Source organism: Rhopalosiphum maidis, chromosome 4, assembly GCF_003676215.2.
Source record: "Rhopalosiphum maidis isolate BTI-1 chromosome 4, ASM367621v3, whole genome shotgun sequence".
NCBI classification, from domain to species: domain Eukaryota; kingdom Metazoa; phylum Arthropoda; class Insecta; order Hemiptera; family Aphididae; genus Rhopalosiphum; species Rhopalosiphum maidis.
In genome coordinates this window covers 43,116,290-43,387,768 of record NC_040880.1, presented here as the reverse complement: position 1 = coordinate 43,387,768, position 271,479 = coordinate 43,116,290, and the positions used below count along the sequence as shown (strand labels likewise).

General features: G+C 28.5%; 11 protein-coding genes and 1 non-coding gene across 21 annotated transcripts in view; 5 read left to right on the top strand and 7 right to left on the bottom strand.

The window, feature by feature from the left end:
* Positions 1-28,262: 28,262 nt before the first annotated feature.
* LOC113558169 (protein yellow-like) lies at positions 28,263-41,965 on the bottom strand. Its single transcript, XM_026963675.1, has 2 exons — positions 41,441-41,965; positions 28,263-29,429 (listed from the first exon to the last, which is right to left on the bottom strand). Exons 1-2 carry the CDS (start codon positions 41,963-41,965, stop codon positions 28,755-28,757), a joined length of 1,200 nt encoding a protein of 399 aa, XP_026819476.1. The 3' UTR covers positions 28,263-28,754.
* An 8,961-nt stretch (positions 41,966-50,926) lies between these two features.
* On the top strand, positions 50,927-62,856 carry LOC113559363 (protein yellow-like). The gene is made up of 5 exons (XM_026965091.1): positions 50,927-51,012; positions 51,291-51,591; positions 51,942-52,212; positions 57,893-58,264; positions 62,475-62,856. Exons 2-5 carry the CDS (start codon positions 51,311-51,313, stop codon positions 62,715-62,717), a joined length of 1,167 nt encoding a protein of 388 aa, XP_026820892.1. The 5' UTR covers positions 50,927-51,012; positions 51,291-51,310; the 3' UTR covers positions 62,718-62,856.
* A 4,465-nt stretch (positions 62,857-67,321) lies between these two features.
* On the bottom strand, positions 67,322-116,551 carry LOC113558517. Of its 2 annotated transcripts, none has more exons than XM_026963998.1 (5): positions 116,324-116,551; positions 70,879-71,019; positions 69,815-70,180; positions 68,466-68,596; positions 67,322-68,151 (listed from the first exon to the last, which is right to left on the bottom strand). In XM_026963998.1, exons 1-5 carry the CDS (start codon positions 116,456-116,458, stop codon positions 67,959-67,961), a joined length of 966 nt encoding a protein of 321 aa, XP_026819799.1. In that variant the 5' UTR covers positions 116,459-116,551; the 3' UTR covers positions 67,322-67,958. The 2 variants fall into 2 exon arrangements, with proteins under 2 accessions (XP_026819799.1, XP_026819800.1); XM_026963999.1 differs by lacking the exon at positions 116,324-116,551 and adding an exon at positions 96,995-97,073.
* Positions 116,552-119,330: 2,779 nt separating this feature from the next.
* On the bottom strand, positions 119,331-134,259 carry LOC113559451 (plexin-A2). The gene is made up of 2 exons (XM_026965287.1): positions 133,532-134,259; positions 119,331-125,853 (listed from the first exon to the last, which is right to left on the bottom strand). Exon 2 carries the CDS (start codon positions 125,836-125,838, stop codon positions 120,013-120,015), a length of 5,826 nt encoding a protein of 1,941 aa, XP_026821088.1. The 5' UTR covers positions 125,839-125,853; positions 133,532-134,259; the 3' UTR covers positions 119,331-120,012.
* A 299-nt stretch (positions 134,260-134,558) lies between these two features.
* LOC113557305 (nucleoside diphosphate-linked moiety X motif 6) lies at positions 134,559-161,859 on the top strand. Its single transcript, XM_026962757.1, has 6 exons — positions 134,559-135,013; positions 135,195-135,307; positions 155,903-155,997; positions 157,747-157,951; positions 159,026-159,225; positions 161,141-161,859. Exons 1-6 carry the CDS (start codon positions 134,970-134,972, stop codon positions 161,330-161,332), a joined length of 849 nt encoding a protein of 282 aa, XP_026818558.1. The 5' UTR covers positions 134,559-134,969; the 3' UTR covers positions 161,333-161,859.
* A 44,608-nt stretch (positions 161,860-206,467) lies between these two features.
* LOC113557429 (ribosomal L1 domain-containing protein CG13096-like) lies at positions 206,468-209,660 on the bottom strand. Its single transcript, XM_026962940.1, has 11 exons — positions 209,141-209,660; positions 208,920-209,065; positions 208,690-208,837; positions 208,304-208,452; positions 208,110-208,221; positions 207,755-207,911; positions 207,571-207,698; positions 207,386-207,511; positions 206,792-206,935; positions 206,618-206,722; positions 206,468-206,524 (listed from the first exon to the last, which is right to left on the bottom strand). Exons 1-11 carry the CDS (start codon positions 209,567-209,569, stop codon positions 206,480-206,482), a joined length of 1,689 nt encoding a protein of 562 aa, XP_026818741.1. The 5' UTR covers positions 209,570-209,660; the 3' UTR covers positions 206,468-206,479.
* A 2,307-nt stretch (positions 209,661-211,967) lies between these two features.
* Positions 211,968-212,086, top strand: LOC113559518. Its single transcript, XR_003406017.1, has one exon. It is a non-coding gene; the product is annotated as a 5S ribosomal RNA (ribosomal RNA).
* Positions 212,087-216,026: 3,940 nt separating this feature from the next.
* On the bottom strand, positions 216,027-230,812 carry LOC113559149. Its single transcript, XM_026964764.1, has 4 exons — positions 230,309-230,812; positions 230,109-230,192; positions 219,699-219,943; positions 216,027-217,740 (listed from the first exon to the last, which is right to left on the bottom strand). Exons 2-4 carry the CDS (start codon positions 230,185-230,187, stop codon positions 217,492-217,494), a joined length of 573 nt encoding a protein of 190 aa, XP_026820565.1. The 5' UTR covers positions 230,188-230,192; positions 230,309-230,812; the 3' UTR covers positions 216,027-217,491.
* On the bottom strand, positions 223,127-225,338 carry LOC113559148. The gene is made up of 2 exons (XM_026964763.1): positions 224,138-225,338; positions 223,127-224,040 (listed from the first exon to the last, which is right to left on the bottom strand). Exon 2 carries the CDS (start codon positions 224,037-224,039, stop codon positions 223,287-223,289), a length of 753 nt encoding a protein of 250 aa, XP_026820564.1. The 5' UTR covers position 224,040; positions 224,138-225,338; the 3' UTR covers positions 223,127-223,286.
* A 163-nt stretch (positions 230,813-230,975) lies between the features above and the next one.
* On the top strand, positions 230,976-237,608 carry LOC113559147 (cytohesin-1). 2 transcript variants are annotated; one of them, XM_026964761.1, is made up of 11 exons: positions 230,976-231,463; positions 232,575-232,648; positions 233,839-233,903; positions 233,990-234,256; positions 234,918-235,030; positions 235,088-235,236; positions 235,308-235,419; positions 235,478-235,711; positions 236,183-236,252; positions 237,149-237,269; positions 237,360-237,608. In XM_026964761.1, the coding sequence occupies exons 1-10, from the start codon at positions 231,424-231,426 to the stop codon at positions 237,234-237,236; spliced, it is 1,212 nt and encodes a 403-aa protein (XP_026820562.1). In that variant the 5' UTR covers positions 230,976-231,423; the 3' UTR covers positions 237,237-237,269; positions 237,360-237,608. The 2 variants fall into 2 exon arrangements, with proteins under 2 accessions (XP_026820562.1, XP_026820563.1); XM_026964762.1 differs by lacking the exons at positions 230,976-231,463; positions 232,575-232,648 and adding an exon at positions 233,581-233,675.
* A 9,702-nt stretch (positions 237,609-247,310) lies between these two features.
* LOC113558951 (zinc finger protein OZF-like) lies at positions 247,311-258,997 on the top strand. 6 transcript variants are annotated; one of them, XM_026964540.1, is made up of 6 exons: positions 247,342-247,550; positions 250,820-251,051; positions 251,150-251,563; positions 254,215-254,466; positions 257,394-257,645; positions 257,730-258,997. In XM_026964540.1, the coding sequence occupies exons 2-6, from the start codon at positions 250,832-250,834 to the stop codon at positions 258,320-258,322; spliced, it is 1,731 nt and encodes a 576-aa protein (XP_026820341.1). In that variant the 5' UTR covers positions 247,342-247,550; positions 250,820-250,831; the 3' UTR covers positions 258,323-258,997. The 6 variants fall into 6 exon arrangements, with proteins under 6 accessions (XP_026820340.1, XP_026820343.1, XP_026820344.1 ...); XM_026964539.1 differs by having other exon boundaries at positions 247,311-247,550; positions 250,850-251,051; positions 257,394-258,997; XM_026964542.1 differs by having other exon boundaries at positions 247,311-247,550; positions 254,299-254,466; positions 257,394-258,997.
* A 7,391-nt stretch (positions 258,998-266,388) lies between these two features.
* The window catches only part of LOC113557283, an 11,912-nt gene continuing 6,821 nt past the window's right edge, over positions 266,389-271,479 (bottom strand). For all 3 annotated transcript variants that reach the window (XM_026962723.1, XM_026962724.1, XM_026962726.1), the window contains one exon: positions 266,389-267,064. In XM_026962723.1, coding sequence (XP_026818524.1) covers positions 266,870-267,064 — 195 coding nt within the window. In that variant the 3' untranslated portion in view covers positions 266,389-266,869. The remainder of the gene's footprint in view (positions 267,065-271,479) is intronic.

Genomic DNA, 271,479 nt, shown 5'->3' with positions numbered 1-271,479 from the left:
TTTGGTCGATACGACATTTTATAATGCATTTTAAAGGCATTTCTAGTGGAGTTACGGTGTTTTTCACGAGGAAAAAAAGTCCGTGATTATTCAATTATGCCGAATATGAAATAACCTCAAATTTTGAAATTTGGCATTTACTGCTTGTTCCACTAGGAGGGCAGTATACATGTATACCAGACATACCTACAATACTCCGATAATCCGTAGATGGTTTGTAATGGCTTTATTAAAATGCTTTATTTACTAAAAAAAAAAAAATAATAATAATAAATGTAAGATTACGTTGTTTTATAATAAAAATATATAAAGAATATTTACACTTTATTTTTATTTATTTTTATTTAATCGTTTTGAAAAAATAAAACTTATAAAAATTTAGTGGCACCGACATTTTCAATGTAGGTGAAGCAATTATTCAAGTATCAAAATCTAATCTTTGTCGGTAACAAAGAATTTCACTTTCTAACAATAGTTTTCTAATGGCATTATAATAAAGAAAATATTTACGTGAGGTTTAATTGAACGTAAAAAAGCCGGTTTTTAAAAACGTACCCATATACTGTTGTTTCACGCAGGAATACCAAACATGTGGTACAATATTTTTAAGTTTTAACAATCAAAACGACTCCAGATATATATTACCTATTGTGTACTTTGGTTTTAGAACAAAATGTATAATAATCTATATTATATCGATACTCGCTAATTTAATCACTGTAGTAATTGTATATTAATATGAAGCTATCTATACAAATGTATTTTGGTCTAAGTTTATACGTACACAACAACTGCGAATAAAATATAAACGTACTCACAGCACATTCTTTATACGATACGTATATATGTGTATTTATCGTCTTATCGATAACAAATGTGCGGTGACTCGCTGCGTGTACCAATATTATTCTAGTATGGTTTTCAAGATGATGATGTTTTCGTATGAATTTCAATCTTGTTCAATCTGATAAACATTATAACCAAAAGTAATATTTCATTTAAATCGTTGATCACGAATAAATGCCTGAAATTCGTTGTTGTCGAAAACCAATATGTTTACAATCTAAAAATCTAAAACTAACATAAATTATTTAAAAATAAAAATATGTGCAATACATACGTTTTACTTATACTGTTACAGGAAAATAATACTATATTATACATACAATGTATTAGGTAAGTATACCGAAATAACCGTTTTAAAATAATTCCTGTAAAAATAATAAAGAAATTACGTAAAAATTGTTTATTTCGTATTTGGTTCATACTATTTTTAAGTGTCCTCAAATATCGATCAGGATGTACTGTAAAAATAACAACTCTTAGAAATGTATTAATGTTTAGATGGTTTCATTGCGTATACCTATGGTGTAGTTTGAGACATGATTTTGCTATTGATCCAATAAACTGTTCTTATAACAATATTGTTACACATATTATTGTATGGGCTGTGGGCTGGTCAATAAATATTATATAACCATTATTATTGTAATAATTCAATCAGTCAATTCACTACAAATGCTTTTAAAATATAAACTCTCATAGTATCACCGCCCAAATAACTTAAAATTGTACATTAACATTGATCATCGTAGGTACATTTCGTATATGTCTAATACAGTAATACTTATGGTCTACATTTAAGTTATTTAAAATGTAAATTTTAACAAGTCTAACTGAAATTATTTGTCCATAAACAGAAAAAAAACATAGCACTCGCCATTTATTAATACTAAAATAAATATATATAATTGCACTTATGGACCATACTTTTGAATGTATTGTGTTGACAGATTCCAGATATATTTTGTAAGTTATATAATTATATATTTTTTAATAGGTTTTATTCGTTTTAATTAAAAATATAATATAAAACATTTATTTAACCAATTACAACTAAAAACACGAAATGAAACAATTATTTCAAAGAAACGTTGATGTCTACGTATGAATCCGTAGTGGAACAAGCGACTCTCATAATGGCATTAAATAATCATTTTTAAAAAATAATTTAATACTAATTAAAAATAAACACTTAATCAAAACTTATAAACGCCAGACTGTCGCCATCTAAAATAATATCAAAAACCGGGAAAATAAATAAATTGAAATTCCGCAACGAATGACAATTAAAATCAAACCAACTATAAAAACACAATTTAATTGGTATAGGTATAACTACTGGGTGATGGAATTTGCAATATACGAAAAAATCAAATATAATATTATATTATATTAATACCAGTGAGTCTTAATTTCTTGGGAACGGTGTTCAAGTCCGTGTGAAAATCAAATATTTGAAATGAATAACAAAAAATAACAATCTAACTAACTATAATATGTAACATACAATATTATTGTATATTATACAACAATGTGTGTGTTTCGAAAATCTGTATTATAAACACTGTAATATAATAAATAATAATAATAACTATTTGTTGTCGTCGACAAAAATTGTATTATTATTATTTTATTAATAAAATAATAATAATATAATCATCATATAGCTCGGTGAAAGTGGTATAGTCGCCTATACTATATGCACATTATAGAATATTTGTGCGTGTGTGTGTCTGTGTGGCAGCAGTGGCGATCATCAATGTACTAAATAGTATATTATATTATATTAGTATCTTACATATAGATGTATGTTATATAGACAAAGCAGCAATATATTGTTATTGACGACCAGTGATAGCCAAACTCTTTTTGATAAAAATATGTACAAAGAATATATTTGTTTCTTTTCGAGATCGACTCGTGTATCTAATAATATATTAATATGTCAGTGTGATTATTGATACATATTTATATTAATAATAAAAATACTGATTTATCTCGGTACCTACAATACATTAAACACAAACTTGTACTTATACGTTTTCTTATACAGTCTTAACAATAATATCGAAGTTTAACATTGCATACCATCATTGATAACAGATTTATAAGTATGTATAATTCTCGATATTTATACTTAAAATTATTATTATGGTTTTATAAAAAAAAAACTAATTTACACACATTTTAAGAAATTACCAGAGATTGACTTGTAAATTATTCACGATTGTTCACCCCATAGCCATAAACTTTTGGCAGACGCGCGTAATAATAATGTAAATGTCCGGTGACGCTTGAGTAAAACGAATATTAGTTGGTAGTTACTAGCGGCTGAATGATACCCCATGTATAGTATGAACGCGTAAACATAATACAAACTCCAGGACCGCATCTCCTCGTTTATGTAAATTATTTTGTATACACTTTCGCTTGTTGACCTTCACTACAATAATAATAATAATAATAATAATATAGTAAATAGTTATCGTTATAGAATTCGATAAAAAAAAAAAAAAATAATAATGTCAACCTAACGATCCATCACCCGACCGGCCGGGTGCGAGCTAATAAACGACTATCGGAGATTGCCAAAAATATAAGCTTTCTACAGAGTTATTAGTTACGCGACGCCGTCATTTTGCTGTAAAAATGATAATATATTAACGTCGGACGAAAAAGTTTACACTGGCATATATATGAATACCATAGATTGTCATGTATTTTTTTTTTATATATATATAAATAAAATCCTTTATAAAGAATAAAAACTGGATTCACAGTCATTGTACAATTTTTATTCAATTTTTAATTAATTTTTGTTCAATTTATATTTATCTGTCTTAAATGGATATATTTAAATTATGTGTATACAATACACAAAGTACGTTTATCAAATAAAAATGTAATATTAATAAATTGTACTGAATGTGTTTGTAGTATTTTTTCAGAACAAAATATCCATTGTTTTATTATTATTGCATCATTAATAAAATCAAAGTTATAATATGCAATAAAGTAATTTATTATTATTTTTACTTACAGGTTTTGATTTTGTTTATTCGTTGATCGACATAAATTGACAGATATAATATAAAATAAATTATATAAAAAATAGCTTTCTGTTAAATGGTATAACAAACGAGTAAAGTGTAACAATGTAACACGTATTACATAACAATACAAAAGTATTTCATACACATATATCTACCTAATATATTTTATTGTATTCAACTGAGATTTTAAGACATTTTCTTATACTAAAATGAATTTAATTTTGATTAGGTAAAAAAATATTTGTTTTTTAAGAGTATATAAGTGTATTAAGTTTAAGTACATAATAAGCTATAGAGTGATCTATAAATTAATACAAATCTTTAATATCACTTGTTATATGTCACTTTTAGGTCACTCCTATATTCAGTTTTATAGTTTTTAATTAATATTCAAATTTGGTAATTTATTTTTCTATTAAAATATTTTATTATTATAGGTATGTACTACGATAATGAGTTGGATTTTCTTGTTTTTGTGTTGATATAAACATAAACATTAAACTGCTACATGTTTTCTAATAATAATGAAAACTGTACCACAAATAATACTGGAAGAAGAATAAAAAAATAACAATTATGAAATAAACTGAACAACTCAACAACATTTTGTAAGTTCGTCGCAATAAAAAATTAATATCTTTTTTTTATTTTAGAAATTAAGATTTTTTATTTTTTATTATAATAAACGATGTATACATTTTTTTTGTACACTAAGAATAATTGTTTTGTTGTTGATTAATTTTTTACGTATAAATCTTGAGAAAGAAATTACTTATTGAGCACTTATACATTTGTAAAATATACCTTACTAATTAAGTTATGCGATATTATTTCGATACTTATTATTGTTTCATACATTTCCTAAATGTAATAATAAACAAATCTAAAAAAAGTTTTTAATTCATATTACATAGAATAACGTGAAAAAAAAAAATAATATGTTTTCTTCATATTATTCAATTCCCCGGGTACTGTTAATATAGTAGTTGGAAAAAGCTTTCATTCAACATGTAATATCCCTACAGGCCACAGCCATGGTTCTACTTGAAAGATATAATAAAAGTAACGAATATAATAAACACGTAAAATATTGTAATAAATGCAGCATTTTTCGCATTCTTTGACTTGCTTTTATACGGAACATAATAATGAGAAACTTCAACTGATTTTACATAAGATGTACTCTAAATGTTCGATCTTATCTTTGCGTTCGCGGGGAATAGCAATTTGAGTACATTATAATATAATACGTGGAGGAGTATATAGTTTAAAAGTGCGTAGTTTCTTGAAATTAATAAGAGAATGATACCGCACGTAATACATTAAATTATACATCGTTTTCTGGTACACAGGCTGTGCTCCACTAATAAGAAAATTAAATTGCTGCGAGTAATAATGTGTAATTATTGTTTTTATTTATCAAACAACCGTCGCTTTTCGTAGGCATAAAGTCGAATTTTGGTTAAAGTAAAATTTTCAAAGTAATTTTAATTGGACTATAGGAGTCTGTAATATTAAAAAATGAATATTTGAAATTGTGGAACTTTATATAATATTAGAACCGCCAGGTAAAAGTAGTATAATTTCTCTAAAATCAATAGACGATGGAGTATAAAATAATATATTATAAACGGTCGCGGCACGCATTATGTGATGATTATCATATAATATAATGTTATTCGTTATTACATGATTTAATGGTTTACATTAACAAAAAAAAACTCGTCGGAGACAGTACGCGGATATCTACGTCTATTTTTCAAAAATACATCGACAATATTCTAAGACCAGTTCAATGATAAATGGTCATCATGCCTACTGTATAAGTATCGTTTGTGTTTAATCGCCGATGGACGTTATAGATATTTTCATCATAAATTTAACGGAATATTGATTTTCCAACATGTATATACGCGGTTCAAATTTAGTACCAAATATAATATAGTCGCTAGTGGATTTACATTACGGATATTACCTACCTGTTACGTGACTATTAAAAGAGTTTTAGAATTCACTACAGGTAGACAGTTTTTGAACACAATATTATGGATCTTAAGGCGTTTGCATGTTTGTTAGGAATAAATATATTTAAAATCTCTTAAAGCGGTACAAATGTGTTATGTACGACAGTAAAAATAAACGTAAATGTTCTATTATTAAACATTTTGTGTGTGTGTGTATTTTTTTATAAGATATATTTTGTTACTTATTAGCACATTTTGTTATTTTTATTTGAATCACGAAAATACAATTTATATGTTCTTATTATTTTATAATACATATTACCGTTTGTGTATTTTAATGGACATTATGTGCATAAACATTTTACGAAGGCAACCGTGGTAAATAGTAATCGTTAGGTTACCACTTCGAAAGTAAACGTTAAATTTATTTTATAAATATCCACAATTATATAGTGAATGATATTATTGTATAATTTTTAAATATTAAAATAAACAACAAAAGTACTTCCAAAAATAAACAGTCAATAGTAAATGATTTGTCGGTTAAAATCTATTATTTTCAAATTTGAAAAATTCTCGTAAAAAAAATATAATATATTTGAGACATTTAGGTATCATTATAGGTCTTATTTAGGACATTATAGTGTAAATTAACTAAAATTTAAAAATTTTGTATTGGATAAAACTTGAACATATTATATATCGGTGTTTTTATTGCAATTTTAATATTTTTTAATTCACGACGTTCTGAACTCTGAATCAATAATATATATGTATTACAAATACGTTAAGCGATAATTAATTATAACCGATAATAGGTACATTCCATTGTCGATTTCCGCGACGAAAATATAGTATACATAAAATATAATTATTTATTATTTCTTGACTCGTATAGTGTATGCACAACTAGGGCAATCGGTATTCGAACATCATATAATACATACACTATAGCATACTAAACTTATATAATATTATATAATATATACGACACGATGTACCAGTATAGATTCTGCAGATGTGTATGTTACAGACGTACAGGTACCGTTTCTTCGGAGTTAAAAAATAATGTAATAATAAAATAGTATATTATTTAGTTTTCTGACGGAAAAAACGCAGAAAGTGTATTCGTTATCGTTTGTTTCACTAACAATAACATTTTTATTACACAGCATCGTCGGTTTTTTGTACAAATTAATATCAAATACCAATTTGATATCAATACAAATTACCGAGTTTTTCGTGTGGCACAGTCGCGATATGCTTTCGCGAATATTCAATTGCACGCCAATACAGCACCTCATTTACAATAAAATTGACGTATCATATGTCTATGAATACGTATATTATATAGAAGTGACACGACTTAGAGGACTATTGGTATGTCATAATATGTATAACGTTTAATTACTCTTATAAAACACTTATATTAGATGTATTATATTTATTTTTTTATATGGTTATTGTTATGTTACGAATGTTATGATATTGTCTTATACAAACGGGTTATCAGTGACCAAACGCAATGCCAATATTTTTACGACTGCGCTGCATAAAGTAAATACGAATCGCTAATCGAGAGACTAAATCATTAAATCATATAAATATATAAGTACCGAATTCAGTATTTATATTTTATAATGATTTTCCTCTGACGACGACAACGGTCAAATCGGATCACCGTGGCGACGCGTGTCGTACGGTATTACTATCGTTCTATTTCGTACTCGATGACAAACATAATTTAATGATACGTTATTATTATTATTGTTGTGATTATATATCGTAATGCATGGTATAATTGCACTTATAATATAGTAACGCACACTATTGTATTCGACGCACCTCCAGTGGCGTGGCCTAGTCAATGGTCTAGTAAATAATAACTAAAAAGAAAAACAGGTACTATATCTCTCACTATATGTTGCATCATATATATAAGCCCCTCAAAAATATTACAAGCCCTCTCAAATAAATGTGATTAAAAAATATTCAAATTAAAAGTCATGATTGTTTCCTTAGAGATTTATATTTCAATAAACGTTTCTACAAATACATAATATTGTATATCATTTTTTTATATAATTTACGCACATATACGTTGTACAACTTTACAATTCATTTTATGTTTTGATTGATTTTCCCCGTGGCAAAACCAAAAAGGATCAAAGGGTTGCCAGTACTTGCCCCCCCCCCCCGTACTCAGGCGTTATAATAAGTGGGCCGAAGTAGTTTTTCTTTTAAATTATCGGGTTTTAAATTTATTTTAATGATTCAAAACACAGTAAAATTTAATTTTAATTTTATTAACACGTAGCAATAACTGTGAATAATACAATACTAATTCCATAGTCACGTGTTCGGGATACTTATGGTTACTTATTGATTACTTATCAAAATGTTTAACAAAATTGAAATGTTTATGCGTGTTTTAAAATAGCAAAACTGGATATATATTTTTATATCAAGAGTTTTATGACAGTTTACCTTGAAGTAATATATGTAAAATATTTAATAATATTAAAAAAAATGTATAAAATAATTTCAGATAGTAGGCGAATACCCCTTAGATATTTACCAAGATGAGGTCCAATGTCTTTGAAATTTCCGCTCTTGAGCATACATTTTTAAGTTAGCCATTAGATTGGCCATAAGACTATTATATGAATAAAATAAAATATCAATTATTGCGTTTTATAATTTCAAGCACTACTACAGACAATTGATAAAATTTGGTTTGGTTTGGTTTGTAGTTTGTTCATCCAAATCAAATATTATATTAAAGAATTTATCGAATAACATTGTACACAAATAATAATTATTTATAATGTATAGATATATATTAATATAATGTAGTTTAAAAACCTAAGCAAAGATTAATAATTATCTTAAATACACATATTCAATATTTGTTGTTTTATATTATAACAAATAACAATAAAATTAATACTAAAAATATTATAGGAATGATAGTAATTTTGGTTTTAAATATTTATCATACAAGACATTACTGTATGTTATTATTATCTATACGAATTTGTTTTATGCGAATTTTCGGACTACAAATAATTATTACATCATGTGTTTATAAGTCATGAGTCGTTTAAGTTTTTTTTCTGTACAAACATAAGCGATAAGCATATCTTGGAATGCTAAACCGATTTATTATTTACTTATTTATTTATTTATTTATTATTACTATAAGATCAATCATTATTCGAACCTTATATTTTACTATACGAATTTATCGGATGACTAAATTCCACTAATAACTATAGTATCCGCTCGTAATGTCGAAAAACATTTAAACATTTGATCGATATAACGTCTATAACGATAAGCTCAAAAGTTATTGCAGCGATTGAAAAACCGTCATAAGTTTTGATGGAAAAGAAATAACAGACAGCATGCTTGTAAATATAAAATAAAATAATGGAAGAGGATGATGTACGGCAATAGTTATTTAAGTACATTTTCGATGATCCGATATCGAAACGTGCTCTGTTTTCAGATAAACAGTTTAATGTTATCGACGTCGATTTGACCGCAGAACAATATAATCTGTGATTTATAAAAAAAAAAAGATCGGAATACGATAATAAAAGTAAATTTCGATTATAATATTATTTTCATGTTGCGTCGTATAAATATATAGATAGAGACGTCTCCAACGAGCAAAGAAATAACGACGTGCTCAGATCGCGGTCAGAAACAAGCGAATAAAATAAAATAATATTTTATCTCGGTTTCTCGACAATCCTACTGCTATGATATATATATATATATATATATATACAATAAAAGCGCGTTATTTTCGTTTTATTCGCCATGTTCACATTAATAATAGGCCATACATTTCGCATTCGTAAATAGAAAACTACAGTGATTATTATGTACAGTGATGCGATCGCGGGGGAATACAATTAGTAATATTGTGGGATTGTATACATGGTTTTGACGAACGATTTAGAGGTATAAAGCCTCCTCAGTAAGTACACCTATACCTATATACTTCTGGCCCAATGAGCACCCGTACACCCGTGTCTAATGCATATACACATTCCGCCCGGATCTGTAGCTCTCGTTCTCTCTCTCGCCCTTTCCCTAAACAATTCGTTAATCCTGTTTGAGATGGGTTTGTGAATAGTGATTAGCCAAATACTTGTGCGTTGATCGAACTGTGCGGAACTACACAGAGAGTGCCTAACGTAGTAGTGCATATAATACCTGTACAGCTAAGTATTTTAATACGTCTATAATGGGTGCAGCGTGTAAAATCCCGACGACTGCGGTGGATAAGATCTCCGACGTTTTCAACGGCCGTATTATACATCGAGGCCGCACCGCCGATATATTAATGACGGCATACCGAATGAAATGAAGAAGCATTCGTTTGAACTCGCGGTAGTTAGATAAACTATTTGATTAAGTAAAATAGTTTGGGCAAAGTCCAATAAATTTCCTCTATAACGGAAACGGTTAAACACGAAACACAGTACTTAGGTACTACCTATATGTTTAATAAACATTGTTTGCAAAATAAATACATATAATACATTACTTTACAGTTACAGTGTAGTCTAAAATTTGTGTAAATGTAATTTAATAATATAATATACGATAATGTGCCCAATTTACATGTTATGATAAAGACTATAACCAGCTTTCTCGGTGATATCAATAAAAACTAATACAAATATAATTATATTATATTTATCAAATGCAATTTGAACATTGTTTGTTTTATTAATAGTTTTGGTCGTATTGATAAAATGGCGTTTTTAATAGCGAATATAATATGTAATGTAAGTAAGTAGTTGTTTGTACATACCCAGGCTCTGTCAACTAACAATTTGATAACTTCGCTGTCGAATATAATTAAAAATTAAACTATTGGGCAATGATAATAATTATATAATCGATTTTCTCGTACCATAAATAATTTTTAAAAAAATTGTATACATATTATAGTACTGAAAAAATTGGAAAATAAGAGTATACGTTAGATAATAATATAATATTCTAATTATTTATCACATCTCTCGGGATTATAATCATTACATATCATATGCTTATTTTAATATAATTTGTATGTATATTTAAAACAAATAATATAATTGGATATTTGATTAAACGGTAAAATACTAAGTTGTTTATAGAAGAAAATAATGAAAAAAGAATTTCTAATTATAATTATCATAGAACACTTTACTATAGCAATTGCTAAATAGAAGTTTTATTATTTATAATTCAAAGAACTTTTTTATGGGCGAATTAGTTATCGGGCTACTTATTAATTACAATATTATACTATGTAGTAGAAAATTATATTAAAAACAATAAAAAGATATAGCTTTTGTTTTTAAATTAAGATTTCCCATATTAAAAACAACAATATTATATTAAAAATACAATAAAGATCATCATAAGAACACATATAAGTAAACAAATCATCGTTTTTAATGCTGTACCTTCAAAAGGATACTGCTGCAAACATCGTGAACAAATTTCTGATTGGTGGAAATTGCACTACTTATTATTTTTTATTTTTCAACCTTTGATTTGCGATTGAATTTTTATACTTTATTTGTGTCTCAAGAATCTACAAAATCATGAATTTTATTATTTTAAATTAAAAAATATTTATTTCAAAAGAAAAAAGATAGTTGCCTATAACTGTTGTTTTACATGCTTTTGACAAACTAAATGTTATCGTGTGTATTATTTGTATTATATCTGTAAGATAATAAAAGTTTTTTTTTTAATTACCTAACTTAAGTTTGTAAAAATTAGAAAAATTACAAAATTATACAGGATTTATTTTAATCCTTGGTCGTAACCAAGTATAAAATTTACAATTTCAAATTCTACAAACTTTAATAGTAAAATTAATATTTTACATTTTACTTCATTACAAATTATTAAAAAATAATGAAAATATTTTTTTTATTCACTTAAAAACTGAATAAATTTGCTGGTTTCAAAATAAACACAAACTATATTTTTATTCCAGACAAGAATATTAATTAATAATCTACATAAAATACAAAAAAAAAACTTACTTAATTGATATATTGAAATGTTTATTTTAACTTTTTCCAATACCCAATATTTAAAAATGTTTTTTCATATTTATTCAATAATTTATTTAAAAAAGTTCTATGATGGTAAATTTATAAAGCTTCGTTTTTTTTTGTTTTTAGAATAATTACATTTGGTTAACTTAATTTTTTTGTACTCGTATACCTTTTATCAATGTAAACACCAAGTTTTTTTTTATAAACAAATTAATAAAAAAAAAACCAAACAGTAAAATTGCATTGACAAAACGTATCGTATATGTTTTTATACGTATAAATAATATAAAAGCACAGTTGTTAATAAAATATAATGTATTTGCCCTTTTATTTTTCTTTACTTCATAGAAATAATTTAATTCTAATTCAATCAAAATTTGATAAAGTTTACTATTATTGTGTATCCAGTTAATTTAATTACGAATTTGAAGCCTTAAAAAATTATGACACTTTTTCTTACCTATATTTAATAATAAATTGTTTTTTTACAACCTAACAACGCATAAGAATTCGGGTTTTCTTTTTTAATAATATGATTTTAATATTTAGAATTTTAGACTGTCAATAATATTTGACGATGAGCAACAATTTTGTGTGAAGCTTTTGATTGTTAACTTTCAACAGATAGGCTTTCTACGATAGAATAAACTCAGTACTTAACGTACTGACTTAATATTCAACGTTTGTATTTATTAACTACTGTAAATAATAAATATTAATACATGGTAAAATTATTTAAGAAATATAAATACATGCGTACTATTAATTAATAAAAATTTAAAATAATTTAATTCATATTTACTAGGAACTACCGATATGTGTACTCGTTACAATTAAAGTAGGAAAATATTAAATAATTATTTATTTGAATACTTAATTTGCATATTTAAATTTTGATTGAAGCGATTAATATATTGATTAAAATTAAACAATTATGTGAGTTATTTTAAATATTTTTTTGCACCCTTCACTACTTTTTGGAGTAGTTACAATATGTTTTAACTTCAACTTAAAATATCTTTTCGTTTAGGAAACTTAATTTTGGACTTAAGTGAATCGAGATAAAAATGCCCAGTACTTTTCTTTCTTTATAATCGGAAAAAAATGAAAATACTTGAATTCTTACGTAAAACCAATTTTTGCTTTTTTTTTAAAAAAAAAAATAAAAAATATCTGAAATAATTTAAAAAAAAAATTCAACATATTTTGCAAATTATACTATAATATACCATGAAAATACTATTATATAAATTTTGTTAAAATTTCAAATACCTGTGGTTATCGGGTTTAAGTTTAAAATCTCAGTATTTTTACTGCTCCGTATAGTAGTAACAGACATGAGGCAATAGCATCAAAAACAAAAATTATTGATAAATCAATTAATTAATCTCTCCGCTCAAAATCAAAAAGTTGATCATAACTCTACAATAATTGTTTATTAAATTTGTAAATTATTATGTTATTAAAAATGTATAAAATATTAATTTACAGGCCAGACTTAAAATTTGATACAAAATTTATCATAAGTATTTCTTACTATAAAATCCAAAAATTAAAGCACAATTTTTATCATATAGACATTTGAAGTGAAACTGACAAAATTGTATATTTATAATAATTTTAGCTATTATATTGTTATTTAATAATATCCATAACGATTTATAATTTTTAATTAAATTATTATACGCAATAAAATATAAAATGTTCAAAATATTGAGATTAATTTTCAGCTATTACCATTTTATACCATAATGCTTACTGTACAATGTCAACCGTATAACTAATATTAAAATGAATTAATTTAATAGCAATAAAAATATATAATAAAACATACGTTGTAGTTAATAATATAGGCTGACAGGCCGTCTCCGCCGCCACCCACCGATTGTTTTTTGTATGTAATGATATTTTACCATTGAAATTAAATTTAATACATCCATTACATTGAACTACTCAATGATGAGACACCATTTTTTACTTAATAAATAAATAAAATAACTATTAATGTAACATTTTTACAAAATAACGAAATATGAATAACCAATTTATTAATTTAAATAAATACGATACTACGGTAAACTAACAATTATGTAATTTTTTACAACTACTATTCGACTCATTTCTAGAATTTTAAAATGCGCCTTTTTTTATTATTAAAGGAATGCATATTCAGCAGTCGTTTATTAGTGCATACAATCCCTGGAATAATAGAGGTATATTTAATACTGCATTACTGTAATTTAAAATACACATTCAAACATAAAAAAAAAAAAAAAAAAAAGGTTACTATTCGTATTCGAATGCGATGTATATTATGTGTGTGTATGTGTAAATATTGTATAAAGAATAGCACACCAACACGACACGGTGACATTTATAGTTTTGACGTTACGCAAAAATTCAAATGACCATCGCCGGACACTGACCGACTCCTACGAAATGTGTAAATGTATTAAATGATATTATACGTGATAAGTAGCATTTTTTCGATCTCATTATATTCAATATCACGTATCGGTAAACACAGCACATAAATCTCGTAGAAAATAATGTACTGGCGAAATTGTTTGCGCGTTGCAGAGTTATTGGGTTTTCGTCGTCGACGCTAAAAAAAAAAAATGAACACGAAAAACTGACAGAAAAACCTCGTCATTAAAATACAGTATCACGGTCGACGCGGAAACGACAATTTCGAAAAAAAAAAATTTTACAATGCTTCAGTCGACCTGCTACCTGCTGCTGCTATGTATAATATTGTTATATTATTATTATTATGCTGGCGTAGACGAAAAAATTCGATGTAAAAACTTTTTTTTCCTTAAAAAAAAAAAAAAAAAAACAGCGCATCGCGGTCGGAACGTCGTTATACGTTATATAATAATAGATAATAGGCAGTTATGATATTCATTGTAGACTGGTACGCAAACGTTATTTGAATATAATATTATAATTGAGACGTGGGCAGAGGATTTGCGGTGGTCTGCGACGACCATGCCCTTGGCGACCTTCTAGCGGGTCTTGGAGGTAATAATGTAATAATAATGGTATCGCCGACGTTAATATTATAAAAAAAACAATAATGTAATATAATTATATTCGACCACGTGGTTTTGAATTATGACTTGTGTCGACTTACGAGATGTGATTAAAATAGAATAATACATAATGACGAGATGACACGCGCCGTCGACGAGCGACCACAACCAATGACGATGACGATCGGTAAATTAGACTCGACGGAGACGAGCAAATAATTCGACTAGAATCGCACCGTCGTCGTCGTCGTCGTCGTCGTCGTCGTCGTCTGTGCAAGTATAATGCGTTGTGGGTACCACACTGTCACTGCGAACGACGTGTTATATTGTAACTATATGACTGCAGCAACAGACGCATAATAACAATAATAATAATAATATAACGCGGCAATAAAATATTAAAATGCGCACACATATCGCCGAAATGCGCCACGTCATTCGCCTCGCATAACGGCTGATAATATTATTATGATACAATCTCGTAATATGCGTACCGCGACATATTCGTCCCGGATGTGTGCTTACAATATAATATTATATTACAATATATGTATTACAACTAACTCGTTCAGAGGTCGGACCGGATCGACGATTAAACGACGTTTAGATTAGACCGAAAAACTCGTACATAATAACTAGAAGAGCGGTAAAAACGTGTAATTATTTAATTTCGTATAATTTCACGTGAACGCGTGCAACGAAATAGACGAAATAGTATTACCGTGTTGGTTATGTAAGTCTATATTATATAGTATAATATTGTATGTTGCTGTTTACAACCAATGGACACTGCAAGAGACACTGCCGATGAAGCACTATATTTCTCAACATCAGTAAAAACAAATGCAGTCTTGTCCGTAAATTTCTCCTGACAAAGACTAAAAATATGAATTGAAACCAAAAAAATATTGAGCGTGCGGGTCCGTAAGACAACGTGCTCTTAACGTCTCAACGCTAAACTCGTCTTAATCGATTAAATGTTAATTTTTGAATTGAAGGATTAAAATTTAAAAAGCTAAATCAACTTTTTATCGCAATAACTTTTTCATTACACTTTCGGGACTGCTCAATAGAATAAATTAACGACGTATCTTTAGCCAACAGGTATTAAAAAAAAAAAAAAAATCAGACGTTATCATTGCGTTCCATTTCTCGACCTTTTATAACTCTCCAGTGTTAGTCAGATAAATTTAAAATATGTTGTGTGTCTATAATTTGTATTAAGCCAGAATAAACATATTTGGCCTATGCAGCGTATAGATATATTTTAAAACGTCAAGTCAGAATTTTGTATATTTAAAACGCGGAGCAATAATCAACAATATTTTTTAAAGACAATGATTTATTGATAAACAAATATACGATTTGAAAAATAACCCAGTATATAATATATTTAAAAGTTATTTCACTTTAAAACTATTAATTTTAAAGTAAATATAAGCATCTCGACCAAATATAATAACTATCATTCAATAATGACTGTAAATATTTTTTTTATTATCATTATTATTATTATTTTGTTATCACATATTGATAAAAAAAAGTATCTTAATTGTTTGACTAATTATTGTACTTACTAACAATAAAATATGTAATGACAGTATATGTACAATTTTTGGCTCAATTAATTTCCTTAATCTCATATCATTATTATTTTATACGCCTTCTTAATATTTTAAATAGTGCAATTTAACGTTTACCTACTTAACAATAGAACGTAAAAAGCGAAAAATACGTTCACCTGACTTCGGGTCACAAACAATAATCTCCAAAAATATCTTGGACATATTCAGATAGAAAATTCATAACACAAAGTCACATAAAAACAAAAACAAAAGCATTAAACATGTATATTAGAGACAGCATCAACTAAATTTACTATTAGGAAGATGTTACACGAACATAGTATTGTGTTATATCCGTCTAACGTACAACATGATAAATTTGCTTTCAGTAGAACCGATCTTATTTTGTTAACTTTAACGTTAGAACGAATTTAGTTATTAACAAGCTTAAAGCTAAGAACATTATATATTATCTCTCATCGATTTGTTTAAAATATATTCATTTTTAAGCAAGTAATGGGCATATTTATTTATATATATATTATTATATTTTAGTATTATACATATATACTCATTATTCGTTTAAAAATTAAAATATCGTAAAAATCGACGACAGATAACAGGTGAAATATTCTTATTTTTAAATTTGATAATTGGTCAATCTGCTCTAATATTAAATTCAATAACGAAATGTATGTTATACATTCATATTTAATGGTATGATAAAATACGTCAAATACAATATTAATATATTATTATACTGCTGTATTAACATAATATAAATATAATATATATTATGCATACTATGAATAATATCAAATTATAACAAAATTTAAACTTACTAAATTAAAGATTAAAATATGGTGATGAAAAAAATAACATAATTTTGATATTATTGATACTATTTATCTGATTATTAATAGTGTTTCGAAAATTAAAATTATAACTTTACTATAATGTTACTGAAATATAAACATAATATACTCAATTAATTATTTCGTAAAACATTTAAGGCCAAATGTAAATACACTATTGAATAAATGTAGAACCTTTAAAAGTGATGAAACTATAAAAAACTACAATCCCAGTCCTTTTTTTTATGATTGAGAAAATCTAAAAAAAAAAACTGAGGGAAGACACCAGTTTTCGATAAAGTTAATTTTGTTATTGTTGTTATATAATAATTTAAATAAAAATAATCATGGACATAAATTAGAAAAATTTTAATCTATTTATAGGTATTTCAAATTCGATGTATTATGTTCAGTAAAATATTTAATTTTAAGAATTAGGACTTGAAATTTAATACAATATGGTTCTCATAAGTTGTTCTTACAGCTATTTAAAAATTTCAAAAATACGTAGTCACACATTTTAAATTTTATTGACATATAAAGCATTTGTTTTTTATGTTGTAAATTTTATGATTCGATATTATCTTACACTATGGAACGCATTAAATAAACTATTATACAATAAATAATGAAATAAATGTATCAGTTTAATTGTCTTTACACTTTCAAGGACAAAAAGACAATAAATAACCTTTTGAAAAGTAAAGTAAAGAAATAGAATTGTTAAATGTTATATTTGTTTAATCGTGGTATACACAGATATGTAGAGACTGATATATTGTTGTTAACTTTACACATTTTGTTCATTTTTCTTCAATCGAAACATTGACAATCGTAAACTCTGAACCTATACCTTCTGTAAACAAAGACGGTTTTTCACGCGAACGTGTATCATGGTGAAACCAAATTCTTATCAGTGCCTTGTAACTATATGTTATCGCTACAGTTTTTAAAACATATAATATTATTTTATCCCTCATATAGTTTGAAATGAATAAATTTAAAAAAAAATTGCCATAAAAGTACTTGGTTCTAGGTATTATAATGCACAAGGTGTAACAAAAAAAGCTTGTTTCTATCAACTATCTATAATTTTAAAACCTTGATTGGAAAAAACATTATTAAATAAATAATCCTAACTCTTATTGACAATGCGTAAATTCCATTTTCTACGTAAACTACGTATTACCTCGGTCTAATTCTTGATAAACGTTTCACTTGGGGTCCCCACCTAAAAAACAAGCGTAAAGCACTCAATTCGTGACTTTACCTTCTTAGACCATTACTCCGCTGTAAGCTCTCCTTAATGCCAAACGATGAATCTACATTGCTCTCCTAAGACCCATGTGGTACTATGGTATTCAAACTTTGGGGCTCAGCCAAACCGTCCAACGCCAAGACAATACAGACATTTCAATATATATGCCTACACTTATTATCAGGAGCTCCCTAGTACTAATGACTCACTACACAAAGATATTTGCATTCTAACTTTAAATCAACTTGCTACGCTCGCCTACAAAAAACACGTAAGACTTTCAGTACTCACACAAATCCTGTATTATCACTCATCTTTCATCCAAACAAATTCCAGGCAACCCACCCAGGCGCTTTAAAATCCTTAAAAGGAACTAGTGTAATGATTTAAGGACCTACTATCTCCGTAAAAACATTTACCACGAAATGCCACGTAGGCGAATTCTCCTTCTTGTCATTTACAGATCGTCTAATTTACTTATTTTATAACGCACAAATACGATGGTAAATAAAAAATAAAAAATAGATAATTGTTAAACCTTATATAGGTGATACTGCAAAATTAAATATAAGAATTGTATCGCTCTTAGAATAATATATCATATTGTTCATTTTTTCAAACCTTGAGGATTTGTATTATTATAGAATCCTGTTCTCTTTGTAATAATTAATAATTAGATTACACGGGAAATGTCAACTACACGGTAAATGTACGAGTTGTATTACTTTATTATATGCGCACTCGATTTGCCCGCAAGGGTACGTTTAATTAAGTATATTACTAGAATATATAAATATACACACTGCTACAGGTTAACGTACAAATGTATACATATGCGTGTATATGTGACGTATACGTCGGCAGAAAACAGCAGAATAATTTTCAAGTAGAATTAATTCATCCGAAAACCTCCGTGTGCCGAGTACGAAAATTACATACGACAAATTGCACGACGGTTTATTTTTATATAAAATGTAAATATATTTTTTTCCGACGACGGCAATAACATGCCAAGTCACTGTGACAATTATAAACGAACCTCTTCCGAATAATAAACATTGTTATTTTCTCGCGTGAAAGCGTATATATATCCGTTTCTGTATATACATGATTTGACCCTGCTCGACTATACGTATAGTACGACGTGTCATCAGGTTGTGGTGGCCAAGTTATTTTTTGAAGTAAACAAGTTTAAGTTGAAATAGTTTTAATGAAAAATTATCTTTCCTAAGTTTATAGTAACACGTTTATATATATATATTGGTACAAGAGCAACCTTATAAACTTAAAAGATTTTGAAGAAAACGTTATTATGGTTTTGTATTTTTCGCCTCGTAAATAATATAATTCCTTGAAATCTGTTAAAACGAAAATACATAATATTAAAAATTAAAATTAATTTTCATTTATTATGAAGAAAAATAATTACCGATAGGCATTGAAAATATTTTTATTGCAACTAAATGATAAATAAAATAGATGATTAATACATAGTTTATTTTAACTCTTATAAAATAGCTCATAATAATAGCTTGCAATATATATGATATTGTTTTATAAAAGTAACTTGTTGAATTAGACAATAATTGAATAATATATACACTGAATATTAAATGTAACTATATATAATATGCCTTCTACAACTAATGAAGTTAAAAGGCGTTGAAAAATCGTTGTAACAAGACTTTAATAGTTCGTAAGTAATTAATGAAAAGACTTGCCGTCGATACTACCGTTAAGTTCAATAAGTGAAAATTGAACTAAAAATAATTAGAATAAATGCGATTTTCATGGAATATACACCAAGAATTAACGATAGAAAATATAATAATATTTATGTATATTAAAACAATAATATTTAATATTATATTATTATACTGACACCTCCTAAATATTAATGCCAGAGTTCAATACTATTGTGGTAAATTTAAATTTTATATTATACGATCGTATTATAAATCTGTTGTTCTAGTTTATGATATTTAGTATTTACTCATCGGAACATCTTGATGGAAATTTGATATTATGTATAGTGTATTTTATCAAATGTATATCATAATGTTTATCGTCATTAACGTCGAGCAGTTATATTTTGATAAGATAATTGTGACGATCATAATCCTATTATATTATCATTTTATACTTGAGAGGAATAAAATTAAACTTATATATATATATATGTATGAGAAAACAATTTTATAATAATATAATATAGTTTAAAAATATTTCAACTGAAAAAAAATTGTATTACTTATTATATTTACGTGTATAATGATTACAATATGATATTTCTTTGGCGGTAGGATTGAGTAAAATACAATAGATGTATAATAATTGGTATTATTATTATTATAATTGTTATTACATAGTAAACGTTGTATTATTACTTGCTGATAGACTAGCGCGTTTCCACCGTATAAAGCTATTATCGGTAATATACATTACGACTCGTATAATATATAAAAACGGCAGATGAATAGACATCGCTTTCGCTTTAACTGGTTTTGTCATAATTGAAATTATTACTATATACCTTACCTACCTACAAACACATCTAAAATCGCCTTTCTACTCGAGTAAAAATCGAATTGTGACTTTATTATACATACGAATTTGTTTTCGAAATTACTGTGTTATAATAATATACGTCATCGTATAATGCGTATCAAAATTTCATGTTTCAGCTATTTTCTCATACTAATATGCAAAAAAAAAAAAATCAAAACTTAATAAAACATAAAATCTTGTTTATCTTATGATATTAATACAATATATTTGTCTTCATACTTCATATCATAACACGCAATTATTTATTAAAATAATAGATTTACGTAACTATTGCATAAAGAGTAGGCATTTTTATTTGATTTTAAAAAATGTATACTTCTTTCTCACCCCAAACCGATCATAAAAACGTGTAAAAACAATATAATATTAAAGTATTTAAATTTATTATCGTATATTTTATTATATACGTTTTGATTCTATAATTATTTCTCTATATTTTTACATGTGTAATTGTGTATGCTCGAAAATTGCTGGAACGTGAAATGTTGATCAATTTTTATATTCTTTTGATTGAACTATTATATTATTTAATATTTAAGCGTAGAAATTCCTCAACACATAGATCGTCAACTATGTTGAATATAAATCGAACAAATGAAGTCGTCGACTTGGTAATAACCAATAAATAATGATAATAACATGGACCGCTCGATTCACTTTATGTAAATCTCGTGCCTGATGAATCATGCATGATACGTATTGATTTATTAAAATATTTGATACGTTTGTTAATTTATAAAGTTCGCTAACACATATTATGTATTTATTAATCACATAAAATGAAAACTCACAGTATCTATTTCAAGTTTTATTTATAATAACGCGATGTTATTATATATAATGACTGAATTAATAAAAAAAGATTAGGTATTCTTCGCACGTCTGTGAGGCTGTGACCATTGTTTTGGGTGGTCCATAGATTCGTGTATGATGGCATTTTACATTTAAAAACAGATTGTAATCGTATTCGAATTAAAATTCTGATCAAAACTTAGTGTACTATAAATGTATACAATAAAAGGGAAATAATGGTAACGCGGTCAATGTCGTGTAACGGTTTAAAAATACAACAAATATATGTAAATCTATGTGACAGTACTGTAGGTATAGACCGTGTATAGACTTCAAAGATTTTTGAATCTCAAGAGCAATAAAATCGAACAAAGTAAAGGTTTTCAGATCCATTAGCTATTATTTACTATTATAGTCAAAACACGGTTTTAGTAGTTTATGTCTTATTATGATTAAGATGTTAATATTTCGTAAACTTTAATATATATATCCAAAAAAAATTATGCGCATGCGTAAAATTATAAATTAGATTCAAACAATTAATATAAATATAATATATTGTGATATTAATCGTCTATCTCTACGACGACAATGAATTATGGTAGTCTCGAAGCTATTTTTTTATCGGGATGAGATGGAATTGTTTTTAAATATAATGACTATTATTACGTTAACACCCTTATAAATGTAAGTGCAGTCAATCACAATAATAGTTCTATATCGCCTAAAGCCTAGAACACTAAAACAGTAGCCTATCCACTGTATAGTGTGCAATGAATCACCGTTTTTGTGCAAACAATGATATTCGAGTTCAAAATTTCGCGTTCGTATATTGTGTATAGCTTAAGGTTAACAATGATAATAACCATAATAATAACTCTGTTAAAAAATGTTTCCGGCCGTTTCATGCAGTTAAATTTAATAACGTATACCCTAAAGACATCACGTTTTCTTTTTCACGCGTTAAATTAGTTGATCGAAAGCATTATATTATACCACGAGGGTGTATTAACAGGTGACTAGTGTATTAGTTTTATCTTGCACGATGAATAATAGTTAATAATACAATGATAGTACGCTGGATGTACGCTGTTGTACACGTGTTATTTAAATTCACTTAACTATATAAACTGGCCTACGATAATTATTATTATCGTGCCTAATAGATGTAGACGTATATTAGTGACCAGTTCTGGGCTATGGGTTAATTATTATCATACGTGTTGACAATATTGTGGTATTGTAAGTATTGAAACCTGAAAGTAATACAATCACATAATAAATTTTCTTATTATTATAAATATTAACAGTATAAACACAAAAGCCACACATTTTGTGGAAATATCGAAAATATTTTACTGTTATCATTAATTGTACACCGTGTACACGTATGTATATTTGTCCATACACAATACAAATATTATTTTTATACGAGAAGTACACACCTAATTAAACCGAGATAGCCGTGGTATTTTTAGCTTTCGCTTTGATCAGGAAACTAGGAAGCACAATAATTTTTAAGATCTAGGCTTAACTTGACCTAAGTAAAAATATACTACATATCATAAATAAATATGTGGTATTGGTGTTTGGTATACAATTTATTTAGTATTAATTATTATTTATCAGGAATAATTGTATATTTATTTAATTATTTATAAATTAAATACTTAACATTTACCTAAGCGAAGTATTTTTATTTAAACCTAGTCTAACCTAACCATCATTTGGAAATATGCAAGACGTGGTATTTGGAAATGGCGATGGTTCGATGTTTTTTTCATTTTTGTAACTTCCTCAAGCGATACTTTACAAAACCATATAGATCACTTACAAAAAGTAAATACATTGTAGTAAAATTTAAACGACTATGGTAGATTCTAATTCGCAAATGATGGATATAACCGTTATCATGATGCATCGTAGTACAGAGTGAAGCGAAACGAATGCCCAACGATCTGCAGTGGTCTGATCCTGTTTAGATTTTTTTTTTCGAATAAATGTATAAAATCTAAACTAGATCCATTTGAGTGAAAATTGTAGTTGTTACGTTACGGAAATATATGCACTGATAATAACTGTGTTATTAATTTAATTATGTAACATACGTTTTGCTATATATTATTATGAATTATAAAACTACACAGTTAAGCTTTATTAAATAAACGCGACTATATAATACGGTCTGTATATGAGTCAATTTTAAGCCCTAGATAAACCATCTGGTCATAGATATATACCATCCGGCCAAAGATAAATCATTGCGAATAGTGACCTAGTAACAAGTTTAAGCTAGTGCGAGTATTATACAGGGCAGTGTAGCAGCTACTATTGTATTATTAAAATATACGTACATTTATTTTTTATTAATTTATTGATCTCTGTTGTTTATCGGCGATGATAGGCATTAAGACAATTTGACTTTCATTAAATTATTTCATGGTAGTCCGATGTCATTATGTGCACCTAAATTCTTTCAAATTAATATAATACAATATATACATGCACATCATATACGATTAAAAATTAATTACGTAATGTAACATAGTTTCCGAGGGAGATGAAAAACATATCAAATAAAATATTTACCATCGTATACTTTAATATAATAATCAATATTACGTACTACGGTACCTAATTGTATAATTAATTATTATATAAATACACTGAGAATTATATGTATTATGATAATACATTTATACCGTCTTAGATAACGAAAAAAATGCAAAACTGTTTAAATATGAATTATTAGAATAACAGTGGTAACAGTTTTACCCTTATACTTTTAGTTATTTTATTTAAAAGTAAATATTTATCGTTTAATAATTAGTAGTATAACTCATCATAATATGACATCATATTTAATTATACCATAAGTTATAACGGCAACGAGAAGAATTAAATTATCTCTCTCTCTCTCTCTCTCTCTATCTCTTTTTCAAAATTTCATAAAATTGATGTTTTTAGGTTAATAATAAATTATTAAAGTTGTGAAAACGGTTTATTTTATTTCTTACTAAATTTTAATATTATGTGATGATTTATAGAAAAACATTTTTTAATTAAACGTTTTCTTTAGAATAATACATTATTAATGAACCTGTACGAGTGTCTATAATTTGTTTTTATTATCATTCATATCAATTTATTTATAAAAATAGATGATAGTTTAACGTTAAACTTAATATCTTATTGTACTCTACTCTGACATCTCAAATACTCTGATATTCATTATTTTAATGTATTGCGTAATTACAAATTTGAAGATAATCATTAATAACAGTGCGAAAATATTTTAATACCCGATACCTCAGACACCTCGAACTCCTGTTTTTAAATGTTGACCACCCGCAGATGATTTATGTCACCTACTTGCCTTCCATTTTGTTTTCGAAATAATCGAATGCGGTTGGTGCCGTGTAGCGAAAAGTTATTAAATCCTGAAACTAAAAAAAAATAATGAAATAATGATAATATAACGACGATAACTATAGAATTATCGTTATTAGTATTACTGTATATACGTTTTACGCGAAACATTTTACGGACGACTGTATGTAATTGGAAAGAACCGATGGGCGATCGGTTGGCGGTATACGATGATAAATATTAATTAAAAAAAAATTAATGTGCTGCGAGCAAGCTACCGTAAAATAAAAATAAAATATTTACCTACATCGAATACATACGCATATACATTAAATAAACATATTTCAAGCTATTCACGTTTATCGAATTCGTTATTGATAACATAAAGTATAATTCGTATAAAAATTCAACCGTTTTCCCCGGGGACGAGTGTATCACATACATTAATAATTGTACTTGCAATTAAACATTATTACTGCAGTCGGCGCGCAGACATTCGCTGTGCCCGCGGTCGTCGCCGTCTCGCATTATTTTGAAATGCAATTTGTAAAAACCGTCATATCGCGGTATACGGCGAACCGAAACTCGAAGTGATAATAACATATACATTTTAATATATCTGTATTATGCGTGTTCGGCAGTTTCGAGTTGTAAAACACAACTAAACAAACATCGGGCCGGTCACGTCTGCAGACGTATAACAATAATAATTACACGTGTGCGTATTTAATATCACCTTTTATGTTTGGACGCAATTATAAGTAACTGACCCAAAAAAACGATAATTTCCATTGCGCGTTCGAACACAATAGTCGCGCGCACGCGCCTGCCGCCCGATGTCGCGGCGTATAAACCTCCGCAGCCGCCGGCGGGCCACAACAACTCGCATTATAATAACACGATGTGTATGTATGCGCGCGATTCAAACAAACAGCGCGTACCGTCGTAATTATAATAATTGTTGTGTAACAGAGTCCGTTTCCCGGGCAAAAAATTTTTTAAAAAAAATTAAATAAAATAATAAAGAACCGGCGCACGTTCACGGATATATGTATATGTATATATATATACACGGGTATGTGGGTACATGTGTACGCCGTACCGCGGGCAGTGGAAACGCATAAATCTAATTATCGAATATTATACTATCGCGTCCGTTAGGTACGTATATGGTAGGTGTACGTCAGGACGTATACATTATTTATAGGTCACGCGGGATTTCAGTGCGAGGTACACACATACGACGGGGTGTGGTTCAAGGCGATCTGCGGCGATTATGCCTCCGTTGTTGTTTTGCCGTTCGAATGTATAACAGTGTCTGTGTTGTCTCTTGTCGTAGTTTACGAATTCGTGCGCGCAACGTACGGACGCGGTGGACACCGCGGGTGTTACCTGTGCGCGCGTGGCGGGTCGTAGGTACCCATAATATACCCATACAATATATATATATATGTGTGTGTGTGCGTTCGTATAACGATATTATGTACGCGCGTGGCTGCGTGACACGACTTGCACCGTGACCGCAGTATTGGTAACCCGGGTTGACTGGGATATATTATACGTGCAACGGTTGCGCGTGGAGACCACGCGATATCTCGCCGGTCCGAGGGTACCTATACATATTTCCTTAGAAAACGACGTTTGTATATGGTTGTAGAGAAGCGATGTTGATGTTGTATTATTATTGTGTCGAAAGACGAAAAAATTAAAAAAACGAAATAGTTTTTTTTTTTTTTTCAATATAGGTATATATATATATATATATAGCATAAGGCGAGGAGATCAGGACGGGGTGCGACGATGTTTTGAAAAGTGAAGGTATATAATTGTTGTAATAATAATATGCTAGTTATTTGTTACGTACACCTTTGTACTCGTTATGGCAATGAATATAATATTTTATAGCCGTCGTGTGCAGTCCCGACTGCGGATCGCCTATTTCATTTACTAACCTTCTATAAGATTTCGCTGTAACGAGTGCGACGCAATGTGTTCGTGCGTGTGTACCGTACGAAACAAATCAATAATTAATCGGGTTTATTATTGTATACACTTACACTTACAGCGATCCGTATAATATATGCAGTTATAGTCTATAATACGTATAGTATCAGACCTCCACATTTTCAACACGCGCAGCCTCCGCCACCGTCCTCCGGTATTAGGCAACCGAGCTGTGGAATGATGATAAATCACAATGATAATATCGTTCTATTGTAGGTACAGCCGGTTGCCGTGGGATTGCGATTGTTGCAATAACAGCGATTTATAATATATTAATATGCAAATTATAATCTATTTAAAGTTCTTGAGATATTTCGGTTCACCTTACTATTATTATGTTTCCAATAATTATGCAATTAGTCCGTGCCGATAAAAACAACAAGTTACCTATACGCGCAATAATCGATAAACATATAATATTATATGCTTAAAATCTTGGGCGTTTGCGGGAAATGGGTAATTATGCGTCTTATAACGGTCGATTTTGATTACAACGATCGATGTCGGATAAACAATTATATTAGATAATTGGAAAACTATATTTTCCAAGGAGAACAATGCATATATAAAACGTTTACGGTTTTTAAATAAATTAACTACTTCGACGTTTTTTTTTATTAAGTAGTGCATACATTATATTTATTTTTCGTACAAGTCACAATACTACTTACTATAATATTATAATATTATTATAATGTACTTAATCTAGCCTTAAATCGAGTTCTTGTTTTTATCCTTTTGAATAAATAGTTAAAGACGTGAAATTTGATGTTTTTGTTGTACAAGTTATATAAATAAAATAAATACATATACTTAATAAATGTTATAATAATGATAATTAATGATTTAAAATATTAATGTTCGACACGTATATCTAAAAAAAAAAAAAATATACATTATAATATGTCATGTATGTAACGTGTAGCTTTTCCTAATATACATAACCCTACTTGTCCCCCATAAATATGTATTTAATACGTTTCTTTACCTATATATATATATATATATATACTTCTCGCTTAAATTTAACAACTTGCATTACTATATTTTAACACGTATAATGGGAATCTATAATTTAACCTTTAACATATTTAATATTTACATAAATCAAATCTACTGCAAGAGAGCTATGTGTGTAATATTCGAGTTTGGCAATATAATTTTTAATATTATAAACCACAGTAGTTATGCAAATAGATTTATTGGACACGATAAAAACTGCTTGAAATTTAAGAATATGTTATTTCCTACAAAAAAAAAAAAAAAAACGCATCTAAGCATTGGCTATGCAGTGAAATGTTTTACCGGAACATATTAAAAACGGGATGTTTGGTAGCAGCCGGAAGTCGTTCACTAACCGTTATAATATACATTATTCGCCACACTGGGCGACGAGGGGCTGCAAGCGGACATTGGCGCCCAGACAACCTACTGCACCGGAAACGTAGTCGGGGAAGTTGCTCTCGAGTATCCAGAGGACGCCGCCCTGGCTGTCCGGTGCCACGTGCGTGGCCAACCGGCCGCAATCGTCGGCTTTCCGGACCAACGCAAACCTATCGGGGCCGAACGACGCGCCGTCGCCGGGCCGGTCCGTATCCCAAGCGTACACGTCGCCCTGGCCCCGGTACCGGAAGTACACGGTAGTCCGGCCGTCCGTGCCCAAGAGGACCATCTTTTCGGGCTTCGGGCCCAGGTCGGCGACGGTGCCCTCCGAGCAACCCTGCCGGAGGTTGCACGTGTCGATCCTGTACATGCGGTTGCTGGTCAAGTACGTCAGGTACAGGGAGCCGCCGCCGCCGCCCGCAGCCGTTCCCCTCGCCAGTGCGATGTAAAGCACGTCCCGCCGGCCGGTGCAGTCGTGCGTGATCGCCTTGGGCAGCACCACCCGATAGCTCCGGTCCGCCGCCACCTCCCACACGATCACCGCCCGCGTGGCTGCGTCCGACACGTACACGAACGCCCTGCCATCATCTCCGTAGTCGGCCGTAATGTAGTTTAATCGGCTGGCCGAGCACACCAGCCCCGACAAGTCGAACTGCTTGACTACCTGTGCACATTCAATCCGAACGAAACAAAAATATATATATAATGTATTAAACCCACATGATGGCCGTATGGGAATATCGCGTGGGCGAGGTTTGAGGGGACTAAGCTTCCCCGAAAGTTTGAGGGGATGGCTTAGTCCCCTCAAAACACACCGCGGTTATTTATCCTTCTAATTTTAACTATACATATATACGTACGTATTTACAGGACCTTAAGTTGATTATAAAGTTAATAGTCGAGACATAAGTATACGATAAAACGGATTAGTGTTGAGCAAAACCAATTTTATGTTGTTATTTGTTACGTGTAGTGTATTAGACTGTATTAGTAGATGTATTAACAAACGTTAAGGTATAAGAAAATTATCCAGTTTCTAAGTTAGTATATATTTTTTATTTTTTATATTTTAGTTTGTAAATAAGTTATGTGTATGTAAAATATTTCGTTTAAAAAATAAATATATTGTAAAAAAATCAACGTTCCAACATACATAATATTCTTACCATTAAATTTCATAGTAAGTAAATTAATTTTAATATTAAAACTAAAAACCAAAACTGATTCCACTGAACATATATTTGTGCTATGTTATATGTTCGTATGATATCTACGCTTCCATATTCGATAAATGCATATATATATATATTTATATATTTATATTGCCGTGTTTAATATAAATAATATTTATTAATGTAATATTTTCACACTTAAAATTTGTAAATGGAATTGTATGAAAAATCCCAGAAATATGCCATCTAAATCACGGGACACTCACCCAATCATAAAAATTCAACAACTCTTTAGGACATTTACCTTAATGCCCTTATCCCAGCACTGATATTTAGAAGTCTAAACCGGAGCCATTGATTCCACGTCCGTTTGAATTTGGCTTTCATTTTTTCGTAACAACATTTAGCACACTTCAGATAAAAGAGCCTTTGGCGTTTTTCTTTCTTCTTTTGTTACTTACATTACTATTTATACAGTCATTCGCGCAGTTCCTAAAAAACTTTCACCCTAAATTCTTTATGCCGTTTTCGTCGACTTTATAAAATATGATTTATATTATATTCCCTCTTTATCCGACCGCGTATTGGCTGTCTCGGATCGCCTAGTTATGTTTTCGATCACCTGTAATTCCGCAACTCACGATTTAATATCATGACCTCGGGTGTTCGCTTTTCATACTTTCTTTATACAAAGAGCACATACCGGCTACTACTACAAATATAAAATCATTAATATTTTAAAATCAAGAATAAATACGATGATGACAAATCCAACGGCCCTATAATAGTTTTTTTAATGATATTATGTATACTATACGAGTCAATTTTTTGTCATATCACGATTCAACGACACAAGACACGATTACATTTAATGTAAATGTAAAAACTGGTTCATTTTCCCAGATTTCAAGTAATACGGTTAACTGGGTTCAAATGTTATCGGATTTTTGTTTAATTAGTAAAGTGGTTTTTACATTATTAGGATTTTTGGATTAACTTAAGATTTTAAACTCGGTTTGAAACCTGATTCAACTCTCTAAATATATATATAAAATACATCATTATAAATGTGCTTTTCGATTCTCACAAAAATAAAAATGTAACCGTTGTTACGTACTTGTATTAAGTATTACATTATATAGTATTGAATAGCGTTTCGACAACCAAACCCATACGATGTATAACTGTAGTAGGACACGATTATATATTTTTAAGTTTCAATTAATAATATATTTTATACATTTTATATTATGGAAAACCGATTGTAAAGTAAACACAAATAGTACAGCTACCATACAATTTAATTCAACAGCGACCGTATATTACAATTACCGCCCACAGCGGATTCCAGTTGCATATTATTTCATGAACCACAAACACCGCATATTATCATATTATTATATGCGTGATATAGTAATGCTGTATACGTATTACAATATTGTATTCTATCAGAACTGTGACGCGTACTATTGTACTGTATACTCGATATTAACAAAATAACAAAACAGTTCGGAATAACTTTCACTCGAATATAACTCAAATAATTATTAATCAATATTGTAAAGTTATTTCATCGATTAGTATATCTGCGTCGGAGTGCCTTATGTATGCTCGACACTACACTCGCTCGTCTTTATTAAACGCGATTAATGAGTAGGAAACTGATAAGCAATATTATTAAGAACATTTTTGGACGAAAAGCGACTTCTGCAGAGAGCCGTTTGAAATTTGAAAAAAAGAGAAAACCGCGTCAAAATAGCTTTTTACGCGACTAAAGTATTGCAATTATAGAGAAATAGCGGCGTCCAAGAAAGAAAGCCTTTATTAAAAATCGAAATTTCGTTTATATCAAACACTCACACACCGGTGACGGGTACCTACATCACATGTGATGTGAATAAAAAATATATTATGTTTGATGATGTATACTTATTATAGTACCTATACCTACACGTAATAAACTAAAAAACATATTTTAAGAAACTGCTCCAATTTCTCAACACCGCAACACATAATATCGGTTTACTTCTCACACATTTTTTAAAATTAATTGGGTCTTTGTAGTTACACAAAAAACCTTAAACTTCTACGAAAAACATTACGACATCGGTCGGTTGCAGCCGTTTCTTTATAATGATATACATATTGTTAAAAGACGTTTACTAAAATTTATAAAGAACGTACATAATAATATCATAACTTATAGAACGTATAGTACTCGTACCTATTACTCAAAAATATAATTTAATCATAATATCAAACGTTTAGCGAAAATATCAGCCCTAATGCATTACATTCAACCATATTATACACGTTGACTTTAATTAGTCGCATATTCCGTACGAAAACATATTTATTCATAATTTTACTCGACATATTATTGCTATTATTAGGCAATAAAGAATTTTTCTGTCGTTATTACTATATCACTATTTATAACACGAGATGTATTATTTTATAACAATAATATCATTAAATATAGATCACTACGTTATATTGTATTATTATTACTACTTTTGGCTAATTACCGTGACAAAATAACGAAATACGAAAAGGCGCGTCGTGACGCGACCTCGAACACACGCGATCATAATATAATATTATTACCACTATACGTATATTATTATAAACGAGCCGTGATGGAAACGAGCACATCGATGTGCACAAAGTGTGAGCCACAAGAGTGACCGGTCTGAACGATACTTGATCCAACCGGCTCGGATTTATCTGTCAGATAAGCTTGTGGTAAATCTATAAGGGTTGAAAAGAGGATCCTTGCCCCGGCCATTTGTGTAATGACGCGCCATTTTAAACAATTTCAAAAGTCAGAGAATATACATTTGAAATAATACGCGTTGTCGAGCAAACTCTATCGAGAAAAAAAATATAGTATTATTTGTAATCGTCGTTTAGCCGTACTTTAGTTGCACGTTATGACTTTACGAGTCTAAAATGCAAATAGGTCTTTAAAAGCTAGTAGAACCTTTAGTTTTCCACTCAAAATATCAATTTTATTTTTCACTTATTCAAATGAAATCGCGTATACATGCGAATAGAACATTTATAAATAGTGTTCTGAGCGTGGGCCACTTTATTTACTCTTGATAACGCTATCTGCATCCCCTCACACAAAAAAATATCAATTGAATGTTCGCCGTGATGGGCGCCTCTGAACGCCTCTGATTAGTATTCACTCGATATATATGTACCAAACGATCTATGTTGGCGTATCCTATACACGGGGCTCGGATTGGTAATAGCACATCGAGGACTAGGGAATTCGGATGACGATTAATTATTCACTATACATATATATTTAGATCGTTAATCCCGGCACGCGGTATAGTCGTGCGGTTCAGACGGTGCCATTTGCTGCAGGTCACCGCGGTTCGCATGTACGTATAATATATCACATTTTATTATAATATGCTAATATTTTCATCGCATAAATAATAGTAATAATATTGCACTCATATCGTATCCTTACTCGTTAACGCGACGGCCGTTAATGCACGCGTGTATACACATTATATAACCAATATGTAAAAATGCATCTACATAATATCACCGTTAACAGTAATCGTTTTCAAATGGGTTACGGACGCTTTAAACCGCGTGTTAAGTCAGAAACAATATTATTATAATATAATGTGTTAAAAATATATTTTAAAAGCCAGCAGAGGTGTGGCGCTAAATCCCTGCTGCAGCACCGCAGCCGCGTCGAGCACATGTTTATTGTAAATCATGTGTCGACAATAATTATTATTTCATTGGTATACGCGAATTCGAAATACACGTGCTCTTATTGCTTGTCAAAATCAATTTCCATCGCAGCTGGTGCCGGTCGAGCGCTTACCCCGGCATCAGCTTCCGAATTTATGTTATATACATATATATATGTGTTACTGTGTATGTGTTTATACAATGATATGACATACATAGCATGATTAATAATGGATAAGTAAAAAAAAACTGGACTAGCCGATAAATAGTCCGATTGTAATGACATTTTGCATGGTCAAAAAAAGGGATCAAGGTGGTTGCTATCGTTGTGTGGGTCATCAAAAATAATAAAACAGACCACTTATTACACGTTCTTCGCGTTCTTGAGGAACGTATATGATCACGGTCAATTAAAAGTGCTCGTAATGTTATGTTGACGTGTGGAGGCACGTGCACTGCACCTAACCTCTGGGATTAATAAATAATAAAAGTAATATTATTGTATGGTTCGGTTTAAGTAATCCTGAAGTTGCAATACTTGTTAGACTTACAAAAGAATAGTTTTTTTGTTTTTTTTAATAATAAATTCAATTAAAAAAAAAAGTAGTTTACATAACATTTTAAAAACATTAAAATAACGAGTATTTTATAATTACTCCATTTCTGTGTAAATAATGTTCACGAAACGAAATTCTAGTTGCGTTCACAAGCACGATATTTATGAATTACATTTGCAATATTTGTAAGCCTAAACAATAAATAAATTGGAGCAATTAAGCGTGGTCGAGCCTCGTGTTACAGGTTGATATTTATAATATTCAATTATATCGCGTATTTGCGAACAATGCGTACATCATGATGCCCAATACTCATTCTCAATACAGTTCATATATGTTATATTAATTAATAATTCGTAATTTTCATGTCGATTTGTTTACCGATGTCATACTCATGTTTGGCAGACATTTTATATGATTCTAATAAACCCAAATTACGATTTAATAACTTTGGAAATCAATTTTTATTGGCATTTGATTTCGTCTGTCCCAATTTTCATATTTATATTGAAAACTTTTACACGGCCATTACATATTTTCGTCTAAAGAACGTATAAATTTAAACTAATTATGAACGCTTTCAAAATTATTTGATAACTTGGAGAATATGTTTGCTAAGTATTTGCTAACTTTCGGCATAAAGCAGTGTAAAGTCGAACCGGGTGAACAAAACGTAAGTACAGCGCAAGCGAACAGGGTTATACCGACAATGAATGTTGGATTTAAGTAATGTATTGTGTGCAAGTATTTATATATTTATATAGTTTAAGTTATTTCCATCCTATATCTGTCACCTCGAGCTTTTTGTTGTGACCACATATTATGGGTCATGGCTAGACAGATCTAATAAACCGAGGACATGTGATCTATATATCTGTAACTATATACTCATGACTTAACGAATTAACCAAAATGATTTATAATAGCAACTGCTAAACAGAAATCTTTCACAATGTGTGTTTGTTATTTTACGACTATAACATATTATCGCTTTAAATAGCGTTTCTGGTTTTATTAATTCTTCCGTTTATTTATTTCAGCACTCAATAAAATATCGTTTGGTGTAGGTACCATATAATATAGTTACCGATGATCAGGGCCAAATTCGAAGGAAGCTCACGCCTATGGTTTATATATATATATTGTTGGCTATTTGTTGCTACTGACTGAAATTCCTATATCAACAATTATTATATTATGCCAGTCATGTCCATTAAAGTTGTTATAAATTATTTCTTTTTTTTAAATTTATAATTAGATTAAGACTTATATGTAATACTAACACAGTATATACGTATTATTTATTTATTACTATACCTAATAGTAATAAATAATAATAATAATAGTTATAACTAGCATTATATTTCCTTATACGTATATCCTTTCTAAATTATGCAAAGGTAATTTAGAAACAATTTTAAATATAAATATTTATCTTTCTTATGAAGATATAATTAAAGAAGTAATTGTAATCCTCTTTCAAATAGTAATACAAAATCTCAATTTCACAAATAAATTTACTTCACGTTAAACGAAAAAAGTTAATATGAAATTGAAATTTTATAATACATAAGAAGTGTTTTTAAATGTACTCGAATAACAATTTTGATAAATTATTAAACCTTTGTTTTTTAAATGTGTAAGAGTTACATAACTTATAATTTCTCTTAGATAGTGTTATAATGAAATAAATAAAAATACAGATAGCATTACATAATCTTCGTAAAGCAAAAAATAATTTTTCGTAAAGTCGTTTCTTAATTTTTAATTAAACGTAATTGTATTCTAGGCTATTTTATGCCAATAGAAACCAGTCAGATACAAATTAATTTTTTATTAACCTGCATAATATGAAAATCTTAAGAAAGTTTTAAAAACAAACCAAGTATAAAATATTATCACCACTATTTTTTTAAATTATTAATGTTATTTGAGATGTGAAAGAGAAAATGTGGTTTTATATTTTACTATTATTGCAAGCAGTGGTGAAACTAAACAGTAGCTACAAAACAAAATCTAATATCGATTAAAAAATTGTACAGGTAGTTTGAAACTATTTAAACCTGAAGAGCATATTTTATATTTACGACGATAGGCATCTACGATTCGAATCTGACTGACCGACGTTGTTATAACAAAAACAGTTTTAAGGCCAGTTTAGCACCTATTATTGTTGTTGAAAAAAAAATACAATCTAAATCGGAAAAAATAAATTTTTGTTTATAGAATATTATTATTCTGGACGAGTGTTGTTTACTCAAATCTGTTATCTTTAAAACTATAAAGGTTTTAATGGTATATGAATAAATCGAATAGATTATAAATGCTAAAGCTTTTATCTCACGGAGTTATCAGTTATTATACACGGTATTGCGAAAATTAATTTTTAAATATTTACACACACAAATATTAAACAATATTCGTAAACGTATAAAATATGAATTCATTTAAACATATTCCAGCTATCTATTTGGGTTTATGGAGGTCAGTATACCCGACGAAATAATATGAGTATACGAGTATGCAATTGAATTTATTATACTTGGTATATTTGTCAACGAAATATTATTGTCACAATAATATTCAAGATACAAATAAAGTTTAAATCGATATTTTTTTCTTTAAAAATGTCCTAAATGGATTTTTTCGTGGTAAAAATCTAATAACACAAATAAATGAATTTTCGAATTTCCCCATATCATTTTTGACGTTTAATTTGTTTTTTTTTATTTTATCTATTTATACGTACTGTTTATTACGTGAAACTATTTTTAATGGCTCTACGATTCGTATACTAAATCTAATGTTAAATATAAAAAAAAAAAAAATACAAATCGTAAATAGCTAAAAAAAACTTCCTCGGAATTTAATTAAAACAAACTAATATATATTTTTAAAATAAGGTACACTTAAACTTGATCGTAATGCTTAATTAAATTATTGCCTATCAATTCATCGATACAACATATTATGTACGTTGGTGTATAGATGGTTTTATGGAATCAATATAATTATTATATATTATTTGTACGTGAAAATACGTTCTGTAGAGTGAAAGTAATAGTATTGTATATTATATATTAAATAAATAAATAATATATGTTTATGTAATTATACAATACATTGAGTGCGGAATTTTAAAAGAATTTCAACAAGATTTTGGAATGAGCAGTCACTTTTTTCAATTTAAGTAGATTTTGATCTTTAAAACGTTTGGAAATATAGTGTATGACATGACATGGCATACAACAAATTATAAAACTAACAAGATACATACAGACTATACAGAGTGATAAATTACTTCCTTTACACCAGGCATCTTCAACACCTTATTTCCTGTAGTAATGAATTTATTCAAATTATTATTTTTAGAATTGTTTAGTAACCGACTTTAAGACCTTGTTATTTTCAAGTACTCGAGAGCTTTTTTTATATAGTGATTATAACTTATTTTTACTGTTAATTGATAAACATATGGTTTTTTTTTTTTTTTTTTTAATGTTTGTGTACATATTATAATATTCAAATAAGTAGTTTCTATATTATTTAACTCTATATCCTAAATAGTATAGTTCATTGAAATTGATGTTATCATGTTATGTGGTCCACGATGATAAGATAATATTACTGTAATTACTAATTAATAATAATTTATTAACATCTTATAATTAGTAGAAACTGTCTGAGAATAAAAACTAATACAATTTATTTCTAAACTAAATTAAATTACATATTTTAAATTGTATTTTAAACCACTATTAAGAATTAATAACCTCAATACATCAAATTTAATAATTTAGTAACTACTTATTATAATTTACCGAGTAAAAGATAATTGCGTCAACATTTTTGTTAAAAAATGATTTATCAAGCTATGTTTTATGAATGCATGTTACGAATGGTTTTTATTTAAAAAAAAGACGTTTGTATCGTCACAGAACACTACTTAAATGGTATAAAAACGTAAGTGTTTGAAAATAAGGCTTTTAAATAGGTACATATTATAAGTCCTATATCTAGTGCCTACTAAAAAAATCCAAAATTCACAATATTTGAATAGTTTGAGCAATTGAACATACTTGATTAATCACGCTGTATATATTCAATACGCATTGGCAGAGAATTTCAACCCAGTCTTTATAGATTATAGAAAAGTGGTACTTAAATATATTATATTAATGACCCAAACCATAGTCATAACTGTGTGTTTAATAAAACGTGATGCTTCCATATATACATACTCTCTACGGCTATCTTATGAACATTGAAAAATATAGGTAATAAAATTTCGCCACGCAAAATCGAAATCGTGACGTCTGTGTTGATATTTAAATTTAAACACATATCTCCAATTCTTAAGAAGAAAACATTTTCAAAATAGCGTCATAATATCCTTTATATAAAATATTTTCTAACGCCGAACTATGAAGTTTTGCAGCGTTTTACATTTTATTATACTAGTTATTCTGTTATTTAACACTTATTGCATTGACATTTCATCGTTAGAGAATATATTTTTATAAAAACGATAATATGTGACATTGTCTCGAAAATATTTTTCTGATCACATTTTTGGGTAACAGGTGCTTAAACTTTTACGTATATTAACCTAAAATGTTGTTGCCGTATTGCCTGTTAGACATATGTTGAAGGTATTTATGGGCGTCAAGTTTCACGAGTTAAACTCTGTCACTTAAAATTATACATAATATTAATTATTATCGTACCTCACATGCGTGTAACGTTATAAACGATATAGTCTATAATATATTAGTATATATTATTATTATTATTTTACCGTTTTGGAAGTTGACATGCAATGACGCATCGGGTGGACCCCTTTAGTATATTATATTACACACACACACATATATATATATATATATATATAGAGAGAGAGAGAGAGACAGAAATGATTTAAATTACAACGACATAAGTTTTGCCGCCCTTGAGCAATAACGCAATTTTCACCGGTGTTTTGGGCACAAGAGTATTTGCGACAGAGAGGGGAAACCGGCGAACCGACGGATATCGTGATTGTCGCACGCGGTTAGTCTGGACTCGACGGGGGGTCAATTGAAAGTGTTAGAGGGTGCGTGTAATGGACAAAGAGAAGGGTTCGGGAAATCCTTTTTGGCATTGAACAGATTATAAACTATCACGCAGCAATAATATACTCTGCGTCTATATATAGCAGCTACACGGGGGTGGTATACGAGAGACACTTTCGACCGGCTATAATATAATAACTATATTGTATATTCTCTGCAAACATAACTAAATGCGATACCGATCTCGTTGATTTAGAGTCAGTGGCGTATTTAGGATTTCTACGAATCGGGGACGGCCGGTGAACGTTTAAAAACCTCCAGAAACCGTGGGGTGGTATACGCTCCGCCGCCTGTCAAAGCCTATAGAGATTAAAAAAAGTTTTGAAAACAAACAAAGCATAAAATACATAATTGTGTCGCTGTTAAAGACGATGTTTTTTTGAAAATAATATAATATCAATACGCTGTTATAGTGTGTCACGAGTGGGTTATATTATTTGCATATTTTAAAAAAAAATAATATATTGTGCTCACTCATAACGTATGTATATTATATTTTTATATTTATACTGTCGTTCGATTTTTCACTTGTACGGTTTAAATACGTCTATATTATTATGCTTCATCGCTACCGAGTATTCGATTCTATTCCATCACAATATATTTCCCGCGTATTGACACGACGCCGTAACAGCAGTCGTACACTAATATGATACGAAATTTATGAAAACGGCTCTTCTCGAGTCGATTCGTTACATAAAACATAACTACGCGCGTAGATAGTTTCGGAGAGGTATAGGGATAAACTCTGAAATTCGGATATACGAGAAAACGATTTAAAAACACTTAGCGAACAACCACAGACCATAAAATATTCGCGTCGTTGGGATTTTATTTTTTATTTTTGTATACTTAGGGAAATTAGATACTTATTGGATTTCGTCATGAACTTTCGATACGACGTTACGCGGTTGCATAATGTTTAAATCATTTTGCCGAGCCGAACACATTCGATGTACAAACGAATACGTATACACTTCCCCCCCCCCATACCAATGGATTCGATGGTTTTGTTGCAGGTGAAACGCCGATGATAAATTCGGTTGGGTGAATGTGACACCGGGGGGGGGGTGGGTAGGTGCAGGTATCCCGTTTCAGGGAGTCGGGCCATAATATTATAATAGCCATTTGTCTCCCTATTTTCTTGTATAATATAATATGTCATTGGCCCGCTTCGCATATAATACGGTAATTTACATAATATTATCAATCATAAAGTTTATGTATTGGCAATCATTATTTGAAATATGAATATACAATGGCCTGCACAAACATAATACATAACTAAGCCCGGATGGATGGTCCAATAAATATGGCACATCGCATATCGCGTATAAATTATATTTTGTTGAAATGCTGTTTTTATTAATTGTGGATTGGGCGTAATTGATCTGCGAAATAAATTGCGCTCGCCCTCGCAGTTTATGATACTAAACGAAAAGATTTATCGTGCAAGAATAAAACATTTTCCCAGACGGTAGAAAACATCGCAGATTCGCTCATAAAACAATCGTACCGGTTGAATTTACCGCTAAATTCACCGGTAAACTGTTATTATTTTTGATTTTAATCGGAAATGTCAATGGTTATAAGATTTCACGCTCGAAGAATTCCCGTAGACAAAGAAAAAACGTATGTATGAAAATCAAGTCGCAATCGACGTCGTGGAAAATATTCAAATATAAATATCATTTAATAAAGTCGATTTTATAATACACACGGCAATATCAATTCAGAACTTACATTCGTCTGTATGCACATCACTGCAATCATCACACACTGACGTCATAGCCACGGTGGCGTATACAGCTCAAGATAATCGGGTGGGCCAGTTTTGTTGCGTAGTGTGTACGTGTGTTTAGATTAATTGCCCTATCACATGGGATGTGGGTATGATAATAATAACGATATTACTAATACTATTAGTGGGTGACATTTTTAACGATTTCGATGAAATGTAAAAACCAAACAGTGGAATAAAAGTTGGGTAGGCCTACCCCGTAAACACGGCACTGCATGGCCGACCTACAGCTAATCAAAAGCAGGACAAAAACGCATTCGCGTCGGTAATATTACGTGTTATGGTATTATTGATTTTGTGCACACGCTGACCTTGTCGGTTTTGACGTCTATGGCAAGTATCCTGGGCTGGGTCCGGCGGACCGGCTGTTCCACGGTGTTGACTAACCCGCTGTCGAGCACCCACAGCAAGCCGGTCGGGTCCAGGTACATGTCGACGGCGTTCTGTACGGCGTCCGGGTCGCCCTCGTCGTGCAGCGCCCAGCACGGGTACGGCGACAGCGCGGGCCAGCACCTTCGCTCGCATTCCAGCCGGACGGTGGACACGGTGAACGGGACGCCGGACCGGAACCTGGGCGTGAGCACGAACGCCCGGTCGCCCCACACTTGGGCCCTGGTGGCGATCACGTTCTTGGCCACGTACCGGCCGGTGTCCGCGTAAACGCTCTTGGTGGACGTGCACGGCCACTCGATGTTCTGGCCGCTCAGCGTGTACGCGGCCAGGGCAGCGGGCGCGTCCGAACCGGCCGCCGCCGCCGCCGTGCAACGGTCGCCGGCGCCGAACACCGCGGCCGCGGCGGCCATCAACAACGCCACCGCGTTGAAACCGGTGGACATCGCGTGTCGACCCGCGGTAACTGCTAATCGACCGCGGTTTCGCGTACAATATATATGTACCGCGGTAACCGCTGCTGCAGCGGCCGGACGAGCTCGCGGCTGCGCTATGTATGTTATGGTAATATTCTAATATGTTCAACCGGACGGTCGCGAATCCGCGGCAGCAGACGACTTGCAGATATGATAGCTATCGGACCTGTTACCGTAAATTATATTTCATATTATAATGTATATGATATATATATATATATATATGGTATACACGATGTGTGCGCGCACGGCTATCGTGACATACGTGTCAGTATTTCGTACATGTAACGATATATATATATATATGTGTCGGCGTTTTGTTGTTTTTATTTCGTCGTCGCCGTATCGCGCGTTTACGCACGTTATTATTATACATATATCGTGATATACGTTTTTGTTTTCGGTTTTTTCGTCATTTTCGTAAACATTTCTCCGCGCCGGTGGCATTGACGCGGACGTGTTCGGGCCCGCTGTCTTCCCGGCGGCGGCGGCTCGGCCGAAGGCCAAGGTCTCGGCTCGACGAGCTATATTGTGTTGTATCGGTCGTCGTGACGGTATTATGGATTGCATTAATTGTTATCGTCATCGTCGCCTAACGATACGGTTCGACCCTCTAACGGCCTCTACGCGTGTTCTCGTCGTCGGCTTGTGCGGATAGGCTTTCGAAACCGGTGCATATACTACGCTGTTACTTACGTCCAAAAACCGTGATCGACTGTCGGTGTACAACAGTAATCCGGAAAAAAAATTCGTTCGTAACAGGTCATATTATGGTACCTTCTTCCCAATCTAACAGGCGATAACCCCCCCCCCCCCCGGCAGGATTTTACATATCGATTTATTATTTATTTTATAAAATAAAATAATGGATATTAATTATTAGTATTTAATTAAATATTTTAATTCATGATGAATAATAATAAAAACTATCGTTTAGGACGAACTTAATTTTTTTTTTTTTGTAGTCATTTAAAATATACTCACAGTTAAACGAATTTTAATCGTAATTATTTTGTTATCAAAAACCAAAATGATGTTAAATTAAGTATATATTAATTTTTGATTTGCATTTACAGATTAAATTATAACTATAAAGTATATTTTCTGTTGATTTATCTTAATTTTTCATTTTCAAACACTATAACCGCAACTAAAACCTATAGACCTTAGACCTTTATATAAACCTATGCTAATACCGAATAATTTGAAAACCTGTTCGCCAAACCGAGAACTTGTAAACCGAAAAACTAAAGTTTAAATCAGTTTATAACAAACTATACAATAATAATCGACGTCTACAGTTGTATACATAGTATAGCCAACGATAAGCGTGCGCCTGTTGAATTGAATATCTGTCGAATTTACCTTTTTCCGAGAACAACGCGAGTATAGGATACGCAGCCTTTGAAACCGTCGAATTCGACGCATTTAATAAAACCTTAGACCGTAAAAACTTAAAACATAATAATCACATCACATTACTTGTATTGTGTGTAAGCATGTAAGCCGCGACGATAAAAAAAAAAAAAAAATAATAATAAAATCAGCGGGCCCCGTCGTCGTCGCTTTCGTATGATAACGGCGGTTGCACGCGTGCGGCTAAATATCATCTGCAGCTGCGCACACACGACAGACCGTCGATATGTTGCTGTGTCGTATCGTTTTGTTTGCGTGGTATACAGTCATCGTATTATTGTAATATTAGGCGTACAGTGTAATATACGGTGGCCGGATGACAGTTCATGTCTAGGACCTCGTGTACAGACATCAGCGAAACTCGTACATTATGTAGGTGATACCTACTACTACTATACTTTCGAAAAAATTGTTTACTTTGTGTTTAATTCCGACAAACTTATTTCGAATGCGACCAACTGTGAAAACACGACGACATTTTTAGTGCGTGATGAACGTGATTTAAAACTTTATAAAGTATAAGCTCGACGTCATTTTTTTCGCGCAAGTTGTCAATTTTTCGGTATTTGTACGCAATATATATATATATATATATATTAGGTATAAAATACGACATCTGTGCGTAGTTGTATTGTGTAATTATAATTACAATTATTATTGAACGACGCCAGTCAGGGAGTCTCGACAGTCCGATACTGAAAATATTCGTCTGCATTCCACTTATTACGTCATTATCATACGTATAGAATGTAGTAATGTATATTTAATGGGTCTATTAAAATAAAAAGGATTTTTTTCATTTTGTTGACGTAAAACAACCATGTACATATTTAGTTACAGGCGTTTAAAATGTTTAAATCGGTTATTGAAATCTAAAATTTTAACCACACATGGTTAAACCTCATCTGTCATCTGTCATTACTCTCTAAAAACGAAAAAAATCTGATATACATTCGGCCATTATAGTTATTATCACTTTTTGGGATAATAGATGTACATGACGTAAATGCATATTTCTGTATATTTAAATTGAAAAAAATCTATTCGTTTTATATTTACGTGTTTGATACTCGAATAGTCACAGTGTGAATCCGATTTTTTAAAATATGTTTTTGCATACCTCTTGCATATTTGATTCAAAATACATGTTTTTTTTAAATTAATAACAAACAAAATTGCATGCAATTGGATCGTCTAAAAAATATTTAAAAGTGTTAGGAAAATGTAACAAAAACTTACAAAATACAAAAAATATGTTCCGTTTAGTACTGATTTTAAAGCTAAAATAATAAATATGTAAATATATTATTATATTATTTATATATTATATTTATTATAATATTTATTTTATATTTTATACCTATTATATATTTGAATGCAAAAACTATCTACTAAACCGATAGATTCTTCATATTTTCTTCAAAATCAATAAAATAAATAATAAAAATGTAAGTATTAATTTATTAATAATGTATAATAGGAATATACACTATTATTATTATACATGTTTATTAATGGTGACCATATTTATGAAAGGTTACAAAAATTAGTATTGATTTATAATTATTCATTCATTAAATTAGTATATGTTTTACATGTAGAATATTTTTATAAAAATACAGCAAATATGTGAATAATTTAATTACGTATATATTTTGCAATTTTATTTAGCGCATAAAGCTTGATGTATCCTATTTACAATGAATTAATGCATAATATTATTATGCATTAATGTTTGTCAATTCCTATGAAGGGCGCATACGTATTATACAATTATAAAGTATACAAAATACAGAATTATATGTTGTAGGCAATTCGTTCCTAAGCCCACTAAACAATACAATTTATTTATAATAAAATGAACTCATTTTAAAGTTATTTTAATTTTATGCGTATAGTTGTAAAAGTGGCGTGTACACAAGCACAACATTGTACCTATAGTCTACACATGCATATCCGGTATCACTTTTTACATTCAGAGCACACTCGTGACCGGTTTATGTAATAACAGTAGTTGTTGTAACTTCGCGCTTATCTCAGCTGATCTACTATATTATACGATAGGCCTATCATGGACGTTGTTCTCTTCTCTCCCGCAACAACGACGTCGTATAAACAACGGTAAAGGGTTTACGCACGGGGCATTACGTAAACTTCCTACTCTTATAATATCCACGAAAAATGTAATAAAATAAAAACGAAAAATCCCCAGAAACACCGCTGAAATCCGTAACATAATAACTAACTTGTAACGCAACTCGCATATCTGATCTCCACGATATTACATTTTAAGTTCGAGAGAACAATGATTCGCGAACATGTTAAAAATGTTTCCATGTAAACCGTGGACAGAGATGTAGTGCTTAAAAGTCATTACAAAACCTAAGCTATGCATGTACACACAGTGTTGCTTAATTTTGCACGGTTAAGATGTGCTTAAAATGTTTAATATCATTCATTTTCTTTTTTTAATATACAATGATAAATAATTATTTAAAGAATAATACATCAGTGCAACAATTGTATTGTACAATAACAAAACGTATTTTCATTGAGAGATAAATATTATTATAATACATTATGACGATCACTGATCGATATATCAAGGCACATTAAATGACACAGATTATTTGAATTGATATATGATATTAAAGGAGTTTAAAATTATTAGTTTATGTGATACCTACTGGTATAAATGTAGTGTAATTAATTATTAGAGTAACCACATGGCACGTGTACCATCATTCATCACACACGTGTCAAAATCATGACGGCTCGTGGATAATTTAAACATAATCACATAAATTCAAGTTTAGGTAAATTTAATACATACACCTACCTATAGTAAACATCATTTTAATAAATAATAATTACGAAAAACTACTTGTACAGTTTTATATGGTATAAATTAAAAACTATATACAAGCTATGACTAAAAAACTATACACATAACGAGTAAAAATCATAAAACAATGATAACAAATTATTATGCAAAAATGTGCAATAACCATTAAATATGCAGATATATGCAAAATAATATTCAAACCATTCCTAAAGATTACTGAAGAAAATCCAAAAATACGAAAAGGAAAATAATATGCAATTGCGTAGAAATTTGTGCTCTAATAATATTCATCGCGTTCGTTGGCGTTAGATTATGGTCTCTATGGCATATAAATCAAATATTTTGAGCAAAGACTAGATTTTACTGCACTGTTTTTTCATTTTATTTTAAAGTTAATGACAATTTTTAATTATACTCGAGTAAACTATGCCAACAAAGTACTTCAAAATACATACTATATTCAATTCCCCACCAATAGATAGAGCTGCATGGAAGCCTTTAGGACTTTTTTATTACTTCCCAGAAAAATAATTCCAAAATCAATAAGTGCATATATATATATATATATTATTTACTCTTCTCATTCTCACATTCTAAAAATAAACGAAATAAAAAATTACTTTATAAGTAGAAAATAAATATTGCATAATAAACACTGACGTGTGGGCGTGTGGCCGCATATATATATTGTACAATACTACATATTATAAAACGGCTCTGATTTACGTTTTTAAGACCAGATATGTATACATAAATACATAAATATAATAATACTAACTGACTAAAAAAATAAAAACCTCGATCCGTGATGTTCTAATATTTTACACCGTACAGTAACGCCGTGCACAATATAATAATTGTTGCGAAAAACGTCTCACAAAGTGTAGACGGAAATTTTTCGTGGTAGATTTATTTCTATTTATAGACGAGATATCTCCGTACACAAGTTTTCCACGGCTCACGAATTGCGTTAATATGAAACAGAACACGGTACCGACTGGCAATCAGGTACTTATCTTAAAATAAAATGATTGGAATTCATGACATGTTATCTCGTGAGGCTTTTCAATGCGATGGCTAGGTCACCTCGGTACTCGCCTAAATAGTTAAATACAGCCCTGAATTTTAAACAAAGTACCCAGTACCCCTACTATTGATTTAATAAAAAACTAAATACGACTTTAGTTAGAAAATTATTGCGCTGTTAGTAACGTTAGCTTTCATTCGATTACAAAATGTTATCCTATAATAAGTCAAACAATTTACCAACATTTCCAAATGTGTTCAACCATACGCATTAATTTGTCTATCAACGGCTAAAGAAGTTGCTGGACAATTTTTGTGAGGAGTGGAATAGTTTTTCATCCTTTAGTGGCTGAATAATTTCTATAATAAAATTCTGTCCTGACGGCCTACAACAACACAATACTCAATATAATAATATAGGTTATATTATTATGATGAATCGTAATAAATATCATCCGATTCATCCATAAGCAATCGTCACAACTAAAATATTAAATATTAAGTATGAAATTCAAGCGTTACAAATTAAAGTAAACGCATCAGAAACATTTCATATTAAAGTTAATTTATTGTTTGTGATATTTCAACGGGACATTCCGTCCCCACGCGTATGCTATTGCATACCTATCGTACATTTTATTTCACATGGCTTCTAAAATACAATATAATACATGTGTGATTTATCAGAATGTCTCGCAAAGGTCCACGCCGGTCCACATTCGCGTTTTTCGGCTTGTACGGAGTTTTTGTAGCACAACAACACTAGAATATGTAACTGTAGTCTGTAACTCCGTTTACGAGTCCTTCGCACACTTCTTTGTCGTATCATCGCGTTCAATTTGCTGAAAACAGACCGGTAAGATTACAATATTTTGTCTATAACCGACTTCGCGGAATCATTGAGAGAGTTAAATTTAGTAATATTGATACCGTGTATAATATATAGGTATACATAATGGTCCTAAGTGTGCCAACTGCCGACGGGTTAAAAGAAAATAAATTAGTAAAAGTAAATATTGTCCGTGGCAATGGCGTCAGTATAATATATAACATAGTAAGGTAGGTAATAAAATATTCAAATATATACAGACTCGACTCCAATTGTGTTACGATTAGACTAATCGAGAAGGCTGCACAAAATAATATAGGAACGTATTCTTTGTGTATATTTCATTAGGTTACATTTAAAACTCATTGCGTACCCGTGTCTATCAAAAAACGAGTTAGTTGTATTACTTAATCGAATGTTTCAAATTGCAATGTATATTTTATGAATTATAATAACAAAAATATTTTTAGTCTATTATATTTATATAGGTACTGCTATTATTCTAAGAACTAGAAAACTTACTGGGATTCGTTTATTGTTTTTTTAATAATCACATAAAATATGTATAGACTTAGGCGTGCGCAGATTTCGTCGATATTGTTGGAGGGAGGGGGAATCAGCGTTAATGGTAACACAATCTGTGGCCAATTATTATTGTATTTTTAAAGATAATTTCAAGATATAAAATTGCCTAACATTTACAATACTGGAAAAAAAGCCTGCAAGAGTGGAAGTTTCCACTCTGTCACTCTAGTGCACACTCCTATTGTTTATAGAAATTAGTTTCATAATACTAAGAGTTTATAAAAATGTTTTTTGGATGTTTAAATATTTAGTACTATTTTACACGTTTGTGCATATTTCTTTATATTTTGTATGCAAGACGTGTACACTTAGCTTACAATTTGTATTTAATTTTTCTTTAAATGTATTAAAAACAAAAGTAATTGAAAAATATTGTACATTACATTATATAACAATTATATAACAGACGGGAGTTATTAACCGCTGCTGGCGCTATTATAATATGTATACTTACACGGAATTTACATATAATATAGTAAAATTAATTGATTATACTTAATATTTATGTTTAAAAATAATAACTATGCATACACTTTATTTGTATCGTGATTTACTGCGCTGTTATGAAAATGCGGTTTTTGAAAGTTTATAAAATTTTAAAACTAATATTTTAACTTAAGAGTAAATATCAAGTACCTATCTAATAAATATTTTTATAATACTATTATTTTCTTTCTAATTATTTCTCCGTAGAGGCGTAGACACTAGAATAAAAAAACACGTAATGTATCTCTTCTTGCTGTTCAGATACTGCTATATTATTGTTGTTTTGTTGTACAGAAGTTGGTGTGTGACGTAGGCTCGTCGCGTAAATTAACACCCCAATGAAAATATGCGCGCGGTTACCGTTTAATAACCGGTTTTGCATTTCCAGCTAAATGATTACCTAACACCCGGACATTCGTTCAAATGTAAATAAAGATCACTTTGGATTAGAAATGAGAACTTTCGCTTCCTTCCTGTGAAGTGTCACCTTCACTGACCTAAGTTGTATAGTATTACGGGTAAACGCATATTTCGCAACCGCTATAACCTTTATGTAGACACTATGATAATAATAATGTTATTATATTGAAAAACATAAATTAATTTGAAAAATTTGTGAATTAATAAACAAAATAAATTAATTAAAGTAATTATTTTTAATTTTATTATATCGATGGTGACCTTAAATAGGTATACGTAAATTCTATCGTATATTATAATCTAAGTTTAAACTATGAAAAACCAAATATTAATTATTACTAAACTATACATTTAAAACAAGGTATAATAACATATACCTATCGTACTTGACATGGACATTTCCATATTCGTGACCATGTATATATCTAATAAGTATCAATAGAAAATAATTTTTTCGACGTTCCGCCCAGCGGTAATTATACATATTATCGCTCGCATTGTATTATAATAATATAAAATATAATCAATTAAAATATTTTCAACGAGGTAAATGGAATTTAAAATTTATTATAACCCAACCGGTAATAGGTTATTACTCAATCGCGAGAAGGAAACATTATTACACATAATATATACAATATACTTACGATATTATGTTGTTGTGCTCTAGATATAGGTAGGTATTTTGAATAATCTAAAGATCGAGAGACCCACCCACATCATAAAATATGCACCGCCTATGTTTCCCCGAGAGCTTAACCTTCGGAGAATTACCCGCGAGCCGATTTCGCTCATTTGTGTTTACCGTTCGTGTTTTGACAATAAATTATACGTACAACTTTTTCCAGATGACAAAAAAACGCCGACGTCAACATTACATGGAGTATCTATATGTGTATAATGCACATGTATATGTGTATAGCTCATGTATAATAATAATATATGACCTATACAATATCAAATATTATTTATTATATTTTTGCGTAAAAACAAAAACAAATATAATTTATTTTAGAGTTCTACAGTCGCATGACCGAGAAACGAATAAAAAACTATTTTCGTACGAGTCGAAACCGATAAACGATTTAATGGACTCACGTGCTTGGACAAAAGCCGCGGCCGACAACAAGGTCGCTTGGAAAATCGCCGATTCGTCTACGAAAAACGTTCTTATTTTATAATTTTCAGTTCTGCCGCGACGAAGGCCGATTGAATGAATAAAAAGTGACCTATGTGCGCATCGATAATAATAAGAACACGGAAACGAAACGAACACGTATTTGGATAAATCGTTAGAATTATAAATACGAATATGAATCGTTCGCAGAAGCACACGCTTACAATATCGAAAACCAATAGAACATTGTTGAATTCTCATCAGAAAAAAACCCTCGCTACACACGTAATTCGGTTAGCATTTTCGCTTAACACTAGTTTAATATTAATACCATATCAATTGACTTTATGTCTCGCCGGATCCATTTTTTAACACTCGATACTTAACTTAACGTAATCTTTAACCCGAGCATGAAATATGTCTTCGCTTAACTTTTAATAATATGGTCGTCGGTTCGAATGGATGATTAGATTAAGGGAACATATCGAGTGTTCTGATATTTAAGCGAGCCATCGTCATATTATACGTACGTCGATTTTTTCCTTTCGTATACGTTATTTTATCTTTTCAGATAAGATTTCGGCCATCGCCATGATGTCTGCGGGCCCGTGGTCGCTCTTGGTTACTACTATGCTGGCACTGCATCACGTGGCGGCGTTCACGTGCAACGCTCAACGACAATGCTCCGGTCGATTGCGCAGGAACGCTACCGACGACGGCGGCAGAGGGCTAACGTGGACTGGCGCTCAGTACCGGTTCGAGTGCGACACGGTGGACGCTTTGCTCAGAGACGACGGCCGTTACGTGCCGAGAAACAACATCGCACTCAGGGCCCAGATATGTGGAAACGACTTGTACTTGGCGTACCCCAGGTCGGTACTCGCGACGCCTCTACGCGCGTCCCAGCGTCGGACCGAACGAATCCTAACCCTATACACGAAATAAAAAAAAATATCATTATTTATAATTTACCGATTTTGTGGATCGAATGATTTCGGTTCCCATTTTATTTTCAAAAAAAAAAGAACATAAAATATTAGTTCTATAAAATATTAAACACAAATGATAAGGGATTCGACGAAATAAGTTCGCACAAATGATACACGTTCTACACGCGTATAAAATAAATCATAATAATTTATGCTGCCCCGTCTCGATTTAAAAATGTCTTCAGCGTTCATGTCGATGATCATGATTGTATGCTATGACTTCGCCATTTCAGGTTGCGATCCGGCGTGCCAGCCACTGTGGCCACGACTTGCCTGTTTACTGATGACGCGTGTGATGAGGCAGTATTGACGCCTTTCCCCTGCTTGTCGGTCCAGGAACAAGGTAAGTCGGGTGATGTGCAAAACGCCGTCGACGTGTACTTGGATGCGCAAGAGGTGCTGTGGGTCCTGGACACGGGCATTGTGCAGACATTGGACAGCGACGCCGAACCGCTGAGAACGGGACCGCCAACCGTATGGGCGTTCGACTTGAACACGCGAAAGGTAATCGTTTTAACAGCTAACATGCCCAAAGACAACCTCCGCATAAGAACCCTGAGACTTAGAGCCAATCCATTCATTTCACTTTTGAACAAGTCACCCTTGAACTGTGACGGGCATTTGCATTAGCATTTTATTACCCGGTCGTTACATAATTACTACATAAAAGGACAGCTTTCGCGTGTAAATTCGCGCGATACCATCGCGAAAGAATGGACTGATAAAACACTATTATTTTTAAACAAAATGTAGTACGGGTAATATAATGCAGGCATTGAAAATGTCAATTGTCTATAATAGTAAATAGTAATTATACCTGCTGAAAACAGTGTTATTATATTATCCCATGCTAAGATTAGTGTAATACTTTACTCGACATAAATATTTAGTATATTCGAAAAATATCGATTTTTTTGGCAACACACCCCTTGTTTAGAACCTTTATCATCATTGTATATCAAAAGTTTCTGTGTATATACAGAGTGATTCAATTATTGAAACTTGAAAGCCAGACAATATTTTCGAAAATATCAAGAATTTTAAGTACTAATACTGATAACTTTTATATAATTGTTTGGATGACGACTAAAGAATCCCCTACTCAGCATTATATACATATAATAGGCACATAAATAGGTATACGCGGACTGCTGTCCACGTTTAGATAAATAGGTACGTTATCGTTTGCCAATATATTATATGATTATTCATCATAATATAGTATAAATAGTATAATATACAGTATTAGAGCGCCAGGTGAGTTATACCTGTATTTGTGTATACAACTAGAGCGTGCTAATAAGAGTTCTATACGATTCGTTTTGTAAGTCTAATTACTATACGCGACCCTCCATCGATTCAATGTATATCGATCGAACTTGAAAATATTTTATAGCGTTAATTACAATTTACAAACCGCGTCGGGGTGTGGGTGCGATGTGGAATAACGATATCACTGCGGTAATACGTACATTTCGGTATAATATAGGATGATCCACTTGCATAGCTACAATATCATGATTAATTACTTTTTATGTAGTTTTTAGTATTTATAACACTTTGTTTTCACGTAAAAAAACATTTGTTATTAAATTGACTATATTTATATTATGTTCACATACCTATATTATCTTTAGTTTCTTATAATCCGAAACTGAATTCTTTTTTTAATATCTGTATGAATAAGTAAGTAAACAAATATTAAATAAATTGTTTTAATTAATAACTAATACTTAAAATATATTAAACGAGCCAAGTAGTGTACCGTATTATAACTTTTGCAGGATAGTGTTGTAACAACACTACTTATATAAAGCGCAAACTATAAACACAAAAATATACCCAAAAAATTAGTTATACCTAAATGGATCACCCCGTATATAAAGTGGTGTGTACAGAGTAAATGATTAATGAACTAAAATGTAGAAATTCGATTTCGTTCGAGCGGCGACTATACGGGCATATCTGGTAGTAGAGTTTGGGTAACCGTATAACTGCTGCAGCTCGTTAAGTCATACGCATAGCTGATCTCGTCGACGGGCGTGAACGTCAACGGGCGTTGTGCAACGTTCCGTGTAGTTTAATAACTTTTATTTTTTTTCTCTCTCACTCTCGACCGCAAGAGACACATTGTAGGTAGGTAGGTAATAGGCAAACGCTCACATGCACAAATCTATACAGGAATCTACCCATAATAATACATTATAATAATGGGTTCGATCGATAATAATATCATATATTCATAGACGGACCGATCGGGACGATTGTTTTTGGGCGACTCTCATATCGTTATTATTATTATAACGCGTTTGATCTCAGATTATTGGATCGGCGTAGATACGTGTACGTATGTATGATATCGCTGGTGCATAATATTATATATCTGTTTGACGGTTGTATTTTAGGATTTCATAATAGGTATAATGGCGCTTTACGCTACCACGAAATCCAGGATTACTACTGCTACGCGATGTTCGGAATGGGCGTCCGATTTTGCGATGTCGATACGTCATTCGTATAATATAGTATTTGTTAATTATAATCCATAATTTGCGAACCATGTGGTCATTAACGCGGGTATATAGAGTTAGGAAATAGTTTAACCTTATGTCCTTACGGTTTAAGTACCTACGGCTTATCAAAATATATAACACGTCTCAAAAAAAAAAAAAAAAAAATAATAATATTACTATTTTTCTATAATATTTCAATCATCGGGTTCACATAGTAGTATATAGTACAATTATACCAATACATTTTTGTTTTAAAATACTCACGTAATGATCACATTTTCTATTTTTGACTAAAATATAATGTATAATTTAATCATGGTGTAGTCGAAGAAAATGTTAATGAGAAGAATACAATAATAATGCGCTTTGTAGTTGGAATTAAATTATTTTGAGATATTGAAGTTGTGCGAATGATCATTAGTATACTTTGTATTCAGATAAGTCAAAAATATATTATTAGTAAACTATTAACTTCAGAATTATAATTATTTTTAATATTTTAGAACAATTTTACATATTATATTTAAATTAATCATGACTCATAATATTATTGATTAACTAACTAATAACAGAAATAACTAAGCATACAAAAATTATTTTAAATGTGTAATCTTCTGCTTTACATATTGCATACGTAGCATTCTATACGAGTATGTGTATTATTTTAATTTGTATACCGTTTCGTATTGTAAATTGTTCATTTGTCTTAAATATAGCAAATACTCAAATCAAGAAAAACATGAAAAGTTTTGTTCACACACGTACATTTAATTTTTGTTTCATAATATTGAAACGATGTTAGGGTGACGTGTAGTTTTAAATAATTGTCCGTTTTAAGAAACTTTTTTAAAATTATAAAACTGCAACATAAAGTTATGATTACCTCAATAACTGAAGTATGTAAATAAGTACCTTACTATTTATCATAACTGACTAAGCAAACTGTTATTGCTCATCCTCCTTTGAATAGAGATGGCTATTATAAATATTTGATTGGTTTGAATCGTCAATTTTATTCTTCTGATTACTTAAGAAATTTTTGAAAACTTATGTATATATTTCTTAGTACCTTTACTTTATAAAAGCAACCTTCTTAACGATTTGTTAACTTTACTTATCTACGTGTAAAATATAAAGCTTAAGGGCTCTAGTGATTTTCAAGTTAATTTGTATTACCTCTGGTGCGCCTACGTCAACTTTTCTACTGAATATATTTCGTACACGCCTTTGAGCCAAAATAGTCATCCGTATTTTTATAATATATGGATAATAGTTACGTGTTAATACATTTGTGTTAAATGATTATTGAATTTAATAAAAAAAATACTCTCCTCGAGCAGTAGTGATATTCTTAAGACCGTCGTGCAGTCGTGCGATTGTCCAAAGACACGTCCATTTTCAATTTTGACTGACATCATCGATTTCTTCCTGTTTTTTTAAACACGAATCGTGTTCTGAACTTAGTCAAAATTTTCGTAATCGTATGGTTTCTATAATAAAAGTGAAATATACGACACTAACATGGCGTAGTTGAGCAAACGTGCAACGAGGTTAAACGTAAGACGTCATAGGCAGGTCAGCATCATAGGCCCTCGGCTAAACGCTTATTATTATTATTATTAGCTAATATTAATTTGTGTTGGCCCGAAATGCGTCTCATCTTTGGAATAACGTTTGACCAAAAATACGTCATCATACACGCCCATTATTCATCGTTCGTATACGCGATCTATACGACGATGGCGACGAGGCCATAATAAGCAGTGAAAGTAGGTCGATAAAGAATCGATGTACTGCAGGCGTCGGCGATGTCCAACAGACTGAAATCGATGTTTCTGACACGCATATGGCTGATAATGTATATGGTTGTATCAGCCGCGTACCCATAAAACGGAGTTACACGGCGGACGCAACGACCACGCTCCGTAATAAGGCAAAGTTTAAGTTGGCGCTATAATTGTATAGTAGCATAACCTTTGAAAGCATATTAATCTTTTTCTAAAAGAGCAACATAACGCGATATAAATGTTAAATAATAATTTTACACCTGCAATCACCTATTTTTAGACTAAAATTTATATTTTTTATTTTTTATACATGATAAGGATAACTATATAATATAAATAACGGTCACTTACATTTTTTAATCAATAACCATATCATAAATTCATAGTTGTCGCAAAAACACTTTTATTTCGATTCTTAGACCCAACCTCTGTTTTCCGTAACGAGCTTAAGACTTATGAAACATTGCCAAATTTTCATTTCCTTACAAGTATTTTATACGTTTATCTGATTACATATATTATTTATCCTAGAGACATACAAATGATAATTCATCAAGATTACTCAATCTAATTTTTATTTTTGGAAATTTTAAATATATTTTTAAACCATATAGCTATTTTAATATTCTGAGATTTTTTTCTACATAAGGAATGTACTATGGTGATACAAACTTCTGATTTTCAAATGAGAATTTCTGTTTTTTACTGTAAATTATTTATTAGATACATTTTTTAAAATGTTGGTGTATTTAATTAAAAATTTGAACCAGTAGTTTCTCAGTTATCAAAATGTTTGTACTTAAGATATTAATTTTCCTTGAAAATGAGTTTAAAAAAATATATATATAATAAAATCGATGTAATAATGGATCTAGTATTGATTAACCTTGGAACATTGTTATAAGTTATAAATATTGATAGGATTAATAACCAAGATTTTTCAAATCCCTTTATCTTATTCCAAACCGAGTATCGTATGCAATATGCACCTATATTATATTATCCATGGTACGTCAAGCTAAATGACTTAAACATTACTCGTCCAAATTTTAATTCAGATACATTAACGTTTTTAGAAAAGTTATCCATTAAATAATTTACTAAAGAAAAAGGGTTTTCATTCGAAAAAACAGAAGTTAATTTCTCTATAAGACAATTCTTAAATATTACAAACAATCTAAAGAATTTAAAAACTTGGCCTTTGAATATAAAATTTCAAAAATCAAATTTTGATTAAATATAATGCATTATTGGAGAAAAAAGGAGTGAACGCGCTTGGTGAATCACTCTATATAATTATTTTATTATGAAGCAAATAAATCATAAACGTATACATATTTTTTTTCAAATGATATAGTCATTAAATTAGGGACATTTAGGATACTTATTTAAACATTATACCGATCGTGCCTATTTCTATTTGGTAACAAACGAAATTAGTCTATTTTTATATGAAAGACGCGTTAACACCAGTAGCGTATTGTTGTGAAGTACCACCACGTCGGGATTTATAAGTATTTTTTATATATTTAGTTGAAATTTTATAAGAAAATAGAATACTAAAAATTAAATGACAACATTTTATTAGCACCATATAAATAAAGTCAATTATGCAAATTGAAATTTGCGATAGACATCAAATAGTTTCTTTGTACCGTGGTAATTTCAATCTTTTTGATAGATACGTACCAGCAATTCCACCCGGGCTTTGTATGTGATTAACAGTAATTTATAATCGCGGTAATCATTAATTTATTCTTTGCCATTTTATATAGGGGCTTGCACAATAACTATTCCTTATCATTACATCTCCACCCGTCGAAAAAAAAATTCCTAAATACTCCACCGCTTATAACAAGATAACCTAATAATCGGTGTTTACAGCTTTTCAACAAAATCGACTTGACGTGCTTGACGACGCCGATGAGTCGACTCCAGTGTCTGGTCGTGGACTACGACGATACGAACGGCAAGTGTTACGTGTACGTGTCGGACGCGGCCAACCGTGCGGTTATCACGTACGACGTAGTCGAATCAAAGGGATCGCGAGTGGTGTTGCCCAAGGCGATCGCGGCGGGATGCACGAAACGCGACGTGCTGTATGTGGCGCTTGTCCGGGCCGAGTGCGGCGGCGGCGCTGCGGCGTTGATCGTCACATACCTGTCGGGCATTAGGACGTTCACGATCCGGACCGAATACCTACGCCGGGGTACTGCTGGCAAAGTGACCGACTTGGGCGTCAAACCGGACAGAATGGTAAACTAACGGCGACCTTGTCGTACGCGATAATAATATTACTATTATTATTATCATCACAAAACTGTTATTGGAACACATTTGCAGTGCGGACGAGATGGCGTAACCCACGATTTTGTTTTTCCCCGATACAGAAGCGTATAATATAAGACTAGAAGAGTTTTAACACTTATTAAACGTTGCGAAAGTATTGTCAAAAGTATTGTGAAAAAACAAAAAAAAAAAATACGTGTTTTTTACAACGCTATTGACGATCGTTCTCGAAACCATAACACGCGCAAGGTCCCGGCAAACGCGTCATTTTTAAGGCGTTGTGCATAGACTATTCTTTCGCGCCTCGCGGGCAAGATTTATCATTGCGTGATACATGTAGTCCATATACATACGCTCATTATTTTAACCAGTAGATTAGAATATTCAAAACCGATTGAATATGAACGAATAACAGTGGATACAAGTGATACGACTTTTGAAATTCATAAATTTTCTAATGTTTTGATACCTAGCTTATACTTTTATAGTATGAAAATATTAATGTGTATACTTCTACGTATTGCATAATATACGTAAACGTCTTTAATTTTTTTTTAAACCAAACCACATGAATTGCATGAATTATTCTGTTTGTGTTAAGCGTGTTTATGTCGTTTTAATGGAATATTGATAGCGTGAGTATAAGGCAGTGGTTTTCAAACTTTTATTATACACGGCACACCATTCACTTCAAAAAATGTTCACGGCACACTGACCTTATACGATAAGGGGATATAACGTAATTTAGAAAAATCACTGATATAGTAAATTGCTCAAAAAATAAAATACCACAAAAAACAAAGTTTTCACATATTTCTATTACAAATACAAATTACATGAAAAACCCGTGGTAGCAGTTTCTACCGCTTATAGTAGTGCCACTGGGTTTGGGGACAACAGTTAGCGTTTACTTTAAGAGAACGCCACACCCGCATAATATGTTGTCTCAGTCTTACTAACGACAAATTATCATTTGATACAATTAATTTTGTGTGTTTAGCTTAAATATTACAGAGAAATGACTTATTATCAAACTTAAAGGTCAGAAAATCATCTGTGTTCTCTCAGTGATTTTGTACGGTATTTTAATTTTTAAGCGAGCTGTATGTATATAAAATATTTATACTTAAAAATATTAATAATTCACTTAAAAATTAAAATATTGTAAAAAACTGACGATAGAACATAGATAATTTACTCACCATTAAGTTTGATTTTGATAAAAGGTTATTTCACTCTAATATTTAAGCTAAACACACGCAATTTATCGTCAGTGTGCAGTATATTAAACATTTAACAGGCAATAATTAATAAGGGACTATATTTTGCAATATACACACATAGTAATACAAATTTAATATAGTGTTTTGAACAAAAATACGTATAGTCACTTTTTGAATTATTAACTTAACGAAATATTTAAAATTTTTATTTTCTAAAAATATGAGAACATTCTAAAATACATATATACTTATGTAGATGGAAAACTGATTACTACTTATATTTTCTAAACAAATTTAATGATTCGAGTAAAAATGTCAATAACTTTAATTTAAACTACTTACGTTAAATAAAAATTCCAAAATGGGCTAATAGCCGTTCTGCGAAAGATTTTTCTCTTTTCGACAAAAATAATAAGATAGTCCGAATTATAACCACATCAAAAATTAATTACGCAGATTAGTATTTTTTAATATTTACCCGTTTCCGTTCCCTTTTAAGGAACAAACATTATCGTATGTAAAATTGTCTATGTATCGAAACTTTCAATTTTTTAAGTGCGTGCGTGCATGTCGTATACTTGTATGGTTGTATACGTATTAAGTGATCATTAGTGTGTGGACTGTAGTGTAAAAAAGATGTGAGACACGCATATGACATCGACTGCAGAACAACATTTTTCACTAAAAACCGTGTACGTTTTGTCCACCAAACCCCGACTAACCTAGTTAGTAATGTGATAGGAAATGTGACATCATATTTAAATTATTTATGTAGTTTACTTTTGATTGATTATCCCATTTTTATATATTTTAATTTTATTCTACATTATTGTTTAAAAACTATTGAATTTCAACATTTTTGATAAAATTTAAGAGATAAGATTCGATATTTTAAAAAGTGGCATGAGTATGATCGATCTCAATAAGGCTTCAAAACAAATTCAAATATGTTTTTAATTTTATTAATGCAAACTAATTGTTCCGGTTTGGTGAAAAAAGATAGATATTTTCATCAAAATAGATCGTTATCAAATTTTTGAAAATGTATATTGATTCATTAACAAGTTTATTATGTTATAAGCAAATTTTAATTCTTGATTTTTTCAACTAAAATATCAATGACTTTAAAATTAGTATTTTTATAGGTATTTAATATTTTCCAAGTACCATATAAAATTGTTGTAATATAAAAACTGCCTCTATTATAAATGTATAACCAAATAATATATTATTGAAAAATTAAAACTTGTTATTAAAATAATAATCTGTCAAACCCAAAATCCCACAGTTTTTTTAGACATTTACATCTATAAATACCACTTTCTATTTAATGACTTCAGTCCCCTTTATGTCTTATACAGTTTACAATAAAATAATTTTACACAAATGTACACGTGTGACTATAATTTTATGTGTACAATTATTATAATAATATTTTCTGGCACTGCAGCTGTTGCATCTTGTTGAATACATAGCTATAAGTATGTGCCTATTTTACCCAAGCGTTTTCATCGTGTTTATAACTCAAAACGTTGGTGTTACATCGGTAAAAACATGTCGCACATAAATTATTATATTTACCCCTATTTTTCACCCACAGATAATTCTCAAAATATTTTTTTTTCAGGAATATTGATATTTTTATCGTCACGTTTATTTCGGTTCAGTGAATAATGAACTAGGTGAATCGCATCCAGATCAGGGGCATCATTTGGGGTATTGCAGGGTATGCTTATGCATACCTAAAAATTATCAAGATCCAATTTGGTCTGACTATATTTTTCTGCGCAGGGCAAAAATTATTCTTTTTTTATATATAATTGGTCTCAAGCATCCGACATCTTTGGCTATAAATTGTAGTAGGTGTTAATGAACACTTTTTTGACATATTTAATGTATTTGACCAGGCACCGGCAACCCGCGACCCTTGGAACTGCTTGCTGCGACCCGTGGCGCTCCAATTATATTTCATGGTGTTTAAAATTTCAATTTTATATCTTAAATTGATATAAATAAAATTTAATCCTGAATATTATATAACAATGTGCACATCTTATGAGATAAGTTATGGGCCAGAACGTAATCTAATCGTACATAATATATAATAAATTATATTTTTTAATATTTTAATTTTGTATGCGGCCCTCAATGAAAAACTGAAAAAAATTATGGCCACTGTAGGTAAAAATGTTGTCGACCCATGTATTTGACTATACAAATGTTGACTTTCTTCATATAGAATAATGTTTGTTTTTTTTTACTTACTGTCTAAAATTTAAATAATTAAATTTAAAATAAAATAATATAGATAGGTATTAACCTGGGATTATTAGGTATATATTAAACAATAATGATATTATATTAAATCATTATATTGATGAAGAATTAAATTTTTGAGCTTTGCGAGAAAAATTTTTTTTGTAATAAATATAGTATATTTAATATATTGGCCTGCTTTGTTGTTAGCATACCTTTCAAAAAGTTGAAATGTCCAAATTATAAAACATAATAAGGACTGATTTTGACAAATCGTACGACAATCAGCATATACATAATATAGGTGTATTTCAATCTAATTTAAAGAAGTTTAATTTCTTCTTAATAGATATTTAGTCTGAAATACAGTAAAAATAAATACATTTTCGAAAAACAAAATCACATAATACAAGAAATATATAATGGTTTAATTGTTTAATATTAAAACGGGCAATCGGTTTATAGTAAAAATTTAAATGTGATTGGAGATGACACCAAATACTTAAGGCTCGTATGCGTCTTGATAATATAAAACTTATTATTGTTTAATAACCGTCAAAAAATATATAATATTATGTTCAGATTTTCCACACCATATAATACGGCCTACCTACTCGTTTCGTCTTCCGGATAATATTAATTAGATAAAGCATCAATGTATGATTAAAAACATCATTAATAACGTTCCCCGGTTTCAGGTGTTTTTGGGCACGGACGGAGGCACAAAATTATTCTTCCGATACGACGCTTCACCCGACGTGCAAAGCTGGGACACGGCCCTACCGTTTACCACGGCAAACATCTCGCCGGTCTATCGGTCTGGCTCCTGTTTTCTAGCTACCCAGGTGATGGTCGACCGGGACCGAAACCGGCTCATGGTTCTCGAGTCGAACTTTCCGGACTTTATACAAAACACTGTCGGCTGCGGAATCGTGCACTAACGTCCGCGTGCTCGAAGGATGTTTTTAAGTCACGTCCGTGACCCTTTCAACTACACGACAGAGTCTATGGAGAGTCACTTGACGACATTTACCGCCTGCAAAGCGTATATTATTTCAATATAAATTGTGTATATCAGTTTTAAATCCATGGAATAAACAAATTCAATTTAAAAGAGATGTATGAATATCGTAAAATGACTAAATTTTAAATAACTCCTTATAATATACCTACTAAACGGAATCGTTTACATTCACCAGCGTGTGAACCGAGTGGTATACTCGAATTCTATCGGGAGTAAACTTAGCGTCCGATGTGGGGCGAAATTTACTTTGTCTTTTAAGACGTTCAATAAATAATATTAATTTTAAACCGTATCAAATTTATTCTTTACAACTATACATAATATTTTATATTGAATTTTTTTTAAACATCACTCGCTCATCCTTGAAAATTTCTAAGCACATTCCTATACAGAATTCTAAAAATAAATTTATTATTATATGCTGTAAGAAAAGTTCGGTTTATAACAAATTGAAAATCATCGTCTGAGAAAGAAAATAAAACTCTATAACTGACAATATATACCTAACACGTTTATTTAAATACTCAAGTATTATAGTTTATCAATACTGATTTTCTATATTAATGTATTAATTAGTTATATTTTAAATTATTGCATAATTATTATAATATCAGTCATACGCACTTTAGTTAGAAATAATTAATAAATAAAAGATATATTTTTATTAATATTAACATATAAAAGTTACTTCAAATAAAAATTGTTATACCAATAAAAGTATAAGTTTTATCGTGTATGTTTTAATTTTCTACAAATGCATAATAAAAATAGTTATTGTTTCACATAGGTAATGTATATTTTAAGGCGTACGATATACTATAACCGCGTATACGAGTATACTTAGTAGCTCAGATAACTAAAAACTAAGTACCACTAACTATTCAACGAAAAACAATAATATTTTTCTTTGTAGTAAAAAAGTACAAACCTTAATGTGGTTCTAAGATTATATTATCATCACATTAATGAAAACATACATAATTTTACTTAATTCCATATTATGTGCACATATTCAACAAATAACAATGTACTATAAGCAGTATAAACTCCAAGCAATTCCTAATTAATAAATAATATATTACTAGCATCGGTTTATCATACGCTAATGTAATAATATTTTGTTCATTAATCAATGTATTATGTCGTAAAACGATTAAATTGTGTAGGTACAAAAAGTAAATTTGTATAAACCAGCTAGACATAATACACGCATAAATTATTATATAAATCCTTATTTCTTTCATTTACTGTATGATACATATTTGGTTTTAGGGTTGAAAATCACTGTAGTAAATATTTTAATTTTAAATAATTAATTTAATACTTTATGATTTTACAAAAATAAGGTTGGTATACCTATCATTTTATAAACCATCAGATGTTACTATATTATATATATAACTGTTACAAAGTTTTATAATATTATTATTATTTATTTAGAAGAATATTTAAAATTCCTAATAATAGTAGAATAGTAAAATATTATTATTTATTTAAAACGGTATTTATCTAAATCAAATGGATATTTTGTTCTCAGTGTCTGCACTAATAAAAATGTTATTATTCTTATACTAGTGTGAATTCCATTTAAAATACTAGATAAGTGTAAATACTGTGATATTAGTTTATTATACAATTTAGATAATTTTTACGTAATGCGTGTTTATATAATTCTGTGCATGTCATATTGATCATATTAAAAATATAAACAGCTGGTAATTATACCAGTGCTGAATACTTTTTGATAACAATTTAATAAACGGTAATATTTTGTCATCATATTTAAATTAACGCAATAACCATTGCCAGGTCATTAAATATCTCATTTTTAATAATAATGAATATTTAATTTATGCATAGTAATAAAGAATTATGCATCTTATTCTGAATAAAATAATTTTTGTATATTAATTATGATCAAATATGATAATTAAAATGTAATTTTTTATATTTTACTTTTGTCATTTCGTGATAAAGTCGGTAAAAAACAAAAACTTTTTTAACGACTATCTTGTTGAATGTAATATTATAGGTCAACGAATTTATGATTTATTTTTATTTTTCAATGTACTTTGACAGATTTTTCAAATGGTATTTAAAATTCAAATAAACAATAATTAATTGTTCGGTTACAATATATTATCACGAAAACAAAAATAAATATTTGTAAAGTACATGTTTGACGTTTATATGATTACAGAAACCAATAATGTTATATAGATATGTTAATAATATGTATAGGTATATATATAAGAAAAAAAGCACTTAAAAGCTAGTTTTTATGTAATTTAAAATAAACATTCGTGTTACTATTATCTTTGATGGTAAACGAGAATGTTTCTTTTAATCTTTATTAAAAAATTAAAGTAAATTTCATTCAAACACATAGTTTATATTATAAAATACAAGCTTTTAAAATGTAAAGACAACAATTTGTATTACACTATTACTTAATGGAGAATTTTTCTCCCTAACTTATAAAATAACCTTATTCGTTGTTTAAATTTAAACAATTTATAAATTTTGTAAATAATATATTATATACTCACTATACCTCTTTGTATAATATTAAATGACGAATTCATTAAAAATAGTACTTGAATAACTCTGTTTATTTATTATTATTAAAATAATAAAAAGCATTATTGTTTGTAACCTAAGAATAATATTAAATATTTATTCTCATGACAGTTTTTACAACTTTTTTCCTACCTATGTTAAAAAAAGCAAGTATATAGTTATAAGTTATAACCATATTAAAATTGTGGAACATAAATAATTGTTTATAAAAACTTATTTTTGACCTCTTTAATGATATATTATACGATACCCATCATACTTTTAGGCAAGTATCATTATAAACGCTAAATTACGAAAACTTTATCGTTAAAATATGTTATTAACTTTATTATACACCTACGTGCTTTCAAATAAAATTTATTATAAAAGAAATTGTTTTCTATAAATTATAAAAATAAAAAAAAGACCTCAAAATTTAGGCCTAAAAAAATTGTATCGTACAATTTCATTATTACCACCTATAACAAACTACTCCACTCAATACGGATTTAGCTATTAATTAGCGACTATTAAAGAGTAGATTTTCATTTTGCTATACCTTAACATAATAAGCGTATCCGGAGGGTTATTGGATTCCAGAATTTCCATAAGCACAAGACATTCCTGAAGATTTTTTTTTCGTACCCGGAAGCAATGAACATTTTCGTATAATGAGCAGGGAAACTGAGCATTTTTTACGACTTCGTCGTCGTAAAGATAAGAGCTTATATCTACACATATACTGCTTAATTCAATAAAACACAAAAGTGAGACTTAATAATATATTTATGGAAAAATGCACTCAGCGCATAGATACAGATAATAATATCAATCTAAACGTTACCTAAAATACCCATGTAAGTTTATTTAGCATCAAGGGAATAAACGAGAGTACTGTATTATAATGGAAGTTATAATTACATCAAACAGTGTACCTCAAAGGTCCTGTATATCACTTTAATTATCTATCTCTGTGACAAATCAATATATCAAAATGCGGTTATTATTTTTTTTCAACCGTAATAATTTATAAGAACTGTACGCCATTAATTTGAATTTTATTATAGATGATAACTGATACTGAAAAAATCCCATTTTAAAATTATATATGTATATGACATAATATATTGGGGTAGTATCATAGAGATATTTTTGGTGATACGTGAATTGTGGGATAGACTATATTATTATTATGTATGTATGAAATAAATAGTAAGCGAGTACATATAATATTTTATAGACTTTTATGTATATACCAAACAGTTTATACCAACTGTTACGCGTAGTGTAATATTCATGGTATTATATATAGATATAATGTTGTATTGTTGTTGTATAATATATTATACAGGTATGTGTACTTACATATTTGTCATATAAACTTAACACATTAAATTCGTATTCATTTCGCATATAATTAAAACGAAAACATCCTTTGATTTAGTTAATTTACGTTAACTCCCCTAGTCCCCTAAACCCGCGATCGTACTCGATAATATATTACAGTAGATTTATATAAAATATATCTATTACATACGGGCATATGAAACCCGCCCACACTGTCTATGCATTTAGCATTATGTATGTACGAACATATATCATTCGGATTACGGAATGATCTATTTAATATATTTTAATGTGTTTATATATTATTTACCTGACTATACTCATTTTCACAGGTCAATTTCTATATTTTTGAATTTATAATGTTCTGTATAATTTAAAATATTTATAAAACTATATTTTTATATATATAAAAAAAATGATTGATTATTAATAAATATTCAAAATAGATCAGACTACTGATACAAAAACTATTTATTGAATACTATCGTGGATAATATATTGTATTTACATCGACAAAGTATATTGTTCTTTTGATTGTGAAATGAAAAACTATGCAAAACTTCTATACGATAATAAATAATGAAAATTATATGTTTTTCGTCTAAATGTATTATTAAGTAAATTCGTACTTTTTAAAACTATCTAAAAACAATTTATTCAAAAATCGACTCGATAATTAATAATTTTTGTAACCAGTTATAAATAGAATATTGATGACCCCGTTTCGCATAGTATCTAACTTAATAATGCACAAATTCCGTAAACAGTAATATGATTATATATATATATATATACTTAAATGGAACGACATATTATAGTGTACGAGAATATAGTATAAATAAATATTATGTTTAAAGTTTATAAACGTCGTCTATATCCATATATAGTTGGATATATTATAATACACGATGATATTCAACAAGCATGCTCACCAAACTCGTTACTTGTTAGTTTATATATTGTTGTATCAACACAGGAAAATCCTTAATAGCATAAAAAAATATAAATACTTAAAAAAAATTACGGTTTTTAACTGCATGTACTTCGGAATCCCAAAAATAAGAATTCTTATAAATTAATTACTAAAAGAAATACGGAGGAGACGGTGAGCATACTTGTTGAACCATCTTGTTTATACAGAGTAAATCTTAAAGGGACGGCAATAATGCTCATTTAAATCGTCAAATCTTCCGACAGGTACACCCTTATATAGTATATAATAATAATAATAATAATAAACGGACGACGACGTTTATAATGTGAGCGTGTTTATTTTGACCAGATGACGGTTTTTCGAGTTGGGCACAGCGTTTAGGGCCCACACCTGCAGATAATTCACATTGTCCGTGAATATCTTCGTGACCGCCGGTAACAAATCATACGACTGCAACAGCACCTTGTGGTTCTCCGCCGCGACCGGTGCGGCGCCAGCGATCAAACTCAATCTATAATAATAATACTAATTTATTTAGCAAAACAGTGCAATTTTACAATATAAATAAAAATACATAAGCTGTATATTTCTTGTGCAATATTTTTTGTATTAAATCGCATCTGCATTGAAGTGTTTTGAGCATTGAAACACCCCCCCTTCATCACCTCAAAATCACATTTATGCAAAACATGTACGTACTTTATTATTCGATTTCATATTTGATTTTATCATTGTGAAGATTGGTGAACGGAGAGTGTGTAAAGTCCCCCATATGATATCTTAATTCACGAATATATATATTATATAACATTGTTATATATTCACCTGACGGCCACGAAATCTCTGGTGTACACATAGTTGAGACCACCCTGTATGTCGGCGTACAGCCCGCTCGAAACGCCCAGCTTGACGCCTTCCCAGCGCACTCGCAATCCGACCGGAAGCACGTCACCGTTCTGCAACGAAGACAATAATTTTCTAAGCAAATCTCTTTTCGTTTCGACTGCGATAGCGGTGACTAAAATTACTGTGTTTCCGTACGAATTAAACACGGATACGCCGCGCGGATGGCCTGTGCACGGGAATTAAACGAAGACACCGCGCGGATATTGTAATAATATAGGTACTAATGTACTATTAAAAAGGGGAAAAATAGTTATTATTTTATATAATACAGTATAATTATTAATTATACGAATGCGTTGTAATTTTAATTAAACGCGCGCGCGTAAACACAGTGTAGCGTTTCGTTGCTGTAATAAGCGTACCCGTATATTTACGCGATGCATTGTAGGTAAGTAGGTTTAGAGTGTTTAGACGGTTTAAACGATCGAACAAAGGATATGAGAGGAGGTATTATGTTATTAAACGAATAATAACTGAAATAACATTTTAGGGGAAGGCTTACTTTTTAATATATAACGGTATAACACATCTTATAACTATTTATTATTTGATTTCTTTAAAAGACATATTTTATTAATAGGTAGTGCACAATATTACCGTAAGTCTTTTTAATTTATAATAAATAAATAACTTTAAAACAATAGAATTGTTTTTTTTAACATTATTATTAATGAAAACGAGACAACAATTTCATTGTTGTAAATTTCTTTTTAAATATGATCTACAACTAAATAAAACCTATTTGATGTTCTTAACCTCAATTTTTTTTTTTTTAACATACTCTTATGGCCCGAAGACTTTCTTTTACGCGTTGATCCTCACAAGTCGTCAATCAACGGTTGACGAACTTGTTTAATAAAATGCTATAGACATTATGTACACTAAATATATATATAATTTTTTAAATTGTATATAATCAATGGTATTTGTTTGTTGTGGTAACCTGTAATAATTTATAAACATTTAGATAAACAAATTACGACTTATTTTTTTCAAGTCTTCCAAAATAATATCAATGCAGGTATCCTGCTATGTGTATATTATAATTGTTCTTTGTTATTCTTGGATTCCAAAATATAATTTTTCCAAGACAGTCATTCCAGACTTCACTTAATAATTAGTTCAAACAGATAAACGACAAAAACTCGACAAAGGTGATCCGCCCTCGGCCCTACCACAAATCCCATTATTCCGCATTAGGCACATTTTTCGGTCATCGCGCATTTCGTATGGACGGGTTTAATATTTATACGATCTAGCGCATATACCTTTACGTTAGGCGTAACGTAAGAGGTGAGATTCCGAAGTTCCTTGAACGAAGCCGTGTACAAATCATGTGAGCGCTTTGACGTCAAGTACACAGACGACTGTAGCTTGGAGACAGCTATGCATTCTGCAGGAACATCCTGGTAGATTTCCGGTCTGCGGTAATCCTGTATAACTGCGCTACCGTAGTTCTGGACGTGTAGTAATGCGATCATGTACCAAATGTTTCGGTCCGGGTCTAATACCGCGATACGTCCGCCGTGCGCATCACCCACGTACACCCTCGTCTCACCTTTGAACGGTCTCGCATCTACCACCAGCGTGGCAAGTCTCGATCCGTTGAGCCCGCCAAGTTCTACTGATTGTATCTGTGTGACAACAATAACAACCTGATAATATTTCTATAGTATTATGAGTATTATGTATATTAGCTAACAGAAAGGTTTATGGTATTCTAAATGCCCAATTAACCAATTAACATAATTTGTTTTTCATCTCACGTTTTCATATTATAATTTATTAAAAAAAGCCGCTAAGAAACACGAAAAACGCTATAATATTTCCAACACACCCGTTTTTCATAATTGTATTGAATTTGGTACTTTTGTCACAATTTAAAATATGAAACTTGTGCTGATTATTTATAATATTATTATTAAGCAAATAAATGAACATTTTGTGCTTAGGATATTAGTAGTGTTCGTTTTGATTCATAAAATATTAAATTCACAACTTATTTTTGCTAACTGCTCAGAATCGTTTTTATACTTTGTATACTAATTACAAAAAAATAAAAAAGATTGTGACTGACTTTTGAATTATTTAATGTAACTTAAAGACTATCTAAATAATTTCATATCAGTTGTAATATGATTTATATTTAGTCATATAATGTTATTTTATTTTTACATTAAAAAAAAAATTATTCCAATCTAGTACAGACTTTTGAAAATATCCACCCAATTTTATTTTGCGTATGTCCCTGTAATATTAATCTGGCGAATAATGTAATCGACCCAATTAACCGCGATGTCAGCGTAATAATATTTACCACGTATATACGTACACATTTGTAAGACTTCAGGTCATAAACGATAATTTTCGGTTGACAGTTGTCGTATCCGCTGTCCAACACGTACAGGTGCCCTCTAAATTTGTCCAAGTCGACGGCAACAGCCGATTGAACACGGCGACAGTCGTAGAGTGTCTGTTTTAACGGGAAATACAAAACGGTGTGATCAGTCAATCCCAGGCAAGACGAAAATCCTCCCACACTATCCCACACCCACAATCATCTAATTCTATTATATCCCCAAAACATGTATAATATCGTACAGTAGGATGCTTTCAAACGCAATAGGATATTAAAACGAGATATTATATTATTACATTTTACGCCCACGCGCTCGCGTTTGATGTTTGAAGCTATGCATAATATTTCTGTAAATTAGCTGTAAATACGTTAAATTGAGACCGTGTGCGGGTGCGGTGGTAGATGAACTATCTAGTTCGAGCATCAGTAGAGTTTATTGAAATATTTTTCTTCAAGTTCATAAACCGAATTAAATTCAACACACAAAAGGTTCCTAATTAAATATTCGCCTAGAGCGTTATTCTATCTGTACGCGATAATGCACTACATGTATATACACAAATATATTATATATTTTAATGGGTTTTCATCGAGTGTACTAGTAAAGTTGATGTCGGTACATAGCTGTTGTGTATTTCGTATTTTCACACAACTGTATATAATATAGCTTTAGAGACGACGATGAATAATAATAATATTCATATTATAATATTACTTATTAGTTCAAACGGCAAATATTATATAAATTTAATTGAAAACACCTGGAGGCGCTTATAACGGATGTTATTATTTTTTTATTTGTGGGACATCAACCAGATATTATATAGTATCACATTATTAGATTAGGTATACTTTACTCGTGCCGCTTTTACATGATCTATCGCTGTTATCGGTCTTAATATTAAAATAAATTTATCACTAATATAATAATTACTTATAGCATAATATTTTTTAGCGTTCTATACTCAGCACATAAAAAAATAGAGTGGAGTTTTTTTTTTTTACAAAAATGAATTCAATGTTTTGAAGTTGATTAATGAGGTTTAGAGCAAATTAACATTTATTATAAATGAAAAATAAAATTAAAACAAGTATTACTATCGGTCTTTAATGAACATAGTGATAAATTAATTTTGAAAGTTCTTATCGGAATATTCAAAAGGATTACTATACACAGCCAATAATACAGTAATAAATATATAAATAAATGGAGATTACTGCTTCGGAACCAAGTCCTAAAGGATATATTCAATGCCTAATTCGTACTTAATCGTTCTTGGAAATTGTTTCGCACTTAAATAAATAAACTTATTTAATTTAAATACTTCATATTATATAATTATGATTTAACGAAGAATTTTGAGATTTCTAAAGAAATTAAAAAAAATAAAAATACGCTGCCGGTCAAATCGATTTGGTATGATCAATACACACAATTTATCACAAATTATCTTACGCAATATTGACGATTTTATCATTTGTTATTTTATGTATATATATATATATATATATATGAATGTATCCACAATCATCATTATAGAAATGTTATTGTGTTTATAGGGCCGGGTCATGGACACCAAGAGTAACATCTGTTTCGTGACAGACATCGAAGGTCGATATGTGTTTACAATGTGACCCCGGTGGATGTGAGTTTTATAGTCCTGAGAGTAGGTATACACATTATTTATAGGTAGGTATGTACACAGTGTACGTAGGTAGATCGTAGGGCGTAGGTATATATACATAGGGATACTATCGCCTAGATTCGGCTAGAAGAAAAACAGAAGAGTGCTGAGAAAGAAGAAAAAAATATCCTACAAAACAAGTTTTTTTCGCCGATACGATCAATGAGGTTATATATATACACACATACACAAATATAATATTTTTAAACGAATGGCGAACGCAATATACAAATATTCATACTTTTTTTGATTGATATACGATTATCGTGTTATTGTGGTCGCAAAAATACGGACGCCCCCAAAATTATTTCAACCGATTTGGCCTTTTATCATCTCTTCGTAATTACAAAAGACGTCGTCACGAGAGTCAGTTCTAAAAATATACACAACAAATCCATTTAAATAATATAATATATTATTCTACTATTCTATACAAATCAAACGCCGAGCGAAAGGTGCGCGCATCGTGAAAACGTCACACCACAAAATAATAACTATAATAATAATAATAATAATCGAACTATAATACTACTTTCTCACAGATAGCAATATGCCCTTCGAACTCAAATAGCGTGCTTTATATAATATATATATATATATATAGATGCACAATACACATCTCATCTATTATATATAGGTTATAACTTATAATAATAATAATTGGGTAGATCCCATCGAAAGATACGAAAAGTGTAGTGCGGTCGTCGGTGTGGCTCATTTGCAGACGAATAATATATAAATATATAAAAATCGCGAATTCGACGCTACAACATTACGTCAATACCTCTGTATCAGAATTTGGAAACGCGCTCATTTGTCGCTCTCGTTTATTCGACAACGACGGTTTTCGATCCGACTCCGGGACGCAGGTGATACCTATAATAATAGTAATAATGAAAGCTAGTAATTAAAATATATTAGAACAATGGCGTCATTTCAATTTTAATAAAGAGAGGAAAAATTACATCCAGCCCGTATAAAAAATCAATATTCGTCCTACTTGCAACCTTTTTGACTTTGATTTAACTAAGTATGATCTTCCTATTAGTTAAAAAAATACATAATTGTCATAATTAATACATGAACTTTAATATATTTAAGTCTATAGATAATAGGTATAATATTATGTATTTCACAATAATTGTACTGAATAACATTATATATTTTATAATATAACTATATGTCTAACTATAATCTAGGAAAAATAATTTAAAATGGTAAGAAAAAAAAACATGTTTGAGTAATAAATAATATAATAAGTATCTAAATCCCGATAGTAAATTGTGTCAAACTCACAAACAATCCACCAGTATGGTTGATTTCAAAGTTAAAAGGAAGCAAATGCCCCACTTTTTTACCATTCCACCAAATTGCATTAATAAAAATACGTTATAATACTTTTATCACCATCACGGATATAAATAAGTCAATGATAAGGTAGATATATTCGTCTATCAGGTGTTCTGCCATCTAATTTCTGCAAATGAAACAATACCTTTAAATCATTGGAAATAGTTTATAAAGTTTTTGTTCCTCAAAGTCTAGACAATAGCAAATATTAGACCAGTAAAATATAATACATTTAACCACCCACATCACAATATCTTAACTAATTCTCAAAATGACAATTCTTTAAAAACTGCATTATTTTTACGAAGTTTTTTGTTTATACTGTCGCGTACCTGCGTGTTATTAAATACGGCAGTCGAGGTCAGAAAGAAATATTTAAATATTTAAATATTATTTTAATGAGTATCTAAAAAGTGTTTAATACTATGCCTAAATATTAAATCGTAGTATGTCACGTATTTTGTAAGTTATAATTTGTACGTATACAAATGTGACTATGGTAAAGACGGTAAAGTACAAATAATTAGTTACGTTTTACGTTTAACGATATTTTACCGATATATTCATTTATCTCATAATTAATGATGAAGATCATCTGCGGAATTCTTAATAAATAAGTCGATTAGTCTACCATACGCTCATGCCTCCCCAATGACGATATAATAATATTATGATACAATAATAACGTAAAAATCATATAAAAAAAGCTATATGACCGTCGTTTGTTTGTTCGTGTTTGTGTATTTTAAACGAGACACTACAATACCACCGCCGACGTCAACTGTGTTATGTGTAAGTTTAAATTTGTGCCTACTGCCTACGTAAATGTGAAAGTATTTAAGACCATTTTCGGACACGACGCGTACTTATGTATATCGTACACAATATCGTCATAAGTATATAACGGAATAGAATTGAATTCGTTTCTTAACGTGTTTGTCGTATGGCCGGGACACAACGCCGTAATACGTAATAATAATAATAATAATAACAACAACAACAGCACACAGGTATATACGAACACAAACGAATACGAAACGCGAAGAATATAATATATAATAAAATATAATGGTGGAAGGAAAAAAAACAGCGAGAACCGTTTGCGTCTCGGGCATAGCAGAGGTTAAATCCAAAAAAGGAAACGAGCTGTGGCGGCGGCGGTTGTGCGCGTTATATAGCTCTCCCTCGCCCTTTGCTCACACACACAAACACACATTTATATATATAATGTGTATAATATACTATGCAGTTAAAACAACGTTTCGCGAGCATTTTAACTTCGTCGCCGTTTTTACAGCGCACAAACGCACACGTACACACACACACGCACGCATATAAACCACGCGCGGAGGGTAAGACTCGAGTTTGCGAAATTTTCCCGACCAATCGATTTCGGTGCGGTTAACGCTCGCACGCCGCGAATTCGCCTCCGCCCAGTCTGAGCGGGTGGCAGGTATATATATATATATATATATATATGGCAGGTAAATATATTTATACGTATATATATAATGTAATATACGCACGCAATATAGCGACTGCAGTGTTGCACGTGCGTCGTCACCGAGGCGGATGAATAATATAATAATGATTGGCGGGGTTGAGCGCGTATATTATTATTATTATAAGGGGCGAACTGTACTACAACGCTTGTTTGTCGAAAAAATTTTCTCGTTTTTCTCGAGTAATGACGACCGTATATACAGAATCTACCGAGTGCAGATCGCCGCGTTGATGTTTTTTTCATATAGATATGCATCAAATGTCGATATAAAAGCATCACGTGCGGGCCGATTCGATTCTTTAATATGTTACACATTTAGAATCGCCTCTCCAGTGTCGCTTTAAATATTTGACGACGTTTTTGATTCCACATAATATCCCTCTTATTGCATAATAATTAAATGATAACAATCCCACTTTTATGTGTATGGGCACACTTTTATTTATTATATAATAGCGATTGAACACGAACTTTAAAAGAATATTAATGAAATTAAATAAAATAATTTAAAAACTGATGTTTTAGAAATGAAATGGTTTTGAATTCTTGTTTTCTTAAAATGTTGTAAAACATAAAAAGTTTTTACTAAAAAACAAATTACAATTTTATCTTGTAAAATGTAAGGTAACACCCCTTCCCTTTACTCCCTACAAGACGTTGTATACTGACCCTATGTATATCGAGGGTCCGCTTAAATCCATTATTTCTACTCGATAAACCTTATCTGATAAGGTTTAACTAACACATTGTTTCACGCTCACATTGCCGGAAAATATTATAAAACGAGCACCAAAAATGCTACAAAAAGTATTATTATTACATAAATTCGTATTTGTTATGAAAATTATATCGACCGTGGAAAGACAATATTGTATGATAAATTACATAGTCCTCTCTCGCTTCTGTCTAATGTATAATGTATTGTTATAATTGAATAATATGATACAAGGAACATGAACATTACACATTATAATAATATATTATTGACTATTGTGGCCAAGCGTAGTATATAAAGTAGGTATATAACCCAAAAATATCGATTTTTTTTTCGTTTCCCTGTATAGTGGTATTAAATTTGTATTGGAGAGCCAACTGCTAAGTTATGTAAGCCACAACGCATGTATGTTTAACAAAAACATTTACATTTTACACGTCCCTTCTACACATTATACCTTAACCAAATCTAAGTATTCTTTACCACTAAAAAAAAAAAAAAAATTGAAACCCATTTTAAAATTGATAAGCAAACAAATGCGTAGTATCGTGCTTTTATAGAATTATAAAATAACGAATTTGTTTCTACTGTACTCTATATAACTTATTATTAAAACGTGTTTAATGTGGTGAAAAAATCGAATTATTGTTTATTAATATAGTAAGTACCTATAGGCTATTACTTATGAATTATGACATAAGTATATAACCACATATTTTAATTAAAAAACGAGTTCCTGTGACAATAATAGTTAATTGAATAATATTTATATTGTATATTATACTATATATATTAAAATATATTTCTTTTTTAGTACACGTATTATGGGGGCCGATTATTGACAACGAGGAAGTGGTCGGTGGCGGCTGGACGACCCGAGGCAATCGCACGGAGATAGAAAAGTCGTCCACCCGCGTGTTATAACGATTGCAATAACGACCGTTAAAAATGACTTAACTTTTAACCCGTTGACGACCTTGCGTGCGGCGCCGCGTTCGCATAATATGCGTTGTGGAGACGCTGTAAACGAACTAATAAGAGAGAAAGAGAGAGATCAGATGGAAAAAGTGATAGAAAAAAGTCCCGAGCGACTGATATATCATAGATATAATAATAATATAGTGTAATAATGAATATCAATATAGATGCTCGCGACGTTTGTTAGATAGGTACCTCTATTAAATGCATCATATATACAGGGTGTCCTCTTCGATTACTTCTTTCGACGTTTCTACGAATTAAAATAATAACTTTGACCATCGCGTTTATATTTTCAAAACCGTAACATCTACCAGTAAAATTGTAACAACACTCGAACGCGCCAAAGTGAATACTCAGATTTAATTGAATAATCAAATGTGAATTATGTATGTAGGGCCCAAACTTGTGTACGACATAATGTATGATCATGTTTAGGTTAGCCGCAACAGACTTAATGGCGCACTACTGTCACAACTCACGTAAATTATAGACGGTATTGTAAGTGTGTACCGCTACAACGACACAAGCCGGTACAAACACCCTGTACACGAATATTACATATTATGTGTATCACGACCGTCGTCCGCACGTAACGTACTAAATGTTGATACTTATTAATATAATAATATATAAAATAAAACTGCGCATTTCGCCCGGGAGACGTGTTATAATACTTTCGAATGGTTGCATATTATACGGTTTATATGTATATATATGTACAATATTATTATAACACAGGCGCGCGCACCGGGCACAAAGAAAACAAAATAGTAATAATAATAATAAATTATTACAAACTCGTTAACATCGCGAGCGCGGGTGAAAAGATCTGGGTATCTGGGTGAACGCAAACGACGGTCGTCATCATCGCCGTAGTCGTGTGTTGTGCTATTACTGGCCTATTAGCCTATTATACGCACTTATTAAATACAATAATATGTACATAATATTATTATATTACACATACGTCTACTATACTCTACTGTGATCCCCGCGTTTAACTTTCCGGTTGTTTTGTGCGACTGCAGCTGTAATAATATATTCGTGTCCTGCACGACACCCGCGCGACTTTGCGGGCTATAGACGGTATAGAATATATGAGACGTGGAGGGGATGATCGAAAAGAAAAAGTACATTATATTATAATGTAATGATATGGTTGGCATTATATATATATGTATATATGCAAGAAAGTCGGTAGGAAAGAACAAAAAAGTTCCCGGTGTACGCATAATAATATATTACTATATTATGTATTATACTCTATTATAAAAATCCTCTGATAAAAAATATATCATTGGTAACTAGGACTTAGGTAATATTATTGAAGCGCTGTCATGCCTATTTATTTAAAAAAAAAATTATAAAAAACGCAATAAATATTATGGTAAAATAAATTATTTTAACATACTTATATAGTATTTTATTTATAATTATTATGCACGAGAGTTGTTTATAACGTTTCTTCAATAGTCTATTATACAGGTGATCAATGAATCACGTTTATTGATTAGTTTTTCTTCGTGCTTGATGCTTGGATACAACATTAACGGTACCTAATAAATCTCGCACTAGATAAAAACAAATTTTCCTATATTAGTAATTTAATTACTAATAGTCTGAAGTATAAGTATCGTCTTTTATATTATTCCAATAATTTATCAAATTTTGATTTTTGTTTTGATTCACTAGCCAAATTAAAAAATAATTAATGATTATTATTATTAGATGATAATTTTTTTTTGTGTGTGTAGGTAAAATTTGTCTTAAGTTAAAACATATATATATATATTATTTTATAATTTTGTCTGTATTCATTACCCATTGGCCATTTGGGGTGCTAAATTTAATAAATAAATAATAAATATATACAATAACTATTACTACTCAAATAGAATCGATTATTTTATAAATACAATAAGAGAAAAATATTTTCCAATCATTTCGAACCTACTAGCAGTAATAGCTATTTATAGTATATACCTTTTGACTGTTTGAACACTATAGTTTTGTTATAATGAGATCAAGTTATAATTGAATTAAACTTTATGATTTAAAAGTCTAGTTCTATTTATATGGACTTTTAACCGATAGTATTATTTTTCACAGGGTCCTTTTTCTACCATAACAATAAATATAACCTATAGTGTACAGTGCCTGTATTATTGTTTCTGGCACAGTGAACCACCACAATGTCGACGGTTTGCCAAAAATTCGAAATTCCCTCCAAAATTATATTGTTATCAACTTATCGTTATTATTATTCGATTTTTAATTTATTATCTTTCTGTAACGCGTGAAAAAAACTTCTGCGTTTTCTGATTCTGTGATTAAATACCATGTAAACTAATTTTGATTTAGGTTCATTTGATTATACTATATAATATATTGTGTAATTTACGTTATCATGGCATTAATTATATACATACATAATATAGTATAAACTAAAATACTAAATTAACCGTTAACCTGTAATACCTAATAGCTAATACCTATCAATTTTTAAATGATTTATCGTTATATTAAATGTTATAATATTAAAATGCTCATAAAGTCATAACTCACTTTGAAATAAAAATACGAGTATCAATAAAAGCCTACGTAATGCCATAGATAATATTCTTACTTTAATTTTGATAACAGGTAAATTGATTTTAAATTAAAGATAACATAAAATGGGTTTCGTTGGACGCAAATTCGCTCTATTTTACGTTAATAAGACAGCTGATATAACACATGACGTATGACGTCCTCTTAATATAGAAAGTACGCATTGATAACAACAATCTTGGCACTACGAAAAATAATTTATTGTATTAGAAGTAGATGTGTAGAACTGATTAACTTCGGCAAAAATAAATGTGAAAAATCATACTACATGATTAACCGGCTGATGACTTCGTAGTACACACCAACGATTATGCAGATATAGAGGTATATATATGTATATTATGATTTTCGATTATATATACCTACAATAATAAGTACAATATACCGACAGGTACTAACGTATACTGTGTAATATAATACATTAATTTTATTAATACCTGAATACATCAGTCAACAGCCGCATTGGCCGCGGTTATAATAGGAAACGTTTAAAATGTTTGAGGTACATCAACACTTAGGTATATATATATATATTTATGTATACACCGGATATATAACGCGTACCTATATAGGTTCGTTTAACGTGTCCGCTCGAAACTAAATACATATATCATTATGTACAATACACTACCATAGATACCGTAATCGTAGTTACGATTGTTTTAGTAATTCTAAACTGCCCGTTATTATTTAGTTTTATATTATATTCTATGCGCGGAAAGACATGCCGCCGCCGCTGTATAATAATATTAATATAATATAACAAGAGCTATATCGTCCTGCCGGCCGTAGATAATTCGTGTTATAAACGGGTTGAGTATAAACGCACGTAGATGAATTTTTTCAAGTTTTCGATCCGGATTTAAAAATAAATATATGACGTGTAATATAGGTATATTATACCTAATACGAATTTCGGTAATTTCGGTACTGTTTCGATTTTTATTCGGATCGATTAAACACCGATCAGCTGCGAGAGAAAGAACGACTCGATAATTTTTAGCGCATTGCCAGCTGCTGGCGAGTATACATTATAATTTACCGTTATAGAGGTATAATCTACTGTTGTACACCTGCAGTGCGCGGGACGGCGGGCGATACCAATGCGCGCATAATTATTTAACACAATATTATATAAATGATATTAAACGAAGCGTGATGAGATTTTTACGAAATTATATATTCAGATCGGTTGCAACGTCGTCAACTGTGACTCGTATTACAGCGACCACCGTATAAAACACAGCGGCGCACACCGACGATTTCGACTGGAAATGTTTTTATTTTCCCAATAATTCTTCGGGATCGTATTTATAATAAATTATACGACCGCCGTAATGCCGGCCGTCTATATAACAATATCGCGTCTAATTTGGATCGTTCGAGAAAAATCGGTATTACCCGTAATCTCTGCGTATTATGTTGGCACACCTTGGGGGTTTGTCGACACCACGCCGGGCGCGCGAACACCCGAAAAATATAATACACGTCGCGCCGTATAGTAATAGTATGATTTACAGTAGGGCTGCTGCCGCTGCCTGCCTGCCTGCGATAAACCAACCCGGAAGCCAAAACCATCAGTCTACCTATATCTTATATATTATGCGTCTTGCAGTTACTTGAAGTGTATGTATGTGTAATAATTAAAAAAAAAAAAACGATTTCTATTATAAAGTCTTAATCGATAAGTGCATTTAAAAACAATGTATAAACATACGTGTATAATGGCGATGGCGATTGTTGCGCGGTGTTGTGAGTCAATCGTTTCGAAATGACATCACGACCGCGTTCGAATTATTATAATATGCGCATAATATTATTATAATACTACTTGTTGCTCGCCTTCTGAGTTATTATTACACTATTACATTATCGCTACGATTCGCATAACAATAATTAATACGATCGTTACATCTACCGCGACAACTTTAATATTTTACTGTTTTATATTAAATTTGGATATATATTATTAAAACGTAATAACGTCCAATAATCATTAGCTATGTATATAATATTATAAGTTTATAGCTTTGTATATAATATTATATTGTAATGTGTTATTTATCTGAATCGATAACAATAGATAACATCTCATTCTATGTATTTCTCATCGTCCGTAAAATCGCGCTACATATTTTATGCATTCAAACGTGTATAAAGTAACAAACTCAATAAATATATTAAATAAAATATATAGTCAACTCCTATCATGGACAGAAATTATTTCTTTTATCGCCAACAAAACGACTTGTAAAGTTCCAAACTTCGACTCTGAATAGAATATGACTTTCACAGTCCGTGAATTTATTTCTCTTACGAAAGAGTCTGCGCTGCGATAGTGCGATATCTATATATTAATATTATTATTGCGACAACAGTATAGTGTAGTCTGTAGTGGGATTACAACAACACCCTTCCCCGTGAAATGTTTTTCATATTTTTATCGATATATACACGAAACTATGGTCTACACATATTATTGTCCAATAAATATACGACCACTCCACGGATATTTGAATTGAATCGGCAACAATACCGCCTAACTATACAACGATTATAATATGCGCGTAAACTTGGTTCAAAGCTATAACTTATTATAAGGCTTGCAAGTTTCAACGGCAATATATATATAAAATGTACACGAAAAGTCAAAAGGTGAATATACTTTGAATGCCAGTATTTCATAAACAAAATAAAAATACTTACTGTCGGTTGTGTATAAAATATATTGATGAAAAAAATATGCAAGTTTGTCAGGATTTTATTGCGTGGTGAGCTGTGTTCAGAAAAAATCAAATTGAACAATAGGTTAGGGTGAATTGTAAGATTGAAATACTCGAAAATATATAAATAATTGTTATCGATAAAAATTAAAAACAAATGCGTCCGTTAAGGTTATAATATTTTTTTGTATTTATTTTCACAGCGATATTTTAGTATTAAATAAAAAAACAACATTTAAAGCTATAGTCGTTGCATAGACATGGATATCGATTCAGGGTATAATTTTTTATTATATCGTATTGAAATATGTTATGTTATGTCTCGTAATCAATTATAGCGTAAAAAGAACAAATAATTTGGAACAAATTTTACGTCCATCATTTTCAACAGTACATTATATTTAATACACATGTTTTATAATATAACACATACCTATACTATACATACACGAGTACCGACATGGCTACATGACGTATATACGCGTATAACACCCCCGAAAATATTTTCACAATCACGCTAGTGAGCGCCACTGGTTGTTGTTTTGCACGCGCATCTTGTTATGTTATTGTCATCGTACCTTTATATTATCTACCTTACACGTTACACGTGTTAATAACAATGATACCTCAGGTTACGACCCGTATAGTGATACAAATCGCCGCCTCCGCACAGTCAGAATTTCACCAAACATCGTCTGAATATTATACAGCAAGACGTAAAATGTAATAATCCACGGGCTAGGATTTTTAGGTAAATACATATTTTTATTGTGATCCAGTAAAATAAATTGAGCAAGTTATAAGTACATTTCAAACGATTTGTAATACGATGGAAGTATTACTTAATTTTATATATTTTATCATAAATATGTAAGTACTTGTGTATTTGTCGACATATTGTTAGAAAACAATTTATTAACTTAATTTGAACGTTGTTTAAAAAGGTAAAAACAGAACTTATAAAGTTTACTTTTATAATTGTCTTTAGCCAATTAACTCTTAAGTATTAATCATCTCAAAAACTCGATTATATAATATAAGAGCGGAAAAGCGGCAAAATACGTTTCTAAGTTTAAGGATAAATACAGGCAAGATAATGACAATCAAAATTATACAAACGTATATACTATATATTATATTAAATAACAACTTTAATCCAGATCAAATGAAAGCAATTAAAAATATCCATATTAGCGTCTTATATAGTTTTACAAACTATTTATTTTGGATGTAATACAATTTTTTTTCAAACATAGCAATATGAAATTTTCTCCAAAAACATTAATATAGGATATTAATGATCATTTAGGTAGTCAATATAATTAAATTTATGTGGTCGAAACATTGATCATTTTTAATTAATAATATTAAAATACACGTAGGTATAGATGTATTTAATCATTTAAATCAAGGTAATTAATTTAAAAGACACTATTTTGTATTGTAATAAAAAAATAATAACTTTTGTTTAACCTATTTATACTTGAAAAATTTTAATAACAATTTCCTAAATTATTTTACGTTTTTAGAACGTAGTTCAATTTTAAAGGATATTAAAATTTTAACCTTAAACCTTAATATATATAGCTATATATATATTCGTCTATACATACGTCCGTGCAGAATATTGTGACCACGTCTATAGAACAATATTTGTATTATTATAGCACAGTAATATAATAATCGAACGTCGATGCGGTACATGTATTCGAACGCATATCCTTGAGGCTCGTGGTCATCGAAACCGTTACGGAAGATCGAATCTGATTTTTCTTTTTCTTTATTCTTTCGTTTCAAACGGAGACCGAATAATTTCCTACGTGCCAAAAACACGCCCGACAGGATTGTAGGGGGGGAAGCAGAAGAATAAATACTACTCCAAGCGTTAATTTTTTTTTAAGGATGTAATGTGTATATGTATATGATAACCTAGAACGGCGTATTATAAAAGAAATAAAACGACGAGGACGAGGATGACGACAACAACGATGAGAATTTACCTATACATACCGCGCAATAAGGAAATAAATATCAATAGAAAAAAGGGAAAAATTATCATCCATATCCGATTGAATTTGTGTGCGGAAAAAAATTTAGTCTATGTCGAAACGTCTTATCATTGTTTTTGATTGAGAGCTTGTTAGAGCTCCATTAAAAATGTTTTCTGTAATATTTGTACGACAGTTTTATTCTTTGAAGACCTATGTAATAACAACGTTTCGATCTATGATATATATAATATATATAGTGTATACTTTGTAATCTTCCATTGGCTGTCTACTGCCGCCTGCTGGTTTGTGCTTCTAAACGACCAGTGTGCCGAACGGTTTCTCATATAATTTGATTTTTTTTCTCATTTTGAAATGTTGCCCGATACAGTGAAATACGATTCGATACCTTACAGTATACACACATAACACACAGATAAATAAATATATATGTACATGCATTTATACAGTTTTCAGCCATCAACATCCAAATCTAATCCACTGAATACCTACGGTCAATATAGTACTCGAAGACGACTATGTGTGTGTGTTTGTGTGTGTGTGTGTGTGTGTGTGTGTGTGTGTGTGTGTGTGTGTGTGTGTGTGTGTGTGTGTGTGTGTGTGCAATATCAGACAACAAACAATAAACACTAAAGGTAGTGCAAACAACAATGCGCACACATTGAGTATAATATATTGTTATATAATGAAAAAGTTACATAAAATAATCTAAATCGAAAAAAGCAATAATTTTATATTTTAAAATAGGCAAAGGGTGATCACAATAATAATAATAGTAATAATACGTATATAATTAATAACGATTTGGTGATGAAAATATTATACTAATAAAGTCTCTACAACATACAATTTTTAATTGTGTACATCTGCGCTGATATATGTTTGCGTAATACGAAAAATAAATAAAAAACTTCAACGTTATTAAATATTTTTAATTGAATCAGCTCGAATTTCTCTAATAAAATATACGCACACCACTATTCACGCACACACACACACACACACACACACACACACACACACACACACACACACACACACACACACACACACACACATACACACACACTAAAGCCTAACGCACAACACAAATGACACACATGAATAATGTTGAATACAATACAAGTATAGGTAACGAAGAGAAAAAAAAATCAAACTTTAAGACAGAGCAAGTACCTACCTACATATTTTACAAGTATATAGCGTGTTTCGAGTAGGTTTTTCACTTCTAGAACCATACACTGGCATCGTAATCATTTATCCGTGTAGTAAAATATTGCTCGCGAAATACCTTACCTATTATATACAATATAATATAATGTCTGTATACATAATATAACATTATAACATGTATAGGTTTACGCGTTTTTTAAAAGGAACGCTGCGCTGTGCAAACACTGCAGCACACTTGAATGATTAATTATTGTTTAATAACTTTTCATACATCGCGGAAAACTATGTGCTATAAGCACAAACAGTATGGTAAACATTTTTTTGCGTTTGCTGAGCGCAGGCGTGCGTTTAAAATCGAAGACCGCGATGCGCGATTTAGTAGTGTACAAATAATAAATAAAAACCGATGCTCTATTATATATTATAGACGATATCCACCAAGCTTTGCGAGTGAAAACGATAATGACAATAATGTATAGAAATAAGAATCTATTATCGAAAGTTTTTTGTTTATTATCTATTATTATGCCTACGATGGTTTGATAGTTTTTTGGTTATGGTTGTGTCGTGTAATAGCTTTAATGTAATTTCTCTCGCAATATGAAAACGAGAGCGAAAATTGTACTACTAAAAACAATACAATAATAATAATAATAATATATTATATTATGTACCGCAGTGGGCGACGACGTGACGGAATGGCGGCAAAACATACGATATCGGTCAATAATGTAAAACGTTTTAATCTATTATACAGTCAATACACAATTTTGTATAAAATTGTATAAAGCAACATACAAACGATAATTATTTTTAAACAAAAAAAAAATAATCAATTTTTATATGTAAATATATTGAAATAAAATGATTATTTTTAAATCGATAACCTGTTTATTTTTTCGTGGATGTTTATTATTATTTATTATTATTGAATAGATACCAGAGAGAAGAATATTTTGCGAGAACTACACTTGAAATTGTTTGTACTGTTCAGGGAAGTTGAGTTTAAGTGATGGTGAAAAAAAGTTGACAGGCAACCATATCCTGCCACTTCAATGCTTCACTCATCTACCTATATATTGTATATTATAACTTTATTTTTATTTTATATTATGAGTTTACAAACGAATAAAAACGTGTAACAAAAACTTGTTTTAGAAAAAAGATTTGTAAAACATGAAACTAATAACAGATAGAACGTGAATCAGTGAATCAGTACATAAAAAAAAATCATCCTTTAGTAATATAGTCTGTACAAATGTACAATAAATATTATGTAGGTATAGCCCGCAGATGTTTAACTATATTTATCGATGATATTAATAAAATAAAGCACCCATAGGACAATAAAATTCCAATAGACTAATTGACGATGGATTCATTTCAATAGTAACACATTACATACATAACTTATAAAACCATAAAATAAACATAATACATAATATACGAGTATTACATTATTAATCATAATTGTTAATATCGGAGAAAATAATACTCCTAAAAAAATTCTAGGGAAAGTATTTTTAGCTTCGCATAGAATTTACAAATTGAAATATTTAAATATTCTATATAGATCATTATTTCCTAATCTATGCCTGTGGGTCACGAAATTGTTTTGATGTGTCACAAGATAATTATTATTACATTAGTTAAATTATATAATTATATTAGAAATGTCTAGGACTTATTACAGTATAACAATTCAAGTAGAATATTTTTGTGGACCTATATCGTCATTCATCATATGTAAAAGGTTGATAATAACAGTTATCACATTACAGCTATTGTAACCAACTAATTACATTATAATAAAAGTATCAGTTTAAACATTTTAAATTCACGAGCAATGAATTTATGTGATGGATATTGTCTTGCCATACAGGGAATAAGAAATAATAAAAAATATTAAAAAATGTCTAGGTATATAATAATATACATATATTATGTTGATAAATAATATATTATAAAAATATAACCTTTTACTTCATCGTCTTTCACACTTGCTGAAGTACTATGTAGATAATTTTAGACATTTAATCATAGTAATAGTTGATTTTGTCTTTTTATTAACGGTTTTCCAAACTAAACGTATGTATTGGGTATATACATAGTGATTATTTACATTTATGTATCTACTCGTATTTCAGTTTTTTGTTTAATCGTCCCAAATTTTAAGGTTTATGACATTTTAATTATTTTATTCCCAATACGTTTTTCCTCAATACCCTATTTCCTGATACTTCTTTTTCAATTAATACAATTTCAATTGTAAAAACACGATAACGATGATCATCACAATTATATTATACTTAATATCAAACATAAATAAATACACACATCGTCGTTTACGTCGTTGGTCGTGCGGCACACGTTCAGAATGTAAATCGGATGACGACGAAATTGATGGTTTACAATTTATATACATTAAACGGATATAGGTATAATATATAGAAAGTTTAAATTGTCATGTACGAGTATCATACAAAATAATATTCATAAGTTATAACTATTATTGTTATCGACGTGAAATATTAAAATTACCCTTTCCGGTGAGGTTCCCTGACTTGAGAAGAATATAATATATAGGTACTACAATAGTAATATATGTATATAATAATTTAATTTTTTTTTTTTTTTTAGTAATGTACTCTTAATAAAGAGCTTTATTTTAATCCAAAATTAATATTATTTCCAATAGAATAAGATTCTGTGAAATGTAGATAGCTACAAAAAAAAAAAAAAGAAAGAATATTACAGTGTATATATACTGCATGTTTATGGAGTTACATATTTACTTGTGTGGTGTGATCCATCGAAAATAAAATTGGAATGATACCTAACCTATAATAATTTATCTGCGTATTAATTATCAACATTAGCAGTCATCTTTATGGTATAAAGTATAATATACGCGGCGTTTCCGTTTATATTTTTGGTGGATCAATTGCTTGGATGATATATGTATATTTTTACAATTTTTCTACGTTTTATACACGCTGCACGTATTCATCATTGGTGTGATATGCATACCATAGTATATGCTATAGCATAGGTATGTACCTACACATATAGATGTGCCATTAATGTGATATCCAACACGTACGTATATTGTACAGCTAATGTGTATAAATATACAAGAACACGTGAGTGTATACTGTGGTAGATTTGGTGTGCTGATCCCCGCTTTCTGTTTGGGTGGTTTTCTTTTGTATTTTCTATGCGACGTTAAACCTATTCTTGTGACTTTAGTGAGACGCTAATATATTATATTATAATGATATACCTATGAGTGCTATTGCATAAGCTATATTATTTTCCTCTGAAATTGGTGTACTCTACACGCACATTTATATTCTCATACTTGTTCTGGTGATTTTATAGTATCTTTCACCAGTCCAGAAAGCATTATTATAACATCCGGAGTCGATTTGAACAAATATCTTGTCGCAGAACTTGCGGTGTGTTTGTTCTTACATGTTTTTTTGATTTAACATTTAAGAGCAGAAAAAAGTTCAAAAAATTTCACACTGTGCACGGTTCAGAATAATAATTGAACGTAGAACATGTACTTATAAAACTACTACAAGAGTAAACGATAATTTTGTAAAATGTTCAATGATATATGTAGTTTTTGACACAATTGCAATGAGAACAAAATAAAATCGGTGAATAAATACATATTGGTGCCATATGACTGTACATACGAGTATAAATACATAATAATGTAATAATATAACTATATAATAAGCTAACCTGACAACTGTTTTTAAAAAATATTGGATGACCCCTTTTGGTTTTGTCAAATTCGCTAAAAATAATACAAAAATAAAAATAATTTTACATAAAATCGTCGTACCACCCTCGCTCAATATTAGATTATGAATTCCTCGAAAATGTTCGCCTCACATACCAATCCCTGAGATTAAACGAGTTCAATATTCGCTATACCCTATAATAGGTAGACAGGTAGAGATATAAATTGCAGTGAATGTTAGCCCGTTGATACGTATATTTTTCAAAATCTAAAACACGCGTACATATGTACGGTATCCGTTATAACGAAAAACGATCGTGTACACAATAAATTCGAATAAAAAATAATGATAGTACAATATAATAAACTCGAAAATATGTTATAATGGCGCGCGTCGTCCTTCGCGATACAAAAAATTAACGAGAAAAACACAAAAAAAATAATACTGCGAATACAGCAAAATCGATACACGTAATATTACACACACACACACATAATATGTATTTATATATATTTATAGTGGCTGGAGGAAGAGGGGGTGGAAGTGGCGTATCTCTCACAGTTTAGTTATTCGCTCACGGCGGCGGCAGTGGGTGGCGTAATAATAATAACATCATCATCTTTATTACACCGATGTAATAATAATCGTTTTTGGCGCGCACAACTCTCCCCGCACGTCCTAAATAATAATACGCGTGCAGTAGTCTTCTCTCAGTACAAAGACCGCTCGACCGACCGTTTTGTACCTTTATACATCTTTATATAGTCATATAACATGTATATAAATATTAAAATGTCGTGTACGTCACGGACGATTATAAAAAAATGTGGGTCCCAAAAACTACGTTCCTTTTTTTATTCTTTCGTCGTACACGACGGGGTGTAACCCCAATACCCCATAATATAATATTACGGGCAGCGACCACTTACTATATACGCTATATTAAATTATATCCAACTCGGGGTCCGCGTGACCATCGATATATAATGACATACACGTGTATGTATATATACATATTATATATATATATATATATATACATACATACAGCTAAGTAATGCCAACGGGCAACAACGCATGTATAAGTAATATAATAATATACTTACTGCAGAGTGAAGAGGTATATTTCATGGACTTAATTATCGACTTATCGCGTATAATGATTGGAGAGGGTTATGGCAATATCTATAGATGCAACTAAGCGAAACGTTTCGCTGGGGCGCATAATATATACATATATATTATATATATGAGGAGGGTTGCTGTATAACCATAATAACAAATCTGCGATCAAAGAGCCGCGATAGCTGTAGGTAGCTCCAATATTTGCAGTTCTTAACTTATTATATGACTACTTTATTGTATAATACCAATTATAATAATCCAAATAGCATATTTTATATTCGCGATTACAGTGAGAACAAAAAGTGACTTGACTTGATACTTCAACTATTGTTGATTATATTATATCTTAATTAAATCTATAGAATTAGAAAAATAAATTCTAAAACAGTTTGATTTAATTTATCCAACACACCAAAAGGGTGGTCCATATACCTTAAGGTTCCATTATTTTAGTGTTTAAAATATTAAACCGTGTATAATAATAATGTATATTAAAAATCAATAATTGTATATAAACACTATACCTAGACAAAATCATTTTCATTTAAATTTTTAAATTTGTTTACAATCATACAGACGTCAAAAATAACTCTAGATCATTTCAGTGATCGGCTCGTCGTTAAGTATGCTTGTACGTATACAGGAACGAATTTTAATTTAGTATAAAAGTGTAAATATTTAAATTGAATAAATGTATAAAATGTATCTAACACTTTTCCCGCTTTACACATATTATACAGATATGGTGGGGTGTCCGTTAAAAGTAAAAGAATATTATTGTGTATTATACAAATAGGCCACAAAACCGCCATTATATTTTTAAATAATTGACATAAAGTATTTTGGTTTCATTTTTCTAACTCTTCATAACATAACAAAAATGGTTTAAATGGTTCAGTGCTCAATTTTCCTATAATAATAGCGATATACTAACGGCCAGCGTCTGTGGTTTTATCTATTCCAACCCAGATAGGTCCATCTCCAATAATTTTTTGAATTTTTGAAATAGTTTCTTCATAAACCTCACAAACATAATTTTTTCGAGTGTACTCTCGTCAGGAATTTTATGACCAGTATTTCTGAATTTGTCCGAAATATGTTAAAAAAATTTAGAATTTCTCAATTTAAAAACAGGGCATTACACAAAATACCATTAAAAATATATAGTCTTACTGTTAATAGAAATAACATTTTGTTGAAATTTAAATCTTCTGTCTTTATTCTTTTTATGTCATTCATTCGTATTGATATGCTGGAGCTGAATAACTTGACGTTGATCAATAAATATTGATTTTGTTAAATACTGAAATTATTCATCATTAATAAAGGCGAAATTTTGATATTTTTGTGCGAGTGACTTTGGGTATATTTAAATTATTAAAATATTATTAAATAAATTATTATAATATTAAATATACTAACGGATATAAACTACATAAACGGACATAACACAAAAATAAAGTAATCGAAAAACGAACGCGTACATACAACTGGCTATTGAATAGGCACTGTAATTTGTACCTATATAGATAAGATATCAAATTATTGTCGTTTGATATCAAAAAGTGCACAAACCTGATCATGTCGTTCATCGTAAAATATTAAAATAAACAGATAATTCTACAATAATATATAACATGTGTATTTATTCTATTTGTAAAACATTGAAAAATATCTAATTATTCTACAATATTTAAAAATATTAAAAACGAAATTAGCATCAACTTATTCAAAATATAATGAAACGTACAAATCTTCCGATAACTTTTCCATATTAAAACTAGATAAAAATATTTATTCAAATTAAAATACGATTTTTACTTACATATATAATATTATACACGGGAGTTTGCATTTGGCAACGACAAGACATAAGAAATCGATTTAGACGACGGACATGCCGAAAATAATAATTGTTTATTTTAAACCCAATTTATTTGAGATTGGTCGCGTGTTTGTGTGTATGTGTATATGCGTACAATATACATAGGAAAGTTATATTATACTACTTTGGTCCACCGACGGAAAATTCGTAGGATCATTGGATCTAAGTAATACAATATACCTTATGGGCTACAGTCTATATGTATAGGTATATTATGTGAATAAAGACGGACGAGAGAGTACAACAGCAGCGGTATTATACTACCTTTTACTTTGAGTTTACAACTCTATATGACTATATACACATATATATATAATATATACCTGTATTATATCGGTTTAAAATTACATTGTTTTCTGCGAACAGTATAGGTACGCGTGCAGACTGAGAAATTACTTTGACGACTTTTGAATTTATATACATATATATAAGTGTATGGCCATAGATGTAAGTGCTACACATATCGTCGGAATACACTCACACACGAGTCACAACTGCACTGTATAATATGTATATGTAGTTAACGACATCGCGATTTTATTACTTTAATAGACTATACGCGCGCGTAATACGGTGCGACTTGATGCATGTCCGTCTGTATATATACGTGTATGCCAAGATATATGTGCTTTTACATATGTATATAGTATATTATATATTTTTTTTCAGCGCCCAAAGAGAGACTTTTGATACTTAAATGTATATACATAAAACGCGCGTGTCACATCTCCGACTTAGGCGGTACAGTACATACATGTACATAAGATCGCCGTTGGAGAATACAAATTCGTTTTATGTAAATTGTTATGCTTTTTTTCTTCAGTATATGCGCACCAATTTAGATAATGGTTGTGCATAAACAAATTTCAAAGCATTATAATATATATTTTATTATTAATATAAACCTGTATAATATATTCTTAAGTTTTTGGCTAGTTGCAATTTGTCTTATCGTTTCTATAATATAGTAAGTACTAGGTAATAGATTAGGTACCTACTTCATTGAATTAAATTTATATCAAATTCTAATATATGTAATAATTTTAATATAACATTTTCATTTTTCAGTATGTGTAGAAAACTATGAAATAGTTATACATGATCAGCACTGCCATCAGTATTGAGGTCTCAGTCTCTATCTACAGGTACACTATAAAATTAATAAGTACTATATTATATATACGAGTAAGTAATGAACCTGCAATATATCGAACTATAGAATCTAAAGATTTAAGGGTCGTTCTCGCGTACTGGACTTTCAACCTAATGAAGAAATTGTTTGTTATATATCCTCCTTTGTTTGATGTCCCGCTCTATCATTAAATGCAATGCAAACCAGAACCCCATCATGATCAAGAATGTCTCGCCGACCAGATCTTTCTGGAAATAGCATTTCATGAGCAATAATTGCATTTTTAAGTGACATATTGTATTTTCACATCAAATATTGAAATATCCTAAGCGTGATCAAATTTCAGTAGATCAGATGCATGTAAAATAATTTTAATTTTAAAGTTAACCGTTTATAATATTTTTTATTTAAATTTCAAAACAACTATAAGAGAGATTTCGTATAATTATTTCTACTCCAGGTATAATTTGTGTAATTATCTATAGTTTATTACAGTGGCGTAGCAAACACATTTTAAACCCTCAGCAAAGTATTTAAACAATGACCCATCCACTATACCCCTTACAACATAATAAATAATCTAAAAATGTATGGTAATTTAGAATTTTCATTACAGGACATAGGCCATCAACAATTTAATATTAAAAAATATTATGTTAATTAACTATATGTACATTCATCCACACAAATTTTAATTTTCAAGCTGAACATAAATTTCAAGGGCTAAGCAATTGCATTAGACAAACGTCGTTCCTCATTCACCTCGCCATACTGAGTTTATACCCAAACTAACCCACCGAGTGCAGTGGACATCGAGCATTCAAGCACAATAAAGTATAGTTTTATAATCAAATTTAAAATGCGTCAAAACCTGGAACGTAGAGACCACAAAAACTTCATGTGCTCAGGCCTTACCGCCTACTGGGTTACCTTGTCAACGGGCACTGTTCTTAACACCACGCTCTGTACATCCGACGCATTCACGAACATCGTGGTCAATGATGTACTCGTGGTCTACGGGCTTATTCCGGAAGCTGTATTTGTACATTTCTGGTTTTATGTGTATACGAGTATAAACGATATATATTATGTGGGTGGTGCTTTTAACGTCCATTTATCCCATGACTCGCACCTTCGAGTTAACTGGCAATCGATAAATAACAACAACTATAATTATAAACTAAGACCAAATTACAGCTATGATAACTAACATAATATTATGCGTATTTATTTATTTATAATTTACACGATTTAACAATTAACATGAATAAATTACAAGTGCAGCGCTTTCAAAGTAAAACAAATTAATATAACAAAAACTATCGGAATAATCCATTACCACGAATATTTTCGTTTATCTTTGTCCGTGTATACGCGCACTACACGAATATTTCACTATTCGTGGTGGTTATTTTTCACGAATTTATTACGGTCGTGCATCGTTCTTTATGTATGCCTGTCGCTGCTGCGCTGCATATAATATATAGGTAGGTATATTCGCCGCACGCTAAGCTCATATTATTATTATTATTATTATTATAACGGTAGAGTGCTTCTACTTCAAGCGCCAGACTAATCGTGCGATGTTTAAAAACAAACGACAGCTAGTATATAATGCCAATGAAAAAATAACAATATTATAAGCAATCGGGAAAATCGTTCGAACTAATTCAGAACTTTTTAATGAGTTTTTTCCCCTTTAGTCGCGGGAAGACGCTAATAGGCGAAAATATATTGTTGTTTTTTTCATTTTCGAGTTAAAGTTTAGCCGAGTTCCGTGAAATATTTTGGAGCGAAATGAAAAAAAACAAAAGACTAACTCACAGTATATAATTTAATATAATGCGATTCGTTTATGCTGTTCTATGCAGGTTTTGTGAGATAAAAAAATTAAAATATAACAAAGTGAGCAGTATAATGCACTATATATTTATATCTGTATAATAGTGATATTTTTTTTTATAGAAATCGAGTTTTATTTAAAAACAAATGATGGTGATAACGACCGCGACCGTACGTCGCAGTATTCAGCTGATGGACAATAATAATAATAATAATAATAATAACGACACGAAAAACGAGAGTCACGCTGAATACAACCGTATATTGTTGTTGTATACGCGATCGAACTATACGAGTATATTGGGTATTACTACGGTGGCATATCGTATGTCACTGTGTTTCATTGCATGTGTACACACTACACAATACGATTATACGCATATACCCACACTAGACTCTTTGTACATGGTATATTCAATATTATACCGATTAACCGCGGGGAGAGAGAAACGAGCTCGGAGAGAGAGAGAGAGAGAGATATAAAATAAGGTCAACTATTAACTGGACGGAATGAGAAAAGACTATCGGATCAAAGTTCACGACATGCAGCCGGAACGGGTAATATATATATATACATAGGTATGCCAATATTGAACGTTACATATTATATCTGACCTATAACAAGTACACGTGCGCCGACGGATTTATACACTATAAAGTACAGCTCATGTATAAAAATCGAATGAGACATGGGGAGAATGAAAAAATGGACATGCCCCGTTATTCTTTCTGTTATGTTATGTATCTACTTCATCGACATAATATAATATATATTTTTTATTATGTAGAGATAATTGAACGAGAAAAATTGGATATATGTATACTGAATGATCCGTATTAACTACGCACAAGTAGAATTTGGATTTTTTTTAAAAATGTATTCAAATTTTTAGTATAATTTTTATTATATTATAATATAGGTATATAATTTCACAATTGGAATCGAAATACTTCTAAAAAAGATTTATATTTATATTTGTCACATCAAATATTGATTAATAGATTTTTAATGTATATAAAATATTGTATGGCCATTAATTAGCCACGTAGGTACCCATTAAGTATTGAGATGAATGGAATAGAGAATCACAACTTTTGCGGAGTGCCCCACTACTAACCACTAACTATTTTAATCATACAACAACGATGATATTTAGTTTATTCGATATTTATGATGCATAAATATTTTTAAGATAAGATTCCGCTTCTGAAAGTGAAAAAAAAATGTATAATCCAATGGCGTGGCCAATTACTCGTATATATATATATATGCTGAAAATCACTTTTAGCGACATTATGACGCGTATTGAAAAAAAATGAAATGATTATATCAATCATCACTATTATAATTTTTTTTTCGTTCAAAATGCATTAACCAAAATTATATTATCCAAATATTAACATTACATTGCAGTTACATATAATATTCTATAAGATTACAGATGAAAATATGATCGCAGTGGCGTTGCACAAACTCCTCTCCGGAGACTTTGGTACGTCACTGATCAAATTCGAAACAGCATTAGGCTAATATTATGTATTGGGTTATCACAATGATAATGTCATTACGATTTTTGTAATATCACAGAGCAGCACTCACTTGTTGGTCAGCGTAAAACGGCCGACGAGGCGTCCACGACGACGACACTTGTCCGTCGGTGGTCTCGGGCCACGGCAGTTCTAGCAACGTGACTGGTTGCGAAGCGTCGGCCCTAGGCCAGCAAGCGTACGCGCGGTTCCGCCACACGACTACATCCGTCAGCCGGGCCCGCGTCGGCGTGCCGAACAGTCTGTCGGTGTCCCAAGCTACGGCCGTGGCGGGCCACCACCAGCCAAGGGCCGCAGTAAATTCGATGACCAAGACAACCGCAGCTCTCTGCATGACGAAAGCGCGAAAAGTAGTTATAATAATATTATTATACACTAAGTTCACGTAGTACTAATAATATGTAAACTGCACGTCCGAATGTGACGACTCGCTGTAAGGTTATAACGACATATTATTATAATTCCGTCCGCTGTCACATTATAACGTCGTCATCGTCGTCGTCATTAAATTATAATATTATTTTTGTTATTATTATGATTTTAGTGCGACTATACCGTGGTAAATATACAGCGGATCGCGAACGACGGGAGGGGATGAATAATGTACATATATACGCGCCGCAGTTCCCGACCGAGGAAATTAATAATTTGGTTATAAAGACTGACTAAATATATTCTAATATACGACGAATGCTACATACGACTATATACCATGTCTCGCCGTCACCACCGCCGCCAATTAATAACGACCCCCGGCGATTTAGATAACGACATTGCCGCCATCGCCCTTAACTTCGTCGAGAAAGGGATGACGTGAATGGCGAACGAATAGTTGCGGGGGGCGCGGTCGATATATATGTATATAAACGTACGCGTATAAAACTTATATAGCTCCTCCACATATATGCAGACATTTATAAACATATATATGCACCTGCTACCCACACCCATTCACAACTTTTCGAACGATAAACGGATATTCGTCTTGTGCAGCTCATCCCCACCCGTCATGTACCCATGTACACGGTGCTGGCCGCTAGTGTCTTATTAATACTATTATACTACATATATATATATATACCGTGGAACCTCGATAACTCGAATCGGTTGGGAGCGAAAATAAAATTCGAGTTATCGAAAATTCAACTTATAGACGTTCGAATTATCGAGGTTTCACTGTATATAGAATATAGATAGATAAATAGATAAGTTGCTAATGCGTGTATGTGCATATTTTGTTTATACACGCCACTGGGTGTCTCTCACCGAGAGTGTGTTTGTATTCCCGCAAATTTATTGCATTACTTTATTGTTTTTTATTTTTTATTTTATAATTATTACTTACATATAGTGTTAGCGACGATCACCATTTTTCTTGACTTCCCTTCCTCGAACTAATATTATATCGTTTCTTCGTTATTTAATTATTTTGAGAAACGGCCAATTTGTAAACCAGATTTTAATAAAAGAAAAAATTTAGTTGTATTATTAATTCCATTAATAATTCACCGATTCATGAATTTTCGAATTTTCGAATTTTTTAAGTCAATTTTCGTATATATACCTACGCTATAGTATACAGCATATATACACTTATATATGTATATATATGTACATGGCTCTAGTTATGCTGTACCTACATGCAGTCATAACTTTTCACCGGATTGTTTATAGCTATAGCACAGAAAATTCGTATCTCTACATGAATATTTAATGGCAATAAATAATTTGACTTTTACATTTTTACTTTACAGTAATATATATATAGTGAGAGAGAGAGAGAGTCAGAGAGAGATAAAAAAGTCTTGGAACCAGTCTATCCATAAGTTTCGGATCATGCGAAAAAAAAGTACACTACAATAGATTACATAAATTTGTCTATAAAGCTGTAGGCACACTCTGTATACACACGCACACGCGTATATGTATGATATGTTCGTGGCGGATAAATAAAAGCACTAGCGGGTGTGGACCACGATTGCTCCAAAGACGGGACGGCACACCATATAAGGTACCTATATGGCTATACATATATATAACCTTGTGCTGTTGTTTTTGGGAAATCCTTCGGGATATAATGGGCTACGATATATACATATACGATGGTACCGAACTGGTAACGTACAATATAATAGACGCGAGAAACGCTCGCGACCGGCGACCGCGGATGAACGTCGGCAAATTTATCGTCGGCCTGTGCCCGAGAGTTCCGCCGCCAAAGTCCTATATATATAATAATGTGAAACGGTGTATAATATAACAGTGGGTCGTCGTCGTTTTCGTAAGCCTTTCTCGCATATATATAAGGTATACATTTCAGCGGGACAAAACTTTTCGCTTCTTTTCGGCTTTTATATTTATACGAAAACGCACGCCTGGAAAATCACGTACGACTCCCAGACTACAATAATATAATAGATATTTAAACAACGTCCGCCAAACTTAAATCGAAAATAAATTATTACGTGCTGTTTGAAAAGCCCGAAAACTCGGGCCCTATTATTTTCCAATAACTATCTGTCTGTTCGCGACGAAAACAATTCTGTCACAAATCACAATTCTCAATCACAAGTTAATTTAAATTTTATTCACTTATTTTTATATTTTGAGCGAAGCAAAGAATGTATTGATTTTACTATGATGTTTGTTTTATTTGTTGTTGTCTGAAGAAACTTTTTCTAGTTGAAAAATGCTTAGACTTTCAACTTTGCATGGGGGTGATTTCTGGTAGCAAAAATAGATAAAGATATATTTGGCATTTTGAAAGGTCAGAAGTAGAACGAAAAAATTCCTAATATATTTCAAAATAATTGGGTACAACAAAAAAATAATGAAAAACAAGAATACGCTTAGTTATATCATACATTAACACAATAAATCCTAAATATATGAGGCATATAAAATTATCGCTATTCCTGAAAATAATGTAGACGATCAGTAATTCATATAGTTTGTGTGCCGTTTATTTATTTCGATTTCACAATTTATATTATTTCGCCCGTACACGTTGGTTTGAAACTTTAAAATATCATTTTTAAATTGAAAACAAATTGTAAACTTCATTATTAATTTAAAAAGTATGCTATTTTTAACTAACCTAAAATGAAAATATAATCATTAAAATGATTATCAATGGACAATAATATAATAATTGGGTATTTACATTGTATAGCTATATATATGTTACAAAACTCATAACTATATGGGATAAATCCTATTATTGCTGAAATTTGATTAAGTAGCTGAAGATTATGTTGTACAGTGTAGGTGTACAAACTACCCACACCTTATAAAAATCAAAATTATCTTTATGATGTAAATAACAAAATATTTTATAGTATGCTAAAATCATTAAATATGTGAAAATATGCAAAACATAATTTTATATATGTATAGTATGCACAATAAAGTTATCTCATTATATTTTGATTCATAAATCAATGCCCAAACCCTGGGCACCCATATTAATTTTATATAGTGTTAAAAGTGTATACAAATGTAACAAATTAAACTGGGTGTTCTCATAAGACAGATTTCAATTTAAATAAATTTCTTATAAGTAATTATTACTAAGTATAAGAAATTATAGAATCAATAATTAATTAATATATTCACTAATTTGCAATACTAGTAGAGATTTTGAACATTGTTTTTGGTTGTATAAACATATTACTTAAGATGGTATTTCTGGCATGATTACGCAATTCAGTAACGGTCAAATGATTTTGTTATGAGGGGAGAGATGTGGCTGATTTTTTAACATGCACTATTTATCTATCATTAAAAAAATAATTTATGGTTATGCCTAATATCAATATTTTAAATTATGATGAATACAAACTTTATTTATAAACGTATTAATAATTATATTTTTCTTTTTTGCTGATTCTTCCAATTTTTTGTTTGTGATTATATTTATAACGCCGTGATGGACAGTGTCATAATGGTCAAACCATTCAGATGACTCAAGAAGAATATGTTTATATATAAGCATTAAATTGACATTTAAAACATACTTTTAAAGTTTTAAGTTATAATTTAACTATAAGAAATTAACAAAACCTAAAATGTTATAGTTTCAAGTAAAGTATTTCGTGTTAGAAGTTTAATCAAACTTAAAACTGTTAATTTGATACTTTTCCAATTACACAAATATTTTTTCAGGCTTATCGGCTAATGCACAAAGTGAGTGAGAAGGGTTGTTATTATTAAACATACTCGATCATCAGCGGAATAATCCTCGCATATTTTGTATTGACAACTACATACTAATAAAAATAATATCCTTATTCCTAGATATGAGTAGATATAATAAATAATAATATAATATACACAGCGTATATTAGAATATAATTATATACACAATATATTCTATGAACATTTACTACAGTTAATTATTTATATTTTAAAGAAAAAAAATTAGAACAAAATTTATAAATATTGAAAAATAGGTCAGATTGAGATCTATCCCCCTTATCGCCACCCCCTTCCGATTAAACCACTTCCGCTACGTATTACCTATAGTAGATGTCTGACAATCAAAGATAATTAAAAATAATGGGAGACTTCGCAACTAAAAAGCTCACTCAGATTGATTATAAGTTATAACATTAGATAAAAGTTGCGTGCCTATAATACGATAATAATATAATATAAATAGTATAATATTAATTAGCTCTAAACAAGTCTAAGACTGATCCAAGTAGGTTGAATATTTTTTTTATAATTGGCTCAACCAAATCTTGTCAGTAATAATATATAAATACCAGATACGAGTGACGCGATCAACTGTGGAAAAGTGAAAGATCATTGAAAGTGTAATAACGTCGTTGCACTAGAAAAATTTGATTACTAATACGAGTATGGGCGTAATGTGTTATGTGATAAAGATAAACATGATAACATTATATCGATGACTGGCAAATATTGTTAATTCTGATGATACAAATTATCAACAAGTACTATTATTGTTCCCATGATGCCATAAACAATAATATTTTATATTATTATAATACGGATTAGTTCAAAATTGGCCGCTGTGGTGGTATCACAACGCACGCGGAACTTTTGTGCACACCACAACTTTCCCCGTGCGACTTTAGTATTTATTATGAAATAAAAGTGCCGGCAAAACGTTAGTTATTGTATACGGTTGATAACCGATTTGACTCTTTGGGGAAACACAAGGAATGTTTTTATGTGGTACATTTATATGTTATAATAATTTACCGTATACATAAATGTCAGGCACGCATTGAAAATTATTATACAACTACAACGACGAAAAAACAGGAATCAAAAAATTACTCTAATAGTGAGTGTGGCTTATATAATATATATTTATATATAGAGTGCAAGCAATATAGGCTATTCAAAAAGAATTGAACAAAATTTCATCGGTGAACCTTTATATGAATATATATTATATACTTATATTGGTATATGTATGTGAGTGTTTGCTCAAAACTATTTGTATATATAACATCTAAGAAAATCGGATTTCGAGAAAAAGCTGTTTATTTGATTTTTTCATTTTTGATATATTTTTTTTTCAAAGAATTCGGACGAAAACGAATTTTTTGCAGAAGTACATTATACATTTATACCTTAAACACGCAGAGAAAAAAACACTAGTTATAAAACATAAAATATATTAAATATATTTTCTCAAATACAAAATCTTAAAAACTCAGTTGAATTTGAAAATATATATATATTATAAGCTCTTTGACGTGTTCGCTTTTACTTTTATTTCTTTTATCAGAGATTTTTTTTTAAACATTATACACAAGGTGGTATAATTTATGTGTAAAAAAAACATATATAATATTTGTGCTTTTTAGTGTTTGCACCAATTCTCAACCCTCTAACTTAAACTTTAAACGTTCACAGTTAAATAACTATATAATCAATATTTAAGTATACGGCACATTACTTTAAACATTTATTTGAAAAAAATCGAATGAATATTTATTACCTATAAGTACCTAAACATAGTTATAAAGCTATAGTCTACATAATATATTATATTTACAAGCAGGCATTTCTAATAATTTTAATAAATTATATTGAATACTAAAAAAAAATTAAATAAAATAAGCATTAAAAATATTAACTATACACAAGTATACTTATAGATTATTATTAACACATTACAATCTTATTTTAGTGTAAGCGCCTAAACAAATCAACTTATCAAATACTATTATATTATATGACACTTCACTCAGAAATCAAATGTTATAAAAAAATAATAAAAATATTCCAAAAACACATTGAATAGTTTTGAAGATAATTTTATGTGATACTATGGAGAGGGGTGGGTAAAGTATGCAGCGCGCTCCGCTCGTGGATTCTTGCACCCAGTACCCACCCAACAAATTGAATTAGTAACGAAGAAAATTATTTTAGTTTTAAAAAAAAAAAACATTATTAGTTTATTGGTCAACAGTATAACTATATGATAATAATTATAAATAATATATTTGCCAAATACCAATTCGAATTTACATATTATTGAGTAAAAAAAGATGTTAACTTTATAATGGTTCAATTACCAATTCATTTTTAAATTACGTATTAAAATGAGAAAGTTTCATTGTATTTGATTAGTTTGACATAAATGTATGCGACAATAACACATTCGCGGAAATTATAAATTCAAACATAATTGAAAATTTAATAAAAGAACAAAAAAACTACCGTAATGATTTATCTATCACCGAGTTCATTTTTATTGTATAATGTAAATACAGGAAATAAATAAATAAATATATTTTTTAATTTAAATTAACGCAAACATTTAAAATAGCGATCGATAAAAATCTACGGAATATGACACACGAAAAAGAGAATTCTAATAACCAGGAGTATCGACAAAAAAAAACTATCAACAATTTAAAATATAATTAAAACCGATCTAATATCTACAGATTATCAACTATACTATAAATATAGTAATAAAACAGACAGCAATAATATATTAGTACATAATTATACCTATGCCTTATATAGTCATACAAAATCATAATGTGCGTGCAATTCTATAATGAGTTTGAAAATCCTAAGTGTGGGAGAATGGTAATCTAATCAATTATTACAACAATAAAATAATATAAACATCATAAACCCAACACCTAGTCAATTTAATCTATCTTAACTATTACGTTATTATATACGGTCGTAATAATTATATAAAAATAAACCACCTTGTATCCGTGTATCACGAGGACATATAATATATGTACTTACTTAGTACTTTCCTCGGTGAAGACGGCCAGGGACAACGAGTTTTTGAGTCCCACGAGCATAAACTATTGTATACTCTGACAAGATTTCACGAATAATTTGTTACGATTATTTCCGGATCAGGACCTATACTATAATAGTATATGATATACCAAACATGTTCTTCCTCATTATTTCCTTTTATAATTAATTAATAAAAATTCTGATTCTTGGGATTTTTAAGAATACTTAAATAGGTAGATACCATATTTCAAAATACTTAGATTTTTTATATAATTTAAAAAGTGTCCAGTGGTGATATAAACTTCTTTTTTTAAATTATAATTGGCCCTTTTCTGTAAATTTTTAAGTAGACGACTTTCATAAAAAGTTTATGTAATATCTAAATTAAAATAAAAATAAGTAGTTTTTGAATTATTAGACATAGTGTTAAAAGAAAAATTACTTATAAAATTTTTTTAATGTTTTAAGTTAAAACTTATAACTGTTATAAGGTATAATATTATATGAATGACCAATTTATTTCGAAAACTTCAAAAGTCATTGAATTTGCTCGATGTTTATAAATTGAGATTTTCTAAACTCAATAGGTACGAAAATGTACATTTTTGTAAAAAAAAACATAAATAATCAAATCCAATAGAATTCTTTTGTACGTTTACTTTTATTCAAGGTTCTGATAATTTTATAAAACTACAAGATAGAAAAAAACATTAATGATAAATAAATATAAAAAGTATATTAAATATAATATATATAGATACCTAAATAAAAGGTACGTTCTAAATCGAAATTCTTTGAATGTGCGTTTTCATGTTGTAGCCTGTAGATCTTTAGGATAAGACGTAGCCACGTAGGTACTATTATATTATATTGATTTTTTGGATGAAAAATTCCATTAACCATTCGTGTTTGACTTTATAAGCGTCCATCATGCGGATACTAGTTCAAACTCAGAATGAGTCCCTACGTTGATTTGTTGTGGACGATCTGAGAGCAAAGAAGAAGAATGAATAATATTTCAGGTAGGTGTGCCTGTGCATTGCAGCAGTGTCGAGTGTACCACCACACAACAACACAACACTAAAAGTGATAAAAAAAAAAAATAATAATAATAATAAATAAATATATAATAATGATAAAATGTTTGAAATGAAAAAAGACCATTTTGTGAGTACGATGAATGGAAATATCCCGAAAATTCCTTGAAGTGAAATTCTTTCCGGAACTGTAAAATAATAATAATAATAATGGTAAAAAAGAAGAAGAATATATATAAGCAAGCAACTAGGGCAAGGGGAAAACTGTTCGCTATATTTTTGTAGTATATATGGCGTATATAATGTACATATACATACAACAACAGCAGCTGGTAAATGCGGCCATTAGTTTGGGTGAGTAGAATTTTATTTATAATTAAAGTTTATAACACAACATATTTTATGCCGTTGATTTATATAATATATATATATATATATAAATACGTTTAACCATCGAGAAGATGGAATATTGTTTCAGCGTTGCTTTTTGCGCTAAATATAATAATATTATACACTATATTGTCATAACTCCTAACAGAATAAGTGTGGTAAAGAAAAAAATTGCACACGCTAATAAAACAGACAAAAATTGGATTGTATTATTATGTAACGTGTACATATTCCAGTCGGAAGTTACTACGATTTTATTACACTTCCATTATACGTAAACATCACTACACACACACACACACACACACACACACACACACACATATATATATATATAATACATATATAATCGAAATGATTATATAGCTTTATATTGTATAGGTACCGCTAGTAAATATTTTATATATAGGTAAATACTATATATACATAAAGAACGCCGTACATTATTATACATATTATACTCGTCAGTGACCACTTCGTCGTCGTCGTCGTCATATCGTTGTCATTGTCGACATAGATGCTGAAAACCGGCACAAGTTTTAGATTATTCCTTTTCTTTATCTTTTTTTTACAACGCCGCAAGTGCACTCAAAAACTAAAAAATAAAATTTAAAAAGGTCATTTATCTTTACTTCGACCGACTGCCGTAACCACGCAATACGTTCCTTTAACCGTTCTAACTCCGCGAACTACTTAATGTATTCAATGCTCATTTTTTTTTTATTATTTACTATTATTATTATTATTATTATTATTATTATTATTTTCCTCGAGAGGAAACCGGAAATCTGGTAAATGTCTGCGTAGCTAACTGTTTCACTACTGCATACTTAGATATTATATATGTATATATTGTACGTGTAGTAATTCTGTTGCTGTTGCTATTACAACTACACTCTTCCGCGAACCCAGACGGGTACGTATTCGAATCAAGAATAATAAAAACTAAAAAACTGAAAAGCTAAGAATAATAATAGTGCAGGTCGTATATCATTCATATGATATATAGGTGTGTAGTTTGAAAAATTTGACATGTACAAAAAAATAACTCATTAACACCGAAAATAAATCAATGAAATGATATAAAATGCCAGGAACGCAACAACCCAGACCGCATAATGTTCTACAGGAATTTAAATACCCAAAATTTTGCTGATACGGTCGTATCAACCACCTTTATACTAGGATTATAAAAAATTATAAACATTTATACAGATAAACTAAATAACACTTTTTGGTTTGGATTTTAAAGTGAATTTATTTCCCCCACTCTTAAAATAAAATATATCCAATCTTGCATACTACAAGATTTGAAGACAAAAACAAATGTATAAATCAAAATGTAATAAAACAAATACGAAAAATACACACAACATCGTAGAAAGAAATTATAAGGAAAGCATAATATAACAATATTATTTATCTTATAATTATTTTCATTATTACACGTACCTATATTTCACAACATTTTTAGAAAAATGATATTTACATTTTTAACCTGATATTTTTATTTAAACGACAACAATTGTGTAATATGAATGCGTTTTATCAAAAATGAAAAACGCACGTGTGTGTGTCGACTGTCGTTTACAATAATATGACCTCTGGAAAGTAAAATAATAGATTTTATCAAAACCATTTGTAACAAATCTATAATAATATTATGGTTAACAACATTGTGCGTGGAGTGTAGAAAATTAATTATGTATATTGTGCAAATATTATAGCTTTACAGTAGACATATTAACCACATATGATATGTTAAATATATTATATACGTAATATATTCTTTTTAAACACTTGCCTTTTTGTACTTCTTTTGTTTTTTATCCAAAGTTGCTTCATCTTACTATTCCAGCTACTCATTATAGCTTATTATTAACACATACGCAGTTCACGTGTTTAAATCATATATATGATGATCAAATATATTAATACACACCCGTATATAAATGTATATATATAAACATTAAAAATGTAAATATCATTTTTCTTAGATAGTATTTATTCGATCATATTACATTACTATAGTGTGTATTTACCACTTTATGTATGAGTATGATGACATATTTTTATTAATTTTTATCATAGTGTATGTGGTTCTAGCCTGATAATTTATAAATCCTATAGTTACGCCCATATGTTTACATAATATATTATGTGTATTGTGTATAGTGTATACTATGAATTAACAATACTATTCTTGGAACAGTTGGAACAGTACAAAACGTTTTTCGTCGTGAATATCAAGGGTCGAGTATATTATGTAGTGCGCGGAATGCGTGCTTATAAGTCGTCAGGACAATTATAATTGTGTTATAATATTAAAATATATATGTATGTTGTAGTATACATTTTGTATTATTCCGACCGTGTGAATTCAAACATCCGCTACCACCCTGCAGAAGAATACTGGCAACAGATGAGCTCCTCTCAGAGCACATTATTATTATTATATTATTGTATTATTATTTATTGAAGCGACATCGACCACTACTATAGTTATATACGGACTTGCGCCCTGTTGAACAGGTGTGTACTAAATAAATTTATATGTTGTACCTATATGTATTATACAAATCAATCTACCTTGTTTTTATATTGCAAAACTGCATGTCTGCATCATACACAACATTGTAATTGTAAACGTTGAAGAAAATAATTTCACCTCGTCACTGAAGAGAATATACAGAATTGTATTGTGGTATGATAAACTTTTTGTAGGCAGAATTCGGGGATCCAGTTGATACATAGCTCATATTATTATTATTTATATAATGCAATATTCATTACTATGACAGATAATTTCCATACATTTTGATCACTTAAATTTCAAATCTTAAATTTTTATCGAAAAAAAGCTGATACCTATCGACAAATTTAATTATAAAATGGTATCTCTTTTTTGAGTAGGTACCGACGAAAATACTAGGTACATTAATAATTTTGGTATGATGAGATTTGTCACATTTTTGTCGACATACTCATATGGCTCCCGAGCATCACTATAATCACATTAAATACAGAATCTGATATAATTTAGCATATAAAAAGTTTTTTTTTTAATAGTAAATTCTTTGTGTTGTTTTATTACGTACTTAATAAAATACCAGTTAACACCACATATGACTGCATATGAATAACTGCAATTGCAGTCTAGCGAAATAAAACAATTACATTAACAAATTCCTGAATTTGCGACAAAATACATCATTTTACTTTTCATTTTTTTACAAATTTACGACAGTCAATAGCAATAAATAATTATGCAATGTGGCCGATAGGTATAGGTACTGGATAAATAACACAAATTATTAAATGTAATAAATTTTCTACCTCTGAGTGGGAATGATGCTTATTTGTTGTATACCTGTAATGTATACAATTCAAAGATTTTTAAACCTCAACTCGGCAATTATCTTAATGATTTTATAGCATTATCAAAATTAGTGTTTGTCTATTACTTAAAATTTCAAATTATTACGTTTTTATTATTTTAATTTAGCGTCACCATGCCATAAAAACTGGTTCGCTTGCGACTGGGTATCATTGGCGAATGCGTAGAAAAACTGATTTTGGTCGGTCTGCGGCGCGTTCTCTCGCTGGACAGAATATAGGTATGTACCTAAAAACAGTTCAAACTTACTACTGCTTATCGCAATTTATATTTTTAGGATGCAACTCACGTGTAGCCTACATACCACATTATAATACTCGTAAAAAATAGTTGTAAATCATAATACCTTAGAGTCTGCATATCATAAATAATTTAATTTCAACAAAATGAACTATTTAATTAAAATATTCTATTGAATAATAACGAATAAAAGTTTAAAAAAATGATACATAAATACACCAAATTTTATGTCATTATAATAAGAAAAAATCGTGTTCTTTTCTTTCTATCTATCTTCTATTATCTATATAAATAAAAGATAATGTTTGTGTACGTGTAAGCAGTCACAGCAAGTCATGATTATGAAATTTGGTATATAGTAGATAACGTCATCTCAAAGCCAATTTTTTAAATTTTGCATTTCAAAATTCGTAGATACACACATGAATTTGTAAGCTTACAAGAAACGAACATTATTTAGTTTTGTTTAAAATTATCGTTGATTACAAAAAATAAAATAGTTATTATAATTGATTATAATTTTAGATCTTTTTTGTCAAAACAACCTAAATAACTGTGTTAAAAATCTGTGCAGTTTACATTTAACGGAGTATAAAAAGGTGTAAATCCACGGGTATTTAATTTGTCACACACAACATCGCGCATTTATAGTCCTAGTGGATCATCTCGTACTTATTTAATAACTACGAAAGTTATTTGATTAACAAGTTTACTTTTAGTTTTCTTTTCTCGTTTAAAATAGGAATAAATAATATCCGTTATTGTTCTACAATAATTTTTCCATTGTAAATTATTCATACATTTTCATGATTATACTATACGGTTAACGTTTTATTTTATTATTTATACTTAATTTTTATATTTATGTAAGTAGGTACCTATAATTGATGTACCTACTGTCTACTGATGATAATTTGTTTTTTATTATATTTATTATTAATACATTTTCGATAATTTAAAGAAAACTAACAGTGTGTGACATCCTCTTAATACACTGCAGCCTATATGTATAAGTATAACACACAACATTATGTAGATTACATAACGATAATGATAATGATATTCTATTATAATATAGTATTATATTATTGTTCAGGTTTATTAAATTTGCGTATAGGCTCGAAAATTATTACGCTATCACATAGTCATAATACTGAATACAACCACGATTATTGGAAATATATACATAATACATTCGTATCCGTATACATTGCGACTTAATGTGCATAATAGGTAGGTTAAATGCGTCCAGAGTTACAGACTCCGCGATTCTCACCCGTGAGATCACACTAATCTGTTCGAGTGTCTCAAGTGTCTGACATTCTGACAGACATTCATCGAAATAACGATAGCCGGTATTAAAATAATATGATTATATACTATATACAGGATGATTCTTTTATCAAACAACACTCATTATTTCAAAAAGTATTAATGTTTTTGAAAATATTTTTTTACATAGTTTCAAGTTGTTAAAAAACAACGTTTTTATTAAAAATTTATATTTCTTATCCTTATAATTTTTTAAGTTTTTTACTTTTTTGAATGACAACATAGATTTTTGATTTCATATTCTAAAGCAGAATAATTTTCTAAGTATTTTGATACATAAAATTCGAATTTAGAGTGAGTAGTTTATGAGTTAAACTTATTTAAAGTTTAGACAAGCAGAGTAGTGGACAGACATTTTGCGGAGTAACCCCGTACCACTCCACTCCGAGTAACTAAACTTTAAATACGCATAACTCATAAACTACTTGCCCTAAATTTGATTTTTATGTATCAAAATACTCAAAAAATTATTCTGCTTTGGAATACGAAATCAAAAATCTATGTTGTCATTCAAAAAAGTAAAAAACTTGAAAAATTATAAGGATAAGAAATATAAATTTTTAATAAAAACGTTGTTTTTTAACAACTTGAAACTATGTAAAAAAATATTTTCAAAAACATTAATACTTTTTGAAATAATGAGTGTTGTTTGATAAAAGAATCACCCTGTATATATATATTCTGTTCACCGTTGTAGTCGTTGTACTAACTATAATAATATGGGACAATCGTCGGACCAAAATGATTGGACTCGCGGCAAAAATGAGTCCAATTTGTATTATTGTCAATTATTATGCAGAATTTTTTCTTTTCAAGTATTTATTGAAACACGTGTTGGTCGCACCGCCATTAGTTGTTACAATATATTATTACTACTGTTGACGGGCGTTAAATAATTAAGTCGATTTCACGTAAATATAATACTTTATGGAGCCGCCGGGACGTATCGATCGAATGGGATTTTAATTATTTATTAAAAAAAAACCTACTGTGGCGAGGTTAATATGTTTTATTTATAGGTATATAATAAAATATATATACACATTATTACGATGGCGTTTAATAATTTATACCAGTATGTGTGTGTGTGTGTGTGAGCGAGTTCAATGATGGAAAGTCGATTTCGAATAATCTACTCGTACCTATACCTATATACATATTATAATACATATATTATAAATGTATATTATTGCATACCAACCCGGCTATATATAGTACATAGTATAACGATTATAGAGTGTATACATTTAACCTATGTATACAGCGAGTCTCAAAACACCTGGGACGGTAACACTATACATGAAGGCCGAGGGGTATATGGTAGGTTAACCCCCCTCAAACTAATTAGATTTAATTGGCTTTAATGCTCAAAACATAAAATTTTTGTGATAATGGTTTTCAGTTTTAAAAATTTTCATTGAAAAATTCAGTATATCACGACGGTATATAAAAACTACAAACGTTTTCACTAAAAACTGAAAGATAATAGTTTTAAATTCTATCATTTTAAAAATCAGAACTAAAAATACCACGAAGTACCTTTTTAAGTAATTACTGGTTGAAACAATATTTATGGTGAGATCACAGATGATACTCGTTTCCACCAAAAGTTAAAAAAATTTTATTTCTGTCTTTATCAAATAAAGTTTGCAACAAAAATAGTTTAAAAATCCTACTATCCTCTAGATTAGGCTTATAAATTGTTTTAGGTAATGTATTATGTTATAGTTAAGCCTCTACGTACAATATTACTACATATACAATTATAGTGAATCATTGGCATATTATTTGTTTGTGATTTTTAAAAACAATAATTTATGGGGTTGAATTGTATGTATATACTATGTAACTATAAACAAGGTAGGTACCGAATAATTACTACAATAATAAATATTAAATAATAGTATAATAATTTATAATTAAACAATAATATTTGTACTCAATGTAAAAATATTTAAATGGTAAATAATTGCCTAAAAAAATAATATAACTGATAAACCTATAATTGATAAGTTATTTCTTAAAAACAACAATTTAGATGAGAAATTATTTTAATATTTGTATAATTTTTGAGTATCATTGTATCAAGTAAGTAGCTATATACTAATACTAATGTAATACTAAATAATTAATATTTGCAGCCTTGTTTATACTTTATATGACGTATAGTTCACCAATAATTTTACTTTGGTGTTCTATAATGTTTTATTTTTTAATTTAATTAATATTTACTATAGAAAAAACCATTTTTATTATTTTTATATAAATATACGATTTACTACATTTGTAGATAAGTTATACACACATATTGGATATATATTGGATATATACAGTATCCAATCAATATTTAGTGGAATGCAATTTTCACAAAAATAGAATCGAACGGTTAGGTTCATATAATATAGCCAATAAAGGAAATTTGTTAAGCACATTATAACACGTTACACATAAACTTCATGGTTTATATTGTTTGCATATAGATATCTACTAAATTTAAGTTTATACGTATCAATCTGATGAAAGAAATGTGCCTAGCACGATTTTATTTTAAGGAGTATCAGCCATTTTTAAGTAAATATGTCAGGCTGCATATATCCTAATTGTTTTCCTCGTTATTTCAATAATTTCTTTTGTTTGTCAGAATTATTTTAAATTTATGCCACAATGCTTTGTTAAAATTATGATTAAAACTTAAAACTTATATCATAACATATATAAATATAATACATATTATTGTACATAATATTATTCTATATTATATTTTATCGTCGTTCTTGCTATATTTTATGAATTCGATTACGTCCCTCTATTTGAGTATGTTACGTATTCATTTGGAATAAGTAATACAATTATTCAAACAGCTATGAATGGTTTAAAAAAAATTAAATTAAAATTGTTCACAATAGTCACTTCTCACTAGTCACACTCGCAGTCCACACACCGTAACGAAACAATGACAACGATATTCGTTTTACATGTATCGAAAGAATAATATAATGCTAACCGATGTACCCGCCTCGACGACAAGAATGTCTACCTGGCATGTGTGCGTGTGTCGGTGGCGGTGCATCAATGTGCCTGTATGTGTGTGTTACCACGTGTACGGGTGTTTAAAAAGTTATACGATATTAAATTCGAAGACCTCCCGTAGTGTAACAATATATTGGAGCTAGTCAGAAAGTAATATAGAATAAATGAGTACCTTATTTGGTATATCTTTCTCATTTATTTCATTTAATATATTTTTTAGTATTTTATTATGTTCCATACATATATAAATATAATTATTATACATTGAATACCTTATCAGCGACCTGCCACCACGACGCCGCGCCATCGTGTACTTATATGTAGGTAATACACTAATTACGGCGCAGACGCTCGCACTCATTCATGTTGACACTAGAAACACGCATTATTTTGTATTTTTTCGTGTTAACAACTATACATATATTATACCTACAGACTACCTACTGTACTACGCGACATCACTGAAATAAAAATATTAAAAACCAAACATGTACCATACATCGATTCGATTATACATAAATATAACCTTTATTGGTTAGGGATAGCCGAACAGGAATATAAAATTATATGTTGTAAATTAAATGTTACAATTGTATCAAATAACTTCCCTATTATGCTGTTTCAGTGTGATTTTTGACACGCAAGAAGTTTATTTTTCCAAAACACATTCCCATATTATATAAATATATAATATTACCATCGCCATCATGGCATTGTGATGATCGGTATCGTCGTCGTCGCCAGTTGACATCGCACGCCGGATGATAAACGGGCAGAGAATAAATTACATTACAATACGCCTTATTGTAAGTAACACAATAAATGATAATAATAATATATTACACGTTTCCTGCGGCAAGTACCTATATACACATAATTATATACGTCGCAGAAACAGGAAACGTCTAATTAAATTTGTATAATAATATTATACGACTCGGACGCAATTTATAGAAACGGCAAACGTCCGTATTATTGTCGAAATTGATTTACCTATACTAACAGCAGCGTGCGAATTCACGTGCATATGACACACCGACCTATATTTTCAGACCCATTCACAACTTAATAAGGGGGGAGAGGTCAGAGGTCCTCCCCGAGAGCTTTATTTTATTCTCGTCTTATTCATAGGTAATATTTTGTCATCCCGCAATATTTACCCATGTACAATATTTATGCATAGTTTATTATACCGGATCGGCTTTTCGCCCCCTAGAAATCGTTCTATATATACCTAGTACATTTTATAGGGTTTCCACTGCAGCTGCAGGTGCCGTATCGTTGGTTTTTACGATTGCATGTATCACACGTGCGCGGCACCACAACCGCAATTGTCTCGCGTTCCATACTCCGCAACAATAATAATACATAAATGCGATTTCGCGTAAAACCCATTTAAAACCATCTCTAACCGGCAAACAATACGGGGGGCAATATTATTATAATAATATAATATGTATATTATGCCGATAACCGATGAATAGATAATATTTCCAACAGCAATATTTCGAACGGATCCGGCCGTCATCGCCGCATGTGCATACCACCCCTATCCATGTATATTTAAGTACGCCGGCAATGATTGTTATTATTCGTTTCGTCCGCTCGTGTGTATATGTTGTGTCTGTAGAAATCGAGGTGTGTGTGTGTGTGTGTGTGTGTGTGGTGCTCGCGCTAGCAGCAGTGCGCACGCCGGTAAAAGAAAAATAATCGAACCGTATACGCGTAGGCTGCGGTGAAGGCGGTGGAGGCGTCGGCCGCGGCGGCTGTCTGCCGCCCGCAGTAGCCAGTCGGTATTGTGGCACAGGTACTGCAGTGAGGGTAGGCGCGGGTAGGTACCTATCGAAAGGTACCTTTCGGCGGGTAGGTCACACACACATAATATTATTTGTTATAATATGTATCACGATATACTTGTATTATATTATACGTATTTTATGGCGGGAAAAAAAATGACCGGCAAAGAATAATAATATCCGAGGAAACAATACCCGCCGACGCTCTGCTGCAGCACATCTCGTCATCGGATCTCGCTCAAGGTCCGTCGCAAAACGTCCGTATACCTACGTCTATTTTATCCGTACACGCATGCGTACACATTTTAATAATATTATACACGCGCACAGAGTTATTGTGTTATTCGACACCGTGCGTCCTCGACCGTAAATCGTACATCCAGATATCGAATATATTCTAACCTTAAATTATACATATTATCACCTATAACGAGCGTAGGAAGGTAGCTGGCTGTTGGTGGGTACTTTATATACGGAGCGATCGATTTAAATAGTGATCTTGCAATTTTTAAAAATAAAGATTCACGAGTTTTAAGTTTTTACAACGCTAAAAAATCTAATTATTTAATATTATTATTATTATGTTTTTGTGTTTAACTTTTAAGTTATTTTTTCTATTTTTTCCCTAATTTCATAGTCTAAAGCAGCTGAATACTTTTCAAAAAAATGTATTGCACAAATATTAAACACCTTGTGACTATATTGAATAATATAAGCTTATTTCAATTATCGGTATCGGCTTAGATGAGCGGAGTGTAACCGCGTAAAGAAGTTAAAAGAACACTGTAATATTTTTTTTTCAAAAATAAGTAGGTACAAAAATATACTTTTAAAATTAATATGTATACTGTAAAATTCATCACTTATGTTATACATATGTATACAAATAATATATAACAGCATGTTACCTGCATTGCAGATGTGTTCTCATCCGTCATGCACAATTCGGAATTCGGAGAATCGCATACATTAACAGCAGTGGTGAGGCGCCGTCTCGGTTTTCGGCGGGGGTGAGTATAAAGTATTTTAAATATTGCCGACATTTATCACAAAAACCAATAGTTTACAAAAATGTTTAATGTAAGCCACAATTCTGGGAAAATATGGTCCTCAAACGATACTTTGTCCGAACCGCCAACGACACGCGGAAAACGCGGTAAGTACTGCCGATGCCGGCAGAAAACAGTAAAACACACGCATCTTGTTCTTGTTATCTCCTTGGACAAATATAATATTATACCACGGTATATTATACTATATTATAAATAAAAATTAGGAGGTACCTGTTTGGCTGTCTACTACAATTGCACTATTATTATAATAATAATTATACATTTTTCTGTCGATTGTCTCGAATACGGTGTAAGTATGATAAGACGACGATGACGACGAAAAACGTGAGTGCATTTTTCGTTAGCGTGCGTTTTTTACTCATGTAATAATTAAACTCGGGATAAACAAAACAAAACTGGTTATCGGCACCACACATACGCGCTCCATCCTTTTGGAAAAACTAATTTACTCGGACACAATGAGCGTGTGGTACCTACGAGACACGAGTTGGCGGCGACGGCCGGTTTCTTATCTATATATTATACGAGAAACGATTGTGTGTGATTTGTATACCTATACTATACGTACATACAACAGTACAACCGTGTAATTACATCGAAATAATAATATCATTATTTTACGACTAATCATTGACGTGGCGGCAGCGGCATCGACGTAGCTCTTTCAGTCACAGCACAGATCACAATTATTATTATAATATTTTATACATTTTTATTTTAAATACTTACCTGAAAAGAAACGCTATAAGTAATAAGTAGTTATTACTTATTCGTTAATTGTTAGGTATTTACGATGACTTTGTTTTTAAAACTTATAAAAAATATAATATTGTATTGATACAACACAAACATTAACATTTTTTATTAATAACTATACATAACTCTTAAATTGTATAATTAATAGATTGGTAAGTAAGTTAAGCCTATAAGTATGAAATTAAATTATGCATCAAGTGATTAAGATGATCGAAAATCAAAAATATGATAAACTTAAACATTTTTAAATTAATTTCGTGAGTAAAATATTGAATCATCTACCCTTAAATCTTCAACATACAGACTATATAATGAACAAGGAATCAAAAGACTGCTGCTGGACGGAGACGGACGGTTACTCTAATAATAATGAATTCAAAGCCGGATAACTTTTGTTTTAAAATTTTTTCATTTTTTTTGTCGTTTATTTTTTTTCTCAAAGTCTTACAACAAATTCACCATAAACAATAATTCAATTTTTTATCACTCACATTTTTTTAAATTTATAATATTCGATATCGCACGTACAAATGGTTATAATAATAATATATATAGTTTATTACTATTGATAGTTGATACACATTATTATGTTAAGTATATTATTATTTTATGTGTGTATAATATATATTATTATATCGTCGTAGCGGTTCCATTTCCGTTTCATCACATTCATTTTATAAATAAATAAAAAAAAAATCATTACGTGTGCAATTATAATAATTTATTTACACACAATCACAAACAGTACACAAAAACACGCAGTACAAATAATATCATATATACATAATATAAATTATTGTTTTAATTAATATACTTATACGTATATTTGTACATTATACATATATAATATACGTTTACATACAAAATAATATATATACATACATAATATTGTATTATATGATTATTATAATATATAATAATTATTTATATTTACATAATATTATTATTATACTTGGACAGGACAAAAGGGTAATTATTTAACAATATATTATACTCTTACGCTATAGGAACCTAAATTAAATTTAAAGGGCACAATAAATCAAATGCCGTAAATATAATATGTATAGATATATGATGGGGTAGTTGCATAGTCATTATAATAACTTTATTATCACGGTTCGACGATAAATATTGGTGGCCTATTTTTTATATATATATATATATAATTAGTAATTAGTAATTACAATCGTTTAAAGCTGTTCGTTCGTTAATCGAGTGGCAAATGTCACCCAGAAATCTTTAACGGAGACACATAATTGTTTTAAAGTAATTTGTAGCTTTAGATTACCAATAGAGGGAGTAACGAACTATTATTATTATTATTATTATTATTATTTTGATACGCTTATGAAGTAAATCAACCGACTAAAATAATAAGTAAACATAAATATAATGAGAATACAACCACCTCATTTTGATTATTTAAATTTAATACACAAAAAGACCATTATTTTACAGAAAAAACCTAAAATTTACTTTTTAATGTTCATAACATTGTATAAATTTAAAATAAATTACAGTCATTTTCTCGAAAGGCGCCCAAAAACAAATTAATATTAACATGTTCTAACCACTGCAGTTTAAATTAGATAATCTATTCTTTAGTGAATTTTTTGAAATCAATGTAAAATAAAAAAAATGAAATACAAAATATATGTTGAATCTATTGATAACTGACACGCGAATACAATTTTATTCTATATGTTAATGAAAAGTACGCATGTATATTTTTTCAGATAAAAGCTATAAAATGAATAAATAAAAATTTGAAAAAAAAACAAAGCATAAAATCAAAATGAAGACTAGGTAATATAATACAAAATTACAATAAAAAATGAATAACAAAATCAACAAAAATATACACAACACATACCACAAATACACATTATAATTGGGAAAAGAGGTACATTAATTTTTAATTTAATGTGCAAATAAAAATTTGTAACCATAATAATAAAATTAATAATTATTGAGAAAATATACAGAAGTACAAAATATTTATTCATTAGGTACTTACAATTATAATCTAAAATAATATTATTTTTTTTATTTTATTTTTATTTTTTATCAAATATGAGGTAATACTGAATACAAAATTGGAATTATAACATTTGTTATATTTTTGGAATGGTATAAATATATATTTATATATATGTATATAAAAAAACACACTATTTTGGAGCAATATATTATTTTATTCTGTTATTCGGTAATTTATTTATTTATGTGCATTAACTAGAGCGGTGCCAAAAGCAGTGATCAAATGAAAAACAATAAATCATGAATACAAAAAAAAAAAACTAAATTAAAATTAACTCAGTCTTATAGAATAGGTTGAAATATATTTGAATTAAAAGTACATATCGAGGGCAAAGAATGGTAGAAAATTTGGACGGATATATGAAAAAAAAATTGCTTATATTTAAGATTGTTGAAAAGCAACCAAAAATGTAGGTTTTAATGTTTTATTTTTGGAGTAAGTAGTATTGGTAACATCTCATTGGCAAGAACTAGGCAATAGATATGTTAATTTATTACTATATTTTTATGCGTATTTATATTATGGTTATCCTATCTATATAAATCGTCTTATTTCTACCATTTATATATTATTATTAATTAAATTGTTTTTTTGTATATTAAAAAAAAACATCTTACATTCTACATACCACAATGTATAAAATCGCTGAAATTAGCGAACCCCATTGAACCACTCATACTCGGTATTGAGCAATTATCTTAACCGTCTTTTGATTAATGGCCCCTAATTATTTTTCTACCATCATGAAATTGTGCACTTGTTCCAATTTATATGCCAGTCGCTGTTTTTGGGAAAATTCGTCTTCTTCGAGTGTTACCATTAGCTGTTCGTTGTACTTGGCAGCGTACATGTAGAGTTCATACAAAGCACAATTGGTATTAAATTCTGTCATGTGAATCCTTGATTCTTCGGCAAGCATAGCATTCATGTCCTGGTCCGATATTGCTGGCATGATTTTTATGTCTGAATAGTAACGATCTACCCAGTCTTTGTACACCGGAATATCCTTGGCGTAAAGTAATTTTGAGCTTGGTGAATCTTTACCGAGTCGATGATCTGAAGTCGAACACGAGTCCATGAATGTTTGAGCAACAACTGATAGACATGAGTCAACTATGTTGGACTTGTGTATATCAAAAACAAAGTTGGGATTTTTGATAAGATTCACCCAAAAACGCAAAGGAAGACTGTTACTTTTCCACGTATGTACAACTTCGTGATCAGAGATACCATGCTGAAGTGCTTGATCATCGAGAAAATCAAACATATATTTAATAGCTAAAGGCAGAGCACTTCCTCTGTGCGCGGTACTGAAAATTGTTTCAAATAAATCGTCTACGAACTTTTGTAGAGTACCTTTGGTAGCTAGTAAACGCGTAAGATATATTTCTGATACCATTTTATTACCACGTTCACCTTCTTTTTGTGCATCGTTATCATGATGTTTAACTAAATGCCAACATTTGAGACCTCCATCCTGATCATTGTTCAGTGGCGATGTAGCTCTGCTATATGGCGGGCTATCGTAGTTAAATTTCGTTAAATTTAAAGTTTCATATTTGTGTTTGTCCATGCGGTCTGAAAGTATTGATAAGTTGTAGGTTGACATTTGTTTGACGGAAACCAAGTTTAGATATGCACCATCTGGAACCATATAATGATGTAAAGTGTTCCGTTTTTTCCATTCTCCTTCCACTTTTGTTGTTGAGTCTTCGTCGTATAGAATTAAACGACCAGAAGTGCCGGTTCTCCATTCAACATCGAGTTCACACGTGCGGGGTCGTTGACTACAAGGCATCGCTCTATAGATAGTATCCAATGCTTTTTCTTTTACTTGTGAAATTGTATCACAGTCTAATACTTTAACCGGTATATTTTCAGTGTTTGGGTCGAGTCCAGTGACGAAAGCAGTTTGCTGGGAAATCGAAACATATACGGTCATTGGAATAAAATCTATTGATTGTCTTATCAGTTTCTCTTCGCTCAACGAATACCTTGCTTCAGAAGTAATTGCATCAACTGGTCCTTTATCGACTTGTTGTTTCATTGCTCTAAACAATAAATATAGAGGTTCTCCGGCACATTCCCTTAAAAATTTATATAATAGAAAAGTAAACCATGATGATAACATTTTTTCTGCAACACTTTCTGTACGTCTCAAAAGTAACTTTGGATGGCTGTTACCTTCCATACATTTTTCAATTAGTTCTGCAAGTAAAGTCTTTAATATATCTGTACAGTATTCCATTTTGCTTTGCAATGACACCATAATCAAAGAAGCTACATTTACTCTGTCTCTCATTGAAAAATAACGATTACTCTCCAAAGTTCTTATAAACAATAATAAAAATGTCTTGTTTAATATTAATTGACCGAACAAACGGATGCCTTTTTCTTTTCGGATTAATTCTGGTTTTTCTCGTTGGAGCACTCCGTGGTCTTCCATATTCGGGAACAAAATTTTCATTGAATATGTACGATAATCCAAAAATGGAATACCACCCGAAGTAAGATCACCAGCTATATCTGTTATTTCTGTTTGAAGTTCAGCAAACGCCTCTTTGCATTCTGCCGCAACACGTAGTTCTAATATGTCCATCTGTTCTTGCATATTTTTTAAGACACGACTACTTTCAGTCGATTTGCGGCGATATGCGATCAAAAAGGCAATGAAAATAATAACAATTATAGCCATACCAATGATACCCCCAAATAGAGCAGGATTTGTCAAAGGGCTATTAACTTCAGATTGAGCATAGCTAAGTTTTCCTATGTTAAACTTCAGACTTGACCCAACTGTTACAATTACATCTGGAAGTTCTTGAGAGCTAGACAACCGAAAATCGTCAGATACTGCTAATGGTTGAATAGGCGGTGGTTTACAGGTGAGTTGATTTCGAGACAAAGAAGTCACGTTACAGTAACTTGTCCCAATTTGCACTGTAACGTCAGTTTCTTGGCAAGCTCGATCCAAGTAATGGCCATTTATAGTTAAATAGTCACTTTTGTAATATTTTATGTTTTCCCCTTGAACATCTTCAAATTTTGTGTAATTTGGATCTGGGTAAAGTAAGAATTTTGAAAATCCTGTTTTTGATGATATATTTTGAACACTTGTTACATTGTCCATTTCAAATCCATAGTCCAACTCTATTGGTGGGTTAGAAGAATTAGCTTGAATTCGTTGAAGTGGTGTAACTTTAGGTGACTCGCATATTAAATTAGAATTGCTTAGTACAAAACAATCCCCAAAATATGTATTATTCATATAATAAACATACAAACGAGGAGTTTGAACAAATGCGAAATTTTTACCATTAACTGAAACTTTTATACCACCAGATACAATGCCTTTAGGAACTTTTACTTGGCTGGGAGAACCTGATTCAACAGATTCAACACTAGGATCATCAGTGTATTCATATGTTTGTCGATCAAAATTTCTTTCAGACTTATCGAATAACATTTTTATTTTTCCAACTCTTTGAGCATCAGAAGCACTTGTAATACAAGTAGTTTCAGAGAATGTACTATTGACAACAATACATGGTAAACTGTTTTCGAAGAATACTTGAATATTACTTCCAGCATTCATAAACTTTCCTACTATTTTAAGAGTTGTTCCACCAGATTTTGGACCATAACCAGGATAAAAACTATTTATGATGGGATCAACAAAATGATAATTTGTTTTAGATTCACCTCTGAATCCTTCAACTTGAACCACAATTGGACCTTCTCTTATATCTTCACTGCCGGGTCCATCAACTCTACATACTATTTTTCTGGTAGTTTCATACAAATGGGCATATGGAGCACATCTTAATCCAGCCACAGTAACACCACTATATATGTCATTAAAACTTTTTCCTAAATTTTTTCCAATTATTGTAATATTTGTGTGACCTTCCCACGGTCCAGCAAGTGGCCAAAATGATGTGATTTGAAGATTCGGACAAGTCTTGTTTCGATTGAGCCACGTAACAACTGCTCTATCGCATTGATCTATAACTTCACAACTATTAGTGGCTTGACACCATCCACATTTATACTTTTCAGGCAATGCTAAACACATACCACAGTCATCAGCCATATCACTACATCTATAAATGACAACATGAATGTCATGTGGATTATCCAATGGTTTAGATCCTCCCCAAATCACAGCAAAAGTCGCCGTGATATTAGAAAAGTGTGAATTATAACTAAACTCCATCGTTTCACAATATATGGTGTCCGCTACTAATGCCGCATTTACACTCGAAACACGACCCTCTATATTAAATTGGCATACAAAACGTGTTTGAGCAATAAATTGGCCAATTATGTGTACTTTTACTCGGATAGGTTTTTTAATACCAGAAGGTACCAAAATTTCAGTACTTCCTGTATCAGATCCATTAATTGTTGGGCAAAATGATGGTCCACTTCGGTAACTAGGACCAACACGATTTACACCAGTAACTAAAATATCATTTCTACAATTTTCTGCCGTGTCATGCGTACATCTATGAGCTTCAGCACACCAATCACACGGAAATGAAGAATTAACACATTGTGTACACGATGTATAAGTACTGCAATCAAAGAATGTGAAATTGGTGGCAACAAAGTTTGGTCCCTTGGCTGTTTTTACAGACAATTTTGTAGTAAAATGATGTTGGTTGGCTGGTATAAATGGTAGTAAATCTGTTCGTGGTGTTGTACAATTTACGCCAAATGATTTTCTAATAGCACTTGTGATCAACACTTTATCAAACACTGAAAATGCACAATTAAATGGCCCTTCAAGCAATGGCAAATTATCAATAACTAATTCCAATGTTCGCGCTGTGGTCTTTTGAAGTTGACTAGGTGTAACAGAAGCTATTGTTGTGCACTTTCCACTTTTGTATGGTATCCAATATAATGGATCATTTGCTGCATCTTCACAATTTGAGCGTAAACTACATTTATTCTCTAATGAACACCATCCACAATAAGGATCTTTTGCAGCCAAACAATCTAAACACGATGAATACATATGACATTCTTGAACTTTAATCATAGAAACTCGGTTTCTAGTCATTGCATATAGATGCATTTGTTGAGGATCAACTATTAAATCTTGATTTATTGGAGAGTTTTCTTGAATAACTATATCTCCATATTCAATAGCTTTTACAGAACTTTCAACCACTATTTTTTTGACATGGCCATTGTTTGTCCCAACAAATACAACCGTAAAGTCACCAGTAGAAGTTGCAGTTACTGCAGTGAGACGAGTATTGAACGTTAAAACTGGAATAGCTGTCATAGGCGAATCGCCTCCTAAAGGAGTATTTACGTCCATACCACAAAAATCTTCGGTAATTGTCTGAAGTTTGGTTCCAACACATGCATGACTAGGTGATATAAAGTCCAAACCTCGATTCCCTTTTCCACTGAAGCATGCATTAATGTTTTGTAAAAATTTTCTTCGTATTGCCTTTAGTGAATAAACACATAGTGCACTTTGGTCATTAGGTTTGTTTTTCAATTCACTTTCACTTTGATTACTGCTTGAGAATACGGCGAATAAAACGTCATCTTGAGGAGTAATACCAAGATCTGTAGCCAAGTCTGAGCCAATTTTACCCACATACCCAGCTTGTACTAAATTATATGACTGTTCTTTACTAGTACATTCCAGCGGAATTTCTGTATATGAATAATAACTTTTATCCTCGTGGCATAATCTTACCATTTTAGATATGTATGGAGAAGGAGATGTTACACTGCGCATTTGTGTTGTTAAAAAGTAACTGAAAGTTTCAGAACTAAAACCATAAACATAATTAATGAGATATCGTTCACGGTTCAGAGTATTTACATATACCCGAGTACCAGAAATTACTCCAACGTGAGCAATGTTTAACATATTTTGACTATCTAAACTTCTAGAAGATATAGCTGGTACATCAGAACGATAAGGAGAGTTTCCGGTGAATGTAACTCCAATATACATAACTTGCGTCATAGGTGGATTTGGAGGTCCTGGTGCAATAAAAGCGATAGTAGATGCTTCCATATTGTTTGCGACCACTGCTTCTTTAACTAATTGTACTGTATCAGATATGTTATTTAAATTTCGAACTGTACACATACCTTGTGAAACTGATCCACAAGTGATTATCCTGGATGTAGTATAATCGATAACAAGTACTTTATTTACATTATCAGTTAAGTTTTTAATAGTGGAGTTAGGACACATATTGGCCCCACATTCAAAAGAATCCTCAATGGGGCCAGTAACTACTTGATTAGTTACATTGAGATCAGGTGTAAGTTGATATAGATGATTGATGGCACCCACAAATAAGCGCCCAGTGTTCTTGTCAATGACAAGATTGTTGAACATTGGCGTCGAATCATCGTCTTTGAATATTTTTATTATATTGGAATGACTATAACTTACACTTAGACATGCCAAATAGAAAAGTGTTATCCACAGACGATGGGTGGTCTGCATTGTACGACGTCTGGTTTTTCCAGTACATGGGAATATGGAAGACATATGTTGATAGATGACCATATAAACAGTCTATTCCTAAAACAAAAATAAGTAAATAAAATTAGAACTAACATTAACACTTTGAAAAAATGTCATTATAATTGATTTAAAAGTAAACACTCATTTCCTCGAAAAATATTAACATTTTTTGATAAAATATTTTTTTATCGATATTTTAGTAAACAGAATATTTTCTTACAATTTTCAACATATAAAAATCGAATTTGAAACGTGTAATTAATTATTTAGACACTTAAGATTTTAAACATATAGCTCATATAATTTCCACGGTGGCAGTCGTCCGCTACCTACACGTTTTCGTTTACTATCATCATTCATCATTATCAAGTTATAAGTTAAAATGTGTTCAATTGTTTATTAAATGTTAATAATATTATAAATAACATAAATATTTAACTATCATTGACAAATATTGTCTAGTACTGCATAACATAATATTCACTACGCGTTTTGCGCGTCCTAATCCGTGGGACCATCGATGGCGGCTTTAATAATCTTAATTTTGGATAACCAATACAGATAAATTCTTAAACGCATCTAACCCATTATTATTGTAAATACAGTTATAGCTGACATCAAATACAATAGTGAAGCAATATTTCGGGGGTACTCAAGCAGTTCCTGCTATTTTGCTTTTTAAACTTGAAATACTTAAACTAATTATCTACTCGTTTTAAATACCAAAATTCTCAGAACAATTTTCTACTTCGAATATTTGCTGTCATTCAAAAATGTTGTTTTATAATAACTTTTATATGTTTTATATAAAACATGTATTTATTTGATAATTCTTTTTGAGATCATCAAAAAAATCACTATTGTAAAATTAAATATAATAATATTCCTATTAAAATTTATTTTTCATTTATTTATTTTAAATAAGTACTAATAAACACTGGATCTATACTTAATAATAACAAATACAATAATTCTTGTAATATGTCAACAAATGTACATAATTATTGATTGCTATGAGTATGTAATACTACTAATCATTATAGATCAAAATTAATATATTTTTGGTCATTTCAATTATTTATATTATAAAATAATATGTGTTAAGTAAAGTACAAAGGTAAGTTCACTTTTAATCCAACAATAAAATAACTAATATAAGTAACGTAGGATATAATATAATTTGTTAGATGTTAAACAGATCTTTAATACAATAATTCCATTTGTATTAAACTTGTAATGTTTAAATGAGAATACCTAGTCTAAATGATGCATAAAATATAAAGTTGAAATAAAAAATGTGTCTTTGCAATTGGAATTTATACATTTAAATCTAAATTTTTCATTTCAGTCAACACATATGTTGTCCAGGATTATTTTTATTGGCAGAACATTTTAAAATTAGTTTACACCATTCCATTTGTTATTTAATTTAATAAAAACACAAATATAGATATACTTTTTTTATTATTCATACAGATTGTTGAAAGACTATCTTACCACTTGTACTTGTCTTCAACACGTATAACATAGGGTGATTAATTCTATGAAACGGATTCTTACTACAGTTTATATTTGACCAAGTTTACTACAATTCTTTGCTCAAGCACAGCTTATACTCTCTGAGAATTTAATAATTAATTTTTTCTAATAATTAACTATTAATAATCTGTAATAATTAGTAAGAATCCAGTACATAATTATACAATGTTATGCGTCTAATAAAAGTGAAAGAGTAACAAAACATGCGAATGTTTATAATGTTTAATGTTTATTTATCTTACTTGTTCACAATATAGTTCATAATTATAGTTTATAATTTAAAGATGTTTCTTTAATGTATAAAATAAAGTACTTACCAGTACCAACAAAAGTAAAAAACCCCCCAAAAAAATAATAATTATACTTTAATTAACCTATTATACCTAATTATTATATTAAATAGGTATAAGTATAATAGGTGAATCACAAAAATATTGTTTATCAGTTAAATAATAAACCATTAATAAATATTATTAGTATGCTGTTATTATATTTCATGCTAATCATCTGCAATTATGATTTACCCAAATCTGTCGATTTTTAGATATAATTGAAAATCATTTGCATACTTTAAAATATCCAATATATAGTTGGGGACACAAAAAATGAGCGCTAACCGGCATACGCTAAGCTGCAGTTTTTTGATAGTGGTTGTCAAAACCATAAAATAAATAGCCCAGTCAATTGGATTCGATGGTCAATTCATAAATAGGTTGCTAAGAACCAATTGTTACTATGGTGGGTATGGACAACGGGCCACGAGGTTCAGCACTCATTTTCTGTGTCCCCAACTATATACTACAAGTCCACAGACCTATTAATATGGTACCACAAAATAATTTTTTTGCTATTATTTAAGAATACTGTAAGAATAATGTTTGATACAATATTAAATAGATACTTACGAGGAAATATGTATGTATAAAGTTTAAATTAAAATACAACGGGAGTATGACAAATGTCACTTTTACTTCCTGCATCATGAGCTATTAAAATAGATTCTTTAGTACTTATTCTTTTATTACTTAGTTTTATATGTACTAGACAACAAAAACAACAACAACAACAACAACAACAAAACATTTGATAGCTATAACTTATAACAATAACTTTACTAAGTTATTGTTTAATCCTAAAAATATAGATTTTCAAATTTACCAATAAACAACAAAAGAAATAACTTAGTACATACTAAGTACATTCATTATCAGGGTCAGCATGTTCTTAGACATACAATACAAAATCTTAATGAATCTAATAAGATTTTTTTTTGGTAGGTATTGAATAAGTTATAAAATCAAATGAACTTAAAATTAGCCACCTCATCTAGTACCACTTATTTAACTTTATTTTTTGTTTTTTTTTTTTATATTGCTACATTTAATTGTTATTTTTGAATTAGAGTATACTGATTATACACAAATTAAAAATAATATCATAGCTATTAAGAATTAAAATATGTTAAATTTAAAAATGAACAACAGATGTTATTATTACTATTTTTTTTTTAAATAATGCTCAGATAACTATTTTACTCTGGTGACCCAACAGTAACAAAAATTTTTTATTCACATTTTTCACTATATTTTACATTTAGTAATTACCTACTATCTTTTATTTTTATTAAACATTACTAACAGCCATCAAACACTTATTGGTTATATTAACTAATATTGTAGTGATATCGTAATTTTTTAATCTTACTACTAATTCTCATACTTAAATTCTTGATTCACCGGTTTAGTACTTATATCAGTAATTGTAGATACTTAAATGATTAAGGTATTCAGAGATTTATTTAATAATAAATTCATAGTAAGCATTCAAAAAAATATATTATCACAACATTTAAATCAAAACCCCAATTATTTTTATGTTATAAATATATATATATATATAGATATATTCCCCTATATATTTAATTATAATTAACTGTATCTTTACTACATTACTAACAGTACAAGAGAAAAATATGTTAATTATAAATCTTAATTAAGTATATACATATAAAATTATACCATTACCTGATTGCTTATTAACAAATATGAGTATCAATATTTTTTAAAGTAATTAAATTTAAAAATAAATAAGTACCTCTAACATATCTTTGCAATACAATATCCCTATATGTAGGTGCCTAACCATTATTTTTTTAATACTGTCAAAAATACTTATTTAAATATGTTAAGATAATAACCTCATTATTAATAATAAGTTTAATTTTACCTATACAATTTTTTTGTTAATTATTATAGAATAAATGTATGCATATATATAATTAATTTAAAACAAGAAAAGTATATTATTGTCTATTGATACATTATAATGAATTAACACTGCCATGTTTTTCCTTCAAAAACATTGAAGGAGGCATTTTATTTCATAAATTTTCAACTCTTAAATAATTTATATCAAGGTATAGACTATAAGGAGTTATTGTGTTATTTACTAAATTTACATTTGTTTTTTATACTAGATAAATAACTATTTAAAATCTATATTTTACAATATAACAAGCATATTTGAACCGATGTAAGATGAATACTGTATTATTAGCAATTGAGTATTTATAATCATTGGTAATTGGTATAATGTACAACTTAATTATACCCATTAATACCTTACATAAAACTGTTGGTAAATATTTCATGAGATACTCAAATACCTATTTAATATATGCCTACAAAGTATTAAAAAAAAAAATAACTGTTTTTCATTTATTTTTACAGAAATATATATTAATTGGCTTTAATCATCTTAATAAATAATAACTAATCAAATTAATTAGTTAACATCATTATATTGATGAAGTACAGTAGAGTCTCGCTAATCCTGACAATTTATATTTCATACTTTCTTTAAATTTCTTTCATTTTCTATAAATTTGTATTAATATATGTGCATATGTAATATATATATCACAATAATAATAATAATGTGTAATGTAAAATTGTAAATCAATAAATTTTGAATTTTGTTTTTTGAAAAATATTTATTAGTAAGTTAAAAAAAACATCATTCCGTATAATCCTGATTTTCGATAATTCAGATAGAGGACTACTGGATCTACTTCATTAAGTTACCTTCTTATTACTACCCTAAGTCCTTGTAATATTTTACTTTTTCTAGCATAGATAAGCCTTTACCAAATACCTATGAAATATATATCAATAGGTATACCTATTAAAAATTGGATTTAATTTTAATATTTAAAAATGAAATAACTAGTGTCAACAATGTGGGAATGCACATTTTGAAATTATCTACTGTCAAATAAAATTAAGTCTATAAATAATAATTAATATCACAATAAATGGCATTCAAAAAGATATTACTTATGACATGCACAGCATGTCAGCGATAACAAGTTTACTTTAACGAGATTTGAGCAAGTAAGCATTATCGTATTATATTGGTATATACCAACTATTATCATCAACTTCTTAAAAAAGTTAAATATCTAATAGTAAAATTAGATTAATAAGGATTTAACATTTCTAATTAATAAATAGGTACCAGGTACAATTAATTTTAAAACATTTTATGAGGCACCTGAGTAAAATAGGTTTAATAGGAGGGCATAAGAAGGTATAATAGTCGGCAACATTTTTTTATTATTTAAGTTTACCTATTGTAAGAAGAAAATAATAACTACCTAATTACTTGAATTAAAATATTTACTAGTAACACTTTCTACTGAAACGTATTAAAGAATTTCAGAAAAAATCAAAATCTTTAGCAACACTATAAACAAATTAATTATATAATAGACAAATATAATGAACTACATTATATAACAACATAATAATATAACATTTTATTTTCAATTTCAAACTATTAACATTAATAAATACCAGGTAAAATACTTATAAATTTATTTGTATACAGTTCATAAAAGTTATAATAAATATGAAAATTTATATGAAATCAAAATACGTCAAGGTACACTTTTAAAAGCGTAGAATGCAAAGTATAGGATAAGAGAAATATTTCTTCCGAAGCAGTGTTGAACATCTCAAATCTTCATACAAGAATATTATCTAAAGACCCATTCGGCATTTATTTATAATTTAATTTTTAAGCAGGTATTGACCATTTTAAATTGTACAAAAAAAAAATTTACAATTGAGACAAATGCTCACAACATGTTTCAAAATTAAAATATCAAAAAAAAGTTCTTAAATAATATTCTAGCTTTAAAATGTTATAAGTCCAATTCACTCCCAGATAAAAAATAACAAAGTAAAATGAATTCTTTTAAATGTAAAATTTACTGTTACATGTTAATAAGAAAAAAATAGCAAACGACAGTAAGGTGTTACTCAGGAAACAAGATAAATGGTGAAATGAAACAAAAAAATCAAGAAAAAAAATGTAGAAATAAATTACCCGACCAACTCATATTCCAACACTACATACAGTTGAACTAAACAATACATAAGTACTTCCTTCTGATGTTGGTGGAACACACTCGTCAAAAAACAAAAAAATAAAAGATGACACATCAGTCAAAGGTTATTATACAGAGTACCTATCTAATATATAATGATTTAAAGCATTTGAGTAATGGTGGTTAGATATTTAAATACTTTATTTTATTAGTACCTATTTTCCTAATTTTTTTCATCAAACTTTAAATAACATGTTTAAGTATTGAATACGATTTTGATTCAATTTAAAATAATTTATTACTATTACCTATTTATTTTATCCAATTTTATTTTTTTGCTAAAAAAATACAGTTACTTACAACTAGATACCTATAAATTATTGACTATATTGATTAAAAATACATTTGTCAAATATTAATGTAATCATTGTAATCAATTTAAGATTAAGATTAGGTAATTATTCGATTATCTTGATATCCATAAAATAGACTACTGTGTTTTGGGTTACTATTGCTTATTGTATACTGTTTATTTTTTCACATTTAATAGTATTTAAGTAGACACCTCTACCTGATTATTTGCTCAAAAAATACAATTTGGGACTTAAGTAGTATCCATAGGCGCAAATAGGGGGGAAGGCTTTAGGGGCTCTGCTCCCTAAATATTTCAATAGCCCTCCAATAATTTTTTTCTACGTATTAAGTTTTTAATACTTCATGATGCAATCAGCAGAGTAAAACATTGGTTTGTAATAAAAACTTATTGCAAATAAATATTTTGGTACCATTGATACAAATTGAATGACGTAATCATAATAAGAGTCAAGAGGATTAATAAGTTAATTGTTAAAACGATATAACAGCAATAAAATAATATGCAAATGCAAGTCGAGTATTGAGCATTAGTTTTTGTATTTCCAAGATAGCGTAGGTAATTCATGATTAAATCAATTTTAATAGATCTTTTTCATCTATGAGACAATTAACACATATGTCCGAGTAACACATATGCTCAGGATTATTTTACTAATTTAGTAATATTAAATATTGAAAAATATATTGCAGTAGACAATGAAATAATATTAGAAATATTTGCTAAAAGTAACCAAAGAATACAGCTTTAAAATTGATCTTTATGTATAATGTTCTGCGTTATCTAAGTTAAAAGTAAAAACATTTTTTTTTTTTTTTGTTAATTATACTTAGCTCTAAAGCTAATATATATTTGTATAATTTATTATCAATATAATTTTGACATTACAATTAATAGTAAACAAAATTGTAGATAAGAAAAAAATGTAAGTTTTATTATAATTAGAGTATAGATATGTATTTTATTAGAAATAGAGTGCAGTGAGTAACTTTTTTTTAACTTTTTTGTTTTTACTTCCACAGTTGGTTCCTTAAGTAGCTAGGGAGATAGGGCTCCAACTCCCCAATCTTAAACCATATATGCGCTTATAGTAGCATCTTAACTATTTTTTATTTAATCAGTAGTGAGTACCTAATCTATAAGAATAGAAATATTTTTCTATCGGTTTTCAATAGTATTTTGTATAATACAGTTAATTTCACAGATCGGCACCGTAGCCGCCACAACGCGGGCAGCGCACCACTACGATGCGATTGTTTTCGCACGTCGTGAGCGGTTCTCAAGACCTTTCTCTCGGCGGGGATCGTGGACACTGCCAGCTAGGGCAAGAGCTACACTAAAAAACATTCTCAAACCTAACATCCGCCTTCCTAGCTGCTACTGCCTACGGCGACTTAACAATATTGATAACTGAACAACGGTAGTCCACGTACCTCGTGCCCGGAGAACGGCATGGCGCGTCCGTAGTATCAAGACATGGCGGTCGAGTAATAGAGGCCGCGGAAAACGGACGGACGGACTGAGGTGAACACGGCGGACTTCTCTTCTCTTAGACTTTGACGATCGTTGGCGAATGACAACAGCGTCGGTTAACGGTGATTATCGTCGTCGGTAATAACGCCACTGCGTCCGGCAGCATCGCGTTCACGCGCACAAAAACAAACCGATCTGATCGACGACGGCGGCGGCGACCCGTTCACGTTTGTTCAATGGACACCGGCGAGCTGCTGCGAGTCTGCGACTGTGATGTGTTCAAAACGACACAAAACGACGACGACAACGGCGTCGTCATCTCACAACTTTCCCCGAGCAGCGGACCATACTGTATCACGACACGATGACACGAAAACACAACGAAATCGGCGAAAAACAATGCACGACGCGCACGCGGACTATAAAACAAAAAATAAATAATATACACTATTATTATTATAAGCTATTATCTACTATATCAGCGCACAATATTATTATTAATTACTATTATTGAATTGCGAACCAAAACGATCTATCGGCGGAAAAATAATCGAAATAAAAATAATAATCATAAAAAACTGTTTTGCTGTACCGCCGATCTCGCGGCGTGTGTGCGACAACAACAATATTATTGAATAGACTGAAGGAGTCGAATTACCGGAGGCGGATAACGCACACACACTGACGCACGCACAGGCACAGCGCCGATTCACGAGCTAGCGCGAGCGCGCGCACACACACATACGCACGCGGACAAACGTTACGGCGGCGGCGGCGGCCGGATTCTACGAACGAAAAAACACGGTCGCACACACACGCACACGAACGCGCGGCGCACACGGTCGCGCACAAACACGTACACACACACACACACGTACACGTACACGTACACACACACACACACACACACAAACACAAACACACGGGATAGTATACCAGTCGACTGTGCTCCGGCGGGCCCGCACTGTCAGCGCCCACAAAATTTCTCAGCTTTATCGACCAGTCGGCGGCGCTGTTGCAACCGGCAACCGCCGCCGCCGCCGCTCGCCCCACCACATCGCCGCCGTCTCCGGCCCCCCACCCACGTTCGTTCGACGTACCCGGCACCACATTCTTTCCTTATTTTTTTTTACGCATCTACCACTGTATATTATACACGCGCTCCGTCTCCGTCGCACCACCCGTCTTTTTTCTCTCCCGGCGTCGCGCTCTCGCACGCCGTCTCTCTCATCGTCGTCTGTCCCTCTCGCTTGCCGCGCGTCTGTTCGTTCGGTCTTCCTGATCTCCGCCGCCACCGCCGCCGCCGCCGCCGCCGCAGCCGACGTCCCTTTTTGCACGCGGGCAACAGGTTAAAACGTGCACAGACTCGCGCACCGCGGCCGACGACGCGCTGCTTACATGGTTTCCAGACAACCACCGCTGTCGTTGTACGCGGCCGTCAGGTACCTACGCGAAATACTTATATATGGGCGGGCGGTGTACGGCCTTTAGGGGTAGCGGTGGGGGCGGGGGGAGAGGGAACCGACGATATTATTCATAATACGATATGATTATATTTTTCTGATTTATTGTCTCGTGTCACCGTTAGATTCTGTATGACTCGATTTTTTTTCGTTTTCGCAGAAAAATGTCCACGTTCGCCGGTCAGGTGGACAGACACAGAGGCGTCGTCGTCAAATCCACCGTAGCCGCCACGGAACAAGAGAAATCGACGGAATTCGGTCCCAAGCTTGCGAGTAATTTTTTGCATTTTTTATATTGTTTCAAGGACGCCGCGTCGTGTTCGGACCACCGCCATTGGTTCCCAAACGCGGTCGCAGGCCGCGGCCCTATACTATGTTATGTTTACACAGAATAGTGATTGTACGTCCGGTTCAAACCGTTTGACTACCAACGCGATGCCGATCGTTTCCCGAACCGGCACGCGCGTCACCAATATTTGCGGGCGACGGCCGTTATATTTTGTGCCGGGAAACCGACGTAGTCGAGCGTAACGTAACGTGACGTGTGTGTCAAAGTCAAAACGGTCGTGTACTCGTGTCGCGCATCGTCGTCGTCGAGCTCGGGACACGGTCGCCGTCTCGACGGCGACCGCGAACCGGTTCGGTTGGTGGCACCGCGTGCGTGTACTCGAGAAACGGCATTAGTGGCGGCGCCCGCGCGCTCGTCATCTCTCGCCAGTCTCTGCTAACACACACATACGCATGATATGGGAAATAATAATAATTCATAATATTGTACTATTGCGCATACGGGGTGTTCCACAGTGTTACTCCCTTCGGGTGTCAATGCATTTTCATAGTTTTATATTTTAGGAATCATTACTTATTACTTAATAAGTTATTAATGTTGTAGATTCACATTTATTACATTTTTTCATATAGTTATTTGTTTTAACACGAAGAAAAAACAATTTTTAAACATTTTGTTTTTGCGTTTCATAAAAATATGAGTTAGCCACTTTATAAAGTTGTAACTTATGTAGGTACATGCATTTTAAATGTCAAACTACCGAATTTCCATTAATCAAATGTTTAAGTTTTGAAGTTTGAGTTCGAAGACAAACGGTGAAACACCCGGTATATACTATGTGTATATCATTGTAACTGCGCTTCACAGCATGGTAGAGATGCTGCGCGCGCGTGTGTGTGTTTATTTCAACGAAGACCGTCTTTGACGCGTACTATTATATACCTATACCTCCCGCGCACCATATGGTTCAAAAGTCACTCGTAATTCGTGTACTTTTTCATTCCCGTTTCATTTTTTTTCCTCTTGGATTCGTAACGACGTCAAAACATTACGAATCGGTAACGTAAACGTCCGGAAATTATTAATCCTGATGACCCTTAATAATTTTTTACCAACACGTGTTCATTTAAAATGGCATTCCGCAATATTGTGGTAATACCTATGTATATATGTATACATATAGCAGATGGCAGCTGCCAGTGTAGTTATTATAAGCTATGCAAATGTTTAATATATTATTCTTGCGCGTTATACCTGAAATGGTTATTAAACCGTAATGATTTTTTTCCCTGGAGGAATTCGGCTTAATAATATCGAAATCGCTATGGACTAAAAACTAGTTTTCTCTTTTTACACACAGTGGTGAAAAAACGTAAAAAATGTTATTAGATTAGGTATTAACTATCAATACCGACTATTTGTAATAGGCTTGATGGATATTATTTAATTTATTTATCAAAATGTATCCTATTTGTTTTTATGTATACTTACAATTTTATTCTGTCAAGAAATAATGTATGATACTAATCGTGCGATATAGATAATAATATGTATGTTGAGTGTAGACCATAGTTCAAGTTGTTTCTTGTCATAATATAATGTTGAAGCTTAAATAAATTACCTTTTTATTATCACTTACGTTATCGTGTTACATAATATACTGTATATGTAGACTAAATACATATTACACATTTAATATACGTATAATATTATAAATTATCTATCAAAACTATGTAATGTATAATACAGATTATAGATACGTATTTGTATCAATACTAGAATATATAGGTAATATGTCTAAAATAATTAATATTCTCACTAAACATATACTTAATATTTTGTGACAGGGACAAATATAGAATTAATAAGTTGGTACTTTGGTAGCTATTCTATAATAACATATAATAACGAAGTTGTGAACATGACATATGGCACTATACCTAGGAATGGGTCCAGAAAAGAGATCAACTAGATCAAGGGCCAATGGGTCAAACTTTCTTCTCAATCATACAAACACATTTTCCTATTTTTTTCAAAGAAACTTAATAATTCAATAATTGACCAATACCGGCATACCGATGGGTTTTTATTAAAATTGTATTTAATTTCTATAGAATATGTTATTCAAAAATACATTGATATTTCATGATATGTGATACTTTTTATGATCAAAAATATACTGAAATATTTATGTGAAGTTTTAAATAAGTGGCCCCTCCAAAATCTCCACTCTGAATCATACAATTTATGAATATCTAATACTTTATACATATTTAATACTATATATAAATATAATAGCAGCCGATCACTGGTTATAAATATACTAATGCTGATTACATGTAGTTATATTGTAATTAAATATTTAATAACTAAGATAAATACGTAATTATGATTCTTATAAGTTTGTTAGGTACATGGATTATAATTCCTATATGTATGATATAGCCTCGAATAGTAAAATATTCGATTATTTCGCTGGCTGTACTATGTTTGCCCGTCATTGATAAATTTTAATAACCATGCTATTAGACATGATTAATGTTTAATTATTTATATAACATAACATATTTAAATCGTTTAATATAAAATAAATAACTTATTAACACGATGTGTCATTTCATGACTACGAGTACGGATTAATTATAACATTTAACTATGTAAATAAAATAAATATATTATACAAAAGAGTAAAATACACCTATGTGTAATTTTGTATGGTATAGAGATGTATTATCAATATTCATATTTTTCATTAGGTCAGTTTATCAAAATTATAAGTGGGCCAAGAGATTAATAAAAATAACATTTTAAAGAGTGTATAATGTATATATTATGTATACATCTGCATTTATATATTATTATTACTGTTATTTTTCTAATATTTGACTTTATTATTGAAGTGCTCAATCAGACATTCTAAAAAATATTATCAAATACAGATTTTTTTGGTCATATATCTATAATATGAAAAAGTACAATGGCGTTGCCAAGATTTTAAAATGAAGAGGCGGGAGGGGCTAAGCCAAAATATTAAAAAAAAATATGGGTACTTAACAATTGACAATAACAATTAATTTTTTAACTGAAAAATAAAATAACTATTAAACAAATGAATAAAAATTAAAAGTACTAATCTGTAGCAAATTTTTAAAATGTATAAAATAAACTACCTATATAAATAAGTAAATACGTTGATACGGCCAATGGCAGTGCCATGGCCCACTACCCCCTCCCTGTGGCTACACCACTAATAAAGTAAGTAGGTATAAGGTATGATATTTACATTTTTAATTCGTTCATTACAATTAAAATATTTGAAAAATATAATAGGTACAATTTTAAATGAGTTTTAAATTATACAATTATTTTTCTATATTGATATTATAGCATTATTATTATAATATTGAATACTATCATAAATATAAAAAATATTCTATTGTTGTTCATTTAAAATAATTGTTCGTACCTATATAAAACGTAAAATTTCTCAAATATATATTGCATTACTTTGTCTTTATAATTATAAAATATTTTTCTCTATAATATTGTATAATATAATATAATTAATAAACTATTTTTGATTTTTCCATGTACATCGCATAAATTTTATTTAATATTCAAGGTTCTGATAATCTACTGCTCGCATTAATTAAATATTTAAACAGTTTTTAAACATCAACATAAACATTATTATTACTGTTTATAGTATATCTACGATCATTTAGTAGATTTAACTTACATATGTTTTTAAGATTCTTAGAATAACCTTTTTTTTAGGAGTTAATATTTTTATAATATATTATACTTATACACATTTACTTTAAATCTCAAAAATATTTTCTTAACAGGTTGTTGCCTACCGAGTATAACCGTTATTTATTAAATGATGTACATTTCAGTTTTTTAAATTTTAATATTTTATAATATTTGATAGATATCTAGAAATTATAGTTATTGAAATAGCCGAGTATTAGTTATAATTAATTAATATTAATTAATTAGATACATGTATAAGAATATAATAGTTGTTACATAAATGCAATAATAATAATAAATTTGATCAATCAATCAATGGTCCCTTAAATATACTTACAAATAGGTAAAATAAGGATCAAGTAATAATTGGAAATGTATTTTAAATATGTTTTACAGTTATTTGAGTCTTCCAGTTTAATAATTTTACTGATTTTTTAACGCGTAGGTATATTTGTATTTTATGTATTACTTAAAGAAATATAAGATTAAAACTGCGAGACTGCGAGAATATAAATATCACCGGAAGTTTAAGCGTTTTATAGCTGATAAAAATATTATATATTTATAAATAAATACAAATATATAATCAATAATGATGGTTACTCATTTTGTTATTTGTTATTAATAAATAATAATAATGAAGCATTAGAAAAATGTTCATGTATTAAATAATTTAAATCAATAAACCTTCTTCTGATTCAAGGATTGAAAAAATTTATAAAAAAATACATATATATGTATTTATTTAATGTGTGTATTTATAGCTTGTTCGATGTTGTATTTCGTTAATATACAAAAATTATTTCAATGCGCTATTGCAATCAAGCTCAACTTTATTCTATCACCTTATTTTATTAAAAGATTTTTTGAAATTGTATTACAATTTTTTTGATCAGTCAATGTTTCCATTACACGAGAACATAAATAAATATTTTCTTGAAAACTTCGATGTTCAGTTGTTATTTCAATTTCACTCATATCCATCCAATATCATATCTAAATTTAATTTTACACAAAAGTAGAAAAAATTAAGTCAAAGTAATTTTAATTTTATTACGTTTAATCTTGATTTTCATGTTTTCGTATATATATATATATAATTTTAATATATATATTATATATGCTTATTATAATATAAATTAAAAACTGTTTTAATTTCATTAACAATCTGAAATTATAAATGAATATAAATTTAATTTGTATATTCAAAGTTAAGTGTTCTGCAGTTTTGACATTAAGCAATCAGAATATTTTTTTCAAATCAACTAAGATTTTTAAAACCGTCAACAAATTTATAAAACATTTTTAAGTGTTGTAAGTTAGAGTAATTAATATAACACTCAATACGTAGATTCTCAGTACTATAGTATTTACTTTATTAATCACTCGACTTGTTTTTTAATATATCGTTATACTTACAAAGGCAAAATACGTTCTGTTAAAACTGTAATTGAAATGTATCATTGAATTTATTTTGAAAAAGCTTTACTTATATTCTATAAGAAGGTTCTAAATCTTTTTAGAACCTTAACATTTTCTTCCGTTAGATTCTATCGAAGGTTTAGTCTTAAGTACTCTAACTATTTGGTAAACTTTCCAAAGCTTACAGGCAATATGTTTAAACGTCAATCTGAAGACCCGCCTATACTTCTTTAGATAAACCTACTGGAATGAAAAGCTTTCAGAGAACAGAAATTAGTTCTCTAACCACACAAATATTTTTGCTCCTAAACCCAATTGAATTAAATCTGATAGAAAAATATCTAATAAATAATTGAATACCTCGTATGTTTGGTTAGATTTGTCGATTGTTGTATTTTATATAACATAGATGTAGCATGTAGACATTTTAGATTCTAAGCTGAGCGATGAATGTATTGATTCTACAATGATGTTTGTGTTTTTTTTTTATCTGAAGATACTTTTTATAGTAAAAAAATGCTTCAATTTTTCAACTTCAATTTATTTTATGGTTGGAAAGTTAATTCAGTTGATACTCTACTCAAAAATAAAAAAATCCCAGTACTATTCATAATTATTGGGAAACATAAAAATAAATAGGTATACAAAATAGTTTTTGAAAAATCAATTTTCTTATGTTGTTGTAATTCAAAAAAAAAAAAATAAATAACTAATAAGTACTTAAAATTTTTACCAAAAATGTATATTAATGTTTATTTATATGGTATACACTTTAGAATATTTTTCGAGTTATTTATAAACATTTGAAATATTTGAATTTATTTTCTAACCCCAAGCTAAATGTCAAAGGCTTGGCTCTTAAATTCACACAACCCCAATTATGTTTTTTCAACCTCATATATTATATAATATATACTTATTGCACTTATTTTTAATTGCATAAATATTTTATAAAAATAAAAAAAATATTTTCTGTATAAATGTCAATAAAATTTTACTTGGTCAGAGTTTAAAAATTAATACAAAGTTGTTAATACTGGAATTAAAAAAATATTAGTGCTTAATCCCACAAATATAATTTATAACTATTTAAAGTTTAAATTTGTACATAATTGCTTCTTCCTATGTACAATTATTTGAAACTTTTTTGTTTATCATTATATTTTGTAGACACGATGGAAATTTTAAAATATTTAATTATAATTAAGTATATGCTATAGATTATTTATACTAAAAACCCATTCACACCATTTTACGGGAAATCGGTAATATTGTCTCAAAATTTAATATTAATATAATATGCTATAATAAATTAATATAAATATATACTATTAAAATAATTTACATTTTGATCGGTGATTATAGAATTATATATACTCGACATCTACTGTACAGCAAAGTGGTTACTGGTTACCTACTTTCCCCTTTTTAAAATTAAATTTAAAAACGTATATACCTATAATAACTACTACAACAACTATTACTACTTTTAAAATAATATAACTGCTAAGACGTATAATAGATAATAGATATTTACAGTTTTAAATATGACCATTTAAATTTTTTTCAATAATTAGTTTTTTATCTTACAAAAACTGTTTTGTAAAAAAATGTATTGTAAATTATAGGTATTGAGATAATTATATAATTGTATTAATAAATTAAAAAGTTGTATAATTAATTTTTAATATATTATAATATGATTTTATTATCATGATATTATGGATATTATGGCAGTAAATTAAATTTATAAATGTTAACTAAGTATTGTTTCGCTGGAGTTGAAATGAGATAACATTACATATAATTTATTATCGTAATTCGTAAGTAAATAATTAATAATAACTAATAAGTAATAATTTATTATATTCTTCTGAGGACTATAAATATTAATACCCAAGTTCGTTTTTATATAATATAATGCATTTTACATTAAAATTTTCTAAATTAAATTATAAACTAAAATTATTACTTGTAAGGTGTTATAAATATGTACATAATTTTCATATTTCGTAGTTGTTTTAAATTCAGAGCGAAGCAATAAATGCATTGATTTTGAAATGAATTGCTTTTTTTTCTTTCTGTTTTTGGCTTTTGGAGAAATAAAAATACTTCGATTTTCAACTTTAAAAGTAGTTTCTGATAGGCAATTGGATCTAGTTAATACTTTGAAGGGTCAAAAGTAAAATACTTATATATATATATTTATCTATATATTTTTAGGACGTGCTTAAATATATAAAATATACAATTAAAAAAGTTTTAATATTTTAATTGCATTTGCGCATCAATAATAACTATTATAATCATTAATCTATAGTACAATTTTAAAATGGCAGTTAAACATGTTTTAACCTTACCTAGTTAAAAATTTCAGAAGTGAAAAAAACGAAAATTTTTCTTTAATAGTTAGTATATCTTTAAATACTTATTTTTTTTTAATTTTTCAAATGATTAAAGTCAAAAATTAAAATATTAGTTTGGTTATCATATTTAAAAATTATGTGATTTCTAAAATAAATTATTTAAAATATGCAATAAAAACAACAATCATTATAATAGTAATGCATAGAAAAAAATCAAAATATCCTCCGTAAGACCATAAACATGTTGAATTTAGAATCCAAGCATCACGAAACAAAATTGTATTAAATTATATTTATCACATTTCCTATCTAAACATGTATAAAATGCTGAACCCGGGTTGTTATATTTAATATGTTTAATTTGAAAACAGTCGTTCAGTTCATAGACCTTTATTTTTATTTTTATTTTCTACTGTTTATAAGATTACAACCACTGTGGGTAGTAGCATGCCTATAACCAGTAACTAATGCATATATTTTTTAAAGTTAAAAACAAATAATGTTTAATGGTATTATAATTAACTTGAATAAATTTTATGGAAGTAATCCGTTTTTGCAAGAGATTGACCATTCCCATCCATTTCCCTTAAAACATTGCCATTTTCCATTTCCTTTGAACATTTATAAATCTCTGCTTGAATCTTTATGCAAATGTGCTATATGATATGTAAGTCTCGTGTATTTTAAATTCAACCAAAATACATTAAACGTAACTATTATTTTGTACATAAGCAATCCATCATATATGGAAATGGGATTTTTCATGGTCATGGGTGGAAAATATTTATGGAATTTTGATAGTGTATTTATTTAAAGTTTTTATTAATCTTGAAGAGTTCAGACTCAGACATCATACAAAATCGAAAAATGTATCGATTCAACAATGATCTTGGTTTTATTTTGTGAACAAAACACGTAACCACTATTTAAGGTCCATAATTTTTACCTATCATTAATTTTTGATAGTAAGTTGAGTTTATTTGATTACCTTAAACGAGTTATATTTTTAATTAATTTACCAAATGTTTGAAAAAATAATGAAAAATTTGTAATCCATTTTTCATAAAATTAATTTTGATAATTATGTTTTCATTTTTAAAAGAATAAAACTCTAAAAATTAAGCTTTAGGTTTTCATCAACTATTTATTAAATCATTTTTGAAAAATGTCAATAAATTATTTGTCATAAATATAGAATTTTACTATGATGTTATGATAGTTCAAAAAAATATTATTCTCATCATTATATTATAAAAATCATATTTAAAATATCAAACTCATAAAGCTATAAATATAATACAATAATAGTATAGGATATTTAATTTTCTAAACTGATCTTATTTTTATAGATACATTTTAAAATAAAATGTATAATGATTATTAAAATAGCAGGAACGAATTTATTTGAATTCTGTATTATTTGTATTTTAATTTTATGAAATTTAAAAGATTTATTTTTATCTGTGTAATGTCGTATTAGTTATTCATAACTATGATATAATTAAAATGAATAACTATAACGAAAGTACTTAACATCGTAATAATATAAATATACATATAGGGACATATACGTTACATGCATAACGCGCAGCACTTTAATGTACCTACTGTGTATATTGAAAATAATTAGACTTTCAGCACTTAACAAATATGAAATATGATGCACTTAAACGTGCACACCTATGTGTGTGCATACCTATACAATAAAACCGTTCAAATATGCATTTGGTAAGCTCTATAAATAATTCCTGAATTATTTTATTTTATTTTTTTATCCGTTTTGTATTGAACACTATATTAAACATTAACTGTTTTCATTTTAAATACTAAATATTATAGTACATTACCAATGAATAATATAAATTTCAAATATTTCATTTCAAATACATTATACAATTTCAATGTTTTAAATATAGTATACGGTTTATATTCAATTATTATTATTATTATTATACGATATTATATCATAGCAGAAAACAATAATGTTTTCTTTCCACCGGCGAAAGCATACCTAATTCTTCATTAAAATGTTAAGATTATTACCAATTAAATATTTTTCATAAATAGCATATGGACAAAAATTAAAATCTAATGTAATAAGCTATAAAAACTAAAGATTTATAGGTATTTTGACTTACAATTACTAATACATAAATTCATAAAAATTATTTTGTGTTTATATTGAATTTTACATTTTATTAATTAATAATAGGCGTAAGTACATATTTTAGTAGAGTACTCGAAGTTAATAGCTTTGAATACTATTTTTGTTTAATGCGTTGGTTTTGCTTTTAGGTTTTATACATTTTTATACAATTTTACAAATCATTCTTAATGAAACATTAAATAATTTATCACTTTTTAACCGTTGTTAAATTTACCCTCCTTAAAGTAAATAAAAAGTCCGTTTTTATTAAAAAACTACTATGTTAATTTAGATTTGAAATTTAAATATTTGTGCGGTATTCTTTGTTTACTGTGAATTACGAATTCACGATGAACTACGTATATTCTACGTGTCAATCTACAACAAATAATACACATTTTTATATGTAAAAACCAAAACTGTTTTGGTGCTCATTTTAATTATTACATTCCAATTATACTGCAGAGATAGTAGGCAGAAATAAAGTACACATGTAGTTTTAAAATTGTAGTAGGTATAATACTTGCGTTGAGTTATAGTACTTCATAAAAAAAAAAGTAATTATATGCTTTTGCTACTTCCCATTTATTTGAGGGACCCGACCCTCTTATTCTCACCATTGCATTCTGTTTTGTGTTTTGTAGGCACCCTCTTTACTATTATACACTGTAACCCTTGTTAACACATCTATCTATTTCGTCTTCGATCACTCCCCTAGGTTATATGTTCAACGGTGATGTAATCTCTATAATCAAAGTTCTCTGTCTCGGTTTTTCTACGCACACAACAGTTACACATTTTTTAGAAAACTAAACAACGAACTGTTAAAAGTGCATCTCCCAGACATTGTTAACTTTGAATACTATTTCTTATTGTAATAATGTGTGCCTAGAATTTGAAAAAATCTCCTTTTTTATATTTATCATAATATGTTAATATCTATGTAGTTGTGACGTCGTGTTCATGTGTCGTGTCGCGAAATAATGCCAACTGTGCTTTGTCAAATTTTATTGAGTATCTTTTAAAATTGTGTTTACTATTAAAAAGTTTAACGTGTACCTATATATATTTATTGCAATGGCAATACATTTAAGACAATAATTATTATATGATTTTCATTTAGAGATTGTACCTACATATAAAAATAAAATATACCCATCTTTAATAATCGTATTGTTTTATATATATATTGACAGCAGTTAGCAATCGACTAGAACTCTATAATATACTTACAATGTATAAATAAATGTATTCCAATTAGTTACATAACAATATATCTGATATAAAATAGGTAGTGAAAAACAAATACCGTTATTTAGAGTGATCGTGTGTATTTGTCAATCGCACACTCGTTCTGGTTACATAATCATGGTCGTCTGAAAATCGAAGTGTATGTAAATAATAAATATAAGATTTAAGAATTCGTTAGAGTGTTTATACTTTTATTGTATGTACATTGTACCCATATTTGCAGCCCGAAAAAGAAAATTGAGTAATATATACGTTCCTCGTGTTACCCTGGCCAGTGAAAAATTCCAGTGCAAACTTAAATATAAATCGATACTATTTGCAAGTTGAAATGAATGATACAATTAAAAATATGCCAACTACGAAGCTTTAATCTTATCAGCGTGGAAAGTAGATTTCAGACGTTTTCCCATTCGGTGAGTAGGTATACACTAATAAATTGTCGTCACAACTCGGACGTATGCGTTAAATCTTCTCGACAGTTGTTAATTTCGAATAATAAAGATACGGGACATTTCGCACAAAGTTATATTGCATTAACACAGCGAAGTCTGAAAACTAAATCGTACTGGTATACACGGGGATTCGGGATTGTATACGTATAATAATATTATAGGTATTGTAGGGTACTTAAAATGATTTAATTCATTTCGATATTCTATCTTACAAGACAATAACAAATTATACAACCGTCTTATACACAGCTGCAGTTATACATTCTATTTATATATTTTATTTTCCGTCTGTCTTTATTACGGGACGCATACGATGACGTAACGCAACCCGTGTCGAACGACAGCCCTCGATTGTTGAATGACTTTGAACAACGCGCGTAGGTACCCTGCATATACATAGGTAGGTACGTACTTGGAAGTTATAGTATACTATAGCTGCAGGTTCATCAAGGCATTAGACAACGATATTATTTACGCGCTAGTAGTCCCCGCCGAACGAATGTCATATACCTGTATCGGCTATATATATCATGACTCACGTATACGATATGATATATAAGTCTTGTATACAGAGTGATCAATTTAACAAGCAACACGAAAGCTAAATATTGTTACATGGTGTACAACAAGTTGTGATGTGTGGAGGAGTAGAGGACCATAATTTTGACGGGGTATCCTGCTCTTGCCATTTTACTCGCTGTTCGTCTAAATCTCTAATCTCTAAATATTATGTATATATATTCATAAAAATCTTTTTATTCGAAATTTATACATTCAATTAATTTATATTACACAGTATTCTGTATTATAGAAATTTAAAATATAGATTGTCATAAAGTAATTTTTTTTTATGTAAAAAACGTCTTGTCATTACTACATAGTCCTACTACATTGCTTCAGACATTTTATATTACAAAGAACATTTTTTTTTTTTGGAAACGCAAAGATCGACTTGAGAAATATAACAACTTATCCATTTAAATTAATCACCCGGTACATACTGTAAACATGCAGCAATATACGACAACCCCGTATAGGTAGCGTTTCCTTATTATTATAATAATAATTTCCAACTTTAGAAATTGGGGTGTTTAAATTGCATAACTTACGGTATATTGCAGAGTACACGACACTATCGCGCCGGCCAAGTTTAATGTCTTTCGCCCTTATACATTTCCGAAACTATGTTGAAAATAGTATAATAATAATAATAATAATAATAATAATATCGAGGAGGTGTAGGGTTATTTCGAAGACAGCGTGTGTGTGTGTGGTTTGTGCAGCGAGTGTAATGCCGTGCGTAAAATTCATTGTCGCCCTTCGTGAACACCACTCTACCACCACACCGTTATAATATACAAAATATTATATGAACTTACAGTAATAATTACTGTGCCCGAGAGTGGCTTAACGACAGAAAAATGAAAATAGTTGGTTGGCTGAAATTATAGTTTTTATGAAAATCTTTTAAAGTAATCTATTTATAACATGTTAATGAATATTATTTAGTTAATATTTTCGCGATTACTTCGAAATTAACAATTTATTATGCTATTATGACATTAAACATTACTGACCATCCCTTTATTAGAAAAATATAAATTTATTGTTTTATAATATTTATAATTGAATATTGTGTATTTGTGTTTCTATAGTAATAAGTGTATAATACATGAAGATAAACACAAGGTATAAAATCACTATAAATAATATAAAAAAATTTATATTTTTCCCATATATACAGGTGGTCAGTATCCAAGATACGCGTATCTTAGTTTCCTATAGGCTACAATTATATTTTATATCGTGATTATTTTTAATCTGTGTTCAAGTTAATCAAGTGCTTCAAAATATAATTTTATCGTGCCATGTTTGATTCAACAAACCTATATATATTTTGAACTAGACTTTCGTTTTTATTTTTAACAGTTTTTTTTTAAATGAAATGTACGGTATTTATCATAATTACAAATTATGCATAATTTATTAGATTGACCTCTTAAATATCACTGTCCAACTAGATGGAACTCATTTTGTGATTGTATATTGTTTAACTTTAAAAAAAAAAAAAAAAACAACATTTAATTGATTATTGACAAATACTAACCATTTATAATAGCTTTATAGCTCATAAGAACTTTAGTCTGTAATTTGTATACAATTTTTAGTAATATTTTTTTTTTTAGTTGGTATGGAAATTATATTTACTTAACATAAAAATTCCAACATTTTTTATTCCATATAATATACATAGATTTTAAAGAAATGGATGCATATATCGTGTATATATTATTGATTAGTAAATAATTGTTGTTTTTTTTTTTACTTTAATTTCTAAGTTTATACTTATAAGTTACTGATTTTTGCCGTAAATCAACATTAGCACTAAAATATTGTAGTGACCCAATTGTAATAATTATAGAACTATTCAAATCAGATAATGGACTGATTTTCATTGTATATTTTTGTATATCCTTATAGTTTATGGCATGAGTTTTCTGTGCTTTTTTTCTAATTTGGCATCCAATTGATAAACTATGTGATTTCACTATGAAAATACCATCCATTAAATAATCATATGCACATTTTGTGGTATATACCTACATACAGTACCAACGAATAAAGTTTTATTTTACTCGTGTTCGTCTGGGCAGTTTTCCAAAAATAATTTACAAATATTTTTACAATTTGAAATTGAAATATTTAAAAATACATAAAAACGATTTTTGGCCAACTAAAATATTTTCATTTTTCAACCACTGCGGTGACACCGGATGGTCAAAAAAAAAATGCCTGTATACAACACCCACGACAGCGATTTCACCGCAGAAAACTTAAAACAATTATACCATTTTTTTTTCACCGTCGTTGTCTTCACGCGTATTGTTTAATAGCCGAAAGATTACAATTCACGGACGGCTGTTGATTGGTTTGATGGGAAAAAGCAATTTGGACCGCGTGAAAGTGCTCCGGGCGCGCGTAATCGGGTTATTCCCAGACTTCATAAATATAATTCAGGAGTGTTTTTTTTTCTCTTACACTATAGGAAGGCTCCCCAGAGACGCCCTATCGATCTGACTTTGGACCGCGCGAGCATAATATTGTACAGCGGATGAGGAAGGTGCGAGACCCACGGTGCTGCTCGCTGCACCGTACCACTCGCACGCACGCTTTTCGGCAGCGTTGACGTGACGTTGGTCGTAACTACGAGTAACTGCAGCCGTAACACGATATTATATCAACTCGTTTTACGATATTATTCAATTATTATATATTTTATAATTATTATGCGTCGTCGATCGCGCTGAAAGTGTCGTTGAAAAATTAACGCGGTGCGCGTTTTACTCGTGTGTATTATTATTATTATTATTATTATTATAATATACAAATACAACCGTAATAATAATAATAACAATATGCTTTCACGAGCCGCTGCCGCAATAACGTTTATTTTAAAGCGTCCTGTGACCGACGCCAGCGAGCGGATGCTTAAATTATTAACTTGAACAAACATAGGTGGGTTAAAAGCTGCACCCCCTCCCCCACGGCAATCCCTGTATTCACACGTATACACACCAAGGCACGCCGACACGTATATGAATATTATAGTATACATACTGACGGCACACTCATACGATACGGTGTCATCTCTTTAAATCGCATCTCAACAATTTTCTCTAAATTTTTATGTTTTTTAATATATTTTTTTATACAACTCAAAGTACCTATATTTGTAACGCTACATTTTTTTACTAAACTATTTTTAAATTCACATTAAACTTAGGTTTTCTTTTCATAGCATCTTTTTAGGTTATACTAACCAATAGATATTTTTAATTTAACTATAATCTGCTGCAGAAACATGATGTTTTTCTAAAAACTGTTTATGCATAAATATCGAATATTAGATATTATAATATTATAGTATTATATTTTTATTGATAATCATTTTAAGTTAGTAATGGGTTAGCGACCACAACTTTTATCTAACCTTACGTAACGTTAGCGTACATCCGGCTTATTATTTTACTCGCTGCTCATCTAAACTTTAAATGCTTATCAATAAAATAAATGATTTTCAGTATTCGATATTTATATATCAAAATGCTTTAAAAACGAATTTTACTTTCGATTATAAAATTAAAAATATATATAGGACGGTCATGAGATAAAATTAAAAACCCTGCAGATTATGTTGAAAATATAGGGCTTTAACTTATTAATACTTCAAACCGCAAAAAAACAAAACAATTTACTTAGAAAATTAGTGTAGTCACGGTGACTTATACAGATCACTCTGTAGGTACATATACATTATATATATATATATATATATATTGGCTAGCGACAATAAACACTGTCGATCTATTAACCTGCGGCCAAGATTATGCGCGCCTCTGCTGACGCCCACGGCTAACACGTCCCCACCACACCCGTAGCCGAGCGAGCTTTACGATGGGACGTTTCACGAGTAAGTCGCCCGCGGCACCGCCGCGCTTGAACCGTATCCGATCCACAAAAACGCTGTCATCGACGCTGTCACGGTTTCCGCATAACTACAAATATTTAATACACAGCCGTCGAATAATACTGCAGTATACGACGACCCGGCGAGAAAAGCCTCTTCTGCTATAATAACGTGTACCTATATTATACGACTATTATTATTATTATGCCAATCTCGCTCGAAATATTACGTATATGTGGAATAAACGTATATCAAACGCGTGTTTAATATATTATGAATTTACAGTACAGACAGTACATCACCTAATGCGATTACGAACACAAGCTATACATTTGAAAGTCTGTATAGACTTCGTAATGGTTTTTCCCTTCTGCGGGTCATCGATATTATACGGACGACTTTTCACGACCGTTTTCTTGTCGCTCAAACTGGTACATAATATAATATATAAAAACATTATATACCTACCTATACTTTTTTGTTATAAAAAGTCATTCATTTTTAGGATTTTTTTCGTTTTCCATTATTGAAATCACATTTTTAAATCGTAATTTTATCCCCAAAATAAGAGCAAACTAAAAAAATTTTCTTGAACTATTTACTGTAGTTTGGTTTACAATATAAAACTACTTTTCCTGCGGTTATTTTTCAAGCTCAAAAGTCTTTTATTTATTTTTCAAATAAACTATTGCTTAACAATCGATTTTCAATACTTTACATTGGGCTGCCTTTCGTCGCAATTCAAAACTTAATACCATTATTATTATTAGTATATGACAATAGTCGATTGTTTAAGAAGTTTGATTATGATTATTTTGTTTGTTTGTTTCATTTCATAATTAGAATTCATATTATTGGTTGAATCGCTAAAATACAAAAGATTAAATTTTTTAATCAAAAAAATGCTATAAACATATTCTAACAAAAATGACGTGATTATTGTAACAAAAATTAACACGCGGTATATCGAATTTATGTCACGGGTATGCCGTATAATAATTATACAATATGTTGGTTATATACCGAACACATAATAATATCAAATTAAGTTCTGGAATATAAAACTATAGTGTATATGTATTCTATAATTTTTAGTGTTGTAAAAATGAGAAGATATCGTCATTCGCTGCAAATTTGATTAAACGCCGCAACCCTCTCAAATGCATTCCCGCCCTAAAGTGGTTACGTCCGGATGAGTAATCTCTTCGCGCTCAATACCGCTCACTCCAAATAGTATACATTATACTGAATAACCTGTCGGATATTTTGATAAAATTATGTAAATTTCCATCTCTCGTTTCATTAAAATATTTTATTTTTCGTGTAATCTGAATGCATAGAAATATTATGTACAATATGTGCACCGCGTCCATTCTGATATTGGCATAATACTTACGGACCCTGAAAATTAGTGTTTTAGTTGAATCTCGTGTTCCATATGTAGTAACCAGGACCAAAACATTTTTAATTCATATTCATGCACACGGGCTCGTTCACAATTTTCGCACGAGTTTATTATCATTTACCACCGAGACCCATAATAATAATAATAATAATAATAATCAGAGTAGAGTAATGAAAAATGCCAACGGCGCGGCTACTGTAATTGAAGGCTTTGACTTCTAATGAATTAATTGGGATTGGAAAATGATTCAAGAGCTTAGTCCACAAGTACAACAATTGTTTATGATTAAATTACTTCCATTATAAACTAAAACCTATGTATATATATATATATTATATTATGCATGTACGTTTTTAATTTATGTATCTAAAGTATTTTTAAACGTTTCAACCATAAATATTTTTAAGCCTATCGCATTTAAGATTACCTTATGATAGTAGTAAACAATAGTAGTATGTACTTTTATTTTTATCTTATTACTAAAATTATGGTGAATCATTCAAACCAAGTAAAACATATTATTAAACCAGTCATTTAATACTTATACCTATGTAATTTTTTTTTTTGAAAACGATAAAGTTAAATAATTTTTGACATAAATGTCTTAAGCCATATATTTCAAAACAACTAAACATTTTTAGAACACTGTTATTTTAGGTTATGGTTTTGACGTTTGAGAGAAATTCAGAAACAAAATGTTTTGATAGAAAAAATGCGTATATACATCCCGTATATATAATCGTATATATACCTATATGGTCACGTGATATAATAGTTTTACATTACGAAAATTCGACTAGAAAAAAATGTTGGGCAATATGTGTTAAATGCGATGAAAATCAAAAGTAATATTGAATGTCAAAAACACGTCAGCAGTCGGCCAGTAGGCGTTTATAAAAAAAATATACCTTACATTATTTTCTACTAAGTTCTTTGACCTATGCTTGGTTTCAAAAGCTATTCTAATATAAAACATTTACCCATTATACTTTTAACATTGTACATATAAAAGATATGTACAAGGCAGTCGCGTATTTGTATTTAAATACTGAGCATACCAAGAAAGCTATTGGCTTATCTTTGATATGTTTATTATTATTATTTTTTTGTGCTTTAGATAGTATAGACTAAATTTAAAACCCCGGTAAAACCTATATTCAACCGACCGGAAATTGAACAAAGATTATACTCTGCGTAAGTGTGTCGAAATTTAAATTTCTCATTACTTTGCGATAAAATAAAAACCTCACAATTCATGGCTGCAACCCATACAATACTAAAAGCTCCGTCTAGAATTGTTTTTAGAATTCGATGATTAATCGTTTTCGGATTTAAAAAGACAACACACCAACCAAGTGACCTATCCTAAATGCAATTTCCACGCGACTGAAGCGAGATAAGCAAGACAAGTGCCCAACAGTGAAATTAATGTTCCGAAATGCCACCCTCTTTTTTTAAGTTCAACTAGAAAGTGGAAACAAACAGTATTTTTAATTCAATAGCTGCGTTTAATTACGGTCAGTTATAAAAATGTCACTATTATTCCTTTTTTTATATATCAAACTTTTAAATGACCAGTCATTTTTTTTAAGCTTACTCGTTGTAAGTTTTATTATTTTAATACAGTCACTATTTACAATTATAATACGATATTTTTGAAAATAAAATATTAATATATACAGAATAATATATAACCAACGGTTGGAGAATTAATACTCGTATATATTAAATAAAACTAACTATTAAAACTAATGAAATCCTACACTAAATACCAAACAATACAATAAACTTGTAGAATAGCAGACGTTCGTAAATATTATTTTATTTAACTTGTTAAATATTGATTTAGGTCATTTAGGAATTACAGCTACTAGAGGTAGGCACTATTATAATATGATAATCCAATTATTTACAAAAGCTATGCATGATTAAATTCTTTTATTTATTTTTTTAATTTTAAAACATAAAATAAATAATATGAATTGTTTATTTTTGGCGAATTTCATTACATCACCACTGTTTGTTCATTATCATCAACCCACGAATATGAAATAACCATTGATCTTATTTCCCGATTTACTGTTTTTCATGCTTAATATTTCTGTCCACTAACATAATGACGTACTGACGTGACACAAATCAAATGTTATGGTATGGGTTAACCGGTAACTGTTACGTATAACTCGTTTGTGTATTATGTGTAATAGTTTGATATATACCTTGTACTGCTGTCAACAACAAAATATTTTAATTCTGTTATAGTAGGTACACCACAATTTAATATCAAACAATGTGTCAAAAACACATTGATCTGCAGTAACGGTTAACTAATTAAAACACAAATCGATAAAACAATTTTGAAATAATTAAACAGACATGTTGACTAAAAATAGCGACAACAAAAAACGATACATTATTCGTAAACATACAACCGGAAACATTTGTTATTATTTTTTTTAACGCTTTGTAGTTTTTGTATATCTCAATAAATGTACTATAAAATCGGCAATTTGTCTGCTTCTGTATGCCATGTGTTTATTTTTTATAAAGCCGTTTGATGATAAATCTGTTAATTACGTACAAATCCTCTACAAGTGAAACGACGATTAAAACTTGTCGTTTTTGACGAGTTGCCAGTATTTTGAGCTATTAGTCGAGTTTGAAAAATAAACATTACCGTTAAGGAAGGTTGTCATTATTCGAAAAACTGACAATGATACAGTTTATGATATTCATGCTAACATATTTTTAACAACCAACTAAAACTTCACTAACTTGTACATAGTCGGCATCGGGATTTCCCCTCTCCCCACGTACTGAAAAAACTTTTTGCTAAAAACAGATTTACAACAGAATTTAATGTACATTTATACACGCATATATGCAGTGCTTGTATAAAAAATTTTATTTATTTTTTTTTTAGCCATATTTCCCTTACACCACTACAATCCATCGACATAAATTTGAATGCGAACCTTCAAGTTAATCTGTGATTTATTCCCTGGGCCACGTGAGCGTGTGCTCATATATACCCTGGGGATTCTGTACTCTACATTAATCCTCCCTCCATTTCGCTCTCTCCAACTACCTCTCTCACTCACTTTTCCCCTTTCCTCTATCTACTTTCCACGCCACAACATGACGCAGCCCCTGAAATTGAACTTCACCCCCTTCAGTATTGTTGTTGTTATTTTTTTTTTACACTAAGCCACTCACCCTCCTCTCATAAGGGTCGTTGCTGCCATATGGGGCCCGATCACGTTCTTCGGAACTTGTGTTTAACACGTTTTCAAAAAACCATTATTTTCCGCAGGATCTCTAATTAAATGGTCGGCGGATGAACAGGTGCACTTGGTGTGGTTCCGGATAGCTCGCCAGCATGCGCATTGGATTTCAGAATTGGCCAAGGTAAGAAATCCTTAACAATACTATTCTAAAGTATGCATTGGGAGGCTGAACCCTATAAAGAGTTGGATTGAATATAAATTATAATAGTTAAATGAAACGACCAAGTTTAACCTTATTTTACTTTCTGCGAACGTAATAATCCTTTAAACTCTCACTCAGCCACTCAATAATCTTGAGCACTCCAAAATACGAATAAGATTATTTTAAAATATATATATATAGCTAAGTTACCTTTGTTTGAACTTTGAATAACCTATATAACCAATACTAAAAATGAAACCATTAATATTATCCATTATAATATAATATACTATTTTAGATTAATCAAATTATAATATAATATCTTAAATAATCAGCTATCCATATTATGTTAATAAATCTACTTACGCTTTATACAACCATAAAATATAAAATATCTATATATATATGTACATGTAAATGTCTTATCGCAACGGATGATGATAAAATTCGAATAATATTATTTATATCAAAAATTAAACGTGCATTTAATATTCAGATATATTGTGTTCAAATTAGATATAGGTACTAGCGGTACATATTGCTAAATATAATAAAGTCTTCAAAAACGATTTATTAGTAGTTTTTTTTTTTTTAATGTCAGCTCATAGTGAGATTATTAAGTTTTTAAATTCTTTTCGTCAAATATTTAAAAAATCGTTACTTTCCAAGTTCCATTTATAATTATTTTTAAAATTATATTCAGAATTTAATATGATAAATAAAACAGTAGTATGTTATCTACTAAGACCCTTTTAATCATTTATAATCGTTCAGCCATGAAAAACTTTAGTTAAAGACAATGCCTCACAACTTTTGAGAATCCTGAATCTGTATGGGTAGAATTAAAATTTACTTTCCTGGTAAACTTAAAGTTGAGGATAAAATTACTTTTATAACTTTTGGTTCCGTGAAACAAGTAAACTATTCTCTTCGTTGATTACTTATAAATAGTTATTAGATTTAGGTTTTTTTTTAAATAATTAAATAATATTTTTTACCTAGGTAAATTCAATTTATGAATATTATATTTTTGAATATCTCAATATTAATTGTATAGGTACTTTATATAATAATTAATAACTTAATTATACAATTTTATGAAATAAAACCTACCCACAATGTTTTTTTTTCATTTAATATAATATTTTAAATGCAAAATTGACTTACCTGCTGCTAAAAATAAAAATAATATCCTTCTAAAAAAATGTATAAGTATTAAATATTGTAAATTTGAATCAAATTATTACATTATTTAGTGTAGGTATATACTCGTATTATATCAAACATGATATTAAACTATAATTTAATTATTTACCACGATTTTTTATTTAAATTTAAAAATCAAATTAAACAAAAAAGTCTTGACTTCAAAACTGATCAAGTACGAATATCAAATTCCATAATACCAAACTCGAGAAATGTTACAAGATTAATTTATCATCAAAAACTTATTGTGAATGACAATATTCTATTATATATTTTTTGCGTCGTAAATATCTCGTCACTGTTTATTTCTCGAATGTTTATGAAAAAGAAATATAATAACAATATAACTGAAATTCTATACAAACATGTCATTTTATATTGAAAAGGTAATACTTCTGAAACTTGCTGGGCTTTGTGTTTTGACACATTTCTAAGTCCTACATAACATATTAACGTTTCGTTTGGCTTTTAGGATTTCCAACCACACGTGTACATAATAAAATATATTGTGTTTGGTTCTAGAACAATTTCCTGTTTCACAGAACATCACCGGACGGTAACGAACTGTGGATGTACAAACGTTTAAGGGGTGAAAGCACATCTACGGTTGACTCCCCTCATACGTACACGGGCGCAGGAGGTCTAGTGATACGCGACGATCATTTGTTAGTCGTCAAAGAGCATAGCATTCCATTTTGGAAATTGCCCGGAGGTTATGTAAATCCTGGTAAGCATTCTGTACTTTAATAAGGTTTTATTATCCCCACGGTTGGTTCGTATTCATATAATATATATGTATATATATACCTATGCGTTTACATATTTATGAGGTAATCCTTAGTGTAATTAAAAAAAAACACAAATGGTAATTATATGACTAAAAAAATTAAAAATTAGTCAGTGAAAGTATAAAAGTGAAATAAAACTGATTTTCCGGTAAAAAAAATATCCCGTAACTATTTAACAGGTTATTAAAATAATGGTCATTAATGTCGTGTTTGAAGCTATTTCAATACCTTAACATTTTTTTCGCTCATTACACACAATTAAAATGTAATCAACTGAGTACGCTTGTCGTCAAACCGCAGTTTTACTTCTTTTTGTTCTAATTTAGCAATGATATGTTTCTAAAAATGCATAAGTATGACAATTGTATGGGTATAATAAATTTGTTTTTACGACTGTCCGAGCAGTCCTTGGTCCTTTTGGTCCTTTATCCGTGCATCAAAAAGGCGGTTTAATAGCTCTGATATAATATTGAAACGAAAAAATATTTGGTATAACCACTATAATCCGTTATCATTTTTATTTTTAATATTCCAACAAAATTCTATGATATGGCCTCTAATGATCAGTGTGTAGTGTTCATGTTATTATTTTACAAAACCGGAAACCCGATATTTTAGTTTTTTTGTAAAATATACTGGTGACCCGTCATATTTACACGCATGTTATAATTTAGAGTACACTGCAATAATATTAATAATTCGCATTTCTATTTTCGTACACTATGCATAAGGATAAAGTAACACGCGAGCATACATGTTGAATGTTCGATAATATCACTGCGGATAATAATAATTATTATTGTCCGCCTATTTGTTACCATGTCGTGTATAAGTAAAAATAATAATTATGTATAGTAACATATACCTATTATTTATATTATATAATATAATATAATACAGGTAATTGTACGTAAGATGTATAAATAACTAACCGAACTCATGTGGATATATACATTTTATTTTGTTTCATATTAAAGGTACGTCGTATAAACTATTTTTTTTCATTTTTCTAGGAGAAAATATTGGCGAAGCTGCTGTTAGAGAAGTATTTGAAGAGACGGGCATCAGAACCGAATTCGTATCTTTAGTGGCGTTCAGGCACGTTTTAAGTGGGAGTTTCGATTGTGCTGATATGTATTTCGTCACAAACTTGCGACCGTTAACTTTCGACATTGTGATTGATAAAGAGATATCAGAGGCTAAATGGATGAAGGTAATTTAGAATTGTTTTACCTTCGAAGGGAATGCTTAAAAAAAAAATCAAATAAAAAAAATGACGTCATTAAGCCCGTGACTCCCTTGTGCAGCAGATTTATGACACTTTTTAATAACCCTCCTGGTCCCTTCCGACAATTGAATCACCTATAATCTCGCAGATGTTAATCTATCAAATTAACACTTCCCATTGGCTCGTTATCTCTAACTTTAGATTGCTTCGACGGGCATAATCCCTTTATGTTGAATACTAAAAAACAGTATTATTCCAAAAGTCGATATTTCAAGAGATGTACGAAGTTTTAAGGGTAGGTAGTAGATAGGTACTCAGACGAATATTCCGGTATACAATTTTAATGAACGTAAAAACTTTTACTGCAAAACTAAAAAAAAAAAAAAACAAATATTACTAAATTGTTTTTATACAAACGTAATTCTTTTAAATTAAAATAGCGGTATCTAATCTAAATTGTTTTTAATTGCCTATAAAGTACAAACGCCAGAATGACATTTCGATTTAGATATACATTTTAAGTTTTCATATTCGTTTAATATTATTTAAATGAAAAACAAATATTCGTTTATCTATCAATAATTCTATCTATATTTACAAATGATATAAATTATAATTATATGTATATAATTCTAATGAGGATCGCACAGCCATGTTATTATTGATCTACTCAGCAGTCAGCACTATAGCATATACGGCTGCATAAAACTGTATTTATTGAAATATAATATTAAAACATTCTTTATTCAAACAATTCAAATTAATTTTTTTATTTATCTAAATAACATCATAGTCTACGTCTATATGTCTTATTTACTCGGTTGAATTCTATTTTTTACAATATACGCTTAACTTACAGAAGTTTTATAATTATACTCCATTTTTTAAAAAAAAGATGGATGAATGTAATATGTACTTGATGTAAAATAATAGATTTGGTAGTATTGTTGTATCTAGTTCTTTTTACAACTTTTGCAGTGTTCGATTCTCTTCATATCCTCTTATGTTTTACAATCAATTAAAATATTATGCTTATCCATTTAGCATGATTTACATAATGTGGGTGGATCATTTTTAGCTATACGATAATATTGTATGTTGTGAATGTATACCCTTTTTCAAAGACAATTTATGATAGTTTCGTCCTTCCGTTTTAACCTTAAATTTTAAATTTAATCTGTTTAAAATAAATTATAGCTTATCAATTGCGTTAATTTTTGATAGTTTTATTAACACTTAACATAAATCTATGGGTCGAAGACAATATGATTTCAAATTCAAATAATAGTATATTTTAAACGATCTGTATATTTATATTTATATAATAAAGAAAAAAACTATATAGTGATTAAATAATTCTATATTAAAGAAATTATGTTTAAATTAATTAATCTCCGTGTGTACATTTCGATAATATTAACTACACAATGCGAAAGCTGTTTTTAAATAGGAATTTGATAAAAATAAAAGCCTAGGATTTTGTACAATGAAATGAAATATATTATTGACTAATACTTGGCTCTGATTTATATTAAAAAGACTATATTAAGTATTTGTAACGAATTAACTGTTCGCGATATAAAGTGAATATAAATGACGATCATTGTAATTTTGAATAATTTGTGTGCTTATATCAAAATGTTGTCAACCAATTAAATTCATTTCTCGACGATATCAAGGAGAAATCGTACAATAAAGACTCTGGATGATTGGATTGATACACCTATATATAGGTGTATGTACTACACGGACTAATAAATTCATCGTACAAGAGTCACACCTAAAAATCCAATAATATAAATTGCATATTCTTGTCGTGTTTCGTAAACAGTAGATATCTCCGTGACTCCGTGTTATTATTGTTTTCTTATTTTATTTATTTTTTGTCCCTTTTCTTTAGTGCGAAGACTTTATAACGAGTCCAGATGTTGGTGAACACAGCCGTTTTTTCGTCAATACATTTTTAGAAAATTCTAAAAATGGCATTACGATGAAAGCGAATAAAGCAATTCATCAATTTACCAATAAAGAATTTATCAGTTACGCCGCATCGTACAGCAGACCGACAAGTTCTGGTGCAGATGATGTTTGAGCGCACGTCATAGCGGAAACAATTGTTTTCAATACGTTATTAGGTGTACATTACACGCCTATGTTATTTGGTGTCGTTTGTGTAGGATTATATAATACATAATATCGTTATTATTGTTGATTATTTTTATTGTAGTTTCAAATTAGGTGTAATGCTGCGCGATACTATACGAGTATAGCAGACAAACGGCCAAAAATAATTACGACACACGTAAATACACAACATTATTATAATCATGTGTAGTACATATTATAATCTGTAAATGATACATATTATATGTATATATATATATAGTACGCTGTTGGGCTGTTTGTAATCTGCGTGTCGTTGCTGTATGCGTTTGTTTTCGTGTAAATAAAATATTTTTTGTGTCAAAAACGGTGCGCAGCGCGATTTTAATTTTTTAAAACAATATCATTATATACGTAATATACACATGTCATATTCATTTTATAATATAATTTAGTACTGTAAATTGGCTATATACGAGTGAAATATACTGAATAACTGCAGAAAAAGCTGAAAGAGTTCCGCGTAATTTTGTTTTTGTTTTAATATTATCGATTACATCTATACCACATACATATCGTTATAATAATATGATGCCGACCTAATTTATTGGCGCACACTCAATGATTGTGAACAAAATACAAATCACCTTTGTACGATTAGAGGTATCCACGTTACATCATTATCATTATACATAGGTACACGTGTACAAACGTAATAATATATATAAATAATATTATATCCGATTACCTACTGTGTATCGCTATTCGCTCTTATATGGTTTTCTCATCGCACGACACGCGGTTTGCTATAGATACGTTCGACGTTGCGAATTCCGAAACATCCGTTTTATAACAATAATGTGTGTGTGTGTGTGTGTGTGTGTGTGTGTGTGTGTTGTATGCAAATCTGTATACAGGTGCGTGTAATGACTAACGTGTATACTTCTTGTATTACATTATTGTACATTTCAATTATATTATATTATTATGCGATTATCGCTGCAGAAATTAACGATAGGCAGACTTTGGTTGCCGCTTGATAACTTTTTTCAGTCACATATAGTACTTGTTTTGTATCGAACGTTCTCGTAAATTACAATAGTGCGTATATTATATTATATTATATTGTGTTTTGGCTGTTGAACTAGCTATTTATTATTTCTTCGATTAAGCATTTTTTATCTATAACTCTACTATGATGAGTGTATAATGTGTATAATTAATAGGAAACGCAACCATGATAATTATATTTTTCTATTGATTTTCGATATTGTTAATGTAATAATATTGTTATAGTTCGTGAACTGTAGTACTTTACGACCATATTCGAAGTTCCAACACACTATTATAAAACTAAAACGAATAAATAACGACATGATGTTATTATATTATTTCATTTAGGTACTCTCGGATCCGTGCTATTATATTAATCAAGTACGATTCTAAGTAGTTTTAGATAAAATAATATTATTCGGAATACACAGTACACACATATTTTATGCATATTATAATATGTGCGTATAATACCATAATATGACATTATTATGTTCAAAGAAAACGATAAATATAATAATTAATAAAAGTAAAAAATACAAATTAAATGCATAATTAATAACGGCATTCAATTAAAGAGATTATAGTATGTATAATGTTGCACTAAGAATAATGTGAAACCACGGCGATAACATTTGACCACTTGGTATATAATTTATATTATGAACTAGTAACTACTTCTATAGTTATTATTGCAACAACAAAAATACTTTTCCTATGATGTTTTTTTTTTCATTTATGGCTATGCGTTGTACAAACCAGCCACAGAACAACAATTGTGCGAATTTAGATTTCATTGTTTCGACAAAAACGTTCTAAATTAAAATTGTTTTTTGAATACGATAAAACAAAAATTAATACAAAAAGTATTGGACTTGTATTATTATATTATAGACGAGGTAAGCAATAAGTATACATAAATAACAATATAATAATGTACAGAGTTATATACATCTATATAAAATACGTCCTGACGAGAAAACAAAATACGCGAACAATCTCATGTTGCACGTCACAATAAGAACACGTAATAATATTTCTTTGTACTTAAAATGGATAGTTTCGAATTTATTTTTTTCTAATGCAATTTTTATTGTTATATTTATTACTATTATTATTACTGTTATTATAGGTACGTTATAGAATTAGCACTTTCATTAATTGTTAATGCTTTTTTCGCCTGACAACAGCTTATTAAATCCAAAAGTATATTCGTGGTGGAAGGAAACGTGTGCAGCAATAAAGCAATATTTTTCCAACGGTCAGAGCCGTTAATTAGAACAAATAGCGCTTTGCACACACACCGACGTTGAATGAGCTTTGTCATAAAAAATGCGATAATCCAGAACATATTAGATGTTGTATAATATAATATTATTACATGTAAAATGCGAGTCTTTTTTCCTCTCGTCTGTCCATTTTCGCGTATCCGTGTCTATTAGTCAATGATAATCAATGATTAAAAAATAACATACCTAGTTTATTGTTATAAATATAATAATAATCTACACCTAATACACAGTATATAATATTACTCGTTTTAATGAATAAGTTGAAAAATTATTACTATAATCGATTTTTAATATCCAAATTTGCTAAACACTAAACCGCATTTTATCGATTTATTTTATATTTGATATTTTATAACTTCATATGATTTCTATAGTTATCGACGTTACATATATACTAATAATATACTAATCCTTATTATAGGTGTATAAGGTTTAATAACTCAGAAGCTAATCGTTTTAATTTTGATTTAAATAAGTAGGTAACAATAAGTATATCGACATTTTCAAAAAAAAAATATCTATTTAACAATAATTTACAGTAAAAAAAAAAAAAAAGGAAGTTCTTTTAAAAAAAATTGTATTATGCCTGAACAGAACATTCTCCGAGGCATAAATAATATGAAAAAAATATAAGTATTTGAAAATATGATCCTTGAAATGTATGGATATATTGTGCATGAAGCTGACAAATATCGGAATTAGAAAAAAATTAAACAGTTAAATGATAGAAAGAGGTGAGCAAAGAGTATATGCTTATAGTGAATCACTATCCGTATTATATGTCATGATATTTTCCGAGCAACGTTCAAATTCGATTATATTGTCCTGTATTGCAACCAAGTATTATACTATATGTATAAGCATATAATATAATAAGTATATTTCAGTATTTACATTGCACATAAACCCGATGTATTTATGTGCGCATAACGTGTAGGAGTATAGGTACCCATAGCCGTTATGTATTATTATATATTTTTTTTTAAACGAGAGGTCTTTCTGTTTATCATTTTGCACAGAAATGTAATTTCGACGATTTCACTAAAACGTTTCCGTTCGAAAACGCACTTTAATATTCCTAATGTACGAACGTTTCGTGTTATGACGTGTATACATACCTACATCGAGTATACGGCGGTTCAACCTCTGCAATTTGTATATATATATAATATTTATGTATATATACAGATACACCATACCTTACTTTATAGTAACTATATACAGCCATTGTATAGGTAGAGTTGGAGAACGATAAAAAATTGTATAATACGCGTAATATATTCATCTAATTATTAAGTCGAAAATTATACAGCGTGTTATTACTATTTATGACATATTAAATACACTTGCGTATTTCTTTTTTAAACGTTCAATAATTTTTTTTTCATAATTGTATGCGTTTAATACTTAATAATAATAGTATAATATTCAGCGTGTAGGTACGGTTTCTTCGAATAAAATATTAAAATATTATTTTTTTAAAGTATATACAACAGTTTTGTACATTAATACTTATATTTGAATGTAGTTTGTATGCCATATCGAATGGATGTATAATTCTTAACGATGATTTTTAGATATTAATAAAAAAAAAATTCTTATTCCTATATTAATTTTTATTGTTTTAAATTTTGACCACTATATTTTCAATTATACATATTTTTATGAAGAATATAATTTATTATTATGTTTGATAATAAAATGTTGATACCAATAAACTCTATGGGTTTTACCTAATAATGCTGGTAAATGTCTGAATGTTTGAATGTCGATTGGTTTTCTATATACAAGCTTGAATTATTCTTTAGTTTCAAAAAGTTACAGTACATTAATTTAAAATATAGTGAAGTTTAATTTTTTTTTTTTTTTTGTGAAAAAGTTACAAATAATATGTTTAATATAGGTACATCATTTAATTTATCATGTACCTACTATGAGGATAATAAATTTATAATACCTAATAGATTTTGAAGCTAATATACTGGGACTTTACTTATGATGACATGTAAATTATAGTGATTAAAATATTAATCTATCAACATTTTATTTTTTGTAAAAATAGTTCAAGTATAATAATTTAATAAGTACTAGATTAAACAATACATATATCTATATACTCGTGTTATTATAATTTATAGTTTTGTGGAACAGTGTTTAATGATCATAATCCTTTATTAGTATATTATGGTTATACATTTTAATAAGTCAGTAACCACTAGCTCTAAAATTTTGATTTATAGATACGTCAATACTTTCAAAAAAATCATCTATAGTATAGATTCTTTACAACGAATTACAATAAAAAAAAGTTGGCAGGTAGGTACTTATTTTATAAAAGAAGCTTAGAACATCACAGGACAGTGGACACACTTTGAATGGTGTAAAAAATCCAGTATTTAAAATTATGGTATTTAAGCATGCTTAAAAATTCCGCATGAACCAGAATTCGAATAAATGCATTATCAAAGGTAAAAATTGTGATGAACACGCTCGGTGAATTATCCTGTACAGAACCTGCAGATCCTGTTTCGATTGTTTCAAACGCAATACCTACTAAGCGCAGCCACCAACAGTTATAATATGTGATAACTATATAATGCGCGTGTGTAACGTGTAAGTATATTACATTATGTACAAATTAAGTTTGGATTTCGCCGCGGCAGACTTAAAAACAATGGTTCTAAAGCGTCACACTCACTTCGCTGCACGATGATAATAATTCGTTTGTTAATGCGTTGTCGAGGTATATACACACTTTTCTACGTAGATACGTTGTAAGCAATTATCGTATAGAAACGTTAACGGTAAATAAACGCTGTGCAGTGTACTTACATCATATTGTACCGACCCATACTTTCCCGTAGCGATCATATAGTATTATCGTCCATTATAAATAATATGCGGAAAACCGTCGCCGCTCAGCTCTTTTCCCGTTTGGCGTGTAATAATTCATCATTCATGTTTGAACGAGGGGAACTCGATTTACTATAATGTAATGTAAAAAGTGTCGAAAAAATGCATTTGTATGAAGTTTCCGATAACGCCCTGCAAAAATGTATTTATTACAATATACATATATCTACCTACGGTTACTCTGCATTTTCATCTACGAAAACATTTGTACACAATTCAAAGCTTATAATAATATATTTATATATATTGTGTTAACGAACAAAGATAGGTATACACGTCTTCCTATTAAGTATATATCTTGATTCGTGGTTAAAATCATATTATCACATCTGGATAATAGTACAATGTACATACATCTATATATTATTATTACCTACTGAAATACAAATGATTATAGAACAATACAGTTTTCACCTTTTTATTCAATTTTGTCGTTGTTATTCCGTGGTTATATATTATGTTCCGCATTCCCGTTCGAATCACGACAAGCCGATTGTCCGAAATTACGTGTGAAAAAAGCTATATGTTCTAAAAAGAAATGCAATATAAATACGACGAAGTCTGAATTGGACGTCATAGTATAACACTGTACGAAAGCCGGATACGCCCCGCAGGATGTGGAAAAACAAGTCTTATACAATCCTACCCCCTAATAATATTAATATATGTGTTACGATTTTCAAATAACACGGGTATGCGCACACATATAAGCTATTTTATGGATTTCGATAAACGTTTATTACCTTATATGTATACGTTATTCTGGTTAAACTTATATATACGAGTAGAGTATACCGTTTAAGCTACACACACACAATCTGCGGAAATTTTTATTTTTCAGAAATTGATAGGACTTAGTCTAAAAAAGTAAGATAATTAAATAATAAGTTTAGATGCTTAGCCTCATAATATATTATATAGGCATTATAATAGACATAAACTTAGTTATTTATCATTCTATATTTACACATTCTTAATTATCGTTGCATAAATATTTAACACAACATTTTAAGCAATATCGTTCTTTAAATATCCTTAAAATATGCAAAAAAAAATTTCGTATTCTAAACTGCACCTACTTTAAAACATTTTTGTATATACTTGCCAAATCTCTGACTATGACACATACAGACAAGGTGATTTTTTTTTATCGCTGTACATTTTACAGCCATTATCTTTGTAAATTTATGCTTTTTGAAAAGATTTTTCTCCGTTAATTTTAAGTCATTATCCAAAATTACTCATTGTAACACTAATTAACTATTACAGAAGATTCAGAATTCGATTTTTTCACATTTAAATTCTTTTTAAAATATTCTGCTAAAGAATTTGAAATAAAAATACATAATATTATATGTTCAACGTTATTATTTAAGAAGGGTAAAAATCTTAAAAATTATAACGATTAGAAATAGCAAAATTATTGTGTTCAATTCGTTTTTCAGAAATATGAAATAATCGCGAAAATGATTATTTAGTGATAAAAAAAAATCATAATATTATATAGGTACACGCAAACACGGCACAAAGGTGTTTTCTCGAAAACATAAATTTGATTTCGTCTACCTAGAATAATAAATACCTCATCTGTTCGAACATAGCTGCAGCCTGCAGACGCGTAGTATAAAATTACTGGCAGTTTTCTGCGTATATACAACATAATAATATTATAACGACTGAAGTTACACTGGCAATAACTCAATAATAATATACGAGTCCCGTTTCCCCCCGCATAAATCGCCAATCAGTAATATTTTCTTTTCGTTCTATCTATAACAGAAGGTAGCTGGTATGCTAATAAAATATATAGGTACCTACTACCTAGTACCTAATCACTGGCCAAGACGTCTTTCATTTGTGTGCTCGTGTTCGGCATGGGTACGTGATTTGAATTTATATTATTATCTATATTCTATTCTGTGTGGTACACCTCTCACCGCGTTCGGTAACGAACATTAAAACAATTATTATTATTATCATCGTCGTCGTACGTTGTTGCGTTGACCTTCCGAAAAGACAACGAAACTCTATTGAATAATATAATATAGATATGCAATATATTTTATAATGGATATTGCTTATAATATGTATGACTGTGCATGTAAACTACATTATTGTCATGTTATATGTATCTGTATATCACTAATATTACTGAGTTATCCTTGTAATTATTATATTACATTGTTATTCATATCAAATATTTCTGACTGATGGCTTCACTATTAAACATAATATTTTATATCAATACATTATTTAAACATAAGTATATAACATTAAACTTATATATAATCATATCACGCTTATGGGGGATTTATTTTAATTAATACGCTTTATACTGGTTAAATACAGTGTTCACTATAGATATTTGACAATCTAAATATCATCGTTTTGAATAAATTAAAATAAAATAGATAATTAACTAAAAATTAATTTGAAATTATAATCAAATAATTTAATAATTTAATTAAATGTTCAATCAATCAATTTCATTTTAGATACTGTGCGGAAAGAAGAATATATTGATTTTACAATAATGTATATATTTTTTATTTTGTTTCTGAAGAATTTTTCTAGTTGAAAAAATACTCTGATTATCAATTTGGAAAGAGATTTCTAAATTTAATTTTAGTTGGTTTATACTTTTAGAAGGTAAAAATTGAAAATTCTCAATACCTATAGGTACTTTTAAAATGATCGATGAAAAATACGAACATTTGTTAAAATTGTAATATAATCATAAAAATAATTGTTGGGAACGAAGGTTACTAAAAGCTAAACCGTTTTAAACCCGAGGTAGGTACTCGGTACTTACTATTCACCAGAGTTACCTACTTGATTGATTATTTTTTTTTTTTGTACAATGATATCATTCGTTCCGTATTTGTCGTCGTATCGCACTCGATAGCGTTGTCGTTATAGACACGGCGTGATATTTCAGACGTAATCATAATGCTATAAAGTTATATTTAAAACTAGATCATGTTTCATAATAAAATATCAAAACGAAATTTGTTGACATCTTTGTCAACCTTAGTCGAAAAAAAGTAAATTGTTTGTTTCTCCAAATAGTCCAAATAAATCAATTATTAAACATATTTTATACCAATGTAATATATATATAAGTTAATAAGTTATAACACATGTTTAATCATATCACACTCATGAGTTATGTGGGGGATTTATTCAAATTGATACGTTTTGTATCCGTCATAAAATCGCAAGTCTCAAATTAAATGCATGATGGTTTGCCACAAGCTACACAAACATTTCGTCTATTAAGAATAGTGATATTGTTAGTAAGTCACAGTTAATATGCATCAAAAATATTTCCAACTTTAATGTGCTAAAGAATGATTTTAATCCTATTTTAGGTTCAAACGGGCTTACATTTACCACATCAAAAGATTGTTCTAATAATTACAACTATTGACTACATCTATCGCCGAATATTTTAGGAATATCTCATAAAGTTCAATTTACCATAATATCAAACATTCTTACTCTGCTAACCTGCCCGTCCAATTATAGGGATAATTTTCACCAACTGCATCCTCGTTCTCATCAAAGACATTAAGATTGCCTTGACAGAATATGGTTTCTCTATACTAAATGTTGGAAATATTCTTAATCGAACCTACCAACTACCACTGTTTCAATTTTAGGTGAGTCTTCATCAGAATAATTTTAACTTAAACCTTTTATTTAAGCTAGCAGAATATATTAATTTGAAAATCTCAAGAAAACTCATCATCTGCCACAATGTTAGTAGTGTTAGTCATACGGACACACCCGTAGTTATTATAATTATTATTATTATTAACCATACTACCATAGTATGATAATTAATGTAACTAAGATCATCTTACTGAAGAGTGGTGTTTGTTATAATAGTCGTATACGTTACACTCCAAATACTCTCTATGTTATAGTGCTTATCCCGTTAACTTAAAATAGTGTCCGTCATCTTAAAAAAAAACAGAAAAGTTTATATTAAATTCATTTTCAATTTAAACTTAAAATTTAGTCCACTGATTTCCCTTTTTTCGTCTATCCTAAACGCATTTATCGTCACAGCCAATAGCTCTCTTTAATTTATTTTTATTTAATATTTCCAAGATATTATTATTTTCATTACCAGCTTTTAATGATTTTATTATTCCTTTGTATAATCCAATATTAATTCACTTGAACATTTTAATTGTTCACCGATTTATATTTATATCTATAATATCACTTATTGGCTATTTCATAAATATCTATATAATTTATGCTACGATTCATTATTATTATTAAGTTTATTTTACCTTTACGATGTAAGCTATAATAACAATTTGTTAAAAGCTAATAATGGAAAAAAGAGGACAACAGCAGTAAAAAAAGATATTTTAGTATGTAGTGTTTATTAAATATTAATTAATCTTTATAGCTTATAGAGGTATATATTTTTTTTTATTGTGCCATAGCGGTGAATATGTATAAAATAAATGTACGAGACTGAGCTATAATTCAAGGTCGATAGTTAAATAGATTTTTTTTCATGAGAAGACGCGTATAAAAACACAAAGACCTATATAGTGCATAATACATACTTTGGTTATATCTGATGAATTAATTTTACGCGAATGAATTGTTTACAGAATAAGAGTATAACTTACTATAGTGTAGTACCTACGCAACACAGTAAAATAGACTATCAAATTCTCTATTACATTCTTATTAATAATTTTGACAATGAATAAGTTAGGTGGTTTTCTTTAATTTCGGAATATTCTCGTATAGAAAATTACTAAATATAACTACTAAATGTATTTTATAGTTATTATAGCTGTTTGGAAGAAACTATTATTGTATATTAAATCGTAAAAAATGTCTACGCTGTTTTATGAAAAAAAATATTACCTGTTGAATTTCTATTTCAAGATTTGTTGAATCGTCATTTGTTTAATGTTATTAATATTATCACCAAACTTCAAAGTTTACAATAATAACTTCAAATTCCGATGAACTTATCTGAAAAACCACATTTAATAATAGTTTTTCTTTAGTGCTATATTAAACATTTTTATTTAAAATAGAGTATAAAATCGTAGATTTCATCAACTTTCGTAATTGGCTGATATTTTTATGAAAACAAACACATTTTTTGCAAAAACAAAAAAAACTAATAGTGTTAATTTTTTGTACACGTTCCTTGTAGTATTCAATTTTACACATTATTAAATATTATTTATCTAAGTGATTAAATTTGTATAACACTGAAAACACATTGTTGGACTATACGGACACCAGTCGTCAGCCATTTTAAAACAACTACTTATTTATTCTTCGTGACAAAATATATTTTAAAGATTTTTTTTTTGTAACGACCAGCGGGCGGTAACCATGAAACATAGTTTGCTAATTATTCTTTTTTTCATTTTCTTACCATATTTAAATGCCTTACCAATTTTGTTCGTTTGAACACGAATTTTTTTCTTCAAAATTACTAAGTGACACATCTCAACTTTAAAAGTTTTATCGTTATATTAATCTTGATAGCTTATAACTAATTACATAGCTCTCGTAGTTATTATCCACGGCGTTAGACACTTACGAGCCAGTATGTATTGGCATCTTGTGATATAGCACCAATTTTCATTTTTATCGTTACGATTTCACGTTTCAGCACTGTTTTTGCTTAGAATTAACAAAAGTTGAACTTTTTAAATGAATAAGTTCTATAAATTGCATCTGTTATAGCTACTAGTTCAACATCATCCTACAGATAAGTCATTAAATTCCTCTAAACAAATAAAGCTATCTTTTAAACTTACAAAGTCAAATAATACCTATAGAGTATTCTGAGTGGCTATAAGAATTATCCATTCTATAAGTCAAATAAATTAAACAAAAAAAAGAGCATTTAGCCCTTGACCATTACACCCGTACCTAAACATACTAAACAGTAAGCAATGATTTCCGCTTTTTTTTTATTTGATGCCCACAACAAATAATAAAGATATATTTAACATCGATATTCCATGTCACATTAAAATTAAAATTGAAAAGCTCCGTACCAATCTTATCAATCAGTCCAATGACTTTGTTACCAAGGCATCGGTCATACTGCCATCCACCAAGATATGTCCACTGTGGAAAAACATCATTATTGAAATGCTTGTCAAAAGCTCACCAGCCAAATGCGATTACTGTTTTGGTGACCATCCAAAAAACTGTAGGGGAAGATCATCCTATAAAATATTCTCAACTTTACTTGAATCTAAAAATATATATCCAGCTCGTGCATTTATTGTACTCAAATAAAAATGTACAACCTAAATTGATATAAACATTATTTCATGTTTGCACTCGCAGCCAACTTAGTCTAACGATTAAGTAACAAATTAATAGTTTCAACAAACACTCTAACCATCTTACCACTCCTACCTTCAGATTTAATTACACACCGACTGATTACAGACGTTATCTATTGGTTATTTTAAATCAATTAGGTATCAACAGACCCGACTCAAGGAGTATATAACATAGGTACACGCCTGAAGCGACATTTAAAATTTGATTATTATAAATAATTTTTATAAAGATTATACCACACAATGTTAACATACTGTGTGGTGAATTACAAAATAATAAATATTAATTTTTTATGTTATAAAAGACACTTTTAATTTAAAGTTAATTTTAATGTCCTAATTTAGTTGATTAACAATAAATATCTAGTAAATTTATAAAATTGTTGAAAATAAAGACAACGGACTTTAATTTTATTAAATCTCTGTACCTTATTTATTAACTTTTAGAAAACTTAAAATCACGGTTTCAACAGATATTATGTATGTGTTTAATTGTATTTATTGCCTGCAGTTGAATTAGTTTTTTAAATATATAGTATGTTAATTGTTTTTGTTCTTGTCATTATATTTTTATTATTATAACACAAATACTATTAATTGTCTATTATCTATTATTATCAGTAAGAATATTAAATTTTCATTTTGTATGTATTAAATTCGATTTAATAATTTAGTCAACTGACGTTATTCGTCTTTATTAACACACAAACTAGTAGAGTTTTAATTGTTATATATAAACAATTAATTTTTATATATAAATAAATATATGAGGAGCTTAGAAAAACTTAGGTTTTCCTATAGGCGTATTTAAACGCCTTAGACGGGCCTAGGTAACAATTTTTGTTATTTCCTTTCTACTCTCGTAGAAAAACTAATTGTTTCTAAAAATGGCAAATAGATAAAATAAAATTCATCAATCTATCTTGGTCCTATGGAACGCAACTCATAACCTTATAAAACTAATATAAACTATATAAACTATATAACTATAAATTCTTCGCCTTATTCTTGAACAATGCCGTTGACATACTTGTATTACCTACTTATAAGTGAAGCTCATTTAACTCCACATTGTTCCTGAAAAAGTGAAAAATACCAAGTTAACATTACTGTGACCATTCTGATAAACTTACTTACGCTGGTTCAGCAATTTTTTTTTTTTTTACAATAACATCAAACAGAAAATATATCCCTCTTAGGTACTTATAAACAATTTTAAAAAGCCACAAAAATAATATTGATATTAACATTCCAACTCTTAATTTCATAAAAAATTACTACAATTATCCAAGCAATGTTATTTCCAATATTTTACCTAACACATTACCAGACATAAAATAACTAAACACTATGCTGATATTCTTTAAGTAGTCGTAGTGTTACTGAATGTTTTCTAACACGCCATTATGTCTTATTATTTTTTTCCTTGAATACATTTGCTTTATTATGTATAAAACATAAATTGTACATTTTTTCTATTTTCAATAAAAAAAGAAGAAAATTTTGTTCTTATACGACATAGATAACACATGATTTTTTCGATTATTTTGGAATAATAAATATCGTATTACAGATTTTAATAGATTACTCAAAAATGTTCTCCTAATTAGATATCCGTAATTGTTGAACTAGGTATAAAAATAGTATTGAATTAGTATATATATATATAAATATATATATGTATATACTATTATTATATATTTATATGAAATGTATATTACTATATTATGATATATACTAATTTAAACTCTTTATAATATGCCATAATGTATCACTTAAATTTAAAAACGAATTTTTAATAACGTTAAAATTTCGAAGCATGTTCGTGTTTTGAAAAAAATTATCTATTTAATATTATTCCAAGTATGTAAATAATTTAACTCAAGCGCGCTTCGAGTATTCAGATGATGTTTTTTTATATTTTTATTTTATTATACAAACGACTTTTTTATTGCTTACATTATATTCAAAACGATGAAACATGATAAATATTAGCATATTGGGTTAATAAATGTAAAATGTAAAAGAGAAATACTTAGATTAACGTTGCCGTTATCACAAGTCACTAACCTAATATTTAAATAAAATTGTCTATTAAAAATCTGAACCACTATTTTAGTGAGTATTATTCATTAGTATTTAGTATATTATAGACAAAATAGTTCACACTGAACTGTAAAATTATAAATAAATTACAGTACTAGTTAATTGTGTACGAAACTCAATTCTTTTAAACAATATATTATGTAAGTCAGTCGTAATAATAATTAATAATCATTATCTGATAATATTTCAAACGAACAGCTTGCTTGTTATAACATAGCTATACATTATACATGCATAATATTACACTGTCTGTAAAGTATAAAGATGATCAACGCGCCTTGTTGTGTCATTTTTTTTTTTTTTTTTTTTTGGTGAATAATTATTCGTTAAAATAGAATAATTATAGTCATCTACGTGACAATTACTATAAATTATAGACAAATGGTCAACGAACGTGATTATACAGTATATTAATGCAATCGTAATATTATTGGTTGAATAATAATGTAGTGTACACAAAGAGTTGCGAAGTTCTAACCATAGAACGTGGTGACGTGGTGTTACCATGAAATTATAGCCAGACTAACATTATTGAATACCACATTAAATCTAATAAACAGTATTATAAAAAGATTAAAATATAAACTTACAATGAGAATGCGATTAAAAGATTTATTCTTTTTGATGCATGCTATTATTTTCATTGCTGAAATGTTATTATTAGATTTGAATGCATATCAAGTTAAATAAAATTAAAAATGACACCACTCATTGCTCATCGCGCTCTTGTGTTGATTGTACCGTGCATTTTTGATTCCAATAGTCATAAAATATTCATTTGTGATTCATTAGTATTCAACGACTATAATTTTTAATGAATATAAATACAATATAGTTCTAATAACTAAAAAAAAATTAATGTACAGTGGTCAGTTCTCAATAATTAATATAAATGATTTTTATGAATTTTTTCTCCGGTTATTTTTTAAACGTATATTGAAGTTTAACAAACAAATTTGACGTACGTGTACATCGATTAATGTAGACATGCTATAATACACATTGTGTGAGAAAATAGAAGCAAATAAAAATGATAAGAAATATTTATAATAAATCAATATAAAATTTAATTATTTATTCATAGGTAAAATTTTAAATTATAATTTAATTACTCTTTTCAATAAATGTACACTAATAAATAATAAATAATAACATAATTATTTATAATATATTACGTTATTTTTCATTAGACACATATATATTCTCTTAAAAGATGTAGGTACAACGTTTATGATTATAATCGGAATTAATTAATTAAACATCAATCTACTCTACAATAGACCATTTAGTTATTGATTCATTATTATTATGAATTTCTCTCGTATTACCGCGTGAATAAATCAAAGTTATATAATAGATCAATAGATGGCTTCATTTGATTGATCGGGGTCTCTGCAGTATGTATTTCTATTAGTTAATTAAATTAATTAAATCATAAAGGTACTCTTATTACTAAGTATTAACATTGCAAATTTTACGAATTTTACAATTTAATGTATTAACAGAAAATAATGTGTTTCTTCAGTATTACACTAAATATAAATTATATATTTAAATCAAAATTATTTTTAATTATGAATGCAGACATTTCTGCGAATATACTAAAAGTTAACGATTGGCATTAACACAACTGGCTTTTGAAAACTTTTGGCTAGAATATATTTGTCTTCAGTACTATATTATACACAGAACATCAGTGCACATAAATATATATTTATACGTAAGTAGGTCGTTAATTAATTTAAACTCGTCTAAATGTAGTGTAGAATTTATTACACAACTTTATGCTATGGGTTTATCGCATATTATACTAACGAGTAACGACATGAATTTATTCAAAATAAATTATCTTTTACAAATTCTCGGAAAAAAATTAAAATTAATAATATGAATATGCTCAATAATGACTTGAGAATGTTTGTGTCAAAATTATCGCGAAATATAAAACGTTAAATAAAAAACAACTTAATAATAAACCCATAAAATGTGAATACATTTAAATTTCAAATAGATTTTTTACTGTTTCATTTATTTATTACTTTAGGGATTTTATTTTTTGTTTTAAGCACATCAGTTGTAAAATGAATTGCCGTTGTTTTCACTTTTTCGTATATTATTATACACACTCCATCAATAGATTTATTAATATTCTGACTAATTTTTTAATTTTTTTTTATTTCAACTCGTAGGGGAAATGTTATAATGTAAATATATATGTACCTACTACACGAAAAAACTATACAACAGGCGAGGATTGTAATGTTTAGATAGCTATAATAAAGTAGGCCACAGATTTGTATCGGCGATGTATAAAAAAATCGTCAAACAAACCCGAACCAAAAAATATTCAATACACCGCGTAATTAATATAATATGAATTATAAACTGATACTCACACTTGCGGGCGCTACGGCTCGTATATCATTATTATTCCTATAATATTGTCAACCGTGAATTCTCGTTTTCTCATAATACTAACACAGGAAATGAGAAATATTCTATTTACAATATAATAAATATTGTATTGCAGACACAATATACAACATTTTATCTATTTACTATATTATTATTAATTTATTAATATTACTATACAAAGTATAACCATATACATTATACTGTATAAAGCTCTTATTAAATCCCAATGACCTGTGATGCATAAGTTACTATACGAAAAAAAGCACACCAAAAGTGTAGTATCATTTTAATATATTTATAGCTACTGAAAATATATTTTTCCTTATAGATAGACTATTCATTATGCGTCAACATAAAGTAGTGTGATATTAATATGTTTTTAGTAATGATTAGAAAATTTACTAAAACGTACTTAGGTATAATTACGTTACAATTTACAGAACGATTTAGAAATAACTAATAAAAGTGATAAGTAATGAATAACTAAATAGTTTTAAAATAAATGGAAACGATGTTAAGTTAAAGTTAATGTGTGATAAAGGTAACAAGGTAACATCTGCAAGTAGATAAAAATATGATGAATTTCGTTGCTCACTGTTAGTCAAAAAATGCTGTTCTAAATGTTTATCAATTATCTGTATGTAAGTGTAGTTCGGTTAGGTTAGTTGAGTTAAACTACTTAAACTTAATCACTGCTCAATCAGTTAAACATTAGATATTCCTGGGTCCGATTTAAATACATATACCTAATATTGTGGTAGGGGCGTATTGATGACCTCTTGGGGTATGTTGTATATAGGCAAACGTACGTTATATATTTTATAAGCAGACACCCGTCGCCCGTGACACGTCTCGTGTTGGCAATATACTATTGTGCAATCGTGATTTGTGATGTTCCGTTGTGTATACCAACTGTGAAAATGTATTATGTACGATTTATGCACGTGCTACGGTCACGGGTTGCGCTTGTCTTGTATTTCAATATCGAACAAATAACATTCGAGATGCGAAGACCTACTGGAACACTGCAGAAGTTGCAATCGCGGTGTAGCCTGTCGCCGGATAGGTGATTAACCTATAGATACAGCACTACAGGTCTACAGCAGCATAAGTACAATAATCTACCTACATAATAATATAATTTTAGGACTTTAATTAGAGACATTGAGATTAATGAGAGAGATAGACTGAGATTGACTATGGAAAATGTTGTGGAGACTGGCGGGGAGGAGAAGGAAAGCCATCGAGTCTGTACCCCCACCTAGCTACATATTATTTCGTGTACGCGGAGACGATGGTGTGTGCGGCGTATGACTATGAGTCAGAGTATTCTCGTTCAAGAGGCAAAACTATAGGATAAGTTTTTCACAACATTGAGTCATTCTTCAAAAAATAAATAATTGCTGTTTTATCCCCATGATCATAAGTGAATTGTTATCGATAACCTGCATGGTTTTTCGTAATAAATACAGACTCAAATACCCATATTATCATAATATGCATATACAATCACTATTCTTATTTTTATTTTATTGATATTTTCAAGTTAAATATAAACATACGATGCTTAAATTCTTTTGATATAAATGCGAACTATTTTAATTTATAAAAAAATAAAGTATTAATTATTGAACTATATAATTTAAAGAAATATTGTTGTTTTCCTTTCAATTATTGTTAATCTGAAACTTACTATTGCGGAATAAAACTGCTGTTGCAAAAATTATCATTTATATTATTATATAACCTGATATATATATATTGTTTAATAAATTATAACATGTATTTTTAAAAGTATTTAAATATTTATATTATGTTTTTATTGTGTATGTAATTATATTTTTTTCATTTATAAAAGTATCGTTATATTTAAAAGTTAATAGTACGGTTCTGCCCCTCAACTTCCTTTACATTTAGAAGTATATTTTCAGCGTGAAAATTGCATTCTACCATTGGAAGTACTGTAACATTTTTTGAAAATAACATTATTTTTACTACCTACTCTGTGGGCGTAAAGTATGAACGAAACTAGAAAATAACTTTTAAAACAAAAGTTACAATACAGCTATACATAATACAATGCAGTTGAACATTATATTACATATTTATTGTGTGTGTGCGTAAGTGTGCAATTGTGTAGTTGCAGTTTGGTTTGATACTTTTTGAAACTAGGGATGTATTGAGGTGTATTATTTGTATTACTATATTGAACGAATGTTATCTGGAAAATAACAATTGTCGATCGGGTGAGCTTTGGTGAAATAGTATTACACTATTACATCCATATTACTATTGTATATATATATATATACAATATAATATAGCTCACATATTTAAGTAGGTACATATTATATAGATACCTACCGTGAGAATACACTTTTACCTACTAGAATACACGCGTGTAATATATATATATATATATATATATATTATTTACAATATGCTGTACACACACACACACACACACACACACACACATATGTATATATAGGTAGTATATACATCTGAAGAGCTTGAGGAAGCCCAGGTGAGATTTGGTGGACGTGATACTGCATGAAGATAAATAAGTTTAAATGCGTTATAGATACGTCTTATACGTGTATGGTGTCGATAATAAGCTACTCGAAACGTATTATTCGATTTCTATATTTACTATGTATGTGTAGGTTAATACCTAAAGACTATTATATAATATATATATTTATAAAATATGATTCGCCTGATATATAAATATATTATCTGAAATACGCGTATGTATAATTAATGGTAAAATGTACGTTAAGTTGACCCCTGATTTTTTTCAATCTATTCAAAAAATGAGTCGATAGGTACTTCTCAAATAAATTGCAAATTGGTTTTTAAAATTTGTTATTACATTCAATTGATTTGAAAATTCTAAAAATTTTAAATTAAAAATGAACGTATCAACCATATAGGATGGATTAATAATTGTTGAAAAAAAAGGAATGTAATAATTTATTGGTACAATCAGTATAAGCATACAAGTGCATTATTAATATATTAATGTAAATAAAATAAACTGTCAATCCGATAAATCCGCTAAATCCAGCTTTGATTTGAAATCCTAAATTGGATATCTAGATAATTCATATACCTGCGTTACCCATATATTATATTATAAGTACTTTCAGAGATTCCATATTTCCAATCCTAATTCACACTACGTGTTTTTAATACGTAAACGTGCAGAAGTTAAGGGAGAAAATAACAAGGTTATTGATTTTTGGTTAGGTATGGGTATTGTAAACATTTACCAGCAGGTCTGATGCAGGTAAATAGGTTACTCAACGCCCCCGGACGCTAACTTAACATTACGACGCGTGTAACCGGTCCCTTAGAAATATAAGTTATATCGAGCCTTGACAAAACAAATCATAATCCGTGATGACAGAAATGAATTAAACATACTTGCAACCGAGTGTATGGTTAACAGTTTAGGTAAGTACATAATAAGTATATATAGGGCTGCACACGGAAAAGCTTCTACTGATCAACTGCACACGCAGTTTGAATATCTAGGATTTTTATGGAATGCCCATGATTGTACAGGTTCACAATATTACTGTGTTATGTAACATGATATGTCGCGATTGTTCATTACTAGAAAAATCGTTTCGTTATATTATTGACAGATCAAGAATTATAACTTTCGAGATTATAATCTAAATAATACGTATATTAGCTAAAGCCAGCCATATTTCATATTATTGTATTATAATAATATGTAAAACATACGTGCAGTGTATTAAAGTAGTACATTTTACGCATTATGTTTTTATATACAGCAATAGGATACAAGTAAACTTAACCATACTAAGAATACAATCTATACGTATAATCGCGTGTTGTATGATTTATGATGAATTTAAAGAAATTTAAATATGAAAAATAATGTTATATCATCGAATTTAAAATAATAATCATCGTATTATGATAATTTATAACGAATAAAAAAAATAACATTGAAAAGTACATAATATTATATTGTAGTGATTATATTACCTATACATTAGGTTAGGTGGCGTCTTACGTATATCGACAATTACAATCTCAAACATGATCAAAATTAGCCAATGTTTGTATTACTATTGACTGTATTGAATCTCCAGTGCGTTATTCAATAAATTGATCAAATAGTTACACACATATACTACAACAAGATGTACCTATATGTCGTCATAACACAACGTTGTAAACGATTTCGTTAAAACTATAATTATTATGTGTTTAATTATTTCTGTAGAAGTAATTTAATGAAATTGCCGTATAAGTATCGTTAATATATTCTCTTCGAGGGGGTCGTGTATTCAGAGAGTACGACGATGCTCAAGTTCGAAACATTGTATACCTATGTGTATTGTTGCGTCAAAATCGTATCTAAACACAATAAAAAAAAAATCGGTGTATAGACTCATAAATCGTCAGAGACGTAGGTAAATATTTGTATTATATTAGTGTAATTGTACTCGTCCATCATACCGTGTGCATCGAGCAAAATGTGTTTGGGACAGTTATAGGAGAGGGGAAAACATAACACAAAGTGCACTTAACCCTCGTCATTTTCTGTCATAATCCGTGTGCCGTCAGGAAACGTGCTTAATAAACAGATTTCAAACACGCCGAAAGAAGTCCATAGCCGTCTTCGTTATAAACAATTATAATCACGATCAACAATTCGAATACAATATAATATATAGAAAATGCATTAAAAGATATTTGTATTATCTATCTATTTTTGCGTGCTACGGGTATTGTTTTTAAATTATTTATTAAGATTTTAAATTGTTTCGAGGTCTTTACACTATTATTATTATTATTATTATTATTGTTACTGTTACTATTACATTATCGTTTAGTAATAATAATAAGCGGTATTCGTGTTTCCGATAAATATACGTACCTATGTTTGCTGCAGGCGACAGTTGGCAAACGACCACTATCATTTAAAAAAAAAACGTTAGATACACTGTTTGTATTGGGCATTCACATCAGTTATTACATAGGTAACTAATACAAAACGTTGACTATTTTTGATTAGTATATATAGCAATCTGACGATATCTGGTTTACGGTTGTTAAAGTTGGTATATGGATACAACTTTAAACAATATACGTTAAAATCACTGTGACATCGTTTGTCATGTACGACAACACAATTATTATTAAAGCATAACTGAGATAACGAAACATAATATTACAGCACAATACCGATTAGTGCTTAAAAATAATGTAGGTACTAGGTATATACAGTGTTTTAAAAGACATTTGTTTATTAACCGATACAACGTAGGTTTCTACCAAATCGCGTGAAAAAAATGCTTTTAACAAAAACTAATCATTAAGTTCAATTATTTTCACGGTTTTTTTCATTTTAATTGCAACTATGCAACTCGTAAAATAAATGCAATTAACAATGAATTAACAAAAAATTAATAACAATTAAAAAAATGCAACAAAAATAATAGTGAATAACAAACTATATACCTATAATAAATCTGTTGCTATATATACCTGATATTATTTTAATGACAATTAGTCTTACATACAATTTTAAAACATTCAAAGTTAATTATGTTGGCTTGATTTACCTACGTATTTTTAATACGTTTTGTATACAAAAAAAAAAAAAATTAGTAATTACATTTAATTATATATATATATATATATATTAAAGCATAGCTATGTCGATTGGCGTATTAAGACTTAACCTTTGCGAGGATTATCAAAAGCCGGTGAATTGAAAATGTATTATATCGCACACCAGATCGTAAATTTTGGACTCGATGCATGCTACCTCGTTAAATTCAGTCTAAATATTCATGACAATGCATAAAAAACACCGAAACTTACTCAGTGTTTGGAGAAAAAATAATGGTTCTTGTACCTACTCAAAAAGTCTCTCAAACACTGCATATATGTATATATATATATATATATTTATGTGTGTGTGTGTATAATAGTCACTCACCGAAAACTCCATAAATATTCTTAAAAAGTGTTTGATTCAGTTATTATTTTTTTCTATATTCAGACATCAACAACACCCGACTTGAATTTTGATTTTCTTTTAATTTAATACGCATAGTCTTTATTCCAGATTTTTTTCAAAGAAAAGTCAATACCTTTCCTTTTTGAAACCACTTTAAGATTCTTATTACTTTTTTCTCAATCAACTCCTTACATTATATAATCTTGATGAGTAATCCCTTCTCGGTATAGGGCACATTATGGCTCTACGTTTTAAACTTTTTTCGATTTTGTATTATTTTATAAATAAAATGTAAGGTTTCATAATATGTTCCCCACGTTAATAAAAAAACGTTATTCCGTTGATTTGATTATACAAATATCCATTTGAATCAAGCGGTATGGAGATTATACTCAACAACTATACTTAATAATTATAAATCAAATTGCTTTGAGATAAGATGTATTTGAAAAATTATAAATTCTTCAACAATTATAAGTTATAATGATTTAAGTTGGTCGTTAAAGGGTTCGTACAATTATTAAATTTTACAACGTTTTCGTGATAAACATTTATCGCGGTCCTCTATTAATAATTCTTATATATTTTCCTTTCCAATTGGATACAATATGTACGTTTATTCTATTATTTTATGTACAATAAATTTTCTCAAGATTACAGCAATTTATTTTATATAACTTATTTTTTCTAAATTAAAAGCTTTACGTATTTAATAACTACTTTAAAATTCTCGAGTAGGGACAAAGAACTTATTGCTTTTACAATAATGTATTTTTTTCTTGAAACCCCTTTTAAAAACAGTGAAGTACTCTGAAAGTTTCATAAAGCATGTCTATCGATTGAAAATTGGACGCAGATGGTACTTGGGTTAATTAAGATTAAAACGGTCAAGAAAATTTAAAAAATAATAAGACAAACAACGAAAAGACAAAATTGTATCACTGTTTTGTAAAAGAGTATAATAGGATGAAAAATAAATCCAAATTTACATAAAATGTTTATATAATTAATAATTTACAGTTTGTTTATATCATAATTGATTATTTAAATTTATAGATAGTTAATTTAATTATACATATTTTTAAAGTGTTTACTGTAGAAAAATTGAACTTTTATTTGAAATAGTGTATTTTATAACACTCTATGTCTGTACCTATTTACGCGGTGCATTGGCTGGGCTATTACAAATCATATTTAATCAACGGTTGAATTATATCCACAAAAGTACACGGCCTATACAGACTATATACATATAAATATATAATATATTATTATATCGAACACTTGTCACATTAAAATGCAGTAAAACATAAAACCCTCGTTCGATAAAAAATGTACTCGTTAATAATAATATTATTCAATCTTTGATCATAAAATAACGGCGGTACACTATAAATTATGTACTATACTATATAGGTATTATTATTATTATTGTGTTACATCGAATTTCTGAGCATTTATTATGTTCACCATGATATACCGTTTTTTAATTACGAGTTTTATGTTTTATTTTTTTTTCCAAAGATAATAATACTATGTATATACTTTTACTACTTAGGTATATAGTAGTATAAATCATACGCGATTAAACCCAAATAGTTTATTACCGAAACTGGCTACCATTACTTTCATAACTCATTTGGGAACAATGAAATTCCTATTTTTTTCCACCTAATTTCCACATTTGGCAAAGATTCAACGAAATTCACTCCTTTTTAATGGACAAACACACTTCCCATGTTATATATATTATTATTATTATTATTATTATTGTTAAATGTATTGTAAGGAAAAAAAATTAAGTATAAAAAAATTGTTATCATATATAAGTTATGTATTAGGTATGTATCTACCTACACTGACTCTTTTTTATTATATGTGATTGCAGTTCGCATACCGTTTATAGTCGTCATTTTAAGAAATTATAGGTACCTTCTGGGACAGAAAATATCATATTCTAAAATAAAAAATTTAATTAACGTGTATGGTTAATCGGAAACTGTAGACGAGATTTTAGAACGATCCGTCCGAGACCGGTTTTTTGTTCAAAGCTCTGCAGCTAAGCCACGTTTTATTATTATTATACTATTATATTATTTTTTGTCTGATAACCACAAACGTTGAGTAAATTGTTATTATCACATGTTAAGTATAGGTATGGCGTGTCGGTGATAACGAAGTGGTCGAATTGTATGTGTATAAAATGTCTGCGAAACGGTAAATTACAAATCGACAGTTATCAAACGGCTTACATCTCAGCATCATGTGAAAATGTAGGTATTTTTAATAAAACTACACCTGAAACACGACTGATTACCTACCTACTAACAACCTTCCGAAATAAAATCGAAAAATAAGTATACGATAGTTAAAAAACTATTTTGAAATTTCAGCGTAATCACATAATGATAAATATATTATAAATTGAATAGACAATAATATATAGATATTTTAACCAAAATTATTTAGAATATTTTGAATTGCTTTCGACCAAATTAATTAAATATCAAAAAAATGTTGATACGATTAAGACTTTATAAAATCAAATAATCATTATAATTTATAAACAATCATTCATTATAAGTAGTTTCATAATTTTTTATTATGCAGATTTTACATTTTACACCTACGCACCAACACCAACTCTTAAAAATAACATCTATATAAACGAAGAATTTATTTTAACCTTTCATATTTTTTATAACGGGCATAAAATAAAACACTTCGTTGAATGTATTTCCCAAACTAAAAACTAAAAAAAAGCATTTTTGAGAAATATTTATTTTTATAATACCCAATCCTTTCTGTTTAATCTCCTTTTAGAAAATACAATAAAGTAAATTTTCACATTCACTTAAGTTTTTTATAAAAACAGACAACTTTTTTCAAATTAATAATAAATTCTTATATATATATAAAAAAACAATATTGATATTGCTTATTTTTTACAGGTATACTATTACCGTGCCATATGGAACATATACATATTTCAGACACCTGCATATTATAAATATACAACGTGTCTACCTTAAAAATTAAATTAAAACTTTTTCGACGGTATTGACTTATTGTGTTTTTAGTTTAAGCACCATAATGTGCATACTTCCCGGCTACATAAGTTACATTTTTACATGTTGCGTATCATATTACTTAAACATTTTTTTTATGGTACTAATGATTAGTTTTAAAAGTGAAACTTGACCATTTGTACGATAAAAATAATTTTCTTACCTACCTACCTACCTATGCATATATATATAACGTATAATGATAATATTATAAGTATATATCGCATCTGTTCAAGCGTCAATACTGTATTGAATAGCTTAAATGTTTAACCAGGTGAAATTGCAGGTCTTCGGTGTGGGAATTCCTGTAGTTGTTACGAAATGAATGTCTTGGGTATTGGAAACCAACTAAATATGTAATGACTCCGCGTACTGGTGTTCAAGACGACCATTGAACGTACTTTTGATCCCCTAGGTAAAATTTGTATACGTCGTTATAATAAGTTGACCTAAAAGAACCACTGCAGGTTATTTATTTGATACCTATACGGTCCACCTTTATAGACTATAGTGTAGTACAATGTACATTTAGTTGAGGATGATCACAGATCACTTACCTTTGACGGTTTGGTATGTGTCCCCTCGCTCGTATTTGGTGCAGCCGAATTGCATGCCAAAAAGAAAAAGGAAAAAGAGTCGAATTTATATGCCATCTCTTAAAAGGGTCGTCCAAAATACGTGGCATGGGCCCATTGCCATCACAGTGAATTATAAATGTCAAATTTCTACTTATTATAATTGTATTTACTTTGTGTATACTATTAAACTCAAAACAAAATATTAAGCCACTAATTTTAGTCCCAATTCTGCAAATGGAGGAAGAGAAAAAATTTTTTTTTTATATACCTAACTATTTAAAATATAATCTTAACTTTTACATTCAATTTAGTAAATATTATAGTGTGTCTTATACTGTTATACGTATTATAGCGTTTAAGGGTATTTTTCTTTGTAAAAAAAATTCTTATAGTAATTGATTGTCAGACGCTTTGTCACTAGATATTCGAATATGCATTTTATATGTGACCGACTTTTTACCATCAGTAACTATCGCAGTGCATCAGACGCATTACTAATCTGTACTGCATTCAGACGTCCTGCGTTTACACACTCAAAATCTGTAAACAATTTGTCTTCACTTCAACTAAGGATGATATTCTAATCGAATGTATTCAACAAAATAGAGACATTTTTGAAAGTGCTCACTCTAAACAAAAATTTCCATTTCAGAGAAAAAATTATTATTATTTAAAATGAATTATTATTACATCATGATTTATTTGGAAAATAAATAAAAAACTTACGTGTGTTATAGATTACAATTACAAGTAGTATGATAAAGTATTAAATTTCAGTGAGTGCTATTTGATAAAAAAAAATAAAAAATAAAAATAACTACGTTAAGAGTTTAAGATATATGCAGAGAAAATGGACGTAGGTATACGTTGCGTATAGACGCCTAGGTTTAGTCACTGCGTCCGTACACTACAGGGAACAAGATACCTTTACAACAATTTTAGAACTTTGAATACATAAAGTAATTAAAATTCAGTTAATAAAAATATAATTTTTATGCTGCCTAAAATGCCTAATGTCTATGGTATTTAATTATGGGCTATGGTAATGGTATAGGGAATACTCGAACAGATTCTTTTAAGAGATAAAATGCAATTATGCAAATCGGATGGTTTTTCTATATTTATAAACAATTTGGACCTATCCCTTATATTTACCATTCGCAAATGATTGATGTTTATTTTTATTTATGACAATAACGTTACTATTTATTTGCGATAATTAATTTTTTTGTGTTCTGTAACAATATATAATTAATTTTAATCGGACCTGATCTTAATTCCAAATTCTGAAATTATATCCTAAAATATCAACATTCACGTTTTAAAAGTCAAGACATAAGATATGATTTTCATTTATTGTTAATATGATGTGGCAAGGTCTTAAAACTGTTTTACAGCTACTATATATATTTGATTTATTGGAGGTGCACGTGCATAGTCTATAACCATGTTTGCGCGTCTCCTGAATTTTGATTATTATTACTTTAATACGTTCATTATTTTGCTTTTTATAAAAACAAGAAATATCATTTTTAGAGCCTTTTTTGCAATACATAGAGAAAGTTTAAAGATTTCTTATTATTATTATTATTATTTATAGGCGGACGTGTACAACTGCATGTAGTTTGTCCCTTGACTTTTATGTTTCAACAATTTCAACGGTCAAAATAATGTAAAAAAATTATTTTTATTATTAAAATTATTTCCATTGTTATTATTGGTTGAAACAATATTTTTTTATCAAATTAATTTTTTTTTTTTCATTAACTATTTTTCGAAGTTATTATTCGATCTTTTTACTATCATTATTATTTCCAAGTTGATAATCATTTTTAAAAAATTTGTAAACCACATACTTAGGTTTAACTAAATTTAACTGTAAATTATTATTATCACTCCATTTTTTTTTTTACTGACGATGTACAATTATTGGCTATCTTAAATAAATCTTTATACTTCAAACTTTTAACCAGAATAACTGCGACCTCTACATATAACACAGTATATAAACATCAAGGTTCAAATTTAAAAGTCAGTTTATGTAAATCATAAGTAAAACATAACCAATTTTATTATTTTACTTTGAGATAATAAAACACAACTTGTATTTTCATCACTAAATTATCCATTAAGTCTTACCTGTTGAGGAAATAAAAGCTATCGGAAAACAGTATGATAAATGAATCAAGGTATTGCTTCTTATATACAACAACAATTTCACTTATTAATTAATCATAGTTATTTAATGAGTCAAATTCGTTTTTTTTTAATCAAGAAAAATACCTAGAACTTTAAATTTTGTATCTAAATTACTATGCTATTATGCGTGTAATAAGAAATTTTAGTTAGAGGATTTATAGTAAAAATATTAAAGCAAAATTCAAATCGAATAAACGAGAAAAATGTTTAATTGTTTAAAAATGAGATTTTTCTTGATTTAAATACATTTCAAACCAATTTTTGGATCGGTTAAAGTTAAAACAAGAAACCTGCAATTTCCACATAGTTTATGATATCAGATTTAAACAAAAGTATAAAAATAGTTTTTTTATTACTAGAAAGATATTTTTCAGAAATGTATGATCTATTAAAAGCAATATAGATAACATAATTGAGATAGAGTTAACTGTTTTTTAAAATAATATTTTATAAGCCACTATTGTAAAAAATATTTATTGTATTTTTTAAATTAAATTAGACATTTTAGAAGGATTTATCAAATTGGATATTTATATGGAAATTATTATTCAAATCATCCCAATTCAATTTTGTGGTTTATTCTATCGTATTACAAATAGGCACATAGTATTAGTCTTGAGAACAGCTAAAGACGTAGTGTGCCAGACATGTGCTTGATTGCATTTGTCAGGATTGAGACTTTTAGAAAACCACCCCACTTTGCACGACTGCTCAAAAAAGTTGGCTGTACTTGAACCTACCTAAACTACAATTGCAATATCTTTTAGTGACTTTGCTACGAGAGCCTGCGTGAATTCGTTTGTGTTTTACAAAAATAAATAGGTATTACACTAACTTTTATATTATTTTAAAATTCATATAATAATATTTCAAACCACATATTTCATTAATTATACTATTATTACTATTTAATAAACATATTATTATTATAATATACGTACATGTATCCTAGAAGCATGTGTCATCTTACATTCATTCGGTATTATTAACGGAGTCCCTCACCATATAAGTATAACTACTATTTTTGATTACTTAACAAAATGTATAATAATAATAATCTTACATATTCGCATGCTGAACGAGTCTCGTTTTATCGCTGACTCCATCTATTGCTACCAGCCACCAGATCATTGCGAAAGTAAAATACATCATATTAATATTTTATTTCAATATAGGTACGTACATTTTTAGTCGTTATAACTAAATGTATTTTCTAATATTATAAACATAAAAATCATCTTATATTACCCCATTTGTTATTAATTTATCACTGATAAACCTTACCAATAAATATAGACAAAATTATAGTTATTATCACATAAGACGTAACTATTTGTTTATTTAGCTGAAATGCAAAGATAAAATACACAAATGAGTCCGCTCTACTGTGTGCTAAATTTAAATTCAACGATGTAGAACTATATAATAAAACCAATTTTTAGTGAAAACTATCTATTACTCTACCAGAGTATTAGCCTAATCACTAAATATACTTCATATGTTATATTTTTGATATATTATAGCTATATTAAAGTAATTTATTTTAGTTTTAATTGCAGTAGGTTGATAAAATACAATATTGTACTTATTATATTATTAATATTTAATTATTATAATAACATATATTTTGTATACCATATTATATCAACTAGATTTAGTACAAATTAGTAATTTTTCTATCCAAAACCACGCTAAAAATTGAAAATCCAAGCATTTTATCGGTGCACACATAGGTATACAAAATTTTTTTAAAAAACTAGGTTCAAAACTATTCAATTATTGAACTATATTAATCGTGTATATTTTCATTTCTTATAGCAACGAATATTGTGTATTTTAACACAGCAAGTAATTTGTTTATTAATTAATTTTAATAATTCTTAAGCGAATTTATTGAACATATATCGATCAACATTGAAATGCATACTGAACATAGTTTTAAAAAATCCTACTTTTTCCATTTAAATAAATGCATACACTGTAACAAAAGAAGTATGCTCAAACCAGTCTTTAAGTGCACCGTCTGTTCCAAAGTAAGTCATCAAAGCTGTTTGGAAAGAAATCAGGACATCATTAACCATCTCAAGTTAAAAAAAAGTATAGTCAAAGACCAAAAATCACTAATGAAAATCAAATACAATGAGCTCGGGGAACTTCCAGAACCAAATTATCTGAATAATATGTTGGAAATAGAAAAACGGCACCCAATATCGTTGATGTCGGAAGAATACCTGGAATCAAGGCATACAGAGCACAAATCTTTGTTTTATTCCATTCGGGTACCTCTAATGATCTTTGTATAAATAAAATTATTGTATTACTTAATATAATATAGGTACTAATTATATAAGTTAAATAAAACCAATAAATCATATTTTTGAACCTAGTTTTTAAATCATATCAAAATGATTTTTATTATCATATCATATTTCAAACGTTCATTTAATGAAGGTATTTTTAAATTTTTCTCTCGTATTAAAAAAAAAGCAAAAATTACCATTACCGTACAATTGTAAACACAATTACAACAATATAGGTTTCGTCCTAATAAATCAACCATTACTAATTGTATTTTATTTACAACCTATCTATTTGAAGTTGTATTGAGCATGATAATTGGTGGCTATGTTAAAGTTATTTTATCATTTCTAAATCTTGTTTTATCATTAAAAATCATATTATTTATCAACTAACAATATTATTTAGTCACGTGCTATGGAACCATATACCACGCCAAGAAGATCCAGTCAAGAACCGAGTGTAGCAGTTACAGAACCAGAACAAGGTATATACATATTTCTGTCTACACGAGAAATTACTGCATTAGTCCCTATACCAGAAACTGATTTAGAGGACCAGGAGCATAGTTTAGAAGCACCAGAATCAGTTGCAGGATCACCAGAATTAAATGTAAGCGTACCAGAATTAGATTCAGGAGCACTAGAACTAGATTTAAGAATACCCGAATTAGGTGGGCCATCTGAACAAAGTATAGAGATACTAGAACCTAATGGAGAGGCAACAGAACCTGGAGTAGCCAAATCCGAATCAGGTGGGCCATCTGAACTAAGTACAGAGATACCAGAACCGAATGGAGAGGAAACAGAACCTGGATCAGCAAACCCGAATTCAATGAACTGAGTGTAAAAAATCTGAAATCGAGAGTAGATATTAGATATGAATATATTTACGTTTCACTAAATGCTGAGTCACCAGAAGTGTTTGTATAACTAAAGGGTGATTCTTTTATCATAAAACACTCATTATTTTAAAAAGTATTCATGTTGTGGAAACATTTTTTTACATATTTTCAAGTTGTTAAAAATCAACGTTTTTATTAAAAAATTATATTTTTAAATATTTTTTATCCTTAGGTATATTTTTTTAAACTTTTTACTTTTTTGAATGACAACAGTTTTTATTTCATATTCCAAAGCAGAATAATTTTCTAAGTATTTTGATACATAAAAATCGAATTTAGGGTTAGTAGTTTATGAGTTATAAGTATTTAAAGTTTAGATGCGTGGAGTGGTGTGGTACTGGGTTACCCCGCAAAATGTTTGTCCACTACTCTACTTGTCTAAACTTTAAATACGTATAACTACTTAGTTTCATAAACTAGTAACTACTCATCCTAAATCCGATTTTTATGTATCAAAATACTCAGAAAATAATTCTTCTTTACAACTCTATGTTGTCATTCAAAAAAGTAAAAAACTTAAAAAAATATACTTAAGGATAAAAAATATTTAAAAATATAATTTTTTAATTAAAACGTTGTTTTTTAACAACTTGAAACTATGTAAAAAAAAATGTTTTCCAAAACATGAATACTTTTTAAAATAATGAGTGTTCCATATAAATCTGTATACCTTACAAATTCAGATTTCTATAATCACTGAAAATTGTTGAAAATTAAACGTTTTTAGAATTATAAAAATATATAAACATTGAAACAACTTAAGTGTAAATTATTTTGGTGTGTAAAAAGCAGTAATACGTTCCTATTATGTGAGAAATCTTATAAAATCCCCGAATAAGATATTTAAAATATATTTATAATTGTCCTTTTAGAATTACACATATCTACACCGCAATATAATAGCTACTTGTCTTACTGTATAATCATACAATCATACACAAACAATATTATGATATATCTTAGAAATAATAACTATTTTGTATACACTTATTATTTACAAATTGGTTTCACTACAGTTCTCAATAAAAGAGTATTTTTTATACTGACACCTATTGTTAACCAAATATCATAACAAAAGCGATTATTTATTTTCGTTAAAACATCTAACTTTATGATTATATAATGATTTAAAATTACATAATTTACAAAACTAGAGTGATAAAAACTGATTTACAGTTAGAACACAGAACCTATTTTATTTTAGGTAGATTTATATAGTTTTGTTTTCATACAACAGAATAATAATATTTGTAGTGTAATGTGTACATAATATATAGTCCGCCAGCCCGGTATAAGTAGATGCATCGTATAAAATATTAAATAATGTTATTATATTGTGTTTAATATATATTTATTTTTTTATGCGTGTGTGAACTACAATTTTACACGTTATCCCGTTAAAACAAAAACAAAAATAATAATGAATAATCCATTACGACAATCTATTGCACGAGGGCGCCAGTGTTGTTTTTTATATAATAATTAAACGATCGGCGACGGTGATAAATGCGTTTCTATTATATTTTTGACCTTTTTGAAATTTAATTGCCTCGAATTATAATTATCGCGGAGGAGTAGCCTGGTAAGTTTACCTAATATTACCAGCAGCACAACCTATGTCCACCTATATAATACGCCTGCACCTGTATATAATATCGTAAAAAACTCAACGTTTTCCTTCCCGAACATTTCTCAATTTAACGATTAAATTATTTATACGACGTGCGTCTATTTATCATCTACGAATATCTCATATATACGTACAAGACCGTAATAAGAACAAATTTTCGGGGGGGGGGGAGTTATACAAGTCTTAGTAAGTGATGAATAAAAAATTAGCGTCCAAACATCACAGTATCACATTACACCCCTATATTGTAATTGTTTCATGTTTTAACTGTAATGCTAAATTATTAATATTATATAAATGAAAAATTACTTATAAATTTCTAAGTTTTCTTAGTGTGTGATAATTTCAGAGTTGTAGGGTTGAACCCCTAAACCCCTTCACTCAGGTACGGCGTTGTGTAATAATAAACTATATTATTACTATAACCTATACACAATTATTATAAATATCTGTATTTTATTATTAGGTGCAAGAAGGGTGATTGTAAAAATAGATTATGCATTTTTAAACCAAATAGAATATCTCAAATATTTATAAACTATGGTGAATGTATGACTTAAAGTCATACTTAAGTATAATATACCAATATACGTGTGAAAATATTTAAAAAAGGATAAGACGTTATTGAATAAGATGTTTTTATTTTCTATACGAAACTACAACATATAAAGCAGAATATTTTCGATAAACACAATATTATTTAAATATTTTTATTTATTTATAGGTATAATATAATGTATATACATTTTTTTTTATAATAATTCAATATTACAAACTATGTTTCATACTTTTTATTTTTTTATTATTATTTACCATTATTTCAATTAGATAATTTACCTAACTATAATGGCCAGTTAACGAACCATTTGATATATTATTTCTACAATCTTATATTATAAAACTATACAAAAATAAGTTAATCATGAATATATATCGAAATATATTTTTTATTTTCCCCGGATTATTTTAAAAATTAAATATTTTAATAATTATTTAACACATTACAAAATATAGCAGTATTAATGATTTTCAAGAAAACGTAATGAACTACCATTGGAGCGTGTTGGACGTTACATGTTGAATAAATTACTTGTATACGACAGATCACTACAATTAAACATGTAGTTCCTATATATTATTATAACCTACATGCCTACATAATATATTTATTATACAAGTCATAATATGAGTGATAGATAAAAGTGATCCTTTTACAGTAAAAGTGCGGACGAGCTATGTGAATACATAGCTATGTGTCATCAATATCTTTAATAGTACTAAAATAATTATGTCAGCCAATAAGAAGTGGAGAACTATGGTACGTAAATGAAAAAACTATGATGATACCTATCTATTTTGTTATAGTTTTGCCTATATGTATACATATTATATCATTATTTTATTATGCGTCCCAGCGTTTTTTATTTATAATATAGCCATATAGGTGAACATTTTACTAATTAATGACCATTGAATAATTGCGAGCTGGTTATTATGACATATAGGGAATGTATACATTATATTATTGTGTATATATTTTATATACAATATAAACTGCATCACATGGCACACATATGTGTTTTCATATAACGGGGGCTTATATATACCTGCCGGCTACGAGACCCATCTGTGACAGCGGTATAAAAGACACTCGGGTGGCGTTAGCGATTGTGGTATAATTTACACGTGTTATGCGTGGTTTGCAATCTACTTGACTCGCTTCTGAACAAGATCACACAGTGTTTCATTATTTTCCATACACATTTTAAGAACGATCTTATATGATGTAAGTAAAATCTGTAATATAAGGTATGCTAATGTGCTAAGGTCCGCAATTATTTTTTATGATCCTACTATCCATGTATCCCTTCCTAAGTCAAGCATTAAATAAATATGCGCTACCTACTTGCAGACTACCCATTTCATTCATCATATTGTCGTCGTGCTGTAATCATAGGTGTATAAAAGTTATTTTAAAGACGATTATTTAACTATTTAAGTGTTTTCATTCTGCTGTTATAAAATTCAAAAATAATGTAGGTACATATTTATAATCTGTTTGTTCTTTATTTGTTGTATGGCTTACCAAAACAATTTTATTTACTATGAGCATCATAAATGTGTGCATATATATTGTTTATTAGTAATCTGTAAGATGAAAAATAAAATTTAATTTAATATATTTTTAAGAATTATTTTACAGTTACAAAATTAATTTTGTTAAAATAGAGATTTCAAAACATTGTTTTATAGCTGACTTATTTTATTTATAAATTTATAACGAATTCACTTAGGTGGTATTTTGACATTACGTAATATGTCACCAGTTTAATTTATATAAGTATGTAAAAAAAATGGAATAATTAGTGAATTAATAAGATTATAAATTTATACATCATAATAAATATTATTCTACAAAAATAAAAAACGTGACACCAACAGAGAATTTAAAAATCCATAACCTATACTTAAAATGTACTACTACTACCCATCATAAATTCAATTTTGTTTTTATGTTTTACTGCGTAGGAAAACATATAAAGGCTATTTTTCTTATAATTTAAAATTAATAAGGGACAACTATCCATTTTACTCAAATGAACGATTTGACACTACAGTATGAATTACAATATGTTTTCAAATACAAAAAAATCCTTTTATACTACAATAAAATGCTTAAGTAGATAAAGGAGTGTATTAAATGACAGCTTTAAAACGTATTACATAATATAATACAAATATACTTCACTAGTGGTAGCAATATGTTGTGCGGATATGATGAATGGTTGCGGAGAATAAATAACAACCCTTTCTCACTATTTTCTAAAAATTCTCGTTGTGAAGACTTTTTTTTAGGAGAATTTCGATTCCTATATATTATATTCGTATTATGCCTTTAAAACAAAAATAAATAATACTACATACACGGAAAAATAAATGGTGATGATAACATTATACATATAAAGTAACATAGTATTCCATATAATTTAATTGTCATTGGCTCATTGCCTTATACAGGAAAAAAATAATGTCGACCCCCTATAGTGAAATATACACGCCGCCGCAGGCGATCGCACACGTATATTTTTGAAAGACGCTTTCTCGCCACCAACGGTGCAGCAGACGTGCTTTCTTGTCAATTGACAAACTCACTTAAGACTGAACGGTGATTATTAAGAATAGTAAGAGGGTCGGATGCCAAATCACCCGGTTGTGAATAAAAGTAACTTTTACTCAAGTTAGATTAGGAAAACTGCACGTTTTCGATTGACATGTAATACGTATATTATAAAATATAAATTATATGCTAAAGCATGACATATACAAAGGGTCACGGTAGTTTTTTATTCCCATTGAATTTTCTTGGACTTCAGCCATCAGCAACAATCTTCCGAACAAAAAAAAAAAATACTTACCACCCTCCTAATTCCTATATCATTGGTATAATAGCGCAACAGGAGAAAGACGCGTGATAATATAAAAAATATTAACAGAAATCAAATGACGCAAAAAGTTCATCGCAACTTTCCATCTGATGACTCAAGGTGGCATGAGAGAAGATCATAGACTTATATTTCAATGTCGTTTATAGGGTACTGGAAAAACTTATATGGAAGGAAAATCTTGAACGAAGTTATATAACTGAAACCTAATGCGTTGCAAATATAAATAGACTCTACCTATATATTGCTATATAGTACATGAATATGTATTTAATCCAGCTGTGTATACATAATATTATATATTATTAGAGAAAAATAGTGTATAAGACTATCTATGTGTATATATTAACATGTTTGTGCGTCAAATTCCATTTCTAGTTATGATGATACAGTTAAAATATAATACGCATCAACGACATTTTTAATATAAATTAATAACCAAAAATTAATACAAACGACATTCATTTGACAATATACGACGTGAGTTTCACTATAAAAATGATCTAAGCTCAACATTTTTTACTGTAAAATAAATATAAATTATAAATAATATAATTATAGGTACCTATATAATATAGTTAAAAATTAGATCAACTTACACAATAACGACTAAAGAACTAATATAAAATTTCAATTTATTTATATACAACAATTGGTGTTAGACTTAAGATATCACAGTATATTTAATATCATTACATTTTACTTCTTACAACCAGACCAAGAACTACACTCATCGTGCAAAATTCTTATGAAAATAGTACACGTATATTTGATATTATTAACTACTGGATTCGATTTTGAGATTATTATTGGTATATAGGTACGGAATAATGTATACCTAATATAATTCGAATCATGCAAAAACTTGACAGTGATTTATTAAACGATTGGCTGCTTTAACGATGATCAATAAGATGGATATTTGTAACTCCATAAATCATTATAATTAATAAAAATATAAAAATGTTAACATATAATTTTATGAGTTTATCAGCTTATTAGTTGCTTGTATTTGTATTCAAATTGTATACAATGAAGTATTACGAAAAAATAATATGTAATTGAATTATTATGTATCATCGTTTTCCACATGATAATAATAATATCATAGTCATAAATCACCTCGTTGTATAGTAGCGGTACAAACTAAAAAATAAAATGTCTATAAAATTAAGTCCAATAAATAAAAAAATACATATGCTTGTAGGTATTACATACTGTTATACAAATACATCAATTGAAATTAAATCCCAGATTAAAATATTTATTACTATGTATATTTTGCAGACCACAGAATAAATTATACATATTTTATATATGTATATGCAGTTCAACCATACTCATATTATATATAATATTATATGATACACAATTATATGTATTTCTCGTGGTTGATGACAACATTATCGTGAATGTACCCTATTTAAAAATACTACTATACCATTTTTATAAGAATAAATTATGTAATTTATTCTCTTAAATTCGTGAAATAAATTAAATACTCGTATATGGATTTGTTGTTATACACGATTCAAATTTTGTACTTAAAATGTTACATTTCACAATCAGCTAAAAATAATGCACTTTCTTACAAATTCACAGCCCTACTTATTAGTGAGTGTATTGTACAATATGATGTCCAATGACCAATACGCATCTACTACAAAATCACATGAAGGTTAAACAAAACCTCGTATTATAATATTGAATAGAATTATTAAATACTAGGTTGGCACTTAAAAGGTTTATGCTTCGAACAAATAAATCGTAATATACCTACATAGTATAAGAATTATTGTTATAAAGAAATATAATAAACCGGATTCAGCTGTTTGAATATCTGTATAGGTACCAATATTATTTATACACATCGCAAAAACAACAATACTAAAAGATTTACAAAAAAAAAAAAACGTCAATAGTATTGGAGAAATTTTTAACTAATTATCATTTATTAATAATATCATAAAAATTCAGTTAAATAATAATTAAAGTGTAAAACTAACTAAAGTAAATCAATTTTTAAAATCTTTGTCCTTCATAGTTTATATTATATTATATAATATGCGTATCTTTCTTTACCGACTAAAACTATTTATATTTGAAAAAAAATCGGTATAGAATAAAAATCTGCAGGCGCTAAAGAATCATCTTATCTAGATACAGAAAAATTATTACAATAAACTAATTTTGTATTTTACTCATAAATAAAAATTAATGATAAATCATAAGATTTGAAAAAGCTGAGCTAAGCTCGTTTTATTATATGGTATTTGTAAGATTGTATAGATGTTAGTCATAAAAAATAACTAATAATTAACAAATTGTAACATTTATTGAAAATAATAGGTAAAGAATAAATTACGACTACCATTTTATAAAATTATCCAATTTTAATACGTATAAGGCTTTTAAACTGAAGTAACCAACTCAATTTAAAAAGTGTTAAGAAAATTATCAGTACACAAATTTAAAAAAAATAACCATTATTCAAACTTTAAATCACCATACTAAATATATTTTAGCTATTGTAAATAGCAATAACATATAATTATAATGATTAACTTTATATTAAAAATGCAGATCGTAAAAAGAAAATCTATACATATTTAATAATAAATTATACAATACAAAGAAAAAATAAAATATTTCAAAAATTTATGATTTATGTTTCGTTTAGGCCGTTTAGGGACTATATTGAATCACCAAAATTATATTATTATACCTTGTGGATTTGGAATACCCACCATGCAGCCACAATCGACGCCTTGGATAATATACATGTCTATATCACGTTACACAGGATGGTAAGCGGGCGGATAGGCAGGACGGACTCCGTCGGAACATTTTGACCGCCGAAAGGTTTTGACGCGATTACATCGATAGAGGTAAAAGGCGAAAACTCGCACGCGCAGTATTATTATTGGGCCCAGACCGGCGGCAGCGGACCCTTGCCAAATTCGAAACAGCGCACACCTATACTCTCACGCTGTAAGTATATGTGCCCAGAACTCGCGCGACTACCAAGCCGCATTGGCGGTCGTTGCTAGAAAAACGAATTTACAAAAAAGAAAAATAATAACAATACAGAAACGCGTAGAAAACTTGCGCAAGACATTTCACAACCACCTGCAAGGCATATATAATAGATTATTGTATAAAACTATATAAGTATGAGATCACATCACGCTTTTGGCTTTTCCACGGCGTGACTTTTGCAGCAAAGTTCGACAACCCCAAAGATTTTTCCTTCTTTAGTCCGCCATAAATGATTATTATTATTTTTTTTCTTTGATAAGACATCATACGATTATAAAAATGTATATAGGTATATATTTTAATTATATTAATATTATAAGAATAATTCTCTCTCCTTATAATGTAGCCTTAAGGTATGGAACATTCGCCGTGCTAGTTATACAATGTAGGTATATGTATAACTTGTATAACTACCCAAGTTGTTCAAATTTATTGCCATCTATTTAAATTTAAATGTGAATTTATTATACCCTATACCTAAAATAAACACAGCACTGTGCTCTGCTATAAACTATTCAACTATAAAAAGTGTTATCAGATTTACTTTTAATCACACGTTTAACGTTTTTCTTTTTAATCGATAATTATATATGTATAGTTTATGATCTCGTTCATTTCGTAATAACGACATCAACGCCAACTATAACGATAATATAATTCACAGCGATAATGCACTAATGGTAAACACACAATATAATTAGATATTAAGCATTAAGGTAAGCACTAAAGCATTACCTACTGAGTTACTTAATGCACCTATATTTTACTCTTTTGTTTTATTATGTGGAGAGGGTTCTTTTGAACTTCGATGATATATATATATATTTGTATGCTATAGCGAAGATAAAAAATCTCATTCTATTATAGCGCAACGCGTTTTAAAAGTTAATTATAGTTTTTAAAAATAAGTTTAAATTGATATTTATGTAGGTATAACGATAACTATATATGTTTCGCCATTCATTATCTGTATATAAAGAAAACATCCAAAACAAAACGAATAAATAATTTTAAATCACCAGCGTTTCTTTTCTCCTCTCTTCTAATTACAATATATTATATCCGTGTAGGTAGCCAGGTAGGCGTGTACTTGCCTTCTATAATAATTAAGATGTTACACGAGTTATACTATAAAGTATAAATGGGGCGGTTAGACAATTCTTAGATATTTATCAGCTATGTACGCGGTAACGGGAATGGGAAGATAAAAAAAAATACCAATAAGTATAATATGCAAAAAAGAATTAACACATTATTACATTTCATTATCACCTATAGTCAAATCTGTTAGTCATACATAAGTAATTTTTTTAGTTTTTGAGCAACACATATTTTAAAAATAATCATACTTAAGTATTGCAGGCTGATAATTGATTAATACTTTGTAAATTACATAAATGCGATACTATTTATTGAATGATAACGAATCTTAAATCTCTCAAATCATTTTAGCTGAAACTAACTAAAAAAAAATTAACGATATAATATTAAAACAATAATTTTAATTGTTAATTCAATTTTAATTATTGTTTATGGAGAGAATGTGGCTGTATGAAGAGCTATATACCTTACATATTTTAGCTGATTATATTATAGGGGATTTTTAATCCCATAAATAAATTGAGCATAATCTGATAATACTATTAAAAAACGTTATTTACTATTTAATTTTTTTATCTTTTTACTTTTATTGAAACAATAATAATACTTCAATATCCAACTTAGAAATAGAAGTTTCTTAGTGAAAATTTAAATTCTTTAAAAAATTATATTTATTAGAATTATCCAGGTACTTCAATTTTCAAAATAATTTTGCTCTTTTTTTGTAATTTAAGACATTACAATTTTTCAAGTTTATTTAGCTTTTTTTGTACACATTTATCAAGTTGATATTTTGATAAAGTTAGATACTTTAAAGATTATAGTTATTTTATTGTAATTTAAAAAATATGTAAGGACTGTAAGGATTTTAAATATTTTATAATTTCATTAACGAAATAAACGTATATATTTATCTATATATTATTCTATACTATATGTAGTATGTATAGTGTACACAATGACATTTTCAAAATTTGTAAATATATTAATTTTAAGCTTTTTTTATCACGAACTTATTTACACCAATTTACGCCATTTTTACGGTATGAAGGTATTGTCTTATTAGTTAATAACACCTAATAATATTCATAATTTATATTAATAGCATATGCGATTATTTTAGAAAAAATAAGTTCAGTCTACAAAGCAAAAAAAAAAATATAGTAACAACGATATAAAATTGATTATTTTCAAAACTTTTAAACTCCAAACTAACCTTTGATTATATATTATTGATGTTTTCATTTGTAAACTTATTTAATCATTTTGGTTTGTTATTTAATAAAGACTACGGTACAGTTTCTGTTTCCACAACATACTTTGATAGTTGATTTAATTTTTTTGTTATTTAAAATACATTTACTTGTGATGCTTTCCATTCCTTTCTATTTTTTTTTTCATTTAGTATTAAAATTCTTTGATTTTATATGCATTTATAATTTTTTTACTAAGCAATCATTCATTAATGAAATCAATAGTTATTAATTTATTGGGTTTAAAATGTTTAAATATCAGAAGATTAAAACGCTTTTTCAATATGATTTTATAATTCTCATTTTGTTTCCCTCTTAAACTGAAATTTTCTGCGTAGAACCTCCCCCTGTTTTTTTTATCCTATAATTTTTTTTAATTTCTATACATTTTTACATGCCATTTTCCTTTAGTAAATTTAATATTGTAATCAAATTAATTTATTTTTTATACTTTTTTAAGAGAACCCTAGTTAAGTTACATCAAAATAATCATTTATTATTTTAACTCCATTGTTCTTAGTTTGTTGAGATTAAAAATTCGAATGGATTGCAGTCTCCGATTCCATTAAAACATACTTTAATCATTTAATATACATGCATGCATATTCGGAAAAAGGCGAATTTCTGAAAGGTATAGATATACCGCTTATTCGTGCACAATTGGCAGCCAAATAAACATATCGATAAAATGCGGCATATATGTATAGTGGAAAGTGGAACCACGCAATTTATTATCTATACACGCTATCTACATATATACAGAACAACAGAACTATTATAAAGTACAACACGTATATACACATATATAAATGTAGGTACCTGCAGGGGTTAGGGTATGCACGTATTTATGTCTACTCAAAAGCCACTCGGTACCTACACGCTTTATAGCGAACACGAACAATAGCACCGACGGATCTGGACGGATTCCAAGCCCGAGTGGGCATTTTCCCGCCACCGTGTACCTAATACAATTCTACCGTTGCACAGAATAGAAAGAAATCGAAGACACGACAATATAATATGGCCGCGAGATCTTAATGCGATCGACAGTGCCGTAACTAAGTCTCGTATGACTGAAGAACTAATTATATACTAACCAGAAAAAGAGGATTTCTAGTAAAGAAAAATACTTGTGATTTTATTCGATCAGTTTAATATATATAAGTATGATAGAACTTATTAGAACTCTATTTATACATTATAATATACAGTAGGTATATTTCATATTTCTACGATACACATCGATGACGTCCAATTTTATGTACCTACGCTTGTTCCATAATATTATATTTGTATTTGTTCTACTTTTGAACTTTCAACAGGACTTCTTAACTTTTATTACCTATGAGCTGTAGCCTATAGGTCGTATAAAAACATTTGATAAAATGCTCATTGCTCATTCAAACATAATAGTCTTGAACCAAACATTTTAATCAAATTATAAATTTAGTGAGAAAAAAAATTGAATAATAAAAAAATAAAATGTATATTGAGTACATGACATTATATGGGTTGATCAATGGAATTCATTCACATAATATTCAAAGACTTCACTCCGTCTCTCCCAAAAAAAGAGTATAACAAACCTAACATCAAGAAAGGGAAAAATCGTTGTTTATATTTTGTTTCTCTAAAGGTACTTACAGGTAATAGATATACGGGTATTTAAATATTTTTAACAAGTAAATTCAAAATTGCAACTAAAATGTTAGCTCAAGTTACACCAGGGGGGTGGGAGATTTAAAAAAATGTATGTCAGTCATCAGCCCTGATATACCTACCATTATACACCAATTACCTGCAAGCAGCACGTATCATTACCGTGGACATATTAATATGTCTATGATATAGTTAGCACCAAATATAATATTATAATAGCATAGCCATTAGCCAATAATCTCATTTTTATGGTAATTAATAATAATGCAATAAATAGTAGGTATCTACCTACTTACTACTTAGTTACTGCCCATTAATATAATTATTGTTCTCATAAATGTAAAAATTATTGTATTTTTATAAGATAACATTAGACAATAGGTATCTATTTAATAATAAAACTTAAAATGTCGAAACACACTTATGTATTATACGCACCTGAATAATATTAACAGCAAATATTACAAATGTTTTTCACGTTTACTTTTTTGAACCACATTAATTTTTTTTAACGGTTCAGTTTCAACTTCACATTTTTAAACAAAAAATTTGATTTCAATTATTTTGTTATTATTCAATAAATATTAAATAGGTATCGACGGTATAGTATTTAAAATTTTTCGCCATTGCCCATTACATTATACTATTATATTTTTTATTATAAACAACGAACATTTCAAAATATTTATTCTAAATTTAAGTTACCTTGGTATTAATATTTTATACCAGATATAGTAGTTACCTATACAGTACCTACACGTAACTATATTCGTAATCAAAAATTGGTATTTATCAGTGGTATCAGTATACAGTGGTATAAAATAAGATAGGTACATAAGTATATAGAATAAAGAGTTATAATAACAATATTTTATACCTATACGATTATACAGCTTTGCCTAATAACTAATAGAAAAATAAATTAACAAAAAACTAGATTCTAAATAATTGATCTTCTTAAAAATATCTCAAATATTACGCTTTTATGCTTCTGCTTCTGCAGCCAGTGAAGCCGCTTAACTAATCTTTCACTGAGTTGACGTATATTCCCAGTTGTATGACTATTAAGTACCTAGTACCTACTTACCATGAACTAAAAGTGTGGTACCTACTACCTACCTATATAATAGAAAGAACAAAAACTAATTTTACTATAGTTCACTCATTTAAGAACTCTAAAATATTTTATTAAACACACTAGGAGTTAGGACAACAAAAATAACATTAGACGTATTGTTAATATTCTATAGATATTGTTCTTTTATGTATTTATGGGGTTAAGTGATATAGATATTTATCTTGACCCACTACTATCTACCCACTGGCACTGGAGTCTGGAATGTACAATTATTATAATGAGAACGCTACAAAGCATGAACATTAGAAAACACCAACTGGCAACTACTAAGTATGATTTTGTACTTTTCACATTATCTAAAGTAGACAATGTTAATTAAATAAGTATAATAACTACACAAGAGCAAATACAGATGGATAGTTCCAAAAAGTCCAAAAACATTTTAAGCATAAGATTTTTCCATGTAACAACTAACTATAAGACATTTAAGATGATATAAAAATAAATTAAACCAAAAATAATATAGTTGTTTATTTTAAATTTAGATCAATAGTAATGAAAAATGTTGCTACAAAACTATGTTATTTCAACAGATATAATAATTGATAGCTTCCTAAATATTTTTTAGAAAAAAAATAAGGATCAATAATAAAAAAAAAAACATAAATTTGTAATCCAAAGATAAAAATGTTTTAATACAGTAAATAAAAATGTAATTTATCACAAAATGAATCTTTATATTATTTACTTATTTAATTTCTTTTTTTTAATTGCTTTAGGAATTTTATTCTGTAAAACATAAAGAAAAATTGTAATTATTAATAATTACACACATAATAAAATGCAAACAAATATTGAATATTTATACAAATTCATACTTACATTTTTATTTTTCAGAGATTTATTTTTATTTTTAACATCTGGAATAACCTTTTCTAGATTTGTTTCAGTAGTTTCTTCGTTTTGTTGTTTCTTTTTCTTTTTTGACTAATAAATTAAATACAATTAATATTCAAATAACACAAAACATATTATGTTTCATACACACTACAATACCTGTAATTTTTTTGTTTGTTCAAATTCCATTAAGTATTCTTCTTCAGCATCATCACCATCTTCACCTTCAGATTCATCAGATTCTAAACCATCATTGTTAATTACTTCCTTCTCATTTTCTTGATCTATTGAAGCATCAGATTGCTATGAAAAAATAATTTATAATTAACGTAGTTTAAAAATATGCAATAAATCTAGAAATATAACATACATTTATATTTTAATACTTTATACATTACATGTGTTTCATAATGTTAAGAATTAAAATAACAATTTTTATTGATAATTACATTTGTGTTTTAGGATAAATTTTATAACTTGTACTATTTATTTTGTCAATTTAAATATATTTTTCAAAAAATTCTTAAAGAAATAATTAATGAATATTAATATTTGATTCCATACTGATGCTACAAAATATATGGTTAATGAAATTTGAGAACTCTATTCAAAAATTCTTCAAAATTCTTTATTATGACTTAAGTACCATAAATGTTACTTAAATTTTAAGTGCATATTTTATATTTTTTAATGCATAAATAGGTAATTTTAGAACATACAAATCTATACTCTCATTATTAAACTATAACTAACTTCATCTTCTTCGTTATCTTCCTCAACAGCAGATTCTTCACTGTCATTTTGATTATTTTTTTTATTAGATTTTATTTTGTCATTGTCATCGTCATCATCATCAAAATCAGATTCTTCTTCAGATCCCTAAAAAAAAACTAAAGTTAACTCTGCATAAATATTTTAATTAAGGCTCATGAGCTCACCGACAAGATTGTGACATCTCCATTAGGTTTTACCAATACACGTTTTCCAAACAATTCACCTTCAACTTCTTTATCCTTAGAATACAATTTAGATTTAGTGTATGGTCCATTAACTTCGTTCCTAGATACTAAATTATAATTTGTTAATGAAAATGACTTTTTTTTCTTTTAAATAGATACTAACCCAGTGAATAATATACAGGCAATGATTCAGATGTCGGACTCTTAATTAACAAACACCTGATATTTTTTAGACCACCTGGATAACTATGTGCTAAATTATTAAAGGTAGCTACAATATTTTCAGCAACTTGCTTAGCCGTTTGTTGCATATGACCAACCTAAAATAATTACAACTTAACATTATTAGACATTCATAATAAGTATAATAAAAATCAAAGAAAAGATCTTAATATTAGTGAATAGCGACATTTGTTATATATTGTATAAAATAAAACATTTTTAATTATTTAACATAACATTTAGATTATAACTAAAAACAAAAGTTAAAAAAAGGTAAACATGATTAAATAACATACTTGAACTGTTTTAGTAGAGCCTTTGTAATCCAGGAAAAAAGATGTCTTATGTAACTTTGATTCTATTTCAGCTTTCAAGTGCTTTTTTGCTAATTTAACAGTAATTGGGAGCCTAAAAATGCATTAAATACTTCTTAGTCATAGATTTTTAAAAAATTTTTCAAGCAATGTCATATAATATATTTTTAGCTTACTTTCGTTTAATATAAAATTCTTTTCCTAATTTTTTCACCAAAAATCCACTTATTTTCTGATCAATTAAAAATATATCATGTGAATTACACAAATTTCTTCTAGCTTCATATTCATTAAATTCCACTCGAATTTGTCTAGCTGGCAAAATCTTTAAAAAAAGATAAAATTAATTAACCATTATTTGTAATCCAATATATTTTGTTTCATTTAAATTAAACACTAGAAGTTATTTAACTTATTCAAAAATCTAATAAATACCTTTATCATGCATTATTTTTTAATTTTAAGTTTTTATGTTCATATAAATTATATAAATGGTTATTATGTAGCGTAAACCATAACATTACATAAATTTATATTCAATTAGTTATTTAATTTAACTTACAGTTTTAATATTTTTAATCCCATTTTTCGCCAATAAATCTTTATAATGATGATATGTTTTCTCATGGTCTACATTCCGACCACGTACAAGATCTGGTACTATGAGGCATATATCTGTTGTATCAGTAATCAGTGAATTTGGTAATGCTCTACAGAATACAATATATACTATTCATTAGAAATACATTTTAAAATGATTAAAATAAAAATATAAATTATTTTTAAAATTACATTCGAACAACACGTTTTGGACCAACTCCTATTTTTACTCCCGTAACCACTAGATGTATTGGTGTAGCTTCATCCCATAATTCATTTTTTGGTAGATTTGAATCATTTTTAATTAATGTAAAAAGACCATTAACAGCTGCTTCAACCTGTAAATTAGATGTATAACAATTAAATATTATTAAAAATTATCATTATCTAAAAATAAAATAATATAAATTTACTTTTTTTATATCAAGTTTAGGTTCACTTTCATTAGAATTCACTTCCGTCATTTGTTTGGATTCAAGTAGTTTAGACTTCATTGACATCTTTGGTGCACCTTCAACTATATCTTTCTTAGGTTTCTTCTGTTTAGGTTCCACAACAATCTTTTTGTCTTTTTTTTTCTTAACATCAATCGTACTTTTTGGTACCTTACCATCGGGTTTTATTTTGTCCTTGGCTGCACTTTTTTTTACGGGTTTAGGCTCTTTTGAACAAGAAATCCCTGTTAGATCTTTGCCAGACTTCAGCTCTTCAAAAGCATCAGTGATTTTCACTATGTTTTTCAAAACACCACCAGTAGGTTTCGAAAACTTTTTCTTTTGAATAGAACCTGCCAAAGGTTTTTTTGAAGACATTTTTTTTGACGGAACAGTTTTTACTTTCATTGTAAATGTATTAATTAAATATCAACAATTAACAATACTATGATGATTTCAACGAGTGAAAAAGAAAGAACACGTGCTATTCAGTATCTACAAACAAAAACAAACATTATCGAAAAACTCCTTATCATTTTCAGCTCATCAGTGTGTTATTTTAACAAAATCGAAATTACCTTTACTTGAAACACAAGTTTACTTTATTAATGATAACCATTATAGAACTTACTAGTTCTCCCGGAAGACGGTAAAGATTGTTGGGATTTTTACTTTTTGATGTTGGCAGTTCTGAATTTGAAAAATTCAATTAATTTTTTTCTGATCGAGCTGAGCCCATCGAGTGAATATTGATTATTAATCACCATCTTAGAAATAATAGAAATTACTATGAACTAAGTCATAAAGATATCTTAGTTGATGGAAATTACTAATTAGAATTTTTTTAGGACCAAGCGGTAATTAATAATTATGCTTCGAAATAACTGGGGTATCAGTGGTATCACCAATTTTTAAGTACCCATTTGAAACTCATACTCAATGATAGTACTTATAACCTAATTATCTTAAAATAAAAGAAATAAATTATTCAGAATTAATAAAGTCTTAGGCTGAGGACTTCTAATACTTAAAAAGTAATAAGCCTCGAAATGTACTGTATACTCTTATGCGCATAAAATAATATGGTACATTAATTATAATATTTATACAAGAAAATAATAAAAAATATATTTTAATTAATTAATAAAAACTTTGAAAATTAAATAATTTCATATTATTTTAATTTTTTTCTTCAACGTCTTATAATATTAAAAATGGTTTTTGTAAAATTATTCTAACGTATGAATAGGTTACTATACCGTAGTGCGTAGGTACTAATACATAACTAAATGTTTTACTACCTTCACTATTGCATCGAATGACAAAATATTTCTTTAAATTTTCAAATTAAAACGAGTGTCCGTTGTTTGCTAAGATTTTATAGGTATTTAAAGAAAAATCATTCAGAAAGTAAGCTGTGTATACTTAAAAAATATTAAGTCTAATACAAGTCTTCGGCTAGTCCATCCATTGAAGTAGACTCTCCTTTCAATATTTTTGAAATTTGATTCATTGTTTTATAACCAGTATTTTTTTGCTAAAACATCGTTTTTTTTCTGCTGTACAAATTTTCCCACTGGACTTGGTATTTGCATCAATTTTAAATAGACATTTGCAATAACAAACCCAATTTTAAATTCCACCGGATAACGGAATATATTTCTTGCTTAAAGTCGAATTATTACATCTGGTAAAAATGCAAAATTTGATTTTGTATATCATTTATGTCATCAGGACGGCCGAAAGCTATGGGCAAGGACGCCAGTACGAAAGAGGCGGCAAACTGAAAATTATTTTTATTCAATTTATCTTTTAATACGTATTAACAATTTACACAATTTTAAATATTCTTTATAATTATAACTTATAAGTATCAAATTTAAAATTACTATTATTTTATTTTATTCTATATTTTTAACGCAATACGACAATTTTATAAATTAATAACCTTATTATAATATCGTATGATTAGGTAATAAAGTTTAAAGTTTTAATACAAAAATACATACCTACTAATTTTATTTAAACATATGCACTAAAAAAACTTAATTTTATTACTACTCAAACTAAGTAAGGGAGGGGAGTTAAGGTTTCCTAGGGGCCCAGGGCACCAATACTTCTAGTGCCGGCTCTATTCTCATTCCACAAACATTCTAAATCCCAGGTTTCTAAACGTATTTTAATGAAATAAAATAAACTAATACTTAAACTATACATTTTCGTACACGTTTAAATGATACACTATCAATACGCTAAATACACTAATACACTACCTATATTATTATACATTTATAGTTTTTGTGCGATATGATTATATTATGACAATTGATTTGTAATTGCCTTCGAATGTCGATTAATATTGTACACGAACGCGGTTTCATAATATTATTGAATCTATAATAAGACAGGTAGTTTCCTGATGGCTGATACGGATTACGGAATATTCAACCACTACAAGTTCTAATTCAGTAATTGAAATTCGCATTCATTAAGTATGCAACATTTAACTACTAAGTACTAACTAGTAGATAGGTAGGTTCTTTGACAAAATATTTTACCAATACCGGCAATACCGATAGTACTAAATTAGTATATAATAAGTAAATAAGTAGGTATGTAAATAGTATGTTTTACTGTAAAATCAAAACTCAATTTATACATCCATATTTAGTGTCGTGTTTGCTTTTTAGTATTTTTTTTAAAATATTGAAAATTAACTGAATTCAGTTTTCGTATAATACCACAATCAAAAACTTTAAACATTTGATTACGATATTTAGTAACTATTATTTTCTACCTGCAGATCGCCAACGACCATACCACGTTGAATGCACCAGTTCTCGTCCGATCACTGAAGTTAAGCAACGTCGGGCGTAGTTAGTACTTGGATGGGTGACCGCTTGGGAACACTACGTGCCGTTGGCAATTTTTGATTTTGACAAATTCAATTTTATTTCCAATTTTAACTTAAAAACCGTTAGATATCTTTCTCGAGTTGATTTTTTTTTTTAATTTTTTAATTACACAATATAAAATTATTTTTACCTACCTAACCCGTTGAGCCATAAGAAACTTTTCCAAGTTCAAATATAATAATATATAATTTATTATAATATAATAATATAGATTCTTAATTAGCAATAATTACTATAGATAAGTATTAAGTAATAACACATGATATACCTAGGTAATAAATAGTTATAACACAGAATAATTATTATTCTTTGATTATAATAAATGCGATGTTTTTGATAAAAATTAATACAACCTAAATGCATATTAGGTACTAGCCACTGCTCACTAGGTAATAATAGAAACATTTTTATACTAGCTTAATATCAAAGTAAAAAAGGTGGGCAAGTGGGTATCGCTCTGCTGTATAGCAGAGATGGAGAGTACGACAGTAGGTCACTGGTAACTATAACGGATGTGTTAAATTTGAATGCAATAACAGGTATCATTGTATACGAAAAACGATTCTGAATGGAGATGATTTGTCAGTCAACCATTACCTATATTTAAATTGTAATATATTGTTATTTTAGGAGATTTCGTAAAAAATTAAATTTCAACGCTCATAAAATTTTTTCTATATTGACGCTGGAATTTTTTTTTACACTTACTCGAAGAAAAATTTGTGGTTTTACATAAGGTTATTATGAATTTTCAACTTCAAAATTCCTAGCAAATTTTCGCGATTTTGATATAATTCGTAAACATTTGAACTTTAAATGCTTATAAACAAAAATTGTGACTAACAATTTTTGATCTTTTTTTACTACGATAAGTACAACTTAAAATAAACCATGTAATAAATTTAAAAAAAATTTTGAAAAGCCAAATTTTGTTTATCGGCATTTCAAAAAAAAAGATTTAGAAAAATCGAAAATTTTAATTGTTTATAAGTAGTTTAAAAAAATACTAAATATTTTGAAAATTTAATCGTAAATAGATAACGCTAATATAACCATTTTGTGAAAATTTCAAGTATTTACAATGATTCGTTTTTGAGATACAAATATCTAAAAATCGATTTTGTCGAAAAGTAACTATTCGTAAAAATTCCTATTTTTGCGTTATTTTTTCAAGGTTATTCCTGACGCTTTTGAAAATTACTGGAAATTTTTTACTTTTGGCCCCTCCAAAGTATACCAACTAGAAGAGGGGCTAAAGTCAAAAATCAAAGCATTATTACTACTCCAAAACGTGATGACAAACACAAAAATAAAAAAAAAACACATCATTGTAGAATCAATACATTCATCACTCCGTTCAGAATCTAAAATAATAATATTCTATAGAGCAAAGAATACATTTAAAAGTTACTGATAATTTCCGGACAATTCTAGTATTAAAATATTTAAATATTAACATAATAATTATTAATTCTGCGACCAAGCCACCATGTCTCTTCGAGAAACAAAATATATCAAACATTTAATTTTTAATATCTAAATAAAATTATTGATGTAATTATTCAGAAACCAAGTCAGGATAAGATGATTTAAACTTCAAATAAAGTTATTATTCATTTATTAAACACATTCAAGTAAACATTTCGTTAATATATATAAGAAAAATTGATTATGAATTTTATCAATAATATAGGTACACAGCTAATATTTTGAATATATATACATATACATAATACATATATATGTTATCACTTAAGTCTCAAATGTTACTTTAAACAAAATTATGTTGCATAAAAACAAAAAAACAAAATCCTTATGGATGTCTTAAAAATTTAAACATAATAAAATAATAAAAATTATTCAAATGTGCATGGCAGGTTGTATAGTACAATAGAAAATACACAAATATAATAAAAACAAAAATACCAATAATTTATTAAGTACTTAATAATAATTTTACCATGCTAATATGTAAACTGAATATTTCTTGTTAGCAACGCAGAATTATAGGTAAATAACAAAAAGAATCTATTTTTTTTTTATTACAAAAATAGCTTAATATGAAAATAAGATATAAATAATTTATTTAGACGATTTTTTTTCTGTATAGCATTGCAAAGCATTGACTGATATATAACTATTATTTGTATTTTGCTGGTGATAGCTTGAAAAGAACTATATAATAAGGTAGATACTATGAATTATGAACTATTGTAGGTACTTATTTTTTATATATTTTATTAATTATTATTATACACATAATTTATATATATTCACCTTATACATGGTACATTAATTAACAATTTGAATAAACAATGGAACAAAATATACAAAACCAAATAATTAAGAGATTAGATTGGGCGGATTATAAGTGCAATTGCATTAAATACTACTTAATATATTCTTATCAAACATACATTTTCAATTTTGTATTCAAATATGTTTTATTTCTAAAAATTACTAACATTATCACAATTTTTCTTGGTAAAAATTCCTGGAAGGTAACTTATAATTATTTTCCTTAATTTGTAATAACGTTAAAAATAAAATATCATAAGAATTAACAGATCAACAGAATACAAATATTCAACATATGTGATCTTAAAAAATTTCAATAAACATAATAGTAATTAATCATTTAATATTACTTATTTTATCCATGTGTAAAAAATACCAAAAAAATATTTTGTAAATATTAGACACATTATAAGAGAACATTATTGATGCTACTATTTTTTATCATTATATTTAGTATAAAATAAAATAATTTATTGAAATAATATTAATTTTTAAACAACGAGTGATTATCAAAAAGGTTCAAGAATAAACAATTTATTCATACCATACATAAAATTAAAAGCTTTAATAAAACAATTATTATTTTTATGACATTCTTAAGATTTTGTAGAAAATGTTACAGTAAAAATAGTTTTTTTTTTGGCACAAAAAAAACACTTAAGTTTTAAACAAATAAAAATAATCACAAATTTAGACAAGCCTTATGAGCATTTTGTGTATAGAAATTATAACAGTTCAGTAAATTGTATGACAAATAAAATAATTACAACATTTTTATTCATTATTTTTTTCTATAATATACAATATTACTAATGTATTTGCATTACACATGTTTAACTCATTGTGAAATTCCCAGTTCAATGAACTAGAAAAACTAGACTTCAGTAATTTTTTTTTTTTTTTTTAATGATGTATTTTTTATTTTTTAGTATAATAATTAATCAGGATTTGTTTAAAAAGTAAATTTAATAATCATAAAAAAAATAAATCAATCAAATTATAAAACTATTAGGTTTGATACTATTCATTATTTGTGCACTATGATTGTCTGGAATAACAAGAAAAGAAACCTTTTATAGAATATTTATTTTTGAAACTCATTGTTAACTTATGATATTTAAATGATAACCTATGAAATTTTTTGTATCATTATTACTTTGAACATGATAACTTGAGAATTAATAAATTATAATTTTTAATATTAGAGGTTTAAGCTCTACTGTGTATAATATTAATATAGGATCTATAATATACCATTGTACTTTTCTCAGTTCATAAAATGTGTGGAAGTTATAGTTGCTTGTTTCATGATTTGGGCTATTTCATAAATGGGGTAAAACATTTATACTAAACAATTATTATATAAATAAATAGTTTTTTAATAGCATATGTATATCTACACCCTTTTAATAATCACTCTGTGTTACTTGAGAAATTAGAGATTGCTAATGATAGCATAAGTATATAAAAAATAGAAAAAAAAAACAACGATAAACTGTTATAAAATACTAATTAATTTTTTATAAAATTAAGTATCTAAAATTTAAATATATTTATTTCTATTCATATGTAATTTCAAATACCTTTAATATAGGATTCAAGATTATTTCAACTTTGTTTTAAAAGTCAGATTGTGAGAATAGATCGTTATTTATGTCAAAATTGTACTAACAAAATCACTGAACATGTTGTGAATTTCAATAATTTTTTAAGTTTCTTATACAAATTAAGTTGGCCAATAACATAGAATACATAATTTAATTAAATTTGAGCGAATCATAAAATGGCTATATTTTGATTAAGGACATTACAGTTTATTGATTGAACGGTTAAATTATACTTTGGTCAGTTGTGAAAGGTCAGTCAATTAAAATAATGTACGCATAATACGTAGGATAAAAAATAATAATGGAAGACTTCAAAAGTTACGGTATGAATCCAAAAACTAGCAAAGTCACAATTATTGTTGCCTTGACATTAACATGGACCAGCAAATTGAAAGTTTGTATATTTTTAACATTTAATTGTAGGTATTATAAATTATAATTACATAACGAAAACAAAATGAAGACCCAGATTATTCAAAAAATCAAATATATGTATAATGAATACATTGCTTATTTGCGGTTAAAATATTTAGAGATATGTAGCATATGAATCGGACTAAAATTATTCATAAATGTTGGTTTCATGTTTCATATTGTTGGTCCCATAAATACCTTAAAAATATACATTGTAATTGTATAATAGGTATAAACTGTATAATATAAAACATCCTATTTAGCAATTTAGGATTGATTTACAAGCACTGTTTGGGATTACTTACTGTGGACATAAATTATGAGGATAAAAAATCATAAACCCTTTAACAAAAATTAATAAAAAACGTTTCCACTTTACAATTTTAAAACACAAGAACAAAACGATTTCTATTTGAATTTCCTTACTAGGTATAACATATTAATAAACTCACTACTCAGACCTGTCATCGAACGATGTCGGTGAGAGTTAAAATCACAGACCCGTGTATTTGTATGTGTATGTGTGTGTATATGTGTATATGTGTGTGTGTGCTGTATATTTTATATTGTATAAATATGTATTTTATTATATGTATTTAAGTATTTTATAATAAAATACAATTATAATATATGATTTATTGTGTATAGAGGCACCGAATAATCTTTAGCGAAGATTCGATTCGTTTCGTGTACCACAGGCTAGAACTGATCGCAATTAACCGATTTATATTATCGATTCACCGTTTAACATTAAAAACCTGTAAATATTTTAGATGATCTTTTACATTACATCGTCTATTAAATTTATGTATCTAGTGACTAGTATATACCGTATACATCAAACTCGTTTTTTTTTCGCGGACGAGACCGAAATTCTTCCACTCGATTCTTTTTGGATAACATCGTGCAGGCGACAAAGAGTTAAAATTAAATAACATTTTTTATCTATAAATAATGTTTGACACACTTCATCCTAAAAACAAATGTGTATGTGGTGTGTTTGTGTGTGTGTGTGTGTGTGTGTGTGTGTGAGTGAAGCAAATATAAGCAGAAATCTCGATAGTCTTGCAGTGGCGGTGCGGCGTTCTCTCCTCTATTATGCGGTCAACAGCATGCCAGGCGTCGATGGGGTGGACCTCCTCTGTCGGCGTTTGATGACCCACGGCAGAAGGCAGCACCGGATGATGGCCGTAAGGATACCGACCAGAGTTGTGATCAGACCGGAAAAGATCAACACGTGCTTGTACTGAGACGCGTCCGCACCCGGCTTCAGCTGAACAAGCCCAACGATCAGCAGTATGGCCCCGATGAGTATAGTCACCACGGCTATGTGCAGTACGGACACCTGTGGCAAACATATCCGTACGGCATTTGAGACACACGTTTATGGTTCTGCCACGCGAATAAACAATTTCTCATATGGAATTTGCAAATATCATGTATACGAGTACCTTTGTTGTCCCGCTCGGATCGACCGAAATGGCTCTATTTCATGCAGTTTTTTTTTTATTTTTATACCCTGGTGAACATAAATATAATATAAAATAAAATGAAAAATGCAAAAACAAATAAATAAAGCAAAAATAATAATAATGAATTAATAACTAATAATATTTCAATATAAAAAAAAATAATAATACAACGAATACCGAATAATTTGTTTTTTAATTATTCAATTCAGGTAATTTGTTTGAAACAAAATAGCAATTAAAGATAAAACAAAAAATAGAAGATAATATTTAAGTAATATATTTTATTATCTTATATACGTTCATTCGCAATTCGCATGCGTATACGATTTACCATAATGTACTTACGTACGTCTAATGATGTTTTAAATATTATTTCAATTGCAATAATACATTATAATAAAAATCTTATAGATATATTGGAAACAAGGTGTTCGTGGTGATGGTGCAGTTATATAGGTTATAGGTATAACAGAATTAGAACTGATAATTATAATTTATACTTTACCATGTAATAACTTTTCTGCTAACCAATATTATTGACATTTTTTTTACACAATTTTATTAAAAACTATTTGTTTTTATTTATATTGAAAAATCTACATAGTTGGCAAATCAAAAAATTGTATTTTTCAGTTTTTCTATCACATGATAAATATAATATTTTATCCACATTTTAGTAAAAACCATAATAACGAACGGTTTTTACTAAAATGTGGATAAAATTGATTAAACTACGAGATTTCAAAATATTTCAAAACAGATAACATTGTTATTGAAACAACGATACAACATAGGTAAATATAATTATATAACTATAATTATAATATATTATATAAATTCATGTAGACTGCAGATAAGGATACTTTAAAACTTTAAGGCAAAAACCTTAAATCTTTAAATTTCATTTTTAACTTTTGACGATTGATAACTATAATATTCGACACGTTTCCTTGGAAGGTACAAAGACGTAATATGAAATAATTTTAAAGAGGAAGGGTTATACGCTGATGAGTAATTAAATACAGTGTATATTTTCACTTTACGGGTTTGGCAAGACATTTTTTGTAGAATGAATTATTGAAACGGATGAATACGATAATCGAAAGATTTATTATGTGGGGTTTTCAATTGACTTACAATACTTGAAAACGCAGCGTACGTTCTCGTAAGACAGCAAGACTTTTTTTATGTAGTATATAATGCACCAAGCCATCAACCACCAACCACAGTGTATAATTAAACATATTATGCAAAAAGAAAGAGAGGATTTTATAATTAATCAACAGATATTGCGTCTTCGGTTGATTTTATTGCTTGTCAAAAAAATAAATGTTTTCCGCACACACCAAATATACATAGTTTAAAGTATGTATTAAGTATATTATTAGGAATTTTAATAATAAAAAATAATTTAATAAGCATTTAAGCGATTTAAATTGAAACGTAAAGATAGATAAATGGAGTGGTATATCATGCATTTTTGAGGGTACTTTAACATTATATATTTATACAATCACTCTTATTTTATAAAAACTTTAAATTCTTATTAAAAAAGTTCAAAGCTTCTTCGTACTAAGAAATTAAAATCATAGTTAACTATAATTGTGATATAATTACTTGAAAAGTTTAAATAGTGCCGTAAAAACATTTTTTTTTTTTTTTTTTTACCAACTAAAATCGACTGAGATAATGACCAAGTGTGTTAAGATAATCGTATACGTCAGTAGGATGACTGATACACAACGTTGACCAAAGGCCAATTATAATAACAAAATACACATCGTTGGTCCAGTGGGTGATGAAGGGTATGTGCGGGAAATGGTCGGCTTACTTTTGAACAGACATAGATATCTGGCAATGAGTTTTGGATGTACGGTGGAGATGTGATCGGTGTGCCAGTCTGGGAATGCGGTGACTGCAGTGTTAAAAGACTTGGTCTCCGGTTTCCAGTGGTGTTCGATGAACCTTCCCGATCACCGGTGTTCAGATTATTCACGCACACAACTTTTTTTTCTTGCCTTCGCCGTTCGTGACGGACGGCCACAGCAGGCATCGCTCCAATCATGGTTATTTCGTCTGTATTTTGTATAAACCGAGTAAATAAAATTAAAACGAAAAAAAAGTACATAATAATGTTGAAAAAACTCGCTAATACATAGATAAATGTGTGTTCTACATTATTGAATTCATTCAATTATTATCATGTCTATATCAATTTTACAGATCCTCCTAAGTCCTAACGATATACAACACAGGGTATAAGCATAATTAGTAGCTGCACCCAAAACAAATCCATATCTAACAAAGTAATAAATTAATTGTAATTTTTTATAAATTTTAAAATGATCATAAGTATGCTAAGTTCCGACAGTGATTCAGGTATTCAGTGGACCACCGGCAATGGCTATAGATAGAGTTTAGTCTTAATCCTACAATCTAGAAAAGCAAGTAAAATGACATCCTGCAATAGGCAGTAAATTAATAATCGTTCAATCAAATTATATAAGTTTTATTTTAACTATAGTATAGTATAAATAGAATGATTAGGTTTTAGAATTACTAAAATTATTATATAAATAACTATAGACTATAGCATAGTATAAATAGTATAATTAAGCATTTAGATTTTAGAATTACTAAAATTATTATACATCTTAAAATTAATTGTGAAAAAATAATATTGTATACTTATCAAAAATTTTACAATAGTTATAATGGTATTGTAAAAAGGGTATATTATGCTCGTAATTATAAAAATAAAATAAAAATTATAAAGGATAGAATTTTATGATGTGAAAAACATCATTATTTATAGGTAGGTACAATATGTACAGTTATTAATGTTTATGTTCACTTCAAAAAGTTGACTCAACAGTAAACAATTTCAAAACAAATTATTTACCTGTTGCTGTTAAAAAATGATAATATAAATATGCTATTTATGTCATATTATTAACAACTACACATGTCACACACTCACATTGAAGTATTCAGTTTCAATCTTTATAATAATATGTGTTTTTAATTAACAGATATCTGTAATATATAAGTATTATATATTATAGTTAACTTATATAGTTAATAGTTATAAACTAACAGACTTTTATCACATTAAAACCATCATAATAATATATCATTTATAAATTAAAAAAAAAAAAAACTAATTGTTGAGAAAAATATAAATTACTACCTATATAATATGAGTGTCATAACTCATACATAATCATATAAATTAACAATATAACTGATATAACATGTCATATTGTTAGTAGTCATATATTTGAACATTACATATAAGTGTGTAAAAAGATATAATTTTACCAACTGTCAAAAGCAGCTTTTATATAATATGTAATGTATTAAAATGTTTTGTGAATTGTATGTATCAAAAATTGTTGGCCATGGGCATTATATTATTATGCAACTTCCACTTTGTTTGGAAAGTAAAATTTAAATAGCCCCATACAACTCAATAACAAAATGTATTATTCATTATTAAAATTGTGATAAATATATTACTGACAACAATGGATTGTCTCGGAAATCATTTTTAAAAATATGTTAAAAATTGGATTATATTTTTTATACTATTACTTATAAGTTCTAAACATAACATGTTTTTGATTATATTTCTCATACTTTAATAAATAACTTAAATATTTTTATATATAATTTATACTGTAATAATTAGAATATTGAATTTTAATTTAAGAAAATTGTACAGTAAGATTAGTTTTACTCTTGCTATTACATTTAAAACACATCAGTTTAGTTTTCATTATATCTACAATTATTAATAATAAGTATTATATTTACATAATAATATATTGAAGTCATACTAGTGAGTACTTTAAAAAGGAGTATAAAATAAACAACATTGTTCATAGTTTTCAAGTAATAAGGGTAAATTATTTAATATTTGATAAAATGTTATGTATAATTAAAACAGACAATAATTTGGCACAAACATAATATAAGTAAGTATTATGTATAATAACCACATACATGAGCATAAACAGACAATTAAAACAGTTTTTTTTTCCATAATGAGTCATAACATAACAATACCTATACGTATACGTAAAGAAAATAAATTTTCCCAAATCAAATGCCAATTATATGTACTATATACAACGACAATCAGTATTAAAACCAATTGTAACAAAAATAAATAAGAAAAATAATATATGATTAAAAAATGTTATTTTATTATTTTGATAAATATTAAAATGTCAGTAATAGTTGTTTTAATTTAAATAAGTTAAGCAATTATAATAAATATAGTAATTTTAAATAAATTAATTCTACTTAAATAATTAGTTGAATGATACAATAAGTTACTTATAAAAATTCAATATTTAATGCATTATTATATATTTATATAATATTCATATATGCCTTATACTTATCAATAATAAGATATATAAACACAAAAATCACAGTGCAAGTTATTTCATTCAAGTCAAGAACATGGTTCAAACAAAATAATAGATATGAACACAGAGGTAAATTATCTAAATATTAAACAAATCATTTTACATGGAAATTAAAACCAAAGAAAAAATATGTTTTAATCTTTAAAGTGGTGTTAATCATAATTATAAAATAAAACAATAATAAATAGCGTAAATAAAATAATTAATACTTCTTTGATCCCCGGTGTTCATTTTTGAATTCTTTAAAATCAAGAAAAGTGTTGAGCAAGAATTAAAAGTACAATGATTGCAAAAAATATTTGTTTAAACTAAAAATGGAACGTAAATTAATATTTTCAGTCTTCCAAAAGAAATTCTTCATGAAATATTTAATATACATACTCGTTTATACTTAAAATAAAATTAGCTCCATAGTAGTATTATGATACGAATATTGATTCAATGATTTAAATTAGGTAACAAATTAATCTAAAAACATAACAAAAACAATAACTAATTATACAATAATTGCTTATAATTTTTTCTTATCAAAATTTAAAATATAACTTTCTAATTTGTGATTTTACTGTTTAGGGTAATTATAAGTTGACAATACAATTTTCAAACCAAAAATATTATAATACAAGCAAAACAATAAATACAATATTTATTTTATCTAATCAATTAAATGTTGACAGTTTACTAAATATATTGTGCATTTAAAGTTAATTAACAATATTTAAACACAAAACTAAAAAAGTCAACTAAATAGTATAAAAATATCAAATTACAAGTATAAAATATAAGTATAATTAAATATTTAAATATTAGATAATTAAGGAAGTCAATGTATACATTCATTCATAAAAACAGGCAAATTAAATAAATTTAAGTTAAAATGTAAATATTATTATTAAATATAAATTAAATTTCTTAAAAGTAATTTATCTTAATAACTTCATTTTTTTTTAAAACTATTTATCAAGATAATTTGTTACAACTTACTATGCTTCAGTTGTGTCATAACACCGTGTTACCAATAATTCCCTATTGTATGCATTATGGGTCCTGCCTGGATGCTGTCTCTCTATTTCATGATTATTATATTGATCAACATGTCTATATTCCGAACCAGATGCTTCTTCTTCAGCAATTTGATCAAGATCTGAACCAGGAGAAGTTTGCTGTTGACTCTGACTCTGTTGTCTTGCTTTTTGTTGTTGTTTTGTATGCATAGCACCAGTCTCTGCGTCTGGTACCAGTCTTCTACCTGATCTTGTTCTGGTCAATTGACGTTCCACGTAAGCGGCTAAATCTGATTCTGCTTTGCGGTTAATGAAATGATTCAATACAAGCAAAAATATACCAATTATACTTGAAGTTAAACCAGTTATTACAAGTTCATTAACCCAATTTTTTGAACCCCAAGAAACATAATCATCAGGTATAATTCCAGACCCAATTAAAAAAAGGCCCAAAACCAGAAAAACCACTCCAACATGAAGCATGCCTATGCTAGAAGCGACTTTTGTATCAAGCATTTTAGGTGGTCTCTTTCTTCTCCTTGGCCCCTGTGATAGACTGCCAACAGATCCATGATATTCTGTCGGGCTTGTTACTGTAGATTTAGAACCATGAATCCCACTTTCTATCGATTGAGAACTAAGACGACGTCTTTCCATGTGCCGTTTAAGTTCTGCTCGTCTCTTACGTTGACGTCGAATCGCCAAAGCTGACTGCAAACCAAAACTATGCATTCTAAAAAAAAAAAATACACGAGACAAAAGCATTAATTTATTATTCGAAATTTATAAGTATTAAAAATTTTATATTTTGAGATAACAAATTTTCTTACCTGTTATATGAATGCGACTTTCGAGCTTTATTAAATTTGAAAAAACTTGGTATTTGAAGCTTGTAGATATTACGTGTTACACTTTATTATATAACATCTATTCGTTTGTTATAAATGACGTGCCTATATATTTAACACTGATCACGCAACTTGCGATTTGTTGAAAAAAATCAAAACAAAACGTAATAATATAGTATCGAACAAATGTGTTCAACAGACGACGAGATAATGCGTAAATAAAGTAAACAACGTAAGGCCTGCATGGAATAATCAAGGGTAGTAGTAGGTATGTAGAGAGGAGAATATAGTATTGATCTACAGTAGTGACGGTAAAAACCGTACGTTACTATAGAAACTGTGAGCGTAGCAGCGTAGAGCTCGCGATTTATTTCATACTACACTAATAGGAAATTATATTTATTTTTCCGTACTCAAATACATTATTGTTTTAAGAAACTTTACTTATTTGGAAAGAAAAAATTTCTAAGTCGCCTTACATAAAGACAAAAATTGTACCCTATATGAAATATTACATTAATGAATCATTAATAATTTCACAGATATAGAATATAGAATATCCCTTATTAAGATTTAAGACGGATAAAATAACATATGAAAATAAATCGAAATATGCGTTCATAGTGACGTAATACTCCGATGGATCAATCGAAAAAAAGAGAAACAGACAACGTATACAAACTAACATAGTCTGTCCCTTTTCTAAAAAAAAAATAAGAAACTTTCAGGCTTTACTAACCAATTCAATTGTTGATATCTGTTCGTTGAATCACAGATATAACCATTCACGACCAATTTCAACATAAATATAATAAAATATTAATATTATATATTATATTATATTTATCCATAATGGTACATTAGTTATATACATATAATTTATTGCTTTTTAGTACGGACAATGTTAGGGTTCAATAAATTACATCTACGTCATAGCGCCAACTTCTAATAGGTATTCGACATGTGACTTAAAAGTATAAAAAATCGATATTAATTTAAAGCGTATGGATACAATTTCCAAAATGTGAGGCTCAATAAATGCGATTTTTTTAAATTTCATACGCTAATGGCTAATATATCTTTAATATTTAGTATTATGTAAATTCATAAATAACTAAATTATGTTTATATAGATGCATAATGAACTTAATAAAACTACATGAATATCATGGAGTTCGTTTGTTTATTCAATTATTTTACGTTGGATATGAACAGAACATTTAATTAGAATTGTTGGAATAAAAATGAATCTCGGAGCTATCGTTTCTAAATAATCATAAAAATAAAACCCATGTGAAAGTATAAAGTTCAAGAAATAAACCATCCTAGATATTATTTATTTTAGTAATTAAATTGATTTTTTTTAAAAAGTTTATAGTTTCTAATTTCATACCATACATACATTCGACATACCTATTCTTTTTATCTATATATTAAAACATCAAATAATAGGTACCTCAAAAATCTTAAAACAAACTTATAAACCTGAAAACTTCAATAACAGAGAATTTTTTGTTTGAACCATGTGCAGTAATTTATTATTGATTTAAAATTGTTAATAACAGCTCATAGAGCTAAGTTTCCTACTATAATATACTCATAAACCCATTAAAAATATTATTACTATTATAAAAAAAAGTAATTGTAGATACAAATACTTTAAAATCAAGTCACTAGCAACTATTAATATAAATCTAAAATACAGAACTAAATATACTCACTAAAAAATATTACAAGACAATATTTACTCATACCCCCTCCCCTTGAAAATTGGTTATGAGTACTGTTTTGCCTACTTCTTCTTATTAGAAAATAATAAGATACTCAAAATGATTTTTGATACAAAAATAAAAATATATTATTATAAAGACATGTTTATTGAAGAGTATATAATTTTATAATTATTATATTATGAACTTCAATTATACATAAACAATATTTTGTTATCTTTTTTTTTTTTAAGTGTTAATTCATTTATTCTTTATAAAAAAGTGTTTGTCCCAAGCCCATAGGGTATACAATCACACAACCTGCATACCCTGAGTATACACCTATGGTAATACATTTTCAACATAGGGAGATTGACTTTGAAATTGTATGCAATCATCTGTTTGCCGTTCCTATTAATTATAAAAAAATAATGACTTTTAAAAAATAAACTACACAATTATTCCAATTCATATGCTTACATATTATAACAAAGGCCATCAATTAAGTTACAAATGTATCATTGCATTCTAACCATAAACAAAATGCAATTGCCAAAACCACAATATTGTACACAATAAATTTCACAAAAACTCCACTACAAAAAGAAAGTAGAATTCAAGAACTTATTCAGAAAATTCAGTGAGAATATTACATTGAAATTGATCCATGAATTTTTTTTAATAAAACCTCTTAAAGTTAGGTATCTTAACTCCTATTTATTTATTTCAAAGTTCATTGCATTTCTTGCACGCACAAAAAAAACTATTAATTATACCAAATTTTATCCATAGATTGTAATTATTCAATAACAATAAAAAAAATAGACTATTATAAAAAATGTGTTTGTTTTAGGACTCTGTTTATATTTAAATAATAGAAAAAAGAATTTAATTTTCTTTTTTAACGAATAAGGCAATTTAAAAAATAAATTTTTACAGAGGTAATTTTTGGCTTTTATCATAATTATAATGGGTTATAATTATTGTAACACCATTGACGTTGGTAATACATACAATATACATAGTATTATTATACAGTAAGATCATAAAATAGATAACATTGATAATGAAAAACTTTATTTAACTATAAATTAATATAGTATATTCCATATCTAAATTATATTAATTTTGTAGTTTAAGTAATTAATTCAAGATAAGAATAAAAAAAATACAAATTTATAGTGTTCGAGACTAATTACTTTAATTTTTATATACTTTTATTTGAAAAAGAAAATAATCGAGCTGAAAAACTAAATATGTTTAAATTATTTTTAATAAATTTCAAGTTAATTCTTTATTTCTTATAAAATTTATACCTAGAACTTATTTTATCAAATTTGATATTGCTGTTACTCAAAATACCTATGTAAAATGTGAAAATATTCATATTTAAATGTTTAATGCAAACATTGAGACTTAAATTTCTAATTATTAGTACATCTATAATAGTGCCAAATGGTTTATTTATAGGCGGAGATTAGGGAGTGCTTAGTCTCTTTCCAAAAAAAAAAAATAATCAAAAGCTCCCTCAAAATTTTTAAACATTTTTCAAAGTATTAAATAGATATCTATTTTGCAATAATATTGCCAAATATAACCCCCCTAAAATTCAATCAAATCTCTGCCTATGGGTCTATTTAACTATTTATACTTGAATGCCGAATATTTATAATAGGTTATTAGTCTATTACCCATAGCATACAAACATTTTAAAAAGTAATTAATGGTTACTAAATACTGAATATTTTAAAATATCTAATTAATTATTCATATAAATGAATTGAAACATTGTATTAATATTTTTTTTATACAATAAATATTCTATTTTAGGTATACAGTTGGTATCATCTATGACTAATGAACTGTTAAATTATTTACATACATATTTTAGTTTATAAAAAGTAAAGACATTTAAAAAAATTAAATATGAATAATTTTTAGAAAATCAATTATTTTTAACTGTACTATATTAAAGTTCCATGTAAGTAGGTATATAATTTCACCGAAGAGATATTGGACGAAATCATATGATATCAATTTTAGGGTTGTTAATTTATTATAATATACACAGTTTAAATATATATAATTTACATAAGCGCTGATTTGTATGTTGTATTAACTGATAATGTCATTACAATCTGTTATTTTGTATATTATACAACAATAGGAAATTTTTCCAAGACCTTGAAATTAATGACATTGCACCAAATGCATTGTAACGACCAGTGTCGTTATAGATGATAAAAACTAAACATTTAAATTAAATAAGTTCTTTTAAATAATAATCATTAAAATCGTTTTTACATTTAAACAAAATACATTCTCTAATTTTTTTAATTATAATTATAGAAATTGTTCAAATACATTAAAAATAAAAATATATACATTAATTTTTATAGTATAAAATGAGAAGAATTTACTTAAAACGCGTAGAGAAGTTTGAGCAAAATGTAAAAATAAAATCATTATATGAAATATAATAGGTATAAAGATCTGTGGTTAGTTATTATAATGTAAATAAAACAATAGTATTTAAATAAAACAACTTAAGTCCGAGAGTTTAGTACTAATTTATTAATAGGTAATATATTTTTTTAATAAAGCAATGACAATGTTGCAATTATTAAAATAAAAGTAGTAACTGACTATTTAAAATTAATACTTAAGACTAAACGTAGTATGAAACTTAAATAATTGTCTGTTAAACTAATAATATTAACCATAAGTAATTATGAAGAAATAATGATCTAATCTTAACAAAAATAAGTTTGAATTAAAATTATGAAAAATAACATCAGTTGCATTAACTTTTTTCCGGAGCAATCTATGAGTTAGGTTCAAGGCACCTAAAATATTAAGTCATTTAAGCGGTATTTAGTCTGAGACTTTAGTAATAGTAAAACTAAAACATCCTAATCCTTGACCATTGGGTAGTATAACAATTATTCTTAGGTAAATGATGTAAATACTAATTTTGTTTTATATTGTAGGATTTGATGATTTTTTTTTAAGTATTTGAGAGTACTTCCCACTGAATAACACAAATTGTGTTATGTACTCAAATTTGAAAAATATTGTTTAAGTGCTAAAAATGTTTTTCTTTGGTGCAATTTGTCAATATTTTAATACTTACATTTAGTTTGGCATTTTTTTAAATGTAGAACTGATAAATTTAAATGTTAATTATTTTAATTTATAACTAATAAATTATTCAGAAGATTCAAAATACAAACATAAAACATGAACATTAATATAGTTTATATTTTAAGGTTATTTTAATTTTATTTACAGCACTGGCCCTGAATAATATTCATAGAAGTGCAGGTCATGCTCTGTACACTTTTTATTTCTATTAGTTAATTAATATTAAAACAACTAGGGTAGCCAAACTTAACAATCCCATACATAAATTAAGTACCTCTAGTTAACAAAATATTTCTTTTTTCCACATTATAATATATAATATTTGCTTTTATTTTAACATAATAATCAATATGACTATAATATTCTTAATATTATTGTACTAATAACTAAAAATAAAATTACTTAAATGTATAAACTAAATCAGATATATATTTTTTTAATTCATTGATAATATAAATAACATGGCTAATAACTTCTATAAATATAAATCATATAATATAGATTATAGATACAAATACACAGATTACACTATAGTCATTAAAATAATTATGAAAAACATTTTAACAATGTTGCCCTTAACAATAATTATACTATTACATTAATCTAGTCATATTATATGAAAAATTATTAATAATTGGGTATTATGAACTGTGTACTTATTTAAACACTGTACAATTCTGTTTCATTACTATGTTCATAAAATACCTAGTGCATTTTCTTCAAACTATTAATGATAAATTGACTAGAGCTCTTACTACTCACTACCTAGTTAATTTTAACTGTTTCCAAAAGATTAATACTATACTATACTATACTATACTATACTATACAGCTGTAATATTGAAATTTAAAATACAAAAACCAAAATTATCTAGGTTATCTATTATATATTATTAGGTATCTACCTAATCCAAAATCTAATGTTTGGACTATGGGCCTAATATGAACCCAAAAAATACACTACCTAGTGCAGACGAACCAATGTCATAATATATGGAACTACGTTTCAAAATCTAGACTTCAAAATAAATACTATTAACAGGATTTCAGAAGAACGTCTTAAATATATTACAGTCGTGTTAAAAAAATATTTCACTTACGTAGTTTGGTGTTTCGGTATGAGCCTCCTTGCAACAGGTACTGAAGTTGCAATCCCGGCTTGTGTTTAACAGTATTCATACACCCTAGATCAGAGAAAGAAACTGTAAGTCTACATGTGTACATTTGTATTGTTATTATTCTTATAATTTGACGAGAACGTTTCATGAACAAGAAAACAGTGCTCGTAAGGGATGCTGACCGTTTCCTTTGATCTGGCGTGGAAGCGACAACGTAACGACAACGTCCTCTTCTTAGCTGGAACTCGTGCTGCCAGACACCGTAAACCATTTAAACGTTGCCATGCTACCCAAACAATAATCTCCGAAGAAGCCCCGTACGCGATCAATAGCAACCACAATATTGCTATAGGTGCCTATTGCCTGTGGTAAATCCTCGGCAGTCAATACGGACGCATCATCAACTCAAGTCTCATTACTCTCGATCACTGCTCTCCGCTCGTTTATCCATGCACTCGAGTCTCCTCAGTCCTCGACAATAATAATTTATTTACTTTTATTTATTTATTATTATTATTATTATTATTATTATTATTACCTATGTATGATTATTATTTATTACTATCACTACGATAATATTTTCTACAGTGAGCGGTAATCATCAAAATAATTAGACCAATAATATTCCGATCACGATAGCTACTACCGTCTAGTTTCCCCGTCGACCGTGACGTCATACGGAAGTGGTTTCTCACGTTCGTATATGGGACGTGGGTGTGCGTGCTCGGGACTGCGAGTGTCGCGGGGTCCGGAGATCGTCGTGCAGTCCCGTACACCCCGTCGTCCGCGGCCAGTGCGCCGTTATCACGGACCGAATGAGTCTTTTGTTTTTCAAATCTCACAAAAGACGCGTTATCATGTTTTGATATTAAAATATATAATAATAACAATACGTCGATATCGAGTGTACATTTGTAAACTGTTGTTGTGAATTTGTCATATTATTCTATTATACTACTATACTACTGTTTTTGTGCGTAAGAAATATATTTTTTTTTCGCTCGCGAATAGGATCTTTTTCTGAATTGACCGAGAATCGAGACTCGACTACGACGATCGATTTTTCAAACGTATCTCGCACGAAACCCACTTACGGTTACTCTGTCGATTCTGGTCCCGTCTTGAAAACGTGTCGTCGCCATCGGTTTCGTCCACAATAAAAACGAGACTCGTCAACAGTACGTTTCGATTTCTCCTCTACGTATTCGTGAGATAGGTAACGACCCGTCGTCGACAATGATCGAATTCATGATTGTACCTGTGCTGTGATTATGAAGTACACCAAGAGGCATCTAAAATGAACGTTCCATACATCAATGACACTTTTAACATAAATGGTAGGTGTACTTTCTTAGTTTGCCACATACCATAACAGAATACAGCTCTGCCATTTGTGTGAATGGGTGTGCAAAATATTCACAGAGAATTGGTCAATAAATACAATCTTAATATAATCTTAGTATTATAGTTTGTATTTCTATTTCATTATAATCTAATATAACACAGGTTAGGATTGGTTATTGGTTAGTTAATATATTTTTTATGAAAAATTATAAGTATGTTTCAAGTGTCTTTAAAGTGTAAACACTAAACAATATAAATCTCATAGGACTAATTTTATACTTTGGAGAACTTAATTCTTCAGTTGCTCCATCAATGTGATTTACAATGATAATATTAATAAAATATTTATCACACATATTGTACATAAATTAACTAGCAAAATATAAAATTTATAGTTACAATCATATTTTAAATCTACCAAAAATCATATAATTGGTAATAATAATAGTAGGTCATATGCCATAGCTTTCTAAAATTGTACATTTTATTACATTTGAGAACACAATGACACTATATTAAAGGCAATACATAATTAAATCAATCAAACAATAGAAATTTCAAATGCAAGGATTTTATACATCTCCATATACATACAAATATAATGCTCATCTATTTTAAATGCAATACCATATCTCTACACACTTAAAAATATTCATACCATAACTGAACTTTTAACATAGTGTTAAATATAAATTAGTTTAAATTTCAATTAAATAATTTATGCTAGTTAACATTATGATAGCTTTAATTAACTTTTATTATTATTCAAAAAATTGTTTTTAATTTTAATTATACTCATTCGTGTTTTGATTCTTATTTTAACATCAGATATACAATTTATTTAATAATAGAGTATTATCAATGTAATTATTATATAATCAAGATAAAAATTATAACCCAAGTTTTAATGTTGATTAATATTTATATATGTCTTAAAGAAAAAATTCCATTGTTATAAATTTGGAAAGAAAATTTTTAAATTTTTTTTATATATATATTTTTAATAATTTTATATTAAATTAATATTTACATAAGTAATAATACTTGAATGAAAAATAATTGTGAATGATTGTACTTAATAATTTATTTATTTTTTTATTTTAGAACTTTCAACAGATCAACAAAAACTGTTAATCGAAATTAGACGTCGTAAAGCAGAATTATTACTTGAAATACAAGTTAGTATATTATTATGATTTGTAATATTATTGTATGTTATTTTATCTTTCATATTATATATTATATTGAAATGTTAACTAATGTAAAAAAAATGTATATTAAACAAAATTGTATCTATAAACATTAAACAACTAATAAGTTGGTGTAATTTATTTAATTTAAAAAATAATACTAAAATCAATTTAAATATTTAAATTATTTAGAAGAAAACAATTATAACTAATGGCTAATTATAAGGATTAATATTTAATTAGTTTAGTATTATTATTTCATTAACTTGTAATAGTTTCTATGAAATTGTTCATTGAAATGTCCATTTATTGATCTATCATACATTCATACGGGTTATTTTGTTCATTACTATAACTAATACAAAATAATTTTTTTATTTGATGATTAGGTTATGAATATTTTCCAATTGTATAACGTTTGATTTTATTAACTATGTATCAAATTGAATAATAAATACTGAATTAAAAAAAAAAATAGTTTTGTATTTAAAGTGTATACTATATTTAACTAATATACAAAATAGAAAACCATTTAAGATACATTTCAAAATGCATATATTTTACTTATCAACACTTTTAAGAATAAAAACCAAATATTAAAAGGTACTCCTTAAAAGGTTTACAAAATTTAAATTACAAATGCCTTCATCTTAGATACAATTCAATATTTTTCAAAAATAAACAAAAATTTAAATTTTAAATTATTATCATTTAGATATAAGTACCTACTATTAAGTAATCTTTAACAAATACTCACATTTTAAATTAATGCGTGGCATGTTTTATCACATGGATTAATCCAATTTCATATTAGTACTTGAACAAATAGATAAACTTGCAAAACAAATTATTTGTTGTTGAAATTGTACATTATTAATTTAGACTATATTATAAACTTGTTATGTTATCTATACCATATCTGTGTATTATGTTTTACTACAATATTAATTATTAATTTATTGAACATTCCTAAAAAAATTATTTGCATACTTAATTTTGACAGTTTTCGGATGACGTATGAAAGCTCTTTTATTTTATTAATATTGTGTTTTCATATATTATTCATTTTTAATTGTTTCAATTTAACATTTTTTGTGTAAATCTTTATTAATGAAAATTAATACTATGTTCAATATAAATTGTAAAACTATTCTTAATATTTTATTTTATTTTTTTAGCAATTGAAAGATGAATTATCCGAAGTTGTTAGTGAAATGGAAAACATGGATTCCAATGACGATAGGTAATTATTCATTTTATTAATTTACCTCAAATATGTATTGTATAATTTATTAATTTATAATAAATACTATATTTTCTCTGTTTTAGTAAAAATCAAACCAAAGCTAAACAAATATCGATTGGTCGTAAAAAATTCAATATGGACCCAAAGAAAGGAATTGAATTTCTTGTTGAACATGGTCTACTAAATCACAATGAAGCTGATGTTGCTGCTTTCCTCTATAAAGGAGAAGGATTAAATAAAACTGCAATTGGCGATTATTTGGGAGAACGAAATGATTTTAACGAAAGAGTTCTGCGAGAGTTTGTTTCTCTACACGATTTTACTGATCTCATATTGGTCCAAGCTCTAAGGTATATAATTAAATTATTCCCTAGAAATCAATAATAATGAAGTTCCCAGTAAATAGTGCTTATATATGACATTAAAAATCATATATTTTCACATTTCTGTAATTATATGATTATAAAATAGTTTGGTTTGTTCATAGAATGGCATTCATGTTTAATATATTTTTTTTTTTATTAACTTTTGTCGTGAATATTTTTTACTAAATATTTGAAATGTAGAGAAAATTTACTTAATATTGGGCATAACTTTTTTTTCCGTGGTACTTTATTAAACCAAATTCAGCCGTGGTGTGCCCCACTGTAAATTCCATGAAAAATAGAACTAAAGAATACTCATTGATAACGATAAATTATTTATTATGAGCCATAGACCATGGACCCTATATTATAGGGTGATACTAAATTATATTAAAGTAGTGGTTATTTCTTTTATTAAATGCTGAAACAACAATATCAACTTCTTTTAAAAAAAAACATTATAATTACTTTTCTTCTATATTCATAATAATATAAAATATATAAGTAGATAAAACTAATTACTGTTTAACTTTAACATAAAATCCATTAATTGTGGTTAGTTACAAGACTGTATGAGTATGATTTAATTTATATTAATTTAAATAGACTGCTGATTATTTAATAAACAATGTTCTATTTTTTTAAGACAATTTCTATGGAGCTTTAGACTTCCAGGCGAAGCACAAAAAATTGATAGAATGATGGAGTGTTTTGCAGAAAGATATTGTCAATTAAACCCAAATATTTTTACCAATACAGGTAAATTACCTCAAAATTGTATTATTTATAATATTATTTAATTTATTATTTTTGTAGATACTTGTTATGTTTTATCATTTGCTATTATAATGTTAAACACAAGTCTTCATAACCCTAGTGTCAAAGATAAACCATCAGTTGAACAATTTATACAAATGAATCGTGGTATCAACAATGGTGGAGATTTACCTCGAGAACTTTTAATTGTAAGTTCAAAATTTTATTTTTGAGACTTACATATGTATTTTTTAATTTTTTTAATTTTTTGTTCTTTAAGAGTTTATATGATAGCATAAAAACAGAACCTTTTAAAATTCCTGAAGATGATGGTAATGACTTAATGCATACATTCTTCAACCCAGACAAAGAAGGATGGCTATGGAAACAAGGTATATATATTACATTATTTTAATTTCTTATATTTTTGTTAAAATTTTAAATTTCTAGGTGGACGTTATAAAAGTTGGAAGCGTCGTTGGTTTATTTTAAATGATAATTGTCTATATTATTTTGAATATACAACTGACAAGGAACCTAGAGGAATAATTCCACTTGAAAATATTGAAGTACGGGAAGTATCTGATCGCCATAAACCGCATTGTTTTGAATTGTATGCAGCTCCTGGAACTACAGACTTTATTAAAGCTTGTAAAACAGATAGTGAAGGAAAAGTAGTAGAAGGTAAGAATAATTATAAATTAATAATTAATTATTATTACTCTGTAAATAATTGTTCCATTTTCTAACTTAAAAGAATCAAACTCTGAGTGTTTGATATGTTTATAAATCAAACTGAAAATTAACATAGTTAAACCATAGAAAAGTATTGAAGTATAAAATGGGCTATAGAATTAATAATAATTAATAACTTAAGTATTAAAGCACTATTACTTTTTAATAGGTGAGACTCTTAAAATTAATACTTAATAATTAATTACACATATATATATATATATATATGTAATGAATGATTGGTTAAAAATATTCATAATTCTGATTTATAATGTTTATTTGCTACCAATATAAAATATCATTAGTATTAAATAAATAATGCTATTTTAATTAAAATTATAAAACTGTATTATTGATAATTTTACAAACAAAAATTAAATATTGTCAATCATATTAATTAACTGAAATATTGTATTTTAGGTAAGCATACTGTTTATAGAATGTCAGCAGCTACAGCAGAAGAAAAAGATGAGTGGACAAAATGCCTTAAGTAAGTTTAAAAAAAATTATTTTTAATAGTGGTTAGGATAAATTAAGTTTATATCGTCTTAAATATAGGGATATCATTTTTTAATAGATGTAGAAATTTATTTAGAAAGCTTTAAGTGAACCATAAATTTATTTAGGTTTACAAATAATCAATATTTGAAGATCAATCGTTAATTTTAAAATAATTCTAATTGTAATATCCAATTCGTGAGTAGTGCCAAAGAAAATACACATACTCATCACATGTAAATAAAATATTTGTCTAGCTCTATATGTTGTTTGAAATCAGTATAATCTACTATGACTCATATCTTTGACTCAGCATTTAGTTTATTCTTTAAACCAAGATATAATCTTAAGAGTATGTATGCACATTATTTATTTATTTTCTTTCTATAAACTATGGAAAAATGTACAATTTTAATAAATGCTCTTAACTAACATTATAATTATACAAATATATACTGAATAGTTAAATGTATTTAACTATATATTATGAGTATTTATGACATAGTTTAGTATGAGGCCTTTAGTCTGGTTTATTTTCACTATTTTTCTGTGCCATTTATCATTTAAGAATTATTATTAAATGAATTTCCAAGTGCATATTATATTTATTTTACTGGGAATGCAGTATAATTGGATTTAATATACTTTTGAGTTAATTAAATTAACTTAAAAAATATTACCTATAATATAAACTTTAACAAAAATATTAATTTTGTACAATTTTTTTTAATTACTTATTACATCAAAATTAATAACGGTTTTTATCACTTAACCTACACAATAATGATAAAATCATGATTCATCTCAATCGAAATTGATGACCATAACCATCACTATGTCAACATGTGTATGTGATTATTTTTAATAATTTATCATTATAATTTTCAGACAAAGTATTAGTCATAATCCTTTTTATGACATGTTAGCAGCACGTAAAAAGAAAGCACAAAAAAACAGTGTTCATGGTCGAAGCTAGCGTCATTTATTCGACTGTTTAAAACAGTATTTGGTAATTTATAATTATAAAATTATAAATATTATTCATTTTTAATTAAACATAAACTATTATTTTAGTTTTAAAATGTATTTTTATTTTTAGTGTACTCTGATGTATTCGTATGGACACTTTAGATACTGGAAATCTAACAAAGAAGATCAATTAAACAAAACTTTCAAGTAAAATAATGATATTCAACCATTTATTTTTTGTTTTTTGTATCATTTGGATCAAAATGAAATTAGTCTGATTGAACAATAATCAATATTTTTTATTGATTTGCACATTATTTTATTATGAATATAATTTTTTTTAATATACCTCCTGGCTTCACCAAATTTATACTTTAAAAGCTATAATTTTCATAACTTTGTTCAAATTTATTTTATTATTATATATTCTGTTTATTATCACAATTTTATAGTTATTTTTATAATATATTATCTAGTCCCAACATTTTACATAATTATTGTTTTAAAACTTACTTTATGCATTGTTTTGGTGGAATTTTTGTAAATAATTTAAAAATAAGTATATTTGTTCATAAAATTAAATAAAATTAATAATTAAATTGTTGTTTATTTTGTCTAATCATGTTATTGATAAAAAAAAATGAAGATAATTTTATAACTAAAACATCACAAATATTTTATCATGTTATTTTTAATTGTGTCAATTGTACCTTGTCATTAAATAGGTTACCTACTATGTAATGAATTTATAAAGACTTAAATTTTAATTCAATGGTGTTTCATTGTATTTGAAAAATTGTTCTTGTAAGTTGCACTCATATTTTAAAGGTATTTTTGTATATCTAGGTACCTAGTTAATAATAATATAGGTATGTAATGAATAATGTTAAATCCTTAAAAAAAAATATTTTTATTGATATACAGGTACAGGTGTACTAATAAACAATTAAAATTGTATACATTTATGTAATTTTGTGTGTGATTATGCGATCATGCCCAGCGAAATACTGTGAAGATCTCAATAATCTCATAATTCTATATTTTAATAATAAATTAGTACAAACATAAAAAAATATAACTGAATCAAATTATTAAATTGTACAGTATATCTACTCTGTAGCTGTAATCTAGTGTTAGAAATCCTAGGGATTGCTGATACTTCCTCCAATTATTTACGTACATTTATGGTCATGAATTACATATTTACACAATAAGAAACTTCACATATTCCCCAGTAAATAATGATATAAATATGTAATAAGAGCTTAAACTGTTAAGTCATTACAAATGTGTATAATTCTAATATATTTTCAATATAAAATAAGAAAGAATTAACCATAAGCAACTCGTAAAGGTACCTTTTACTTCTATCACTCTTGCCCCTTGCAACCTAGTTTTTATCAATTATACCTATATTTGCATTGATTAAATAATTGTATTCTTCTATTAATATATGTACACAAAAATTAAAATCGAACAAATCATTTTCTTTGCTTATTGATATTCCATAATGTGGAACATATATCATTTATATTGTATGAGTAGCTCATATAAGCTAAAATATCATAATTCATAATTCCTCTGAATGTAGACTGTTACCATTTAAAAAAAAAGGAATATTACACATCACTGAATTATCAAAACATAGTAAGTAGGTATTAATTATTTAAAAATTGAAATACTAGGAATATAATTTTAATACATTGATACAAAATAAAAATATTACTTATTAACAACTGTTTAGATGAGGTTCTAAGTACATTCAAGCAATAAGAATCCTGTTATTATGCACATATTGTTATATATTACAAACCCATATAGGTAGCCAGGCACCTACCTACCTATATTATATTATCATTATAAATAATAATTTATAACTGTTCAAAGTTGCAGTCTACGTCTCACTGTGCATTTCAATTAATTTCAAGAAACTAATAAGTAGTTATTAATGGTATTATATAGCCGTATAAATGCGCATATAGGAAAGTATGATTATTAATATTATTATAATGTACCTACGTTCTAAGTACACTATTGGTTTAGGTTTGGGTATTATCTATATTTTATGACGACGACAATATTATTTCTATTTTGACACCTTCTCACTCCTAGTCTATAACAATATAACATTTTAAAATTTTAATCGTAGTATCATACCTACACATAAATATCACTTAGTATCTCCGTAACACATCGATAGGTATTTAAATACAGTTATTACAAACAATTAGTAAGAAAATTCTAATTAAAAGAAGTGTTTCAAAAAAAAACTTATTGAATTTAGTTTTTTAAATTTTTAAGATTAGACAGAATATTTTGATCATAATATTATGTTTTAAAACAGTATTCATAATAACAACTGAAAAAAGGAAAATTTTAAAATTGAATGGAAATCGATTAAATCAAATCTAAATAAGGTTTAGATTTCACAAGAAATAATAATAATATAGCTGTTTATGATCATACCATGCTCATTTTTATTTATTATTCGATTAAAATATGGATCATTTTTAAACGTGCCTATAGATTCGTCAGTAAAAAATAATTTATCATCAAATATTGGATATTGCTCAAGTCTTCATATAAATATAGTAATTAGTAGATACACAAAGCCTAATCATAAAATTGTAAATATTTCGTTGATTATTTCCAAAATATAATTACATTTCTAAGATGTTAATTATGAAAACATCTGCATATTTAATATTTGTCATAGATATTACATAAATAAGGGTTAAAAATTAAAATTATAGTTTATTATTAAGTTTTTAATAAATTTAGAAATTCGATGAAATAACTCAATACAGTGCTACTTAATAGACATATACGATATACGTGATTGGTTGAATTTCATTAAATTTTTATTTTTATTTTGACGGTTTTAAAAAATATGATTAAAAAAAGGCTATCTCAAAAATTTAAAAACTAAATTGCATATAGGTAATAATTATTGAAAAACAAAATTTGTAATTTATGCCAATCAATTTAAATTTATAATATCGACATATAGTAGTAAAACAGTAAAGTATTTATATATATGTATATATATATATGTATAAAAAATACGTATATTTCATATATCTACCAATAACCTACCTATAATTCATTGGATACTGTTTAATATAATTTTTAGATAACTGATAATTTATGTGACTTATGTGAGTACGAGAGTATTCATAAATTCATAATATGTACGCATATTCTAATATTCTATTATTAAATTAGATATATTATTATGTTAAACAAGACACAAGTCCATATTACTACCTTATTTAGTGTTCGAAATTGTCATTATTGTTAGAACATATACATGTTTATCGAATCATTATTGTCAATTTCTCATCTTAAAAGTTGAAATACAGAAGTATAATGTAATTTCAGAATTTTACAATGAAAAAAATGTATCAATAGCCGACCGTAAACAGAGCGGCTTTCAAAATGGCCAAATGGGTTCATACTTTCAGTTTCAGATTTAAAAATTATTATTAACCTAACCTAACCTAACCTATAGGCTATGATATTTAAAATCTTTAATGAATAAATCTGTAGTTTGAATTCGAAATTCAAAGATAATCAATTTAATCTTTAAAAATATCATCAAGATAATATGATGAAGCATTATGTATAGATATATTTGTATTCAAAATTGGGTTCAGTCGTAAACTCATAAGTCATAACACATGTACCTACAAGAAAATTGACAATTTAAAAATCTAAAATAGGTAAATAATATTTTTATTGACAAAAGACTATGAAGGAAATCCTTACTATCAGTGGCGGCATTTGGTCATATTTTTAAGGGGGAATGAAATGTTTTTACATTTTACCTACCCCTCTCCCCCAAAAAAAATTGTATTTACCATAAACATATATTTTCGGTGCAACAAATGTGTGTACATGTATGGCAAAGAAACAAAGAATTGACAAAATATTCAATCATATTTATTGTTAATGTAAAATCAGTAAATAAATTTAATGTAGTTAATCAGTATTTAAAAAAAATGATCAGGGGGGGATACGAACCTCAACCCCCCAGTAATTACGCCATTGCTTATTATACTGTGCCCTAACCGCTTTAATATATTAGTTTATGATTGAGTGTCGCAACTGAGTATCTCGCAACTCATCGTATTGTCTTTAAAAACATGATGAACATATTTGTAACATGAAAATTATAATGGTACCATTTATTATGAATTCTATAGGGATTAGGGATAATAATTGTAATCAATCATAGTAGTTAGTAAGTATACATATTGCACTAGCCACTAGAATGCACTATTTTATTATCGTGAATTGAGTCTATCCGACTAATTGGTAATAATAATCAGCTATTATGTAAATATTACACTGATGGGTATTAAAGGTATATTGCCTATATTATTACATACAATATATTAAATTGTAGATGCGTTTATAACATGGATACGCGATGTAACGTTATCGTGTACCGAAAATATTTTGATATTTTTGAATGAATGTCGATAACAAAATTTTCCTTCGGTTATAATTACCCCTTTAGTTGTTTACATACCATTATACCAATCAAATAATACCACGAAAATATACAGTCACAAATCAAAATTCGAGAAAATTTGAAATTATTTTTTACTTAAAATTTCATATTATTTAAGATTTGAAAATTTAATACAAGGTTCATTGTAAGTTGTTACAATTGGAGGATATTTTCATGCGTAAAATAACTATTTCATTATTTTATATAGTAATTTAAAAATAAAAAATATTCAAATAAATCGAAATGCTCACAAAATGTTTATATATATATTGTATATTAGCGCATTTACTATACACGTTACCTATCATTTTCAAAATATTTTGAAATAAATACACCATTAACTCTTGTACCTATCTATATATACGAATACGATTATACTACATGACTTATGTCTTTTATAAAACCAACTACCTACCTATAAATAACTGTAGACTAGTAGACATATAAATGTTTAATTATAATATATACAATGAGTACAAATAAATGTAAAAAAATAACAAGTAGGTAGGTTTAACGTATAAGACATAAGTACTAAATAATAGTGGTATTCATCCTTTGTTTATTTAGACAAAGATTAGGTACCGTCACTGTGCAGAAATAGACCAACCGACATGCAACGTATGATAGCCTATAGGTATGTTCGTATTGACGTAGGTATAGTAGTATAATACTCTAGCTGTTGCAAGCGCCGATTGCACTTATTACTTATATACCTACTACATCGTCTACATAGTATAGTTCACATTTGAAACTAATACACTTATTATATAATATATATACCTATCAGCCTATCCCACCGGTGTTTACTTCTGCCACTTTTGGAGTCTGGATTTCTGATTATGACCATAATAAATACCCAATTAACAACAATTAATAATATTGCCTAATAGTATTATAAGTACGTCAATGCTAATAACACTAATGTAGGTATTTAATATCATAAATCATAATAACTTTATATTTATCTATACAAATTACAAACAATAAAATTTACATCATTATTATATTAATCTAACTGTGGACTATGGCGCTCTCAGGTAGGGGGGGCAATGAGGAACCCATGGGCTATTGTCTTTTTCTCCTTCAAATTTTCGTAATTTACATCACTACCTAGTAATTTGTGTATACTGTATGTCTATATATATATTATGTACCATTTAATGTATGAAGTCCCCCCCCTATAAAATAATCTAGGAATGTCACTAATTGTAAATACAATATGTGAATATGTCTATTTAGTTATAAATGTCTTAGTATTGCGTTAAAAAAATCGAGGATCATCATTCATCACCTACAAAAAAAATAGTATAGTATTACGTCTTATATAATTAAGCTGCAGGCTGCCAACCGCAGTAGCTGAAATTGGCGCCGTTCGACGATGAGTCGATTGCGCGGCGGTGGCAACGTTGTTTTTTTCGCGCTTTTCGATTTCATGTTTAAGCACATACACACGGTGCGCGATTGCCGCGATGCGCATCATTATAGGTATTATACGTGTATTATAAACGTATGTGTGCGTGTGTGTGTGTGTGTGTGTGTGTGTGTGCGCGCGTGTAAATGTACGGCCGAAGCCGAATCGACACTGACACGCCCTTTTCGGAATAGAAAAATCAATATATAGTCGTCCCCTCCTGCCACTCCAAAACTATTGGCGATGATGGTAATATATTATTAAGTAAACATCCACCACTGCGCGTGACGACTGATGAGACGGTTTATCCGCATACGCGGTATACCATACTATTATTTAATACCTAAATAAAGTATTGTATATATATTATATAGAGTAAATATATAATAATATATTATATTATGTTATATATTTTACTCTTATAGCCCATATATGACATTATACATATATAATATTCATAATATTGATTGTACTGTATTATCACAATTCACAACGATAACGCTGAATGATGGCTATTGTAATTAGATAATCATGTGTTATTTATATTATTTTTATTTTGATATTATTGGTATCTACTATCTATACTAACTAAACTTAACAGTAACCTGTTATGACTTAGTTATGTGCAAGTGTCAAACAATATGTTAATATAAAAGCACAATATTATGTTTTTTTTTATGATTATAAATATATAATAAAAAAAAAAAATAATAATAATAGGTACATTAAAATATAAATACACAATATAAATACATATTAAATATAATAAATTGTTTTTTTTATTATAATTAAACTATTTAAAGTCTAGCCATTTAAATAATTAATGTATATTTTTTATTTTTTTATTAATTTATGATATTCATAAAAATCATAATTGAAATGACAAATAAAATGAAATTTGAAATAATAAGAGTGATTTACTCTTAAGCTCATTATAGGTACAACATTGTGAAAAAAATCGTTAAACTATTTAAATAACACGTTAAAAAATATATAACTTTTGAATACGAACCCCACTCTCCCACCCCTCAAACAAAAAAAAAAAAATAAATCGGGTGACATGGTGACACTCAGAAGGGTATTTGGAATAACTGTGAAAAAAAATTTGAAAAAAGTTAAATAGTGTAACCTAACCTAACCTACATGTCGCCACAAAAAAAAAACACATAATAAGAAAATTACTCCAGAGTCCAGATACAAATAATAAACAATTTATGAATAATAATATATCAAATAGAAATGTTTTTAATACAAAGCGTTTTCTCTTATAGTGATCATCATTAAACTTATAACGAAGCTATCTGAAATAAAAGTTTTTAAATAAATGAAGTGGTAAGTTTATTACATAATTTGGTATTAAATTCATTCAGTAAAGAATTATGGAATCTATAATAAGTTAATTAATATTGGACTTTAACGTTAATTATATGATGTTTTATGTTTATCATAATTTTTAAACAGTATTATTCATGAAAGAGTGATAGGTATTGCTTAATATAGTTTTGCTAAGAATATTTATTATTAATACTAAATTGTGCGTTATTATTATATTACAATAATGGTTATATGTATATATTTGTATAACATATACCTATTTTACCTATATAAACACGTACACAGTAGTCAGCAGAGTAAAAAATGTATGATAATATAATACGTACACTCTGCCACTCCCCACCATAGAATACTGCTGCTTCTATACATCGTATATATATATATATATATATATATTCATATAATATTTATATGTTAGAAAAAGATCATGATGACTTATATAAAATATTAATATTTCTTGTTATTAAAATATGTATATATTAGCTATACGGTTATTAATATTGTTATAACTATTTTTTTATAGGTAACTACTAGTATTCAAGTTTGTTTTTTACGTTATTCTATACCTATATATTATAATGTAGTTTACATGAAATATATGATGACGCAATAATATACTTAATAAACTGCAGTAGGTAGAAATTAGTATATATATATATATACCTATAGGTATAACGTATAAATCAGTATAAGATAATATATAATTATATGTAAGTACACAATTATATAGGTATTTATTAGTCAATTGTCTCAATATAATAGATATTAGATATACTAAATACATTATATAAACCCAAAGAAGCAATGGCCCATGATATGAATCAATAACCAATTTCATTTCATGTATTCTATTTTCTATTATAATTATAATTTTTAATTGTTTATTGTTAACAATTCTAATCATTTATTCATTAATAAAAATAAAATGTGTATAGTGTATTTGTGTATAAAATTACTAATGAAAGTTTTATTTTATGACGATGAAAGTATTTCTACAAATAAAATAATTTTTTTTATGTTAGTTGCAGGGATGGAGGCTTCTGTAATTTCATTTAATCATAATTTGATATTGTTATATTGTTATGTGTAAATGTTATACTATATAAACAAAAGTCATAAATGATGCATATGATATTAAGTTCCAACGATGTTGATTTTTTTAAATGTTGGTAAAAGTATTTTTTTTTCAAATTTTCATTATTAATGGCCGTAATATGATTATATTAGAGAGATCATTATTGCCAGAAACAGTGGCGACCCAAAACACGGGTGAACCGGGCAGTCACCGGGGCGCTGGAAGCGCATTTGAAGGTGTTCAACAAATTTTACAACTTGATTTTTTTATATAATTAAAATTTTTTTAAATAATAATACATTCATCTACAATAATAAATTGTGTACAAGACAATAAAAATGTTATATAAGTTTTGTTTTTAAGGCACCTTTTAAAAATTTGCCGAGAGTGCCATAATATCTCGGGCCGGCAATGGCTAGTATAATGATAATAAAATACTGCAATATACATGACGAGCAAGTATATAATAATATAATACTACTTTGCTATGTTATATTGGAATTAAAATTAAAAAAATGTATTTTTAAAAAATTATACATTAATAAATTTGCATTTTATAATTATTTATAAATACTACATAAGTAATAGGTATAACTTCTACAGGTTACAACCTTCTATACGATCTATATATGATATATATATCACATGTAATATTATATTGTACCAAGTGTCTAAGACCTAAATATAATATAACTTGCCGTCAGAAGAATCGTATTTCTTATCATTACAATGCGGAAGACCGGTAATATATTATATATGTATAGATACATAAATATAATATATTAAATTTATAAATTTTTTAAGCTAAATAATTTTTTTAAATATTATACCCGGGTTATTTTAATATTTAACAATGTTAGTATAATAATTAATAAATATCTAAGGTTTAAACTCTACACTCTACTTACTGTAGATAATTTATAATAGAATGTAAATAGATAGGTACATTGATACATAGAAAATAACACGAGTGTCAAATATCAATTATAGTCTAATGTGGTGACTGGTGAGTGAATATGGTCCATACTTCATAATAATATGATATATTGATATGCTGGTCGAGAACAATACTTTAATTGGCCATTGGTAATAAATATTAAATAAAAACACTAATAACAGTAATAACTAATAATAGTACCTATTTAATATATCCATTTAAGTTTAAATATTTGATTATTTTGATTTCATATTATTAATATTATTCATCTGTGATCTCTACAAGTAATCAATGTAAATAAATAATAATTAATAGAATAATAGGTAGTAATAGCATAGCAGTACTATACTGTCATATTATATAGGAAGCCATGTAAGCGTATAATTGTTTAAATACAATATTCTAGACTTGAAAGGTGGTTACAGATTTTAACTGTTGATGTTTAACAGTAATGAACGTGGTTTGACGATATAAAAATCAACTTCTGTCAGTTGTTGTACATAAAAAACTGTGAAAAATGTGTAATAATAATAATAATAATAGATTATTTTTTATATATGTATTGTGATGCTGCATAAACGTAAAAAACCGAAAGTCTTTTATAATAGTCAACAGACGTAACGGCGACGGCCACCCTCGCCCCCCACCCATCGTATTATTTACACCCACTGTCGAAGCGGAGTACGCAGCCATAGTAAAGAGTAGAGTGCGTTAGTGCGCATGCAAGGAGTTGCGCGGCGGCTGTCGGTTATCTAACCTCCCAGGCAAATACGGTGCGGTGGCGTTGCGGGCGTACAAAGACGATGGTACCTCCGCGGTAGTGCGACAGAGACGGACAACCGAACCGACGCCGTGCCTGCAGTGACGTCATTCCCCCTCGCCCGTCAAAATGGCCGCACAATCGATCGTGCCACCACCGACGAACGCGTTTCTCCGTCTCAAACGTCCGCAAATAATGTCCAAAAGCAGTGTCCGCGCCGGCAAAACGGGCGTTTAGAACGCGTTGGACGTCTCCGCACCGGTCACCGGCGTTTCCGAAGGCATACGGTAAGCAAAACCAGTGGTTTCCCGCCGCACAGCGATGGGCAGGGTTGTGAAGGGCTTTTTTCCCATCTACCCGCCGTCCGCCTTTTGTCGTGTGGCGGCGGCGTAACGTTTTTCCCGTCTACACACACCCCTGCTTGCACTCTCCGGCGTCGCCGTGCTCTCCGCGTTCCCTGCGCGCCCGTCTCCCGACGGCTCACCCGTTCCACGGCCGATCGCCGTGCCCGCAGACGGCCGTCTCGACGCCGCCGCCGCGTACGCCGTGCCGCATTACAAAATGTCGGACGCGCGCGATGACCGGCCCGGGCCTCGGCGCCATTTTGGCCGGTCGCGGCGGACTCGCGAGCCCGTAGTTGGCCGCGGCGTTGTATTATTACGTTGTATTATTGGCGGCGGTGGCGGCTCGCTAGAGATCCATCGACGACGCATCAAAAACGGCACACTCGGGGGGGCCTTTTGTGAGTCATTACGCGCGTCAACGCCTGGGCCAAGCCCAAGCATTGTGCCGCGGGTATTGATTTTTTTTAAGTCTCTCACTTGCCGAGCGCCCAATTTATCCAGTTAACCGCTTTTCCTATTTTGCCGTGCCCGCGTCCTATTCTATGTCTGTGCGTTTTTCTTCATGTATACAATACATGAGTAACACATAATATAACGTATTTGTTGATTTACACTCATTCACACATATTCATTATACATCATATCATAGTATACTCTTAACATGTATGTGTAAATGTGATGTGTGTGTATGTCTGTGCTGTGAGTGTGTGAAACTCCTTTTTCGTTGGCGGCCGTATCGTCTAGTCGAGCCGTTGTGGCTGCTGCCTGGTCGTAGCATTTGCTAAAACCGATTGCTGTTATACTCTTCGCCATTCGCGCTATATGACCTCGATGCGCATTAGGCAAACTGCTTAAACATTATAGGTAATTATCTCTGTACGATGATGCTGTTGTAGATTGTTGGTCAAGTCTCCAATATTAAGTACAGTAAATATGGTTTTTGTTAGATTTTCATGACATATCTTTGTCCACTTCAACAAATCATATTTGTTTTGTACTCGATGATTTATATTTGATTGATTTGTGTTTAATATCGAGTATTAAGTCTGATGGTTAATTTATTTTACCTTGTTGGTAAAAATAATAACACAATTTAACTATTGTAAGTTATAATTTATGTAACAGTATTAGAATAACTAGGAATTTAATATTCAATATTATAATATTAGTTTTTATGATTATATTTATTACCTGTATTGTACCTAAACCATTTTTATTTTAATTTTAATTACAATTATATTATAGAGTAAGAGTGTAATAAGTTTTGTGTTTTAATTAATTTAATATTTCCTATCATTTAAAAATCAGTAAATATAAGAAATAACAAAGTTTTATTTTTACAGACATTTAATTTTAATTTTTCCCCTATATATGAATACAATTTTCCTAAGTTATTGCCCTAGTACAATGTATGTCAGCCTTAACACAAAACCTATTTTTATTTTATGACTTATTAAATAATAGTTTCCATTTTTGTTCCACTAACTATTTCAAATCTATGTTAAAATACCTGTTTGCATCACATGTTGCCATTACTAATTAAATTATGATAATTGAGATATTTTGTACAAGTTATGTTACTGTAGCTATATATACCTATGCGTAGTAATATTCATATTGAATCCATTTATCACATGTTTAAACATATTATAATTACATTTGTTCAATTATTTATTATACAGGTATCTATGTCATGTATACATATGGTACCGGTTTGTTATACCATTAAGCATGATTTAAGGTATAATCCTACATTAAAGTAGTACCTATATAGTTTTTTTTTTTTGTTCCTTTTTTAATGTAGTCATCATGTTTGATGTTATATTTATAACATATCGATTGCTGAGTTACTAAGTTCTTGGAATGAATCAATTTCATAATTATCAAAAATACTAAACTAAAATATCTTTTACAAATAATTACAAAGATTAAAAAAAAAAAGTTAATTAAGTATAGTTTCTACCACTTTAATATTCATTTAATCACTATTTTGGTGTCAACATTTTTTGAATATTTTTTTGCACCTTACTTTTGATAAAGATTATTTTTTTACATTACCTATCTTTTGTATTATTTAATTATTTTGAGATTATTTATAGAAAGTAAAACAATTAAAAGTATTTTTCTTGGTTTTTATTAATTTTAGTTAATTATTATTAGAAGTTTAATTTAATGTAAGATTAATATAAACAAAATAAGTTTTATTAACATATTTGACATGATTGTATATGATTTAGATAATAATTGAATTAATTTCTGTAGTTCTGTTCAATATATAATATAAGAATATACATTTTTTGAAATGGTTAACATAAATTACCATTTGCTTTTAGAAAAATTAAGCTAATAATTGTGATGAACTATTTGACATACCAGTGATTAATTTACTTACTCTGTATTTTCATAAAGTTAAATATAATTTTGTTGTGGAAATAATGTAATTTAAAAATAACACCATGATTTGAAACAAATAATATATTTAAAAAAAAAATTATACATCTGTATAGTGTCACAATAACTATTATCTTTATTAGGTCACTTGTGGGCTTATGACGGATAATATTAATAACAACTAGTATAATTATTAGTTAAATAATGATTATTATACAATAAAAAGTAATTGCAACAACTGAATAATCAAAATAATAAGTTAAGAATAATACAACTAAATATTATTTGACTTGATTTAAAATAGTCAACATGGATTATTATTGTATATTCTTAATTTGTAATTTAAATTTATAAAAAAAGTTAACATTTTACAAATTAATTAAATTGATAGTCTACACAATTTTTTAACAAATAAAAAGAATATAAGTATATAACCAAGAAATAGTCGGTTATTCTTAAATAAATAATTTAATTGGATAATATTTTAGCAAGATATTTTTAAATCAAGCGTTAGTGTTTCATTTTCTGATATATTGTTCAACATTTTGAAATTACCTAACCAACCTAACTCTAAATAAAATGATAAAAATATTATAAGATTAGAAATTATTACTTATTTCAAATTAAACAAATTAATGCATAGTACACAATACTATGATCGAAGGATTATTTATTTATGATTACAATTAATATTAAAATTGGAGTAAATAGTTATTTTTATTTTCATATACACGAGAATAATAGTATGTATTAGTTAAATTTTTAATTTATAGACACTGACATAGGTTATCATAGTATTTTGTTTTTTGTTTATATTGAAGGGTTTTCAACTTATGATCTGTTTTGCTCAGATTAACATGACTGAAGTGCTGAAAGCTAGTGAATTAAGGGTCCCGATGCCACCAGAAAATATGAGCATAAATAGAGATCGAAGCGGAGAACATCATCAAAATATGGATGGTCCACCACAGCCTGCACATGCTCATTTCACACCTCCAACTTCAGTGTCTGATTTAGAATTACTGCAGCATAGAGTCAATTGGGGTACATTCAGTAAGTCATAATAAAAAAATAGTATATATTATTATTTATTACTAAGCAAATTAACATCTCTACAAATTAAAGAACTATTTTTAACTTGCTTTTTCCAGGCGACCCTACAAAAGTATGCTCCAGTCTTATGCTTCAACTTGGAGGAGCTGCAGCAGCTGTTGGTTCAGGTCAAGGAGGTTCGTCTGGTAATAATCAGACAAATGGTAATAATGAACGCCGTACACACATCACAGGCTCTAGTCTCATGTTACAATTGGGAGGAGCAGCGGTAGCGACTGCACCGAGTAGCGCATCAGGCGGTACCCAAATATCGGGTTCAAGTGGTGAACGCAGAACCCATATCACGGATTCACCTTTTCATTGTGACATATGTGGAAAATATTTCTCCAGAAAAGATCATTTCAAAAATCATGTAATGTGGCACACAGGTGAAACACCACATAGATGTGACTATTGCGCCAAAACATTTACACGCAAAGAACATTTGGTTAATCATGTGAGACAACATACTGGTATGTATAATTTAGAAATTCACTTTTCAATTTATTTTGCTTAAACATAAATTTAGACACTAAGACGTCCATTATCTAAATATATATATTTAATTATTATTTTTTTACAATTTTATTTAAAAGATAGAGTGTAAGAAATATAATCACTTCAATGTTTTTCCATCTTCGGATTCATACAATTGGTCCAAAAATTAAAATTATACCTACCTACCATCTTATAACTCTTCAATATTTGTACTAAACCATTGATTTTAATAATTTATAGGTAATTTGATTAGTTATAGTCTTCTAATCAGTTGTTTTGTTTTTGTTTATAATTTTGTGTGCGTGTGTATATACGTATATATTTACAGAAGTACTAACGTATATGTATATGAATTTGGGGTAAATAATGATATTAATGTTATGTTATTTCATTAACTGTTGGTTCTAATTGATAATATTTTATTCTGTGATGAGTTAGGTAGGTGTATATAGATTTGTTGAATTATTGTTTTGATCTTCAATATTTGATATTTTATATGGATTTTATTCATTGATGCAGCATTTTTTATTTAATCTTTTGAATTTTGTCATAAAGTTGTCATCGTTGTCTATTTATATTTGTGAAATTCAAGTGTAACAAATTGGAATTGCACAACCCTTGGTACTTATTATAAGGTATTTTCCTAAATTATAATTTATATGTTCAATTGATTAGTTCCAAATTATATATATACATTTTAAATATGTTTTTGTTCAAAGCAATTAAAGCTAACTATGTTTATATATTGTACAATGGAACTAAAACATGTTTATTAAAAATAAAGGGGAGAAATTTAATAATGTATTGTAAAGATGATACATTTTGATACTGTTAATCTATCAAAATTATGTTTTCAAAAGTGGTTTCAAGTTTTAAAAAATATTTCATAAATAGTTAATATTTACAATATTTATTAATAGACTTATTGTATTATAAAATTATACTGTAGTTAACATAGACAAGTAGAGTAATTTAATTTTTTAAGTCATACAATTAATCATATTTTCTGTTAAAGATACATCTTTAATGCTTTTTATGTAATCAATGAAATTATAGTTTACCTGATGCATAAATATTTTTTTCTATTAAACTCAGTTTAGAAATATTGAAAAATTTTTCAATTTAAAATTTAGTATCATCAGTTAGTTATTATTTTGAATTTTCATAATTCTGAGTAATAATTAATAACTACTAAGGTATTTTCTCATCGATAACAAATCTCATTTTTTTTTTTTATAATTTTGGGAGTCAGCATATTGTTATAAGAATTGAAGACAAAAAGAACTTGATGTGCGTGATTTTCATTATTCTTACACTTAATCTGAACATTAATTTATTAAATATATATAATTAGTTTGTAGTTTTCAATTGCACTAGAGCGCTATATTTTGTTTGTTTTGTTAGTTCTTTAAGGGAATTATGTTTGAATTTATTTCCTATGGTAATTTTAAACATTATTCTGTCCTTTCAGTTCAATCAAATGATTGCACGTTATAAACAACAATGTGATTTAGGATGATTACTTAAATTCTATGACATTAAAACATATTTTTAGGATGAGAATATCAATATGTTTTTTTTGCATGATTTTGTGTTAGTAAATTAGTCTATGTTTATTTTATTGATTTAATTAAATTATAAATATTAGTTGATGAGATTAAAATCTCATGACTATAAAATTAATTATATCAATTTTTTTAACTTAGTGAAATTGCAGATTATATATATATTTTCAAATTTCTATTTATTTGGTGCGTAGGTTATTATATCATGTATAAAATAATTAAATTTACCCATAATAGTTCCAAGGGTTGTGTGTCACCGAGATACAAAATTTGTTTACAATTTTGATGTTTTGATGTACTTACTGCAGTAGTCTAGTTCTTTGAAAAATATGAACGGTTTATAGGTGGTATACAAAACGCTGCCGAATATTCTATGAACATGGAGCCTGGTCCTTCTACTTATCGTAAGTTGTATTGCTCTTTAAGATTACATTCTTCCCGTTTTTTTTTTTATTATTGTTTTTTTTTGTTTTTTTCGTTCCATTGAGTTTTCTTTTCCGTTTTTTTTTTTTAAAAAAAAAATTATTTATATTTTTATTGGTTGATAGTTTTTAATTGTTTCATTTTCGTTCAGGTGCCTGTTTGTTTTAATTTTGTTTATTTTAAGCGTATCCGACAAAAATAATGAACCAAAAACATGATGGTATTTAATTTGAGTTCATTTATTTTGTTTCACAAATGCCTTATTTTATTAGGAAGATATTGATTAGTAACCTAATCAATAATGTTGTGTGCGTGTCAATAATATTTGTCGATGTCCTGACTTCTGAATTAGAATAAAACAAGCAAAATAGGTTATGCAACACTTTTGGTATTGTATTTTAAAAAAATATATAGGAAGTGTTAAGAATTAAGTATTGATATTATTAGCGCTCTAGTGTAATTGGTATATAGTGGACCAATAAAAATTCATTAGTCTAAGTCTTCTATTTTTTATATTATTCTGAAGACTTATTAAATTTACATGAAGAATAAACATTTTTTTATGAGGTAACTTAAACTAAAAAAGAGTTTTTTGTCTTTTGACATTTAGCTAATATGTTTATTGGTCCACTGTATAGGTGAAACTCCTCACCACTGCAATTACTGCCCAAAATCGTTCACGCGTAAAGATCACATGGTTTACCACGAGCGTCAACACACAGGAGAAACGCCGTTCCCGTGCCAGTACTGTCCGAAGGCGTTCACACGCAAGGACCATTTGGTGAACCACGTCAGACGTCATACAGGCGAGTCACCACACAAATGCACTTATTGTTTAAAAGTGTTTACGAGAAAGGAGCATCTGACCAATCACATCCGCCAACATACGGGTGAGTCACCACACCGATGTCACTTTTGTCCTAAAACCTTCACGCGTAAAGAACACCTTACTTGTCATATTCGTATTCATACAGGCGAGTCTCCGCATGCTTGTGAATTCTGTAATCGTACTTTTACACGTAAAGAACATTTAAAGCGCCACATGCGCCAGCATATTCCCGGTTCTGAGTATAATTGTCTTATATGTGATGAAACTATGCCCACCAAAGAGCAATTGCTTGAACATATGGCATCCCACCCACAAGATTACCCTTATGTATGCACAGATTGTGGGAAATCATTCAGGCTTAAAGGAAATCTTTTATTTCACTTACGTTCCCACCAAAAAGGTATGCCTATGGATCGACCATTTCAGTGTGATCTGTGTCCTAAGGATTTCATGTTTAAAGGCCATCTAGTTTCACATCGCCGTAGCCATACAAACCCAAAAGTTCAAACTTCATTCCCAGCCACAATTCAAATAATTGGAAATAATTCATTTGTTATTAAGAATGGTAAAGAAGAAGGAGAATTAGTTAATATACATCAATTAACTAATCAAGCAGAACGATCCATACAATATGATATGTCTCATAGGCGTAATACAGAAAAAAATTCTCATTTCCCTGCTACTATTCAGATTAGTAATGGTTCATTTGTACTCAAAGGTTTGGTAAAACAAGAAGGTGATGGACCTGAATTAATAACTTTACATCAACAACAGCAAGATGGGACTAGCATTCAGTCTGCTCAGTTAGTTAGTGTGGGAACGCAGGTTACTTTACCATCACCTCAGAATAACGAACACATAACTCCTCATTCTAGAGCTAGTTTACTAGCAGCTGTAACATAAATAAATTAGTGAACAATTAGAACATGAATGAGAATAAAATATATTTCATAATTTTCAATAGGTCAAGTTTGGTGTTCTTGTTCGCTAAGATAAGGTGTTTTAAAAAAGAATAGGAAATTCCATATCATAAACATAAAATAAAAAGTTAACAAAATAGATTAAAAAATCTATTATAATTCTTTGATATTAAAGTTATCAATATATATTATAAATATATATTTTGTATCTATTTAATGAATATATTATTATTTAACAACAATATATTATTATAGAATAAGCTAACATTAATATGAAAATCTACTGCATTGAGTTAATGTTAGAATCTTTTCTTTATGTATAAGTTACAGAAAATTATGTATAATTTTTTTTAATAATTTCATGATTATTAATTTTAAACTGTAAGTCCTTAATGTATATGTTTATTTATAATATTTTATCTTAGACTATTATTAATTGGTAAAGGTAACAATATTTAACGTTGATTTATTATTTTAGAATTATATTACCTTAAACATTTTCCAGTCTTATGTAAATATTAATAAATTATTAATTTTACTATGTAGAAATCATAATTTTTTTGGTTTTTTATTTTTTAACTTTTTTTATATTTTAGGTTTTATTTATTTAATTATTCCATTTTACACATTATTGTGAATCTTATATATAATTAAGCATCAAGAATTATTTATTAGTTGATAAGTTTTTCATTTATTTTGTGATCGCACACAACATAGTAACTGTGATTTTTTTTTCCCCATCTTTATGCCAGTCAAAAATTTTTATAGCACTTGCACACAAAATGTGTTGATTTGTATATATATACATATATTGTATGTATTTATATATTTATATATATTGTGTGTATTTATATATATATATATATATATATATATATACACAAAATTACCTAAGATATATTATTTAATAACATGCTATTTATAGTCTTAAGTTACAATATATGACTTATTATTGAAAATCTCTCTCTCAAAAAAAAAAATGTTCTTATTTTATGTGCCCATTTATGACACGAAATTCTTATCAGGATTAGTGAAAAGAACTCAACGGTTAATGCCTATCATTTATCCATTTTAATTAGGGGGTTCCAAATTGTCGGTTACGCCTATAGGCATCAAATGGTACGCCTAACCAAATAGAAAATTAAATGAAATATTTTTGGTTAAAATGAGCATATTATGTCATTCTAGGGGCTAAAGTTGAGATATAAAGAGCATCAAAATTTTTTTTACTATCATTATCTTCACTTGAATATTATGTTTTACTTTTTAATCATTTAAATATACCGTTTCTAAATCAGTCCATAGACTCATTCTCAAGTCTTGCATCACTTGATTAAAAAATATAATATATTTAATTGATGTTATTTGTATAGTGTATTAGTTGTATTAAGTTACATTAACGAGGGAAAATAACTATTTTATGTTAATTTTGTTGTTCTGTATCTCCAAAGCTTAAAGCTTTTGTGTTTGTTACAACTAAGATTTAACAGCCCGATTATAGGAAAAGTGATTTACAGGTGTACCATTGTTGTCTAAATAAACATGTTTTTTTAAAAAAAAAACGGTTTCAATTGTTTTGCAAAATTATTAAGGCCCTTGCATAAAATTCCTTGAAAGTTATCTAGTAGATCTTCTGCACAATATTGTGGTAAATGTTAGTGTGGACCAAATCAAAACCCATTTAACTTACAATATTAAAAATATTTATACATATATATATATAAATTTATGTATGTATGTATCCATGTATGTAGGTATATATAATATTACACATACATAAGTGTATATATGTATATATGTATATATAATTATAATTGTATTTATTTACAAATTTGGTGATAAAAAAATTAATAAAAAAGATAGAAGAGGAATGAGAGAGCAAGCCTTTTAATGTGACCTTTTGCAATCGGTTGGTGGTGTTAGTCTTAAGTGGGCACTAAAATAAGTTAACTTTTTTTATATAAATATATATATATACATATATACTTAAATGTTCAGTGTGTGTGTTTGCGTGTGTGTGCGTGTGTTCGATTGATTGACATGGGTTTTTGTTTGGTCCACTGTGTAGGTGAAACACCTCACCACTGCAATTACTGCTCGAAATCGTTCACGCGTAAAGACCACATGGTTTACCACGAGCGTCAACACACAGGAGAAACGCCGTTCCCGTGCCAATACTGTCCGAAGGCGTTCACGCGTAAAGATCATCTGGTTAACCACATCAGGCGGCACACCGGCGAATCGCCACACAAGTGCACATTCTGCATGAAGTCGTTCACCAGAAAAGAGAACCTGACCAACCACATCCGTCAGCACACTGGTGAGTCACCACACCGATGTCATTTTTGTCCTAAAACGTTTACGCGCAAAGAACATCTTACTTGTCATATTCGTATTCACACAGGCGAATCGCCACACGCTTGCGAATTCTGTAATCGAACCTTTGCACGCAAAGAACATCTGAAACGTCACGTGCGCCAGCACGCGCCGGGGGCAGAGTACAATTGTATCATCTGCTCCGAGGTGTTCTCTGCCAAGGAACCGTTGCTCGAACACATGTTGACCCATCCCCGCGATTGTCCGTACGTGTGCACCGACTGCGGCAAGGCGTTCCGCCTCAAGGGCAACCTCCTGTTCCATCAGAGGTCCCATCAGAAGGGCATGCCGGCCGATCGTCCGTTTCGGTGTGATCTGTGCCCCAAGGATTTCATGTGCAAAGGACACTTAGTGTCGCACCGGCGCAGTCACACCAATACTAAACAACAATTTCAGTCTGGACAATTTACAAAAGACCATGGCACCAATGCCTCGTTCATGTTGAAACACTTGATGAAGCAAGAGAACGTGTCGGAAATGATCGGCCTGCATCAGCCCCATCCAATGCCCCAGCACTCTGTCAGTGTGGGCACACAAGTTGGACTGCCTGTTCTTCCTCCGCCTCCAAACCTCCATCTTCCCCCGCCAACCGCCGCTAGCCTGTTAGCCGCAGTCACGTAAACTTCTTGCAGTTCGGACATGACGACTTTTTATTTCCAATTTCGTTCTGTTTATTTTCGCTGAAATTTTTTATTTATTATTTTTCACATTGAAATCGTCATTCATTTTTATTTATTTTGTTTTTTTTATTTCATAGATTAATAATGTTTGGATATTTTTTGTCAGAAAAATATGATTTTCGTTGGTTTTGTTTTATTTAAACATTTTATTTATTACTACATTTACAATTTCGTTTGTTTGATTTTATTAAAAATATGAACACCTCTGAGCAACGAACCCATCTCGTTTGTGATCATAATATACTCATATGTATAATATATTCACGGTTATAATGGCTTAACTTGTATTGCGCGCAAAACTTGATAACACTATCAGCATATTGGTGATATGTGTGAGAACCGATGATGATCTCATTAAATTTTCAAACTTGTGTTTTGAAATAATTGGAATTAATATTATTTTGGTGTATTATTACCATGTTTTTTTACTTGGACAGTGATACTATTGTACTTTGGCTTCTTGGACTGTGCCTTTGAAGCATTAATGGCACTATATATAATAAATTTAAAAAAAATACAAAATAATAATTATTCTAGTTTTTATTGGTAGTACGAATAAATTAATAACACCTATTAGGCTCGAAATTAAAAATAAGTTTTTATAATGAACTGTATCATGTTCATATTATAATACTATACTATTAAATTTATTTTAAACAACATACATAATATCACATCTTGTAAGTTCATTAGTATTAATAATTCATTTAAATTGAAAATCTTAAAACATTTTATTACTTAAAATTCTAATATGATGATAAATTATCTCATAAATAATATACAAATGTATGAAATTAAAAAATATTAATTTTGAAATATAATTGAATATATTGATTGCTTTATAAATTTTAACTACATATTAGTAATAATGAATTCCTTTAATTTCATACATGTTTCATAACAATATTTTTATAGATTTAAAAAGACACATTATATTATAATATACTATAACCTTAATTAAAATTCTTAAGTTCAAAAATAAAATAAAAATATTAAAACACACTTTATGTTCAAAGGAATATAATAACCAATAAATATGATTTATATACAATTAAATGTAGGCTGATGTTTTATGTAATCTATTTTAAATACTAAGTACACTGAGAAATAAATTCTTAAAATAAAAAATAATGTGTCATTAACATAATATGCTTCTTAGGCCCAGGTAAGTATGATTGATGGAAGTATGTCTGGTATTCGTTGTAATTAAGACAATTCAATTTTTAAATCTTGAAACATTAAAAATTTAATGAATGTCCATTGAAGATTGATTGATTTTACATTAAACACTTAAAACATTATTTTAATTTTACACTTTTTGTTGTAAATGTAGTAATGTTTTGGCGACATTTAATAATTTTATTTTGTTTGTTTTGAATATATGATTTTTCATGATTTTTCGCGTGTATTGGAAATTATACTTATTACTTTATTATCTTAAACTAAGTGTTGTCATAATTTTTTTAGCCATTTGAAATATATAATTATATAAATCAACATAATGTTTATAAATGCTTAAGTGTGTGAGCGTGCCCTATGTATAGAGATTACTATTATTTTAAATCTACTCTAGAATTAGATTAGGACATTAAATTAAACATGTATTAAACAAGTAATTTTAGTATATTTTTTTATGCTGAAACATTGTTACCAGCGTAGTTGTAATTCATTACCTACACTGGACAAATATGTTATAATATTGTAAATAACATAAAGCGTAAAAATATTGCCATTGTATTGTATATATCTTACATTAACTAAAAAAATATTAACTTAAGTTAGCTATATTATATATATTTTAGATTTTTAAATAATCACATCATAAAATGGTGCAATATTAACCAACAATTTTCAAATAGATTTAATTTTAATTTTCATATTTATTTTGCTTTGTAAAATATTGCTTAAATAATCTTTTTCCTTACTTTTTTTATTTCAAATGAATTCAAAACTTTTGAAAACCAACTTGCCATATAAAAATATTGTGGTCTTCCTCATTGTCAAAACAACCCAAATATAGCTTTTAGAATAATTCAGATTAGAAGATAGACTGATTACAATTTTCTTAGTTTGAATAGAATATTTACCCATAAAAACTAAATTAATAATGAACTGTGTGCGTTTGTAAGTATTTTAAATTATTTTATCATGTTCATAAATTATAGTATAAACTTATAGTACATATGTACTATGTCATATGTACATAATATATAACTATTTTAATGTTATTGTTAATCATAATGGAGAACTAGTTTTAAGTACATATTTCATGTAGTTTTAGGGCATGTGGCTACTAAGTAATCTAGGCTATGATTTACAATTTTTAATGCAAACATTAAATTAACTACCAGCTAATTTAGAAGAGAACTTGGTTTACCAAATTTTTACCCCAAGTTTTGTGGCCACTTGCACTATAAGTAGGTTTTAGTTATGAATAATTATTTTTACAATTTATATTCCGTTTTTGTAATGAATATTGTATTGACGAAATATAGAACTTGTGTGAAGATTTACTATATAAAATTAATATTTATATTCTATTCCTTCTATATTCATTATTCAACTACGACCAAAATTTAATTTTATTCGTATTTGGATAAAAGATTATTATTGTAATTTACAGATTGTTTTTATAGGTACTCCGAAAGCCATTTTCATAAGCCTACTATATTTTAGTAATTTTTATTAATATGAAACTGGTAAGTAGAATCTCCCGTGAAAAAATCTATAAATTTATTTTAGTTTTAAAGACATTTTATGTCTTATTTCTCAACTCTATTGGAATTCTTGTTTTATCTTGGATTTTTTAGGCTTCTCGATCTTTGTTAAAAATTTAAAATTAAGCTTTGCAAATAATATACATTTTTTTAATTTCGATCATGTTATCTGTCACTGCATGAAATAAATTGTTAAAAAAGCAAAAATAAATAAATTATAGTGGTATTGTTTAAATTGTAACAAATTAATTTTACATACAGCTTAATGTAATATACAAAAAAAAAAACAACTAAAACGTAAAGAATGTTTACTGTTTCTGAATTAAGTACTTTTATGGAAAAAAAAAATGTACAAGGTATTTTATAGCTTGGTAGTGAACAATTTTTCGACTGGTAATTTTAAATGAATTCTTGATATGCTTAAGTGTAAAAAGTACTTTTATATATGAAGCAAGTATTGAAAATTCTATGAGAAGAAACAAATTGGTAGTACTATATTATACTATCAATATCAGTCAAAAACTCATAAATATCATCTAATCTTAAAAATGGATTGTATATTTTTCGTTGACTACGTGATACTAGTTTTGCCGAACTTATAAAGTACTTCGAGATCATTATTTCTGAAATAATATAAATTTAACTAAAGCTTCAGGTAATTTAAAGCCGAGGCTATACACTTATATTATACTAATGCCTAATACTTATATAGATTAATTATTAATACCAAATGATTTGGAAATTAAACTTTTTTTCGAAATTATTAAATATAGAATATAAACAAAATAATATCGCTGATCACGATTATTATTACGTATCGAGACCCCTGTATATATTATCTTCCAGCAGCGTTCCTATGACAAAAATTGATACATATTAATATCAATAAATCATAGTGCTATTACTGTTATTCTTATAAATAATATGCATGTTGGTAAAAGTATTACTTTTTGTTGTTAACTTTGGGAAAATGATAGTTACTTGTATTTTATATTTAATACTACCGAATTTATTTTGCGCCCCATTAAATCATCGTACTTATATACAGCGTTTGAAAAAAAATAAAATTATTCACTCTCCAGAAGCAAAATGTACCGATGAGAACACTGTGGATCAAATTGAGGTAAGTAATTTTTAATTACAGATACATATAAAATTCACTTAGAAATTATAAAATGTGCAATCCCATACTTAGTTTTTGTGATGAAATTGGGCACTTACATCGTCCTTCAAAATTTGTATTTTTCGATATACCCTTTATGTCGTATATGTCCATTTGATTGATTCTTAAGTATTAAATTAATTTATCTCCTATAATTATGCTATATAATTGATAAAAAATATTCCATTATTTTAATCAAGAGTAATTATCTCTTTTAGCTAATTCTTATGTTAGAAATTATTTGTATGATACCGTCGTCAATGATGTATATATTAAGTGTATATTATATACTCAACCTACAATTTTTATATAATATCAATGTATAATGTTAAGGTAAGTTTAATAATTTTCTTAAGGTTAAAGATCTGAACAATAGTTTTAAAGAAAAAAGATTATATTTTTTTTCTAATTTAGTTTTCATATTTTATTTCAACTAAAAATTAGATCTTTTTAGCGGGCTTATGTGATTTTTAAAAAACAGGAAACAAGGTCTGCTATATAATGTGTTTCAAAAGTACCTTGTCAAATATTAAAAAATATATTATTAATTAATTTATTAATCATTGATGTATACATAAAATTCCAAATCAAAGTAAATTAATAACACAAAAAATAATTATATGAGATATGTGTTTTTCTCTGATCTGAAAATTTTTTTTTAATTTGCCATTGATTTTATTATCAGTATGTAGCTACTTCATTTATTTTTCTATTATTAATATGGTAGCAGGTAGGTTAAAGTATTTTAACAAAATCGTTGAGTAAATATTTTTATGATACTTATTATTATTACTAACTTTTGACAAATACTACTGTATTTTAAAAATGTTTTGAATATTTTTTAAAACTCCATCATGAAAAATATTAATAGTATTAAATATTACATAATGGCTAGAAGTTTGAAGTTGACGATAAATATATTTGAATTACAACAAAAATAGTTTATTTTTTTTTTGATCAAATTTTGGAACTTTAAGTTTGTGTTGTAAAAAATTGTTGTTTGAATAATTGGTATTTTTCAGTTGTTTCAAAAACACTCGATCTAACAAATTTTCAATTTTTTGACTGAAAAAAAAATATTATTTACATAAAGATAAAAAGAAAATAAGTTAATTTTTCTATTTTAAATTATTTCATTCAACTGATAATGAGCTAAACAGTTAAAGTATTATAAAATGTATACTATGTAGGTACAGATAATATATAAATATTTGTCCTACGGTTATTCTTTAATCTATGACCTATGAGTTACAACAAAAAATATTTTTGATTGATGATTTTATAAAAAAAAAAAAACTGATGTTGAGTAACATCCCGTTATTTATTTTTTTTATAACGTTTCGTTTTCTTAATTATTTATAAAGTAGGAAGTTCTTACTGCGTTTGCTCCTATGTGCCATTTACTACCAATTCTCGTTCAGAAATAACCATCAAGTTAAAGGTTTAAACTTTTTTATTGATCTAAACTGATAAGCGATTGCACACGTATAAAAAAGACACTCAATGTGTTTAGTATTTTGATGTATTCAATATTTCTACTTATAGTAGGTATATTTAATTAAATTGTTTTATGATTTAAGGAAGCAAAATCAGTTTATAATTTAGACAGAAAAAACCAACATGATAAATCTAATATTGAAGATGACTACTCTAAATCAAATGCTTATACAAAGTATAAACATGATAATCAAGTATGTGTAGTATGTTTTATGTATATATTATAATAAATGTGCCTATATTGAGCCCTATACAAATTTTAGTGGTGGTTAAATTATAATTTATTTCATCGTTGCAGTGTAATGTGGTCTAAGTTCTAATTTGACTATAACACATGCAGAGCTATATACTTTAGAGAAACCTATAACTTTATTACTGTATAATATATTGGTGGAGAGGATGTTTTGGTTTCTGCCAATAAATTATAAAATAAATAATTTCCCTACATATTTTGAAAAAATATTAAATAAAATATTTATACCTATCTTTTTAGTGAAAACTGGTAGTATGTTAATTATTTTATAGTATTTACCGTTCTTAGGGTTATACAATTTCGTATTTTTTTTCTAAGAATATGGTATGTGGTGCATATACCGGCTATACCTTTTTTTCTTAACTTCTGCGTTTCTTAATAAATGTATTTACTTACTAATTAAACATACATTTGAAAATTTGAAATTATTTATTATTTCTTAGAAGTACCTATATTTGTCGGTTTTTAATTTACTGGAGATTGTAAAGTGTAATTGAAATAACCCCTAATAGTGTTTTTCTTTTGTAATTCTTTTTCTTCATAATTGTTATAGTGGACCAATAAACGGATTGATTCTCTATTCATTGCAAAGAATATTCGAAAAACTACTGTCCGTGACCAATCGGAAAGTAGCAGTAACATTTATATATATATTGATGGGGCTTTGAACCAAAAACGAAATGTGTGGCGTTGGTCCTGTCTATCCTTGTTTGTGTCGATCGTGGTTATGATAATTTTGTTAAAATTGTTTTATTATTATTTCGATTTGGGATTCTACCATGCGAATCCCGAAAGAACTGAACTTTTGACGAACAACTGAACTGTTGGAGTCATCATAGTGATACATTTTGAAGATTCAAATATAAAACATACCTAGGCTGAAGTTATGGTATTTTAGTACTATTCGGTTTATATTTTAGTGAATCGTGTATAATTATAATAAAAAATAATAAACTTATTAGACTGAACTAATTTTATGTAATCGAAACGAGTGAAAATTTCACTTTTCGGTCTTGGGGTCAGTTGCAATTTGACAAAAAGAAGAGTGCGAGTGCAATTAAACCTTATTTAAAAATAAACTTGTATTAACATTTTGGAAGAAAGTGGTGGTAGTCTCAGGTCATTCAATTAACACAATTTTTTTCAACTTAATAACATATATTCAAAAAAGGTTTGTACAAAAATACTAAGCTCTGAGACGCAAATTACCTTTTAAAGTGGTGCTCTTACAGCACCGTATATTTAACATTGAAAATGTTGTCTTCTCAATTTTATTTCCATTTACTTAACTAGTTTATTTTCTTAAAATACATTTACCTGTGGGTTCTCTTGTTCTACTTGCATTTTTTTCATTTATTAAACTTAAGTTAAAAAAAATTAATTAGACTTAATAAAAAATAACAAATAAACTAATAGTTGATCATTGTTGGGTTCAGTGGCGTGGCGAACTGGCAAACTAAAAATTTTCCAAAGGAAAGTTACAAATACAGTGAAATACCCCATGTATTCACCCACCACTATTATTACAGAAGGATGGGGGCTTCAAAAAAATCATATAAAGTATCTTTTAAATGTTATTTAAGTAATGAATGTATTTTAATATAATACAACCTAATATATTATTTCAGATCATTATTAACCTAACCTATTTAGTATATATCATTTTAGCATATAGCATTTTCAACTAGGGACCCAACAACTTTCGACCACCACCCACCTACTCCCCACCTCAAAAAAAATTTCAGAGACAATTGCCTCTGAAATTGTCGTTCATCTCGCTACTCGGGTTTATTTAATTTTATTGGACTACGCAGTTTCTAACTTATTTTATACAATGTTTTCCCATTATTTTTTTAAATTTAAATATGGTCATAAATAGTTTTAGTTTTATTTATTATGTTGATTATTTTATTTCGTCTAAAATGTATGATAATTATGTCATCAATCCTTGTTTTTGCTATATTTGTATTGTATTAAAATATGAAATATCTACATTTCTGAAATAGTTTCAGATGTGAGCTAAAAACATTTTTTTATTTTTAATATATTATTATGTTTTTGGGTTGGATACCAACAAGCTTTTTTCAGACTGAATTCGTGATTTAACAAAATTCATTAAATTTGGATCACGCTCACTGATTTTGTTTTTTTTATTATTATTTTTTAACAGGAATTTTCATAAGGTTACATTCAACAATTTATAATTAACTTAAGTACGGTTTCATAGATAACTTCGTTAATACATTTATTCAAATCATAATATGAAAAACAAATATGATTCAATGTTTTTCTATTTCCATGTAGCCGAGAAAATATTTTGTGTTAAATTTTTTTCGCTACAAAATATTAGATTCCGTAAACGGTAAGGTTGATTTTAGCAGAAAAGTGGATCACCCATGCTTACTAGGTGCTTTATTGGTAGTAAAGTTGATAATGTCATCATTACATTTTTACTTGTATAATAAAAAATTAAAACAACATACCTAACAGTATTTTAATATTATTCAATTTTTTATTTAAACATTATGAAAACATGTGCATTATGCCATTATAATCTTTCACATGAAATGCACGATGTTAATATTATTTTGTATGTATCTAATATTCATATTAATACATCTATATGTTGAGGTACACATGTACAATTCATAAATTTGCTATAAATTTATTTTCATAAAGTATTTTGAAAATACATTTTTTAAATGAACACTTTTCAGAGGTCTCCGTGTTCGAATAAACATTTCCATCGGAAATACGTATATTAGGCAGTTGCGTTTCAAATAGATGACACGCCTCTTTATATGTAATACAATTTTCAATCCGCTTATACTTAAAATATATTATATAAAATACTCGATATCAGCTATAGTGTTTTGGGTCCATAGTGACAGAAATGAACTCTTCAACAATCTCTCTGTCCATACCCGTGTATGCCCTATGCACGTCCGCGGCGTCGTTTGATGGTCTTTCCCTTCTGTCCGGTCTTGCCGGTTTCAGTGTTGGCGTCGTCCGACTTTTCCACTTGGGTAAGGTTCTTGTTTCGTCGTAAATACCCTTTAAACAAGACAATTTTATTGTGTTTATTATAGTATAATATATTTATACCTAACTATAGTCTATACAAGCAATGTAGAATAGGTAATTTAACTGTGAACTCAATTTATTATTTATTATATAATAAAGTCAAGCGCCAAAGCGTGATGGCGTAACATTTAAGGCATTAAAACGGGAAATGTAACGCCATATATAGCGGTCGGTGGATAATCATACTTGTTAAGTATTTAAAATATATTAGAATAACAACTTATTTGATGTTTTTATATTTAAAAAACCGGGGAAGTCGGTCCACAGTATATATAGTAGTTTTGATTTCATGATGTAAGTACCTACTCAATGTAATTGAGTAGAAAACTGAAATAGATATGTTGTGTTAAATTAATATTCAATGATAAATCATTCAATCATAGTATACAAAAAATTATTTTGAACGAAGATGGACACGCCGTTTTATACATTAGGTACTATGAGTAATTTATTTTTCTATTAGTTATATGGTAGGTTAAACTAATTTTTGCCAAAAATATCAAATATACCTATATTACATGCTAATAGAAATAATATTTCTTGAAAATTGCGTGTCCACGGTTATTTATTTTTGAATTATAACAAAAATATAAAATTGATTTTATTTAAGTGTTACCGTTTTTCTGTAATTTTATTTTGGTTTGTACCAATTTTATTATATCTCAAAAAGTCAAAAGTACAAAGTAAGTCCAATTTTCTACTACTTTAATATTCATTACAATTAAATTTCTATATATTAGTACTATTTATACTATAATGTTAATGTTTTAAATTTTGTTTTATTTTTTTCTCAAAACAACGCCTATGAGAGTATGTTATTATTATTTAGATTCTAGACTCATTCTAGGAACAAGGCTGTTATTATTATTAATATTTAGTTGTTTATAAAAAACTACGGGAATTACTCAGCTCGATGATCGTGAATATTCAATAATAACACACTCCTCAGTTGTTATAAAGTATTTATTAAGCTTAACTAAAAAAATTAATAAGTATAAGTGCTAAGTGTAAATAATATTTTAATGATTAAGTATGTAGTGCAAACCTATTAAAAAATCAGCTACATCACCACCATGGGCCATGACAAAATCATTTGACTGGTAATGTAGATATCTAAAACTTATCTAGTCAAATGTCCTAAAGAGCCTCATTGATAAAATAAGTCTAGTAAATATTTTTAAAGTATATATAATCCTTATTCTAATGTATATATATATATAAAAGAACAGGCCTTTTTTATGTACCAATTTTGTGACTACGCTATATAACTTTTTTCCAATTTTTTTTCACAGAGTTGTTCCAAATACCTTGTCACGTCGCCCGATTTTCAAAATTTTGGTTTTAAAGCGTTGAAATAAATTTTTACGTGTAATTTGTGTTTCTATTTTCATATAATAATAAGAATAGCGGTCGGCTGATAACGACAATACGGTAAGGCACGGCGTCCCGAGGGTTTCCAGCTACCTGCCTGACCTTTTTTTTGTGTGTGTATTTTCTTGGTGTGTAGATATGAATTGTTCCGATACGTACAACACCGGTCACCGATTAGCTCAATTATATAAATTATAAAATAAATGTTTTTCGTCTTTAAAACAACAATGTACGTTGATTTAAGAATTTCATTTTGAGGAAGCCAAAACCGCACACGGGCGAAGTCGGGTAATTCAGCTAGTATTTATATAATTATTTAAATACCTTTTTGAAATATATTGTAAAATTATTTTTAAAAATAAAGTTTTATGTGAAAACGTACCAATATGTAAAATGCATTGAAAACGTAAGCTTACATCTGGAATACCTACCTATCTTAATTAGATTTTTTTTAAATTAAATACTGATAACGATAAGTAAATATATTAGTTTATTAGTAAGTAATAATTAGTATTAATTCATTTTATACAATTATGATTTATTTCACAATTATTTAAGTTTGTGAACTTATTCGTAAATATTAGTATACTGTATATTATTAAGTATTTTAATTCTAGAAAAAATATTTTTATTATACATAGGTATAACATTATTTTTAAATATATAAGTGTATGTTTTTTGTATATTTATGTATACCTACGTATAATGTGAGAAATATCAAGTACTACTTCTATTGTAAATGATTTTCTATGATTTTTGAATTAGTGACACCTAGATCTTTTATATTGATAAATTATCTATACCTATTATTCAAACGTCCAAATTATACATACAAATCATACTAGGTTTCAGGGGCGTCATTTCACATTTTTTCATGGGATGCAAAACCAATATTGAAAATTTAAAATAATACCAGTCACTTGCATGGTCGAGTCATCCCATGAATTTTTTTCAACATACTTTTTGTAAATGTAGATCATTTTATAGAAATTATAGTATAAAACGAATAACAATAATTTTGTTCATGGAAGCATTTGTACACCCTTGCATTCCACAAATGACGCCACTGCTAGGTTTTATGCTATATAACTGGTACCTACTATAATTTTTTGTTTATTTCTTTGTAAGGCTTGCATATATTATGATAATTGTAATTTCTTAGTTGTTACAATATTATTATATATTTATATCATTATATCAATAGATTTACATCAAATGTTTTCTTAGTTACACAAAATAAAATTAGAAATTTTACTACTATGAATTTTGATTAGGTATGTATTAATAATTTACACATGTTACATTAGTTTCAGCCTTACAGGCATTTTTTCAAAGATAAGTAGGTAGGAAGGTACTTCAACATGGACGAAAGAATATATAATTAAATAATAATAATAAACCAGCAAACAAGTCTGGGTCAAAGACTCTACATTTCGATTAAATTATGTAAAATATCTGAAGAATTATGATATAAATATTTTTATCTTTGGCCTTATTTATACAAAGCTGAACTGTTTACATAAGGTAGCTAGGCACAATTTTTAGTGTGAGCAAATGTCTAATTTTGTATGCAGTAAAATTCATTAAGTTTACGAAATATCTTTCATAAAATGAGTTATTTATTTATAATTAATACGGACGCAAGGTCTTGTTAGGTAGGGCGTAATTATATTTACTAGGTATATAAGGATTTTTAAAAAAAGTGTATAAATAAAAATATAAAATACTTATTGTTTAACATCGGATAATAAGTTTCAAGTGTCATCCATTTTCCATTTATATAATACATACGCATGATATGATTATGCATGTATAAGGAATTAATTAATATAATCTGTTACCATTGGGTAACACAATTTTATTTTTAACCATATAAGAAATAAATAAACAATGCTAAATACACATTATACGCCTAAATATTTTATATGAAATAATAATAACAACAAAATTAACAACCGTGCGATTGTAAACTGAATACCTACCTAACGGTTTCAAATTGCGCGACCAAAACACCGCGTATATTCACTGCACAACACACGTCAGAATATAACTACAGCGACATATATATGTGACAGTTTTTCCCGAATGGCAATTATTATTTCATACTGTCATTACACATTGTTCGTTTTGTACACGTCCACGTGATATATACATGCATTATACACACACACACACACACACACACACACACACACATGTATTTAGTGCCTAAGTATATTTTAAGCCATAGTCCATAAACATTATATACAATATATTATATTTGTTATGTATTTACTGTTGTCTGCAACGTTCGTTTTAATATACGCACGTCAATTAGGACATATCTATAATGATATATTCATCAGATCCGATCTGATTCGACGACAGACGATGCCCAGATCTGAGATTCTGAGAACTATCGATATCGAGTACTCGTGGTCCGTTGATTAACCCGAACGCATGATTTTCATTGCTCACATAGTATCTTTATAGTGTCTAAGGACATTAAGTATCTGGGGATGGGATATGATTAAATACAATTTGGTGCCCTTAAGTTGTAATTTTTTGTTTTGGTTCATTAGTGACAAATCACAATTTTTTTTAACTAAAATTTGTTATTATGCTTAAAAAATTATATTCTTGGTTTTTTAATTTTTTTTTTTTTTGTATATAAAAATCATGTTGAGAAGATATCCTTAAATAAAAACCGTGTCCTACAAAATCTAGTAATACTTGCGACCATCGCGCCACCGTCTTCAAAGGTAAATACCATACAGAATAATCTCTCTCTCGTTTAATATGTCACTCTGACTTCTGGGTGTTCGTTTCTCCTTAGTATAGTTTTTATCGGCCTACATTGCGTACAAGTATAATGCTGCAGTATTGTACTAACACTACCACTTTGTTTTTTTTTTTATATATTTTCTCTCCTATTCATTTGTGGGGTATTTACGAACTAACGCTGACCATACAGACGGACGCGTAGGAGAGAATAATGCCCGTGTTTGTTAAGGAGAATGAAAAGAAAGAGATAT

Bases quoted from the DNA above. Each gene is read 5' to 3' on its own strand.
- LOC113558169 (XM_026963675.1), bottom strand. From the start codon at position 41,965: ATGTCCACCGGTTTCAACGCGGTGGCGTTGTTGATGGCCGCCGCGGCC. The intron at 29,430-41,440 runs GTCAGCGTGTGC...GAATGTGCACAG, and splicing joins TAGACGTCAAAACCGACAAG to GTAGTCAAGCAGTTCGACTT.
- LOC113559363 (XM_026965091.1), top strand. From the start codon at position 51,311: ATGATGTCTGCGGGCCCGTGGTCGCTCTTGGTTACTACTATGCTGGCA. The intron at 52,213-57,892 runs GTAATCGTTTTA...CGGTGTTTACAG, and splicing joins TCGACTTGAACACGCGAAAG to CTTTTCAACAAAATCGACTT. The intron at 58,265-62,474 runs GTAAACTAACGG...CCCCGGTTTCAG, and splicing joins GCGTCAAACCGGACAGAATG to GTGTTTTTGGGCACGGACGG.
- LOC113558517 (XM_026963998.1), bottom strand. From the start codon at position 116,458: ATGTCGGCAATATTTAAAATACTTTATACTCACCCCCGCCGAAAACCG. The intron at 68,597-69,814 runs GTATATGCGCTA...TCTTCGTTGCAG, and splicing joins ACGTTACGCCTAACGTAAAG to AACGGTGACGTGCTTCCGGT. The intron at 68,152-68,465 runs GTGAATATATAA...TTATTATTATAG, and splicing joins AGAGATTTCGTGGCCGTCAG to ATTGAGTTTGATCGCTGGCG.
- LOC113559451 (XM_026965287.1), bottom strand. From the start codon at position 125,838: ATGGTCATCTATCAACATATGTCTTCCATATTCCCATGTACTGGAAAA.
- LOC113557305 (XM_026962757.1), top strand. From the start codon at position 134,970: ATGGTTTCCAGACAACCACCGCTGTCGTTGTACGCGGCCGTCAG. The intron at 135,014-135,194 runs GTACCTACGCGA...TCGTTTTCGCAG, and splicing joins TCGTTGTACGCGGCCGTCAG to AAAAATGTCCACGTTCGCCG. The intron at 157,952-159,025 runs GTAAGCATTCTG...TCATTTTTCTAG, and splicing joins CGGAGGTTATGTAAATCCTG to GAGAAAATATTGGCGAAGCT.
- LOC113557429 (XM_026962940.1), bottom strand. From the start codon at position 209,569: ATGAAAGTAAAAACTGTTCCGTCAAAAAAAATGTCTTCAAAAAAACCT. The intron at 208,453-208,689 runs GTAAGTTAAATT...CTTTTTTTAAAG, and splicing joins GGATTAAAAATATTAAAACT to ATTTTGCCAGCTAGACAAAT. The intron at 206,936-207,385 runs GTTAGTTATAGT...ATTTTTTCATAG, and splicing joins AAGATAACGAAGAAGATGAA to CAATCTGATGCTTCAATAGA.
- LOC113559148 (XM_026964763.1), bottom strand. From the start codon at position 224,039: ATGCATAGTTTTGGTTTGCAGTCAGCTTTGGCGATTCGACGTCAACGT.
- LOC113559149 (XM_026964764.1), bottom strand. From the start codon at position 230,187: ATGAATACTGTTAAACACAAGCCGGGATTGCAACTTCAGTACCTGTTG. The intron at 219,944-230,108 runs GTAAGTGAAATA...TACAAAATACAG, and splicing joins ATACCGAAACACCAAACTAC to ACGAAATAACCATGATTGGA. The intron at 217,741-219,698 runs GTAAGCCGACCA...TGTTTGCCACAG, and splicing joins ATATCTATGTCTGTTCAAAA to GTGTCCGTACTGCACATAGC.
- LOC113559147 (XM_026964761.1), top strand. From the start codon at position 231,424: ATGAACGTTCCATACATCAATGACACTTTTAACATAAATG. The intron at 233,904-233,989 runs GTAATTATTCAT...TCTCTGTTTTAG, and splicing joins ATGGATTCCAATGACGATAG to TAAAAATCAAACCAAAGCTA. The intron at 236,253-237,148 runs GTAAGTTTAAAA...TATAATTTTCAG, and splicing joins GAGTGGACAAAATGCCTTAA to ACAAAGTATTAGTCATAATC.
- LOC113558951 (XM_026964538.1), top strand. From the start codon at position 250,832: ATGATCTGTTTTGCTCAGATTAACATGACTGAAGTGCTGAAAGCTAGT. The intron at 251,052-251,149 runs GTAAGTCATAAT...TGCTTTTTCCAG, and splicing joins AGTCAATTGGGGTACATTCA to GCGACCCTACAAAAGTATGC. The intron at 251,564-254,214 runs GTATGTATAATT...TCCACTGTATAG, and splicing joins TCATGTGAGACAACATACTG to GTGAAACTCCTCACCACTGC.